The following is a 288,358-nucleotide window of genomic DNA, read 5'->3' as shown; positions in this document are numbered from 1 at the left end:
GGGAACAGACGAATTAGGGATGGATTGGGGAACAGACGAACAGGGGGATCATCCACTTAACAGAGTAGCTGCCAATACACCGCAAACTCGATGGAGAGATGACCTACGAAAATTTGGGGGGAAAGCATGGACTCAGCTAGCACTCGATATGCGTGGCTGGAGATCTTTGGGAGAGGCTTTCGTCCTGCAGTGGACACAACCAGGCTTATGATAGTGATTATTATTATTATTATTATTATTATTATTATTATTATTATTATTATTATTATTATTATTATTATTATTATTATGAGGAGCAGGAGGAGGAGGAGGAGGAGGCTTTTTTTACTATTTGAGGGGTCATCTTCTTGGGGGTGTGAATTCAAAAATTAAAGGAGGGGTCAGGACATCCGGACCCCCCTCTGGATCTGACAATGTCAGTACCTCATTCAGCTCCATTCCAGCTACGAAATACGTTTTTTAACCGAAAAAACGCAAGAAGTATTAAAAAACTTTCAAATTTCGCGCTACAGTGACGTGTTTTGGGCCAGCACTAAAACATAATTTTCAGTGCGTTAATTGCCCGTTAGCATTCAGGTGATGCGATAAAACGAAACTAGAGGCCCCACTGCAATAGTCTAGTCGTATGTCTTAGCGATAGTTTAGTTCGACAGCCGTCAATCGCACATACAAGATTATGTGACGTCATAGAAAAGTTGCCGGAAAGTGACTAGGGAGTCGCTACTGCTCCGCATGCTTTCTTTAATATCTCCAGTATTTGTTCGAAGTTTACGATTAAACTGGTGTCGTTGTTATCGGGAAAAAGCAGTCTTTCTAATGAATCAAACTTGTATTTTGTCTTCATGGCCCCTTTAAAATGAGGAATATTTTTGAGAAAGACAGTTATAAAATAATGCATAACCTTCGGAAAATTTGACACCTTTTTTTTCTTCTTCTAGGATACTGCCAGAAACGCAAAATCATTGTTCGTATGAAATTCGTATACATACGGAGTATACGCAAAACATAGAGCCTGATTTCGCCCTTTGCTCAAGATAGATACACGAAAACTAGGCCAAACGTGCCTATTGTGAGGAATCAATTGATTCCAGTGTTTTTGGAAAGAAAATCTGCTTTAGTTACTTCTCGGTGCAATATAATCCGTATGAACTCTGTATTCCCTTATATAGGGAACGTTTCAGTAGGACCCTTACTAAACCAGCGCCCGTGATCTATACTGCTCCGCCGCAATCTCCGATTCCCAGAGAGCTGTCGACTTCCGTTAATTCACTGGACGGATTACAGAAATTCGGTCGAGATAAGCGTAAAATCTAATTGCCGATGTCGAAATACATCGCTTTGTACACCCAAATAAGTCATTTAAACCTGTCGAATTGCGAGGTGAAATTTAATTAATGAAGGTCGAATTCACAGAAATCAACTGTAATTCGTAGTAGAAGCGTCTTACATTAGAACGTCTTACGTAGTAGAAGCGTCTTGGCGCTTTACATTGAGTGTAATGAATTGGGCCAGCAAAAAACGCTTTTGACCAGACAGAATCGCGGTGGTCACATCTTCAGCTGACGCATTTTCGTCCTCCTAATTGCAATTGAGAACTTCGCCTCGTCATTTGTGATGCCATCTCCTGGGCGTGACACATAAAGTTCTGACTGTCGCAGGTGATCCAGACTAACTAGAAATGATCGTAGCCACGAATGCGGCAGCACCGCGATAGAAAATACAGTGTCATTTCATCTCGTGAAAATAATTAAATGCAAACGTGTCGAATGTCTTCAACATGGTTTAGTTAAACGATTCGGCTGCACCTGTCACGGAATATCGTACGAAAGCAACGTAGGTTCCTTCTTGTAAAGCGTTGGTTAATACCCCACGACGGATGGGTCCTATAGTGCGTGCATGTGTGTGTGTGTGTGTGAGAGAGAGAGAGAGAGAGAGAGAGAGAGAGAGAGAGAGAGAGAGGGGAGGGAGGGAGGGAGGGAGGGAGGGAGGGAGGGAGGGAGGGAGAGGGGGAGAGGGGGAGAGGGGGGGGGAGACTTTTTTAGGCTTCAGAGAACGCAACCAGAACTTAAAGGGCGGGCAGCAGATTTCTCGCGGTCGGCGCCTCTAGCGTCTGCGCTTTTCCAAAAGCGTCTCCAATTACCCAGTGCGGGCATGCCCAACTCTGTGGTTACGTATCTGTTTCCTGCAATCCCAGCAGCGACTCTCGAGTATGCGCCGAAGAGCCGGACCTTAGGCTTAACGTTTTGCTCTGGGATCTTGCGACTACAATGGGTACCCGCAGCTGTAAGCCTGTTGAGTAGAATGGGTACTTTTTTTTCTAATAGTGCCGGTTTACGACGTTAGACCTCGAACCATGACGTTAGGCTTAACGTCCCACGCTTAGGTAAACATCAGGTAACCTTTAAGATATGCCAAGGTAACCTTTCAGGTTACCTTGAAATCAGGTAACCTTTCAGGTAACCTTTCAGATAACCTTCAGATATCAGGTAACCTTTCTGATATGCCAAGCAACGTCATACTCATTGCACATCGAGCGGGTACCGACTCACGACGTTACACCTCAAAGTGTTAACGTCCTATGTTTGGGTTAAGGGTCAGGTAACGTTCAAGTTGAACCTTTTCTGGAGGTCCTGTAGGCTGTGCTGCCTTGCCTCACCCATTTCGCATTGTCAGAAGCCTGCTATAGCTCGTTCATTTGGGTCCTTTGGGCCCACCTATCCCGATCATGTTCACAGCATTGATCAGCTTGGGCCAGGCGCAGGGTGACCACTTCGGTGTTGGTGGACTCTCACTCGGCGTGCCGCCGCTAGCGTTGCTGCTCCGTCATTTTCGCTCGGCGCTCGGCCTCTCGATCACCAGATGTACCCGGTGCATCCATAGCCTCCAGGGCACGCGAGCAATCGTCTTCCGCCGACCTTGGTCAGTTCGTTCTTTCAGCGTTCGAACCAGTATTCTCTGCACGTTCCGTGGCTAACCCCACAGTGTTCACCTCTCACGCTGTGTGTTTAGGACAACGTTAGGTACATATAGCTAGCCCTTGCGCTGTTATGATCAGTTGACTGTTTCGTTGATTGCTTGGTGCAAGCCGCACTAGCGTTTGTTGTAACTTTCGCTACAGCAGCGAACATTCGGGTTTGTAAAGCGTTGTCCCATACCCCACTGTTGCAACTGTGTGAGTATCGCCTTGCTAGTTTAACAGCAGCAACTGTCGGGTATGTACGAAGGAATAAGTTCGCGCAAAAGACGAGAACGAAGATAGAGAGGACAAGACGAGCGCTCGTCTTATTCATAACTAAGTTTCCTTTTACGGCCTCTTTCCAGAAATAATTTAGTATTTTGCGGTCCCCACGTATTTCAACAACCTATTTAGCCCTGGCCAATCCCCCCTTGTGGGTACGTGCCAAAATCTTTTAGGACATCATCATCGTCGTCTTCGTCGTCGTGTTCTCTATCTTCGCCCCTCTTTTTTTTTTCTTTTTTTTGCGCAAACTTATTCCTTCGTACGTCATGAACCAACTAGCCAGCTATCAAGTCCTACTAAGTCGGGTATGCGTCGGAGCACCGGAGCCTGCAGCCCCGCGGTACGCTTGGAAATTTTACTACGTCAAGCGGTACCGCAGCTGCAGGTGCGCTGTGCACGATGAGTACACTTTCAAATAAGCACCGGTTTGTTAACTGTGGTGTTTTGGCGTGTATTATTGTCGCTAAATGTTTTCAATAAAAAAAAGATGTGGGGCAAAACTTAAAATCTTAAAAGCATACTTCTGGAGATGCACAATGCACCTCTTCATTCGTGCTTCTGTCGCGGTGGACAGGAAATGACCATTACCTGCGCGTAGATCCTCGCGTTCACTCCAAGGACACCGCTACAGACCAAGGTATTGCAGCGTTCTCAATAAGCTCCCCTAGTTCACATTCTTTGCTTCCTACTCATGGCGGATACGCGGTGCACCGTGGTCGCACCGTATGTCTCTCGAACGCTATCGCTTTTGGACGTGTTTGCTTGCGAAGCCCGCTTGGGACTATGCATTCTTTGGGTGGGCAACTTTTATGGTGTCTGCTATAGAGCTCACAGCTACCTTTATCACTATTGCGTCGTTTTTTTATTTGGCACAAACAATGGGCTTTATGTTAAGCTAGCAAAAATTTGCCGTCATTTCTTTACTTATTTATCCGCAGGGGATCCCTAGGATCCCTACCAAGGAGGGTTAGGGAAAGGAGAGCCGCTAATACCTGGGCTTAGTTGAACTCCTTTTCTGGCATTATCCTCATATTAGCGGGCATGTCGATAGCCCTAAGCACGAATACATTGTTCGGAATAAATATCGTTCATGTATACGATCTGTTGCGTAGCACCAATTAAAATGAAGCTTAGCATCAGTACAATTCAAACGGCCCGTAGGGAAGGCTCGCTTCCCTGAAATTTCCGTCATGCTGTCTAGAAGCAAAAGGAATCAAGTAAGATATCTTGCAAAACTTTTATGAGCTTTGGCTGCTTGATTGTTTTTTTTTGTTCCATGCATATGTCTGTCTGTCTGTCTGGCTGTCTGTCTCTCTCTCTCTCTCTCTCTCTCTCTCTCTCTCTCTCTCTCTCTCTCTCTCTCTCTCTCTCCTCTCTCTCTCTCTCTCTCTCTCTCTCTCTCTTCTCTCTCTCTCTCTCTCTCTCTCTCTCTCTCTCTCTCTCTCTCTCTCTCTCTCTATTTGCCACGCTCATTATTTTGGTCTATCCACAGGAGGAATGAAAGCCAATAGTCTGACGATGAAGCCAAACGTTGCACTTATCCTTCAACAAGGCGACGAGCACAGGGCAGGCTACTTCCTTCACTCCAAAAGTACATAAAAGCGCGCGACGAAAATTTTTTCCCGTTAATTTATGCATGAGCGACGACCCGTGTAATATACAGCCCTGCCGCGAAGGACGAGCGTAAAACTGGTACGTGCCTCGTGTGCTAATTTTTTTTTTCAATTAAAATCATTTCTCATTGAGCCCAATATGGCGTTTCGCGGGTGATTACGAGAAAGTTCCTCCAACATAAATTTTCCGCTTAACTAATGTTCTTTCGACTAAGGTTTTCCACGGTCCGTGGTAAATGATAGAATTTAAGAATGTTGGCAAAGCCGCATGCCGACCTCTCTGAAGCCAGTAACTGTGAAGATGGAGAGAAAAGCCACACAAAATGAGATTATAGAGAAGGAAAGGCGGCATAATTTCTGCGTAGCTGTAAAGGCAACTAAATAAGACTAAAAGAACCCAGAAAAATATAAACGTTGTTGAAGTGGTGATGCGAAAAAATCAAGCGCACCATAATAAAATATTACCCCATACAAGTCAACATGACGTACGCGTTACGGCACAAACTATACATTAGGAGCAACGCGGCGTAAAAATAACACTGCTTCATTCGCATGCCGATATTCAGCTTGTTAGGATTTCTGCAAAATAAATGCCCCACTTAGTTGTTATGTGCGAGCAAGCGGCTTGCAAAAGCAGAGGCAACCCGCCAATTATTCGGCAAAAAGGGAGCCCTTCTAGTGCTCTCGTCTGTAAACGCGTATAGTGACAAATTAGACAGGGCTCGCTTTGCCATGCCAGCCTCGTTAACACTATGTGTATTTACGATAATTTTTACCGGTATTTCTTTGATCGTACGCTCTCACCCTTTTCTTGCCTGCCGCAAAGGTGTTCTTATTTTTATTCTTCTTATTTTTCATTTTATGAGGCAAAACTGCCGACTCGCAGATTTGCAGGCTCGTGTGAACACCAACGGCCGACCTTCGCACTCCTTCCGTCCGGAATAAGAGATGAAGCAGCCCTGCCTAATCTCATACGCGTGGCGTTTCCGGGATGCCTTCATTATACGGGGCACACGAACAGAATGTATCTCTTCCCCAAAAGAGCACCCACTTCAATCGTTAGAACAAAGGCTCACATCTGCCGCGACCCATGTCGCGCGCCATTTTTTTAAATCTTAGCGCCAGTAGGGCCCAAACATAATCAGTTGGTTATCTTCACTCCTCAAAAATCATCATACGCCTCGCGCGCCCTGAAAGCCACCTAAGCCTTTGCATAAAGACTGTTCATTGACGTATCAAGTCAGTTGCCTTTTTCTCCTAACTACGCCTTACGATAATTGGCAATTTTTGTCAATCAAGTTCAGCCGCGCACCATACAGCGCGCTTCATGTTGTTTTCTAATATTCTTAATCTGATATGCACCAGCTATCCGGATCCTCAACGCTGCTTCAGCTTCCATTTGGAACATGCGCGTATACGTGCATGCTCCCAAATGTGCATTTGTTTGCTCGGGTGGTTTTAAATTGCGAGCGGTCTTTCGTAAACGCAACTCGCCCTTTCTATCACAGTGTATCTTTTAAGGAGGAAATTAAACCAGGGACACGATGGTATGGTGTCTTTGTTCCTCGGGCCCGATATGAAGCACAAGTTAACTCGTAAAACTTGACCCGCCACTGCGGATCGACGTCTAAGGCGTCCAAAAACACGGGTTCGATTCCTTGTCACGGCGACTGTGCATTTACAAAGGCGGCAAAGTATAAAAACACCCGCGTGGCGCGAGATTTGCGCGCACGGTAGGGAACCCCAGGTAGCGTAAATTATGTCTCATCCCGCAACTACGGCGCCCCTCAAGGCACAACTGGGAATGAAGAGTGAAAAATAACTCTCCCTAGCACGATTTCGGCAAGTAAAACACCAATTCGATCTCTCGCGAGACACTAAGTAGTTGTATTAGACCATACTGAGAAATATTGAACTTACCATGACCTTCTTTATTTATTAGACAAATATGCATTGATGATAACGGTTGACTTAAAAAAAGTGACGCTTATAATTATAGGCTATGATCGCGGAGGAATGTGCTGGGTTGGAATATTAAAATAAAGTGACAGTTACGGTAATAAATTTTTATTTAATATTCTGTTCGAAGACTGCGATGTTAGAAGGGGATGAAATAATGACAAAGCAAGGGAAAGTTCATTTGTGAAACAGCGGTCTTGTCTGAAAATACAGATTTACTGAAAACTTTCTTGAAAGAAAAATCAACTTGCCGCCCTTTTTCTTCCCTGAACAAAAATTAACAAGCTTTTCACTCTGATAGAACGACCTTGTTGTCGTTTTCGTGACCTTAAAGAAACCCAATCCAGAACATTTTATTACTGCCATGAGGGTTGTTTCCGGGTGCAAAACTAGAGCGAGTGAGCGAGTGAGTGGGTGGGATCGAACAAGGGTACCTATAGACTTGCAAGATGTGCCGAAATTCGATCCAGTCACAAAAGTTTCGGTTCTCTAAAAACTGGAGGACTAGACGCAAAATGTCTCACCTACAGGATTGCAGTGTTCGCTTGGGAATAGGACGTCCTGCAGGAAAGAGGCATGCGGGGCGGACTTCTGTCGAAGTTTTTTTAACAAAGCTGACCGCTCCATCGAATGTTCTCGGCAGTTAACAAAAAAATGTCTGACGCCACTCGGTACGGTACACCATACTTTGAGTGCAGGGGCGATAAGGTAAGTTTCAGCTTGCCTAACCGATGTTTGTGCTTAATTAATGTAATACGAAATAATGTAATACTACGTAATAATGTACGCTTCCTTTTTGCGTTTAAATTTTGTTCTCATGAAGATCTCGCATTGTGTATGTCGCTGCACGGGCCTTATCGTTATGATTGCTTAAACCGAGGCGAAGGCCTCTTGCTACTCTTGTCGAACTATGTGTGAATGATCATGTATGTTGTTGACCTTTCACTACTGCACCCTTTCATGCCAAAGCCTTTATTGGGCTAGCAGTATGTGCAAAAATAAAATAAAATAAATAAATACATCAGCCCGGTTTGTTTAGTAACATAAGGTTGGTCGACCACCGTTAAGAGCAAAACATTTTCGGGCGAAGGACGTGACACACGATGACAAGCACTATCTTATAGTTTTCCAACTTCCATCTGCAAATTTTTCGCGCTAACGGTGGCCGACCATGGAGTACGAACTAGCTCGAACTCATGCGGGTTGATAACGCGGACGCAAATGGAACCCAAAACATCAGGTAATGGTCCGTTTTAAAATGCTTCGTTCGTCTGGTACCACTTTCAACAAGCGAGTGCATGAAAGCTCTTCTCGAGCCAACTTTTCCGCGGCTTGGTTTCGTAGTACTTGTAAGGGTGGAGGGAGCCACTGGAAGTTAACACTATACGGCCGTTTTCTTTGAGCTGCTGTGCGAGACGTATGGAGCAATGGCATGTTCTGTCTATGGGAACTTCATTCTTTAACGCCACGTCAATCGCAACCCATTCCGTCGTTGTGGATGACTTCATATATGGTCGATACGAGCAGCCCTGGAAGCATTCATGGCGGGGATCACAAAAACGCGGCGCTGGTCTTTAGTCGTCTGTCGGCAGAGCCGTTCGTAATTGTGTGAACAAGGTCTCCATACATATGATCCAAGTGCTTAAGTACTCGCGCCCTCGCTTCGGTTACCGGGGCAAATTGCTCAGAGCAAATGCCGGGGGTGACTAGTGCGCAATGCAAACTTCGAAAAGATTAATTCCGTTCCGAATGTGGCCGTTTATTCTGCCATCGTGGGTAAACAGTGCTCAGAGTATTTCGGAGCAAGGCTTGACCGGCGTCAGACTCTCCCAAACGGCCAAGTTTCAAGAGTAGCCTCTATGACTCCGTCAAGCGGGAAGGTGGAAACTGCGGCTCACCGAGTACCTTGTATTTTACGTCGCTTGGGAAACTCTGAGGGATATTTTAAATTCCTTTCTGGGAAGCATACTTCCATGCGATAATACTGGTAATAAATACGGTATAAATACGAGTATAAATACGGTATATAAGTACGGTATAAGTACGGTATAAATACGACGTTGAAAGAGAAAATAAGGGTTGTTTATATACACGACTCAGGATGAGCAGGGGTGGTGGTGGTGGTGGTGGTTGTAGTAGTAGTAGTAGTAGTAGTAGTAGTAGTAGTAATGGTAGTGGTAGTAGTAGTAGTAGCAGTAATTTTCCTAGTCCGGCAATCCAAGTGTTGACCGGGCGACCGATGCCCTAGATGCCAGAGTTGCTATACCCTGGTCGCTGGTAATCAGGTTCTCCCACAGCTCAGTGAGAAGGAGGGGTAAAGGAAAGGGTGGGACGTCGGGGTTTTGTAGGCTGGGGGTAGGGGTTATGTGCGCACTCTAATAAAATGTGGGCTAGTGTGCCAGGCTAGGAGCAGAAAGTGCAGGGAGGGAAATTGAGTGGTAAATATGTGGTGTAAGTGAATTGGATGAACGAAGGCATTCGTTTGGATGCGACGGAGAGTTGTTTCTTCTGATTTGTACAGCTTGGAGTGAGGTTGAGGGAAATATTGTCTGTCGAGTCGATATTACCGTGTGATTTCGTGAAACGTTTGCAATAATGTGTACTCCGCTTGTTCTTCTGGGGCCTGGGAGGAGAGTGCGCAGACTTGCTGGCGAGCAAAATTATTGCTCGTCCATGTGGGCGGGTGTCCAGACGAGGGCGACGTTCCTTTGGGGCTGACGTTGCGAGAGGGGGCGGGAAGTTGATTGGGCCAGCTTCTCCGCCAAGAAGCTCCGACAGGCAGCTTGGGATTCGGTTAAGACTACCGAGCTCTTGGTGTGGATGAGTACGAGCGCAATCGCCAGTTCTTCAGCAATCTGCGTGGATGTTGCGGGAATCGAAGCACAGGTTATCAGGGCTGATTTGAGTGGAGCCGATGCATAGGGGTGGCTCCCCAGCGTGTTCCGGCAATCCTTTGAAGCACATTTAAGCGGCGTAAATTGGGCGTGATTCAATGGCCTGTCGCCAGAATAGCCTGCAGTCAGTTGGTGGTGATGCCGAGAAACTTGATACGAGTAGCCTGACGGATTGGCACACCACCCTAAAATTAACTTGAGCCGTGAAACTTTCCGTTCATTTTGTATCTACATCGGTCGTCAAAACTATACCGCCAACCGACGACCAGAATCTTTTTGTGGTCATTGAAGGTCCTAATTTCGGCCGGATCACAAATGTCTCAAAGCCTGTGACCGATGATTCCAAGTTGTTTTTTTCTGACAATTGTCGCATGGCATAAAGAACAGCAAACAACACTGCCATGACGCAATTTTATTTAAAGAGGGGAGGGGCTAGGACAGCGTTTCTTACGGGGACAAGCATGCAGTGCTAAGCACCCCTTCGAAGTCCGACTTCAGTTCCCGCAAGTATTGAGGAGTAACGTTTAGGTTCGGCGCTAGTGAGTGACATGGAAGCCAGGATTTGTCAATAAAAGCAAGTGCCGGGAGGGGGAGTGGGGCGGACAATAAAATATTCGCGATGTTCTAACCTCTGAATGGTAAAGCCACCATTGTGCTTTCTGTAATTATTATGTTTTTTTGTAATTATTGCCTCTGTATTAACTCATCGAGGGTCCCGGTACAGTCGCAGACTTTGGGACCCTTGTCTGTAGGGCTTTTACTTATGTACTTTCCTTACGCACTTAGATAGACCTCTTCTTCTTCTTCTTCTTCTTCTTCTTCTTCTTCTTCTTCTTCTTCTTCTTCAAAAAACAATGCGGACAAAAAAGGTACTCCTATTATAAATGGCGGCAAGTGTACAAAAGCGCACGGTGTATATATATATATGGCCTTTGGACTATGTTCTGCGCCCATCAGTTTTGAAAGCTGATGATCATGACGGCCTTCTCACGCGAACCCCCCCCCCCCCCCCCCCCCCCCCCCCCCGTCCTTTTGGCTCATACCCAACAAAAGTTTTTTAATCAGCGCTCCATGGAAAACATTTTGAGCCGGAAACTGTAACTGCAACTAACCAATTCACGGCAAACAAACAAAGCTCAATGTTGAGCGAAGAAACACAATAAAAACGAAGAAAAAGAACGTGGTGATAATGATGTTTAAAGACGCAGAAACATCACATTCTTCTTTTTCGCTCGTTGTCGTCGAATCTCTTTCTTTCACCTACACAAGCTCTACAACATGTACATGTTCTTGTTTTCTTTGTGAGCATTTCTGCGTCAAAAATGCCTAAACGTCCATTTTCACACGTAAAACAGAGGTCCGCTGACGTATGGGACCAGCACTTCAATGTCTTTGTTTGCTCATCTTTCTAATCCTGGCAACCGTGACCCCGGCGGCCAGCTTGGTCAATTTGAAGCCAGAAGACGACGAAATCGTGACGCCTTGCAATTTACGTTCTCCTTTGTTTCAAAGCCGGCTAAGTCGCCGTTTTGGCTAAAAGTGGTCGTACATCAGAAAATGCGCGCTGCATCATTTGCCGATCCGAGTAAGGTGGCGATGCAAAGTTTGTGCCAGCTGGTGGAAGCAAGGAGGAGGACAAGAAAGTGCCCGTGAGCGTTGCGTGCTGCGTGACAGGCTGCACCCGCCGCTGGTGCATGCAATCGTGCTGGGTGACGAGCGAGGAAGAAGAGCAGTCCAGCGCAGTTCCCGGGACGATGCAGTCAGGTGATCAGAGTGCTGGTGCCCGTCCTAAGAACCGTGCCTTGCTGCCGACCCCAGCTGCGGGGGAGGCGGCTGGGGATGACCGCGAGGCGCCTCGCCATGAGCAAAAGAGCAGCCTGAAGCGAAGCTGGGACAGCGTGGAGTTTCCGGAGCCGTCACAGCCTTCTTCTTCGGGCTTGCAGGTAAGAGTCCCCCCAGACATTGCCTTTGTGAGGAAGCTCGGTGATGAGGAGCCGCGTATTGTCGCGCACAAAGTCTACGCTCCCGCACGGGATGTCCAAGAGCAAGAGCCCGCGTTCAGTTCTTAGCACCCGCGACCCAACGTTGTCGCAGCGCGTGCTAGCAACAGCGCGTCGTGGAACGTGATTCGGCCGGTGGTAGCTGTGGCACCCACGGCGCGTGCCGGTGTCGAATAAGGTCGCGCCGCGGCAGGATGCCTGAACGGCGCTGCAATCGTACCTGTCGATGCGCACTGGACGCCACAAATTTTCAAAATTTTAACGCGCGTCTTTTTTTTTTTTTTTTGTAGTGTCTATTATCACGGCAACCGTAAGAATTACCAGCAGAAATATCTCACGGCAGTCGCCTCTCATTGGCTAAGCACGCTACCCGGAGATTCTATGGGATAAATATTCCCTAAAAAGTCGTGTTTGTAGCTTCCCCTGCAGCGCTGTGGTATAGTACTTGGTTTGAAACCGGAAAAGGGTCAGGTTCGAATCTGACCATGCGATGTGTTTTTTTTTTTTTTTTAGCTTTCGGAATGTTTCGGTCACCGTAATTTTGTTAATGCTTTATTTTACTCTGTTTTTTACTATATCAAGAGATCGACGCACAGAACTTCTAGAAGGGGTTGGATCACTTTTAATATAGGTTGTGTTCTGTGTCGTTGGGCTGGGTTAGATTAGATTTGTTGCAGTTGGGCTTGATTTTGGTAGGTTATGATGCGTTCAGTTCGGTTACGTAACGTTCATTGAGGTTATGTTATGGTAGGTTACGTTGGGACGTATTATTATTCAGCGAATTTTAAGCCAGCCAGCTTTTATGGAAACTGCCGTGAGAATTTCCCGGAGGTAATTCTCGCGGCTGCCGTGAGATAGACGCAGCTTTCTTTTTCTTTCTTTCTTTTTTTTTTTTGTGAGGCTCTGATCATTCTGCCGGCTAACAGAATCAACGCAGTCGACACTGCCTGAAATCGCAAAGCCCTATTGTGCGGTCTGTGGTGCACCCATTTCACATACCCGCACATTTCGATTTTTTTAGGGAGGGGGGCATATGCTTTTCAAGTTTATGAGGCTGTCGCGCGGGCAAGCACGGGAAAATTTCCGTTATGATGAAATCGGAAGCACCTTGTTTTAAAACGCGCATGCTCAAAGTTCCTTATCATTGCCTTTTGAGGACAAGAGCGGTGTTCCATAACGAGCTTGTGGCTTAGTCACTGCATGCGCTCCGTTTCAGGGGAGGAGTGGGCTGCTTGGCCGTATCGCCAACACTTTTGATTGCCAGTTCGGCGGTGAGTCAACAAATCTGTTTGGCTGTTTTATTCGAATATAGAGTGGTGCTCACGTGAAATAAAGCTTCAGATGCGTGCGTGCGTGCGTCGGCAGCACTAAAAGGCCCGTAGAAACGCAACGCAAACGGCCGCTCACTGACTTGAATGCGAACTTTCAGCGCATACCTTCTATACTTGCAGCTGGCGACCCAACAGCTGCAAACGGCCCTGGCGGAGCAGGAGACTGCGTCCCAGAAGAGACGGGAGGTTCTGTTGACGGCTTGCGCCAGTATGATAACGACAACCTCATTGAAGAGCCTTTCTTTGACGGCATCCCAGACGAGTCGAGGGGCTATGTCGATGGTTTGGGCTATGGTGATGGCGTAACCAAACCCCCTGGAGGAGCGTCCTGGAACAACGCCCTAGACAAGCCACGACGTTGTGCTGACGTCTTCAGCCAGTTTGACAGAAACGAAAGCCACACTGAAGAACCTCCTTCGGAATCCATGGAGGTTTGCGCCAGTGCGCTTCTCCAGCTTCGTTATGGAAACAACGATGACTGGAACCCAGCCGGGGGAGACGGGCCACGGGGCGGAGGCGGGCCCCATCATGAAGACGGGCTCAATCAAGCAGCTCGGGCCCAACATGCAGGCAGGCCTCGTCGCCGAGCAATCAGGATCCTTAAGGGGGGTAGGCCTCGTCAACTGGAACCGCCCATTCATGAATACGGGCCCAGTCGTGAAAAGCAGTTTGAGGACGGACACGGGGTCGAGCCCCATTTTAAAGGCGTGCCCCGCCCTGATAATCCGCTTGAGAGTGGAAACCATGATGAGAACAGTCCTCGTATGGACGTCGAACTGTGCCTTGAGGAAGACCCTATTTTTGAAGACGAGGATTGGTATGGCGACGACTTTTGGTACGATGGCGGGTCCGAAGACGAGGCTGATGAGGAGGACAACGGGGATGGGCTACGTGACGAAGAATCAACCTCAGATGACTCGGAGGGCACAATGACTGCTTCTCCTACAAACTTCATCCAGGTTCCATTCAATTCACCAGAGCTAAGCTCCAGTCCTATCATGTGCGACGTTGAGACCATGCACATGACGAGCGAGCCAATTCCTATAGGCGGACCGGAACACCGCGGCAATAGCTACGGCGACGAAGCTTGGGGTTTTGCCGGCAGCAGCGGAGGCTACCGTCGACCGCTGGTGAGCTCATCTGACGAGGACGACGATGGGAGCGACAGCCCTGAGAAACTCGCTTCCCTGCTTTCTCCCCGTGCTGGTCCCTCTGGTGTGGGGACTCCAAGACCGGCGGCCCCCAACAGTCCGTCCTTTGAAGAAAAAAGCGAGCTCCTTGGGGAACTCCTTCGGGCCCTCTTGGATGGAAGGGAGAGCCCAGAGGAGGAATAGCAACCTGCGGTCATGGCCAGAGACTTCTCATGAGACTTGTGGACGGTTGTTTTTGTTTTGAAAGCTGTTCCTCTTGGCTAACTCAATAAAAGTGGGCCCGTCTCCTTGAGACACTGGATGTGTGTTGTCATTCATAACGGCTGTGCAGAATCACTATCTGCAGAGTACATAGTCGGCGTATACGTAAAAAAAGAAGTTGCCGTCAGTGGTGTAGCTCCATCCGTGACATGCGAGTTTGCCTGCTAGTTCTAGCTGCTCCATACAGTTGTACTCAGCCGCCGGTGACCGTGAGTACGCAAAAGACCTTTATTTCTGTAACTTACAAGAGTTCAACACACTGGAACTTACTAAAAATACGTTGTCACACAGATAAAAGCGCATATATGCTTTGTGTGTCAATGATACCGCTAAATGCTGTAATTGTTACAATATTTTCAGCTGACGATGAGGCTACATTACACATAGAGGAATGCTGACAGTCGAGTGAGACACGAGTGACCTCCGCCAGCGCTAAACATCAGATTTTTCTCTGTGAGACCGGCGATAATGAGGCGCGCCTGGGCGAGGCGTATCAATTTAATCGGCGCACAAGCAGCCAAGGAGTATGTACAGGGAGCCCCGGAGCCGAGTTCAGGTTTCAAATCATCTTTCCATCATTCTCGTTCCGGCTTCCAAGTCCTCCTTGGATGAGCTTCCCAGATAATGCATCTGAAAGAAATAAACGGGAACGATTGCTTTCCTGCCCGAGTGGCGCTGAAACGTGTCCAAGATAGTGCCGTACATTAATTCGTGAGACGACGCAGCGAGTAGCGTGTTCTAAGCTTTAGAATACTGGCATCGCGTCTCATGCGTCTTGCCGCAGTTCCCAGCGTCTGACCCGACTCCTGCATCCTGTAAACGCAGCCTTGCGCCCCATGTAACGAGTTTTTTTTTTTTCTTAATCGTACTTAGCCTTGGCGAACTCTGCGTACGCAGTGACCCATATTTTTCTTTTTCATTTCCCCGCAATTTCATTTTTTTTTTCATTTCCCTTAGATAGCCTGAATGCTTCATTTTGTGATTTACACCTTTACTCGATCGCATTGTCAGCGCAGCGACAGACTGAGGTATATTAAAAAGGAAGGTATATATGGTTCTGGGCGCAAGATTCACTACTATTAATTGCTATTGTGCGTCAGTTCATGAAACGGCATTGTACAATGACCATGCACAGTGCAGGTTCTACCAGAGGAGTCAACGATAGGGTTTTTACAGACTCGAGACAGAGAATTGCATGCAGCAGCAACAATGCTCTGTTAAAAGGGGTTTACTGCCTACGACCTAAAAGCAGGGTGAATGGGTTACTGCACGGGATGTGGAGTTACTGCGCCAAGCATCCAAGTCGCATATTCTAGGCAGGCAGCGTGTAATATAAATCACCAAGCGCCATCGTATATATTCGGAATCACGCTGGAGGTTTCTTTTCCTTCCTTGCTTTCTTCCTTTTTTGGTGCGAAAGCACTCCTCTACCGGTTTCGAGGGAAATTTCTGGAGCCGGTTTCGCGAAGCCTCCCGTATTCTCACTTCCGCTAGGTTGATGTGCAGGATAGAGCCAACGGGCGTTAGGCCTGCCACGCCATGCTCTGAAGCCGACGTCGTCAACCGGTGGTAGCCCGCAGCTCGACGTACACGTCGCAGGATCAACTTGAACACAACCTAAGGCTGAGTCGAGACATTAGGCCTAACGTCACAATTTCACGTGTAATTTCGTGGACCGGTACCCATTGGAAAAATCATCCCTTGTACGTCAAGTTACGGGTGCGGTTTGACGTCGTAAGACCTCAAAGCCGAACGTTAGGCCTATAATGCATACCTGACAGTTGCTGTGGTTATTCTAGCGACGTGATACGTACCCACAGGGAAGCCATTCAAGACCCGCTGCGGGGGATTGGCCATGGTGCTTTAAAAGCTTGGTGCATGCTCGCGCACGCACAAAGCAATCAGTGAACAAGTCAATCAATAACTTGGAGCGCAAGCGCCAGTTTGGTCGACCATAAGAACTGTGTGCCCGCACTCCGAATCATGTATGCGTTACTCTGACGCATAACAAAGTGTTACATAGCCACAGAGTAGAACGTACGTAGCCGCTTCGGGTATTGACCAACGCTTTTTATAAGCAGGAGCGTGTGCTCCTTTTGTATTTTATTCCGCTGTAGACGCGGCCAAACAGTCTGTCTTTTTATCTCTTCTTTCTACCTTTTTCCTTCATTCTTTCTCTCTCATTTTGCCTGCTTGCTTGAACTGTGTTTTTTCCAATTTGAAAAGATTTTCAAGTCGCTTGTACACTGCATAAAAATGACTGACAGAAGGCCGCCTCCCCCTCCACGGCCGGACGGTGCTTGAACATTCCTGCTGTGCTTCTCCGCTCCTGTGCGAGAAATTAAAAGACAAGAATTCTCCCATTCCCTCAAGAAAATGGGGCGTATTGCATTAGGCTGACATTTTTGCTCGTCACGACACAGCTGGCAGACTGTCTATTGTCGTTCCAGTTGTCGACGCAAATGGGGGAGGGGGGGGGGTTAAAAATTATGCGTCTGGGGCGAAGTGGGTCAACAAGTTGCCGAGACTCTTCAGCACACTCATCAGTCACCGACGCCAACAGCAGCCGGGCTTCTTGCCTTGAGTAGTCGGACTTTGGCGGTTCTAGAAACCCGCAGCTTTCTCGTTCACGCTGTAGGTCGGTAATGGGGAACCGACGTGTATGAATCTCGGCTTACGGTCGTCCTTTTCGTGCGACGAAATCAAGGCAGCGTTCGTTGGCAGCTCCTCGCCACTTGGTTTCCTTGCTACAAAAGAGGGACACTAGCTACACGCGTCACGTATCGAGGAGGATCGGCTTCCAATCTGGAATTGTGTAGTTACTACAAGTTGGGGCACGCTTTGTTGTCGTGTGATACGCTTCATCCACTGCACAACGGGAAGGATTAGCCATGATTCAGGTTTAAAGGTCAGTAAATTCGGGTAAGTTTTTGAGAGGCGTTTGGCAAGTCGTCAATACACTGCGCAAGCCGGCCGTTTGAGTGGCCCGCACTTGCGTCGATTGGCCAACGCTTGTGATGGCCAACATAACTTAAAAAGTGGTTGTGGGGAAGCCCCGATCTGCAGGGCAGCACCGTTCAAAAATTTGCTTCCCGTCAAGAAAAAGAAAGACACCGGCAAAACAAATGAAGGTGTTTTATAAGCGCACGCTTAAGTCCTTCGCTGTACCTTTTGTCACCTGGCGTGCAGAACGCACTCAGCTGCTTCATGCGAGCAACTGGCACAAAGCAGCAGAGAAAGGCAAGATGGCAGCAGAGAGGTTTACTGGGACAGGGAAGCACTCCTCCTGGCAGAACGGGCGCTGGGCGGCGCGAGAGTGAGGCAAACCAATACCTGGGCCGCTAGTACGTGCTCACTTTGACATCTTTGGGCTGCTGACCGCTGTCGTAGTCACGCGCGTGAGCCTGCGAGTAGCCGCTCTCTTCGTCTCGGTAGTTCGAGTAGTAGCCGAACGCCATGAAGACGCAGCCGCCGATGAGCAGGAAGCCGCCCAGGCAGAGCATCAGGGGGCCGAGCACCCGGCGAAGGTCGGCGCCCCGGTACCTGCACAGTTTGCACGGCCGACGCCGCCGGTTGTCGTTCTGGCGATCGAAGGAGCAGGACTGCGCCGATAAGCGCCTGATTGGCGTGGGAATGCACCGTTCCTGCCGCTGATAAACCGTAGGGAACAGATACGGGACGCCCTCGGGACAGAAGACTGACTTCTTGTGTTTCGTTGAAAGCGGGGACTATCTTTCTCGCCCTGCGCTGCAGTTGCACTCGTGAGAAGCTTCGAGTTAAGCGAGAACTCGAATAAGGCGATTTAATTATAACGATGTTTTACTGAATTTTGTAAAGAAAAACAGGACCGGCACCACACACGTCTTGATCGCGAATGAAAAGGCAACGAAACCAAAGAAAGGTCCTACCGTCGCGTGACTGGGCCGTCATGATATCCCCTTAGCGCATGAATAAAGCGAAGCCCTTATAATTAACAATTATTTAATGTCGTCATTTTTCACGAACACCGAGATCGGGCCGTTTGTGTTACGCTGTCGAGTGGGCAGGTTCGTGACGCACCGATCTCTCGTTAAACGCGTACACCTCCTGCTTATGCCTCCCAAAAAAACATGTATGAGATTTTAAGACGTTCGAACTGCCAGTTTGGGCGATATTCTTCAAGAGGTAGCTCTTCCGGTTTCTGTTCTGGAACTGGTACGTGGCTTTCTAGAGACGCTACAAATGATAACGAGCACTCATGAGTCACGCCCTTTATCCGCTTATCTGACACGCACGCAACGTGAGTCAGCACTGGAGTGGACTGGTCACTGATGTCTCACTCACAAGCGGATGTGATATTACAGTTGCGAAATAGGTTTATTGCGTTTTCTTCTGAGACATGCGCCTTATGACGAATAGCTAAATACCGCTGCTTCACTTCATGCCTAATGTTGTTACCAGGTCGGCCTTCAGGATACTTTCGGCGAGGTACGAGCTATGTTCCTGTTATTCATTTCGGCTAAAGTCGCAAGAAAATATCTAAATACTTAGATGGCCGCTCTTACCAAAGTGTGATACACATTTGTTCAACGTGTGGGATTAATCCATATAGACAAACTTGGAGTCAGGCGATGTACAAAGATATGAATTCTGCCGTTATTTGCTCAAGGGCAAATTTGTTTTCAGTTTTGCCTTGGCAGTGACTGTCTCAGATATTATACCCATGTCCTTCGCAAGCAAGGACATAACCATGTCCTTAAGCCGCCGCAGCATAAAAAAATGTAAACAACTGTAATACCTGATGTAGCATAATTGCGGCTGTAGTTATGAGTAGTGGTAAAAGAAATGTCCGGATTTGCTGGAATTTCATTGCTGTCATTGTCATTACTGCCGTCATATATTACTGTCGAGCATGATGACACTAACGTAACCTATGCGATATATTGCTCGCAATTCGTATCAACTAGTATGTTTTCTGTCAAAAGACGCGTTAATTTTAAAAGACACTTTGATTCCTGATTGATTTTCTGCCGTCCACAGAAAGCCTGATTTATAAAAAAAACTATGCTGGTAATAAAATTAAAAATCATACATCAAAGCATAGAACGCCACAAATGAGCCTATTGTGCGGCCGAACCGAAATTGGTTGGACACGGCTAGTCATTCCCACCGGCATATATTTTTTTCGCCTGATTTCAAAGACGCGGATGGCTCAAATTATTATACACCAACGATTCTTGCATATTAACTGGCCGTATTTCCTTAGAGCACTCCCTACCTTTGATATTCCGAATGGAATGCTCTTCCGCCCTCAAGTGACGTCACGTCACGGCCTTTTCCCACCTGTTGCAAGTATCTTTTTCAGTAAATATGGTAGTGACAACCTTGTCAGTGTGCTATCTGGACCTTTTAACCCCATTGCCAGCAATTACCAGCTGTCAGTAAAACCCTTTTCCAGCCGCAGCACATCAACGACAGCAAACATCTCGTCAAGAAGAAACATTACGATTTAATTAACGGAAAAGGGTGGGCCTTACAGCCGTTCAGATTTATGGTCACGTGAATGAACAACACAATTCTGAAGTCCTTAAAAGCAATTAAGGACTCTGACAGTGCCGAGAGGGCCACCCCGCGGTTATTATCGATCGAATCCAGCGAGATGAAAGAAAACTATAGCACCAAAAGTCTACGCAGAAACAAGGCTATAAAAGTTCGTATCTCAGAAGGCAAAGATTTAGCGGCACGTCCTTTATCGACGCCGACTGGGAAAGAATCCGTCCAGCGTGAGCCTTAGGGTTGCGGCCGAGTCCCGATCTCCCTTATCTGCACCCCTTTGAGCAACGCACGCACTCGATGCAAGACGCCAGAGAGACAGACGTTCTTTGTTTCGACAATTAATCCAATCGCACCATGGCTTACCGAGGGCTCGTTCATTCTCGGGCAACTGCACCCACATTTAGGCGGGGGCACAAGCGGTCGGTGCACGCAAGCGCTGTTGTGAGTGAGCCGGCCGCGGTCAAGCGTTCAGGCCGCAACTGCACAAGCATGCCCGAAGGAGAGTGTTTACCTGTCGTAGTTCTCGTCGGCGGTAGGCGGCCGCACCTCGGTGTAGACGATGCCGGTGACCACGGCGCCAGAGATGAGCAGCAGAAGACCGACGCCGACGAGGCACATGGTGCACAGCGTCACCGCCGTCATGTTGCCCACGCGGAACGCTCGGAACTCGGCGTGCGTCATCTGTGCAAAGCAATAATGAGAGCAAGGTCACTGGTATGGACGACTATGGTTTGACGCATCCGGATAACGATGGACGTGACCCTACTTCACCATGTAAGCTTTCATCAGTAGGTGATGGCACCACGCATCGAAGCACAAGGTCGCGAACGCAATCACCATTTCCTCGAGAGAGAGAGAGAGAGAGAGAGAGAGAGAGAGAGAGAGAGAGAGAGAGAGAGAGAGAGAGAGAGAGAGAGAGAGAGAGAGAGAGAGAGAGAGAGAGAGAGGAATAAACTTTGATAATATCGAAAAAAAGTTTCAGAGAGGCGTCCTCATTCCAGGATGTCTTGAGCTCGGTCCACGTCGACATCCCTTTCTATCAAGCGCAGCTGATCTTCGAGGCCGGAGCTGGCCAAGGCTCTCTCTCCCAAAGCTATATGGAAAGGTAGAGGTCGGGGGGCAGAAGGTCTTGATCAAGAATGCTCGTGAATGGAAATTGGGTGCATATTTTTTAAACACACCAAGCAGCCGGGATAGATTTTGGGTAGTAGTACCTTACAGCATCCTAATTGTGACCTGGGTGTCTAACGGTCCGCAAAATCTCGTGGAAGTTTCACTAATGGCGCCTTTAAATTAACTATAGGAGGGGCCAATAACTTTCCCCGTGACGTAGGGCGCATGCGCTCCTGATTGGGTACGGTCGAGGGGCTGCCCTCGGGAACAAGTTTTGCGCTACTGGTCACCCCCTTGAAAGTGCCATAAGAAACAATACCCTTGCCTTTGCGTGTTTTGCTGAAAATCTAAAATCGTAGTGTTAAATAAACATGGACGTACGGTGCACACAGCACGCAACGACGGCGTATGAGCGCTGTTTTGTGGGACGGCCCGTTGAGCACCGCCTTCCGCCAATCTATATCTAAGCCAGCGCGCCACTACACAGTGGCCGAAAGTCCCCTAGATGTCCTAAATCGTTTCTGCTTCCTTTCCACTGACCACAAACGTCCCATCATTTCCGGTATGCTTTCCCACAAAGCTCTTCATTCTTAAGCAACCAGCTCTATCCTCAAAAAAGCAAAAGGCGGTTCTTGGAGTTATCGTAAAGATTTTCCTTCCTGATATCAAATTTATCTGCCCTGTTCTCTTCTAACGACGTTTTATTTTCATTTTTTTCCCTCCATTTATTCATTTCTGTCTCATTCGCCTCTGTTTGGGTTATGTTTGCTGTCTTTGCTTCGGCACCGTCCTTTCACAAAGTTTATCCTTCGCCTTCTAGTCTCTCCTAGCCCCCGCGTGCCCCCGCTTTCTTCGCGTAGAGGTACCTAAATACGTTAGCTGTTCACTTGTTCCTTAGCCTCTCCTCAAAGCATATTTCACTCCGAGCTTCTCTAACTTCAAATTATGGCAAGACAACATCTTCCGGCACTGTTTCGGTAGTTGTTTTACTATGCGCGCCTAAAGCGAAACGGCCCGCAGTTCTCTGGCTGGTTTGCTTCTAGGCGTGATGGCACGTCTGATTTTAAGCACAGTACTGCATTCGCAAATTTGAGACCAAGAACCCAAGAACCGTTACGCCTTTCCGAATTCCTCGCCACACTACTCCGCATTTGTTATGTGCTTCATTATAACTGAGTCTTGCTTTCCTTTAATTTTAAGTTGTTCTTCGTCAATTCTTAAATATTTTTTTTTCTTCGTTTATCCGCACTCCCAAGTGTTTGCATTCTTTGACTCTGGGTTTTTCGCCATGCTTAAACGACACTGCGTCAATGTCACGGTCGTTAAAAGGACTGTAAAGGGTACAAGCAAGTTGGCCTGTATGGGTAAATTGGAGCACTATGAATACAAATATAGCATTCACAGCAGCAGCAGTTCCTTAACGACGCAGAAAATGCCAGAAGCGTGGAAAAGGCTACCGTAACCCCATACACGTTCCTGCACTACATTTTGTGACATCAGGAATCTTGAATGGTGGACGCGTTTGGTGGAGCATTTTTATGAAACAAACACTGAGACACAGGGAGATGTAAATGTTTAAATCCATGCTAGAACGTTTGCTTGACATGTGTTTTTTTAAAAGACACAAACTTTAGCTAGCAAACAAATAAAATAGGAAACCTCTGCCCAGATGTAGGCTTTGTTTCAGCTTCGATTTCGTATATTTTGCCCTGCGTACAGGCGCAATAAAAAATTGCATGCATCCGGGGGAATGCGACAGCATACCATGCATATATTAACCACTAGACGTATAAATGCAACAGCCAGTTGCAAAATCAGATATTATTAGCGCAATAAGCTTGAAAGAGGCAACTAAAGCGCCAAGTTGGGTGAGTTGGTTACTAACTAATACCCCTGTCACACGGGCACTTTCAATCGCGATTGAGTCGATCCGGATCGAGCTCAATCCGGATCGGACACCTGCTACACGGCAGTTTCAATCGCGATCGAGTTCGATCCCGCTCGAACTCAATCCTGGTTTCTCAAGCGCGATCGAGGCTTCCAAGCGCGATCGAACGAAAGCGGCGATACTCTCGTCCCCGCTCAGTAATGGCACCGAATGTGACAACTTCAACTAACACCACAAATTGTGTCAAATAACTTGACTCAAATAAGCGTGAGGTAATATTTACATAGTTACGTATACCTACGACCGCGCGAAGTTACCAGACGCCGGCCGCAAGTACATGGTTAGCGCCATCTGGCGAACACAAGCGCAACCCGTGCAACTTCTCAATCGCGCTTGAAACGTGCCGTGTAGCAGCGGCAGTACGCCGAGCGCGCTCGAAAACTCGATCGCGATTCACTCCAATCGCGATTGAAAGTGCCCGTGTGACAGGGGTATAAGAAATTCATCGTACTAGCGAACATTAACACAGGGACAAAACTATGTTTCGTTTCCTCTTTAGCTTTGTTCCTCGCTAGTACGATGGATTTCTTACTTGAAAGAGGTGGCCGACAACTGGATTCAGGGATCGCATGTGTATTTTCTACACCTTCTTTCAGGCAGAAGCACCTGCTTAGACGATTTAACCACGGGTGGTGTAGTGGGGCGGGGCGTGAGGGTTAACTATGCCTTTCGCAGCCCCCTGCGAAATTTCCGGGTTCGCGGGAGGGGGATGGGACAACGAGGGCACTGACTCGGCTTTTAACACAATTAAGACAATTAAAAAATTATTGTTCGTTCGCAAGTGACAACCCAACAAACTCGCGCAAATTGGATGTCGGCTCTCAATTCGGTAAGCCATTTTGCGATGCCGTTAAGAATAAAAATAATTTATTACGCATTCGCCTGTAGTGTACCCCCAGTGAATGCCGCAGTTTTTATTAATTTTAGTTGGTTTTTGCGCTGTGTTTCTTTTTACTTTTCTCCGTCCTTTTTTCGGTATTCCGGCCCCCTCAGAAACGAAATTCTCCGTACGCCATTGAATTGAACTTTTACTGACTTTCATCCCGTTTCGTTTTTCACCTTCTCCCGTAAATATGTTGGCTTGCTCTGCCGCAAGGCGTACTTAGCTGACGTGCACGAAAAAATTCCGGGACCGATCCACATACATCTTCATTTTCAAATGCCGGGGACCTAGGCGCATACAGTTTCGGTGTAAAAGAGCGCCAACTTTTTATTCGGGGACCTTTTTCCGCATTACCACGTGCATCAGAAATATTAGAGATCCCAAAGGTGCCGTAACCCCTGCAGTACTGTCACTTTATGAGTAGGCGTCAAGGGTTGTTTTCCGACATAGGTATGGACAACTTGGGTGAAATAAACATTCGATACGACCACCATGAATACACTACTCACGTTTCGGCAAGGGAACTTACCTTCATCAGAAAAAATGCAGACTCAGCAGAGTATACTACTCTGGTGAAGGCAAGTCCACTTGTTGAAATGGAAGTAGAATAGTAAACACCGTTGTGATTGTGTATCACGTGGGTTCAACTAATATATATATATATATATATATATATATATATATATATATATATATATATTTATATATATATATATATATTTTTTTTTTCAAACAGCTGTGGAAACGAATTCATCAACCGCGGTGTGCTATCGCCTCCAGACATCATTGTGAAACAATGGGTACGATTCCGCTATGTGAGCGGTAAAATGCTGACAAAAATAACGCGTTCGGAAAACATGTTGACATGGAGCTGCGTCACATTCAACCGTTAAACTATAGGATGTACTAAACTTTTCTCGGACTTAATGTGTATGTTTGAAAAATTGCGTTTCACTACAAAAACATCTTGCAAGTACTCACAATACGAAAACCCGATTTTACGAATGTCGTGAATTAGCGAACAAATTGGGGTTCGCTCGCCGTTGAACCACAGGCGTAATGGTTCCTTGATTTAACGAAGTTGCTTCATATATATATATATATATATATATATATATATATATATATATATATATATATATATATATATATATAAAATCCAGGGAGTAGTAGAACTTTGAAGATGGTAGAGAACACAAGAGAAGAAAAACTTCGAACAAGGTAAAAGCACGATTGTGGCCTACGTTTCAGCAAAGAGAAAGCAAGTTCTCTTTGCTGAAACGTAGGCCACAATCGTGCTTTTACCTTGTTCGAAGTTTTTCTTCTCTTATATATATATATATATATATATATATATATATATATATATATATATATATATATATATATATATATATATATATATATATATATATATATATATAATCAGAATCGCTTTCCTGGCGGCCTTCAACATCTGTATGTTTGAGCTGCGAGGGAGAGCTGACATTTTTTACTTATAAACTTATAAATAGTAATTTATAGAAAGCTTCGCCTATTAATACACCAAATCCTAGCCGACGTTTTTCAAAAATTTTTTAAATAAATTATTTTTCTTCCAGCAATGAAGATCTCCAGACATGTACGTGTTTCTTAAAGCCACATTGATTTCTAGTTGGCAGCTTTTTATTTTCAAGGAAATCATATATACGCTGGAAAATAACCTTCCTAAGGCCTTTCGAAAATGTTGGCAGTTTGGAAATCGCAATGTAGTTAGTTTTGTCTCCATTTTTGCAAAGCAAAAGAACGTCGTCAAGTTGATTTGTACGGAAATACACCGGTGGACAGAAATATTTTGCACGCGTGTGTTAATACAGGGACCATAATATCAATTGCAATTTTCCAGGTTGCATATGATAACTATTTATATCACATTTCTTGTATTTTATTGCAGAAGATACACCTATCAGTTTTGTTTCAGCGGTACGTGCCAAAAAAATGGTACCAGCACAAGTTTGCGAGACATATTCACATGCATCATTACTTAAAATTGTGTGTTGAGTAAAATGGTCGTTAAAAGCATCAGGCACTAAATTCACAAAAACATACTTTGTAATTTTTCTTAATTTCCAAGTGGCCCGCACCCATCGGTCACTCAAAAAAAGACTGTTTAAATAGGCTAATTTGGCTCTGACAGAAAACATTCTTCACCAGAAATTCGTTTCTCGTCCATCTAGTTGGACGACCTTTCCAACTGCCATCAATGCTTTCCCGGACCATTTTACGATTCCTTCCCATTGAAGTGAGTGCGCACGTACGCACGCGTATTTAGGGCTGAGCGTAAATTAAGCTTTTTAACCCGATTAATACGCAGGGTGTACGACGGTTAAGCGATTTTTTTTTTATCCGCTGCGTTCAGATCTACAAAGAACAAACAGCTCACTTTGCGTTTGACGCTTGTTTTCGCCGGCAGGTCACTGACACGGGGCGTTCATAGGAAACGGTTCCAGTTGGGGAGGCAAGGAATACTGCTCAAAATTGCCCGCGAAAGCAGCAGGTTTCTTTGCTTGCTCACATTCCTCAAGGGTCTGTTTACTCTAAATGGAGACAATGTAGGTGCCTGCGCGCGAATATCAGCGAATTCATAAGTGGCACTATCTCTGGAAGGAGAGTTCTGCACTCACCACCATTACGAGGGAAGCAAATATATAGAAATAAGGCTAGTTTTCGCTGATACACATGTTTTTAGGGCTGTGGACAACCTTCTACTTACGAAAGGAAGACAATGTCCGCCGCCTTCCGGGCTTCCTTTGCTCGGCCGATTCCGTCCTTCCATCCTGAATGTCTAGCCTAATATTATGTTTCGAAGACGTATGTACAAACTGAGGGACAGGAACATGCATACATGCGTGCACGCCCGCACGCACACACTCGAGCGCACACAGTAAACTTTTGTAGCAGACTGTCCCCACGAGAAGCAACGGCTTTTATGAGCCGTGCAAGGTGCCCCTTTGAATCGTGCATGCCGAGGCAACGGCACTTCAGTGCAACGCCCTGTATGCCGGCAGCCACTGTGTGCTTCGCAAGGGCTTTATACCCGTCATCGATCGGGCAGCCCTGGCGACCAACTTGACCATAGGAAGGGAAAGAAATTCGAAAAGGCAGCTCACCTTTGAAAAGGTCCTCGTGTACGGCAGGAAAGGCGACTCGTCTGCTCCTCTGAAGGGTGGCCGGCGCGTCTATCAGGTCGCGGGCAGTGCCTGAGAGGAGCAAATACGAGCAGGTGAGATAATAGAGCCCCTCCCGGAGGTCGCTGCTGGCGGCGCACTTATCTCCCAGGCATTCCAGGGAGCTCGCGTAGGACTCATGCCGCGCCGCGTGTTGGAACGCCTTGTTGACGGGCTACGTCACCCTCGGATACGCGTTGAGCTGTCCGGGGAGCTCCATAAAAACAGCGAAAGGCCCGTCGATCGAGCGTCTTCTTGCTTTTCGCAGTGAATGAAACCGGAGGTTGTAGTATAGTAGTAAGTAGTAGCAGGCGTTGCTCGCCGAGGTGGAGTTTGCCTTTCACGAAACTGCCGGAAATCGCTTCGCCTTTAGAAGCGACACCATATATCGTATCAAAGACACGGAAAGTTCCACAAAAACTTCAGGAGACGACACACGTCTCTTTGTTACAATTCAGTAACCCCAACGAAAATTAACCTGCAACGGACGATCTTTTTTTCGTGACCTCGGAAGCTAAGAGTGTCAAAAGCGGCAATAAAGAAGCCGGGGTTCTCTTTCACCTCCTATAACCAGGTAGCAGTGGTCAAGTCGAATTGTGCACAGGTGAATGTCTCCTGACGTCGCACTGCTACGGTTTAGGCTATCATATGTTCACTGTTAGGATCCAAGCCATTCCATGTTAACACTCAAAAGTTCCAACTAATCAACTACTCTGGTCTAACCCCCCCCCCCCTTTCCAGTACTGCCTGCTGTCACCGAAGCACTCGTTTGCGCGGCAAGTTCGAGCACCTAGAAGGCTACAAGTGGGTTACATAGCAAGTAACGCAAAGCAGACCGCACGCCTGATGCGAGTACACTGGGGCGGTAAAACGGCACTTTATTGGTGTGCACTCGCAGGGCTCAACGATCCCAATATTGCCGTATTGCGCTCTTTGTATGCGTAGGTCAAAGGTTCGATTCAGAACCGAGTTTCAGTACGTTTCCATACTTGAGCGCGAATGTAACGTGGAACGCTGTACACCGGCAACTGCCAAGGGGCATGCCGCGCTGCGAAAAGCGTAGCATTCACTCAGCCCAAATTCTTCTGCTTCTATCCAAGTTTATTGCAGCGGCTCGGGGCCAATAAACATTTTCGTTCTGGTCAACCACCTTGCCGCTTTTTCAGGTCTTCAAATCAATTTAAAGTTTGTGTACGGGAATTATTTATTTTTCAACCTGTAGTCCGAATTTCGTCACAGCTCTAGCGCAAGTCCCACGACGACTGAAATGTTTTATTTTCATTGAACACTGAAACCTTCAGTACTCGTATCTAAAGCGCGCGCCCTATGGACTATATCACGACCGCTCAACATGCGGCCTTCTAAAGCGAGCACAAGGAACAAGGGACACAAATTATCTTACCGTCTGCCGGCATCAACAAAGCAAGACCTGCAACACGGACGAACAAGAAATGGAGAGAATGAAAGAATTTTCAAAAGTCATGCGAAATTTTAATTTCAAGGCACGGTGACTCAGATCGTCAAACATTGAGGATTTAATAATGTAAAGAGCATCGAGATCTGAGAGAGTTCATATGCGCGCATGCTCTCGACAGCGAAGCGGAGCGGGTTCGGCTAAAAAAGAAGTCGCTCGCGCCTTTTTTGGACCTTAGCTTAGCTAGTTTGCAATTAGCGAATAGCTTCTCCAGTTAGTGCAGCGTTCGACCGTAGGTGCAGTCCTTGTCAAAATTTTCTGGTCCATGGCTACAGTGCATAGGCCACAAAAATTTTTACATACAAGCTTACCTCTTGAATGAGGCTTAAAGCGTTTTATGCCTGAAAGCTGGAGAAAACGCGTTTCTTTCTTACTGCCATAAAATAATTTGGTCGCAGTTAAACGTCACGCTTTTGCTTGGGATTATTTGTGGACAAAAAACCTTTGGTGTGTCTTAGAAAATTTTGACAAAGACTGTACTCCCAACGCTACTGCTACACCGAACTCTCAAGGTAGCGTCTTTCAGGCCAGCCATGATGTAAACTTATATTACAAAAAAAAAAAAAACAATGCCCCGGTCATTCAGTTGTGCCGGCGTTGTTCTAGCGTAGACACTCATCGTAGGTAAAGGCAGCCGTCTTGCGCAGCGCCAAAGCTATCCTATATAGCGACGGCGTGCCTGCTATCGCGATGCAGCTCCTAATAGCCGGAGCCCGCGAAGCAGGAAAACAGGAAAACGAGCGGGTATATTAATGAACGCCACAACTCCCACTTCCCTGACTCGGAGCTAAAAAACAAAAGCGAAACAGTAGCCAGATTTATTGCTTCCCGTTGTGCTCGCGCGCAGAGCTGGCCACGAGCTGCAGAGGTATAACTACGCAGGTACGTGCTACACGCACCAGCACCGCGCACTCTTTTTCCGCCACCGGCCGAGGGCTGGACAAAAACACCGCTCGGTTGACAACTCCCCGCGCAACAACCGCAAGCTTGAACGCGTCTGCGCGCAGTCGTTTCTGGTCTCGTTTGCGAGACTTGAAGACATACTTGTCAATATAACCTAGTGGTAACCGATGGACAGGCCGAGGTTTTTACAGCGAAGTTGATGATTTGATTGTGGGGTTTAACGCGCCGACGCAACGCAGGCGATGAGGCGCGCCGTAGTGGAGGGCTCCGGATTAATTTTGACCACCTGGGGATCTTTAACGTGCGCCGAAATCTCGTACACACGGGCGTTTTTGCTTTTCGCCTCCATCAGAAAAGCGGCCGCAGCGGCCGGGAATCGAACCCGCGACCTCGTGCTCAGCAGCGCAACGCCTTAGCCACTGAGCCACCGCGGCGGGTTTTACAGCGAAGTTGTATATGCCTAATCCCCCCGGTTCTCGCGGTGGAGCGCCCGCTTTACCCAGCGGCGTGTGTTCAGCATATGAAAATTCATTTAAAAATAAAGAAATGTCTTAGGGCCTATATATTTGGTGCGATGATATTGGCCCAGAAGAAATGTCTTCCCATCAATGCAGTCGTGTTCAGAGGTGAAGCCGACTTTAAAAAAAAAAAAAACCGGTTCTAGCTTGGTTTTTGTAAGCTGGCTTTCCCACATTGTCGGTTGCGCAGTGAAGCATTGCCATCGACGGGGGGAGTATGGTTACAGCCGCACTTGATACTCCACTCTACCGCTGCCTTCTTTTTGCGAGTCGTGTATACTGCTCGCCACGCGCGGTATCTATCTCCCCTCTGCCATTGCGCAATGCCGCGCGCTCCTCGGCGGCCACCTGTGCGGCTGAGTGGAGCCTGCGCCGTCATTGGCGTAGCCGCGCTATGATAAAGCGCCATTGTCTCTACCCAAGAATCGTGCCTACCCTTAGTTTGGGACGTAGCCACTGTCCTTATAATTCAACATAGCCAACCCCTAATATGGCGAAACCCCAACATGTCAAATTCAACAAGACCTCCAGTTTTGCTGGACTTCGTTCTTGCCACGGTGGAAGGGCTCTGCTTTTTTTTTTCCATTATTTGGGGGGTTAAATTTGGCTATGAGGTGCGCAGTAGTATACTAAATGGCTCCGGGTTAATTTGGGCCACCTGGGATTTTTAACCTGCGCTGAAATATACACACGCGAGCGTTTTCGCTTTTCACCTCCATCTTTGAAAAGCGGCTGCCACGGGTGCCGCGGTCGGGATCGAACGTGCGTCTTTGGGCTCCGCAGTTAAACGCTTTAGTCAGTGAGCCACCTAACAGAGAGAGGCTTACAGACAGGTCGTGTACACGATGAGCGCCCAAGGGCATTCACGCGTGTCAAAGAAAACGCTGCAGTTATAGTGCGCGCACACACACAAGCAGGTGCAATTTATTTATTTATTTATTTATTTATTTATTTATTTATTTATTTATTTATTTATTTATTTATTTATTTATTTATTTATTTATTTATTTATTTATTTATTTATTTATTTATTTATTTATTTATTTATTTATTTATTTATTTATTTATTTATTTATTTATTTATTTATTTATTTATTTATTTATTTATTTATTTATTTATTTATTTATTTATTTATTTATTTATTTATTTATTTATTTATTTATTTATTTATTTATTTATTTATTTATTTATTTATTTATTTATTTATTTATTTATTTATTTATTTATTTATTTATTTATTTATTTATTTATTTATTTATTTATTTATTTATTTATTTATTTATTTATTTATTTATTTATTTATTTATTTATTTATTTATTTATTTATTTATTTATTTATTTATTTATTTATTTATTTATTTATTTATTTATTTATTTATTTATTTATTTATTTATTTATTTATTTATTTATTTATTTATTTATTTATTTATTTATTTATTTATTTATTTATTTATTTATTTATTTATTTATTTATTTATTTATTTATTTATTTATTTATTTATTTATTTATTTATTTATTTATTTATTTATTTATTTATTTATTTATTTATTTATTTATTTATTTATTTATTTATTTATTTATTTATTTATTTATTTATTTATTTATTTATTTATTTATTTATTTATTTATTTATTTATTTATTTATTTATTTATTTATTTATTTATTTATTTATTTATTTATTTATTTATTTATTTATTTATTTATTTATTTATTTATTTATTTATTTATTTATTTATTTATTTATTTATTTATTTATTTATTTCCCTATGGGTACTAAGACTTGTGCGTTTTTATGTAATTGAGCGTAAAATTGTGATTGTGGAAACTACAGCTTCCATTACTTTGTCGCACCGAGTTGGGAGCGATCAATTCGCCGTGGCACCGAAGCGTGACTGTTGTCCCTTTTTCGACATGTGCGGCATAGAGGGAACCCGTGCAGCCATTCCGGGCACACACACGGCCTGAGGCAGTTATTTGTGCTTAGCCAAGCGCGGCCTCGATGCGTGCTACACAGGCGGGCCCCACGTTCTTCGGTAATTAGACGCCACGCAAACGTCATGCGTGACAGGCGTAGTAAATTCAACCCCGCCGCGCCAGTCTCGTGCGTCAGCTGTCAACAGGAGCCCGTTTCGTCCAACGGTCGGCGCTCTGCGAGATACGTTCAGTTACTTGACATCCGCCAGCAGGTGCGGATGGGTGCGACGACTGAGCTGGCCTTTTTTGTCCTATTGTGCTGAAAACTCACTAATAGCGAGTCGTAAGGACTTACTTGATTCGTCGCTATCTTCCCGTCTGCCACGAAGATGATTCATCGAACTTCAGCTTACGCTTGACGAAAGAAATTTTGCTATTTCGCGTGAAAACATGAGTGCATGCCCCAAGCGGCAGGAGCCGTTTGTCGCGTAGCCGTATTAGTGCGATCAACTTAACCTGTAGGAGTATTAATTTAGGTGAGGTTAAGGGTAAGTGTATTCCACTTTATTTGAGTATATCGTTCGGCGTCTGAGCGGCCGAATGCATACTCGCAAGATTAGTCATTTTAGTTTTTTTTTTAATCAACTGATACCTACTAGCTTCAATTTGAGCGCTGGTTCCCGTTATTATAGTAACCACGGACAGCCGTCTACCCAAGAGGAAACGAAGCCCGCTGTTAAAGTGTGGCCGGCGTTTAATTGTGGCCCAGTGCTGCCGGTTTTGCTTCTAAAAAGAACAATTCTGCTCGGAGCAAGAAAGTGCAAAAATTGAAGCTCTCCGTCATGTAATAAAACAAAAATTTGAACACCTTACGCGCCCCCAGCATATATTTCGACCACCCGGAGATAAACTTCAACCCGTAGTTGTTCCCGCTTTTTGCCTCCACGTGAAAAACGTAGACAGCCGAAAACCGGACCCTCGACGAAGTGCTCAGTATATCGCAACGCCTCAGTTACCGGGCCACTGCGGCGGTTCGTGCACGGCGTTTCCCATGTCTTGAGCTTTCACTGAGATGAAACCCCACTTTACTTTCGCGTACAATCCGCAACTATAGTGATACACGAACAAGAAAACATGAGCCTGAGAACGTGAATTACTTCGCAAATACCAGTTCGCGAATTTTCGCGAATACCAGTATAAGCTCGTCGCATTTCGCAAATTAAAAAACCATTCCAAACTTAAGGGATTTTCGCGTCAAAGCTACCCCTGGGCTATGAGACGCGCCGTAGTGGAGGGCTCCGGATGAATTCCGACCACTTGGGGGGATTTTAACAGGCGCCGGAATCTCGACACACGTGCGTTTTTCTTTTCACTTCCGTCTCGTCGCATTTCGCCGATGTACCAGTACGAGGTTGTTTGCTCCAATAAGATATACTTGAGGAATCGTGTCTCCAGCTTCGTGTTACTAGCTTTTAAGTGTGTGGCTTGGACCAACAATAAACTTTCCAGCCTCGAGTTTAATTTGTGACTGACTGCACTTTTGTACTTTGCACAAACGCTGCTGCTTTAAGGGACAATTCGCTGCAGGGCACTGAAGCCTGGTGTCTTCCCCCCCACCCTATCGGGGAAGAAAACTCCAACACAGCCTTCCCGGTGAATGGCGACAGTTGCAGGCACGGTATGCGTGCAGGAGATGGAATAGCGGCGGCATCCGGACAAAATGATTCTGGACAAAATAATCCCGGACAAAATGGTCCCGGACAAAATGGTCCCGGACAAAATGGTCCCGGAAAATATGGTCGAAAGTTAAAACCCGGACGCGTATTCACAAACGCTTCGCTGCACAGAGCACCCACGTGACATGTCTGCTTGCGCGATGCAAACGGTAATTAAAGGTCATTGGCTGCGCCCCAAACCTAAAGCGACCTAAAACATACCAATTCACTATTATTAGCAAAAACAATACGCAGATTTGAGTTTAGAAAAAGAAATTATATTTGGAAAAAAGTTAAACAACGGAAAAAAAAAAACTAAGAAACAGACCTGCTAGTGATCGAACCCAAGCCGTCAGCGCCAGTACGCAATACTCTACATCGAGGCCACAGAGCCCGAACGGTGAAACCCTTTTAGCAGACGCCCAAAAGAATAGTGCACGTAGTGACATCCCATGTCACGTGTGTGCTCTGTGCAGCGAAGCGTTTGGAAACACGCAACCCGGACAATATGGTGCCAAGTGTAAACCCGGACAATATGGTCCCAAGCCAGCGTGCGCAAGGCATTATGGTACAAATTATCGCGGTTAATTAGCCCGCCCACATTAGTTGGTAACTGAGGGCGCGTTTCCTTGTATTCATTGTTATTATTTTTTAATGCTAGCCGCACTAGCCGGGATGCGGCCCGTTCATCACATGCAGTTTTGGCATAGGTCTGTTGGCACAAAGAGGGGAGTGAAAAAAGATAGCGGGAAGCGAGGCAGGTGAGATTACAGAAGAGGGTGTCATATCGCAGAGCAAACGTCCTGGAAGAGGGGCGAGGATTAATCCCCCTCCCCCACCCTGTTTGGGCCGGCTGATTTCCCTCTTGCTCGCACGAAGGAATTCCGGCATTACTTTAGCATTGGAAATGTCGGTGTTCTATAAAGAAGTCATTTTTGAGTGTTATTTTACTATTAATTTTGACTTCGAGTTAATAACAACCAACCGAGCTGGTGCTATGCTTATGCACAGCGGTTATTCCTGCACTCGTATCAATGTTAACGAATAGACGCTGCATTGAGCCTGCAGGCAGAGGGGAGTTAGCAAGACGAAAGTTACAATTTTGACTAAATGAACCTTTTTTTGAAGTGCAATCATTAGCCATTCCCGTTCATGTATGAGAGATGTTCACAGTAATTAACAAGACTGCAGTAGCAGTTATTATTACAAAATGTTTTCCGCAGCAATAGTGTATGCCAGCAGAGTGTATAGCGAAAATGAGGGAAGTCAGCTTGCGGTTTATTGTAGCTCATTGAAGACAGAAGTATGACTTCTGAAAACAAAAGCAGAAGAAATAAACGGGAAATGAACAATGAGGAACTCATCTATTACTAATGATCGTATGTGACCAAATGACCTACTACAAATCGTCCCATTACGAAAGCCATGTGACGAACGGGCCTACAACAGCATGAAAACATTCAGTATGTGCTTAATGAATGCCCTTGTCGTTTTCTGCAGCTGCATTTAACACCTTGAAACTTCAAAAATAATGCTGAAACATCCGCAAGATTCTGCTATTTCCATTACTCACCCAAAAAGTGATCGCTACAGATATCGACGACATTTTACACGGTCGAAGGATCCACTTGGGACCATTTTATCCGTGTTTCCTCTGGGGACCATATTGCCCGGACCATTTTGACCCTTTTGTCCTCAACCATATTGTCCTACGCCCAACAGCGACATCCACGCCGTATCATTGTGAGCCAGTTGCTAGTTGCGATTGTTAAACATTATCGCATGAGCTAACAGGACGGAAGACAGGGCAAGCGCTAGTCGTGTGGGCTTCTTTCGTCCCGTTCTCAGCACACTAATAATATTTCACAACCCACACCGTGCCAGCCATGCATGCATAGCCTATAAAACGAGGCGTGCCGGCTGTATCACATCTTTTTTTGGCACCGACACTATAATGTATCAGACATAGCTCGACCGCGAGAGATATTCTGTTAGCACTGATGGGTATCCCCCCGATATCGAGGTGTTTTTTTTATTCTGTGCTGCATGTTAGTGCGCTAACCAAAGGCCGCACGAAACCACTCGTTTCGTACGAACTTCCTCGCGCGCAGTTCTTGGAAAGGCACTGTTCCGCGGGCGTAACGTCGGCCGTAAGTTAATTAAATAGCCCTGCTTGTCCCAGAGCCCTAAATAATTCAAAAGGGCATTAGGCTAAGTGAGCCCTGCGTGACGTAAGGCACTGTCGCGTATCCATACCAGCTCGATGTAGTATACACACGCGGAAAAAGAAAGGCGAGGCCACTAGGTAACAAACCCGACGACACAGCGCCTGTCGCGCTTGTTTCTTTACGCGCCCGTGTTTTCGCGCTGTACTTAATTAAGTTGAAAAATGCACTAGCCCTATATGCTTTAACCGCGCTGGGCTTGTCCTTGTGCGCTCTCAGGGTGCACTTATAGCACGCGCTGCGTCGACTCCACTCCGATTCTTGAAAAAGAGCGACGGTTGCTTCTGCTGGCTTGTCTGCCTTGTTCGTAATTTTCTTTTTTTTTTTTTCTCTCCTCAAAGCCTCTTAGGCGTCTCCGCTGTTTCTGGGTGGCTTTCTGCTGCCGGGTGCAGCTGGGGAGCTTTACGCTGCCTGGCTCTGCTACGTCCTTCACTATATACACGAGGAAAAACGGACGGAACGCGAGGCCGCCGTCGACGGGGAAGTGTTTGATGGGTACACGTGTACTATCGAACTACCGAGCAGAGCGAACTGTGCATTGTGCTGAGCAATAAGCACGAGCCCTCGGAAGGAGTGCTCGGGTGACTCCTGGAGGGAAGTAATTTATTCTAGCTTGTAATCGAGAGCGCTTTTTCTCCGGTAATTGCAGTTGCTCATCAGTGAACTGTTTTTGCAAATAATTATTATTATTATTATTATTATTATTGTTGTTGTTGTTGTTGTTGTTGTTGTTGACTGAAGATGTTGACAGCAGGGCTACCGTTGACCCCTGAACAACTGAAGAAAAAGAACTGGGTATAAACTTCCTGCTGTGCCCTTTTTTTCGCTAATATTTTACTATTTTGTAATGTTCGGAGAAGTTCAAAGTTCAGGGGGGAGGGAAGGGGAACGTCCTTGCCCCCTTACTCAGCGTCCCCCACTTCTTCCTCTAATTCGCTTTATCCAAACCGTCGCGCGCACGTACATGCTTTCTTCTGCCTGTTACAAAGTTTGTCTTTCTTGTGCCGTATTGGTGCGATTGGCATGTCCCGAATTTTTCCCCCCGTGCTGTTTCACGAATTCGCGTTTCAGCCTTTCGTCATTTCGGGCTCGGTTCTTGCAAAAGCGCCCGCAGTTCTCGCGCAGTGGCCTTGCAAAATTAATCCGGAACCCTCCACTATCTCATAGCCCAGCGGCTGCTCTGGAGCGTTAAACGAAACATTCCATTTCCACAGGAAACCCGCGCAAGCAAAACAGCGCGACATCAATGTACTTCTTGGGAACATATGGAACAATTGCCACAAAGCGCAGCTATCGTCTGCTATGTGGAAGTCCTCTGGTTGTCCTGATCGTCAAGATCTCGCAAATTCGTTGCGTCATGAGTAATTTTGTTTCAGGATTATACTGATTTCTATGATTTCATTTTTTTCTGCAGTCCCCTAAACAGCATTTTTAGGTGCTCGTTTTAGCCTCGTTTCGGGAGCCTCGGAAATATGTGCAGTTACGCGTTCTTTTGCGAACTTGTTTACTTGTGCTCAGACTTACCATTTTTTTGTGCCCTCAAAAAATTACCTTGCTTGCATGCATGAGGTCCTCACTTTTGAGGCAAGCCACTCGTTTTTTGTTTCGTTTTTTTTGCATTTTGTTTGTTGCCCGTTTTTCTTGTTCTAAAAAGCTCAAATCGAGGTGGAAGCACGCACTCGCACCACTACCGTGCACGCATGCATTCGCACCAGTACCACTACTGCCTCGATCGAAAGGCAGTGTAAAAAAAAAAAAAAAACATGTGAGCGTTTAGAGCTGCGCACAGCGCTATCGCCATTAAAAAAAAAAAAAAAGACATCGCGGAGACGTTACATGTACTGTGTAAATACCTCTTATGCAAATAGAGTTCTCAGGGCCCCCTCGTAGAGGTGTGTTCCGCACGTAATGCCGTTCTTCCAACCACGTTCCCATCAACGCTGTCGAGAGGCGGCGGCACGTGACAAAGGATCCGTCCGCGCAAGCGATCTTTCTGCGTCTGCAGAACCGCGCCGACGCACTTGTTTCGCTGGATTCGAAATAGGCGGCTGTACGATTAAAGCCTAGTGATCCTCTCGCGAAGAGCTGATTGAAAAAGCGAGGCTAAATATAATAGACCGTGCGTGGCGAAGCGAATCAGGTACAAAACACTTGAAGCGCCGTGTCGCCAGCGCTGAGAGTAACAAGAGGCGTCTCGTAAGCTGGGGCGTGACTTAAGAGAGCCGGCGAAGATTAAATTCTTCGGTGTAATTTCCTGTCGCAGCCGTTCGCGCCGCGTGCAAGCTCTCAAAGGGGGCGCCAAGGGGCTCACTCCCCACTCGCTCGTTTCCCGAGCCGCCGCAATACGGAGATAGGAAATGGGGACAGGCGGAATATGAGAAGAGGGCTAGCGAAGATCGTACCAGAGTCCTTCAATGCTTTGAAGGGCTCTGATCGTACTAAAAACTTGCGTCCCCGAAAAATCTGCCAGATTTTCCTTATATCCATCTTTTTTGCGTTACATCGCCGGTATGACTATTGAAATCCCTTCGACGCACTGGCACCACGCATATACAAGGCATCACACAATGGCGACGATAGGACAGTATGCGTGCATTCTACCTCGATAAGATATCGGCGAACGCGCTCGCAAACAGGAAAAAGAAAAAGGCTTTAAACCATGTATACAAGGCTGCCGAACAAAGCTCGAGTGTTTAGACAAAGGGACGAAGTACACTCTGCTCCTCTCCGCGCCGTCGTTCCGTGAAGGCAGTGCGCTTTCATCAAGTAACGAAGCAGATTTTCGTCGAAACACGCATTGCGGGGCTTTGATGCTATAGCCGAACGTGTAATTCGCTTCGAGGTCCAGTCAACGGCGAAATAGCGATGCTCTGGCCGGGCGTGGCGACGGTTATGTTGGCGCTCCATGTCAACAGGCTCGGGAGAACGCTTGCTATAAAGAAATGCCAGAGCGGCCCTGTCGCACGGCTGTTTGTCGAAGCCGACGCCCTTCGCGCTGCTTGGCCAGCGGGCGGAAGATCGGTGCGCTTACCGCGTGCAAATACATTAGCAGCGGCCACTGCACGAACTAGGCGGAGGGAGCTACGGGGTGCCGTCCTCGAGACGAAGGCGCACGGACGTTGCTTGCTCCGCTCAGCTCAGAGCCGGACAGAAAAGGAAACAAATACATGCTCGAAACCGCGGTCGACGCCGCAAACCGCACCCACCCCCCCACACACTCTCAAGTATTATAGCATGCACTCACAGCAGCGCGTCGCCCCTCGCTGGCAGATGAAGACTTGTCCAGGGAATGGCCGAATAGAAGTGTCGACTTGTGGCCTCCCGCTAGCTTGGTCTGTGGAGAACGCGGCTCGGGCGTAGGAAACGGCCAGGGTCCGAAGTTCGACTCGCTTCCTAGGCGGCGATAACGCAGAGGACGCCAACGGTTCTCGCCGTGCGTACACAAGCCCTCCTCTCCCTCTCTCTTCTCATTGTTTTAGTGTTTTCTTTTTTTCCTCGCGTCGTCGTTCCTATACGCTGACTTGGTGCGTAGGCAAAAAGATACACATAGCGTATATATCAGGTGAACTGCCGCCCGCCGTGCGTGCCTCGGCCGTATCTCGCGTCGTTGCCATGGCACTGGCAGTTAAACTGGATAGCTAAATGCGTGCGACGTCGCTTTGTAAGGCGCTGGATTCCTTCGTCGTTCTCTTGTCTTCGTGATCGCCAATAAGCAAAAATGAAATTGACACCTTTTAACAGCCCAGAAATAATGGCGCGTACCCACTGGTAACGAAGCCTCCATCACTGTTCATCGGTATGAATACTGGTAATGTCGTTTTGTATGCGCGTCTTCGATGCCGCCGCCGTCGCCGCGGGTGATGGTCCTGGCATAACCGGCAGGTCCGGCATGCTGCGGGAAAACCGATATAAGCAAATACGTGGATGTTCTAACGAACCAGGGGGCTACTATGAAAAGAGGGGCTCAGAGGGAGATGATGTAAAAGAAACCACCTGAGCCTGTTTTCAATTTTCGCCGTCACCTGAGAATGACTCACACTTGCTACGCAAAACAGATTCTCCATCATAAAAAAAAAACACGTGCTAACACTAGCAGTTCGAGATGCACATGTCTGAAGTAACGCAATTATATTCGCTGGCGCTATGGCTAATACATGGGAACACGTCAAGAGCAGTCGCCACTGACTAAATGGGCATTTTTTGTCTCGAATATATAATGACTATGATATATAATTTTAGACGTTATGTTCGCCAACTGCGCATTTTAACATGATCGATTACTCACCGCTTAGAGAATCTGCCAATGTTCTATTTAATTATCACAGCGAGCCAGAGGCCTGGACGAGGGTGTTCAGCTTTGGCTCCATTGAGTTTATACCTGAATTGAATACAGGAGTGGCCAGAAGCAAAATAAATACGTGTACGAACAAAAACTATTACCGGGCACAAGTTAAGAACGGCAACGGAAGCTCCTGTGCCTCAGCACCGTAGCCGGCTGTTCCACCGCCGGTGGCGCAAATAGTGAGTTACAGCGAGTATTTTGAACGTGGCAGGAGTTGTTTCAGTGATTTTTTTTGACTCAATCTGCTTATAAACTACTGCAGCAACCACAAAACAACTACGAGAGAACAAGCAGACGATGGCGCGCATTCATAGCCATCTCCTTTCAAAACGCGCGTGCGATTGACATCCGGGTTTGTTGCTTCGGCAGAGTGATACCGTACGTGAGCTATTGCCGTTTTTAACTTGTATTCAAGCATAGTAGCAAGCTTTATCAAAACATCGCGTCATGGCGAAAAATATGCAGCAACAGTAAACATTAAATTGGGAATGTATTGTCTGGAAAGACGCGCATTGTGATGACGTTCGTACAAACGTGCAGCTCAGCCGATGCGGTCTGTAAGGCTTTACGCAGGGTGACCGTTTAATTTCTGAACTCGCAGAATCAGAAAAAAAAAGTTGCCTATTACGACGTACGAAGGTGATTCAGCGTACGAAAGGAGTGACTTGTCTTACGGTAACACCAAAGACACGCGCTTGCGAGGTACTACAACTAAACCGCAAAAGAAAGTTAGGGGGATGGGGGTGTTGTGTCGTATGTTATGAACTGCAGACGTACGGGCACCTCTAAAATGAGAGAGAGAGAGAGAGAGAGAGAGAGAGAGAGAGAGAGAGAGAGAGAGAGAGAGAGAGAGAGAGAGAGAGAGAGAGAGAGAGAGAGAGAGTAAATATCTTTCATTTCGATACTTATACTCAATGTGACAGCAGTACTTTCGGCGTACCAGAACAAAGACGTAACCTCTAGGGAATGCACCAATCTACGTAGTACGCTTTAAAAATAAAAAATAAACGACTACTTTCAAAATGACGGAGCCATATATACGTACAATATTTTTTTTTGGAACTATTCCATTTAAGAACTCTTCACCAATAAAATCAGACTGCGCTGTTAATGCCTTTATTTAGTTTGTAGTGCAGCGTTACATGGCGTTATCAGCTGCGAATAAAGGCTGCAAGGCTCCTCTAGGTTCCGCCATTGGCGCCTCGTGTGTATATCAGCGCGGAGAAAATAGATGAAGGCGCGGAGGGAAGTGGGGGGGGGGGGGGGGGGGGGGGGAGTATAAAAGACCCAGTTGGATTTGCTGGCGCATCAAGGACTAATAGTGACATATAATGCGGAAGGACGGGATAACGTTTAAGTAGAGGGATTTTACGCCATCGTCACATTTCAAAGGAAAACGCCTTCCTAGTGCAATAAATCAACAAACATCCTGTAAACGATGCCGCCGTCGAACAACCATCCCGCAGGCTTTCTGCTCCTAACGGTCGTGTCCGAAAAATGTAATTAAAAGCGCTGAAGTACCACCGAAATAACCGACGGCCAAAAGGGGGCGCGAGGAGGCTTTTTAAAGCGAACGCTTTCTGTGGGACAGATGGCGTTCTGTCGAAAAACTAACGCATTTCCCCATAGACCGGTTGATCGACCGAAAAGCTCTCAAAAGATCTCTGGACACACGGCGCATGCGTGAAACCGGACTTACACTGTGTCAAAATGGTCACTCGAAAATCGCGAGAAAGGAACGCTTTTAGATGAGGCGATACACGCATCGATCGTGAAGAAGGACCACAATAGTAAACCTTTATCTAAGAAACCACGTATTGGTATACATTTGGATAGATTTGTTTACTTGGGGCGCGAAAAATCGTCGCACGGGTTTGTTCTTCGTTTGCGATTTGGGTATTTGAAGGCTTGAACGATCGAGTGGCCGAACTTTCTTTTGAAGTGAACGAAGCTTTCGCGTTCTCTCAACTATCTTTAGGAAGGGATGGGGAAGTTTCTTTTTCTTTTTTCTATCTCGGGAGTGTTGGCTTGGGGCTCGTGTTCTGATTGATTGATTGGGGGGTTTAACGCGCCGACGCAACGCAGGTGATGAGGCGCGCCGTAGTGGAGGGCTCCGGATTAATTTTGACCACCTGGGGATCTTTAACGTGCGCCGAAATCTCGCACACACGGGCGTTTTTGCTTTTCGCCTCCATCAGAAAAGCGGCCGTCGCGGCCGGGAATCGAACCCGCAACCTCGTGCTCAGCAGCGCAACGCCTTAGCCACTGAGCCACCGCGGCGGGTGGGCTCGTGTTCTGCTCGCTGTTTCCACGGCCCTACAAACATTCTACCTCGATCCCCTATATTCCTCTTCCATCCCCCCCTATATTCCCTTCCTTCGCACTGCATTGTATGCGGGTGTGCACCCCGTGACTGGCTACAATATCCGCAGTGCGCCCTCGATCCTTTCTCATTTTCTTTTCAATTCCAAATAAACAGCAACTGCGGGCACATGCCACTGCTGTCGCTGTCATCGGGTTCCGGTTGAGACAACCCCGCTACGTTCTTTTCCAGCAGACTTCACCGCTAATTTTTGTTTAAAAAAATAATGCAAGAAATTTGTTTTGTGTTTTCGTTCCGCGTCTCCTGTCGTGCTAACGCTAACCCCTCTTTGTTTTCCTCCTTGCGAATGTCACCATCCGCAGCTTGTCGTGACTGCGAACTAGTGAAAAGGGAATGGGTGTTTATTGCTCGAAACGCCCGCAACAAACTGGTTTCTTTGCCTCCTTCCGGAACTGCTTTCCTAGGCTTTATCTTCCCTTCGTTTCTGTAAAACGAATACAGTCGAACACGGATATATCGAACTCCAAGGGGATCGCGAAATAGTTCGATATATGAAAAATTTGATATAAAAAATATGGGCTTTGAGACCTCACCTATGGCGGACGATCACTTACCGATCGTCGCATTCAAGAATGACAACTAATTCCGCACTCACGACGCAACAGGACGCTTTATTTCCGTGAAAAAAAAAATCGCTGATCTTGGCCTGCTTCTTCGTCCTGGAAATGAAATTAAAGACGCTGGTCTCGATCTTCTCGAGGCTGCACAACTAGAAAATTCCAGCAGTACGCTGCGCCTTCGCACACCATGCACAACACGCACGCAAAAGAAGAACAGCGCGCACGTACCACAAGAAATTTGGAGGTAACAATTCCAAGGCTCTCTGACCGGACTCCAACAAAGCGCTCGCGATGGTCATCTCCGAGAGAAACAGTGATCTCCGAAAGGTGCGGGACAACTCGCCAAACAGCAGCAACAGCAGCAAAATGCAAAAGAAGGAGGAGGCCGCCAGCGCCTTCGTTCCCTCTTCCCTTTTCCGAGACGACATCGGGGGAAGACAGACCCAGAGAGAGAGAGAAAAAAAACTATTTTTCGGCAAGCCGGAGAACGTACGCAGCCGCAAAAAAAAAAAAAAAAAAAAAAAAAAAAAGGACGTCCGCAGTCGGGGCATCCCTACCTCGCACTGTCACATTTTCTGAGCGTTCGGGCTTGTGTGCCTAACGCTACGGCGGCCGGTAGCGGAGCCCGAGCTGGGCAAGCGCAAATTCGTTCCGGCCGGTAGGGGGGATTAGTTCCGCGAGCCAGCCTTCGCCATGCCCGCGCATTCCTCCACATCCTCCTCAACCTCAATCGGGGGTGCAGCGACCTCCGAAGAGCACCTTCCAGCTTGCGCGACGTTCGGGAAAAATACGGTTCGATATAAACGTACGAATTCCTATACTTTTAGACAGAATTTTCAAGGGGATAATTTATGAGTTCGATATAGACAATAATTCGATATACCCGTGTTCGATATATCCGTGTTCGACTGTATTCCGCTTCTTCCTTATTTATTCCTGTCAAGGGTGCTGAGCACGAGGTCGCGGGTTCGATTCCCGGCCGCGGCGGACCTCTTTTCTGATGTAGGCGAAAAGCAAAAACGCCAGTGTGTACGAGATTTCGGCGCACGTTAAAGATCCCCAGGTGGTCAATATTAATCCGGAGATATCCACTACGGCGCGCCTCATCGCCTGCGTTGCGTCGGCGCGTTAAACCATACCATCAATCAACCAATCTATTCCTGTCAAGGGCTCGAGCTCCTCACGCGACCGCGACCGCAGTTCCGAAAACCCGACCTTTGTCACAGCTGCTCTACACTTTTGCAATCGATGTTTTTCATCCATTGCCGGTGCATATGAAGTTTTAAGGCCTTTTTAGGACGAGCGACTGGACCGGCTTTATGTGTATACTGCATAATTTTGCTGTGCTGAAGGACTAATTAAGAAGAATGAGGCGGCTTAATTCGGACCACGTGTAGTAAAATTTCTGCAAATCTTTTGCTCATACTTTTGGAATATCAACGTGGATTCTGGCGTGATATCCATACACCAGGTGCGATATTATTCCCCATTGCGTCCGAACAGCGAACGGAATATCGCAAATGGCGGGAACGATTGGCTCAAAGTCGGGTCATTTCTTCTGACATAATTCACTCTCCGCTACAACAAAAGATGAAAGTAAATTACAGCCATACAAGACCTTTTGAGCAACTTTGCTCCACAATGCCGAGCGTCGCGCACCGAGCTAAACCAATTCTTCCCTCGCGTTGTTTCACGCCCCTTTTGTTTTTGCTCAAATGTGCGGAGTTAATTACGCGCACTTTTGAGCTCATTAGCATGAAGAGACTTGGTGAAGTTATATATAACTTTCCAGGTCTCTTACAAGTACAGCTTACAAACACTGGTAATTTCACTTTAGAAAATCCGTTTTTCGGCTGTTTTCCCGAGAAGGAACTTCGCTTGCATGAATACGAACTTTGGGGGAAACGGCGCGTCTTATCATTCGCTTTAAAACAGCGATTATTTATTATCTACGATAATGATTATATGGGACTCAGCGCGCTTATAGAGTCATTTAAGAGGGAAAATGTGCCCTGAATTGTTTGAAGGTATGTATTAGGATGCGAGTTATAGCGAGGTATACTCCCGCGTGCACACTCCTATCGTAAATCCCTCGGAATTTGGAAGGAAAGGACGAATCCCAAATGTTTTTGCAACTCCTCTAGGAAATGCCCGCTCACAAACTCAAGACCCGGTACAGTTACGTTACAGTCCCTCAGCAAGAAAAACGGGCCATAATTTGCTAGATGTATGGGTATTATACCTCGTGTCAGCCGTTTTCAAGGATCTGTGTCGTATATATGTGCACGGATAACTAACTATCAGCGGAGGACGTACACACACGACCTAACGGAATGCTCAAGGTTTCGGGTGTTTTTATTATCATCATCGTCTTCGTCGTCATTATTGTGTTCTTTCCTCCTTTCAAAGTAAGAGTTGTTACATGAGACTCCGCGGTATTTGCATCGTGCGCGCTCCAAAACCCAGAGGTGTAACAGGCCACGTTGCGTTATCGGTTACTACGGCAACGACAGCACCTGCGCCATCGTGGTAGCTTTGAGAGAGAGACAGAAAGAGAGAAAGAGAGATAGAGAAGGAGAAGGAGAGAAAGAGGGTAAACCAACGTGGTGGATCTAGGTGGTGCATGGGTACCGTCACTAAATAAAGGCTTATTTAGTGGTTGTAGCGTTGGGTAGATGCGCCACAACAATCCCACCTGCCCCGTCGTGGTAGCTGAGAAGGGGGTCGGGAATCGACGTTGGGTCAGCAACGCGCGTCCGCGATAGCCCGACAGCTGTTTAGAGGGAGAGGAGACAGCGAACAGCGAGGTGGAACCAACCGCTGCAAATTGGTGCGTTCTGTATTTGCGCCCATGAGTGTACTCATGAGTCATGACGACGGAATGCTGCCGAATTGCATTTAGCAGCACCCAGCTAACGCTGCATTATTGACGCACACGATAGTCGTCTGAAGTAGTTACATGCAGCAGTCTTGAAGAAGCAAAATCCCGGGCCATCTCCACTAACGTGAAACCTGCAGGGAGGGGCGAAGCATGCGATGTATAGTGTATTCACAGATTGTAAGTCCATCTCTTGCCACACATAGCGCTCTGATTGGGCGCCGGAGGAGCGCCGGTGGGAGGAGCAATCGCGCGCGTGCTGAGGCGGCGCCTACCTTGCGTTGAATTGGACAGCAGTGAATTGGACAGCAGTAGAGGTTAGTAAAAGAAGGTTAGAAAATTTGTGGGAAAAGAGCAGAGAACAATCTGGGAAGATATGTGAACAAAGAAGTCAGACTAGCACAAAAAATTTCGTAAAGGTATTTTCTTTTTATTTTGATGTTATTATTTTTTATTTATTTTGTTTGTAATTTTTGGCGAGGTGATTGTACAGCGGCGTTGCGACTAAGGCCGCTGTGCAACGCCACCCCGTTACAAAGGGGAAGCCACTAAGCATCATCATCATCACCGTATTTAAGCAATAAAATGAGAGAAAGACTGGCCGTAAGTTGTCTTCGTGTCACACGACGCAGCATGAAAGTGTGCTTTACGTGAGAAAACCGGGCGGTTGAAACCAATTTTGAGACGGAATTTAACAAATTTCTGTTAATAATGCAATAACTCCTGATTACTCATGTATTTTAAGCTAGTTTAAATCATGTAAGCTTATTTTAAATCGGTTTTTATCAATTGTACACTTGTTTTTTGACCATCGTTTGGCAACTTGATTTACCGCGACGACACGAGACGACGACGACAGGAGAAGCCGACAGCCCGAGCCCCTAAGGTGCTTTGCCCCAAAAATAAAAAGGCGGTAAGGAGACCGGTCACTTCTGTGCATTTTTTTTTAGCGCAGAATGTATCACGTTCAATGATGCCGAGGAAAATATTGTAACGCAAAATCCCCAACAATAAGTGCAACAAAGACGGTAAAATTGGAGGGGACGAAACGAGAAGTGTTCCGCTCCTCTCTCCTTCGAAATTTGCCGCCCACGCCTGATCTTCCAAGTACAACCTCGATATAACAAAGTTTTGCTTGCACGCAGAAAACCTTGTTAAATCCTGAATTGAGTAAAATTGAGGTTTTTCTGAGTTTTCACAGATCTAACATTAGCTTACGAAGCAAAGTTCGTCGCGCCGAGCATTTCAATACATCCTAGGCCGATTTTGAATACAACCGTCTCTAATAATCCTGCGCTTGCACTTAGCAGGTGCCAAAGAGCCTGTAAACTTTTCGCTGCAACTTTGGTCTGTCTGATCGAGTGCCTGTCTGCTGAATGTTACGCAAAAACTCTCATTGCCGCGACTCGATCTTGAACTTCGCTATCACAAAATGTACGGGTGCCGGCGTGTGTGCGCGTAGTCTACAGGCGGGGTTAGCCTAATGCGCTTGACTCTTAAGAAATTGCCGCAGATGGGCTCCAGAACGCAGAACGCAGATGGGCTCCACAATTCTCCAGAACGACCAATCAACGTGGCCAGATGTGAGAATTTGGCGAATGACAAGGCCAAGCATGCGATTAGAGATCAGATCTCACATTTGGTCACGCTGATTGGTCGTTCTGGAGCATTGGGGCATCGCCCACCTGGGGCGATTTCTTAGACTTTTTAGACGAAAGTGCATTTGCAGCTTCTTATTATATCTAGATAAAACGAAGGAGGTGCCAATACCAAAGATTTCCAATATATATCATGCATATTTGTGATTTGATTCGAGAATTCGGTATTAGCATTTTAAAATATTCGCTCACGAACCAATATTTCGTAGTTTAATTGTTCCGTTACTCCTTCAAGAAAGCGTCCACAACAAACCAGATGCATTTTTTATTGCGCTATTTTGCCACAGGGCATCAAAGGAATGGAAACATAAAAAAAATGAAGTTTTTTTTTTTCTGTTGTGGTCGGACTGAAGTTAAAAGCCGCCTTGCACCGTGAGGCCAATTTTAGATTGATGTATACTGTGTAACGGTACTATTCCTTATTCATGTATGTGCATGACGTTCAATAGCATGAATCAGTAGCGCATTTTTAAACTTTCGTGGAGTTGCACACCGGTCATGGTGGTTTATAACGCGTTGTGCTCTCAACACTACAGTTCGCAGGTTCGATTTCTATTTGCAGAGGCCGTTTTCTTGATTGAGGAGAACAGAAAAAGCACCTGTGTTGACGATGTTTTGACGCACGATAGATAACCGCAAATGGCTTTAAAGGGACATTGAAACGCTGCCGATAAGCGCTTTCGCGCTTTCCTCCGTGCCCGCGGGAAGCACTGCGAAAGCTGTGGTCACGGACTGTGGTAAGCGCCAGCACAAAGAGTGTGATTTGCTCGTCGCAGCCGATACGCTTTCCAGTTTCTACTTTGCTTTTGCCGTGGCTTCCTTTGGCTACAGAATGTGTGGATTGTTGCAACTGAAAGTAAGCCGGCCGATAGCCACAGCATCGTTCGAATGACGTCCTTCGAGAGCGCAAACAACGCCAGAACTGGGAAAGAGAGAAAAACATTTTAAGCATGTTTCTTGGCTATCTGACGGGCGTAGAGCAGTAATGTTTAGCGGACAATAGAGTTTTTCCAATCCACAATTTTTTTTTTTCAAATCCAGTTACCTCGTCACCCCCTATTCTAAGTACTGGATGCGCTTGTTGATGAAAGCAATTAGGAGTTAGAAAAAAGCTGAAAAAAGTGTTGCAGGGTGGGTGCTGCTTCGGTGCGTAAAGCCGCCGTTTTGATTTCTAAATTTCTTGCTGGAATTAGCAATAATCATTGGTATTACCACGTGAAATAAAACCTATAGTTGCGCAGTTCCTTTGCTACGCTGCATGTTAATTTGTCATGCGGTCTTGACGCGATGCGTTGCGGTGGCGTGTTTTCTCAATAAATTGTCATGGACATTGTCATGAGCCACTTACTTTAACCTGCTTTCAGTCATTTGCAAATGCGGCACTACCTCATATATAATTAAGGTTGTAAATCAAATTTGTTTTCCATTTCACTTCCTTTGTCTTTTTCACTTTCCCTCTTTTATTTTTACTTGTTTAAAGAAATATTCAATATTGCAGCCGGATATCCTGAATATATTCGTATTGTGTTCAATTAAAAAAATAGTCGCATCTCCCGACAATGAGGGGGAGATGGTTGGGCGATCAATCCATTCAGAAAAAAGAATACTCGAATAATAGAAAAATCTGCACGTTTGTCTTTCTACCGCCGAAAAAATAGCATGGGATTGCGTGGCTAAGCACGAGGTCGCGGGTTAGATTCCCGGCCGCGGCGGCCGCTTTCCTGATGGCGGCGAAAAGCAAAAACGCCCGTGTGTACGAGATTTCGGTGCACGTTAAAGGTGGTCAAAATTAATCCGGAGCCCTCCACTACGGCGCGCCTCATCGCCTGCGTTGCGTCGGCGCGTTAAACCCTGCAATCAATCAATATTTCGCACTGATTTCACTACTGTAAACCCCGTTTTAACGAAGGCCTCGAGTCAGAAAACAGACTTCGTTATAAGCGATACTTCGTTAAAAGCGTTCTCTATACACTGCAGTCGGTACCACGAAACACTTCGAGTAAGCCAACCCTAGTAGCACAAATTGCTGCCGCAACGTTTCTGCCATGTTGCCAATGTTGCGTAACGTTAGGCAACGTTACACAACATGGTGACAATGTTGCCGATTTTGGGCCAACGTTGGACACATTCAGGAACATTCACGCAACGTTTACAAACAACGTATGGGCAGCGTTGCCCGTATGGACGTATTTTCACGTTGCAGCAATGTTGCCAAATGTGGGCCAACGTTGGACACATTCAACAGCATTTACGCAACGTTTACAAGCAATGCATGGGAAACGTTGCTCGTATGCACGCTTTTTCACGTTGCACTGGCAATGTTGCCAAATGTAAGCCAATGTCGGACACATTCAACAACATTCATGCAACGTTTACAAACAATGTTAAAAAATCGGACAGCACTGGAGCCGATTTTGCCTTTTCTATAGACGTTGAGGATTTGTTTTACAGTGTGCCTCAAAGGGAATGGTTGACACAGTGAGGGCTTTAATTGAAGAAAGTGGACCAATCGCCTTCCAGAATGCTAGCGGGTTGTTCATTGATGATTTTTTGATCCTTTTAACCTTCTACCTCGATTCCACTTTTGTCTCCTTTAAGGACAGGTACTTTGTGCAGAAGGAGGGAGTGTGCATTGGTTCGTGCATTGCCCCTTTGCTTTGCGAAATATTTTTAGCCTCCTGTGACAAACGTATTGAAGCGTGCTTTGACCGTGATATTGTGAAATGTTTTAGATACGTTGACGACTTCATTGTTTTTGTAAAAGGGGACAGTAGTCGGGACAGACAGCTTGTGGTAGAACGAGTGTTGAACATTTTTATGAATAGCTCAAAGGGCTTAAGGTTCATTCATGAGGTGCCAGTGAATGGCAGTATACAGTTTTTAGATGTTAACCTACAGTTGCGTGATAAGCACATTTGCTGGGCATACCAACCTCGATCTAAAAAGCAGATTTTAAATTACGGTTCGGCGCATTCAAAGATGGTCAAGCGGGGTATAGCGATGAACTGTCTGCGTGGCTCCCTGGACAAGTCATGCCGCCACAGGGTTGCTGAAAGTATGGACGCGCAGGTGGCCCGCCTGACATGTTCTGGGTTCCCCCGTGAACTGGTTGCCTCTGTGGCTGAAAGCCTCATCAAAAAGGTTAAGGCGGGTACTAGTTCTCCAAAAGGAGACGCCGACAGCCAGCCTAGGTTGCGGAGGGTAGCAGTACCATATGTTCATCAGCTCACACACCGCTTGAAAAAAGTGGGCAAAAAATGCGGTGTAAATGTACTGGCTACTGCCCCTGGGAAGCTGTTGCGGATGTGCCCAGCTGTCAATGAAGATAAGAGGCAAGGCTGCACAATAAAGCATGCCACCAGGTTTGTTCCCTGCAGAACTGGCGTTGTTTACAGCATACCCTTGCCCTGCGGCAAATGCTATGTAGGGCAGACGGGGCGATGTATAAATGACCGTCTGAGGGAGCATCGGGCTGCAGTTTCATCGCTAGCTGGGGGGGGGGGGGCATTTGGCCGACCATTGTAAGCGGTGTCCTGGTTGTGTTCCAGCATTTGGCGCTACACGTGTCTTAGATAGCGGGCGCGACCAAGTAAAGCGCGAAATTTCTGAGGCTTTCTATATTCAAAAGGAGGCAGTTAACTGTATCAGTAAGCCTTCCATCGCTCTGACGGCAAAAGAGCTGAATTTTTTGCAAGGCCGCATGCGCGGGATGTAATTTGGTTGTGTGGGTCGTGCGCATTTAAGATTGTGGACGGTTTTATCTCTTTTGTTTGTTTTTATCACTTGCAAGGTCTATCATCCTTGTCTGTTGGCATTTTCATATATTACGTGTTTCTTGTGTAAACTTTTCAGTTGAAGTCTAGCGAGTGTCCCGTCTGCTTCTTTCTTAGTCCCTGTCTGTTTTTTCGCTGGTAATATGCATCTAAGTACATGATCTAGGTTGGTTACCGCAATATTTCGGAGTGTTGAATGTATAGCAGCTTTCCATTTATTTATTATGCGAAACACTACACCACGGTGTAAAAATATTCTTACACCGTGCACTACACTAACCTGTTTTGGAGGAATTTCGGCACCTATAAAAGTTCAAATGGTTATGCACAACTGACACCTTAGTCGCAGTTCATTGTACCATCGCCTCCTGTGCTTCACTGTATACCTTGTAATGAAATCCCCATCGTCAGCCTGTCCCCTGCAGGACTAGGGCCTCTCCCAAGACAGGAGGTTTTCACCGAATACGCCAAAGGGGCCAATCTTGTTCTCGTGAACGGATGCCGTTTTCTTAGGCATCACTAGAGTTCCTGTATATAGCTCCCCTAGCGCTAAGCGATATACAGGAACTCTATAGGCATCACCTAGGACCAGGCAGCACCCCAGACCGGGGAATATAACGGAACAAAGGGCGGTATACCTGTACTAGATCTAGAGTTATTCAGAGGCACACAGCAGGGAACCCTACAACGATGTGTGATTATTTAGAGCCACAGCCCTCGAAAAACTACAGGAATGCATGTGGAGGAGTGTCACGCCGAGCGTGTATATTTCTCCATGAAATCTAAAATGAAGCGCGAACGTTTGAACGTTTCTCAAATTTAACGAAAGAAACGCGTGGTGCGGGTTCGATGGATAGCGGAGCCAAACTCGACGGCAGATACGTTTATTTTAGTCCCTCATTTGTTGGATGACCACACAATATCAGTTTCGAGTGGGTACAGCCTGGAATAAAATAACCCCTCCTGCGATCCGCCTCGTGCGTTTCGTTAAAGCCAAGTGCTGCGCTGTTCTAAGATGGTCTCAAGATGGCCGCCGGCTGTCCCATAGATGAAATTCGTTTTTATTCAATTTATAAATAGGCAGGTAAGTTCCGTCGCCGTTCTTGATTGATTGATTGTGGGGTTTAACGCGCCAACGCAACGCAGGCGATGAGGCGCGCCGTAGTGGAGGGCTACGGATTAATTTTGACCACCTGGGGATCTTTAACGTGCGCCGAAATCTCGTACACACGGGCGTTTTTGCTTTTCGCCTCCATCAGAAAAGCGGCCGCCGCGGCCGGGAATCGAACCCGCGACCTCGTGCTCAGCAGCGCAACGCCTTAGCCACTGAGCCACCGCGGCGGGTACCGTCGCCATTCTTGGTGTTAAACAAAATATATTACAAATATGGGATCTTTTTGTAAAGATTGAGTGCAAACAAAAGATGGTTTCTTCTTCAGGAAAAACACGCAAAAACGCTCATTTATTGCTGTAACATACTGTATAACTAAAGAATACACAAAGAGGCTTCGTTTATGTTGGAGAACAGAATTTAAACAGGTCAGGCAGGCAGATTCCCGATCATAGCCAATACTCTTTAAATTCTAGCCTCATTAAGTTATCGGTGTCGTGCATGAGCTCGCGTCATCCGCAACGATCGTGTTCGCCGCGGCATATCTTTGTGTCGGGCGCATGGGCCTGCGGCGATTTCTTCCAAGTGGAAGAAATCGAACCTCTGTTAGTCACGCAGGCGTAATTATTATAATCATCGTATAAATTACGTCATATAAATATAAATGTCCGAATGCTACCTGTTTCCTCTGTCTTGGTTTTATACTATAGAAAGCTCAGTTAATTTTAACTCAATCTTTGCAGCGTTTTTTGTTTTCAGCAATAAACAATAATGAAAAGTTTGCATCCCCCCTCGCCCCCCAGTTTTTGCTTACCCCTGCCCCATTTATATGTCCCGTTTGCACTCTAGCCGCCCTTCGTAATATCGCTCAAAAGCAGTCACTTTCAGAAGCAATAATGAATTCTCTACTAGTCATGCAAGTCGCACTTTTCTTATGAAGTTGCTGAACATATGTGTACTTTTTTACAGTGAGCTGCCAACAATAATTTGCAGATATGCCTCAATTACGAGGCACCTTATTTCTATACTCTTTCTTTCTTTCTTTCTTTTTTTTTATTCGCTTTTTCTAAAGGTATATACGCGCACGAAGTATACACGGAAAAAAATTTCTTGGCGGCGTGCATCTGACACATGAATTTCTTGAGGACAGATTGGACTTACAGTAACTGTAAGCTAACTGTAATAACTGTAAGGTTTTCATGGCTATCGACGCATTTTACGTCACCGTGAAATTTATGAACGTGTGCGCCTGTGAAATTTATGAACGTTTGCGATGAAGCGCCGCTGTGCCACACCTTCGAGATGAAAGCCAATCAAGTTATATAGGCGCGACAGTCACGCTCTGAAAACTTGATACCTCCAGTGTAAATCAACTTAGATCCGCGTAAACGTCACCCAAATAATAGCGCGTTTTAAGCACAATTTCACTGATGTACGAAACCAACTTCGCCATTCTGCGAATGCGCTCTTGGAATATCCATGCGGTATACCAGTCAGGGCTCAAGCGGTTCGCACCAGCCCCTGCAGGCCGTGTCGCTCATGCAATTGGTATACCGATTGTCTCATCTTAAAGCGTGGATTAGATATCTTAGGAGCCCGCCACAGTGGCTGTTGTGCTGCGAGATTTCGAATAAAGTGATTTTGTTGTAAGGAGGGTTCACTGTACATTTAGAGCAGCAACTTTCCGCCTTCCTCAGGGAGGACTGGGCAGGGGCCATGTTAAGGTGACTAGAATCTTAGCCATCATGGAGGAAGAAAAAGTTAGGAGACGGCATGACGTCACGCAGCTAGCCTTCGCAAGCCCAGCTCCGTTGAAGCCGCTCCCTCCGCCGTTTCTCTTTCTCAAGCCGCCGAAGTCGGCCCAGCAGCACGTGACCTCCATGGTCGGGTGGGCCGGCGGCGGCGGCGGTCTCCGACTCCGGCGCATCTCGTGTTTGGTTGGCGGTAGCTCTTCCCCGTCCTTCCTGCATTTGTCTGCTCGGTGATCTCATGCCCGCGTGCGGGCAAGAGTGCCGCGTATGTGCGAAAGACAAAAGCCGTGGGGAAAAAAACCAACATATAGCAGGCTTCGCGACAACGGGCGGCAGAGTAGTTTCGAGCAGACGAAATTGAAGAGCTCGCGGCGGCGGGGCGGTGGGGTCACGTGGTGCAGTGACGTCTGGGCCGACTTCGATTTTACTTTTTATGTATAGGCTTCACGTTTCTCCGGTAGCGCCGTCTCCTAACTTTTTCTTCCTCCATGTTAGCCATGGCCCACGGCAAGTTGTCAACAACGAACTTCCTTCAGAAAACTTTGTTTCGGTTTAATATATGTGAACACACACCTCGAGTTTTGCAGCGCAAGGACTTCAAGTGGTTTTCAATACCGCAATATCCGCATACATGCCTCGAGGCTACTCTAATTCAAGCTGCAGTTTTAATTAAATCACCCATGCCCCCCCCCCCCCCCCCTCTTTCCCTCACTCCCACCTTTTAAGGAGTCTCATATGCAAAGTTAAAGCACGTTTCCATATTGCTTCATTTTCCTGTCTCCCAGCTCACTGCGCCGTTTTCCCACGCACTCGCAGACAGTTAAACAGCGACTTCCTTCCATGGACCGGTTCGCACGACGGGCGCACGCCTTGCGCTAAAATATGACGCATGCCCCTCTCCCTCAGCTTTCTTCTCTCGCGTCCTTCTTTCACGTCTGCCTTTCCATTGTGCCCGAAAGTCAACTCAAGCGTTGTTTCCGAGCAATCAAAAGGCAACAAATACGCCGGTAGGGCTGCAACAAACTTGCCCGAAGCCGCACCTCTAGCTTAAACAAAACCTAACGAACAAAGTTGTGCAGCAGTATTGATTCTCTTCACGCCGTTAGTTTCCGTCCAGGTGGGGCTCCGTACTTCCGGTTGAAACACTTCCGGTGCGGCGGTCAGCTCGTCGGCTTGCTCGGCTGCCGAGGTAAGGAGGAGTGTCTGGTTCAATGAGGTAAATACGAGTGCGTTTCGCCGTGTGACTTGTGCACGGTCGCCGTGGGTGGTGCAGATCTTGCCGTCTGCTTCATCAACGACTGCCTCAGCCTTGGCGACAGCTGCATCGCTTCAATATTCGCTGCAGAGCTTCTTGCGACGCGGTCTAGGCCTAAAACGGTGCTCGCCGGAGCCTTCATTTCTCAACTGTTTGTAATCGGTGCCAGTTGCCGTGATTGCGAACTGCTTGCGCCGGTTATTTTATCGTTCGTTGCATTATGGTAATCGTGCGATGCAGCTTGCATTGGGCGTTGTCGGAGCAGGTGACAGTTACGCCCAAGAACTTTTTGTGTTGGAAAATCAAACGCGTATTCATTCACTGCATTGGCGATTACTTTTTAAAGTAGCGCTACGTGACGACGGGAACCACCGTTGCAAAATGTCACGTTGTTGTGGCAGTCCTCGCCTATTGGTATATTTGTTAAAATAAGTACTGCAAGCGTTGCAGTGAAATCCTTCACCTTAATTGTTGCAGAGCTGCGTTTTTATTGTGTGCTGCTCAGTAATGCTGCGCACGGTGCCCGACTTTACTTTAGCGTAACCTTGGGCACACCTGTGGAAGCAGGCGGTGGCAGCGAGTTTTTTTGCAGCGAATGCACCCGTAATGTAAACGTGTGCGACTGTGCTTTCTTGCATCTCGGTGTTGAAGCAATAACGCCATCCCCGGTTGATGAAATAATGAGCGCGCTACTGAATAGCGGTGTTTCAAAAGGTTACTGACAAGTGAAAGGCAGACGAGACGCCTCTTATTATTTGTTGCAATAACCTTGCAGAGCTGTCAACTTGACTGTCCCGTATTTTGACGAATTAATGCCTCGTGCGTTGTTCATTCAGTAACATAGTCGTCGTACTGCTTCGACATGCGCGGTATCTTTTTTGCGCAGCCTTGCATGCTGTGCAGTTTCGAATTGCTCATCCCAACCAAGCACTTTTTGCATACGATGTATCACTAGCTCCCTGTTAGTTTTCTCTTGTGTAACATTCTCTTTGACCCTTTGAAGTTGGTTTGGCCATGTCAGTCAGACAGTACGACGGTGTGTAGTATGTGTCGCAGCTGAACGCGGTGTTCATCTGTAGTGACGGGACAAAGGCCGTACCTTTGTTGTTTTGTATGACGCGTGCGAAGGGCTCTAGGGCCCCAGACGAGCCGCATGTCAGTCGCCTGACAACAGTAACTCAGCACTGATGGAACGTCTGCTTCGTTCTTAAGAAGCTCTGACGTGTGGGCACTCCATGTGCCAATAGTTGTAACAAGATCTTGATTGACAGTATCTGATTCACCTTTTGGAAGTTAAGACGTGTACAGATAAAACTCGGGGCATGAACAGACTTGTGCACGTTACTGAAAAAGAGTAATTGATTACTTCAGTGTAAAAAGTAACTGCTTGCAATTTTAGCCCCCGAAGAATTAGTCGAAATATTCATACTCTAGTGTAATCGATTACTACCCACATTACTTTCCATACAAATTTTTATTAGAATAGCACATATAAATACATGAAGTGTGGCATTAACAATGAGGCCATTAATAAATTGAGTTCGGAGAATTGGTACCTGCACATATGTACGGAGAACTTTTGCAAAAGGGTATTTTGTGGTTCACGCTACCATGCCAAATTTCAAAGCACTGCTGAAGACGCAGTATGAGCCAGCACATTTAGCCAGACAAGTGTGAACACTATCTTGTGTTATTCATTTGAAGTGTTTCATTGCTAGAAACTGTGAAGAGCATTTAGATGTGTGTCTGGAGTTATACTTGAGGGCAGGGCATCAATAATGTTGTTTCTGAAATGTTGATTGCACAGCAGTTGTGTCCTATTTTTCAAAGACCAGAAATTGCAAAAATCGTTAGTGACTTGGTTCATGACTGTGGTAAAAAAAAAAATTGGATTAAGCAAGCAAGAATGAAGATACAAACAAACGACATATACAGGTACCAAAGGCTCAGTATGGTGTCTGTGTTCATCTGTTTCTGTCTCCGTCCTCATTTGCTTAGCACTGTGTTCTTTTTTACAACTATAAATAATTTACGAGAATTGGAAAAAGAAAGGTATTTGGGGAAATTAAGTGTTGAGGTCATTATTGGTTCATTGTTAAAAGTTCATAATTAGCAATTTAAGAATAGCCTTCACTTTTTTATAAACTTCATTCCTTTTTTTTTTCAAAGCCCTTTCATTGTTTGCATCTTCAAAAACTGAGAACTTTAGGCAATAATTACCTGCAGGGCAGTGCAAACATGTTTCTTTTCTGAGTGTTTTAATTTTTTTGGCAGCTACCCCAGAAACACACAAAAAAATTAAAATGTGCCGGTTGAACATTGCACTCTCTGAGGTTTCAAATGCGAATGATGTATCCTTGTTGCTGCTGTGCCCACATTACATCATTTTTTTTTTCTGTTTACGGGATCGTTTTTATTTTCTGAAACACACCGCAAGCCCCACACATGTGTGCTGACAGGAGCTGAATGTTAATAAACAGTACAGGTGGTTTTGAAATGTAGCTTTCACAATTGTGATGCCACAGGCATCTGTGACCACCCCTTGATTTGATTGATTTATTTTTAAACTTGTAATCGCGACTGAAATAGATGTTTCTGTTTTTCTTTTTTAGTGGTGTTTTTTGTTAGTGTTGAAAAGTCCAGATACGCTATCCTATGCTATCATATGTTTTTTATTTCCTGCAAGCATGTCTTTAGGATGTGCACTCTCTCTTCTTTTGCCCTTGCAAAGAAAAAGAATATGCCTTCTTGTACAATTTTTAGTTTATTATAAAAGGCATTTCGTGCAAAGATAACATAGTTGAAGTCGTAGTAAGGGCATCCACATTTTAATACATTGTGTTTTACAAATACTGCGTCTTGGTAACTATTTCATTGTCGGGGGCGAAATTAGTTGCATGCAGCACTGTGAAATTGTCCTCCAGACTTTGGAAATCTGGCAAGATTTTTTAGTTTTAGTGTTTTTTTTAAACCTTTACACCAGACAAAAATCTGGTAAAATTCGGTGAAAAGGGCCACACAAGCCTAGACACTGGAGGTGTTTGTGGATTTTAGCATCAGTGGCAAGCGTGACAACTTGGCGATTGTTCAAGGAGGAAGGACTTGCTTGACCTTGGCACGAACCAACTACGCATTGTACTGAAGAATGAGCTACCAACGCACAAGCACTGCATGGTTGTTCAACCTTCTGGGTGGGAGCTTTTAAGTACGAAAAATGCAGTGGGAGGAAAATGCTGTCATCACTGGCATGCCCAAGTGCTGTTAAAAGCAGTCACTGAATGAATTTTCAGTGTGGTCATTTGTGTGAAACACAGTAGTGAAACAATGAAGATTTTAGCAAAATCCTTGAAGTCAGCTGTATGGATTTGTGTGGGCCTTTCTTTCTGCGTGCAATATATGGTAACAGATGTCATGCTGCGTAGGTTCAAGTGGAGCATTCAAAGTGGCAGGACATTTAATTGTTACGTCGCCCGTATTAACCGTATCCTGCGATTTCACAGCATGAAGAATTAATGGGGAATAGACTATTGTCATTTAATGGTTTTGTGTACACCGAAGGTTCAGTGTTTTTGGTTAAAACCAAAGAATGCCATGGAACTTCTGCCTGTAAATTTCTTTCTGATTTGAACTTACCTGCAAAACACACATTTTTCAAATTTTCTGGTACAAAGAATAAATGAAGGGGCATGTGATAGTCGGCACACAACCCAAGCAAGTTTCTTAATATACACAGAGCGCTTCACGTGTTGGGTTCTGCAGGTTCCATTTTTCGCGGGCTCAGTCTTTTGCGGGTTCCATCTTTTTGAGTACTAGGTACACCACTGCAGTGTGGTTCCAAAAATCTGACAGGAACTTTTCCAATCTACTCAAGTTCACAAGCTAGACGTTTTGGCACAGGGTGCAAAATTGTGAATCCAGGTGTGAAGCATGACCTTCCCCACTTGTTAATTTTAGAGCGAGCGCTTGTTCACAGTGATGACTTGCAAGAACTCTCGCTGAAAAGTTCATGTGATATCATGACTATGCAGTTAGGGACATTGTTGGCCCCCTCGCCGTTCTGAATAGTTTATGCTCTACAATGGGCACTCTTATTTCACTATGTGCTAAGGTTTCAGGCCGCCAAGCTTCCGTGCTAGCGTTGAGAGGACCTTTTCTGTGGGTGATCAGTACAAAAGAGCGCGCTACGATCAGCCGCGCCAGTGTTGAACGTTGTTGAATCTACGTGTGCCTGTTCAAAGCTGTAGTGCGAGCTGTAAAAAGTAGATGACACGGTCAGCATGCTTGTGCTAAAGTTTATGCACGCTTGTTTTGTAAAATATCTTGGGTCATTAAACTAGCTCTCACTGTTCCTGATGATTTTTTGTATGGGTGAAATTTGTTCCTTATGATGTCTGGTGATTCCCAGTGCAACAAAATAAATGGAGAATTGCAGATGATACAAAGTTGGCGAAAATGAACTCTGATGCGCACAATTTTTCATTAGAATTAGGTTCCAAAAGTGCAGAGAACACTGGGCATGCTGTAGCAACTAGGTCTGCATATGTTTCAAGAGATAAGGCAGAACTTTGATGAATTCATCATCTAGTGTTTTACCCTGAACAGTGGTGTTTTATAATTTTAAACTCATTTTATTATAAATACAAGTTTTATTGTTCTGTAGTATGTATTATTGAAAAATTCTGGAGGGTCTGGTATCACAGATATGGCAATGCTGGCTGCAGCAACTAAAAAAAAGTTGGTTGCTGACAGGAACGTTGATCAGGTACTCAGTTTTCCAAATAAATGGCAACTTTTTGGTATTATATTTTTAAGCAACAGCTTTACTGCAGTGTGTTCTTGCGCCAAGTACATCCATTCTGACTGAAGTTTATCTTTGAATATAACGTTTAACCTACCTGTGAATACGTGGCAGAAAAAATATTGTGTTCAGCTGGTTCTCATGCGAAGCTTTTGTGCATGTGACAGGCTTTAAAAGAGCAGGGATGCACTACTTTTGGCTGATGTTCTTTTTATTTCTCTCTATGTCTTCAGTTTCAAGTACAAAGCAAAATTCCAAAGGCTCCGCAGCTTCAAGGCAGAACGGGCGGACATTTTCAATAAGGTATGCGGCCCATGCATTACGTCCGGAGGACAAGGGGTAAACTTTAGAGTAATTAAAGCCTATGCAGTAGTAGCATGCATGAAAGAATTCACCTTTATCATGTAGGGGCAAGGCGCTTTATTGAGGGCCAACTTGAAACAGGGTTCGTACATGCCCTTGAAAACCTTGAAATCCCTTGAAATTAAAATTGAGTTTGTTTTCAAGGGTCTTGAAAGTCTGAAATTTTTTCCTTCTTGAAAATCCTTGATTTCTGTGTGCAACAAAGAGACCCGATTACATTACCAGGTTTTCGTGGCTTATATCACTGTGGCCCTGCACACTCCCCATCCAAAGCATGCTTTTTACAATTTAAAGCCAGCTTGGGGGTACAGTAGTGCTGCTTTATACAGCTTTTACAATTTAAAGTAAGCTTGGGAGCACAGGCGTGCTCCTTTACACAATGGCTCGGACAGAACGAAATCTCTGCATTGGAAGAGGCAAAAATTAGCAGAGGTCCCCTAACAGTTTTCCATACTGCTTTCTGCATTGCGTCATCCTGTTATTCATTTTATATATCTTCCCGTTTCTGTGCCCCGCCATAGCTATGCCCCACTATGTTTTGAAAATGAATGGTGCTGACACTCCAGGATGAATTTAAAATGAGCACAGGTAAGCAAAATGCTGAATGGGAAAATACAGTGCACCTTGCTTCTAAGCGTTACTTGAATATTTTATTTTGACAGGTGTGATGGTGGCAGAGCCAGTGGAGTCGCCAATCCTCCTCTCCCCCCCCGTTTTCCCTTAATGAACACAGAAATTTCGGGAATGAGAATGGCAGGGGGTATAAAGTTATTTTCCTCGCTATTCGAGACTGTGTATTAAGAGCATCTACAGAGATCGAAAAAGTTCAAGATGGCATGGCCTCTGTAAAGCTCCCTCAGTATTACTGTGGGTGGAGGTAAACTTTTCCACTTCCAAAGGGTAGAAGAGCTGTTTCAAAGAGATTTTTCCTGAGGTCATTTTTTTTAGATGTAAAGAGGCCAACGTTGAGCATGTGCAAACAGTAGTAAAATGTTAGTAGACGTGCTCCCCTGCACCCTTGAAAATGCTTTGGCAGGGCCTTGAAAGTCCTTGAATATCTTTGAATTCTTGTCCCTGAGTCGTGTGCGAACCCTGTTGAAAAAATTTTTGGGTGGTAGCTGATGATGATAACAAGTTGTGTCTAGTATGTAAATCGTGGCTAGGATCACGGAAATACGATAAAATCTTGTTTGATGGAACATAAGACTACAAGCAAAATCTGTTCTGTGTAACAAGACCAGTTTAATGTGTGCGCCGTTTGCTGTGGGTGCTAGGCGAAGGAAAAAACAACCTTCATGGTGTTTTTTTATATAAATGATTTCCACCTAACAAGACTACTGTATAAGCAGTGGCCAACCTGTGAGTTGGCATTGGTAGTGTCGCATACATTTTTTGTTGCTGTAGTGTAGGCATAGGGTGGTAACGCCCCTTGCAGGAGAAAAAGAGTAAGGTGGATCTACATTTATAAAAAGGAATGCCCAACTGACTGATTGACTGGTTGGCTGACCAATTAATAAAATAGCCCAGATAATACTGGCTAGACCTCGAGACTTGAAATTTTGGGTGCACATTCTTGTCATGGCACACGGAATATTACTAAAGCTGGATTTTTGGAAATTACACCCCTAGAGAAGTAAAAGGGGCTAAATTGTGTGTTCGCAAATTTCTGATTATCTTGCAGGCTTGTGAGATATGGAACTGGTTTTTGCTGATAGAGTAGTGTCAGGGTTTCGCCCCATCCAACCCCTATGAGATGAGTCTGGATTTGGGTGTAAATTGTGGGTTTTTATGGATTCCTTGGTAGTATGTGTTTGGCCCATGGATGGATTAAATTGGTTTTTGCTTACAAATGTTATGCATACAAAGCCCAAAAACCAAGATTTTTGAAATGACCACTAATGAAGCGAAAATGTCTAAGTGAAAACGGGCTATTATATCAATGCCCGGCCCAAAGTGCTGGACTTAGAGACTTGAAATTTTGTGAGCACATTCCTATGGTGGAATAGGAGAGCTCAATGAAGCTGCACTTAAAATTACCTCCATAGGTGAGTGAAAAAGGCTGAAATGTTTCTTCAGGAAATACTTGATTATCTTGCAGGCATTCAGTTACCAGACAGACATTCAAGTTTTATAGCTCATGCATGCAACACCTGGCAACGCCTACAGTGTAGTTTCAGGGTTTGCATGAAGCAACACTTAATACTGTGAATCTGTATTTGTGGTCAAATTACACGTTTTCACAGATTCCTCAATGGGTGCTGACTCGATGTATGGTGGCGCGGTGGTTTTGACTGCACAAGAGAAACAAGTGCAGTAAGAGATGATCGGTTGGAGATGGAAAAGAGGAACGCGATCCTCTGTAGGCTGCGGCAGCGGTTTGCCATCAAGCTTTTGCACTGAACTAACCCTTGCAAATATTTTGTAGATACAGCTTTCTGCGTCACGGAATAATATTAACACACCCAAACACTGCTTTGTACTACTGCCGGTAACTGATATTTAGGTCGCATTAGTGGTGAGTTCATAAAAAATTGGCATATATTTTTAGTTTTTATATTTTTCAGAAATCGTGTGTTTGGGTAATTGGGTAATTTCATGTGCACGCAATTGTAATAATTATGAGAATTATAGGAACACAAAAATAATATTTGAAAAAGAAAATGGCATCAGAACAGTTTTCTGTTTGCTTTTGAAAGCAGTTCTGTGTGGGTGGCTTATCAACCCCCCGCCCTCCCCCTTCTCCCATTTTTTTAATGTAAGAGGTGTTCCACAAACTTGAGCAAAGCTTTGTTTTAGGACTGGAGTTGATGTCAGTCACATGGAGACTGGGAGCTTTGTTGTGTTATGGGTGCTCAGTAAATTATTAGCAGGCCCTTGTTGGCCTTGTAGATGCCTTTTCAGTTGTAAAGGGCGACTCTGTGTGCGTGCATCGTGCAAACTGTTGCAGGGGGGCGAGTTGTGTCGGGCCTGCGTGGGCGAGTGCTGCAATGTGCCGAGTGCTTGGCCCGCTAGCCTGTGAGCCACAGCAGCCGTCTGCACACTCCACGGCATCTGGGCCCCTCTGAGGGAGCACCAGCATGGAGGAACCCCACGCAGAAATGGCCACCGCCAACACCACCACCAATAACAATTCAGACTCGGTGCGTAGACTGCCATTGGCTGTGTGTTGCTGCTGAGTCCAAGGACGCGGGTTTGATCCCAGCCACAATGGCTGCTTCTCTGATGGAGGCAAAAAGCAAAAACGCCTTTTTGTCAAGATTTCGGTGCACCTTAACGGGCCATGCAGACAAAATACAAGCTTGTTTTATTCGAAAGATTTGGCGTTTTATAGTGCTCCCAGCGCTTGTCTGGCAGCAAACAATGCTTTATTCACAGAGAAATTAATAAATTTGCATTAAAATTTTGATTCTCCTGCCAAATCGTTTGTTTCTTGATGTCTGTGATGACATGACAAGAACAGGTCTTCAAGCGAACCTTAGTGCGCTGTTTACTCTGTAGCGTACTGCGGGACACTTTTTTTACCGTTCGTGCTCCTAGATGGCGCCACCATACTGTGAAGGACCACTGCCCGCCCTCACTTTGTTTCTGACTGTATTTGCACTTGGTTTGTTTTTCTTGTGGTTGGAAGTAATTGTTCCAAGAAACATTGGGTATGCTTGACAAACAGGTCACGTAAGACAATGTTGCTTAAGGCAATCGGCCAGTATCGTCTGAGACGACCCCAAAGCGCCAGACTGCTATGCAGCTATAACAAGCATAGTGCGCGCAGTACCAACAGCAGTATGCACCGGGGCTTTTATGTTTACGTGTACTTTGATTGTTTACCCCACCATTTGTGCTTCTATAAAATGAATATGCATTAAATTTAAGCGAAAATAGCTTGTTCTGCAAGCTTATAAGCCCTGCCTAACTTGCGTTTGCTGGCCTTAGCCGATTGCACAGCTGTGCATATTATGTCATAAGTTCTAGTAAGGGAAGTGGGCTAGTGAGTCACATGGCCATTCCTTTTTTCCCTAATTATACAGCTTATTTGGGCAAAGTTTAGGTTAAAGGTGGTGTCAGTATGATTCTAACGAGGCAATCTGTCGAATGAACCAAACTTGTGTTTTGTCTGCATGGCCCCTTTAAAGACCCCCAGGCGGTCAAAATTAATTCCTAGACGCCCTTCATTACAGTGCACCTCATAGCCCACGTGTAGCTTTGGTGCGTTAAACCTCCGCAAAATTTAATTTTAAATTGTTTGCTGTCCCAGGGGGCAGCCAGACTACTATTTAATGTTGCACCACAAGGGGGCATCAGACAGTTAGTTACTGACAAGGTGCTAAGGATGTAACAAGTGCGCCACTTGGCAATGTCTTGCTGTAACCTGCCTTCTGCTGTGTTCCTCAGTTTCTAACATTCTGCGTTTCTGGGCTCTCTGTTTGCCTCTGGGCTCCTTTGTGTAATGTTTAATTTAGTAGAACCATATTTCAGTGAACCTGTCTCTATGTAGAGAGAAATTAATTGCACCCAAAAGTGTGGATCCTGACTTCGTATTCCTCTTTTTCGTGCAGGTTGTCACTGCAGTGTAGTCGGCCACCGAAACTCTGAATGCCAGTCAGGGCACAAAAACAAGTTATGCAACACAAAAACGCCTCTTATAAACAAGTGGCACTTTCCAGGCAGAATTGGTAGTGTAGAACTCGAGCATGTCCGAGTCACATGTATTCAAATACTAAATCAATTTATTTTCCCATACCTATTGGAGTTGGACGTTTTAAAACAGTCTTACCAGAGCAGGAAATAGGAATGAGGCAGTAGCCAGTTACAAAAACTAACGGAAGCCCTGATGTGCTTCTGTAAAGCACACTTTTGAGTCAGTATTAACGCCGTCAAGCAGCCATTAAATTCATCAGGGGCTCAATCGGTAAACGCTGCTGATACACTTGTTGAACATTATTGAATTAATAAAGTCAGGACCTCTTCAATGGGCCTCTCCTAGGTGGTCCACAAGCAGGGTGAGGATTTTCCTCAGGTTGGAAGATCTGTAGCACTTAAGCGTGCAAAAAATAAATGCTTTATGGGGCCTCGGGCAGTCTGTGTTGACTGCAGTTTTGTCAAGTGACAAGGCTGTAGGACACACACAAAACAAATTTCCATAAAATAATCTGAAGTACCAATTTAAGATATGTAGTTGTGATGTTATCTTTTTTCCTAAGGACTTCATTTACAGTGTTTTATTTTACGAGTGCCGTAAGCTTCATACGGTACACAGGGGGTATACCTTTCATGCAGTAGACAATGGAGCATGCTAAGATAAAAAGCCCGTGTTCAAGAAATTTTCACGAGGGCGTGCAAGTTGGCATTGTATTGTTCCTAATGTGCAGAGCCTTCTCAAGAAACCAAAGCTGAGTTGGCCTAGAGCTATCAGAATTCAGCCTAAATGGTGTGACATTATACCGCACGTGAACGTCTTTCTGCTTTGTGAGCTGAATTTTTCCTCAAGCTGGTAGAAGCAGGTGTGTTTGTAGAGAAGCCTGAAAAGAAAGAAAAAGAAACTCAGAGTGAGAAGTGGGGGAAAGGCATGCCAGAGTGCTTCCCTTTTGGCTCAAACGGTGTGGACGGGCTCTTTTTGTCCCACTCTCACTGGTGGTGTGTGTGTGCCAGGAGGCGAGCCCCGGTCGGAGCAGCCCCGCGTCTCAGCAGAGTGAGCCCGGCAGCCGAGCAGCAGCCCAGGATGCGGTGGCCGGCCGACCCGAGCCGTCGTCATCGTCCGCGGCGCCAGCGGCCAGCTCGAGCAGCCGGCGCCGCAGGGCAGCCGACTGGGAGATCATGCAGGGGCTGCGCACGGGGCAGCGCTGTGATGATAAGCCACGCAAATTCGAGGGATACCTGCTCAAGCGGCGCAAGTGGCCCCTCAAGGGCTGGCACAAGGTCAGAACCCAAAGGGTTAGAACACCTCTGGGGGGGTTCTTTGTTTTTGCTGTCTTGTCATGATATCGTATTCATAATAAATTTTTGTGCATTTTTTATCAAGCTTTGGTATGTGAGCTCACAGTTGTGTAATGTCTGACCTCCAATTTTTTAACGCTATATTTAGAAGCTCCATAGACATTATTAAAAATTATTGGTATTTAGAAATATTTGATTTGACTTGCAGTCACTCTTTAATAATCGTATGGAATTCACAGCCAAAACTTTAATACTCTCGCACCTATAATTTCTCCATATTTCCTTTTTCTGTTGCCCCTGCGCAACACGCAGGCAAAATATACATGACGGTTGATAGTGTGCAACTTGTCTGTGTGTGTGTTTCTTCTCCCTGCGTCGATCTGTGAAGCAGTAGTGGTATAGTATTACCAGAGTCCTTCAATGCTTTACTGGTCACGAAACTTCGGCGCTCGTTTCATATAGGGACCGCGCGCGCCACTACAGGCGCCACCGCCGCACGAAGGTCATCCAGCCGCTGCGCGGGCGGCGTATTGGCCAGCTCCTGGCGTGCAAACGCTTGCTGCTTTTGGTGTCAGCGCGCTGATTAAGTGTTTTTTTTTTCGTAGTAGTTAGCGATGAATAGTCTAGTCATTGTGTATATCACCTGCCTTCAATGGGGTTTTATTTTTCAAAGTAAATTACCGTAGACTTCGGCCCGCGAACGGCAACGGCTTCTGTGTGCTCTGGCACAAGCGCTGCGCAGTCGTGTTTACGGATTTTTAAATCTGTATTGCTTCTTTTCTTAAGGGGGGACACTGGTCTTAAAACAACTTCTTTTATTTTCAAGTAAACTCTGTGAAACTTGTCAGTCTTGCTGCTTTTTTCCCACTGATTTCAAATATGCCAGTATTTTTTCAGTTGGTCAATTAGTTCCCAAGATAATTAGAGTAATTAGCCATTTTTGGCCCCGCAATTAACAAAACAGTGTTGGTCACAAAACTGTAATCTTTATATTTTCCAATACTATGAACCCTGCTGAATGCAATAATGGAAGCAGTTTTTTGATGCACCGCTTGGAACTAATTTTACGGCTCATTAAACTTCGGTGGCACCAGTGGCAAGGAACCATTTTCAGTGCCCATTTCAAACACCGAAGTTTAATGAGCTGTAAAATTAGTTCCAAGCGGTGCATCAAAAAACTGCTTCCATTATTGCATTCAGCAGGGTTCATAGTAATGGAAAATATAAAGATTACAGTTTTGTGACCAACACTGTTTTGTTAATTGTGGGGTCAAAAATGGCTAATTATCTCTAATTATCTTGGAAACTAATTGACCAACTGAAAAAATACTGGCATATTTGAAATCAGTGGGAAAAAAGCAGCAAGACTGACAAGTTTCACAGAGTTCACTTGAAAATTAAAAGAAGTTGTTTTAAGACCAGTGTCCCCCCTTAAAGCAAATTTGTAATTACCACATATACGGTAGCTGTGTAGTCACTGACTGCTGCGGGCCTATCGATAATACAATAAAAAAAACTGAAAGAAACCAAGTACGCGTCGTTCAGACTACGCTTAATGAATCCGTTGATTGCTCTGGAATGCACAGAACGCTAAAAGAGATAGCCCAATAGTACTGTCGTTTCGATGAGTGGTTACATACTTGAGAACATCTAAAAACGCTGCAGAAACGCGAAGGATCAAAACTCGGAGATATATATTGCATCATGTGTCTTTCTGCATCCACGCTTTGCAATACTTGAAAAAACAGGACGCGAAAAAAGAACAATAAAACTGATTTTATCACGCGCAACAAAAAATTTCAATGTTACGAAAGAAGACAAAAGAGCGTGGTCCAGCGTACAAAAATTTATTTTTTCGCGCTGTGATGTGCAGCACACGGAGAAAACAGAATATTTCCACGTAGCCAAGAACGAAGCAAAGCTTTTCTGAACGCAGCGAGCTAGCGATCTCCTGCACTACAAAAGAATAGAATGAAACACAAACGTCGAAGAAGCAGTCCGCAGTGCGACGTGCACAGATGAACGTGGATAAAGTGAGTTGCGCGGCGTTTGCTATGCATGCATTACTCTCGGAACGTTATTAATTTCAGATCCATGGAAATAGGATCGAGAACATTGGCGAAGAAACAAAAAATCAAGTTAGCGACAAGGTGGCACCCTTTCCATATCAAACAATATTACCTGACAAGACGTACGACAAACAGAGCAAATGGGCGCTCCGGTTGAAACGCCAGATAAGAAACCGGAATCGGCAACGCGCGGTTACAAAACAAACAAAACGAACCCTAAGGGATATTTCGCGGAAATATAAAAGACGTCCCAAAGCTTTTTTACACGCGAGCCTGAGCGCAAGGTAATACAAGTTTGCAAACAGGTAATGAAGCACCGCTACAACCTGACTGATATGAGAAAAATCCGGCTTTAAGTTAGCCTTGTACAATTCTAGGTCCACGATGCCCTCAGAATGGTACATTGCTTTTTCCATTCTCACACACAGTGCATTTCCACACACTGTCGCACACTTATAATCGAAGCTGAAATCTCCCGTTGCTTGCCTTGGGATGGCGCGCCTCCAATTCTCACGCAGCTGCCCGTCGCTCGGTCAACAGAACAAGAAAACATTTTCTGTGGTATCGTTGTACAAGGAACGACATTCCGGGACGCAACACATGTTCGGCATCGTCGTTGCACTACTTAAGTCGCATCACAAGAGCGCGATATGCACGTTACATTTTTTTCCCGCACAAAACAAACACAACTCGCCGCGGCTCTGCCGTTCGAGCCAGCGCAACGCCGCCCGAGGAGTGACCTCAGTGAGAGGGTGGCGCCACCGCGCGGCGGCCAAACGCAGCATATGAAGCTCTCCCATTGAGTTACGGAGCAGTTTCGTGACCAGTAAAGCATTGAAGGACTCTGGTATTACTTATTCAGTGATATTAAATTAAATATAAAAGTATTAAATATTAAACCGTGGGAACAGAAACATGTGCCTAAATTTATTATCCTTCCCACACTAGCTCAGGCTTCATTAGGAAAATTCCATGGACACTGGAGCCATGTTTTCTTCTTTAAGTAATATGGAATTCAGGAACTGTTATGTCCTGGAGAACACTTATCGAAGAGTTGTGATCGGGTTACTGAGCTGCTAAATGTAGTTGTGGGGGCCACTTTGTGAGTCATAGCAATTGCTTGACCATTGGAGTCTTAGTTTTCGACTTGCATGTCTGGAGCATTAATGTCTTATGCTTCTCCTTTTTCCTTGTAGTTTAGACACTGCTTTGGACATCTCGGAGAGATGTGTCATGTGGCGTTTTGTTTCTTTCTCTTTGCAGCGTTTCTTCTGCCTTGAGAAAGGAATCCTGACATATGCAAAGTCTTCAACCGATGTGAGTGCCGTCTTCATCGGGTTTTAAATGTTGTATCATGTTCCTCGCGTCTGCCAGCTGTGGGCTAACATTTTTGCTCATTGCAGATGGCAAAGGGCAAAAATCATGGTTCTGTAGACCTTGGGCTTTCTGTTATTTCTACTAAGAGCAAAGGGCGACGAATTGACATTGACGCTGAGGAGTTCATCTATCACTTGAAGGTATGCATAACTTTTCTCGCCTTGCCTGATAAGGTAATATTATGACTGCGTGAAGTGGGAAGCCACTGTATGTAGCCCATACGCAGTTCCAATATGCTGTGTTTGAATTTTCGTAGAAGTTAAGAAAAGGTTGGTGAAAGTGTGGAAGGTTTTAAAAATTTGGACCAAAAGGGGTGGTGTTCTTTTTTAAAATTGTTTGGAAGCTACAATTTGGGCAGCAACAACATTTTATTGACAGTCACATAGGAGGGAAAAGGAAGAGCCATTTCATGAGTGCATTAAAATGGCAGTGCCCTGCTTTCACCGCTGTGCAGCATTGCCTCATGATTTTGCTTTCTAGCTGATAAGACTGGCAGCACTGCGGGGGCCAGCCTGTCGTGCTTTCTTTATACGCTCTGGTCGTGTCATGTGGCAGCTACTCTCAAACCCATCAATTTTCTTATTAGCTGTCTCAATATTTGTATTCCATTTTTAGATAGCATATGTATTGCTACAAGAACCGTACACCTCTGCAGCATTCAAAAAGTGTTACTGCACGATGCACACTTGGTGAGAGCTAGCATTTGCTGGGTAAGCTGGAGTGAGCAGTGGACAGATGGCGTTACGTGTATTTACAGCTGCGACATCTCTAAAGGGGCCATGAAACCTAACTGTCCAGCTCTTGTTTGCTCACTACAAAGAATATCACATTGGTGATTTGTTGTCACTTTAAGAACACACCGCAAGCAGCACATTTGAGTGCAGTGCAACAGGGTGCTGTGTTTTCCGTTTTCATTTGCTGCTAGTTGGCTCCAACCTAAATACGCTGTCATTTCAGTTGCAAGGCTTGGCAATGCTCTTGTGTTGTCTGACCACTAAGAACCTTGCCTGTGCCTTGTCACTGTGTTTTTACACTTTGCTGACTGCTTTTCTAGCCTCGTGTACTGCAGTATATAGCCGTGTAACAGCTGCATCCTTCTTTTCTTTTAAGATTTGAGACGATAAACAGAGATGCGGCCATTATGTACAGATGAGCAAAATTTGTTTTTGATGATGACCTTTTTTACTTATTAAACTTGCCTATACTAAATTGAAGCACTCACATGTATGTGAAGAAAATATAGATGGTATTTACTGAAAGTTAAGCGGCGATTTCTTCACGTGGCAACACTGGAAACCGCCATGTCTGTGCCGCTGTACCTGCTTATGTGCTTTGCGCCCGCACATCATAGAAAAAAAAAAAAAAGCCCACCGGAGTGCATCGTCTGCCCCGTTTCAACCCGATTCTCGGGTGTATTGTTAACAGATCTATAAATAATTGCACTCGCATTACGTGGTGGCGTTCTCCTTTCCCTCGAGAACTTCGCATCAGCTGAGAAGGAAGCCACGGCTGTGAATGAAAGCGACAGAGTGCGCTAGAGGCTGCAGTTGCCTGCAACCACAGATGTCGACACAAGTGCCCTGTAATGCGTGGTTGAGTGCAAAAATCCAATAAGGCTTCTGAAGAGATGATTCATGCATTCGCCGATTTAGGTACAATGGTAGCATAGCAGCTAGTGCACGTGAGGCCGTCACCTGAGCCGTGCCGTGCTTGCACCGCTTGCATTCCCTAATCGGCACAAGCACTGGTGAACCGCACGTGCCCTTTGAACACAAAAAAATCACTTGAGTTTGGCTTCCGCATGGCAAAATTGTCGGCAACAATATTTCTGTTGTCCTTGAACAGGGGACAGAACTTAAAGGAGCAATGGGTTTTCATAGGGGTGTGCGAATATCAATTTTTTAATTTCGAAGCGAATTCGAATAATAAAAACAAAGTTCGAATCGAATCGAATATTTTTCGAATATTTTTCGAATACGAATACTTATTGTTTTTTGTAAAATTAATGTTTTCACCATCTAGAGACACAAAAACTGCAACTTTATTGCACAACAAATCACACAAAGTAAAATTAGGAATTACACAATACCATTGCACTCAACAGGTTAAGGTCTGCACTCACTTAAATGTTAACATGGAGAAAGGTTAACTGCTCGACATGTTCGGGGAGCAGTGACAACCTCCTGCCCGTCACCACTTTACCAGATACCGAAAACAGCCGCTCACTTGAGACACTAGTAGCTGGCATGCCCGCGCCCGTGCACATTGCCGCGCGCTGATACAGTAAAATCTTGATGATGCTAATCTCGCGGGACTGCGAAAAATATTCGTATCATCCGGAATTCGTACGAACCAACACAGACCAAAAAATTTTGCGCTGAAAAAAGTTTTCGTGTATTTCTTTTCCTACTTTCGCGTGAAGAAATTCGTGATTTTTTCTGCTTTTTTTAACCCCCGTGTCGCAAAGCAGTCCTTTTTGGAGCACGTAAAGCTTCGCGCTCGTCTCCTCACTCGCTGTGCCCAAGCTCGCTACACGCCGCAACAGCCAAGCGTGAACCGCATGGTGCGTTTTTGCACGCGATTCGCTCGCCTCAGCTCTGCGAGCGCTGTATTTTCACGCCCACATCGACGATTTCGCGCTCGCGGTAGCGCCTACCTCGGTCAGAAAATGACGCACGGCGCGCGCGGCAGAATGGAGGAGCCTGACTACTTGCGATGAGATCGAGCATCGCCTCAGTTAAAGGAGGCGATGGTTCGAGACAGCCGGCTTGGCTCCGCCCGAGATGGTTAGGCTTAGCACCCCGGCAAATATTTTATGGGCGCTTTCACTAGCAGCGCGGATGATGTTTTATAGTACCGTTTTCGCATGCATTATCAGCTCCTTTACCGCACAAGCAACTTCGTGTCTCCCTTGAGCAGCATTTTAAAGAGCAGTTAGAAGCGGTCGCTTGAGCGCCCGCGCCACTTCGCGGCTGGAGCCGACGCCATGTTGACGCCGCCGGCCGCGCCGCGCGCAGCGTGGGGGTGGTTTCGCGGCGGTGTCAGCGCGTTGGGCGTGCGCAGAGCGTTTTCGCGAGCAGAAAACAACAGCCCGGCCGTTTCTGGAGAAAGAGTGACAAACAGGGGAGCGAGAGCGGTCACTTGCTCGTTCGGCAGTCGGGTGCCTCGCCGGCTCGTTCGTATCTTCCGCCGGGCCGCGCAGGTCCGTTCGTAACAGCCGAAATTTTTCCCATTGCAAACGATGCAATTTCGCCGGGACTTTTCGGAAATTCGTATCATTCCGAAATTCGCACCCCCAGAATCGTATTATCGAGAGTCCACTGTAAATAAACACCGATACAGACGCGCTCTGATTTTTTTTTTTTTTTAGTTTTGGGTGGTTCGAATATTTCGAACAATAAAAGTGTCGTTCGAATCGAATCGAATACCAAAAAATTCGAATCGAATATTCGAAGTTTCGAATATTCGCACACCCCTAGTTTTCAGTAGCATACGCGTATGACTCGTTTTATCACGAGGCAGCTACAAGGCTCTTAAGTTCTTGCCGCTCTAGTCACGCGACGATTTCAACCATGTCTAGTGATAGGTCGATCGTACGGTGCTGCACGGAAGAGTATTTGGCGTCGAGATATTACTTTGTGTTTGGTGGGGCACAATTTGGAACATCAAACAGCCCTCGCTGTTGCCACGTGCTGTGCTCCATCGGGCACCAGCGCATCCAAGTTTCCTCATCTCATGGAGCCCACATAACACAGATGCTGCGCCACATACATGGCGGTGCACACGGAGGGTTGCCCGCATGGGTGCCGGGCTAGGGAATGCAACCTATAGGGCAGTTGCCATCTTCACTGGCATAGGAAGATGTTAATCCTTGTTCACGTCTTGCCCCCCTGACCTCATCTTGATGCCTGTGTCCCAGGTTACATGTCTTATTTTGGTTTATTTCTGATCTTTTATTCATGATAGTTAAAGGAGCCATGAAGAGAAAACACAAGTTTGGTTCATTCGAAAGATTGCCTCGTTAGAACCATAACGACACCACTTATAACGCAAACTTCGCTCAAATAAGCTACATAATTAGGAAAAACGGAAATGGTCATGCGACCCACCAGCTCATTTCCCGCAACAGAACCTATGCCGTCACATGGGCTAAGCTCTGCGATTGGCGGAGGCCGGCAAAAGCAAACGCATGTTAGGCAGGGCTTACAGTTTGCATAGCGAGCTAAATGCCCGTGAAACATACTGCACATTCTTTTTATGACAAAGAACGGTGGAGTAAACGGTTGAAGTTCCGAACGAACACGCAAGCGTGTGCGCCAATGCGTACGAAACAACCGCCTGGCCGAGCTCGACATCTCGCCGTCGCGCTCGGGTTCGAGGCGCTCTGACCTTGGAGGAAAAATGCCGTAAACACCGCGCATTGACGCTCGTATCTTTCTGGTCGAAGCAGAGAGCTCGCGCGAACGGCTTTCCATACACGACACCGGCCAACTGGCATAAGCGATACTGCTACTGAAGTTGAACTATTATTAACCGTAATAAAAATACGGCACATACGTACCAGTCTGTATTCGTCCGTGGCGACGGCGCTGACGAGGCAGCGGTGCCGACGGCAGGGCGTTCGTCTGTTGTGGCTATCGTGGAATGGTCGCTTTCCCGCCCACCGCGTATCCCACAACTCTTGCCGCTCGTGCACTTAGAAGCGTTGAGCGTTCAAGTGGTGTGAGGTTGTTAAATGCAAGCCCGAGCTCCTCGGCGAGAGTTTTGTTCTCCGGATCAGGCGATTCCATGACTAGGGCTGCGGGTGCACTAGGTTTTACTAGCATTTTTAAAATGGCCGCCGTCTCGGTCGACTCCCGCGTGTGGGTGCTATATGGAGTCGACATACTAAGTATCTGTTTCATGGACCGGCCCGTGTGACACAATTGCTCACGTTACCAAATGTGCAATTTTAGCGGGAGATTTAAAATTTTGGCTTAAATTGCCTTATTTCTCAGTGAATAAAGCATCATTTGCTTCCGGGAAAGCGCTTGGGGTACCATGAAACACCTAATCTTTCGAATAAAACAAACTTTTGTTTTCTCTTCATGGCTCCTTTAAGAAACCATCACCCATTTGCACATCCACAGGAAGCTCCTCTCTTTAACTGACCAGTTAGAGCTTCCTGAGGTGTAGTTGCTGTAAGCTACACAGTACTCCTGAGTTCGTGTCTGATCCACGAGGGAACGAGATAGGATGAAAAGGGAAAATACGGGAAAATGCTCAAAATTTTAGGTGTCACCAGCCTACTGTAATGAAGAAAAACAAACTTCTTGTACTATCAAGTGCACGGTGCTCCCTCCCCCCCCCCCCCTCCTTTTTTTTTTTTTGAAATCTTTGATCCTGCCTGTAACATTTAAATACATTTTCTTTTTTCTTTTTTCCACAAGTCAGGGGTGCAACCGCTACAAGATGGTGGCCATTAGCCACATCTATACGGTACCTTCTTGGACAGGGCTGCTCAGACTATGTGGCTTTCTCATGCCAAACGAGCAATCAAAAAGAAGTCGATTCAGTTGCCTCTGGTGTAGGTTTGTTAGCTTGCTTTTTGTCAGGCACACCAGGCCTGTTTTGCCTGACAGGAAGCAAGATTAATGCTGTACATAATGGGTTACAAGTAACCTTTTCAATAATACAGTAACAATTAAGTTACTTTCTGGGAAGGGGATCTAGTAATGCATTTCTTTACTTTTTAGGCCGAGTAACGAGTAATGCTTTTATGTAACTTTTGGGTAAGAGTGCGTACAGTGGAAGGTATGGAACCTAGTTTGAGCGCAGGCTTGTCCCTGTGGCTACCTCAGTCTCAGAGCTATTGAAGTGGGTTGTTAAAGTTCTAACTTGAGAACGCAGTTGCAAAAAGGGCAAGCAAAGACATGAAACCTTGGTTTATGGTATACAGTAAAACCCCGTTACAAGAGACGCTCAGGGGAGCCAAAAAACGTGTCTCTTGTAACCAAGGTCTCTTGTAGGCAATGTTGCTAACATGGTGAACATAGGAAAACCGACCAAAACGCTTTTATTCGAATGTCTCTTGTAACCAAGTGTCTCTTGTAACACTGTCTCTTGTAACCAGGTTTTACTGTATCAGCTTTAACTCTTTCGTTACCGCGGGAAATTGACCAATTTTGAAGGGTCTAACAAAACATTTTTTTGTGCTATACATATTGGTTAGGCACACATTGCAGTGACACAAAATGCAGATTATTCCACGCGCTTTCCAACGACACCAGTTTTAATAATGTTTTCCTAAATAATGATTCCGAAAAAATTATCGAATTCGAAATTTTTGCCCACGCGTCGAAGAAAATAAGGAAAAAGTAAGTTGTCTGTAATAAACCACCAGTAGTAGAAAAAATTTAGAATATACATTCTGTAGGTAGACATTTCAAAAACCCGTCCTAGAAAAAAAATTGAGTTGCGCAGTACAATTTGTCAGATATAAAAGAAAATGTTAGTCGTCGTGGTGCCCGTGCCATGTTGTGAAGCCCAACCTCTATTTCAAGTTTTGCTATTTTGGATAGTTCTCTAGAAGAAATCTGGTGGTTTGACATTATTAAAGGCCCAAATTAGCCTCCACGTGATGTAAAAACACTTTGTCAATGATTATGACCGGCACAATATTGAAGGCAAGCAAGCGATGTGAAAAAATCCGCTTGGAGTTGAGAACCAAACTCTTTGGTGGATGCTTGTTGACGTTCTGATGATCACTTACCAGTCAGAACTTTCATTTGCAGTTTATTATCATGTTCTGACTCACTATGGTAACCCTGCTTGCAGGAATAAGGTACGATGCGCTAGAATCATGCCTAGCAAGCTTTCACCAAGCCGCCGTCGGGCTGTGAAGAGAGTTCAGCACTACGAGCCTACTACATTGCAGTGCCTCCTAACAATTTTGAAAAGAAACAAATACAAGGCTGTTGGAGACTTTGTCAGAACTGACAGTACTACTAAGAAGCGACACTAGACCTCCGGAAATACCCTCATATGAAACCGAAACTGGCCGGTGAACACCTGGCGGTGTTCAAGGCCAATTGGAAGCGTTCTCCTCGTCTGAACTGATACCCGATGACTTGGTGTTATCTTTTGACTTTCCGCGGAAGCTCTTATCGCAGAAGCAAGGCGTAGATAAAGTGGAAGCGCGAGCGGCATGCTTGTTTTGAGGAGCAGTAGCGGGCAACGGAGGCGCCATGGCAAATGAGCTTGTAGTTGGGTAACTGCGTAGTAGCGCCAAATATGAATTTCGCAATGCGAAAACGAAACCGAAACTGCTGGAAACTGGTTGAAAATGTCAGGCACACTTGCTAGACATGCGGGGGACCATCAGAAATAAGCTTTGGGAGAATAAAGCTGCCCTTTGTCCGAACCAAAGATCATTAGTGAATAGCTGGGGCCGTTTTCAAGTAATTATCACCTCTCAACGCTGTCGGATTACAAAGGTGACCCCATTATTTGGTATTTAATGCAGCCTAACCACGACCTGTATCCTTTTTTCTCAAGTGCAGCAGCCACGCCCCCTTCCTCAAAAACACACGCACCTCAGCTCGCAAAAAATGCCGTCAAAAATCTCAATGTTGCCGGAGCGGGAAAATTTAAACTTATTCTAAAAGGGCAGTGCCTAGACTAACTACTGGCCGTATTAGGTGTACGAGAAACGACTACAACATGTCGAAATAGGCAATATAAATCCTCGATCACCGGTGATCGATTTGAATAGGCGTGGTAACGAAAGAGTCAAGTTAACTTATTTGAACTGGTTTGGCCTCAATTTTTCTTTTAGTTAGGACTCCACTCTACTAACATTCTGTTAGTAGAGTGGAGTGCCCCCAAGAATACCCTTGTGGGGTCATTATCTAGAAATGAGTTGTTTATCACTTCACAGCAATTCTTGAGCTGTTGAGCTGTTCTGAAACGCAACGCTGCTGTTCCTTCAAGCGCTTCCACAGAATGACAGTTCAGCTGCTCTACTTCGCAGGCAGCCAAATGTGCACTAGATGGCAACAGTGATGCTTGAGTATAAGACATTGGAACCTGAAACAGCTTTGCCTGCCCATTCAGTTGTCAAAGTGACAGGAAAGTAACTCATTACTTTTTAGTTATATCAACACGTTCCTTTCAGTCGCATGTAGCACGTATTCTATGCACTTAGTTATTTTTTGAGTGCGTAACGAGTGACAGTATTTGGTTACTTTGTTCTACTAACGGCTGCTTTAATGGGCATAACAAAGCAGTCGTAAAGTGTTATAACATGAGGGTAAGTAAAACATTGTCTGCACTCAATTTTTATGGTTTATTACAGCATTATTTGTCAGTATAATTCCCCCCGTGCTTCTTGGCGCACTTGTTGCAGCATTTTACAAGGGGGTAGTTACCATGATTTTTTTTTTTTTTGTTAATACGAAGGTGGCTACATTTGCACTGCTTCTTGAACGTGCTGGTCCACTCCAAAAGGACGCCCCTTTAAAATATTTTTAGGTTGTAGTGTAGCGGGTACAGTCTGCTGTTAAGCCCTTTTCCATGTCACAGTACAGTATTAGCACGCTGAGTCCCAGGCATCTAGTTCATGCAGATTCACATCTGCAAGAAGCTGTACATACATGAATGTATAGCAGATCAAAAGCTTTTTTTTTTTTTTTTTTCTGAAGGTAAATACATGCTTTTAAAACACTGGAACCATGCACATTTTAAAGAATGAGCTCTACTGAAAAATGATAATATTCTACAGTAAAACCTTGTTAATTTGGCTCCCGTCAATTCGTAACTTTGGATAATTCGGCAGTCCTACTCCCTCCCTTCAGAAATGCACATTGCCCTATGGTCGTGGACCTCCATTATTTTGGCGCAAATTCACGTACGCACCGCTTGATCGAACAAACGCCTTATCGAAATGTGAGCCACAACGCGCCGTCCAGTTGTTGCTGGCTAGTTAAGCGATGATGGCCCACAACAAGGGCATCAACGATGCCCTCATTGTGGTGGATGAGGCGTCCGATGAAGAGGATCCGTGCAATGTACTCCCGGTGGCTCGTACTGCAAAAGAAGCTGCGGATGCTCTTGCTGTTCTGGAAGAATTCTGCTGTCATGCTCCATGCAGTGCCCTTGCTCCGCACAGATTGTTGCACATCCGAAAACTTGTTCTTCCCGCCCAGCTATCCACCGACAAACTAGCATCACCAATTTTAAAAAATTGTAAAGATGCTGTTTTTATCGTTCATTCGATCATTTGACATTTGGATCATTCATACGTGTTTTTTTACTCCCTAGAGATCTGAATTAAGGGGGGACACTGGTCTTGAGGACGTTTTTGTTGTTTTTTAACCTATGTGCTTGAGATTTACACATTGAGTGTATTTCAACATACTGAGCACAAATATGCAGTCAGTTTTCATCTATGGGGTGTAAGTTTAGAGTTGTGCAACGTGTTATGCCACTCCATTTTGGGCAATTTTTTCATTACCTACCTATGAAATACTCCAATAGCTTTTAACCCTTTGTGCTCTAGAAGGACCAGGTAGTGCAACTATACCACTGCAGTAATTATAGCATTGTTTCTGCAAATGCTGTAAACTTCATAAATGTCAGGTCATCAACTGCCAATGTTTTTGTAAAACTAACTGCATAATATCTTGTGCCAGCAAAAATAAATTCTACACTTTTGTGGTTTTATTGCACTGTTCAGTTCATAAGCTTTTGAATGCAGCAAAAATGATACAAATCGAACCAGTACATCCCGAGATATTGTACCCGACAGCTGACCATGTGGTAAAAAAATTGGAACCAGTACATCCCGAGATATTGTACCCGACAGCTGACCATGTGGTAAAAAAATTGGTTCTGAGAAAACAGGGCACAAAGTTCGGAAACACAGGCAAAAATGGTCATTTAGGCGGCTTCAAAGGACGACAGTTTTGTGAATACCTATGATACAGCTATGATATTTTGCAGGTACATTCTTTGGAACCTGTAGACTGCAAATAAAATTAACACAGAAAATTGAGGTTTCGGCAAATTTTCGCTCCTCAAGACCAGTGTCCCCCCTTAACAAGCTTTCACTGTATATTGCTGTAATTGATGGTAAAAAATGGAATGTTAATAATTTTCAACCAACCTTCATATGCAATGTCAGGCGTTAGAATGATGCCCATGCTGCGAGGCAGCTATTATGATGCCAGCTGGATCTAAAGCCATCTCGCACTGTGCCTCACGACTTCTGCACAGTCTTTAGTGTAAGGTATAGCTAGCTTTGGCTGTACGGGCGTGGAATTGGGGGTGCATAACAATCCTGGATAGCTAGCTGTGGGGATGCGACTGCTGCCGCATGTGTGGGTGTACAACGTGAGTTCTGTTGTTGTTTTTCTTTTGTTACGCCAGTGAGGTGTCCTTCCCAACATTAACTAGCCATTAAAGTGAGGCCATTTCAGGTAGATAGAGGGAGTTTCTGGTGTGGATATTTTAGTGTAAGTAGCCTTGTTTTCTCTATTGAATCTATCAGAGTAAAATTTGTTACAGTAAAAGTCAGTAGTTGATGCGATACCTTCGAATAGCAGTTTCAGGTTTCAATAACACTCCTCTCAACTTCAGTGGCTTTTATGTGTATGTGCATGTGTGTAAAACATCTTGAACGTGGCGCACAGGACAACGTTACAATCCTGGCGGCAATAAATTGTTTTTGCACACTTTACGTGCTCTCCACACAGACACGCTCTTTTAAGGGCGTAAAAAAATTGGGACTGTAGTGGCAGGATGAGTGGCTTACACGTTTAGTTTCTCCAGCTTGCTTGCTATTAGTAGTAGAAACTCGGCAGTTTATACACCAATTGGTGCCTCTGAGGTTTACCGAACTGTTTCAGTGCACCAGTGTCCTACACTTGTTGCTCTAAGCTGAGCTGCTTGCGAGCGTCAAGAAATAGTGAAACTGCTGACTGAGTGGCCCAGGTGGCTGCAAATTTGCCTAATACCAGCTATTGCATTCGCAGGTGAAAAACCAGGCTCAGTTTCAGCAGTGGGTGTCTCAGCTTCAGCACCACAGGCTGTACCGTCAGCACGAAATCACCTTTGGCAGCCGGGAGGCACCCAAGATGACCTCCCCCGCAGCCGAGGACTCGAGCGCCCTCCCTGGAGCCAACGGGCCCTCAGGTGCGTCGGCCCTTTGCAGCTGCTCTTCGAGCGAGGGCTCACCTTGCCGCCGCCACCACTGTTACCGCGAGTTGATGCTGGGTGCGCGCACCTGCACCCAAGCGGGCCTCTCCAGCTCCGGCCTGAGCAGCCAGGCATCGTGCAAGTGCTCCAAGGTGGCCGCCAGAAGCAGCACAGGTGACGAGAGCTCGCCATCGGACGCACCAACGTTCCGCGACGTTCCTTCTACGAGCACCAAGGGCAAGGGTGCCAGCGCTGCGAGAGCAAGGCGGGCTAGAGCAAGGGCCAAATTGTCGGCTGCGCACAGCCCTTCGTTCCTAAACGTGCGTGAAAGCACTTCACGGACATCACTGCCTCCGAGGCAGGTGCATGCTGGCATGGGGAGTTTGGATGAGACTGCCGCTGGGCGGAGTGCCACGACGTGTGGCATTGACACGGACACGTTCCTAGTCACGTTTCACCCGTCCATCGGAAGCGACTACACAGATTCCTGTGCTCGTTTGTGCTCCGAGGAAGATGCACGGCAAAATCGAGGACTTTGCAGGCGTCCACCTCCTGGGACATACTGTGTTAAGATTCCCGGTCACAGAGGAGCGGAAAAAGTTCTTAATGAGGGAGAGATGCCTTGTGGCTGCCTCAGTGCTCCTGCCAATTGCCCTAATGGGACCTTTATTGGCTTGCGGACTTTAAAGGAAGGTACAAATGTTGGCGTAAATACCGACCCTGACGGGGAAGTCGTTGAACCTGAGCACACCGCCTGGGTTACAATTGTGGGCAGCTCTCATCCCCGAGTACTTTTAAAAGGGCACAAACAACAGAGTGCAAGCCCAACTGCCTCCCAAGTCGCCATGAGTGCACCGCCTGCACAGAAGTCGGTCTTGACAGGTCACAGTTATTCCGAAGCCACCAACAGTGCAGCACCTCCTGAGCACAAAAGTGGGCTACCTGAAGTGCATCCGAATGGACTCGCCGCAGATTTTTTGCATCGGGTGGGCAGCTCATCTGGTGCATCATCGGAGGGGAACACAGGAAGTTTGCTTGAGCAGAAGCTTTCCCAGCAGAAATTGACCCGGAATACAGCAGAAGCCCCTGGTCTGTTGTTGCTCAATGGCCTGAACAAAAATGGTATGCTCAATGTTGAACGCAGGAGGGAGGCTTCACCGAGCACAGGATGGTTTCATTTTACCAACGATTCCGCGAAAAGTGTGGATGGCCCGCGCTTTGCCGTACACGTTTCACCCGTTCCAAGCACCGAGACGGCGAGGCAGGATGCACCCCCGACCACTGGCCCAAAAGGGCTTCAGAAGTCGGGGCAGCCCAGAGCATTGGCAGGTGCAGATGCTGGCAGAGCAAAGCAGGGTAGAGAGCCTTGTGGCAAGGGAGCCATGACTGTGCCAGGCCGGCTGTCTACAAAAGGTGAAGCCAATGACGAGTGTGTTGAAGAGGGCGCTGACACTGTGCCAGCAACTTTGAAGAGTGCCCACCTCGAAGGTGCTACCTATCTTCCGCGACTGTCCCGCAGCGGCCTCATGGCCGAGAAGAGCCATCAGTCTGGCCAGAGTTCGAGCCAGTACTGCACAGCATGGGCGGAGCAGACTGGAACGGAGTTCAAGGACAGCGTGCACACATTTGTCTTTTTGCACTCGGACAGCAGCTGCTCTGAGGAGCTGCGGTGTTTCCCGTCTGAAGTGGCAGCAGAGTCTCAGTCTCTGCGTGGCTCTTCCGGGGGCGGACCAACCGTGGGCTGTAAGAACAGGCCACCGAGCTGAGCAGTCGCCTCGTAGCTACTAAAGCACTGTCAGTTTCAATCCTTGTTCAACATTGGTAAATTGTTTTTACAATTCTCCTTCAGCTAAATAAATGCTTTGAATGCTCTTTGCTGTCCAAGAACATCTTTGTACATTAGTGTGCAGTAATGCATGACACAAAGTGTATTGAAAGCTGCTTCTGGATCTTCTTTCTACCTCACCTTCTCCCCATCTCCGTTAAGTGGGACAGGTAGCATGACTAGAATAACACCGCATCACCCGCCTTTGTGAGACAAATTCAGCTTTAAAAAAAAGGATCTTTGGCCTTTTATTTTCTTTCGTTGATTTGTAAAAATTAGCATAAAATCTTACTAACCATATTTTTGTGGGTCTTGGATGAGTTGCTTGCATAAGACTATTCCTGACTGGTTATGTGACGCATGGTTAGCAGACCTGAGTGATCAAGACTTGGGGCCTTCAAGCTGTGTAAGTGTTCTTAGTAGAAAATTTGCAATGTTTTGTGTGTTCCCGGAAATTGAGAGCATGTTTCACTGACAGGCATCATCAAAATGACCCTGCACATTTTCAACCTGGTGTGCTTTGGTACAAGCTGATAGTTATAGTTTCATTTGTTACTTATATGTAGTGTCCTTAGTTTTCAGGTGAAATGTTTTTGAGGGAACTGAAAACCAAGGACAGTAAATATAGTATGTGTTCTGTGTAGAACCAGTGATCTGTCTATGAGCCGTGCTCACCTCCAGCAGTCACCAATGGCCCTAGAAGTGCTGTAAACGACAGGATACAGTGAAGACAGACACAACCTTGCACTCCTCATAACAATGTCGTGAGCCACGGCTATGGTGTTGGTTTCGCCAGAGTCCTTCAATGCTTTACTGGTCATGAAACTGTTCCGTAACTCAATGGGAGAGCTTCATATGCTGCGTTTGGCCACCGCGCGGTGGCGCTACCATCTCACTGAGGTCACTCCTCGGGCGGAGTTGCACTGGCTCGAACGTCGGAGACGCGGCGAGTAGTGTTTGTTTTGTGCGGGAAAAAAATGTAACGTGTATCTCGCGCTGTTGTGATGAGACATAAGTAGTGCAACGACGATGCCGAACACGTGTTGCATCCCGGGATGTCGTTCCTCGTACAACGATACAACAGAAAATGTTTCCTTGTTCTGTTGACCAAGCGACGGGGAGCTGCGTGAGAAATGGAGGCACGCCATTCCAAGGCAAGAAACGGGAGATTTCTGCTTCAACTATAAGTGTGTGACAGTATGTGGAAATGCACTGTGTGTGAGAAGGAAAAAGCAATGTACCCTTTTGAGAGCATCCTGGACCTACAGTTGTACAAGGATAACTTAAAGACGGATTTTTGTCATATCAGTCAGGTAGTAGCGGTGCTTCATTGCCTGTTAGCAAACTTGTATTACCTTGCGTTCAAGCTCGCGTGTAAAAAAAGCTTTGGGACGTCCTTGTGCTTTCACTTTTCATATTTCCGCGAATTATCCCTTAAGTTTCCTTTTGTTTGTTTTGTAACCGCGCGTAACCACTTCCGGTTTTCTTATCTGGCGTTTCAACGGGAGCGCCCGTTTGCTCTTTTTGTCGTACGTCCCGTCGGGCAATATTGTTTGACATGGAAAGAGTGTCACCTTGTCGCTAACTCGATTTTTGTTCCTTCGACAATGTTCTCGATCCTATTTCCATGGATCTGAAATTAATATTGTTCTGAGAGTAATGCATGCATAGCAAGTGCAGCGGAACTCACTTTATCGACGTTCATCTGTGCACGTCACAGTGTGGACTGCTTCTTCAACGTTAAACTTCATTCAGAAAAGCTTTGCGTCGTTTTTGGCTACGTGGCAATTATCTGTTTCCTCCGTGTGCTGCACATCGCAGCGCGAAGTAAATTTTTGTACGCTGGACCACGCTCTTTTGTCTCCCTTTGTAATATTGAAATTTTTTGTTGCGTGTGATAAAATCAGCTTTATTGTTCTTTTCTCCCTTCCTTTTTTTGCAAGGATTCCAAAGCGTGGAAGCGGAAAGACACACGGTGCAACATATATCTCTTCGTGTTTTAATCCTTCGCGTTTCTGCAGCGTATTTAGATGTTCTCAAGTATGTACCCACTCATCGAAACGACAATACTATTGGGCTATTTCTTTTAGCGTTCTGTGCATTGCAGAGCAATAAGTGGATTCCTTAAGCGTAGTAACGCGTATTTGGTTTATTTCGGATTTTTTTATTGTATTATCGAAATGACCGCAGTAGTCCGTGACTACAGAGCTACCGTATGTGGGGAATTTACAACTTTTGCTTTAAGAAAAGAAGCAACAGAGATTTGAAAATCTGTAAACGCGACAGCACAGCACTTGTGCCAGAGGACGCAGAAGCGGTTGCCGTTCGCGGCCGAAGTCTACGGTAATTTACTTCGAAAAATAAAACCCCATTGAAGGCAGGTATATACACAATGACTGGACTATTCATCGCTATCTACTACGATAAAAAGCACACTTAATCAGCACGCAGAGACCAAAGGAAGCGAGCGTTTGCACGCCAAGACCTGGCCAATATGCCGCACGCCCGGCGGCTGGATGCCCTTCGTGCGGCGGTGGCGCCTGTAGCAGCGCCCGCGGTCCCTATATGAAGTGAGCGCCGAAGTTTTGTGACCAGTAAAGCATTGAAAGACTCTGGTTTCGCCGTGGCAAGTGGAAATAATATGGGGGCCTGAGTAGGGCCAAGCACATAACATGGGTGCAGAAATTCCGGTTATGGTGCTCGGGCATTTTTCTCACTATCAAGCAACCTACTAGCAAGTCTAGATGAATGGGCTGTGGTCACTATTTTCAGGCCTAAAGTAGTGAAAGGCAACATTTTCAGGTGGCCGAAATCCACACACTAGGTTGGAATTGACTAGTTTCTTCCTACAGTTGTTCAGAAGGTACGGTACATAAAACTTGTTTGTAGAACACTGTAGTTGTGTTGTCAACTCGGAAATTCCTCGGTGCACCTTGATGTAATGCGAACACGTAGGCAGGAATAAAAACTGAGAATTTGGTTCCTCCAGGGGAAGTGCAGGTCAAGTAGAACATTTATGATTGTCCTGACAAGTTTTGTGAATCTGCAGATATGGTGGTCTAATTGAGACACGGCATGACTGTTTCTTTTGTGGGAGCGTGAGTGGATGGGTGGAGCAGCCCATTAACTCGTTTGTTGTTCGCAGTGCTGCAAACAGCCAATTTATCTGTAATTAATTTTAACTTAATTTATCTTAGAACAGAGGCAAGGTGAAATTGTCATGGGAAGGGCTTGAGGCGAATAATTTGCGGATGTAAGAAATATGAACTTGTTCTCTACACAATACTCTTTGTATAAATATTCAATTTGCCTTCTGTACTTCACTTAAGCCACCTAAGAGAGTCGCAAGGTCAAATGTAAGAAAGCGGACCTTGAATAACTTTTTCGCTAGTATATAAAAAGCAAAATAAAAACAGACAAGACAGCTCATCGCTAAACGACATCTCCTTTATTGTTGCGCTTTGAGAAATGTTGGGCCTCTTGATTTACCCAGTTTGTTAATACTAGTTGTTATACTTCAATATCTCCCTTGGCTATTTTTGTAAGTTTTCTGTGCTTAGTGCAAAGTTGCACTCTGCAGTGTTCTCCCAGACAACTGCTCTCGTTACATCAATTCATCAAGTTTTACATTTTGCTTTTCAGGAGTCTATGAAATGAAGTATGCATGCAAGAGTAAGAGGACAGAGGTTCAAAGACATAGTGATATTGAGGACATAGCAATTCCAGGTGGTTTTGGGGAAATTAGAGCACTCTATCCCCTCTCTCTTCTTTTCCCCCCTCCTGTACCTGTGTTGGCGCAGTGAGGGGTACATTGTGGGTCAGTAAAAACAGGGTTGCTGTCCTCTTCCTACATATATGTCTGAGTTAATTCTTTGTATTTTGTTGTTGTTGTTGTACTGCACTCTCTTTCCCCAAATATTGATTCTTGATTTAGGTTCTGTAAGTATTTGCTTTTTGTTTACCTTTGAATTAAAAATGGGCTGTTTAAAACTACCAGTACTTGTAATACCACCACCTTGGTGGTGTTGTGCTGGGCTGTGAGGTGCTTTTTTTGTTGTCTAGTCATTTAATGGAATAGTTTTTGTGGCATTTAAAACAAGTAAAAAAATTGAAATTGCTTTAGTCCTGTTTAAAGCTAGGCCTCTGCATGAGCTGTGTTCTCTTTTTTCATTTGGTTTATGCTTTTTAATGTTAAACATGCATGCTGTAGCAGCTATGCATCCCAGCACTAATTTTAAACTGAAATTATTTGTGTTTTTTGGAGTATCCTTATTCAAGTTTTGTTTCAATTTAGGGCAACCTGTAGCTTGTAGAGGGCAACTTGTAAAGGGCACTGGTCTTTGAAAAATTCCTGTTGCTTATTATCATAGTTTCCACAGTCCATTTCTGTGCAAGTGATCATTTTTAATCATCAACAGCTCTAATGGTTAAAAAAAAAAGAGAGGGACAGGTGCTGAAGAAGGCACTAACTAAAACGTAATAGCTTTATTGGCATAAAAACTGTTCAGTATGCATGCCATCATGTTGAGAGGCCTGTCAAAATATACAGAATACCGTGAGCACTTTTTAGTGTAGTAGTACTAGCCACCCTGATAGAGGGTTTTTGTTATTGTCTTTTTCCTGCAGGCTTTGAGCTCAGCAGTTTGTCTTCAACCTTGCTGCTTGAGAACTCGCGACTGATCCGCAGTCCATTGAATCAGCAGCAGAGCCGGGTGGCTGCTTGGATCTTGGACTCGTCAGCCATTGACCATGGAAACAAAGGTGCCTGCTCTTTTTTGATTCGGAAGCATTAGTTGACTCAGTGGGTCAAAACTCCAGCATCCTTGCTTCGTAACCGAGAGATCTCAGACAGTATGGCTGGTGGCACTAAGAGAATAAAAGTAAAGTGATCGAGTTGCAAAGAATAGTATTTGTTAATTTAGTTCTGGGTGAGAATCGAACCCACGACCTCCGGTATGCAAGATGAACACGCATCCCAGACACCACCACAGCTTGGTGGTTCAGAATCAGGATCTGATTGAGTCATTGAGTTTGATGGTTCTGACGTTATGCACAAAGCAGTAAATGATCAAATTGCACTTATCAGAACCTTTTGCATGTAATTTTTGCCTTCAGTTACGTAAATGATGTTTTGATAACTCAGTTGGTGTTAACTTTAAAGAATTGACATTTGTTTTGAAATTGTACAACGGTCTATTTGGGCATAGTGATTCGATTCTTATTTTATGCCATCTTATCAGTAGAGGGACCAGATGAAATGTCGTTGCTTACAGCACAGAAAAAATATTCCTTTGTAGAAGGTAAACACCTTCAAGGGCCACTAAAAGGCCGAGTAACTTTTTGCGTTGACTGAAAGATCAGCCCCTTGTCCACTAGTGGTAAGTAGGTATGGTAGGCTCTTGCTTTCCCCTGCATGTACCTTTTGACCTTGAACAAACCCCTGAACAAAAAAAAAAAAAAAAAAAAGACTCGCCGCGGTGGCTCAGTGGCTAAGGCGTTGCGCTGCTGAGCACGAGGTCGCGGGTTCGATTCCCGGCCACGGCGGCCGCTTTTCTGATGGAGGCGAAAAGCAAAAACGCCCGTGTGTACGAGATTTCGGCGCACGTTAAAGGGGCACTGACACAAAATTTTGAAGGCGAGATAACTTCGGAGATAGATTGGTGGGAACACATATACATCATCTGCAAAATATCAGCGGTGAATACAGCCTAGAACATATTTAAAATCAATTTTGAAGTGTGCGAAACGCAACCGAGCGGCCAGCAGAGGACCACGCGCAAGTGTAAATAAACAACATCCAAACACGTCACGAGTTTGTGTTTGCCGCTTCCGCACTGCCGGCTCGCCGCTCCAATCGGAGGGCCGGAGGGCGGAGCTTCTGCTCTCGAGAACGAACGACCCGATCGTTGGCGGCGGAGGCGCCGTGATTTCGTCAGCTCATCGGGCAGCTGGCCGCGACCAAAGTTCTACAGCGATTCCAGGCACTCTGTTTCTATTACTGTTTATTACCATTGGATGTGGAAACGCGCCGGAGGCACGAAAAGCCCACTGAGCAAGCCGCACGGTCGCTGTGCAGGCGGCGTCCACGGCCGCGAAGTGGCCCTCGCCGGCGCAGGTAGCTCGAGTGATAGCTTGTTACCGCTGCACGAAATTGTCCCCAAGTCCCGACCATGGTGGCTTACATGAGAAAGGAGTTAATGATGCCATGGCGGGTTGCATTAAAAATTGTCATCTGCACCGCTTACGAGAGCGGCACTCGAATATCCGCCGCAGTGCTAAGCCGAACACATCTGTAGGCGGACCTGTATGCAGACCGGCCGGCTGCTCTCAGCGCGCGTCTTGCCACCCACCGTCTCGAGCGTCGCGCGTCGTTCGTTAGCCGCGGTAGCATTTGCACTCGCAGCGCCTGCGTCACATCCACGGTCGCTTTTTAATTAGGCGCCTCACGAGATCAGTACGGGGGGGCATTCGCAGAAACTGCCGTCGATGCGGATTCGACAGTGCTACGGCGGCTCTGCTCTGTAACTGTGATATCCCTCCGACGGTCACGTGGTCAGCTTTGTTCACACAAAATCCACAAAATCCATCGTTTCGCGGCACTCGCTGAAACCGAAACTGCGACTGGCCGCATTGAAAATGCCTCTAATTAAACAACCGTCGCACGCTGAAGCAAATGAGGTTTCTACAGGTTATAAGTAGGTCACTAGCTACTTATCGCAACAAAAAAAACAAGATGCAAAATTTTTGTGTCAGTGCCCCTTTAAAGATCCCCAGGTGGTCAAAATTAATCCGGAGCCCTCCACTACGGCGCGCCTCATCGCCTGCGTTGCGTCGGCGCGTTAAACCCAACAATCAATCAATCAATCAATTTTTTGACCGCATTTGTTTCACAAGGTGAAACATTGCAGGGAAATTGAAACTGAAACAGCCTACTGCCTGTTGACCTGACAATGTTTATTTCAGAAGAACGCTTAGGCAAGCTCCACAAGTGTCATTCCACCCTTCACGATTTGTGATGTTGCATATTGTAGTGCGAGAAAGCGTATGGAGCTGAGATACCTATTTTCACGCTTTTTTTCATTTTCTGTGTCAATAAGCAGCTGCTGCTACAAGTGGTATACAGTTGAACCTCGTTATAAGAGACATGGATGTAAGAGACAAATGGGTATAAGAGACACTATTTGCCCACATGGTTGGCTGCCCTATCTTTCCCATTAAATTGACCTCTTTTATAACAGACATCGGATGTAGAAGACAGTTGGTTATAAGGGACAAGTCATCCTTGAACTTTATTCAACAATCTCGTTTGTAACAGACATTTTAGCTTCAGATGCAGTGCCACCAGTCACTAATTGCAGTTGCTTCCATTGTGGAAACAGAGGTGGATGACAGACGCCTGCAGTCGCTATTTATTATAACTTCAGCAAACACACAGTGGTTTAGTCAGCTATGAAATGACGATGAGAAGCCCTGCCACTGGAAATGCAACTTACAGAAGTGGTTGAAGCTTACTGCCATCCATTGGAGCGCGACCGCACATGCGGGCTCTCCCACTCGCGTAGCTCTCAATCAAGAAGCATCCAGATGTTGAGTCCTGCAAGCGTAATGAATAGCCTGAGCACACAGCGGAAGAATCTGCGCGCTCTGGCTATTCATCAGGCTTGTGAACTCAACGTCTACGATTCATCTTCCACAAACAGTGAAAGAAAAAAAAAGGTTGTAGAATCGGTTGTAAAAGACAGTGTAAATACAGTCATGAAGCAAACAAAGATTCAGAACTGTTTCATAAATTCTGGGGGCCAAACATATATTAGAATGAATCTTTTGCAACATGCTGAAGCGTTCTTTTGAGCTTATTTTAGTCATACGGTGCCCACATTGAACTAGGGTCTGATTAGTGAGTGAAAACATGGTTCCCTGCTTATAAGAGACATCTCGTATAAGAGACAGAAACTGCTCCCCGGTACGTGTCTCTTATGAAGGGGTTCAACTGTAATTGTATTCACAACCCTTTAATCTACCGATATAGGCCATCTTGCTTTTACACTGTAGTGTCCTTGTAATGGCAGGCCACTTATTGTAAGCTAGCAAATGCAGTTGGAGTATGCACATGACAGTTTTTTGGTTTCTGTCGCAGATGCTTCAATGCTACAAGAAAAGTTATTTCATTTGGCCAACCTCCTGCAGCTGATTGAAAACAGTCCAAGCACAGTGTCCTCAAACTACCTGGAGGTGGGCTTTTCCTTTGTGACCAGCAGTGTATGGTGCACTGGGCGCTTCAGTTTCTTTTCCTTCTGGAAGGAATGCCTTGTTCATAAAACATTCAAAATGCTCTGCTGTCAATGATTCCAGTGTTAAAACTGCCCAATTCAGACAACTCTCAGGGATTATATTTGTCAGTTATGCCAGTGATAGAACAGTATGGCGATAGATGTCAAACCCTGGTACAAAGAATTCCGCTTTCATGAAATTTTTTCTATCATGACACATTTTCCAGTTTGCTGCACCATTTTCGATTTATTTGAAACTTCCAAAATCATACATCTCTAATATTGTGAATTTGGGCGCAGAGTCGTCATGGTAATATTGTTGGGTTTTTTTTTTTTCACTAACAGCTTTTGATGTCAGCACATGCAGTCACTGGCACTGCTGTTGTTTGATGGTGGTGATTATGTACTAACATCAACTTGGTACAGATAACATCAACCTGTAAAAAAAGCTCACTTGCTATCAAGTCACATCCAAGCCAAATTAGGTCAGAACTACATCTTAGGGCCAAGTATGTCGTAATGATGTTATGATTTTGTCATAAGTGGTTCTGTTTGTACAAAAGTACTTTGACTTTAAAGCAGACTTGTGTCACATGAAAAGCTTGAGCTTGAGCTTATTTTTAAGAGCGGAATGCAATGGCTGAGCAAAAACAGATGTAGATACGCCATTCACACTCGTAGAATATGGCGGCTCCAAACAATGCTCCACACTAGTAGACGACACCGCATTCATCGTCCATGCGTTCTGTGGTGGCTGCCACTGGGCGGGTTTGCTCCCAGCAGCGGTGAACGATGATGGAAACTTTGGTGTAAACTTGTCACTCCTCCATGGGACGCATTCATTGTGGCTGTATTGACTTATGATGATTTTCACATGCTATGCCCGCTGGTGGCTTTTTTGCTGTATGAGCTTTTTAACATTTTCGCATTAATAGAAAATTGCCTCAGTGGTTCAAGCACCATAAGGAGTTCATGCTGCAGCATTGCATCTTTGGTAGACAACAGCACTCGGGAGCTGCCAGTTTCAGCACCCGCTCTGCGGGCACATATTGTGCAAGAAACCTTTGTATGGGAATAGAGACAAGTGTAGCATTGTAGGTGGGGGATCACCTAGTGCCTGTCACATAGTGACACTGCTACCAAAAAAGGGAGCGAAAAGCCTCTTTCATGAATATTACTTAGAGGTAGACTGGTCACATTTTTTTTTTCCCAAGTTTAATTTGTTTGCAAAATACAGAACAATGAAGTTCTAGCCCATGAATATTGTTGTAGCATCGTTTGACTGAATAAGAGATGAAGACTGACGTGGCTTAGAATTTGTGGAAGTTGCTGAAAGCATATGAATATTAGGTAGTGACAAATAGGCTTTGGCTGCCAGTCTAGGGAGGAGTGGGACTGGCCAAAGTGTCGTTTCGCAAAAATTTGTATGGATTTGGCAGGTGCAGCTTGGCACAATGTGTGGAATGGAGTTAAAGAATTCTTACAATTACTTCCAATAGGCCAAATTGAGCAGTATGTTTCACTATGCCATCATTACCGTCACCAGTGATGGAAGTGTTTTTAGCAGTGGGTGGGGTGGGCAATGGTATTAAAGACTCTGCCGTACCCTGCTTTGCCCTCCGATGCACCAATTGTGAATAGAACAGAGCCCGGGATAATATCCCTACAAAATAATGCCCCCCGTGTCTTTGCATGGGGTATGTTTGCAGATTCCCGAGATGGAGCACGTAGTTGGAGGGCAGAAAAAAGACCGCAAGCGGTTCCACCTGAAACGCATTCGGCGTGGCAAGAAGGACTCTGACCCAGCCGTTGCTGGCAAAGGGGCTGCCAGCGGCAGCGGCAGCAGCGGTGGGGGGAAGCCACCACTCAACGTGGAGATCACAGTGTCGCAGGATTCAGCTGCTGCCAATGACATCTTTGCCAGCATGGACAATCTCACCGAGGCAAATCGCTCTGACAAGTCGGTAAGAAATGTCCTCAGCAGTCCATTGAAGCACTATGGTAGTTGCAACCAGCACTCCTGTGAACTACTTCATTAACATCAATTTTATTGAGACGGTGTGCTTGACAGCTCTGGTGCCTTGGAGAAAGGAATAGTTTCACATCCTTTTATGTGCACCATGTTGTCATTCCTTGTAGTAACTGCTGACACTTTGTTCCTTTTCTGTTTATTTTTTTAATTAACCCTTCACTAGTCGATTACTATGTTAACTTGTCAAGGGCTCTACGTCTTTTCATGGTCTGTGAAAAAGTTCACCGTGCATCATGTAATATCTAGAGCCTAACTATGTAGCTGTTGCCAAACTTGGCTCATAACTTATTGTAGCCCTTCAGTGGTAGGTGTAGCCATACCGAGATAGGGATGGTTATTATCATAGTTTGACTAGGAAGTCCTCATTCTAGATTCTTTGTGTAGGTGCACCTGTACCAGCAAAGCGATGGCCGGAACACAGCAATGCAAACTTGTGCTAGCAAGAGAGTATGCGCTTATATTTGGCTTTTTATGCCATGAAGGTGACAGTCTCGGCTCATTCCAAAAGCAGTCTCGAAGAGCAAAAGAAAATTAGGATTACTAGACCAGGGACGCCAAATTGTTGCTTTTATGGGACTTGAAGCACTTCATAATTCTAAGCATACCTCCCTCTCCACTTCTTCACTGGTCTTTTTTTTACTATAATTTACGGTAAAAGGGAAATTCCTAACTAAATGTTAATGTGCTTCTAATGGGAGAAATTGCTAATTCAAAACACAGAGGTGGCAGGGGTGGATGGGGGGGGGGGTGTTACTTAAAATTGCAAGTAGAGTCTAGGCATTGGTCAAGTACATGCTATAGTATTTCTTACCAGTGATGCATTCGAGTCTATAAATCCTTTCTGTGATGTATGCAAAATTACTTGAACTGGCGGCACTCATCTGAGGAGGTTCTCTGCTAAAATTGTACCCTTAACTAATGCTACTGCATATTGTGCCATGAAGGCCATTTCGGAAACTCAGGCCGTCCTGCTACAGCCAGCAGCACACTAGTATGGATTGCACTCAAATGCGGGCAGATAAGCTTGGTTCTTCAAGCTCTAACGATCATTTTCTTGCATGTGCATGGTCTGCAGCTTGTCAGGCGTCATTAACTTGTTTAGCACCCATTTGTTGCGTTTCATGATTAGGTGAGATTAAGCTCAAGCTTGTAAATTGCGGTGATTTTCCTATTAAATATGCTAGAAACTTAGGATTTTAACTACAAAAAAAGAGGTTTTTATAAGCATAGGCTGACTCATCTGAAATTGTTTTCACTTCAAACGAAAAATTGAAGTTTTCACTTGAAATGAAAAATGGAAGTTTAGTGAATGGATCACAGTGAATCAATGTTAGATGTTACAAAGCAGGCCTTGAATATTGTCAAAATAAAAGATAAACAGTATCATAAAATTTGAAGAAAAAAAAACAATGGTGACAATTTTTCGTCTTTCGAAGTATTTTTGCTACGAAATTAGCTTAAAGGGACCCAGAAAAGCCTTTTGTAAAAGTTACAAAAGGCCTTTATTGTCGCGTAGTACCAATATAGCGATGCAATGTCGTTGGAATTATTGACCTACATTCAGTATTACCTGTGCCAGAAGCAATTAAGTGCACCTCTCCCCCCTTGCCGATCGATTCCTCCTCCCTCTCTGCTTCTTTCAAAGCAGCTGCAAACACTGGGAATAGCCATGTGACATCGCGACGCTCGACTTCCGTTCTCCGCTAGCTACATTCCTGGCCTAGGCACGCGTCAATCGCTGCAGACCCGCCTTTGCCTCGGGATCGCGCAGGAAGGAGGAAGAGCAACCGGAAGCCAATAGCTAATGGCAGTGACGTTGCCGGCGACCGACGATCGGCCGAATCAGGGGGGCGCCTCGCCGTTGCGTCAGCCGCGGTCGGCGTTGCGTCAGCCGTGGTCGGCGTTGCGTCAGCCGCGGTCAGCTGAGAAAGGCGATCTTCAAAAATTGTTTACAAATTATCCGTACAACGTATGGGGCTCACACTTGGCTCAAAAATCCCCTGTTATGTGTTCTACCACCTGAATGCATTTGATTGCCACCTTCACAAAGCTTTTCTGGGTCCCTTTAACATATTGACGCATTCTAATGTTTTAATGATTGAAAGCTGACTGAACAACCATGTAATAATCTTCAACTCACTAACGAAACAAATTTGACTAGATAAATGAAAGGCACCTAGCTTAATTCAATAATGAAGTCCCCCCACCCTTTCCCTTTTTTTATTTTGGCATGTGAGGAGGTGAAAGGACAGCCCTGTGCTGCACCATTCTTGCACTCTTATTTTGCACGAATCTTACTGCCTTTGGGGAGTTCAAATGACCTTTCTGGGAGTACGGTTGCAGGAAGGCGTACTAAAATATTTGTTAAAAATGTCCAGTAAATGAGTGGGGCAAATGAATTTCTGGTGGTGCAGTGTTTTGTGCGCATCAGGTAACAGTTGTGATTCTCTTCAATGCCAGGACGGATCTGCCATGCTGTCGATTCGGGACATGGGCTACCTGAGCTGTTCGCACCCCTCGCTAGCGTCTGACGGGACACTGGTCGGTCCTGTACCTGACACTGCCTCCCTGGCTGCCTATTGCTCATACGACACAACGGCCGTCTTCAAGCACATGGAGCAGTTCCTCTCGCTTGCTAAAGAAGGTTTGTTCCAGTGACTTCTCGCCCAGTGCATGGGCCATTCGCTGCTTTCAGGCTGCATTGGCGTTGTGTGTGTTACCTTGCTGGTCTTTTCATTGGGTGCAGTGCACTCAGGACTGCGGACCATGCTTCGAAGCCTACAAACTGAGCGGGAGCGCCTCAAGCAGCATCTAGAGTCCGAGAGCACTGCCAGCTGTGGCACCAATGCGGCCTTGATTGCAAATCTGAAAAATGCGCTCACGCAGGTAAGTGGACTCGTCTTTTGTTATCGTGGAAAATGTTGCATTGCCTTAGTGGCAGTGTTGTTCGTGTAATTAGTGCCCACTCGCCCCTGTCGTGGCAGAATTATCAGTTGGATGACTCCTTGTGAAGGACAGGGCCAGCTCACTCCTTGCACGATCTTGCTCATCGGAAAAGAGAACAGTAAAGTAAGATGAAACATCATTCACCACTTCTCGAGAAGTGTCATGTCATGGTCATAAGGGACCAGGATGTGTCGTCCAGCAAAGGGCAGAAGTCCCCCTTCTCAAGATCAGCTTCGACATCTGTGAAGAGTGGACTCAGGAGGAGCATGCATGTGTGCCTGAGTTCAATGCACCCATCACCTGTCATGGTCTGTGCTAAAGGTACACTAAAGTGCATAGCTTGTATTCACTGGCAAGGCACGCATGCAGGCAACCATGTGAGTGCGCAGTCACTGTTTACGTCGGGCTCCGTGGGATGTCGGTACTTGTCCGTCGGTACTTGTTGGTACTTGTCGGCACATTGTGTGTGTTAAGACGTTCCAAACTTTACTCAACCAAACGCAAAGTAATGCCTCGACACTAATGTGAGTGCAATTAATAACGTCTCTGTTGACCCCACTGTTGAGAATCAGGTTGAAATGTAGCTGAGAATGCACGCCGCTGTTTTCTTTCTTCGCCGTGCGGGCGCAGTGGCACAAGACGCGCCATGTCCGTGGCATTTCGGCCATGTCCGTGGCCGTTTCTAATGTTGCCAAGCGAAGAAAGTGACAGCTAAACTTTTCCGTGAATACCACCTATAAGGAAGTTGGCCTGTATCGGTAGATTGGAGTGTTGTGAATACAAATAATACCACTCACAGCAGCAGTAGTTTCTTATTAACGCAGAATATGCAAAAATTGAGAAGACAATATTGCTTTCCCATACATTTTCCCACATTGCCATTTGTGGCATCACAAATCGCAAATGGTGAAATGAGATTGGTGGAGGTTGTCGAAGTGTTCTTCTGAAGCAAACACTGATCCAGGGACATGTAAGTGTAAAATAAATCTATGCGGAACTTCTACTGGTGATCTGCTTTTTAAAAGACACAAACCTGAGCTAGCAAACAGAAGATATAACTCCTCTACCCAGGCAGTAGGCTTTGTTTCAGTTTTAATTTCGTCGAAATGTTTCACCTCGCATTTACAAGCGAACTCAAAAGATGCATGCATGAGGATGAATGCAAGAGCCTACTATACCTACTGACCACCAGCAGTTGAACCTCGTTTTAACGAACACCGGTATAGCGAATTATCGGCTATAGCGAACTAAATACAAACTTTGGTTGGGCAAGCTTTATTTCAATTACCCTAATTATTCTATAACAAAACTAAAACCGTGAGACCCGCGCACGATATCGTATATAATGAAGAAATATTTGACCACGAGGCTGAAAAGCTACTTGGAAAAACCGTTTGGCATTCGAAACTGCAGAAGTATAAAGGCCCTTTTGTACATGGACACTGTGGAAAACTCCATCCTGCTCAGTGCTGTGATTAGCCACCAGATGAAGATCACATCCTTCGTCAAATAAAGACGCAGGCCTGTTTTGTGAAGTAAACTTTGTTCTGTTAATTTCACATACTCATGTTCCGGTTCATTGTGCTTGAAATGCAACAAGGATAAAGGTAAGGGTTACCTTGTTTATAGGGGGGTCAAAGCCTAAAAAATGCATTTTTTTATGAAGTATTGTTGCGAGGGCCAGATTGTCGATTTGTTAGAGTCGATTTTTACCTCTACTGTTACAGCGAATATCAGATATAACGAACTAATTTGCTGTCCCGATACTACTACATTATAACGAGGTTCAACTGTACAAAACAGCCAGGGGCAACAGCAGACATTATTAGCGCAACCGATTTGAAACGAGACAGCCGTCAACTTTGATCAGTGGTGCAAGTAGTATTTAAATTTTAACTTATGCTCCCAACTGGTTGTACCTCCTGAGCATTTCTGTGAAAGCTTCAGTGGCATCACTACGCCCTGCCAATAAAGTGTTGGGATTGGTGGCTGGTTTTGCCTGTTGGTTGGTTTCGCTGTGCTCCGCCACACCAAGATGGCACTAAAAAGACCTTTTTTTATTGGTCGCAACGAAAGTGAAAGCCAGTGAGAACAAGCTTTCCGGAAGATAGGGATGACAAAGTAAAGTCGGGCTTGGCTCGCTCTGGGTGCTTTGTGACATGCACTGCAATGCCACGACAAGATTAAATGTAGTGGCAGAGATGGGCTATAATTATTTGTTTCTCCGCAAATAAGGCGTCGTTGGCCATGAAATGTAAAGCCAAGAGAGCTATGAAACACTTGATCTTTCAGCAGAATAGACCCCGTGTTTTTCCTCCTCCTTTCTCTCTCTCTTATTGCTGGTTTCTCATCAAATGTGACTCATCGTGTGCAACTTTGTTTCAGGCGGTTCAGCAAAACTACGACCTGCGTGCCTGCCTTAAAAAGATACACGAAGAGACTGATCCGTCAGCTTTTCCAGCTCCTGACAGCCCTGCTGCAGAAAGTTTTGATGAACCAACGGTGAGCCTCTTACTGCTGCCAAATGAGATAGCACTGTTCAGGCTGCGAGCATCAAGAGGCTCTTTACAATATCCGGTCCAGTTGGTCTTTTTTTTTTTTTTTTTTTTTTAATGACTAGGCATGCTAAAACTGGGAATTGTTGCCTACGCCATAGGCTTAAAGTGGTACTGGCACCAACCTTCGAGGTTAATATTATGATACAGTTCGCTTCTTTTACTCAGCAGAATACCTGGCTGAAGTATGAATGGCCTGCGATGCACGGAACATATTAGGGGCTAAGCCCCTTAGAGGCTGGGGCTTTTGGCATCGCCTGTCGTCGTAATCGTCATCTCGTAGTCAGAGTACTAAAACACCGGCACACTTGGTTACACCTTGCTCTAGAACGTAATGCGTACTAAAAAACACCGGGACACTCGTTTACACTTCGCGCTGGAGTGCTTTGTAACATGTAGTAAAAAAACACTAGGACACTCGTTTACACCTTCCGCTGGGGAGCTTCATGCTTCAAAGACAAGAGACTTTTACAGCAAAGCTGTATACCTCTACCCCCCAATGGTTTCATTTCCATTGGCAAAAACGCCAAGGTGCCAAGAATGCACTTATACACTGCATGCTTCGCCTCTCATCAGGTTTCATGTTAGTGGAGATGGCCTGGTATTATTATTTTTTTTTTTTCGTTTATTGAAATGTAGAAAAAAACTCCGGAGATTTTTTAGCTTGATCTTGTTTATTGCACGACGAAACAGCTCAAGGAGTGGCGCGCAGCAAATGGACGTCAGTATGATGTCATTCTGTGGTAAGGCAAAGAAGGCGACGTAGCCAAATGTCGCCCATGTCTGGCAGGAACTCTTTATTAAGTCATTTCACATGGCAAGCAGTAACAAGGCGCTGGCATGTAGCCAGTGCTGGAAATGTAATCGCTCACCAAAATGGCACTTTTAGTAAAAACAAAGTTCCACATCCAAGAAAGCTGATAATATAGCCTGTAATCGGAGCAGGAGTTGCTATCCATGCCTCTGTTGGAAGCAGGTATCAAATATCCACCGTGATGGCAGGCCTAAATGCAGACAGCTCAACCACTCAGCTTCGGTGGTCGGTGCCGGCCTTTGCAGCGTTTTAACGCCCACACAAAATAGTGTGGTCATAGCATGGTTCTGTGGTACGTGCCCTCCAGGCTCAGAGCATTGAAGCAGAAACTGACAATTTCTGGCTGTTCTATGTAGGTAATGGATTGTCACACGCTCAAGTACCTGAAGGGCTGTTTTAGGATTGGTAAGCCATTAACATCTTCCTGTCCACGCCTATTCAAATCGATAGTATACTATCGATGCTTTCTCGTTCAAATTTGGCGCTTTCTGGGTGCGCTGTGAGAGCTGGCGCCATCTACTGCGTAGTAGACACACTTACATCCTCTTTCATTTTTTTTTCTGCGCGCCGCAATTTTTTAAAGCACCGCAGGTGTTATGGAACAAGTGCCAGGATGATACGGAGATTGTGTTGACATAGCACGCTACAGCGCAGCGGAAACACCGCATTTTTAGCGATGTGACGATTCTACACACAACTTTTTGGATGACGTTAGCAGCACTGACTCTTCAGACAACTTTTCGCCATCAGATTTCAGCACCGAAAGCGACAGCGCGCCATACCCACCCAAAACCTGATACCCCTGTTCAGCAAAAGCCCCAGAAAATGCAAATGTATTGAAACTGTAGATTGCGCTACAAACAAAAAAGAGTAGAGCAGAAAACCAACGTTTGCTGTGGTAGGTGACAACCTATGTATCGAGGAACTGCTTTGCACAGCGGCTTGAAACCCACTAGTGTTAACATTTTTTTTTTGTAAGTCAAGAAATTTTACAGTTAAATGTCTGATATTTGCAGGACTTTTTCTTTGCACTGATAGCATATGTACAAAATGTACCGTATTTACTTGCGTAACGAAACCACTCACGTAATGAACCCTCCCCCCTCTTTTCTTCTTCAGAATTTACTTTTTTTGTTACATTGAATAAAAAATGCAGCGGGAATATGTTTCTATCTCAGCATGGTTGCTGATACCGTAGACGATTGCAGTAACTTGATATTACACTAAAGTACGCGCAGAAATGCTAAAAACGAATTCCAACAAAAACGATTAAATCTCAACAGTAGCCGGAGACGTGAGCGCGAATGCCGTGGCTCACAATTTAAAAATTGCGCACTTGCGGAGTGTCACCTGCTGAACGCAAAGCAAACCTTGCGCCATAGAAACGTCGCAGTGTGCGAACAAAGCACAAAACGTACTCCTAACTCTTTCCCAGCTGTTTGCTGTTCTAGTTGGTTTTGGCGGCGTGCGAGCAAATCCCTCTGTAGTTTTGTTGTTCAGCTGTGTTGCGACCTTTTTTTGTGCTCCCGGTGCGCGCCGTACGATGGGCTAGTACATGAGCTACACAGCCGGTTTTAAACTGAAGGTGGGGGAGCATGCGTTGATGCACATGGAAACCGTGCAGCCGGGCGGCACTTCAGCGTTGACCCAGTGCGTGTATGCTACGGGTGAAAACGAGAGGTTTTTGGGCGAACAGGGATTGCTGTGTGCTTCGCGGGCCCAAAGAGGAGAAGTTTCCCGGTGTCGTAAAAGATATTTTGGAGTGCCTTGACCCCGGAAGACGGTGGGCCGGCAACAAATGTGAAGCCGCAAGCGACTTCAGTGAGGAGCACAGCTCCATGACTAGCATGTTCGGAATAAAAAAGAAATTTGATTACATAATTACCTACGTGTTTTTATAAAAGTGGCAAGGCTCTGACAGTGCTTCTCTTAGCAACTTTACTGTATGAAATTTCAACTTTTAAAAATCTCACAATTTTTTCCCCGCATAATGAACCCTCCCCCCAAATTTTCTAGAAAAAAAGTGGGTTCATTACGCGAGTAAATACGGTATATCTTAAATTTTTTGTTTTTTCTGTGTGGACAAACACCGATGTTTTTGCTTTTTTGTGTGTGTGCATGCATGCCTGGGTGTATGTGTGTTTTTGTCCCAAAACTTTCCTGTGCAGCTTTTTCTCTTTTTTCAAATAAACATTCCTGTTTGAAACAGTTACCACAGCAAAATAATTTTACTTTTCTACAATTCGATACCATACACTTATATGTTGCATATTTTTTGCGACCGGGAAAATATTGTTTGCTAGAGTACCCAAAAATCAATGCTTTTTCTGTGGACAGGAAAGTGTTAAGCATCGATAAAAGCAATAAAAGAGAACATAAATATTTGGTTCAGTAATACTTAGTTTTTTACCGCCTTTTTTTTTTTTTTTTTACTGAGTCTTGCGCAAGAATTCAAGGCACTTTGTTAGACTAACTAACAACTCACCCATGCACTTTTGAGTGTGTCATATTCCAAGGTAAGAGGGAAAAAAATATAACAAGCAGCACCAGAGAGTGTTCTTTCTGAGGACGTCTCAAGAGTAGTAACGATGCAGGTGTGTGCATGCGATTTCGAGGAGCCTCCCTTGCTTGTTGGCAGCATGCTTTGTTGTGGGCGTCCCGCTAGTCCGTTAAGGAGCCCCACGGGTAGAAGTGAACTTAACCAGCCTTGCCCCGTGTCTCACCTCAGCTTGTGCATCAACCTGTGCAGCAGTCGGTGTCGCACGAGAGCTCGTCGGCGCTGTCAACATCGGAGTTCTTTGACGCCGCCGAGAAATTGTCACTGAGCAGCTCTTCCTCCGAGGAAGAGGAGGAGGAAGGCAGCTTTTGTAGTGAGGTGTCGGATGACGGCACTGAGTACGCTCCTGGCATCGAGGGCAACCTCAGGAACCGGCTGCCACTGACTCAAGGGCGGCGCTCCAAGCTGCCGGTCCCCAAGCCTGATGCGGGCGACACAAGCTTGTGGAACCTCTTGTGTAAAAACATCGGCAAGGACCTGTCCAAAGTGAGCATGCCGGTGACCATCAACGAGCCCTTGAACATGCTGCAGGTACGGCTCCTCGATATTTTTATTCAGGTTCAGTAGGTTGTGCAAATATTTGAAACTTCGGATTGTCGGAGCAGATCAGGTTACATTCAGTCTGGTTTCGAATCTAGTAGCACGCTGTATTAAAAAACTGGCTATTTTCAATGTATATGGAAGTTTCAAAATGCAGGTAACTACTTGTTTCAATAAACTTAGGTACATAAAATTACGCCTAATTTTGAAATGAGAAATGTCTGCTCAAAACATGCACAAAATATATCTTGCAACGAGTTAGATGTCAGATATATTGTGCTTTGAGTGCTTAGAACCAGCCACCAAAATGCAACAGCTTTATTTGGCAATGGTGACCGGCTTTGCTGCAGTGCACCATCGGCATGTGGCTGTAGGGAGGTGGGACAGGGCATTCGGGGCTCCTTTTGTCTCATTTTAGGCCATCCCATCCACATGCTCCTTTTTTCATGCCCTAATGACTTGGTTATGCAAAGCTGGGGCGGGCAGCACCTTTGAGATGAGAATGCCTGGTGCCGCACTGCTTCAGAGCCCCTGTTTTGTGGGGATTCGTTGGGGAATGTCACATGATGAACTCTTTCTGGTTAACACTCCTACGACACCCAGACGAAGCTTTTTTCACAACGAGGTATAGAAACAAAGACACATGAGAGGCTATTTTGCCGACAGTATTATCAAACACTTGCGGCAGTTGTGTTCTCTGTGCTTTTTATGCGTTTAATTAGTCATGTAAAGCCCTTAGCTGTACCCACCTTTTAAAATGTTTGAGATGTTAATAATGAAATCCATGCACTATCGATGCTGAGATAGGGACCAATCAGTAGAGGGTTGCAAAGCGAGGATCATCCACAACATCATGAGGGCATTGCTGGTACGACGCACGGCAACGGGGATTATACGTCATGTTCAGGTTTGATGTCTTATGTTGCCCCATACACAGAGTTTCCTTTGTACGACTTAATCATACAACTGCTACTTGTTTGTGTTCATGTGTCTGCCCACACGCAGGCGCATGAGTGGACCGGTGTGTGCTCAGTGTTGTTGTAGTTCATGGGAATTGTGATAATCAGTTTCTCAGGATAGTTATAGTCCCCTGATTGCATTTAATGCTCAAGCATTTGTAGTTGAGTTCACTTAGTGAAGTGGGGTTTGCCTGAATACAAAAATTTAATATCATGACATCAGGATCGAAGCTGTTTATTTTTTCCTCGGAATAATTGACCCCAAGCAAGATCTGCTCATTCAGCAACATGACAAGGCTTGGGGTCTGATAAAGCTAAAAGGAGCAGGCTATCTACTTTGGGTTTGTTCTATGTTTTGGAAAATTGCAAAGGTGAGTTTGCGAAGATCAGTTTGTTATGGGCGTAAAATTGGCCCAATCATTCTCACTGTTTCCTCGATTGGTTTTAAGGGATTACAAAAACAAGGAAGTCAATAATTCTTCTGGAAATGGTTAGATAGTAGAACGGTTAATCATTGAGGCCTCCTGGCAGTTAATTAGTTTCATGTTTTTTTTTTTTTTTTGACACATCGATTTCTTTCACTAGACAAAGTACTAACTTGCGCACTGTTTACTAGAATTTCAGTCAGTCTGTTCAGTCTGAGTTGATTTTTTGCTTCTAAAAAAACCTGCTTGTCCTCATTATTAGAAAGCGCTTAAATTTTATGAACAATAATGAAATGAATAGAAGAATTTGGACAAAAACGTTTGTGCAGCTTACTAGTAGCCATTAAGGCGTTCTTTACTTTGTTTGAAGGCTTTCTGTGTTGCATATGTAGACAGTGTAGGGATTTCCAACATAGTTCATTGATCTCTGGTAAGCTGCAGGGTGGTAATTGCTTTAGTCGTTTATTTTTTGCGTAAAAAAAAAAAAAAAAAAAGACCCGCCGCGGTGGCTCAGTGTCTAAGGCGTTGCGCTGCTGAGCACAAGGTTGCGGGTTCGTTTCCCGGCCGCGGTGGTCGCTTTTCTGATGGAGGCGAAAAGCAAAAATGCCTGTGTGTACGAGATTTCGGCGCACGTTAAAGATCCCCAGGTGGTCAAAATTAATCTGGAGCCCTCCACTACGGCGCGCCTCATTGCCTGCGTTGCGTCGGCGCGTTAAACCCTACAATCAATCAATCAATCAATTTTTTGCGTTAATTGTTTAAAATGTCATATTAAGCTCGCATACTTTTTCTGCCCTACAGAGGCTTTGTGAGGAGCTGGAATACAGCGACCTGTTGGACAAAGCAGCTGCAACTGAAGACCACTTTGATCGTATGGTACGTCCTTCGGAGCTGTGGCTTATGTGGCTTCTTTGTGTTACTCTGATGAGGCTTAGTGCAGTTACGTAGACTGTCCAGGGAAGGTGAAAGAAAAAAAAATTTTTTACCTGTGGCACTCTACAATGTACGTGCTGCAGACCCTTTGTTGCCAGGCAAAACTAATTGGGGGGACAGGGGGTATGATGTTGACATGTGACCTGTTGTAATAGCAATGTTCAGTAGCTTAATGCAAATCTTTCGTGTGTTTGATTTTTCTTTTAAAACCTGAACAAAACAACAGAAAACCAGTGCAAGAGTGTTCTGTTTGCAGAAATCAGCAAATTGTATGTGCTTCGTGGTAGAAAGATTTTCACAGTAAGCAAAAAGGTGAAACAAAGAACATAGAGAAAGGGGCTTCACTGCACAACGGAAAGCTTCGTAGGTCTTTAAAGTGTCTCTGTAGACCTTTTGGGACTACTGACCCTCACTTGAAAGTAACTGATTTGTGGTGCTATGAACTCTGCCGCAAACGTAATGGAAATATACCGTATTCAGCAGAACTTTCTGAATACATTCACAGATTTCTGAATGCGTGCTTGGCGTTTGTGGTCAAGGTAGAAACCTTTAAATGCTTAGGGATGTCCTAAAGAGCACAGGTCAGCGAATAGCGTAAGCTTACGAAAGGCCATGCTATTGACTACGCGGTATAGTACAGCGTGTGTTCAAAGTACAGTACTATCCGTGGCTGAAGATTTCTGAGGTCAACTTCATTACACCCTACAACGCTATGGATGGGTTCATAGTGGAAGCCAAACCCGCCGCGGTGACTCAGTGGCTAAGGCGTTGCGGTGCTGAGCACGAGGTCGCGGGTTCGATTCCCGGCCGCGACGGCCGCTTTTCTGGTGGAGGCGAAAAGCAAAAACGCCCGTGTGTGCGAGATTTCAGCGCACGTTAAAGATCCCCAGGTGGTCAAAATTAATCCGGAGCCCTCCACTACGGCGCGCCTCATCGCCTGCGTTGCGTCGGCGCGTTAATCCTCCAGTCAATAGTGGAAGCCGTCATAGTTTCATTCTTACACACAGATTAATGATTTAACTAAAGAGAGAAGGGTGCATTGGTGAACTGCAGAGAACACTGGATCACGCTGTATGGGCAGCAGTAATTTTAAGCAAAAGGCAGCCAACAGCTGCTGTCTTTCATTTTTTTTTTACCTGCGCGCGTTCATCCATGCGTTTTAACCCCTTAACTCTTTCAGTACGGCACCATAGGCCATCGGACGCCGGTGTCCGATGATTTCAAACGTCCCGTGAAAGCTAAAAACGGCGCCTGGTGGACAACTAGCGCCATCTGGTGTATTTATTGACAGCTCATTTTCCGATTTTATTATGTTTTGTTAATATTTCGCATGCAGTGACCACGCCAAGAGTGAAATTTGAACCCGCGATAGTGGCGAGTTGTGTGAAAATGGCGTCCATCGGACACGGAGTTCCGATGATTTCAAAAGTCCCGCGAAAGCTTTTTATAAAAACGGCGCTTGTCGGACAACTAACGCCATTTGGCGTATTTATTGACAACTCATTTTTCGATTTTATTATGTTTTGTTAATATTTCGCGTGCAGAAACCGCGCCAAGAGTGAAATTCGAACCCGCGGTAGTGGCGAGTTGTGTGAAAACGGCTTCCCGCTGTATTTATAAACAAAACGGGCTTCCTATCTGACGACTGCGGCTTTACATTGATGTGTAGGGTCTGGACAACGTACGGTAGGGATATTTTGCCAAATGCGCCGCGTCATATCGCGTTATTACCTTCATGATAGCCTGGCGCTCGTGTCAGATTACCGCTACGGAGCGATGCGCGACACTTCTCAAGAGCGCTGGACTTTTTTTTCTAGTTTTTTACCACTAAAGTGAAAAGGATTTTGTGTCAGAACACAAAAAAGTGTGCTTGGATGCATGACCGACTTACACTCGAGTGGCTTCGAGAAGTGGCACAGCCGTCAGTTCCGCTAGTTTGACGGGCCCACAAAAATACAAAACTTGGTGTACAGCATTGATATATATATTGAATCATAGCCAAGAAATGTAGGAACAATTTGTATATCTTAGAATTCCTAAAATAATTTTTAGGCTCATTACAAGCGCCTATATACGTTGCGTGTATACTTTCTTGTGGATTTTTTTCTGATTATTTGACTAATAAACTGTAAGTAATTGTACCTTTCACAAAACTGCTGGTATGTGCTTGTAAGAGCAATCTATAAGCTACAATTATATGCATAGCAATGCTAAATGTGTCCACCAGCTCAAGAGAAAAAAATAGTTTTGTTGAAGCACTCAAAATCGGCCGTTTTTCTGCCGTAACGAAAGAGTTAAGGGCTCATTAAACGAAAGAATTATGTTCTAAAATGGCCAATTTTTTTTAATGAGATGATATGCTTCAGTAGCTTGTTCAAATAAAAAAAATCATATTTAAAATATTATACGGCATATAATAAAGTTTTATTGGTCATTCTCCACTCCATATACGCTTATACCTGGGGCATAACAAATATATTCACAAATAAATTTCTGCACCTCCTCAAAGTAAAGGCTGGGTTTCAATTGCCGCGCAGAGAACGCACTAATCCTCGATAGTTCACCTGAAGCTATGTGAGGCTACCATCTGTGTGGTAGCATTCAGACCGCGGCACTACACAGAGAGCCTCCTCGGGGTCTATGCGGTACCATTCACGGGAGCTTTCCATCGTATCATAGCGGCTGTCTTCCCCTTCGGAGTCGCTGTTCGTAAAAACGTCATCGCTGTCCTCTTTACTAGAAGAATCAAACACACAGCCGATATCCTCATCACTCTCGCTTTCATCATCTGAAGAAGACAGATTTTTTGCACCAGAACGCCGCATGGATGAGGTCATGTTTGTATACCGTGCGGGAAAGAAACCACCCATTCCGCTATGTAGTGTGGAAACTCTCATTGAATACAAGCGCCAGTGGTGGAACCCGTGCTGCCATCTATGTTGTAAATAGAAAAGCACCGTTTGACGAGCTGGGCTCGCCATAAGCCTCTTGTAGCCTTGCAAAATACCCGTGACGAGCACAGCTCGTCATAAGCAATATAATGGCAACTGCTCATGACGAGCTCAGGTCGTTGTAAGCCCTTAAAGGGGCACTGACACAAAATTTTGAAGGCGAGATAACGTCGGAGATAGATTGGTGGGAACACATATACATCATCTGCAAAATATCAGCGGCGAATACAGCCTAGAACATATTTAAAATCAATTTTGAAGTGTGCGAAACGCAACCGAGCAGCCAGCAGAGGACCACGCGCAATTGTAAATAAACAACATCCAAACACGTCACGAGTTTGTGTTTGCCGCTTCCGCACTACCGGCGTTTTACGCGGGCTCGCCCGGCTCGCCGCTCCAATCGGAGGGCCGGAGGGCGGAGCTTCTGCTCTCGAGAACGAACGACCCGATCGTTGGCGGCGGAGGCGCCGTGATTTCGTCAGCTAATCGGGCAGCTGGCCGCGACCAAAGTTCTACAGCGATTCAAGGCACTCTGTTTCTATTACTGTTTATTACCATTGGATGCGAAAACGCGCCGGAGGCACGAAAAGCCCACTGAGCTAGCCGCACGGTCGCTGTGCAGGCGGCGGCCACGGCCGCGAAGTGGCCCAGGCCGGCGCAGGTAGCTCGCGCGATAACTTGTTACCGCTGCACGAAATTGTCCCCAAGTCCCGACCATAGTGGCTTACATGAGAAAGGAGCTAATGATGCGATGGCGGGTTGCATTAAAAATTCTCATCTGCCCCGCTTACGAGAGCGGCACTCGAATATCCGCCGCAGTGCTGAGCCGAACACATCTGTAGGCGGACCTGTAGGCAGACCGGCCGGCTGCTCCCAGCGCGCGTCTTGCCACCCACCGTCTCGAGCGTCGCGCGTCGTTCTTTAGCCGCGGTAGCATTTGCACTCGCAGCGCCTGCGTCACATCCACGGTCGCTTTTTAATTAAGCGCCTCACGAGATCAGTACGTGGGGGCATTCGCAGAAACTGCCGTCGATGCGGATTCGACAGTGCTACGGCGGCTCTGCTCTGTGATATCCCTCCGACGGTCACGTGGTCAGCTTTGTTCACACAAAATCCACAAAATCCATCGTTTCAGGGCACTCGCTGAAACCGAAACTGCGACTGGCCGCATTTAAAATCCCTCTAATTAAACAACCGTCGCACGCTGAAGCAAATGAGGTTTCTACAGGTTATAAGTAGGTAACTAGCTACTTATCGCAACGAAAAAAACAAGATGCTAAATTTTTGTGTCAGTGCCCCTTTAAGGGGTTAATTAAAACTGGAAGGTAATCCAGGGCTGTTTTCAACAGACACTGCCATTATGAAGCTCGCTTATTCCAGACAGTGTTAGCTAGAATCTTTGCTATTGAACTGCAGTCGTCCCTTGGTGGGAGGCCTCCTTAGTCCAGGAAGCCTTGGTCCTTTGCTGCCCGGCAGGTCCTGTCCACCAGTCATTGCTGGTCTTGAGGGTGTGAGCTGGTCATCAGGTCCTCCCACTGTCGTTACACATCGTTAATTGTGTGCATGTTAAAGCATAAGCTTGCATTGCGCATTTCCTTGAAATAAATAATGGTGACGGTCTCTTTCAGGTGTGTGTAGCTGCGTTTGCAGTCTCTGGCTACAGCTCATCTTACCACCGAGCTGGGCACAAACCTTTCAACCCATTGCTTGGAGAGACGTATGAGTGTATTAGAGAGGACAAGGGTTTCCGGTTCATTGCAGAGCAGGTACGTTGCATGTCGTAACCCCTCCTGTAGGCTGTGCAGGATGATGCAGTAAAAGACACCATGCTAGTGTTATATTGCAGTTCACCTTCATTTGAATGGGGCTGCCTTGGCCTGAATTGGTCCTGAATTTTGTGTTTTGGCAAGGAATTCATGATCTCATGGCAGAGACCAATTTCCGGGGTCACCTAGAGGCCCTTTTATTACCAGCAAATGGCCAAAAATCATTTCAGAGCATTTTAAACGTGTCTGGCATTTTTGACCCACATGATGTGTTATATGCCACATCAAGATTAAGGGAAAAAAAAATGATGTGGCTCTGTAAGGCTGTAATATGGCAGTAAGTTGCAGCTGTACACGTACTGTGTGTGCCATTTCTTAGGTGAACCACCACCCACCGGTCTCTGCGTGCTTCGCAGAATCCAAGAATTACAAGTTTTGGCAGGGTAAGTCCTTTAGGCAGCATTTACAGGTTGTTTTGTTTGTTTGTTTGTTTTTCGTCCTTTGTGGGGTGCGTATATATTTAACCACTCTTTTAAGAATGAAAAATTTCAGACGAAGGACGGGACAGAGGAGATGTCCTTCATCTGAAATTTTTTGCGCTTTTAGGAGCACCAAGTAGCTCAAACCCACAAGTTTTTAAAGTGCATACATATTTTATGCGTAAGCATAAAAGGCTGAAATAGTAAAAATCTGTGTACTGGTTGCCTGGAGCCTTGGTAAGGCAAGTAGTTAGTGGGGAGAATGAATGACAGTAGAACAGAGAAAAAAAGAGGACGCGCAATTTCAACTCATTCCACACGTGCGCAGTGGGGTAGCGCGACAACACTCTTGCACGTTTGCATCTGTGTGTATGCGTATGGCTTCTGCTATCAGCAACAGCGCGGCAACAAAGCTGATCGTGGTGCGTGTGCGTGTGCGATTCCTTGTGGCTTGCATGGCTTTATGAGCGTTGGTCCCCGTTTCAGTTGGAAATTACAGGCCAGTCTGTTGCAGACTTGTAATGCGTGCGTATCATAGATCTGCAACAGGTCGTCTTGCAATTTATTTTTTCTGTTTACTGACTAATTGATTGATTCATTTTGTGTGTAGATGTTAGGATCAAGACAAAGTTCTGGGGAAAGTCCATGGAGATCCTCCCAGTGGGCTCTGTTCACCTTGAGTTGTTGGGGTAAGTGCAGCCCTGTGTGTGCGTGCTCGTTGAAGTGATGCCATCCCCATTCAAATTGCAGCTCTGGAAGTCACTACCAGTGGAACAAGGTGACCACGTGTGTGCACAACATCTTTAGTGGCCAGCGGTGGGTGGATCAGTACGGGGAGATGACAATCCGAGACCTGACCCACGACGTCACCTGCAAGTTGACTTTCGTGAAGGTGATGTCAGTTGCCCCCATTTGGGTCAGTGTCAGTGTTGAGGGTGGTTTTTAGGCTGCACAGCTTATGGGGACGAAAATTTGGCAGTATTCGTGGCATTTGTTCATCTGAAACACTCTGCTCATTATCATTCTGTACATGTTTGCTGTGGGCGGGCAGTTTTTTTGCTGGAAAAAGATAGAGTGCTCGCTTTGTTGTAGCTTTTTAAGTTTTGGATGCATTTGCAGGTGTTCGAAGAAAAAATACGAGAACTTCTGCAATTGCAAGTACAGTTAATTTTTGCTAAGTGGGATGTGGATAGGGTAGTGAAATTTGCCTTATTTATCATAAGTTCCATTCACTAGGAGTTGAATTTACTTGGGAGACTTACTGTCAAAATTAAGCTCCAGTTTGACGTTTTGTTCAAATGGTGATAGAGCTTAAGTGCTTTCCGGGGAAAAAACTTTCGTTTTAGATTTTATGAACTAAAGTTGACCTAAATGTGTTCACTCAACTAAATGGGACCTCAAGAGGCTGTGGAACCTAAGTTCATTACACGAGTGAGTTGCGTAAATAGGATATTACAAGTCTGGAGATTACCCTAACTCGTGCATTTGTTTCATGTTATGTACTTGGTACACCTGAGGCTCAGTTCTCTAAAACAGCATCCCTCGTTTTAAAGAATTGAATGCATGTCAATGCATACAGTTTAAGGGGGCAGTTGGGTCTTTGGAGCCGAAAAACGGTAAAAAAAAAACGTTTTCTCAAAAATGGCATTTTTGGCCTCCATGGCCATTTTTCTATCAGTCTGTAAATTTCCTCATCAAAAGGCACCATATTTTGTTGTTATTATATTATAATAGCATTTTTAAGTGCACTCTACAGCTCAGTTAGCGCAGAATTCGATGGTGAAATGGCACTTTTCTTGTATTGCAAAGCTAGCATTTCATCCTCAGATATCTTGGCACCCAGAGCAGGTACAACTTTAATTCTTTTTGCTTCTGATACCGAAATGTGTGGAGAATACAATGTTGGAAACAAATTTTTCAAATGGAGGCTTTGGAAAATTATTATTGTGTTCAATTGGCACCACCTGCGAGCCATTTCTGGCAGAGCGCGGGAGAAGCGAAGTTCCCTGTGTTGTAAAATGACCAAAAATAGCTGAATCAAAAAAGTTCTTCCTATGTTGTATTCTTTAGTCATTTGTCTGCCTAGCCACGTGGTAATTGCCATTCTGTATGGAGTGGTTATTTTGCAACTGTGACCCAAAATAATGGCAATTAAACATTAATTAGCTAAAAATATAATCAAGTTACAAAAAATCTAATGGCAGATTTGAAATCAGCACAAAAAACCCTATAATGCAGTGCAGTTTCATTAAAATTGAGTGGTAAATAAAAAAAATAGCTCTAAGACCAGTCTGCCCCCTTAAAAGCTAAAAAAATAAAAATGTGTACTGCCAGGGTTAGCAGAATAGCTATTTTTTATTGCATTTAAAAAATGGCAAATAGCAGTTCTTCACACAACGTCCAGGTGTATTTTCTACATCAAAAGTGCGGTAATGTTTTTTTTTTTTTTTTAATTCTGGGTAAAAATGATGCAGAGAAGGTGGAAAGATGTGGTAAGGGTTTGTCTGAAGGGAAATTATGAGGTGATATTAGAAAGTTTCGAGTCAAGTTTGAAACATCTCGACAGATCTAGGGACAGTCACAGGAAGCACTGACCTTTGCAAGTCAATGTCAAAAAACATTGTCTTGTTTTCATCAGGAGCTGAGCAACTGTTGCTGTTTTGACCTCGTGTATTAACTACGCCTGGGATTTAGTCATGAACAACAAGTTAGAACAGAGAGGGAATGTGAAAATCTGCATGAAACTGAGAAAACCCGCCACAAAGATGTCTGGCGTGATTCAGCTGCAATGAGGCTTGCAAGGTGTTTTGAGTGGCGCACATGGTTCAAAAGAGGCAGAACATCACAGGGAGATGGAAAAAGAAGCTGGATGCTCCACGACAACAATGCACTGTGGGCTAGCATACAGGATAACAGGGGACCTTGGCTAGCTCCACTAGTGGAAGCACTACCAGTCCCAATCCAAAGACATGCACTTTAGACGACTCCGGCTTGGGCGAAAAAGTTGAGACTTTATTGCCTGGTGAGTACGGGGGATATACCAGACAACACGACTGCTGCTGACGGGGAGACAGAGCCTCCGTTCGCTCACTCAAGCCTCAGGGACCCAGACTCGGATATCTGTCATCACTCTTTGACAGCCGGTGCAGATGGAATTTCTGATCAGAGTAGGAGAACTTGCATCCAGCTTCTCAGCTTGGGGGAAGAGGGTGGCACGGCGAGAGGCGACACGCTGGTCCTTCTCCCCCATGCCGTCACACACATGCTCACGGCAGGCCAGGTACAGTGCGTTGCATGTGGTTCACGAGGGGACCAAGACACGTGACACACCACCTGCCAAAATGGCCGCCCCCAGCTCGCCCCGCATGCGCAGACGAGACATGGGGAAATAAGGACCCAGTCAGTGAGCTCTTGGACTCGAACGCGAGTTTACTTGAGTGAACTTGAGTGAGTTTACATTATCACCTCACTTCCAAACCCACCCTACTCACCAGAGTTAGCTCAAAGGTCGTCATGTTGGACACCGCTGCGGAGATCCGTGCAAATTACATAGGGTGCTTGGCACAATTCTAAAAAAGAACATCGGCGACACGTCGCAGCAGTGGCAGGAACATTGGCAGCACTGCTTTGTGGTGTGAGCAGGTTATTTTAAAAGGTACAGTGTGTACACGAAGATAAATAAAGCACTTCCTTTTAACCAGAACTTGCCTCGAAACTTTTTGATACCACCTGATAAGCAGGATCAAGGTCAAGCAAGACAGCAAAAATACTTTCATCCTGGGCTTGTGAACATGAGGGCAATACCACCAATTCAGGTTTTCCGAGGTCAACCAAGAGACATGCCGAAAAGTTGTAAATAAAACCCAGTTGCGTGGATCTAGTTCAGTGAAAACTTGATAGCATCTTGTTCAGCATGTAATGAAATAAGAAGAAAATAAAAATTAGCCCCAATCCACTCTGTGAATGTGCTTGGAAAGCAAAGCTGTAAACGGCGCCCACAACGATTGCCCATGCGACATCACTTAAAGGAGCCATGAAGAGAAAATGCAAGTTGGTTTTATTCGAAAGATTTCGTGTTTTATAGTGCCCCCAGCGCTTGTCCGGATACAAACGGTGCTTTATTCACTGAGAAATTAAACAATTCAGGTTAAAATTTTGATTTTCCCGCTCAATCGTGCGTTTTCGTGGTCCCAAGTGACATCACGGGAACCGACCGCTCTGCAGCCTAGAGTACCTTCATTCACGCATCCGCCGTACAGGGTAGAGACACGTAACGCTGGCGCCGCCATGTTCGGTTGCTCGCTCGCCGCCGAAGCAAGTCATTGTGTCAAAACCCCGCTAAAATTATCGCCGCAACGCGGTTTACAGAAGAAGTTTGAATCATATTGTCTGTTTCGCGTTGCTAGGTCTCGTGGGAAACGAAAAGAATAACGCGTTGAGCCCGTTGGCCCAATTGCGGCGGCACGGGACCGTTCAAAGGTTGTCTCCACCCTGTAGCGGTGTTGGTTTGTTCCCGCGTTTCTTTACGTTCCGTAACCTAGATGGCGCCACCATACCGTGGCAAGCGTTTGGTTTGTTTTTGCCCGCATTTAAACCTGGCTTGTTTTTGTTCTGGGAGAAAATATTCGTTCCCTGAAACAGTGCTCGCTCGACAAATGGGGTCACGTAAGACACCGTTGCTTGCGTCAATCAGCCAGTGTCGTCTGAGACAACCCCAAGCCCCATAGTGCTGTGCAGCTAAACCAAAGCATGCTGTGCGCAGTACGAACAGCAGAACGCATCAGTACTTCTATGTTTACATGTGCTTTCGTAACTTCCACTGTTTGTCCCATCATTCCTATTGCTTTGTAAAGAATGAGCCCTAAATTTAAGCGCGAATCGCTCGTTCGTCTAGTTTGTAAGCTCTACCTAATTTGCGTCTGCTTCTGCCAGCCTCCGCCAATCGCAGAGCTTAGCCCATGTGACATCACAGGTTCTGTTGCGGGAAATGAGCTGATGGGTCGCATGACCATTCCCGTTTTTCCTAATTATGTAGCTTATTTGAGCGAAGTTTACGTTAAAAGTGGTGTCAGTATGATTCTAACGAGACAATCTTTTGAATGAATCAAACTTGTGTTTTCTCTTCATGGCTCCTTTAAATCACGCACGCCACTCTACAAATAGTGAAACCAGAGAGAAGTGAACTGCACTTACCCACACCCTCCATTACTTCGAAGAGATATTCTTGCGCAGGGTAAATTAATCCAGAGTGCACGAACGCTGGTTGGTTGAGTTATATTGGTGTAGCACATGAGTGGAAACATTTGTTTTTAAATTAAAGCTCAAACTCGGTATTCGACGATCTCACTACTCCGTCTCGGCCATTGCGGACGGAGTCGACGAGATCGGCGGCACAGACGGAGCAGGAGCACGAGAAGGAGGAAGAAGCGCAGGAGGAGGAAATACTTCTATTCAGATTTCTGAACGGCCCTGAGTTCGGCACAGGTGACTGGTTCCTTCCTCACTGAAGCCCATATTCAGTCCGCGCAGCCTGTGCTCTGTCCACGGGCTGAAGCTGGGTAGGCCGAGAGGGGCTGAACAGCCGCATCTCCCATTGCTTTTGTTCGGTAGTTGACGGAAAGAGAGGATGGGGCTCTGGGCTAAAGTCGCACGCCACAATTATGTGGCAGAGTGTTCCTACTTTTGAGCAAAATTTACATTCAGCTTCGTAGCGATTCCAGTGCCTTAAGCGAAGACGCGTCGGTGTGGGAAGGAGACGGATTGTATGAGCCGTAGGGTAGTTTGTTGTTCTATGGAAAGGACAGGGTAAGGCGAAGGTAGGGTCCGTCTCAGAAGGCGATAGTGCTGGGTTATGTCCCTGAATGAGACAAGCGGGTTACTGTCCTCGTGCAGCTCCATAGCACGGGGGTGACAGTGCAGGTTTGGTGGGCGTATTCGTTGCCCACCATGGAAGCGTGAACGGGTGTCCAGATGAGCTGAATGGACCCGTTTGGGGAGTGATTTTTTAGCGCACGCAGTGCAGGGTGGGACCACAAACCCGACAGGTAATTCCAGTAAGCTTGTTGGGAATTGGTGACCATCTCACGAACCGTGGTTTAGTGAGAACCAAGGAGATGGCAGGCTCTTGTGCTGCCATCACGTCTTCGGTCTTGAGTGGGGCACAAGCAAGGAGGTTATGTATGTGGCCGCGATGATGGCGTACTGCTGCCGTCGATGTTGGGAGGCTTCGGAGTAGATAAATGTAGGATCCCCAGGTGTTGAGCACTTAAGCCCGTGCTTGTCGGTGACCCTCGTCGTCTGAGGGGTTCGTATTTCTAGGCAAAGGGAGCATCATTATTTCTTGTCGTCAAAAGTCCAGGAGTACATCAAGCGGAGTGACAATCTGTGCTAGCCAGCCAATCTGGTAAAAGATGCGGCGACCCGCCGCAGTTGTGCTCATTCGGAGCTTCTGGATAGAAAGATGGCCCTCTATCAGCTCTTCCACCGTGTTGTTGTAGAGCCCCGTGCTAAGCAGCTTCTCTGTGGATGCACTCAAGTGAGAGACAGGGAGTAAAAGAGTAAACTTTATTAAGTTTGCCAGCTGCGTTGCTTTGTCGTCAGAAGACCACTGGCTTGCTGAACCGCCTTTTTAATCATTAAATAAAGCATCTTTATGTCCTCCTTGCCGGGAAGAAGACAGCGGGTTGATGCAAGTGATTCTCTAGAGGATGAAAGCTTGAACTAATCGAAAGGTATCGTATTCCTTGAGGCCTCGCATCTTGGTGGCAACTCGCCTGATCATGTGTATGATTTATTGATGCTGTGTGTGAGGCGCTGCAAGGATACGTACCTCTTGGTGTTGGCCTGAAGATGTAGGCCCAGAATCTTGATGCTGGGGCTTGGAGTGATGGCCTGGCCATCAAGGAGTATTTGAATGTGTTCCTTGAGATATCGTCTGGCGTGAGAGCGGACGACAAGGAGCTGAGATTTTTTACGTGAACACTGGAAGCTTGTGAACACTGGAAGCTTGTGAACACTGGAAGATTGGCGTACTAGAAGTGAGATGCCATTGGTTGGTGTGAGATTCTTTCATTCACTATTGCGTGGCATTTAGTGAGAAGGCAGGGGTTAAATCCGTAGATGTGCTTGGTCAGTGCACCACTTGCTTCCCCATCTCCGCGTGAGCTCGTAGCTAAATCGGTAAGACAATGGGCTCTTGCTTTGTTACTCTGTTAGTTCCAGGTTCGATTCCTGGGGGTGCAGTAAAATCTTTTATTTGTCCGCGGGAGTTTTCTGGTGACACCAACGGTCGCGAAAGAACCCTAGGGGGTAGAGGTAAAAGGCTTTGCTTTAAAAGGTACAGTCACCTGAAGCATTTTTACAGAGAAGGGGTTTGTTCAAGAGAGTCTCATGTATTCCATTTTGCCAATGAGGCAGCTAGCCGAAGAAAGTCCAGTTTTTGCTCGCAGGTGCTTTTCAGCGGGGTCAATCCCCTATCAAAAGGCCTAACATTTCCTGTGTGTTTTAAATGTTTACAGGCCAGCTACTGGTCTGAAAAGCGGCATGAGGTGTTTGGAACTGTGGCCAACAAACAGGGCGATGTCATCTTCAACCTCTCAGGACAGTGGACTGAAGCAATATACTGCGGTGTAGCTCCCACAGCGAAGTGCATATGGAGACCTGGTGAGAATGGGCGCATCTTTCATTAAGAGTCTCGCAGGCTGTTCTGTTTTTGCTCATGCTATTTCAACTCCCAATGCACAACTCGAAGAGCTTAATGTTAAGATTGGTGTGCAAACTATGCCTGTAACTTGAACTTGTAGTGTAGAATTCAGACACTAGCAAGTCACAAAGCTGGGCCTCTGTCACACGGCTTACTGGTTTGTAGATACTGTGCACAATTTGGAGTATACTGCAGGCATTGACCAATCTTATTTAATTTCTTTTTTCTTCCCCATGAAGGAACAATGCCAGAGGACTACGAGCTGTACTACGGCTTCACACGGTTTGCCATTGAACTCAATGAACTTGACCCACAAATGGCCAAACTGCTCCCGCCAACTGACTCAAGGTTCCGGCCAGACCAAAGGTATACCTATAAAGGTCTTACTTATTTTTATACATCATTACATTAGCCTGACGAAGAGCACTGTCCTGATAATTTGTGTTTTAATACGTGGTAAGCAACTCTCTTGATTGTAGCTCAGAACACAACTTTGTTACGGGGATGGGTGATTAACATGTGCACTGCGCAAGCTCTTTCAATGTGAGAGCATTTTTAGATACCAGTGCCCCCCCGCCCCCCTCTGGCTCTCTCTAGCTTGGCTTTCTGGCTGTTTGACCTCGAAACTGTCCCCTGCATGTTGCTCAAATAAATGTACCGTAAAATACCAAGCAAGCGCCCGCCCCGCCCTCCCCCCTCCCCCCCACCCACCCCTCGACGTGGGGATAGTTCATGGAATTTCGGGGAGGGGGCCCTTGTTCGGAACCGCCTCGAAATTCAAAATGGCGGCACAAAATTGTTAACCCCCCAAAAAAGAAAAAAAAAATTAATGCAGTGCATTAGAGAATGCAACCAGAGTCCTTCAGTACTTCTCTGGTCATGAAACTCCCGGCCAAGTTTCATACGGGGACAAAGGCTACCGCAAGGCGCACCACCGCAGATCGTAGGGCATCGGGCGCGGCCGCCGCTGCTCTGTAGCCAGACCGGCAGGCAGGAACGCAGTAGCAGCATGTCAGTTCTCGCCAAATTTCTTCGTCACTCACAAAGTGATAAGTCTATTTCAGCGGCCCATGACACGTAAAGCGAAAGCGCACTGCTGATAAGGCGCCCAGCGTCCGTTCCCTGCCAAACGCTCTCTGACCACTTCCCAGCACCAGCGCCGCGGCGGACCTCCCTGGGCAGCGCACGAAGCTCTCCCATAGCGTGACGGCGGAGTTTCATGACCAGAAAAGCATTGAAGGACTCCGATGCAACCGTGAAACTCCCCTTGGCAGCAACCAGTGATAGCAATTTGCACAGTGTTCTCGCCAACCACATTGTTGGTCCTGTTAGCGGGAGAGTCCATTCTAACCACCAACTCGTCATTATTTGATAATTGAACAAGGTGTACTTGTGGCATGTACGGAGGGCGTTCCAGGTAGAGTGAAAGGCTTCCGAGAAATCTTCTGGTGTCTCCTGGCTTTCTTTAGTGGCATGGCACACAGTAACGCCAAACTGCTGTTTTCATCGCTTATGTACTGGCTCAACACAACGAAATTGCCAAGCTGCAAGCTGTGTGCTATCTTAACAACTTCCTTAGACATAAGCCTGTAACTCACACATTCCGCCCTGCGCTTCTTGTTAAGAAACTAAAAAAAAATCGTCATCCACTTCGCTGAACACTGGCACTTGGTTGCTCAGGTTTTGCTGAAGCATGGCCGTGCCAAAGTTCCACAGCAAACTCTTGTGCTTTTTGCCCCACTTGCGTATCCTCGTTCGATCTGCACTAAAGTGACAAGATGTCGTGTGCTCGTTTTTTCCCCAGTGTGGCGATGCCATTCCACGACTTCTATATTTTTCTTAACTGCATACGAATGCATGTGATGAACCACCGTGGGTACGAAGTCACAAACACATTCGGCACTTACGGACCAATGCCTCCTTGGTCAGACTACAATAACAAAATGGCAAGCTTGCGTTGAATTTCTTGGATTGGATTTTGGATTAGACGAGAGTGCAGCCTGAAGTCCCTGGCCAGTGTCGGTTTCGGTAGTATGGGTCGTCAGAGAGTGGTTGGGGGAGGGAGGGGGTTGTTCGGAAGTGCGCGAAAACTCGAAATACTCCGAATGCGTTTGCAAGGCTAGGGGCTTTTTATCAATATTTTACGGTATATATATTCACGCTGAATCTGTTCGCTATATTCGCAGTTTGTAATAAATGCTATATGCTTTTCCTGCCTGCAAAAAAGTTTCTCTCATCTCCCGACACTTGCGCCACGCGTCTGGTGGCGAAGGAAGTGTTTGGGAACAGGAACTTGGTATCCATGACGACAAGGTCCTTTTCTGTTTACCGTCTGTTTTGCCCTTGTTTTCATTTGCTGGCTGCTATCAGCATATCAGCACAGTTGAGGGGAAAAGACTGGGATCCTGCACAGTACTTCTTGCGCCTTGAATGCACGGAAAGCCATTCTAAGTGGTGACTTGCCCGGTTGGGTGTTCGCTGTACCCGAGCTGCACTCCTGTTCATTCTCATCTGAAATATAAGGCCATTGTATTAGTTCATACTATGACGGTCATGGCATGCTTTTTCATTACAACCAAGCGTTTGGTATAACTGTGGCCATTGTAAATGTGTTTGACTGTCTCAGCCGCTTTTCCCACATAGTCTACCGATCCCTGTGATCCTGCAAGCTGTCGTTCACATCTTCCCAGCGCTGTTTGCTGTCCCCATTGTAGGAAAAACTAAATGCCGCGGTTCCAGACACGAGCTGCGTTGTTGTCGCCAAACATTTCTCCCCTGAATCTCATGGATGTCACTGTATAAGACGTCATTACTTATGCACTTTTGGTCACTGGAGCCGCCGTTTTTGTCATGCACTTATTAAAGCTTCATTGACTTGTTCAAAAGTCATGACACCTCACGGAGGGTTGTCGTTATGCACCGCCAAGCACAGCCCATTGGGTCCACTTGTGCGTGCACTGCTCAGGTTACAATTTAGTGAGTTCTCTGTGGCATTGAATTCATTTTTCTCTTTTCATGTCCTCGAAATGGTGCAACGTCATCTTTGGATGTTTCCTTTGTGTCACAACGCTATGGTTGACTGCACTTGGGTCAGAGTAGAGTTTCTTTTTGAGTTTTAGTGCATCCCATGAAGTTCTGCCGCTTCTACCTGTCAAAAAACTTGTTGTAGCCGAAGACACCAATATTTCTCCTTGCTCCGCCTTCCTCGTGCCCTTATCCTGTTATTCCGTTTCTGATGCTGCTGGGCTTGTTACACCCTCTCGTCTATGTGCTTCACTGCTGTGTGCTCTTCTCACTGTCCGAGATTGGCCAGCTGCAATTTTTGTATCCATCCCGGGTTGTGTCCTTGTTCTCTGCTCTGTGGAGAATGTCGTGGCCACATCGAACTTGTGAATTTTGTGGTTGTCGGCATCCTCGATGAGTCACCATAACTGGAAATCGGCACTTGTCCTTCTGCAGCAGCGTCATTCCATGCCAAACGTCCCAGCCATAAAATCGACCATCACGGGTTTGCTCAGTAAAAATTGTGGGTCATCCTCGCATGGCCCACAATGCTCCCTGAAAGTGTTTTTGTCCAAAAAAATTTTGTTTTTTTTCTAGCAGCCCTTTTACCTCCAGGGTTTAAAGCAAACTTACGTCTGTGAAAAAATTCATGAAAAAGTGACTTCTCTTACAATGGCCACCATTTTTTGTGAACATCATGTTGACGCCCTGGGCTGGTCTATGCCGCATTTTTAAAATATTTTTCCTTTTTTTTTTTTTTTTTTTTGCTTTGATTACACCATTCAGAAAATACACGATGTCTTGCATTTTCAAACATTTTTAGCAAATATGAGCACATTCTCTCAGCCAATGTAGCATTTGTACCTGTATCTCAGCATTCGGGAAAAAAGGTAAAAACTATATTTACTCTGAAAAAAGGTGAAATGTGCGAGAAAACGTTTGTCAAACTTGGAAAAATCTCCTTTCTGGCCTATATTCACCTTGAAATTGTGCATTGCTGTGCTCGTAGTAAAAATATCAAATACAAGCCATTCACTAGTACAAATGATCGCAGTTTATTTCAGAAAGTTTAATCAGAACAGTTCTTGTTTTAGCAGAGAAAAAAAATTTTCAATTTGTACAGTGACACTACTTCACCACCCGCCGCGGTGGCTCAGTGGCTAAGGCGTTGCGCTGCTGAGCACGAGGTCGTGGGTTCGATTCCCGGCCGCGGCGGCCGCTTTTCTGATGGAGGCGAAAAGCAAAAACGCCCGTGTGTACGACATTTCGGCGCATGTTAAAGATCCCCAGGTGGTCAAAATTAATCCGGAGCCCTCCACTACGGCGCGCCTCATCGCCTGCGTTGCGTCGGCGCGTTAAACCCTACAATCAATCAAACACTACTTCACCCCGTTGTTCCACAGAGCGTCTTCTCTGCACGGCATGCACCTGCCTGCATGAACGAGGCGCGAGCCAGTGGGTTCGCGCTACAAGAATACCTTTCGCCGCAATGGTATTTGTAGCGTCAGTACAGGAAAGAGGAATAATTCGCGTGTTAGTGGGAAAAGTACAACGTGGAGCTAGCGGTGGTGCCCCCATTCGATGAGTACGGGTAACTCAACGGCAGGCTGGACATGGATGTGCATTTAAAGAAGCAGGGTATGTTATACATGGTATCGTTTAAGTATGCCGAAAATTACGAAATAAACAGCGGCGGAGTCATCGAGTTAAACGGATTTATTTGTATAGGTTAGCGGGAATTGCATAACTCGATGCTTTAAATGCACATCTGATGTCCAGCTGTTGAGTTACCCGTCCTCATGGAATGGGCGCACCGCCGCTAGCTCCACATTGTAGTTTTCCCACTAACACGTGAATTATTCCTCTTTCCTGTACTGACGCTACAAATACCATTGCGGCGAAAGGTAATCTTGAGCGCGAACCCGCTGGCTCGCGCCTCTTTCATGCAGGCAGGTGCATGCCAGAGAAGACGCTCTGTGGAACAACGGGGTGAAGTAGCGTCACTGTACAAATTGAAAATTTTTTTTCTCTGCTAAAACAAAAACTGTTCCGATGAAACTTTCTGGAATAAGCTGCGATCATTTGTACTAGTGAATGGCTTGTATTTAATATTTTTACTACGAGCACAACAATGCGCAATTTCAAGGTGAATATGGGCCAGAAAGGAGATTTTTCCAAGTTTGACAAACATTTTCTCGCACATTTCACCTTTTTTCAGTGTAAATATAGTTTTTACAAATGCTTCATTGGCTGAGAGAATGTGCTCGTATTTGCTAAAAATGTTTGAAAATGCAAGACATCGTGTATTTTCTGAATGGCGTAATCACAGCAAAAAAAAAGGAAAAATATTTTAAAAATGCGGCATAGACCAGCCCAGGGCGTCAACATGATGTTCACAAAAAATGGAGGCCATTGTAAGAAAAGTTACTTTTTCATGAATTTTTTCACAGACGTAAGTTTGCTTTAAACCCTGGAGGTAAATTGGCCGCTAGAAAAAGAACAAAATTTTTTTGGACAAAAACAATTTCAGGGAGCATTGTGGACCATGCGAGGATGACCCACAATTTTTACTGAGCAAATCTGTGATGGTCGATTTTACGGCTGGGACATTTGGCATGGAATGACCCAGCAGTCTTCACCGTGCACTCAGCTTATCCAAGTACAATGGACCAAACAACTAATTTTCCTACATCGCTCCTTTGATTCTTCTTTCAACTGTGTACAGACATCCCTGGGATGCACATTGACCATCAGCCACAACATGGGCTCTCAAGCTCCATTGCTTGTCAACCTTATTGCGTGTCGGCCACCGAGCGCCACATTATCGATGATCAAACAGACAGCGTCATTTTATTCCTCAAGTAGCCGCTGGCCTCATCAGTTGTATTTTTTAGAAAGAGGGACAGTTCCATCAGGTTTTGCTTTGATTATCAGGGTTTAAACAAGATTGCCTGCAATGACGTCTACCTCCTGCTGCATATCGATGACACCTTTGACTGCCTACAAGGAGCCAAATTTCGCTCTTTACTCGATCTTCATTCAGGATATTTGAAAGTTTCTGCAGTGGATGTTGACTGACCAAAGACAGCTTTTATTACACCCTTTGGCTTGGTAAAATTAATATCCGGTTCGGCCTTTGTAAAGGACCCGTTACATTTGAACAAATGATAAATTCTTGATAAATTCAAATGGCAGACACGTCTGCGTTACCTTGGTGATTTAGGGGTCTTCTCTTTCGACTTCCTAACACCTGCTCTGACTTGAACATATTCTGACATGTTTGATGAGTGTGTGGCTGCATCTTCACCTAAAGATGGGCCCCATTTTGCTGCACGACGGTTGACCATCCTCATGCACGTTGTCTCCAAAGGTGGTGTTAATCCTGACCCGGCCAAGCTTCGTACTGTGGCAGAATTTTCGAGGCCGACCACCATCGGGGCACTTCATAGCTTCATTGGCCTGAGGTTGTTCTTTCTTCGCTTCGTAACTTCGCCCCTGTCGTGGTTCCACTCACATAACAGCTTGGCACCAAGAGCATTCTCTTGTCATGGTCTCTTGCCTGTGGTGACACATTCACTGCACTGCTCCGTCTGCTGACGTCACCAACAGACCTTAACCATTTTGGCCCTTCTGCCCCTTCCAAGATCTACACTTATGCCGGTGGTGTCGGCTAGGGTGCGGTCTTTGCTCAAAGAAATTCCAGATCTGACAAGTATAGGGTCACTTGTGCAGACTACACACTCACGACTGTAATCTCAAACCATTCTGTCACTGAGAGGGAGTGTTTGGTAGTCGTGTGGGCCCTCGGGAAGTTCCATTCGTACCTGTACGGCCGCCCTTCTGATGTCACAAGCCACTACTCACTTTGTTGGTTGTCAGGCCTGAAACACCCATCTGGCAGCCTTGAGCGTTCTTTGTCTTCAGAACTATGATATTAACAAAGTGTATCGCTCTGACTGCAAGCATCATGACGCTGGCACTTTCTCTCAGTCTCTGGTGCTGTCTGTTGCGATCAGTAAATCCAACCTCGACTGCTTTGGGTTGACGCTTGACGTTGACTTGATGCCGTCTGAGCAGCAGAAGACCCCTGGATTGCGACTCTGTGTGGCTACCTTTTAATACCGTCTAACACTTGCGCATCTTGGGCACTGTGGCAGCAAGCATCCCATTTTGTTGTTCATGTTGGCCGGCTGTACAGGGTACCGTATTTTCTCGCATATAACCCGCACCCCTAACTTTGAACTCCCCGAAAAAAGAAAAAAAAATCCTCGCGTATAACCCGCATGCTTACCAAAAAAAAAAACTGGTCTAGGAAGTCACAATTGCACAGTCACAATCTCGTTTACACGTGAACTTTATTTCGAAATGATCGCCGCAACGTTCTCAGCGCCGATTCCGGTTCAGTCAGTTAAGTCAATCATCGCCAGACTCGCCACTGTCGCTGCTGCCATCCGAGGCTTCGTCGCCGCTCTCAAAGACGCAGTCGTCTTCAGTGCCATCCAAGGAATTGCTGATGGCGCACTTCTTGAAGCTTTTGCGCACCATGTCGGCCGGAATCGCCCCCCACGTATCCACGATCCACTGGCACAGCAGCACAATGTCTGGCCTCCGCACGCGTCCCGTCGGTGTGAGGGCGTAAAGGCCGTCGGCCATCCATTCGGCATACAGCCGCTTCACGTGCGCCTTGAACGGCTTATTTAGGCACACGTCCAGTGGCTGGAGCATGGAAGTCATGCCACCGGGTATGATCACGAGGTCCGTGCGGTTGTCGGCGAGGCGTGCTTTCACTGCGTCAGTGCAGTGGCCTCGGAACGAGTCCAGCACCAGCATCGACCGCCGTGCCAACATGGCTCCTGGCCTTCTCTCCCAGATCATGCGAAGCCAGTCACCGACGAGGTCACTATTCATCCAAGCGTTATCTTCGGCCCGCACAACAATCCCTGGTGGCAGTGGGGTACTGGGTAGCGTTTTGCGCTTGAAGATTACATACGGGCGCAGTTTGGTGCCGTCCGCCAAAGCGCACAACATTACGGTGCAGCGCAGCTTGGTGTTTCCGCCCGTCAGCACGCTCACAGATTTTGACCCCTTTTTCTGCAAAGTGGTGTCCATGGGCATCTCAAAGTACACGGGCGTTTGGCCGGCATTTCCCACCTGGGAGAGCAAGTAGTTGTGCTCCTCCCTGAGCCCGATGACGTAACGTTGATAGTTCAACAGCTTCTCCTCGTAGGCGTTGGGAAGCCGCTGGCACATGGTCGTTCGCCGCCGCATCGAAAATCCGTGCCTGGCCATGAATCTCTGGAGCCATCCACGGCTCGCACGAAACTCGCGTGGGATGTTCATCTCCCGCGCCAACCTCAGAGCTTCCATCTGCGCCATCTCCGTGGACACAGCGTGGCCACGACTCCTCCGCTCATCAATGAATTTGACAAGCTGCGTCTCAAGAAGGGGGTACGCGCCAGTCTTCGGGCCGCAAAATGCTCGCTTCTCCTTGTGTGCACTTTCGAGAGAGGCCTTTTTCTTCCGCCAGTCGCGAATGCAGGACTCGTCGACGTCGTGCTTTCTCGCAGCAGCTCTGTTACCGATTTCCTCCGCAGCAGCTATGATCTTCAGCTTCTCTTTCGCGGTGAAAGATTGATGCCGAGACTCACTCATGGTGCCTCACCAGACAAGGCTGACCAACGGTGCAAACTGGCCACACCTGAGTTGGGGGCCCAACAACTTCGCTACAAAGCGCACGCAAATCACCGCGACAGATGCTGTTGACCAAACCAAACAAAGCATGTGAAAAGTCCGAATAAACACGCTATGTAGGGGATCTGTCTATGGCCTGTGTTGGCTTCTTATTGGCTTTGCACCTGATGATGACTATGGAGATGCGGACTGCATGGCAGGCCGTGCATTGCCGTGAAGCCGACCTCTGCTTCCAGAATATTCGCAGATAACCCGCACCCCCACTTTTCGGACGATTTTTTTCAATTTTTGGTGCGGGTTATATGCGAGAAAATACGGTAACTACCTTCCGGATCATCGCAAATGGGTGCTCATTATTCCACAGCATCCGCACTCCAACATGTATGGTTGTTTTCGTTGTGAACGGTACAGTGCTCGCAATAGCGCGCCAAGGACTTTCCGATGCTTTTGACTGCGGTATTAGGGGCGTGGTATGCAGATTCGTTTGCCTTTGTGTTCGCTCTAGCCTAGACTGTCAATGGTGCAAGCCCCACCATGCGTCTGACGTAACGCCGCCCTTACTTGGCTTGGTTTCGCCATTTGATTGCTTTGGAATTTATCTCTACGGACCCCTTTCTTGCACCGCTACTGGCTTATTGTAGCTGTCGACTAACCAATTAGGTACGCCGAAACCGCTGGGCTGCCACCACTCAAGCAAATACGGGTTTCTTTTCATTTTCCCTTGTGTATGGGCACGTGCCGTCATTTCTGCGCAACACTACACTCCACTACAGCCCCTATGTTCGGAGTGCACATTGGTCTCCAACGCCAACTACTATGTAGAGGAGTGTTGGCAGCTGGCTTGATGTTTACATCAGTGGAACATGGGTTCCAAAAGTTCCAGCATGATTAATTAAAGGTTGCTCTGGTGTTCTCCCCTAATGACCTGATTTGGCTCTGGGTTGCGGCCACTTCTCCTGTCCTGGTTTGTCGAAAAAACCACTTTCGAGGTACCCCAGACCTTATCGTGTCAAAGAACACACGCTGCCCATCAATTATGTAGTTGAACTTATGACTCTATTTTCTGACAACTGCTACAACCAATGGTGCTACCAATGGTGCAATTAGCATATTGATGAATGGATAGGCGAATTGAATGCAGCAGTGTAGTACCAGGTCAGCTGTTTATGCATAATCATCAAACTTCCTTCATAAATGAGTCAAATAGCTACAAATTAAGCGTCATGTCACTGGAAATGTCTTGTACATTCTGAACAAAACGCAGTTTCTCATACCGCACTACTTTGTAAGGCAATCCGTATGGTTAAGGCAACAACTGTTGTTACTTGGTGATCTGTGACTACAGGACTTTGCTGCCTACATAAGTACTACTTGCTTGCGTTAGCAGGCAGCGATCACAGTTAGTGTACTATAGCCATCATTGAAGGTTAGTAGCAGTGACATACTGGGCACCACAATGCTTCCTTCTTAATTAAGAGAAAGCTTCAGTGTTCTGTTTGGGCTTTGTGCAGCGTCATCTGAAGGCAAGGCACTGCATTTTGACATTTATTTGAATAGATGCTTACATGGAATGGCCCCCTCCAAAGTGTAACTTAGGTTGGGCATAGTGACATCACTTTTGGCTTTTGGCTTTATGTACAGGTCTGCGCAGAAGTAAACGGAGCACGGGAGCGGTGGCCGAACTTCATCGCTGCGCCGCGTATGGGCGCCGACAGGAACCATGGAGCGCCGGTCAAAGAGTGTGTTTGCACTGCCCCCGCCGCCCAATCTGATATGCATAATCGCCGCTCTGCGGGCGTGTCATACTGGGCGTGACGGTGTTTAAAAGGGAGTGCTGGGAATATGCCGCTGTTGAGCTGGACGAAGCTACGCGCGCTCACAAACAAGTTGCTCGTTGTAAAGGGAGGCATAAAATTGTAGGCCACTGCGGTTGGCCATAGCATGCCATTTCGATATAATTCATTGTAAGCCGACAACAAAATTGCTCTAGAAATCACTGCAGAAATTTTTGTTATTCGGAAAAAAATCCCGCTTAATTCCTCAATTGTTGTTCTTTTTTTTAATTTTGTTTTTCTCCCATGGTATGCCACTCAGTTCAGCTCTATTTTAAAGAAAGGATAATGCAAAATGCCCATGCGGTGGAAATTTTCTGTGTTAAAGAACGCTGTAAAGAATAGATACAATCGTTGTCTTCTGTTACAGCGGGGTTCATGGGGTGCATATTTTATTCTCGCATTAAAACCGGCATTGTTATTTTTGATTGATTGGTTGCTTGATTGATTGATTGACTGATTCTGAGGTTTAACGCGCCGACGCTACACAGGCGATGAGGCACGCCGTAGTGGAGGGCTCCGGATTAATTTTGACCACCTGGGGAACGTGCGCCGAAGTCTCGAACGCACGGGCGTTTTCGCTATTCTCCTCCATGAGCGTTAGTTTTAAACAGCACCTTCTAGTATTAATGAAGAAAAGGCTACAGCTTTGAATTAAACCCTCCCGTGCTGTTATGTCGATGGTGAGGTGAAGAATATATTAATGAGCTGACACTTCAACATGCGCGGTTAAAAAAAAATTCAGTGCCCTTCGTCGCTGTGAAAACGGAGCTGTGGTGCGTACTGTTAGGGTCGTCTTAGCAGCTAATTGTCATATATTTTTTTCTCATCACAATATGGCAATGTTGAAACTCTCACTCGCACCATGTCGCCTGTCCTCTCAAGTCTCAACCTACCCCCCTTCCCCCGATATCTTCAGCATCGAGCAGCGGGAGTGTTCCTAAGCCAACTTGCTCTGAACATTAAGTGATTCCTCTGTCCCTGCCTTAGTAGATGGCCATGCTTCACGGAGCTACAGCCAATGCGGGAAAGCGAGCCTACAGAAACCAAGGTTAAACTGATCTTTTGAAATTCGGCTTCCCCCCCAAGCACAAATGCATTGTTAGCAGACATTTCTTTAGGGGAAATATAAGCCGTATTCTATAACGTATGAAAGCCGTAGGACCACTTTTTATTTTCTATGAATTTTTTTCTTTGCTGAGAGCCTTGCTGTTTTTGTACAGTTTTATGCCTCCCTTTACAACGAGCAACACGTTGGCGAGCGCGCGTAGCTTCGTCCAGCTCAACAGCGGCATATTCGGTCGCCGCTGATGCCTGCCAGCGGCAATGCAACCAGCCCCATCTATAGCCCAGCGCTCCCTTTTATTAAACACCGTCACGCCCAGTATGACACGCCCGCAGAGCGGCGATTAAGCATATCAGATAGGGCGGCGGGGGCAGTGCGAACACACTCTTAGACCGGCGCAGCGATGAAGTTCGGCCACTGCTCCCGTGTTCCGTTTACTTCTGCGCGGACCTGTACCTATAGTACAGGGGTTCAAAAGCAGGAAATGTTTTTAAAAATGTTTTGACATTGTATAAGGAGAGATTTGCATTTGTGGCAGTGTTTTTGTATGGGATGCTAATATCACTCTAGTTTTTGCTCTAAAGCTGTATGCTGCCAACGTTGTTGGCATATTTGTGAGTCTGTGCATCTGAATGCGGTGTGATTTTTTTGCAGGCTGTTGGAGGAGGGCAACATAAGTGGTGCTGAAACAGTCAAGTCGCAGCTCGAGCAGTCACAGAGAGAGCGACGAAAGCAGAGGGAGGAGATGGGCATCGAATACCAGCCGATGTGGTTCAGGTAAGCCGGCTTGCTGTTTGAAGCACGGTGTCCTTCGATGGGCATGGACCAGACAAGAGGAATGAGGGGTGGCATTGTGGAAGGTGCATACGTACATTACTTTTTCAAATATTTGGCGAGGTTTTGGCGACTTTAACTGAAAAAAAGAAAATTTTGAGAGTGGCTTGTTTAAAATACTATTAACTGGTTGTACTTTCCTATTGACCTTTATGCAAATTGTGTCACTTAATGAATGTTTTCTCACAAAGATCATGAGACATTCATTGTACAGCCAGTAGCTTAAATGCCACACCTTCCCAGATTGTGGTAATATACACACTTATTTGATCAGGAGTGTTTTTCACAGAAACAGCAGCAAACAAGCTAATACTACACAGCACCGATTTGTGTCTTGAAAACGGAGCTGTGCCATTTTAGCCTTCGCTGCTTGCTTTGCAGGTGTACTCTGAACTGGCCAGTTTTTCTTTCTTTCTTTTTTTGGTCACTTGATGCTGCCTTTTTTTAATCCGCTTGCCCCGTTGCCATTTCAGAAAGGAGACAACGAAAGATGGTAAAGAGCACTGGGCCTACAACCACAAGTACTGGGAGACTCGCACAAACCCTGGCTTCAGCTGCATCACATTTCCGGAAAAGCTTTGGGAACCTCTCTAAGATAATGGCAAAACTCTGTTCTCACACACAGTGCCAGGGACGTGACAATAGCTGTAGCTCTACCTTTAATGCATTCTTTTTTATTTGTGTGTTTACGGAGGATCCTTTCCCATTTGTGTTCACCCTGTCTGCCGAGGCCTCTTCTTTTGCTTCGGGGTTATGTAGTATCTAAGCTTGTGAGTGGTTTCATTGTGTGTAGTTGGTAGCGTGACATTGCTGCTTTGCACCACGCAGAGTGATCGCCTCCGAAGCGGCGCACATCGAAGAATGGTGTACTCGAGTGAGTCTCTGTTAATGATGGTTCACATTTTGTTTTTGTTGGCTTATGTGCCATGTGTGTTTTTTTTGCATCTTGATTAGAGTCACACTGCTCCTACCCATGGACTTTCATGCTGGCGGCAGGACTCCCGCTGGCAAGTGATAATTCCTGGGGCATTTTGTAGTTGTTGCGTCCCCAAATTTTGTGTACTTCAGGGTGTACGTCACTATGCCCCTTTACGTCTTTCTGTTTCGATGGCATTTTGCTTAATGTTGTGATTACACTAGGCATGTGCAACTATTCCAGCTTCAGACTCGAATCAGCACATGCCTGCTTTGTGGTTTAATTGGTTGTTTTGGTTACTTAACAGAACTTTTTCGTTGATGATCTTAATGTTGAGCAGCATGTGAGAAGTTGCTCACTTGTTGAAGAATTTTTCTGCGTATCCCCTGACGTGGGATTCTTGTGTTTTTCTGTCACTCTAATATGTCTAATAGTGTTTGCCTCTGACAGTGTGGACGCTATTTAATTTCTCGGTGGTTCAAGGCGGAATTTACATGTTCACACGTGCATAGCAAACCAGGTTTACCACGCTGAGTGAATGGATGTACTTACCAGAAAACATCCTGTGTGCTTTTTCTTTCGCCTGCTACTGGGTCGTTGAATGCCAAGGACTACATTGGGCAGTGCCGGTGCATGAGCACTGCTTTAGTCTGGCTTGGGTTGTTGTCGAGTCCCCCGACTTTTGCCTTAACGTGGGACAGTCCTGACTGGGTGCACTAACTGGCCTGCCGTCTTAACCAGCCCTCTACCATCCTGATACATGTGATGCTTCCATACAGAAGTAGGCAGGCAAAACGTAGTGTCTATACTGCAGTAGTCTTTGCTCTGTATAAATAAATGTAAGATGCAGCCACTCTTATACATCCACGGATAAAGCAAGGCACAGTTCGTTTTCCCTCCAATAGTCTTTCAGAGCTCCTTCCTGTTTGTCATGTGCTTTGGGCCGCATCTTTGGCAGTTTCGTTTGTCCCCGTGTCCACTTATTTAGCTGCATCGTGCTTGTAACCGTCAGCTGAATCCTGCAGGCAGGTGTGTCAGTGGTGGTTATTTGTTCTGTGCCGTTTAGGTTTGCCCAGTTGCTGTGTATGTTCCAGCTGGAAGCCGTGTCAAGTAGCTCTCGTAGTCTAAGGAATGTGGGTGTGCCACCAAGATAACACAACGCAAACACTGTGATTTGCTTAGAGTGTGGAGAGGGCTGAGAGCTGTCTCAGGCGTAAGGTGTGTGCAGAGAGGGGGAGGGGGCGTTGAACAGAGTGGGAACAAGTGGTGGTGCTTAGTGCCTCGCAGTGAGAGCCAATCAAACAAAATCTTTGTGCAGCCTGCTTGCAGAAAGTGTGTGCCACAGGGGTGCAAACATGTTCTCAAACACCAGGATCTCCGAGTGCACTGGTGCCATTGGCGCAATAATGATTCCAGTAATAACGATATGACAGTAATAATGAGTGTAAACTACGCTCTGTTGCAAGTGTTTAGGCTGGAATTTTGCGCACGACTGTTTCAGGCTTGAAAAGGATAGCTGGGGCAGGTTTCAAATTAAATGCATATTTTCGTGAATTTACACGTAATTTACTTTTCCCACCTGATTGTCTGCTGAGCAATTACTGCTGTATATCGCCATCAAGTCAGCTGAACCACATCCTCTCTTTACGGGGGTGTCGTTGGTTATTGAACTAATGACAGTAACTGTTCAACACTCATTACAAAGAATATATAATTTAAGCTGCGCCTCACTGGGCTTTATTGTTCTGTGCTTGAACTTGATAGCATTTCTTTATTGGCTTAGTGTTTTAGTATGTGTTATGTTTATGAGTATGAACATTTCTTGAAAGAAAAGTTGAATTTCATGTACATTGGGCAGGTGGCATAACAACCACTCTACCTGTTCATCGCTTACTTATTCTCAAAATTGCTCTAAATTGCGAGGAACAGCATGATTTTCTGTTCTATATCTTGATGCTTTTTTGGATGCTTACGTAGCTGACAAAAACACGTCATCTTTGAAATTGCTTTTGTTTGTGCATTCATGACAATCAGAATTAGTGATGCACCATCATGACTATCAGGATGCGCCACAGACAATTCTTGGCCTGCTGTAAGTGGTGGAAGGCGCTTTTGGCAAAGTAGTAATCGTGTCTGTTGCTCTTCGTCTTCAGGGCACTCTTTGTCAGTGCAGCAGGCTTTGCTTGGTCTTTTACTTGGCAGGCAGCAACTGTTTTGCAAGTGGAGAGGTGCAAATATTGAGCGCACACATCCACGGTCCCTGCGAAAGGTGGCACCTCCAGTTGTGAAGCGATATATATACACGCTGTTGTCATCATTGGGCATGAATCAGAGTTTTGTATGTCGCCAGTTGCAGGAGGCTTTTTGTTTGCAAGAGGTGCACACTGGCAGTAAGTGGAGCCTTGGCATGTGCACCCTAAACAAAAAACGTACTTCCACACTTTCGCTGTACCACGGTGCCACTGTGATGATGGAAGTTGTTGCACTGCATATCCCTCTGAATCAAAGTCTAGCCTGCTGTGCTCTTGGACGTTAATGCAGTTGTCTTGTATTCAGTGAAACACTTGCGCAAGCTCAAGGCATATTTTGGTAGCAGCACCTGCTGCGTTTTCTCAATGGCTTAATTCATGCAGCCCTGGCTTCGAGTAGTGAGCATTTTTCAGTGTTGTGGAGTTTCACCATTGTATTTGCATTCCCTATTCATTGCCCAGTGGGCCTTTCTGTGACCAAGGTAATGCGCGTAAGTGCGGCCATTCAGTCAGCAAGTAAAGGTTGCAAACACATCAGGGCTAATGGGCTCTTTCACAACCTAGTGCCTGGCTTGGCTATTATTGTCGCCGGAGGCTGTGTTTCGTGTACTGTTCATGCTTTCACATGTGCTAGCTCTTTGGGTGGCATTTTTTCTGCGATTTGGCATGGTGTATAAATTCAGCACACTGTTCTGCCTTCATTACACATGTGAAGTTAATGTTCTGGTGCTTTATAGGCTTCATAGTGTGTGTGTTTGTGTGTGCTTTAATTTGCTACCTGTGACGCTGCGATACAACTTTGTGCCACCTTGTCATGTTTGGCTGTTCATGGTGCATATTGCTTTTTATCATTTGTGCAGTTGATGGCCTACAAATATTTGTCTTTGATTAACAAGTGGCTAAAAAGCTGGTAGCTAAAGGAGAGGCCAGCCTATTCAATGTTCAAAAGCAAGCATGAGAAAAATAAATCAGGTGTAAAAAGGAGGGGGCTACTTACGTTTTGATATCATTGTTGGCAGTGGACAGTGAGTCACTCAAGCCTAATGGACATTACGGGCTCGCCCGCACAATCACCAAGCACAGTATTTTGTCTGGGTTGTACGCTTTTTCTTTTGAAGGTTTGCATTGCTTAGTCAAGTTTGTGATCTGCTGGCATTATTGCGGTTTCAGAAATTCTATGGATTTTATTTTCATGGCAGAGATTTTTTAAAGTTTTTTGGCAACTGTTAAGCGTTTTAAAGAATCACTCGCCAATGGATCAGTAATGTGAAGGTGGACATCAGCTTGTTTTTAATTGTGCTCATTGAAGGAGCCTTATATTCAGTTGCTGCACAAAGCCATTGATGTGAGGGCATGGGAGTGTTGAATCTGGGAAACTTGTCATGCAAGACATCAGCCTCTCGTGTGTAAGGTGTGTTATACCGTACCTGCTAAGGTTCAGTGACATATAGATATTATCATGCACAAACTGTTGAGGGCTATCACTAAATATGCCATTTCCATCTTATGGCACATCAAACATCTTGGATGGTCTGTGGTATTTTTAATGTGGATATTACAACTGACTGCTTGACTCTTGGGCCAAAGTATAGCTAGGCAGTGATGGGCACTAACTACTTGTGTGGTAGCTTAAACTATGCTGGTAGTTAATTTTTCCTTAAAGCTTATGCTTTTTTAACAGTGCGGTAGCTGTCATCTTACTTTTGGTGCTTTTGTTTTTAAGTTGCTTACAGCTTCCCTATGGTGGTTAGTCTTTAAAAGGTGGGTTTAGCGCTTTAGTTTTTCAAGCTGCTGGAAATGCAGACAGTAATAGTTACATACACATGCTCCACATGGTGAGTGGTGAGGAAGTCCACAGTTTGCTTTCACAATAAAATCTTTAGGAAATGTAAAAAATTAGTGACCGGTGTGTGTGAGTGTTAGAGAGTGGATCTGGTTGGTTGTGGCGTGTGCTAGTTTTCAGCGACACCAGGAACAAACAATTGCTCGATTCACAGGGAAAAATTGTCATGATGGTTTGAGGTGGGAAACAAAGAAAGCCTTGTTAGTTATGACTTCCCTGAATTCACCTTGGATGGGGCCACATAGTTTGCTCAAAAGGAGTTCAAGGCCAAATTCAGTGATTGATTCAGTTCAATTCTACAACTTTGCCATACTGCTATCTCAGAATTGCCCTGCCTTCATCAACAAAGCATCTTGGACTAACGCCAGAACAAGTGTGTGCGCAGGCATTCTAAAATTTTGAAGAAGTTTGCAGGACCTGTTTTCTGAATGTCTTCAAGGAATTATTGTCTTTCGATTCGACAGGGAGAGTGCCTGGACAAGGTTTTTTTTTTCATGAGAAGACAGAGGACTTTATACTCTTGCTAGCAAAATATTGAGCCACATGTGTCACGAATGTTGTTTAGAAGAATTTTCTACACCTCAGCTGCTCAGAGTCTCGGGGCTTGGCTCTCAAAATTTTTTTGTGGCATGTGCGATACCGGAAGTCCTTTTATTGTTTGACCATGGTGTTGCTAGGAAACTCTGGAACTAGTGTGTGAGATACCATTTAGTATGAATACTTCAGCTGTGTTTTTAAAAGCAAGACAAACTAGTTCCAAAGCCAGGACCTTATGATTGACTTTGCACACCAGAACTGGATTGGTAGTGCATTCCAGACCGTACTCAGTACCACCACACTGGAAAAGCTGCGAATCAGACCACACTCGTGTAACTTCCTTAGGGAAACTGGCTGAAACGACGGTTGTTCTTTACAGGGTACCATCTCACGAGATAATGTTGCAGAGTATTGACACGAGCTAACTTGCTTTTTATCTCTCGACACAGAAGCGCTTTCTTAGTCGATGCGTAGTGAGCCGTTGTGGAATATATGTGAGAACTAAAGTAAAAGCTTTTGTGTGGTCCCAGTACACGAATTTAATTGTATTGCCACAAATTCAACAATTCCAGTAATGTTGAATGCCCGCCTCTAAGGAAATTGTGTCCTTTATTTTGTCCCTTCAGAGCCACATTCAGCCATGCCAATGCTGACAAGATGCATGCATCGCACCCAGACTGTCAGCAATGGTATCCCTTGTAAATGATCTTCCCCTGCGCGAAGTTTTCAAGGAATCCTAGTCAACCTGTTTGCACAATTTTATATCTGCTTGGAACATTTTTAACAAGATGCTGGCCTCCCATCTGTGGCAGCAAACAAAAACAAAAAACAGTATAAAAAAAAAAGGGCAGCTATTTCAGTCCTCTTGTGCTTGTTTCCTCATGCAGATAGTCTGGTTGCTGCAGTCATTTACGTGTCCCTGGCTGCCTCTGCTTTCTCTCGTAAGCTAGAATTCTGTCTGGCTGACAGGGCCGAGTCCAAAAGTGCTTCCACGACACTTCTTTGGGGATTTGCTTTGTCAACTCTAGTCGCTCAAAGTAGTAGTATGCATTTTGGGGCCCATATTTTGAAGCGAAGTGAGGGGAAACTAGGCAAATAAATTTGTTCTTGTGTAGAGTGTATCTTGGTTCTTGGGAGGAGAGAATGGACTGTGGTGGTTTGTTACTTTTAGTAATCCACGGAATAAAGTAGCTGAAGTACCTAGTCAAGTTATTTTTGTTTAGTTAACTACTCTGCAACTTAGTCCAACTACCAAGTAGTTAAATACTGCCCATCACTGTAACTAGGAAATAGATGTCAAGTTGTACTGGTAAATACTGTTTAGGGGAGGTTTGTTCCATATCATATTCACCAGTAGGGTGCTCGTTGCCAGTTTCAGCAGTACTGCTTAGCCATCTAGGTTTAGCAACTGCAGCAGTAGTAATGGAACACCGACTGTAGCAGCCGGCTTAAGGCAGGAACTAAACGTTGATGGTAATAGAAGACGAGTCCGAAATCTTCAACCCGGCTTTTCCTTTTCTTTCCACTGTATTTTTGCAGCCCTCTAACAGGCTGATGTACACTGCATATGTCAGCCGCACTGCTTCCATTTGAATTAATGCACGACTTGAAGACGTTATTGAAGATGTTAGTTCCTAAAAGAATTGTTAGGCCATGCAAGCAATAATAGCTGCAGAGGGTACCTATTTGTACCTCTTCTTTTAAAATCGCTGCATGTTCGTGCAAGCTCAATGCTTTTTCGAGAGTGCATTTTTATTGTTGTGAAAAAATAAAGTGACAAAACGGCTGTTGCAGCCATGTGCTTCTGGCATAGACGACTTTGCTACCTGCTCTGTGCTTCTTTTGGCTCTGTACCTGTGCCAGTTTGTTGTCTTCGATGCAAATGCATGACAACAGTTACGTATCGTCAAATGTTTGCTCTATTCAGGATGGTGCTGAATTTCGTGCAGCCCCCCTTCTTTTTATTCTTTTAACCTGAATAGAAACTTTCACTGAGTCATAGCCTCGACATTTTGGGCAGGCTGCTTGCAAAAAAAAAAAAAGAAAAGAAGGAGTGCTTGGGTTTCCAAGGTGTTCACATCAGCCCTGCATGGGAGACCCTTGTTAAGGGGATTGTAAAGTCATGGGACTTGGTTTCGTTGAAATGATTGACCTTTCTGTCTTAGGCTTAGGCTTCCTTTGACCATGACTTGAGGAGAGCACCCAAAAACTGACAGGGATCAGTGTTCTGCGTGCCCAAAGTCAAGCAGCACTGCCCAAGAGCAGCCAGAAGTGGGGCTGCGGTCGATTGCACCTAGTAAAATTTGACACCTTAGTCCAACTGAATCCTCCGTGCCTCGGAGGAGAAGGGCAGTTAGAGTTGCTGCATACCATGGTGGTCTTGGAGGCGACGTGCCATGGCCCTTGTACAGCTAGCAATAATGGAAATCGGTTGGAACAGTGATCCAGAGGTGGCACCACATGCCTGCTTGCTCAGTGCAGTGCCACCTCAATTTTGCTTTCAGCACCTGTTTTTGGATAACGCGTTGTGGTGAGGCACCTCCTGACGCTCGACCCAGTCAGTCTCCATGACAAGGCATCACACACCAGCCAAACCATTCTCTCACTGCAGCCAAAGACACTGCCTTCACTATGTTGTGGCACTGCATTTCGGTGAACCAGATAATGCAGTGCCCATGTTCTCTCTTCCCGCTTAGTGTGATGATGTCTGTAGCCAAACTGGGGTGGGGCCCAAAGCATGGAAAAGTTATGCAAATGAGGGAGAGCAAGCCACAGTGGCAGAAAGGGGTTTGGTGTACTGTGCAGCAAGCTCGCGCTACTGGCATTAAAAACAATAGTGGGGGTGCTTGCCGCTCCGTGTATACTCTCTAGATTTTGGCTTCAAGTAAGTTATCCTAGCGTGGCATTCGTTACTTATCTTGGAAAAAAGCTTCAATTTGTTTTGCAAGTTTACAATATGCATTAATTTTCAGCTACTTTTCTCTCAATAACAGACTTCCTTGGTTTCATTGAAATTCTTTCTCTCTCACTTCACAGGTGGTGTCCAGTTGGCAAAGGCCTCTGTGACATCCCAGGCAAATGAGGAATAGTCCCTCGGGAGTCGCCACCCTTTCTTCTGTTTTCCTAATTATATTGGCTCGTTGAATGCCCTTCATTAAAAGCAACCTGTTATTTCAACATCGTAGTTTATCCGTCTGGGAGAGCTTTGTTTTTGTCTTCATGGTCCCTTTGAAAATAACTTGAAGGGACTGAAAAAAATGTGTTCATCTTGTTAGAAATTGGTCTTTTATTTAAGCCGATCGCCTCAATTTTGTTACCGAAAAGTTTTAGTACTTTTTTATTACTTTTGTGTTAGGTATTTGTTCAGTACTTTGTGTATTTTTGTTGTGCAAAGTTGGGACACGCCGACAGATACTGCTGTGCACTTTGCATGTCTTTGCATGTCTTTAAGCATGACCTGCTGGAGACAAAGCCTTCAATTCATCCATACATTTGTCTCTTTGTGGCCAGGTGCAAGCTGTGGTGTATCTAAAGCGTGAGGCAGCAATAGGCATTTGTTTCCCACTCAGGAAGCACAACAAGATTAAGCCAAATTTGGTGTTGAAAGCAACAAACCTAGCATGCTTTGTGTTATGGCCCTCATTGCAAGAGTGACCGCTCTTTGATGTTTTGGAGTTTAGTTCATGTAAGCCCAATGGAAAATGTATTGCAAACACGGGCTGCGAGGGGCAGAGTGAAGGAAATTTACTAAGAGGGTTTCATCAGTAAGGTTGATGAAGGCGGCTGCTTGTCCAACACAGAAGTATATGTGCTCCACTAGTTGGGGCCATGGTGTCACACGGAGCAAATGGCAACAAAAATTCTTTGGGCACTTAAGTATACGTACGGCTACTTAGTGTTTGCCAATGTTTCTTTTTTTTTTATTTTTTTAATGAAAATTACTTTGACAGGCAGACTGGCTGCACTTCAACACTTTCGTGACCATGGAAAAATCGGTTGTTTTTGCGTAGTCCTGGAAATATTTTTTGTCTTGCCACAGAAAATGATTGATGCTGAAGTGTAAGGTATGAAATGATAGGGGAAGGATAGGGATTTTCAACAGTAATAATTTCACACGATAGATTTATTACGAATTCTTTAAAAAAATTATCAAAAAAAGCAACAAGAAAATTGATGAAAACATCTGTTTTCAAGCACAGGGTACACATAAAAAAATTGAAATATACACTTTTAACATACGGCAGGGCTCTGGGCCGCGCGGCGGCGCTACCTGCGCGACGGCGACGACGCCATATTTGAGGTTGCACTCCGCCGCGCGGGCAGCGCGTTTCCCGACGCGCAACGTGGTTTGCAGCGTGGTGCTGGCAAGAACGTTCGTGGGTTGGTGCTTTTTCTGCGTGATTTGTGGGTTTGCGAATGCCTTGTCGTAACGAGTTCTCGCTTCGAAATTCCGGACTGTGCTTGTCTCCTACAACCGCAGACCCGAAGCAGGCCGCACGACAAAATCAAGCGCGCCGTGTTTTTTTTTTTTTTTTTTTTCCTTTCGCTGTTTTGAAGCGACGGCTAGGGCGGTGTTTGAAGACTGTCTTCATTCGACGAGTTCCCAAAGAAGTTATCGATAATATGGCTAATCAGTACCGAATCTGTTGGAGCCCGTTTCATTCAGGTGGACCCCGGGACGATGGGCTTCGGAGCTTTCACCTCGCACCTTGTCAGATGTTTAAAACATCAGGCATGCTTAAAATGTTCACGAATTAAGGTAGTCGGCGTACTTCATGGATGAGACGAACCATACTGGGCTCCCAGCCTCAACATGGGCTACTTCGAGTGTTTAGGTGAACGCACGCGTACATGATTCGCTTCACAGGTAATTGCGGGCATTCAATTTTTCTTCGTCGCCTTCGACGGTTCTCGAATGACCAAGCGTGGTACGGGATCAGACACTAAAGCTTGACGGTGGGTACACAGTTTGACTACTTCAAAAACAGCGCATGCAGAGACTAAAACGTTAACGTATGCAGGGACAAACAGAGCACCCTTTGTCACTTGTCTCTGCGCTGCTTTCGAAGTAGCCAAAGCGTGTTCCATAATCTTGTTCTGCTTATAATTTCCGCTTCGTCTTTACTGAAAGGAAAAGTCTTGAAAATCATCGGTAGGATCTTTGTCGTCGCCACCATACCTAATTTTATCACGTACTTACCTCGCGATGGTTTCCACGCAGACCCTGTGCGTAATTGTACCGCTTTATTAGGAGCTCAAGCGGACGACCTTCGTGCGTTCAACGCACAAAACCCTGTCGCCAGAGCACCTCACCGTCTCATAACTCCTCAATAAGCGCGCAACATGCCTGGGTGGCACGGTAAAACCCGCTCCCCATCCCACACGCCACCACATCAAATATCCCCCAGCCTTGGGTGAAGAAGTTTTCTCAACTCGCGCCACGGTCGCTTCAAGCAACGGAGGAAATACGGAAATCGGCGCACGGGGATGACACCGAGATAGCGCGAAATCGCCAAAACGGACCGGGTTATGCACGCCGCTGGCCGCGCCTGTCAAACCATCGGAGAGGTGCATTCGTCGCGCGAAATCATACCATCTTCAAGCACTGCCCTGGCCTTCGCTTCGAAACAGCAAAAGCAAAAAAAGAAAAAAAAAACGGACGCGCTTGCTTTCGTCATTCGCCCTGCTTCGGGTGTGCGGTTGTAGGAGACGTGAACAGCGCATCCGGAATTTCGCAGCGAAAACAATATTGGCGGTGAGATGTTTGAGTGGCGCCCCCTGGATCTGACGTCAGCTTAGGGACCCGCTCCGCTGTCGTCTGCTACACTCGCCCCGCTGCTACACCCGCGCCGCGGTCGTCCGGTTCTGACTGGCAGCAGTGCCTCTGCTAGAAATCGCCCGCTTTGATGCTTTGGTGCTTTAAAAAGCGTGTTTTCAATCAGATTCTGACGGCTCTGAATAATTTCAAGCTTTGTCCCGCACAATTTTACAACACACAAGGAGAGAGAGAACGACTTTCAGAGAGCATCGCTCAGACAATCGTGTGTAACTCGCCCTCGTCCTACCTAGCGTATTTGCGAGTTTCAGCGCTCAGAGCTCCTCGATAAGTATTCAAAATTCGTATGCTTCCCTTAACTATTTCTGAGATGCTCTTATGAAGACTCAACAGTCTAATGCTACGCATCAAGCAGCGGGTCGCACAGCAGGAAATAAAACGGGTGTTTTTCTTTCGTTGTTGTTAGATGAACGTTTTTTTTTTTTTTTCTGTGCCCAACGCATTCATTTTTTCTGCACCGTCCTAAACGTCCTAGGAGGTTTGGGGATGTTTGCGAGGCTCACAAAGTTCGTGTGAATATTCAATGCAATAAGATATGTGCTACGGCGCAGATAACATTGTCCACAGTACTCGAAGGCGGCTTTTGTGCACCTAATTTCTATCGAACCATCGATATCGTAACGAACTCGATCTCAACCCGAAAAGTTATGACATGATTACGGTGTTGAAAACTTGATATACTTGCTAACTAACGCAATAAATAGTATACATGCCAATTTTCAGTATAACACAATTCGAAACCAATGAATATGTCCAGAAAATTCTTTATTGTTTTCCAACCCATTTAGTCGCAAAGAACAAATCCTGGCCTACTCGGGATGACGTTCGGTGAATTGAAGAATGAATCTTACTCTCTCGTCTGGGACTGAGGAGCCTGCCCACTAACCAGCTCGATTTTACTATTAAAGTTTTCTCCTCCTCCTGGTCCTCCATCTCTTGAGTGCAGTTTTACGATAACGCCTATCTGAATATTGGGATGATATGGCTGTGGTAAATGTACCGAAATAACCCTCCAAATCTGAACAAACATAGCCTTATTGTATGTTTTCCTTACAGGTTACTCTTTTTGCTCAATAAGCCTGCATACTGGTTAGAAGCCTGGTATAAAACCAGCTCGCGCCTATACACACAGCAGGTTATTTGGAAATCAACCTACATTATTTGCGCCCCATAGTGCATGTCGGCACACTTTCATGCCGTGACAACGTAAAGTGACTTGATACAATAGTTTCGAGTGTTAGGCAAGATTGCCAAATCTGTTTTCCCTTACATACGATTAGCTGGAATCGTAATGCCTTCTGCCAAAGCCGACAGCCCCGAAGGCCTGGAATTTGTTTTGCTCTTCCATTTTCGCTGTTGTCGGTTGTCAGCCTGTGGCTGTTACCTTTGTTCGAAAGACTGCTGAACACAGAGGCTGACGCCTAGCTCCGACTCTTCGCGCTCCGCATAGGACCAGCTTCGCAGCAATGCATGGGCGACGCCGGCAATGTTTATTTCCGGAGCGGTATCAAAAAATATACTTAAAATCACGCCTTGAGCTAGTTTACGCTGTTTTAAATCTTTTGTTACGAAAAAAAAGTTGCGCATTCGCGAGATCTGCTGCGGACAAGCACAAAATCTCAACCGCGCGCAAAGAAACAGCATAGAGAGCGAGCCCGAGTAAAGCAGACGACAAATGCGAGAATCCCTAAGCCGACGTCACGGAGGCGCGCTCCGCAGCGCCGCCCGTGGTCGCGCTCACCGCCAATATGCTGGCTACTCGTTACGACCAGGCATTCTCAAACGCACGAATCACGCAGAAAAAAACACCGTCCACACGAACGTTCTTGCCAGCACCACGCCGCAAACAACATTTCGCGTCGGGAAACGCGCTGCCTGCGCGGCGGAGTGCACCCTCAAATATGTCGTCGCCGTCGCGCAGGTAGCGCCGCCGCGCGGTCCAAAGCCCTGTGAATACACCCTATAGAATAATAGTGCAAATATGAACTGTGTAAGCATAAAAGTTATTCACCTATAAACAAAAATATAAACACTTGTGCCTCTCATGCCACCGCGCGAAGCAGTTTTTCGACTCTTAGACTCCCTGTCATACATCCCGCTCGGCGGCACACCTATTCAAGCATATTCAAGGAACTGTGAAGCTGTACTGGATTCCTGGCCACGCCGGGGTACTGGGAAACGAAAACGCTAATCAGCTTGCCCAAGAAGCATACATCCGGGCTCCCAGCAACGGCTGCCAAAGTCCGACATCTCAGGAACTAACTCAACCGCAACTTCGCCTTAAGAACCCGCCGCGGTAGCTCAGTGGCTAAGGCGTTGCGCTGCTGAGCACAAGGTCGCGGGTTCGTTTCCCGGCCGCGGCGGCCGCTTTTCTGATGGAGGCGAAAAGCAAAAACGCCCGTGTGTACGAGATTTCGGCGCACGTTAAAGATCCCCAGGTGGTCAAAATTAATCCGAAGCCCTCCACTACGGCGCGCCTCATCGCCTGCGTTGCGTCGGCGCGTTAAACCCTACAATCAATCAAACTTCGCCTTAAGGAATACAAAACAGCGAAACGTCTACTCCCAGCTCCCCACCCTAACCTAACAAGACAGCAGCAAACCCTATTCCGACAGGCACAAGCCGGAACACTTGAAACACCTGCGAGGCTACATCGCATCAGACATGGCAAAACAACAAACACCCTTACCATCATGTTCACAGTGCAAAATTACAAATACCGTATTTACCCGATTCTAACGCGCACCCATTTTCCTGAAAAAAAAAACCCGAAAAAACTTGCACCTCCGATTGTAACGCGCACGGGACTTTGTGACCCAGACAAACGAATGCGAGAGAAACGGGCGATTTATTTCCCGAAGTAATCTCTCATCTCGCTCCTCGTCGCTCTCCGCTGACCACAACATCTCGTCCTCGGTGTCTTCAAGCGCGTTCGCGATGCCACACTTCTGAACGAACGTTCAACCATGGTCGATAGAATCGTGGCCCATGCCTCGCACGCCCATCCCGAGAGCTCATCCAGAGGTGCACGCTACAGCCGACCGCTCGTTTTGAACGCGTGGGAGCCGCTGCTGCCATTGCTGTTATCAAGCGCGCAAGTTAAACGATTTGGCGATTTGTGTGCACGCCGATAGAAAAGTCTAGGCCCCTAGGCTTACTGCTATAGAGAGCTAGAATAAGTATTCTAGTTCACTATACTTGCTGCGTCCGAAAAATCGTTTCTAAAAGTTTTGGCGCCATCTTGGGATGGCGATGGCGATGGGTGGGATGAAATATCCGCTGTTTCGGCATTTTCGGTTTTGTATCCGATTCTAACGCGCATGCGAATTTTCGGCCTATTTTTTCGGAAAAAAAGTGCGCGTTAGAATCGGGTAAATACGGTAACCAAGACCACATTCTTTGGCAGTGTCCTCAATACATCCAAATTATAAAACAATACACTAGCCCCCCCCCCTCTTTTCTTTTTTTAAATGCGGAGCATTTCTTAGGCTCGCCTGGTCCTGCGTCGTTGATGGCGGCGCCGTCCGCACGCTCACTGCGCATGCGCAACTCTCCTCCTTACACCCACAGCTCCGCGATACTACACTATAAAAAAAATAGTTAGCGGCGCCCGGTTTCGATCCCATGACTCTCTGGCCGCAACGGGAGGTACGCGGTGCTCTTCCCACTACGCTACAAATCCGGGACAGGAGTTCGAGCGACCGCTTGTAAAGCACTCTCTAAAATGCCGCACAAGGCATGCACGAAGTTGCTTGTGCGGTAAAGGAGCTTATAATGTGGGCAAAAACGGTACTATAAAACATCATCCGCACCGCTAATGAAAGCGCCCATGCAATACCTAAGCTAAGCCTAAACATCTCTGGCGGAGCCAGCCGGCTGTCTCGAGCGCTTCGAAACGGCAGCCACCAATTGGTATGTCTTGTGAATTTCTACAACTCTTCGAAAATGGACAGGGAAGCAAAACAAGATTTTTAGAGTTTGAAAATTGGATTTGTCTTTTATGAATAAGTTCAAAAAATTGATATCACTCGAAACTAGCCATGTGATCACGCCATTAACTTGTAACGTAGCAGCACACGATAGTGCGGCGGCGGTGACGGCCTGGAAGGTGATAACTCAACAAAGCTTGCATCGAAGCAGAGAGCTCAACTATGTTACTAGAAGCGATTGAAAGAAATAAATAGGTACGGTGAAAAAGATTGTGTGATGTTCTTTAGCTCAACACCCGCCTTTCGCTCGCTTTTGGATCAACGTTACTTGATCGCCTTTGACGGCAATTTTAACCTAAAGAAATGGGGGTTTCTTGCCAACGTAGGTTGCCGTCCTAATTTTTATAATACATGCCAAGTATTTTCATGTCTTTTATGCGCAATATTTTATAGCTTGGTTGTGATCTTTATAAGCTAAGCGTCAAATTACACTGCATCTCATCATAGCTATACGTGCATCACGTTGATTGATTACGTGTTGCTTACGCAAAAACATGGCGAATTCATTGTGAATTTATGCAGTCGAAAATAGGGCCCCGGCATGCATGACCAACGTTAGGTACGATGACGCAGTGCCTGCTCTTTCACCGAACACGCAGTTGCCACAGCTCATGGCTACCACAGAACAGGGAGGATTTTCACTACCTCGTAGCTCGTAGACGTGTTAATGCATAATGAAGCATGTCAAGCCCAAGTCAGAAGCTGTGGTGCGACGGACGGATAACGCTCAGCTTAAACCATAGAGTTTCTTAGTAAGTATACTAGAAAGGAAACTGCAACTGAAGCATGCCAAGCCCAAGTCAGAGTGGACTTCCCATACCACCCCCCCCTCCCCCCCCCCGAAATACATGGATTCCCAGGTGTAGTTTCCTTTCCAGTACACTTACTACGAAACTCTATGGTTTAAGCTGAGCGTTATCCGTCCGTCCCACCAAAAAACTCGCGGAGCGATGACGTCACCTCGCGTTGCCTAGCAACCCCTGGCGCATCTGGGCATAGCTTCGCGCTCGCTTCGCTGGCCTAGCCTCCCCGGAACCCGTCAAGCCATGACGTCACTGCGCAGCACATTGTATAAAAACTCCTGTACAGCGGCGTCATCCAGACTTGCGCGTGGGCTTGTGCCACGTTGAGAGCTCGCAAAAAATACAAAGAATAATACCGAGCGTACGTAAGCGTGCGCTTCGTGTGGAGCACCCGGTGTCGGCCAGCTTGACCTTCGAGAACACTGCCCAGCGTTCGTAGCGTGATCTCTCGCGTGCTGTTCTCCTCGCCAGTTCACGTGCGTTCGCTCATGAAGTGGGATGCACCATCGCCTCCTGTATTTTGTGGCGCAAGCTACAAGCTACCTCGGGCAGTCTTCGCGGGGTGACCAGTTTTGCCCTTGAGCGCTAGAGGTCAAACCACACCCCCTTCCGCAAGCGCCCGGATCGGAGCAGCGGCCCGATAACGGGGAGAGATAGGCGGCAGGGGAGAGATAGGCGAGGAGGGAAGGAAGACGTGCGCGGGACGTGGCGGAGCAAGGTGAGGAGGCCGCCGCCGCAGCGATAAGCGCGCGCCATGAAGGCAGGCCACGAGGCCACGTGCGGCACAGAACCGTGTGTGATAGCGGAAGGCGAACATCCCGCTCTGGTCCCTCGTACGGCGGTGAGGACTAAACAACGCCGTGAGGCGAAAAAGACGAATAACGCTACTATTGCGTACAGCTTCCCTACCTTCAAGTCTGACGCATTAGTGTGAGCTTCCTTCATTTTTTTCAATGTCAAACGCATCAGCCCAGAGCGGCCAACCAAGCCCCTTCCTTCTACTCCTGCCACTCTCCTCCAATGGCTAGCTTTCCCAGCGCTTTATTCACGTGTCCGGTAACTCTTGGGGCGACGTGTGGTGGAAGGCGGCAACGTAAGCAAAAACATGCTTAACCACGGCGCCGTGTTTTTATCGCTGGCCAGAGCGCAGCTACTCCGGCTATCTCGAACATCGATCCCGGTTAAGACTGGGGCCCCACCTTACTACATGTGGCGTCCCGGTCACTCCCAATGCAAAGCAGGCGATGCTTTGGCATTAAAAAAAAATGCAGGAGGCCATGGGAGCCGAGTTCGTGAAACCGGTTGCCGCCGGTTCTATAGCGCGTGCTAACGCGGACAAAACGATCTTGGCCTGCCAGCCATGGAGAACTTTCAGCGGCAAGTTCGGACCTCCATGCGAGGTGCAACAGCCGGGTCTCCGACGGGTCACCGGCGGTGCTGTTTCTCTGGCCTTGCGCCACTATAGTGCAAGCTGCGCCAATTTTTGTGGGCACAAGCTGTGGGCGTGGTTTTTGCCGACCATCGTCGGTGGTTTATCTGCTGCCCTCATCGGCTGCCACCGCCACGTGTCTTATTCCCGCCGGGTCGTGGATCTGTACAGGTGCATGACGAAACTAGTGGCGCGATAACTTCGCCGGAAGTCTTCGACGCATGCTTGAAGCGGCATAGGAAGCAAGACGACGGAGCGTCATGGCTTTCGCACCGTAACAATAGACTTACTCGATGTGATTACAGCCATGGCGTGGTGTCGCTAGTGTCCCCCCACGTCGACAGAGTGAGTAGCAGGCCACGCACGCAGTTGCAATGTCAACGTGTTGTCCCTGGTGACGCTGCGACAAGGTAGCAGGAGAATCCGGGCACGGTGTTTGTGTTGACTTCGGGGAAGGCGAGGGCCACGGTTTCGGCGTGGCGGCAAATCCAGCGCCTCCAGTTCCAGTTCTGTGCCCGTGGAATAGATGAACGCCTACGTTCGCCGGTTCTCTTGATGTTTCTGCCGTGAACCATTTCCACGAAACGCAGCCACCGACGTTTGTTTAATGTATAATATTTGACGAAAGGCCGTGCAACCAGGTGCGTCCCCCGGATACAATGGTAAGCGCTCATTAGTTTTGCGTTTTTGTGCGGGCGAAAGTTCTGGAAAAGCTGTGCGGCCACTCTTCGCGCTGCTTCTTCATCGTGCTGCTTACACGATAACATTGTCTGCGTAAGGTAGTATGTTTCTTGGCATTGCGTTACGTCGCCCCGTGGCAATGCCTGTTCAATCATCTAGATTTTTCCGAGCCCTAAAACATGAGGTATGCGTTTTCATGTGGCATAGTGTTACCTTCGGCGATATGTGAGCTTATAAATACTCGATTTTGTTTTATTTATATACCAGTAAACGGGATAAAAAGACAAGTTCCTAAGATAAACGGGGAGGCTGGGGATCTGGGGGAGTCTACATAGTGACCTATAATCTAGCGCGTGTTTCCTTGCTCATAAAATTCGACTCTCTGCCCAGAAAACGATTGTTATACGGGTAAACATTTTGTGCAGACAAGTCGTCGAAGTAGACTGTTTTACGTGTCGAAACCGGTTCAAAACCATTCCCACGGCACCAATTAAACAGCGAGAAATGTCTTCTAAATAACTGCGTCGCGTTGACAGCGTTGGTAAGCGTAGGCCGCAAAGTTAGCGTTCCGACATCGATCTTCATGCCGTACGTTTGATGCTCGAATGTCGAATACGCGCGGTGGAAATGTAGAAAGACGCATGTCTCAATACCACAAAAAAGAAACCAAACGCCGCCCGACGTCGAGCTTATCGCGGGCTATCATCCAGAGGTTTAAATATGCTCCACTCGTTCGGCTGAAGGAAGAAAATGCCAGAAATGTCAAAGCCAGCACCGTATACTTTCGGTTAACAATTTTGGCGAGTTACACAGGGAGATAAAATGTATACCGTATGTGTGCTGAAGCACCTGCACCGTCCGGTGGTTGCCACCCGGTTAGCGGCATATCCGACTCTACTTATCCCTGACAGAAAAAAAAAAAAATGCAGGGAAGCATAATTAAAATAACAAAGTATGCACACTGAGGAAAGCGATGCAAATGCCATGTCAGCTTACTTCTGTATTGCCCTTGCTCCCTACATTGCTATGCAGCATTCCTCAGAAAAGAAAGAAAACATCCCACTGTTCCAATGAACGACGCCGAAAGGGCACAGTTCATATCACTTAGAAGCATACATCAAAACAAAACACAATTTTCCGCATTACCACAGACCACAGAAAAATAGGCAATAGCCTAAGGCGGAACGAAATGGTTATTAAGTGCTTTTAAACGTGGCGATTGTCTTTGCCTCACGTCCCGGGAAATATTAAATATCAAGTGTACGCGAATAAACCATTGTATAGTAGAGCTATCGTTTGAGCCATACACGCAAGATACACATACGCCTGCTTAGCATTCTCATGCTTTTCGAAATTCCTATACGCGAGTAATCGTTTTCTGACCAGCTGAAATATTCATGAAAACAAATGCCGAAAAGTACATGTACTATCGGCGTCAAATGAAACGCGAACAATAAAATATGAACCTGAACACACAAATAGCGCGATTTCTTCTTCAGAATCCCCCTGCCCACCCCGTGATGCTGCTGTGGACTCCGGCCCACACCGGCGTAGGTTGTAATGAGACGGCACACCAACACGCCCGAGCTTTGATATCCCGGGCTCCCGTTTCTTTTACGCCTACACACGGCATCCCCGAAATGTCCCACGCGTACCTACTTACGTACAGGGACATAACTCAACATTACCGCCTCCTCCGCAGGAACCTACCTCCCCCGCACCCTTCACTTACTCCGCCGGCAGCGCACATGTGGCGGCTCTTACAAACCCACACTTTCCCACACCGCACTCTCCTTGTGCACACTCACCCACACCAATTCACCTCCCCTCACTGCCCCTCATGTGGCGCGCTGGACACTCTCTTCCACTCGCTCTGTGAGTGTCCGCGCGACCCCTTTCCCCCTTTCCCCTCCTCTTCTCACTGGGAGCACGCTCTGGGGAGCTCTGACCTCGCAACGCAAGAAGCCGTCACGGACAGAGCCCTGGACGTCGCGGGGGCCCTTTGGGCCTCTGCCACCCCCCTACCCTGAACCCAGTGTAAAATAAAGTGGCTCTACTACTACTACTAGCGCGATTTCTTTCCATGCAAGCCAAAATGACGCGTTGCTAAGTTACAAAAACAAAGTTGGGAAAAGGGGATTTCCAAACATACCAATTATATATGCTGTACGCACAGTATTTTTCAATTTTGCACGTTCTGGTTAATATTTTCGTGTTCGCATTTCATTTGACGCCGATGGTACAGTGGTGGGCTCGCTTAGGGTGAACACGGGAGCGCGTGGCCGTCGGTACTATCAGAGCAACCTACCGTGTGAAGTGCGAAGCAGCACGCGTGCGCTGTGCGTGTCGAGCGAGGCTATGCTTTCAGCGCGCGCATCGCGTCATCGGAGCGTCTGAGCGTCGTCTGCCAACTTCACCTTGCGTGTAGCTGTGGAGCAATCGGCCGCTGTATAAATAATGGAAGCTGGAATCCGCAAGAAAAATGTTTGATTCAGCGGTTATTCGTTCATTAGAATGAATGCAATGCAATCGGTTCGTCCCATCGTAAATCGACAGCTTGTTTCAAGCAGACTCGATAAAAAGATGACTATCACTTTAATAACACTTTATTTTTTAAATGGTTGCCACTGAAACCGAAGGAGCAACTGTGTACAATGTTTATCAGAAATAAATTGAGAGCTTGAAGTCTGCTTGGGCGCTACAACCTCGATTCAATCTACGGTGGAAAAGCGCCTTTGTGATTTTTATTAGGTATGTTCATACAACGATCGCGGATTCGAGGTTCAAAGCGAGACACCATTAGGAGTTGACGCGCAACATAGCGGAATACGAGCCGTCGCTCCGATGACGCGATGCGTGCGCTGAAAGGAAATTCACAGCGCATGCGTGAGGCTTCGCGCAGCCTGCGGTAGGCTGCTGTGATAGTATACCGGCAGCCACGCGCTCCCGTGTTCCCCCTAAGCGAGATCACCACTGTACCTTCCTTTGTTTTTGCCTCAAATATTGCCACATCGTTATCGCTAGAATTTTTCCCTCTGAACATGGTGCAACTTGCTTTATGCGCCTAGAGTTGGTTGATTTGCAATCTAGAAAGCTCTGTATCCGTTTCATCCACTACATTAGGGAGGGATCACTACAACAGAATATATTAGTGCCAAGTGCAGTGTCATTCATGTATAAAAGAAACAGTAGCGGACCTAAAATGGAGCCTTGTGGCACACGGTATTCTAGTTTGAAGCTAGTTCAGCATTACTGAGTTACACAAACTGAACATGATTTTTCAGGTAACTTTAATAAATCAAGCGCAATAACGTGACTGGTTCAATTTATTGAACAGCGAATTGTTTCATTGAATCACTCTAGCCTTTTAAAATCTACAAGTATACCAATCGCGTAATTTGACTTTTCAATATTTGTGTATTCGTTCTTTAACGCTTTGCAGAGAACGTTCTGCAGATTTTTCCTCATGGAACCCATATTGCTGTTTCGCTACAATGTATTTTCACAGATACTAATAGGCCTGTTGATTACATGTTCTGCAATCTTAAAGAAAAGTTAGTATCGTTATGCGACGGTGATTCCCGAGATTGTCTGACACCAGCCTTATGGATGGCGCATGCGTGTGCGCTTTGTGTTTTTTTCAGGAAAGAGGCGGTGTCGTATAGATCAGAGTGCCAATATGGGCGGTGGGTTAATATATCAAACGCTTCGTGGAGAGGAAGAACAGCAACGTCATTGTAACCACTCGCACATGCGTCTTCCTTTAAACTGTTTCAGTTTCGAAGGGTGTTGTCGGAGCTAAAAAACGAATGTGTCTAGCGTTACGCACAGATGTAGCTCTAATCAATGTTAAAGTTATGCCCAGACGTAGCCATTGCGAGAGTTACCTCCGATTATCTGTCATTATTTATAGCAATTAATCATTACCAGTAACTGACTATTTAATAAATCGAAGCAGTTTGGCCGGTTGCGTACGAATCAAGACAGACTGACTCCCCGCGAGTTGTGATGCGGACGTGATTCGGGCTGGAGCGCGTGGACGTAACTTTAGCAAACTGCTATGTCAGGGCGTAACGCTAGCCACAGCTCCCCCCCCCCCGTAGGCGAAAGAACGAATGTGACCGTTGTTGTTCTTAATTTGCTTAGCATAACTGCAGGGAATCGTCTGGAGAACACCGGACATTAAAAAAAAATGGCTGCTAAATTTGTTAGCCAATGAAACAGCGCGAAGGATAGCACCACGAAGGATGGAACCGTTAATTTATGTGGTTCCATATATGCCGTTTATGAGGGTAATTACCTATAATTACTGGTACATTATAGGTAATAAGGGGTGCTAGTGTTTCAAGAAATTCGAGAAATCATGCCACCGAACCAGCTGGTGTAAGTGGTAGTTTACTGCGACAATGAAAGGGCGACATGTGACTGTCAGAAGCTTGTACCAGCAATTGTTACTGTCAGCAGCTTGTACCAAAGTACCACACTGCCATTTTTTTTTTTTTTTTTGTGGTGAAACACACAAGGCGGCATTGCTGCAACAGCTAGAAGCGCATCGCAGCGAGGCAGCGCAGACTGCTGGCGCACTGACTTCGCTGCGCCTTCTGGGCGTATCCTGCCGTTTACACGACGTCGACGCAGTAAGAACTGCACTCTCTGCCCTTCTGTCGCAGCCATGTAACCGCGGCTACAGTTGTAGTTATCAAACAACTGAGCCCTCTTTACTAGAACACCACGTTTCTGTAAATGTAACAACTAAATAAATTCACTTTTCAGAGGCATCAAATATACGCTGATATCTTCGCATTTGTTTCGTAAGGGTCGAACATGTGGGTGAAAAAGCTATAATTAGTCCCGCAAGGGCTGTGTCAACAAGAGCAGTACCGAACGAGGTTGGGTCATGATACGATCATAGTACGGTTCGTGCGGCCATGAAGCTGTAGCGCGCAAATATTGGCCAACCAAAATTTATAGGCGATTTCTGAGAAGTCATCCTCCCTCTTAACCTGAATGGCTTTCTCGCATTGCCTTTTACCCACGAGAATCCTGCCACACCTCTGCCAGATATACTGGTCCGCCTTCTCGGTCGCTTTCGATTTCGCAATACCACTAAGGTTGCTTGCTGCGCGCCGTCAAGCTGTCGAGGAAGCGAATCACGGGTTCCTTCGTCCGGTTTCTGTATATTTTATTTTTTAGATGCGACGCATCTCTTGCTCTGAGGCATGTCCCTCCTGCGGCGTCGTTGTCGCGGCGTTGTCCGCACGCTCACTGCACATGCGCAACTCTCCTCCGTTCTTCTCTCCGACAGCTGTGCGCAACACTCACTCCGTCTCATTATCATAACAACAGCTGCGCGTGTGCGCTTCGCTGCTCTGGGTGCGCGCGACTCCCCCCCCCCCCTTCCCCCCCGGCTCCTCTCCTTTCAAAAGCGGAAATATAAGCGGGGGAGCGCACGGCGCCGGATCAGTCCAGCGCTCGCTCTCGCACTTGACTTGACTTTGCTTGACGATACCTCCGTGCAAGATCTTCCGATGAAGACGTGATGGAAGCGACAGTCCCTTCAGCGAGTGGACTGACGCAATCCAATACCAGCGTCAGTCCAAACGCTCCCCCATGATGCGTCGCATCACATCAGGGTTCCCTCGCGGGAAGATGGGCGTAATTTTATTACATGCGTCAAAAAACGAGCGAGCGCAAAAGCGACTTTATCAACAAAAGTAAGGCGGGTATGTCGAGGGACACACAAGGTAAACTGTACACTGTCCCTCGACCCTCCCGCGCTTATTTATTTATTTATTTGTAATATACTGCCAGCCACCTGTTGGCAGCCAAGGCAGGAGTGGTTACATATTGAAACATTCAGCACTGTGGTGCAGCGGAGAACTCGCGTGGTACAGCGAAACACGTAACCGAACAAGGGAGACAAAGTTTTCTGAGTAGAAACCAACAGCCCGAAGAAAAAACAAAATAGCGCGTAACATAGCCGACAAAAGCACTCTTGGTTAAGTACATCCTTCACAAAGTTTCCGGAGCAGGAACAAGCAAAAAAAAAAAAATTCGCCATGATAGACGATCTAGACCCAGAAACCACATTATCACGATTTGAAAGTAACCCATGTACTGCTTCTGCCTCCGTATTGTCACCTCTTCCGCGGTATTCAGTTTACGCGCAACGTTTGTTTTATTCCACAAATTCTCATATTCGGACGTTCTACTCCATGTATTTCCAGGTTCTATAGCGGCACCTGTACTGGTCCAATAAGTCCAGTTGAGTTCCCTCACCTCGTCCACTTTCACATGCTTGTATCGACATGTTTCAAAACTTTCCACTCCGCCTTTCAGCTCATCGATATTTCTTTACACAGACGTAATATAATAATAAATCGTGATTCTATGATCCTTTTGATCACGAACATGGGAGGGCGTGGCATTAACGTATACGACTTTTTCGTGGTGAGCAGCAGCTTCACGGCAGCGTCTGACTCCTTGTATTATCCGGGCAGCCTAACGGCGTGACGCAGATCAAAAGCGCATGCGCGTCCCGTGTGCTGCGGCAAAACGTCTTTACTGCGCCATTGAAGCGATTGCAGATAGTCATTTCGCTTGTCGATTTGCGCCGATATAGCTTTTTTTTGTTTGCGAGTTTCTTGTGCCATAGGTTCTTTTTTCATATTTTATCCCCGCTCTAGAGATCAATAGCAGGTTGGCTCCTATCCTGCCTCTCTGGGCAGGGCGGCTGCTCCGCAAAGTGAAGTGTATGAAATGTTGAACTGATACGGTGGCTGAAAACACTGAGTAATAAAATGAACAAGCAAACAAAAAAAAAAAAAAACCCCACGCGGACGCCTAAGCACTGCGGTGTCTAATTGACGAACGGATATGGCGACATTGTAACCGCGTCATAAGCCCTAGATCGCTAGTGACTGCTGCGTCGCTGGGGGAGGCAGTGGCGCGAGTTCGAAGTTCGGAGCGCCTTGGGCTGAGATTACGCTTTTTTTTTTCTATTGCGCAAGTCTGCCTTTCCCCATAAACTGATTGAAATGGGCTACTCCCGTCTCGACGGTGAAGTAAGTACAGGAAGGGCGGTTATTAGGAACCGTGCATCCAGCGGCGAAGGTCAGGCGGTCGTCCGCGGAGATAACCGAAGCCCCTGATGAGGTGAAATCATGCTGACTGAAGACCCGGACCCGTTCCCAAGAGATGGTCCAGAGTTGCCTCAGTGGCCAGTGCTTTGCGAAAAGGACAGGTGTCCGGGGAACCTTGCTTCGTCCAGGAGGTCCTAATCGCGCGGGTAAAAGCTGCGCCCTGACGGATTCTCCGCAGCGCTACCTCGTCGCGGTGGTTTAAACCGCCAGGAAGGTCCGACCCACGCGGAGAAAGAGGGGAATGCGTCGTACAGACTCCTTGTGAATGAAAAATGGTGTCACTCTGGGATAACTGTAGAAGTGGCAGTGGCCGAGTCGCTCATCGGGGATGGGTGCCGCGTCAGCGTCGGTGCGGACACGTTCCCCAAGCGTCAATTATCCTCAGTGCCCCCTTTTTCTTTGCGGGTTTTTTCTCTCCGTTGCTGTGACTGAGCCTTGCCCAGTTGTCCTTGCTAGGTCAATGCTTACTCTTAATGATAGGCAGCCGTAACGTTGAACCTCCTGAGGCGGCAAGCAACGTCAAACTCGTTGTGCGTCGAGCTAGTTGGTCGCCGGTTGACGACGTTCCAGCCCGAAGCGTAACTGCAGGGGCTGAGGGGTTGTGCTGCTGGTCCCAAGGACGCGGGTTCAAACCCGGCCGTAGTGGCTGCGTTTCTGATGGAGGCGAAAAGCGAAAGCGCCCGTGTGTCGAGAATTCGGCGAATGTTAAAGATCCACAGGGGGTCAAATTAAATCCGGAGCCCTCCACTACGGCGCCCCTGATAGCCAAGGTGCAGCTTCAAAATTTGAGGTCTGCTTTTAGTCGACCAGAGTCCGCCGAGCTCTAGTCGTCTCGCATTCCAACGGTCCTGGGTTCGATCTCCTTCCGGACCCTTTTCAACTCAGCTACTTCACTTTTATTCGCGCCCCGTTGGCCAATTGGTGTGCCATATTTGAGACCCAACGTGGATTTTCAACCTACCCAGTGACTAATAAAGGGACCAGCGCGCGCCGCTACTGCTCATACCGACGTCTTTCCTAGCAAGCAGTGGCAAATCCAATAAAGCATTCTTCCCGTAGCTGGTACTCGCAAGTGCCGGTCCGTGTCACGAGTTGCGCTGACGTCTACTGCTCTGAAATTTCTCGCGTCCTTTCCGCGAGAAGAAAGCGATCGTCGATAACCAAAGTGTCGCGCCCGGCTAATTCATAGCAAGTGGTCGTATAAGTCGCGGGCTCATTCGTCCTGCGGACAGACGCGTTTTTTTCTTTTGCTTTGTTGTCACATTTGATATTGAATTAATGAAGATGGCCTCTCCGCAAATCCATTCTTCGCGCCCCTAATACAGAAATCTTTGCATGTATTTACTACCCCAGCAACTACGCTCGATCTGATGATGCGGGTGGTTTCAGTTAAGTGAAAAAAAAAAAAAAATCGCCGATGATTATTAACCTGGCTTATTTGTTCTATACATATGCGCGTATGGAAGGAATCCTTAAGTCGCGAATAAAATAGGAGTGATATGGGTGTCCGTTGCGTGGTGATGAAGTACCAAGCTTTGTTTGCGACCTGTATTTTGCGGCCTCTGGAATCGACCCACGGGCCACGACACCGCCACACCCATGCATCAAGCGGGGGGACCCTTCTCCGCACTGTGCTATTCTCCAGTTCCTTGCAGCGAAGCTGCGGCACACGGTTAACCCGCAGTTTGCTCTCTAGCTTGGGCCTGGTAGCAAACATTTTCGTTAGGTATTTTATGGCGTGTGAACACTTCAGCTTATATATATGAAGACAAGAAAAGCGTAACGTATTACCAGAATCTTTAATACTATTACGTTTTCGACTCTGACCAGCGCATTGGACGTTGTAGAGCAACACAAAAGGGCATGTGCGTTTCATGACTAGGTACTGGGACTTTATAGCACACGAACAGCACAAAAATGCGGAAAGCTGCTATGGAACAGTTGTGAAGACCGGAAGTTCATCCTTTGCGACGCAATTTCCTTAAAAGGTTCTTTACACATCGACAATGAATCATGCCGTAGCCCTTCACCTGTGAAGTAATTTTGGCCCTCTGGGGTTTTTTGAAGTGCGGCGAAATCACAACACAGAAGAGTTTTTTATTTTTATTTTGTCGCTATCAAGAGTAAAGGCGCCGTGGCCTACGGGGAAATCTGCGACCTCGTCTTCGGCCGCACAGTGACTTAGCCGCAATACACCACCTCTGCGGGCAGTTTGCAATGCCTGATCGACGTACACCCACATTGTTCTGCGTCCCAATATCGGCGATCAGAAAGATAAAAATAGTAATAGTTAGTTCCTTAAAACCCCTACTCCGTTGCCCATTCTATCTTAGCAACTATTGCAAAAAGCCCTAACACAACACACTTCGATTCTAGGTCTTGATTTTTGAGCACAACTGACGCTGTTCCGAATATGCAGGCATTTTTTAGGAACGAATGAGGGGCAAGTGACTAAAAAGAGGAGAAATAAGAATTTTAAATTCTTGTTAAACATGGGGGGGGGGGGGGGGAGAGAATTAAAAAGCCAACAAAACAAAAAATCCCGGGCCATCTCCACTAACATGTGTATTCTTGGCGCCATGTCTTTTCTGCCCATGGAGATGAAACCGTTGCGGGGCACAGGTATACAGCTCTGCTGTAAAAGTTCCGTGTCTTTGAAGCACGAAGCGTTCTAGCGCGAGGCGTTGTAAAACGGGTGTTCCAGTGTTTTAGTACAGTGACAACATGAGACGACGACGACGACAGGAGACTCCGACAGCCCAGGGGCTTCCGACCCGTAAAATCCAAAGCAAGGAATTTATTGAAACAGTCATGGTGAGAGCATACATCGAAGGGGCCAATGGTGAGTGCGTAGCTTGCGACTCAAAAAACAATTATCCGTATCATTATTTGATGCTAGACAGAGCTATACTCGGTGACAACTTAAGAACGGCACCAGAAGTTGCCGCTGTGCCTTATCACTGTAGCCGGATGTTTCTCCGCGCGGCGCAAGTAGGGCGTTACTGGGAATATTTTGAACATGGTGTGTGCCGTTGCCGTGATTTTTTGGACTTAATATGCTTATAAACGACTCCAGTGACGACAAGCAAACTGCGTGAGACAAGGCAGACGATATCATGCATTCATAGCAAACCCCTTTCAAAACGCGCGCGCACTGACATCACGGGTCCGGCGCTTTGGCGGACTGATACACTACATGAAGTGGTGCCGTTCTTAAGTTGTAACCGAGTATAGTGGCCTCATCTGTGCTCCCCCCGCCCTCCCGGGATAAAGAATGTCGCGGGGAGGGAGGGGCGGGGGAAGCCACGGCCCAATCTTCCCTACGCTCCTCCTGCAAACGCCAGGGCTGACACTGTTGGCGATGACGTCACGATGATTAGGGCCGATAATAATGGCGAAGGAATTGCCGTCAACATGTTCGCTGAAGCACGGTATCAGTAATCGCTGCGTAGCAATGAGGGTGCTGCGTCGCAGGGCGGCAGGAGACTACCGTCCTTTGGGTGACATTTCCAGCTACGCAAGCGGATTCGCGGCCGATTTTATTTTTCACCTTCATGGCTGACTGCAGCGGGCGGTCAGCACCGTTGTCCGAGGCCGACATGAGCGCCGTAAGTACACGTGCAGACGCATCGACGCGGCTTAAGAACCTTGTGGGGGCATGAGTTATGCAGATTTGGCGAACGAGTCTCGGCTGCGCTTGTCTGCAGCCGACAGGTACAGACTCGGCGCTTGCACGCAATCGAACGGGAGCAAGATTAATGAGGAGAGGCGCGACGAGCGGCTTGGCTACTCGCCTTCTGCAGCTCACGCTTCCCTCATTCCAAACGCGTGCGACGGGCCGATTTTTTTACGGCCGCGTAGAGCTGACGCCTGATTTTTCAGCCCACAGACAGACGCCGCCGAAATTATAGCACCTCATTTTGGATGGAATGCCTCGCAGCCAGTCCGCGCCTTAAGTTGGGTGAGTCACGGCAAGTTATTTACAGTTGTTGCGCACCGTACAAAGGTTTCTCGTCTCCGAAGTTTCGCGCGCATCGCATAAAATTGGGCCTTTAGCGTAATTAGATGTCGGGCAAACCTAATTCCAGCGAGCTGCTTCTGGCGAATCGGGTCTCCATCGTGGTCATTTGCCAGGCAGGCAGACGAACTTCACGAGTTTGCGCTTCGAGAGCAGCCACAATTATCGTAACCTCTTTCAATCTGGGAATGAGGTTAGCGTGGTCAGCTGCTATGATTCGATTCTGCGACGTGTATATTAACACAAATAAAAGGCCCCCTTGATTTACGCATTAGAAGTATGTGTAATGGTCTGGCTTCCTCATATATGTGCGGATTTTCAACTTGAGGGTGTGTGGCCCGGCCTGCCTTCGCTGCCGGCGAATGTAGCCAGCTTATAGACCATACAGGGGAACTTTCATTCCGGGTTTCCGTGCTTTGGGTTGATCGGATCCTCCGCCATGTTTGGTTGGCATTCTTATGGAAGCTGTTTTATAAGAAATTCTTGCGTTGTAGTAAACTCCGGCATCGTACGTTGATTTTCCTGACTGCTTGGCGTCATGTTGTGCCCATTCCCTGATCTGACTCGTTCCATCACCCGATACTTTCTCTGGTGGTGGTGGCCCATTATTTTCGTTAATCTTTTCGCGAGGGTTGCGTGTTCCTTGCCTGCGTGAATATATATTTAAACAAAACTTCACCGCGCTTAGATTTTCTGTATACTCTGCTTGCAAGTGCAGCCTCGCAAGTATCGTTAATGGGCTGCACTGACCATCGACGCACGCCTGCCTGCAGGAAAGGTATTTCAAACAGTGGAGAGGGCGAGACCCCGTAAAATGCGGTAACCCGACATAAACGTAGGCAGCCAAGCGTGAGTGAGCCCTGTACCTGCAACAAATCTATCTTCAGCTGCCATATTCATAGGCCTCCGTACACACCTTCGAGGCCACGAATTTCCCTTGAGAGAGTGAAGGAGCGGATGCAGTATCGTTGGCAGAGAATTCCACGTCCACACAGTTCAAATAACTCTAGCCAACACAGCAGTCACGATGGAACTCGCCACAGCAATAGGGCGCCAAAGCAATGCAGCAAACGATATGACATCCGCTACGCGATATCCTTGCTCATCTTAATTTATTCGTAAGACCCAAACAACGTCTACGATTCAGTGCCCAAATGCTTACGTATTTGTTTATTTAGAAAATACTGCAGGCGAAGAATGGTCCAAGCAGGAGTAGGGGTTACAAGGCAAAGAAACATGACCAAAAAGGAAACAATACGGTGGTGGCAAAAATAATAGGCAAATATGAAGCATATTAAGGCACAAGACCAAATCACACTTCACAATAATTTTCAATACCCTTCAGCGCGTTTTCAGACTAAAAATTAACACGGAGAAAACATTTTTTTCCCGTGTTTGTTTGGGAATTTCTCCGAGCACATGTTTTCAGTGAATAGGTTTCTTATGTACCCTATGTACACCCGCTTGGGCGTGGAAAATTCTGAAACTTGAATAAATATCAATTTTTAGATCAATGGATTGCTTGAAGTTGAGGGAATTTCGAGTGAGAGGTTGGGTTCGGGGTGAGGTTGTGGGGACGTTTAGCGTGCTCGCTTACCTGAACTGCAACTTGAACGTTACGGAATTCATGTGAGGCTGAGGAAGATGATTCAGTTTGAGGTGGAATAGAAGCCCGCGAGGTCAGTTCCCCACTTCTGAAGAGAACATGCAAAGGGGCCTTGAACATGCTCTGAATTCACCTTGCTAATGCGCGCTACATTAGGCGAATGCTAAGGAACACAAAATACGCAATTCATCCAAAGTCATGGGGCGCTTTAGTCGCACAAAAGGTGTTGGTTTAGCGTGCTACACCCCAAACTGGAATCTCGATTACGGTTTCGATCGTTCCCTCAGCGGATGTCACCATTCGTGTTACTGCGAACAACGCTATAAAAAAGTTCATACCACAAGCTAGCTGCTGCACTGTGGAGGCTACATTGTTATCAATAGTGCGCCCACTGAGGGCGCCTAACTCGCCGTGAAGGGGGTCCTGAAAGGACATTCCCTTCTCCCTTCGGCAAGTGGCACCGCAAGGCCCCGGCGCCTTTTGTCGCTTCCTTCGCGGTGAGTTAGGCGCTCTGAGGGGGACAACAATGTAGCCTCCACAGTAGCCCCGTTTACGTTGACCCGACGAGGGCGCGTTGAGTCGAAATAAACAGGTTTTTTTGGACTCGACACCCCCATGTATAAGCGGACGGGGTGGGTCAGAGAGCCGTCGCGGCGAGTCCAGTCAACTCGGAGGCAGGGGGTGGGTTAGCTCGCTCGTCGGGCTGAGCCGGCGGGCCGCGGGAGCAGAATACCGTATTTGCGCGGTTCTAACGCGCCCCCAATCGTAACGCGCGGGTAACTTCGAGCAGGAAAATCCCTCCCCCCCCCCCCCCCCCCCCCCAAAAAAAAAAAAAAAAGAGATGTGACACTGACGGTACTGCGCAGATGAAAAAGGCATGACACCACGTACCTGGAAGAGGGACAAGTTATAGCGGGGAACACTGAAGCTGCTTGCGATTTCAAGTGCCTTGATCTTCATAATTCTAAGCGTTAGGGGCTAAGCAGAGAGAGAGAGAGAGAGAGAGAGAGAGAGAGAGAGAGAGAGAGAGAGAGGAGAGAGAGAGAGAGAGAGAGAGAGAGAGAGAGAGAGAGAGAGAGAGAAAACGTTTATTGAAACAACAGGGACGGGGTAGAAGCACAAAAAAATGTGCAACAGCTGACCAGGGTATGCGGCATGCCATTGAGGAATCAGTGCGCCGAAATTCACTCGCGTGGTGTTGACGGATTGTTTTTATTGGATTGAGTTGGATTTTGCGGGTACTTCGTGTCCGTTGCGCATGGCAATGCTGCTGGCCGCTTTATTTCGGTTTTGAACCTGATTGTAACGCGCACACAAATATTAAGCTACCTTTAGCAAAAGAGGGTGCGCGTTAGAATCGTGAAAATACGGTAGCCCCTTTTCCGTGAACCCCGCTGCTCCCCTCACCTCGATTCTTTGGACGGGGTTCATATAAACTCGGACGCATCGAGGTAAGCTGAACCCGCCACTCAACTCACCCCGCCCCCGTCGCGTCCATGTACACGGGGCTAGTGCTGCAGCTAGCTTATGGTATGAACTATAGTTATCCAGTTTCGCTTTGTGTTCCGTGAACGGAACGGCAGCTCCAGAAGACAAAACAAAAACGATCATCCCATCTTCCTGAATTTCTCTTGGTTGTCGTATCGGTTGACTGCAGTCAAGCCAAGTTTGTAACGGAGCCAGTGCCGTCTAGTCCTTAATACTTGATGAGCCGAACCTGTTCTAGCGTGGCTAAGCACATCCATTTTTTCGGCTTCTTCGACTCTTAACTGGGTAATGCGAGGATGTACGGAAGGTGGGCAGGAATGACGTCCCAATGCTGCAGCAAAGGAGATTCGCCGCTTCCTGCGGCCTCCCGCGGGCACCGCTCCGGGGGCCATTCGGCTCCGTCCCGCCGTGTTCGCGGCCAAATTCCCGATGAGAATTCCCCCGGCTTTGGGATGCGAGCACTGTCATCTTTCATCGTCGCTAACCGGTGGCACAATGGGGGCGGTGCGCTAGGAAAGAGTCAGACCCGCTTTTTGCGTCGAAATACGCGCGGCAAGCACAATGGGCAGGAACGGCAGCAGCTGCGGCCCTTCTATAAACCTCGGCGTCGCTCGCGCCGCGCTAGGTATTCGCGGATGAAACGCGGCGGCGGAGCTCCTCGCGGCGTGGATGTCTGGTTCTCCCGCCGCCTGCCGCCGTCAACATGCGCCGGGAGATGTGTCCGACCGAGCGCGCAAAGTATGTTCCCCTCCAGCCTTGTTATCTCTCTACCTTCCTTCGTGGGTGGGGGGGTCACTGAAAAATCACTTCTTCCCTCTACTTGCACCGCGGCCAGATTTACTGTGAAATTGCTCGCCGACCGGGATATACGTCGTGCGCTGTCGTGCCGAGATCGATGGGTTGACGGCCGCTGTTTGCTTAGCCTTTCTTTTCGGGTGCAATATGTGGCCGCATGTGCAGCCTCAACTGGTGTCGTCTTTGTTGCTTGTGCGAGTGTCGAGTTTTGGGCGCCTGAGAAGCGATCCACGAAAACGTTTCCGCCGACGTCGGCGCTGCGCGTTGCATTTTAATACGAAGTGCAGCAGCGCACACGTCGGCGGCGGTCTTGTCCGTCAATAAATTCTCTCGTCGGAGAACCCTTAAAAGCAACCCTGCTCATTCCTGCGTCACGGGTCTCGGTGATGTGCGGAGTATGTTTTGTTGTCTGTGGGAAAAATGCAGTTTTTGAAATGGCGGGTGGAAAGGGGCTTGCGAAAGATTAAATCGCCGGGCAACTTGTCGAGCGGTGGTATACAATAAAATAAACTGCGCTCCGAGCAGCTCGATCACTTTCCGTTTGTGGCGCAAGAACAGCGATTGTAGGCTGCGGGATTAAACGCCTCAAGCAAGGTATTTTTAGACGCAGTGCAGGACATTTTCGCCACGTTCCGAACGGCTACTTTCTTTTGAATCTACTGGTAACCATTCCCAGTCACGTTCATACCCCAGTGCTCTCCAAGGTCGGTGTTTGCGAGGCCCCATGGATTAACGTTCATTTACGAGGAATATGATAGCCATTACCGCCCTGCATATAGCGGCTAGCTTTCGGCAGGTAAGTGCCATAATGGGCACTGCGTCTAACGTCGTCCCATCTTGCAACGGGACGTTACGCTTGAGCGGGTGTGTTAGCTCTTGACTAATCTGTTGGTGGAAATGTTAGACATAGTACAGAAACAGGAAAATTAGTCAGGGATTGGGGTGACAAACGGCTCAAAGCGCAATGCTCGCCCCGAAGGTTTAGCTTCGAGCCTCTATTGCTTCACACACTTGTAGATTGCGTGATTCTGTTTCGTACATACGATCGTTTGCTTACAGGTCAGATTTGTATACCTGTATTTCGTTCATTTCCTGCATTTGACACTCTTATCTTCAGTGCGCACTGAACAAGAGGAAGTTAGAAATATCGGCGTGCTTCTAGCAATTCCTTGTAGTACTGAAAGTGAAAATAGGTTACATGAACATGTAGCGCCTCATGGCTTTACTAGGGGGGGGTAGATGCTGCGCAGTCGTGGTTAATGCGAGCTCTGGCCATATGAAGGGTTGACAGTGGACGATGTATCTGATAAAGTGATAAAATCGATTGAAGAAATGCCAGCTGTGCTTAACAGCTGGGGTAAACAATTGTTACGATAGGGGCGACATTCCTGAGAGGGTTACTCAGTGAAGCGCGTATAATGCAAATATCTTGGCCATGAGTAGTAGTTTGACTCGTTTAAAAAAAATCGGGGCTTTTTGGTGGTTAATCTTTTGATTCAGCTCGATAATCTGTAAGCAACAAAATTTAAACAAAACAAGAACAGCTCTAAATTATTGCAATGATTTATCAGGTCGTGTATTCGCACACACATCGTAACAGGGCGACGAGAAACTATCAAAGCCTGATGACTGCCTTCTTGCAAGTCCGTAAGAGGAGCCGTATTAGTCTGGGGCACACAAATACTGCTCCAAAATTGGCTTAGTTTTTTCGCCGTACGCCTGGGATGCCCGCGAAGAAAAGCTTCCCGTGGAAGCCGGACGGGATCCCTAAGAAGGTAGGGTGGCGAAGCGTTCGAGGTCATGTCTCGAAGGGCTTCGTGGCGCTGCCTTCGCCGCCTACTTCGCGTAGACGACGCGACGCGGTGGCGCAAAGGCGATACTAAAGGACAATACCCCCCCCCCCCCCCCCCCCTTCCCCCCATGCTAGTACTAGTTAGTACTAAGCAATTCCGGTTGGCAACGCGAAAGAAATCTTGTATAAAATGTGTTCTCGCTTTGAATGTTATCCTGCTGGCGAAGGCTACGTTATTACAATAAGCACTTAGAAAGGTGCAATTATCAATGAACAAACCAAAGTCTCCAAACATGGGAATGTTCTTTTGCTGCATGCCTGCAAGATTCTTTACTCGCAACGAGTGTATGTGAACTTAGAGAGCCCGAGTAGTAAGTAGCGTCGGCATTGTACTCTGATGAAGCGAAGTTCACTTGTCCGTGCGTCAGTACAGGGGCGAGGGTACGACTTATTTCATTTGCTTTTAAAGTTAATTCTGTAGACAACCTCCGCCTCATTTTCTTCAGCTTGAACCACCGACTGTAGTTTTATTACGTGCACATTTTGGTGAACCCCGGCAGGTTTTTCTGGCGTCACTGTTTTTCCGCTGATTTCGTCTTACGGGGACCGAAACGATGCAAACAATTCCCCGACAAGTGTGTGCATAACGACAAAATATATATAGGGCAAACATTTTTCTGAACCACTGGCCGCGTTGACGCGGTTCATACGTGTCAACATCCTTTAGCGCTAAAGAAACCTTGGGCACATTTAAACCAAACACAAATACGCAACCAATGTTAGCCGTGTAATTCAAAATAAAGTGTTGTTTTTGCGATTGTAAAGTACAACCACTGCATATAGGATAAATCACGGGGTTAAACAAGTCTTGGAACAGGGTTAATGACCTCTCGTGCGCGCACGCACTGCATCTCGCATATGGTGCCAGCGAATGCATAAACGACGACCATTTCTCTCTTCGTAAAGCCGTGAGGTGCTATGTAGGTTCATGTATCACATTTTCACCCACTCGTAGTACTACAACAAATTATTAGACGCACATAATTATTCTTAGCTCGGTTTTGTCGAGCACGTAGTATACATAAGACTTTAAATGGGCCACGAAGTATACAACTTCATTCAATTTGAAAGAACTAGCATTTCGTAACCCACTCAGCTCCATCCCAGCCACAAAAGGCGATTTTTTAACTGATAAAAGACAAAGAAGTAATAAAGAACTTTCAAATTTCCCGCTACAGTGACTTCTCATGAGCAGGAATGACGTAATATGAGCCAGCACTGAAACATAGTTGCTAACCGCACGTTCGCACTCTAGTAATGCAATCAAACAAAACTGGACGCCCCCGACAATTTCCCAGTCATGTTTTTGAAAGTGGTTGAGGCTGGCGGCCGCCAATCGCACAAACAAGAATCTGTGACGTCATAGAGAAATAGCCGGAAAGCGTTTGTGGAGTCGGCGCTGGTGGATCTGTGTTCTCTAATATTCCCATTATTTCTTTGAAGTTAGCGATAAAATTATAATTATAATTACCACGGCCCCTCGATTGGAAGTAAATCGAGGGCCATGTCAGGACGCAGCAGTCTTTTTAACAAACCAATCTTGTATTTTGTCTTCATGGTTCCTTTAAAGGCAGAAAATAAGAGAGTGCAGGTACTAATTTGACCAACTTACGAGAAGGATCGTGTTTATGAGACAGATCGAGCAAGATAGAAGTATTAAAAAATAAAGGCTCGAGGCGAACCTTTTTAGACACGTGTATTGTTTCGTGCCGTCTGTCATAACCATCCCCGGTTACTATATCTAATAATATTACAATCTGCGATATTAAGAAACAATTATTTAACTCTCGCGGTCAGGATAGAGAATACAATTTTAAATTAGGGTGCGGACATGTTGTTGGTACAGGAACAATGATCGGTTACAGCAATCATGTTTGGATTCGGCAACGCATTTTACAGAACCCACGCTCACACGTGCGTTCAATGGCTGACCTATGAACTTTCGGCGCGATTTTCATCGTACATTGCACTTGCATTTCAGTTAGCTGTGTACGAATCGGAACATTTTTACGCATTTCTTTTTCAGTTTAGTATTCTTTTATTTATTGTAAGAAAATAAAGACGTCAAAGAGCATGTTGAAACGGTTGATATATCTGGTGGAGCATTTGTATGCAAATAGCGAATCACATCGCTGCATGAGTTATCTGCAAGTTTTCTCAAAACATGTTTGGTAGGGGAGCACGGAAGGCTGGAAGGCGCGGATGGAAGGCTGGAAAGGGTGAGAACGTGCTGCTGGGGATGTGGCTCGGCTTAGACATCTGCGTCAGGATGAGACGAAAAAGGCGCAACGGGTTTAGCTGTCAAAACAACTACACGGTTGTCCTGACCGCTTGAAATTTCGGCTAAAGGTTATTCTGGCACTGATTTTGGTACGTACGCTAAAAATGTTCCGACGTACAGCATTACCCCTCGATGTGCATGTGGTTGAAATATACGTATCGAGAGGCGCACCCTGGACTCGTATTATACCATGACTTTTAAAAATTCAAATTTCGGTATTTTACGCGCCGAAGCCACATCTGGGCCGTGCGCTCCGTGATGGGGGGGGGGGGGGGAGGTGGGAAGGGGGGTGCTGCAGAGTAATTTAGACAACCCGGGGTAACGTCCGCCGAATTCTCGACACGCGTGTTTTCATTTTTCGTCGCCATCACCAGCATGAACCAGATTGCGAGCCCCTTACCCCTTTGCACGAATGAACATGGGCTACAGAATCGAGCGTCGCTATGTGCGTCTTCTTCTCGCACAGTTTTTATTCGTTTATTAGAGCTTGTGTGCAGTCAGTTACACACCCTTGCTTGCATCAAAACCGCGACCCCAGGAGGCCATAAAAGCAGTTCCTTCGCATCGATGCAGCGTGTTCCGTATGAATAGTGAACATGCAACCTTGCACTAGGACGGTGTCTGTTACCGCGGATCTATAGCTGTACTGACTGAGATATATTAATTATATGAACGGGAAAGCGGTTCCTTCGGGGAGAACAAATATTGCGCTTCTGTTAAAAGGATAATATAAACTGAAATCTTGGCGGTATTTTTTTATTCGCTGAGGCTTCTCAAGTGTAGCCTCAATCGTACTCGTCCTCATTATTCATTCAATGAGAACACTGCAGATGGAGGAGGAATGAAGGAAGTTACGAAATCGCATCAGGAAAAAATCAGTAGAGCACGAAAACAGCGCTGTAGTGTTTCCCTTTCTCGTCCGTTTCTTCCCGCTACTTTCATTTCCATCATAACACCCAACTTTGTATCACTCAAAAGGTAGCCATGGTGAAATAACAAATACATAACGTTCTACTTGAACTGTATTGAACTATAAGTAGGAAAGACGAACATATTCCACCACGGGTGGTTACACTCCAAGCATTTTCCGCATTCGCTGATCAGTGGCACTGGGTGGCGACACGGTCGCCATTCGCAGATAGGCTGGTGCGGCTGAAAACACGCGGGTTTGCAACGTCGCGGCAAAGGCGTCACGCCATCTATGTTGCTCATGTACGCTGTCAATATATGAAGAAATAACACTCGTTGTCTCTTTGGAACATTGAAATCGCCCGGAACATTGAAATCGCCCTTGAGTAATTTGGGTGACGGTATTGGCGACACCGCGGACCCCGAACCCCCCCCAACATAAGCTGTAACCTACCGTGGTGATGTGTTTAAAGGTGAAGGGTAAGAAATTCAAACGGTGGCCGTCGGAGCCCAGGTCAAGCTCCGGCGGATGGGCTTCCCTGTCTGTCTACCAGGCAGGGAGCTCCCGGACCTGTCTCGGTATCAGGATAATCCGAGCAAAGGAAGTACCCCCGTCCCCTGCTTTTATACTGTAGCATATGGTATTTTCAATCCTCCTCCTCCCCCCCCCCCCCCCCCCCCCCCTCCTCAAGCGTGATCGGTCCCTGAAAAGGGCCCGCACCGAAGTATCTTTTTCCCCTTGCCATCCTTAACCTTTCCTGAACCGGAAAACTACTCTCGATTTCTTGTTATGGAATCTCGTGATTCCGCCTATTCTCTTGCGACGACATCAGTTTTCTTGATTGCTAAATATCTTGAAGGCATAATTGGAAAATCTTACAAGGCTAAAAAACAAAGGACCGGTGAGGTCCTTGTCGAGGTAAACAACAAACAGCAGGCCATAAAGTTCTAGCTCAGACACGAATGGGTGATCTGGACGTCAGGGTCACACCCCACCGGAGCCTCAACAGCTCCCAGGGTGTGCTCTCTGAGCCAGATCTGCTGAATGAAACAGATGCAGACCTCCTTGAGAGATTGAAGGATCAGGGCGTCACGGCCGTGCGGCGCATCATTATCCGTAGAGACGATAAGCAAATCCCCACGCAGCACATCATCCTGACCTTTGACCACTCGGCGCTTCCACAACATATCAATGCAGGATTTATCCGGTGCTCCATCCGTCCCTACATCCCGAACCCGTGGCGTTGCTTTAAGTGCCAGAGGTTCAGGCATGGTACAAACTCCCGCCGCGGCAAAACCTGTGCCAAATGCGCCGCACAGGACCACCCCACTGACAATTGTAACTCTGCTACCCTCACTTGTGCTAACTGCGGAGGCCCACACGTGGCTTACTCCAGGAAATGCGAGAAATTTCAACTCGAAAAGAAAGTGATCAACATAAAAGTGACAGAGTATATCAACCGCTTCCGTTGTGACCGGTGCCGCTCCCGCCCCTGTCTCCCCGTCCTCCAGTGCGTTCGAGGGTGTCGAGGGGATGGATACCGGGGGGCCCCCGCATCGGCTCCCACCGCCACCGCACCGTCCGTGCCACCTCTGGCGCCTAACGCCCTCGGTGGTGGCGGGTCAAACGAAGGGCCCCCGAAGGGGGGCCAAATCCAGGGGGCCCGGTCCGTCGGGCACCCCTCTGACATCTGACGAGGAGATGGATGTCGGGCCATTCCTGCCTGCAACGCAGCGCAAGGAGCGGACCCCGACGTCCAAGCCAACAGAGTGGTCCCCTTCCGAGACTACAAGCCCCGAAAGACGACACATGAACACACACACACTCCAGTCATCCTAAAATGTAAATAATGGGAACAGAAAACATTATTCAGTGGAACTGCAGAGGCCTCCTTAAAAATCTTGATGTGTATGAGATGCTGCATGCCAATCAGCCAAGTATCATGTGTCTCCAAGAAACTCACCTCAAATCTACACAGATTTCTTAAATTGGTACATGGTATTCCGAAAGGACAGGGTTGGCTGCAGACACTCTTCCGGTGGTGTGGCCATGTCACCCGAAAATCATTAGCATGCCACACTCTCTCTTTAAACACTGTCCTTGAGGTTGTAGCAATCCGTACGATAATATTTAATAGGTTGATAACGGTAGGCTCCATTTACATCCCTCCTGATTTTGCACTTCTGAGCTCTGATTTCGAGGCACTGGTTGACCAGCTACCCGAACCATACATTCTGACAGGCGACCTTAATGCGCACAACTATGTGGGGCTACTCCTGAACGGACGTGCGAGGTCGCCTGGTAGAGAAGTTTTTTACATCCTCTGGAGCATGCCTTTTCAACAACAACAACAAAAAAAAAACAGCTTACATACCATAACTTAGGACACAAAACATACTCACATCTTGACTTGGCTATTGGTTCTGCAGTTTTCTTTCCATGTCTTGAGTGGGGTGTGGGCACGGACCCATATGGTAGTGACCACTTCCCCACTTCACTAACGTATATAGGTATAGGCCCAAGCAGTCCATCTTCACATTCACAGAATACAGTTCACAGTTCACAGAGTATATTCACAGAACCATCTAAACTACACCACACATCCATAAAACACCTACACGTGGAGGAAGCAGCCCAACTCATCACGGCGCACATCCTCGATTCCGCCGGAAAGTCCATTCCCCACGCCTCCGGAGCCCCGCGCAACCAGAGGAGGCCGTGGTGGAATGAGGACTGTAGGCGGGCGCGTGAGGCCCATAACAAGGCGTGGGGTGTCCTCCGTCGGTACCCTACGTCGCAAAACCTCACCTCCTTTAAACGGGCAATGGCCTTTGGAAAGCGTGTGCGCCGTGAGGCGAAAAGGGAGATTTGGCGCGCCTTCGTCACGTCCATAAACTCATATACAGACACACACAAGGTATGGACACGAATACGTAAACTTAACGGACAACAGACACATAGCCTGCCCCTTGTCAGCACAACAGGGGACACACTTGAAGACCAGGCTAACGCACTCGCACAACACTTCCAACACGTGTCGAGTTCTGCACACTACACACACTTTCAGGAAACACAAAACATCTGCAGAAAAGAAGGCCTTACATGAAAAAGACAAATCGAAATCTGCTTACCACTGCGAATTTACACTTCATGAGATAATAGCTGCACTGAACACATGTAAGTCTTCAGCTCCGGGTTCAGACAACATTACATACACAATGATACAGCACATACATGCAGACACCCTAGAAACACTTCTCCACTTATACAATAAGATGGCTTTCGGGGCACCTTCCCATGTCTTGGAGGCAAGCGATAGTAGTAGCCTTTCTTAAAGCGGGAAAGGATCCCACATTACCCGCAAGTTGTCGTCCCATCGCACTGACACGCTGCCTGTGCAAGCTACTTGAGAAGATGAATAACAGAAGGCTAGTGTACTTTTTGGAGTACAACGGTATTCTCGAGAGCTGCCAGGCAGGCTTCAGGGTGGGGCGATCCACGAATGATCAACTTGTGGCCTTAGAGTCATATATAAAAGATGCCTTTGTGCACAAACAATATTGCATGACCATATTTTTTTACATTGAAAAAGCATATGACACGGCATTGCGCTATGACATCCTCATTGACTTGAAATCTTTTGGAATATCCGGTAACATGTTGAACATACTTGGAAGCTACTTGTCTAACAGAACATTTCGGGTGAGAGTAGGTTCTGCGCTTTCACGAGTTCCAGTACAAGAAAACAGTGTGCCTCAGGGTGGAGTATTGAGCTGCACATTGTTTATTGTGAAGATGAACTCGCTGGGCAAAACACTGCCTCGAACAATCTCGTACTCCATGTTTGTAGACGATGTGCAGATATCTTTCAAATCCTGTAAGCTGTCCATTTGCGAACGCCAAATCCAGCTTGCCGTTAATCAACTGGCTTGCTGGGCAGATCAAAATGGATTTAAACTGAATCCTACAAATAGTACCTGCGTCGTATTTTCAAAGAGACGCGGGACCCACGCGGATCCTGACATTAAACTTCAAGGCAACTCGATTGCTGTAAAAAAGGAACACAAGTTTTTAGGTGCAGTTCTAGATAAAAAAAACTCACGTTCAGTGCCCACATCAAACAACTCAAACACAAATGCTTGAAAACAATCAACATTCTTAAAATCCTGTCACTACAGTCCTATGGTGCGAGCAAACTTTTTTTGCGTGTTTTTTCCAGTTTGGTGGGATCTCGCTTGGACTATGGGAGTGTGGTCTATGGGTCGGCAACAAAAACGGCACTCAAAATGCTCGACCCAGTATTGCACTTGGGGCTTCGTCTTTCGTGTGGTGCATTCCGGACTAGCCCTGTCCAGAGTCTTTATGCAGAGTGTGACAAATGGTGCTTATCGCACCAGCGAACCTATGTTGACTTGTTATATGCTTTTAAAGTTTCATCAATGTATGACCATCCTTTTAAACCTATTTTTAATGATGCCTCCACATCCCAGATCTTTTTAAATCGCCCAACCATCTCTGCACCTTTTCAGTCAAAGAGCAGGTGTCTGAACTGACTGTCTCCTTTTTAGATGCATATAAAACATCCTGTAGCACGATTTTACCTCCATGGCAAGTTCGCCCTTTGCTATGCGACTTGTCATTTGTAAAAATTGGGAAAAATCGAGTTCCAAGAAGCGCAATTCTGCAGCACTTGTTTTTACAGGATAAATATCGCTGCGCAGAATTTTACAGCGATGATGTCCAAAAAATCATCCACCGTGTCCTGTGCTGCGCACGGTCCCAATTTTAATGCAAGTAGAACCATGAATATAAACACCAGTATCATTGCAGCGAAGGCGTATGCCATTTTTCTTGTTGCGAATCATATCATTGAACATAACATCCCTAAATCTGTCACTTATACCGACTCGTTGAGTGGGGAAGTGGGGTGCAAGCATTGTCATCCACAAAGTCATCCAAAAACTATGACATCAATCTCGTCCTCAAGACAATTATCTCAGCATATGCCTCGAATCTAGAACTGACTGTGTTGGGTGCCTGGCCACTCTGGGATAGCCGGTAATGAGACCGCGGATCAGATGGCCGCTGTTGCTGTGCTTACAATACTCTGTATATAGCAACATTAACCTACACTAACCTCAAGCCACACATCAGAAAGCACCTTCGCAATACATGGCAAGCAGACTGGAATACACAGACAGACAAGTTACACGCACACGGAAGTCGCCTTGGCCAGGTTACGGATGGGCCACACGCATGCGACGCACTCACACCTGCTCACTAGCTCTCCAAGACCCGTGTATAGCAGGTGTGGGGAGGGCCTATCCGTAGTCCACATGCTAATCCCATGTAAGGCACTCGACACAACAAGACAGACACTTTAAGGAACTATACAGACGACACATTCCGCTACACCCTTGTTTTTGGGTGACAATGCCATGGTTTTTGTGCAACGCGTTTTTAAATATTTATCTGATAACTTTTTAAACCTCATTTCGTATCATGCGTTATCAAAACTGGCCCTATACACCAGCCATCACCATTGCATTTAACTCTTTCGTTACCACGCCTATTCAAATCGATCACCGGTGATTGATGATTTATATTGCCCATTTCGACATGTTGTAGTCGTTTCTCGTACACCTAATGCTGCCAGTGGTTAGTCTAGGCACTGCCCTTTTAGAATCAGTTGAAATTTTCCCGCTCCGGCAACATTGAGATTTTTGGCGGCGTTTTTTGCGAGCTGAGGTGCGTGTGTTTTTGAGGAAGGGGGCGTGGCTGCTGCACTTGAGAAAAAAGGATGCAGGTCGTGATTAGGCTGCATTACCATAATATGTTTTTGTCAAAAGGCTCCTGGCAAGTCAAATATTAAATAATGGGGTCAGCTTTGTAATCCGACAGCGTTGAGAGGTGATAATTACTTGAAAATGGCCCTAGCTATTCACTAATGATCTTTGGTTCGTACAAAGGGCAGCTTTATTCTCCCAAAGCTTATTTCTGATGGTCCCCCGCATGTCTAGCAAGTGCGCCTGACATTTTCAACCAGTTTCCAGCAGTTTCGGTTTCGTTTTCGCATTGCGAAATTCATATTTGGCGCTATTACGCAGTTACCCAACTACAACCTCTTTTGCCATGGCGCCTCTGTTGCCCGCTACTGCTCCTCAAAACAAGCATGCCGCTCGCGCTTCCACTTTATCTATGCCTTGCTTCTGCGATAAGAGCTTCCGCTGAAAGTCAAACGATAACACCAAGTCGTCGGGTATCAGTTGAGACGAGGAGAACGCTTCCAATTGGCCTTGAACACCGCCAGCTGTTCACCGGCCAGTTTCGGTTTCACACGAGGGTATTTCCGGAGGTCTAGTATCGCTTCTTAGTAGTGCTGTCTATTCTGACGAAGTCTCCAACAGCCTTGCATTTGTTTCTTTTCGAAATTGTTAGGTGGCGCTGCAATGTAGTAGGCTCGTAGTGCTGAACTCGCTTCACAGCCCGACGGCGGCTTGGTGAAAGCTTGCTGGGCATGATTCTAGCGCATCGAACCTTATTCCTGCAAGCAGGGCTACCATAGTGAGTCAGAACATTATAATAAACTGCAAATGAAAGTTCTGACTGATAAGTGACCATCAGAACGTCAGCAAGCATCCACCAAAGAGTTTGGTTCTCAACTCCAAGCGGATTTTTTCACATCGCTTGCTTGCCTTCAATATTGTGCCGGTCATAATCATTCACAAGGTGTTTTTACATCAGGTGGAGGCTAATTTGGGCCTTTAATAATGCTGAACCACCAGATTTCTTCTAGAGAACTATCCAAAATAGCAAAACTTGAAATAGAGGTTGGGCTTCACCACATGGCACGGGCACCACGTGGGCTAACGTTTTCTTTTATATCTGACAAATTGTACTGCGCAACTCAATTTTTTTTTCTAGGACGGGTTTTTGAAATGTCTACCTACAAGATGTATATTCTAATTTTTTTCTACTACTGGTGGATTATTATACACAACTTACTTTTTGCTTATTTTCTTCGACGCGTGGACAAAAATTTCGAATTCGATAATTTTTTTCGGAACTATTATTTAGGAAAAAATTATTAAAACTGGTGTCGTTGGAAAGTGCGTGGAATAATCTGCATTTAATGTCACTGCAATGTGTGCCTAACCAAAATGTATAGCACAAAAAAATGTTTTGTTAGACCCTTCAAAATTGGTCAATTTCCCGCGGTAACGAAAGAGTTAATTGATTTTACTGTTATTCTGGCTTACACATCTTAGTAGCCACTGTTTTCTGTTATATACTTTTATTTGGCGCTCTTTGCCCCAGCTGGCCTTGCGCCGAAAAAATCCAACCGTAATCAACATTGAAATCGGAAGCACGGAATGAGTATGAAACTGAGTAGTCTCCAGAACGACACCACAACTCCTGTCTGCAGGTAGCCGGAACCGCGCGAAATGTCGCGTGGGGTCGGATTTTCGAGCGTGTCGCCGGCTTCTCAGCGACTTCTTTGCGCAAAGATCGAATTACACAGCACTTGATATTGAGCTAAGTGTGCACTTTTTTTATCACAGCAAATTTTATAGAGCGAAGCTGTATATGCACTGGACACGAGATTTTTTCTTTTCCGAAGGCAGAACACACTTTTGTGGCAAAGCCAACTATCTCGCAAATGCTCCGTAGCTTTCGATCTGATGTTTTATCCCTAAAAACATACTGCCATTGAAAACCAAGTTCACTCTATTATTACACCGAGTTTCATTTACCTATCTTAATTGGTTAGTTCATCGTGACTTTGCAAAAATTTGAACTCCCCGTCTGCTGTCCACACATGGGCGCCTACGAAAAGAGTATGGTTGCACAAAACGGCTGAAGTTGTGTTTTATCATGTTTTATCGCTACAATCATAACTATCATGAAACGAATTATATGAAGTTGGACTACAGGAACGACTACACAACCGCGAGAAGCTTAATCTCAGTTGGTATGACGTATAACTAACAGTGGCAGTTTTACTACAGATAACATAAGCCACCTCTTCTGAGCCATTCAAGCATCATCAGGTTCGGCAAAGTCATTGTGATACGAACAGCCCCACGTTGGTGGGCTGGTATAAAAGAAGTCTTTCCGAGTTTCATTAAGTGAACTCGGAAGTATGCAAAACCGCAAATTAAACGATCGTGTTTTGTTTTGTGCACTCGTTGGTCACTGCGCCCCAATCAACCATGTTTTGTATCTTGTACTCGTTTGACGTTCTGTTTTGCGGTCTAGCCGCATACACAGCGTGGATTGGGGGCAATTTTTGGTGGTTCTGAATATTGCATGATTAAATCAATAAGCCCACGAGGGCGACAATTATTTACTCCACCTGTTCAGTGCACTGAGGCTGGCACGGCTGGAACACGATCTGTGTTCTTCGCAAACGCACAAAAGGAAAGAAAAAGGGATGTCGTCCGCGTTACTAAAGAGCACGTAAGTGCACTTAGGAGCGTATTATAAGTTCTGCAATCGGTGGGTTTCCGAAAGTTCCAGACGTGGAAAGCGTTTTAATGGTAAAGGCCACTCTACGGATCTCAACGCGAGTGTTGAGGCTGTTGGGTCTGTTTGTCGTTGGAGAGGAGCTTGGTAGAGGATGGCAGCGCACGGGTGGGAGAGGAGGAAAGCCCCAATCTGGATTTACCGCTACGAGCGCAACCATTACGCGTCGCCAGCTTGAAACGCGCCGTAGGTGTTGGGCGGGCATTGAAGTTTTGCGCTAAAATATACGACAAATACCTCGTATATTGGGATACAACCAACACATCGCATAAATAATCTTGGAATTGGACGAAGGCGAACGAAATGCGTGCGTTTAGCTGTCGTGTTTTGACCTGATCATAATTTTTTTCACACCATAATGTGCGCTGCTGAGCACGAGGAGGCGGGTTCGATTCCCGGCCGCGGCGGCCGCTTTTCTGATGGATGCGAAAAGCAAAAACGCTCGTGTGTACGAGATTTCGGAGCACGTTAAAGATTCCCAGGTCGTCAAAATTAATCCGCAGCCCTCCACTACGGCGCGCCTCATCGCCTGCGTTGCGTCGGCGCGTTAAACCCTACAATCAATCAAATCAATCAATCGCACACCATAATGCTCGCTCTTCAAGAAAAAAAAAGCAACAGATCGGCTGAGTGACCTTTATGGGAAGAAGGGACCAACCGGGAGCCGTATGAAAGCAGGAGGAGGAAGGGGCACTGTTATCGGGGCGAGAGAGGAAGGGGAGGGCGAAGCACAACCGTCTTTTATGTTATACATAGCTTGCACCTGACATAATCACAGCCCTTTCTTGTGACCCACTTCCAGCTTTTTCAGCGCTCCCAGAGATTAGCATCAGACAAGTGTGCAGCCTTTTGCCGTGCCTGTGGGTCACAATCGTGGCAGCAACGCTGACGTCAGTGAAAGCCATCCGTTTTTTGTTATATATTTATTTATTTTATATTTATTTATTTATTGTACCCTCGGAGTAAAATACGTTGTAGAGGGGAGGGGCAATACAAAAAACTATACAAGCACAAAAATACTTCTAAAAGAACATTAGTGAAGAACATCAAGTTCGTATGGGCTATTTTGACTCGATTACAACTCTGTGCACAGTTAACACGCAAACAACAAAAAAATAGCCTTGGCAGTCAAATAGGATCATCTATACTTCATATACCAACGCAAACACTTGCCAAGCAACGAGGAAACAAACCAGTGGCTAGGCTTTCCACCGGCAGTGGGTAAAAAGAAAAAAAAGAAAGGTACAGAGGCGATAAGAGGCCCTTATTTCGACAGCGCATGCACACACAAGAACAAGAAGCGGTACATCCAACGGCCTATAGCGTTATCGCGTACACTAGGCTAAAAGGAACAAAAGCATTTTGGCAATTCCAGTTTACAGATCATTTTGAACAGATCCCGCGCATGCTAATACAAAACAAACAAACAGCAGCGCAGGACACACGAATCACATTCCATCTCGCTGAATTTACGCACGCTGCATATCACACTGCAAGGGTTGCATAGCGGGAACCGGAGTGAAAAAAGTTAAACGAAAGTGTGGCCCTACGACGTGAGTAAATTATTCAACGCATTTTTAAAGTCAGATTGACTATGCTGGTTATGGAAGGGGTAACACAATTCCAGTCATTGCAAGTTTTGGGCAAGAATGAGATTGAATGCGTGACGGTGTTTGAATGAGGAATATAAACTTTCTGGAGGTGGCTTTGGCGCGATGAGATGTAAGATGGAGGCCTTATCCAGATAGCGCGCAAAGCAGGATTATGATAGATTTTGTGAAAGAGGCAGAGGCGTGAGTTTTTGCTTCGGGTGGCTAGTGCGGGAAGGTCCAGGTTGAACTTCATCTGCGTTACACTGGATGTCAGATGATAGTTACCAAGAATGAAGAGGGATATGCACGGCTCTGAACTTTCTCAAGCGTGACTATTAAGGTGGAGTGACCAGGGCCTCACACTGAAGACGCATATTCAAGTTGAGGGAGGATGTATGTCGTGTACAAGAGCAGCTTTAGAGCTGTCGGAGCAAGGAAGAAATTTCTGCGGAGGTACCCTAGCGTCTGGCTAGCTTTTGCTGTGATATTTTCGGAACGAGTGTTCCAGGAAAGGTCGTTGGTGATGTAAACACAAAGGTAACGGTACGATGTTACAGGATCTAATGGGGAATTGTTTAGGTAGTATGTTGGAGGCACATCACCTTTCCAGCTCATTCGCATGACTTTGCTTTTCTTAATGCTTACCTCCATTTGCCATGTTTGACACCAAGATGAGTGTTCAGATCGGTCTGAAGGTTTGTAATATCCGAGTTATTAGTAATTTTATGAAAGATGACACAGTCGTAAGCAAATAAATAGATTTCAGAATAAATGTTTCTAGGCAAGTCCTTTATATCAATTAAAGAGTAAAGGCCCAAGAACCGACCCTTGGGGGACGCCTGAAAGGACGGGGGCTGTGGGCGACTTGGAATCATTGGCGTTGACAAATTGTACACGTGAAGTTAAAAAGGCATGGATCCATCCGAGTATTAAGGGGTCGATATTTAAGTTGCTCATTTTGTAAAGGAGGAGTGAACGATTAATCTTGTCAAAGGCTTTCGCAAAATCCAAGAATATGCAGTCAGTTATGAAACCATTGTCTAGATTTTCATGTAGCTGGTTGGTAAAGGAAACTAAGTGTCGCAGGAGAAATTTTTGCGAAACCGGTGCTGAGTGACTGTGAAAAAGTTGTTACTCTCAAGGAAACTGGTAAGCTCGGAAAAAAATTACATGTTTCATTAATTTACAAGGCACAGGAGTAAGTTAGATGGGTCTGTAATTGCAATGATCATGCGTTGCTCCAGATTTGTGTACAGGGGCAATTTTGTTTGTTTTCCAGTCGTGTAGAAGTATCCCTTCGTTATACGATTGCGAGAATATACATTGGAAGCATATGAAACTGTACTCGGCGGCGTTCTTTAAAAATTTAGAGGTTATTTCGTCCACGCCGCATGAAGATTTGGATTTAAGCCTTTGAATGATTGTTTTAATTCCTTTCGCACTAAAGATAATGAGATCCATTGGGGTATCATTATATGGCGGGTGTTCTGGGTATTGAGAGCCGATACCTGACGCCGAGAATAATCTAACAAAAGTGTCGTTTAGTGAAGAAGCACAAAGATGGCTTGGCACATGGTCACCTGTAGGGGCAACTAATGATAGTTTGTTACTAGCGGTAGGTTTGTAGATGTTCCAGAACTGTTTGGCATTCGTCCTTAAGATGCTGGGAAGGGTAGTGGAAAAGAATGTTGATTTCGTAGCCCTTAAGGCGCCTAAATACTTCGAAGCAGCTTCCTTATACTGTGCCCATCGAGAAGCACTTGGTAACCGCCGAAAACTGCGAAATATTCTTTTTTTGTTGGCGAGCCGGTTTAAATGCCGATTATACCAGGGGGCGTTACGATTAGAATAAACGTGACGAAACGGAATAAATTCATGTATTAGTTCCAGAACCTTGTTTTTGAATATATTAGTTGGTTTCGACCGATCGTTCAAGGTACCCTGGCAAAAAAAGTGTGTAGAAACGAACCAAGTTCTTCATTGATCGCCGAATAGTTACGTTTGTTGTAATCTCTAATGGCGTTGGAGTGTTTCCGGGAGGATGAGCGATGGTACGTTATTAAAAATGCAAGACATCATGATCACTGAGGCCGGGTAAATGCGCAACTGGCGAGATTATATCAGGTGATGACGTCAAAACAAGATCCAATACAGTTGAGGAATGCTATGATTCGTGTAGGCGATGTTACAAACTGCGAAAGGCCGAAGTCTGTGCAAAGTGTGGTAAAACTGTCTGGATGAGGTGAGGGAAGCGTGTGAAACCAAATATTGAAATCACCCAGTAATATAATGGGGACACCTGGAAATCTAACTGTAATGTGGTTTAAGCAGTCATGCAGGCTTTCGCAAAATGATGTAGCTACTGACGGTGGACGATAAGACACCAAGTATAATTTTCCTGAAATTCACCGTTATGCAACACCATACAGACTCCAGCTCGGATATGACGGGTAAACAAAAACACTCACACCATTCATCAAAAGCAATCAGGACACCCCCTCCGATTCTTTCTTTCCTATCGTTCCGAAAGATTCGGAAGTTCCGAATCTCTTACTTCGTTCGATAGCCAGGTTTCAGTTAACGCAGTGATGTCTGGTTGACAATCATTAATTAGGGCACAAAACGCATCTCGTTTTGGAACAAGGCTCTGAATGTTGGTGAAAACAAGAATGTGGGGCCCCTTAAGGGCCGGGAGGCGTTACATAAGGGGGGAGGGGGGGGGGAGATAACAGGGTTTCCAGGAGTACCATTGAACAAAACAGGCAAAAAACAAGAACATGGAAGCAGGAAAATACAAACAAATAATACCTTAAATAAAAAGTACACAAAAATGTACAAAGGTAACAGCGAAGGCAAGCGAACAGAATTCTAAAGTTCAAAAAGCAGTTGAAGCACCAATAGTACCATCAAGTCACAACAGTAGAAATTCATCGTTAATATCGATAGCGCTAATTTCATCGTTAATTTCATCGTTAACGACTTTTCAAGCTTATTTCTAGATTAGTTATCGGTACACGTGGCGTTGTCGGCGCTTAAAGCGTTCCATAGCATAATGAAAAAAGGACGAGACAAATGCTGACGTTCCTCCGGTTATCGGGGCTAATTGGCAAGTGTGATTTAAGCGGGGTGATATTCTGTGAGGCGGTCTTAGTAACGTGTCTTTAAAAAAATGGATAAATATATGGCCGATAAAAAAAATTGCGGAGGAGGCGTAGACGAGCAATGACGCGGCTGATTCAAGTGTCGGGAAGGAGATATATAGTTTAAGGGCAGGGACGTTGACATAAATATTGCGAGGTGATGAAGCACGCAGCGTGGTTTTGAATGGATTCATTTTGTACTGTTAGGTATGCTTTAATGGATGCCAGACGGCTGATGCATATTCCAGTTTCGGCTTAACGAATGTTAGAAAGGCTAGTCTTTTATTTTCCTGAGAAGAAAGTTCAAGATTACGGCGAAGATATCCGAGAGTACGCGAGGCTTCCGAGCAAATGGTGTCGATGCGTTGCCCAAGAAAGCGATGACGTCATGGGCACCCCGAGGTATTTGTGTGATAGGACGGAGCTGATGGGTACATTGTTGACGTGATAGGTGCACTGAGATATGGCATGTTTCCGAGAAAATGAATGATTTGCATTTTGTTAGGCTTAATGGCATGTGCCATTTGATACACCATAATGAAATGCTGCCTAAGCTAGATTGCAGGTCAGAATGATCATCGGCGGCGCAAAAGGTTTGGTACAATACGCAGTCATCTGCAAAGAGTCTTAGGTTTGCTATAATGTTAATAGGCAGGCCATTTATGTATATTAAAAAGGCTAGTGGCGATAGGCTTGCACCCTGCGGGACACCGGACGATACGCTGGTTAGACAAGACTTGTGCTCATTGAAGTGTTGAAACGAATAGCTTATATCTCAAGGTAGCTGCGAGCACACAGTACAGATCTACCGGTGAATGGAAGGGGTTACGGGGCGATTTCTTTTCGAATTGGTGTTTGATGTTGCGGGCCTTTCCTGCTTCCAAAATTTACCGTATATATACGTACTCACTCTAAGCGCAGTGTTCTTTCAGTGTGAGCAGCTCTCCAGTGTTGTCAGTACAAAATGGATTTATTTTGATTCATGCATGCCCCCACAATACGGATTGCTTTAATGATGACGGTATTCCAAAAGACAGATAATTACTTGCGTCTCGGACCTCCATTGTCTTGTAATGTGCACTAAGCTGCTGCCGCGCACAAGAAACACCTACCCGTGGAGAGAGCGGGGCAGCTTGCGCGCTACTTAGTCCTCATCTGCGTGCAGACGCAGCGTGAGTCATATCAGAGCTAAGGCGATCGCGCAACGACACAGCATTGTTTTCCTCCGTCTTGTCGCTTTTTATGTGGTCGCTCGCGCTTTCTACACGCAATCATACGAGCTTATTTAAGCCCCAAGTCACTCTCGATGAAGTGGTGACCCGCCCGCCGCGGTGGCTCACTGGTAAGGCGTTGTGCTGATGAGCCCAGGGACGCGGGTGCGATTCCTGCCGCGGTGGCAGCTTTTCAGATGGAGGCGAAAACGCCCGCGTCGAGATTTCGGCGCACGTAAAAGATCACCAGGTGGTCGTAATTAATCCTGGGTCCTCCTCTACGGCGCGCCTCACAGCCCAGGTGTAGCTTCGGCGCGTTAAGCCACACAATCAAATCACCGATGAAGAAACGGAGTGCGCTTGTCTTCTTTTTGTTTTCGGGTTTTACGAGCCCTTCGAGGAAACACGTCTAAAATGCTCCTCTACATGGGGTGCTAGCTAATGATTTCGATGCACATGCTCGCACCACGGGTTTGCCAAGAAGCCCGATCTCGTATGAGCCATTTTACTCGAAAGTGGCTTTCGCTACATAGTGATCTTGCGGCACTACCGATCCGGGCATTCCGAGTGGCGTGACTGCAAATGAAGTGCAAATAAAAGCACTCCAACGTAAATCGTGCAATGTGTGCAGTTGTTTGGTACTGCTTTTTCTTACGAACACCGAAGAAACAGGATTCCTTGTTTATTTAATTGTATGCACGCCTGTCATAAAACGGAACGATGTTCGTTCAGTACCCAAAGCAGTTCCAAATGTGTTATAATTAGCGGCCATGCATGTTTAGTGACCGTAGTTCGTGCGGATAGGCAGGGCAGGGGTTGGGGAATAACCCATTCCCACTTGCGTGGACGGGTGATAGAATCGGTAAACTCCCTTGGATTAAGCTTTTAAAGCGTTCAAACGAGGAAAGCAAATAAATGCATTTAAACATGGGAGCCCCTTGGTCTTTCCGCCAACAAATTCACTGAAGCTCCGGCTGGCACTTATCGTGAGTGAGCAATTTTTAACGAGACATGTGCCACCTTCTTTGCCCATTTTTGTCGTCCTGCATGCCAAAAGGCTTGGACTTGGCGAGGAAAGTGGCAAAGAGGTCAGCCGTCGGTGTCGGTTGATTTTGGTTGATTTTGGCAGCACGGGAAATGCTGCCTTGCAAGTCAACATACGCTGTATCAATGGTTTGTGAATCCTGCGCATGTGATAGCGGACGTACGGGCTTTGAGATCCCTTTTGATCCCAAGAGCGATTCGTGGACCGAGCGATTCGTTGTCCGATTTCAGTGGAGAATGGCGCTTCTTGTCGCAGGTATAGCGACCAATCAAAAGCGAGTATCGGGGTCACCTGACTAAAAGAGGGAAGTGCGTCGTACCATGGGAGTCCAATCAAAGGCGCGCCCAAGCTGAGTAACGGGGTAGGAGGAGCACCCGTGGTGACGAGTACGAAGAGTGTTGACACTGTAGCGGAACGGCATTCTTCGCCATCATCTGAAGGAAGGGTAAGCACAGCTATCCTGAGGGGGTCGCCGAGAAGAAACGACGTGCTGAGACGACAGAAGACCGCCGTTCGATTCATGCGCCTGCAGCCCTTACGCAGGTTAGCTACGACTAACCAAACAATGAACTTGCGTTGACAGGTGCGGAATTGTAGGCGGCTGCAATGAGAGAGAGTTGAGCGGAGTGGAAGACAAGAAAGGAATAACGCAGTGTTGTCAAGAACAGAGGCGGTAGCAAGGCGAAGTGAGTGTTGCGGTGGTGGCAATACTATGGAATGAAGTACATTTTAGAACCCAAGGCGTTGTGCTGCTGTACCCAAGGACACGGGTTCGATCCCGGTCATGGTGGCTACTTTTCTGTTGGAAGCTAAAAGCGAAAACGCCCGTGTGTCGAGATTTCGGCGCATTTTTAAGACCCCAAGGTGGTCAGAATTAATCCCGGCCCCTCCCCCATTGAGCGCCTTATATATAGCCCAGGTGTAACTTCGGCGAATTAAACCCCACAGTCACCATTTTATAGCGCAGCTCTTGAAAGGAGCCGTGAAGACAAAACACGAATTTGGTTCATTCGAAAGATTGCCTCGTTAGAATTATACTGACACCACTTTTAACGTAAACTTCGCTCAAACAAGCTTCATAATGAGGAAAAACGGCAATGGCCATGCGACTCACTAGCTCATTTCCCGCAACAGAACTTATGATGTCATACCAGACAGCTCTGCGATTGGCGGAGGCCGGCAAAAGCAAATGCAAGTTATGCAGGGCTTATAATCTTCCTTCACAAGATATTTTCGCCTAAATGTAAAGCATATATTCATTTTATAGAAGTAAGAATGGCGGGGGAAGCATGGAAGCTACGAAAGTACACGCAAAAATTGAAGTACCAGAGTGTGCTGTTGTTGGTATTGCGCACACTTGGCTTGTCATAGCTGCACAGCAGTATGGCGCTTTCGGGTTGTCTGACACGACACGGGAAGATTAGCGTAAGCGACATTGTCCTACGTGACCCTGATTGTTGAGTATACTCCATGTTTCACAACACGAGTACTTTCTACCGCAATAAAAACAAGCCAGGCGCAAATACGGTCAAAAACAAAGGAAAGGCGGGCAAATGTTAGCCACGGTATGGTAGCGCCATGTGGGAGGACTGACGGTAAACAAGGCTCAGTAGTTCGCTGGATGCCTAGTGCCGCGTTCGCATTCACCTCAAGGCCTGCTTTTCTGACGTCATCGCAGACGACCTCACGAAACGCAGGATTTGGCGGGGGAATCAAAATTTTAACATAAATTGATTTTCTTCGTGAATAAACTCGTTTGCTGCCGGACAAGCGCTGGGGGCAATATAAAACACCAAATCTTTCGAATAAAACAAACTTGTGCTTTGTCTTCATGGCTCCTTTAAGCGCCCGCTCCTGTGGTTGGGCGTCGCCGCTGGCCTCGGAGTAACCGTGCGAATGAAGAGGACGCCGAATATAGACGAAACAGAGCGAGCAGTAAAACGTAGGAGGAAAGTGTGAGGGGGAGGGCGGTATGCCGAGGATGCGCGAGACATGCTAGGCTGCGGCGACGCGCTGCGAGATTCCGTCAGAACAGCGCGCCGTCGTGGGTTCGCTGATGAACCAATTGCTTCCGGAGACGCAGCAGCTACGCGCCGTCACTGAGAAGCACTGCAGTTGTCGCTGTGCTTAATTTCGCATTAGGGAGCCCGGAGCATCGTAATCGTCAGTGTAATGATGGCACCGCCGATAGTCCCCGTCGGGACGATGACCCCCTTCCCTTCTCGTGGTTTGTTTTGTCCCCCTCCGTCGGCGGGAGTGTTGTGGCCGCCGCCGGCGCCTTCTGCGAGGTGCAGCCCTTTGGGATGGCCTTGCAGGCGACCTTCGTCGCGGCTGTGGGGAACGCTTTCTTTTCCTCCCGTCTTTCGGTGGCGGACAGCGGGAAGCTCGGGTCAAAACCCCAATTGCATGCGCGCTGCGGTGAGGAGGCGGCTTCGCTTGCGACCGCTTGCGCATCCTTCAATGAGTTTGTCGAGAGCTCCGACTGCGAGCGGTCGCAGGAAGACTCGCTCCCGTGGCGGTTTCTGGGCGGCAGAACCCCACGCACCCTTCCAGCCAACCGTGCGGTGGTTTGGCACCTTTTCGGCTTGCGGGCCCCCACCAGGGATCTTGCCGCGATACCCTCCTTGTGCGCTCCGTCGCCTTTTAATTGTAACCCAGTTTTCGTTTTGTCTTGAGTTATGCGTCATCGTCTCCTGTAAATAAGTGTAAATAGACTTTTCTTCATCTTCTATCTCGTGCGTCAGCGTCATCGGGTACTTTCACTACACCACGACGACACCACCCACCTCTACAACGAACCAAACTTTACTGTCAGCCACTTTTTTTATGCATTTCAAAGTTAAAAATCGAATTCGCGGATTTGAGCTTGCGTCAGGGTCAGTAACATGCTCCCAAAATTACCAGCTATATGTCTCAACTCTCACGAAGAATGTTCTCAGTAACAAATAAAGTGAACTAAGCAGCGGCTGTGCACGGCGATATCTCGAGTATACAATCTTTAAACACATGCTCTCGCATTTCACCGGGTTAGGCATCGAGCATTCAAATACAAATTGTAATTGTACAGCTACAGCTGCGAGTAGTTTATTAAAGTCGTTGCTGTTATCTCCGCGCGACGCGGGGAGCCTGTCCAGCGCCGCATGTTCGACGCAGGTAGCTTGACGGTTGCTCGTCGACTTTATGACGACACGTTCGCAGCCGAAGGCGAGTAGTCAGATTATACATATGCTTGCGAAGGTGCAGCCTTCACGAGGGGCGGCTATTTTTTTTTTGTTGTTGTTGTCTCGCCTCAACTTTGCGTACTGGGAAAATATACAAAATATACAGCAAAATATACTAGCCTTTGGTAACTGACCAATCTCGATTACAGCCACGAAAGGCGTATTTTTAATAAAAAAAAAACGCAAAAATTATTTAACACTTTCAAATTTCGCGCCACAGTGGCATATTCTGGGCAGGAGTGACGTCTTGTGGGCCAACACTAAATACGTTCTTGCCGGCGTTTTTAACAGCACGTTCGCGTTCAAGGGGTACGACCAAACTAAAATAAAGGACCCACAATCGCCCAGCCATGCTTCTTGGCGGTGGCTTTAGTCGGCGGCCACCAATCCCACAAACAAGATTTTGTGACGTCATAGAGAAATCACCGGACAGTGGCCGGGGAGGAACCACAGCTTCCGGTATTTCTTCAGTATCTCGATGATTTGTTTGAAGTTTGTGACGGAATTGGTATCGTTGTTATCGGGAGAAAGCATTTTTTCTAAAAGAACCGAACTTTTATTTTGTCTGCATGGCCCCTCCAAGTATGCAATCCTGGAAAAAGCAGGCTTACATACATACGGTGTCGAAAACTGCAATAAATTATACTGTCATCCCGTGAATAAGGGGAGGGGGGGGGGACATTTCTGCTGTTCCAACGAAATTGCATCAAGGCTCGCGGAGGCAGACTTTGCCTTCATCACGGTTTTTGTGGAGCCCTACCAACCTTTACCGACATTTAAATGGCCTCTTTAAAGACAGCGACGGTGGTCCGCCACTCCTTTATGTGCCGTAATAAATAAACGTGTTCCCGCTACACACAGCACGACCGACCTCAAAGTGGGTCCCCGGGTTGTAACGCAACGAATCTACAAATTATTTGCACGACTCTCTAAACGGGTGTCCAGAAGCTGACGTGATGGGGCCTCGTAACTGCTGAAGCACTGGGTCCCGACAGTGTATCGAGTTGGGTCGGGTAGGTTGTCACGAGATTGAACCCCTCGTTGAGTTAATGAAATAGGTCGTTAACACTACCGCTTCATTCTCTTGCACGCGAAGCATATCTTTGCGAATGCCGCAGATTTTTGACGTACATATTGCTTTTGATTTTTGAAGCATATTTCCGCTTACTGAACCGCACCGCTGCAAATAAGACACTGCTATCATAACAATATGTGCGAACAAGATGTGCAATAGACAAATAACTTCTCGAACTAGCTATGGTTGCATGGTTCTTCCACATCGACATTGTTGAGCGCGGCAACATTTCTAAATCTCAGCCGACAAAATTTCTAAACCTCTGTTGGAGATGCGCTGCTACCACAGACACTACACAACTCCACCTTGCAGCACTACTCTCTTGCTTCCGTTCTGCTTCATCCCCATCCGCTGTCACCCTGGTAAGGCGTCCTGGCCACTCTGGAATGAGTGGAAATGCCTGATCATACGCGCTGACCCGTGTGCTCTCGCCGTCCACTCATGGCCTTCCACGACATGTACCATCCTCCTCCTCCCCGTTCATTCCACCCGCCGCGCTCATTTGCGGTCTTGAGGTCGTGGCGTGCATGTTCCCCTTCATCTAATCCGAATTTCGCCCGTGAGGCTCCTGGGACGTACGGCTGATTCCTCTTGTATAGTCGAACTCTTGGGTGACTGGAAAATCCTCCCGGCCCACGTAAGGTCTCCGCGCAACATTTACAAGGTCTCTGACCTCTTATGCTCTGACCGCTGAATCTGGCCCTGGTTATTTTATAATATCTGGTTATTTTATAGTATCTGGTTATTTATAGAATCTGGTTATTTTATAGTAGATTCTCCTCATTCTACTTGCTTTTTACGCCTGAAGAGACATCACTTTGGACCCGGTTCACAAACTCAAACGAATAGCTTGACGCTCACAAACGAATAGCTTGACAACCACCCATCTGAGTCCTCAACACCCCCTCGCAAGCAAATAAATCACATACAAGACAAACTGTACTGATCTCAATGATTGACAGCACGCACAGCTAGGAGCTATAAAAGAAATAACTCAAGCCCCAAATTCCCAATCAAACTCAACCCAAACCATACCACACACACGCACACACGAGATAAAGAATCACCCCTCATCACATAGATTCACTTCGGCTGGCGTGTCTGCTGTCACGCTATCTCGGTAACTTTCATGCCAGCCGCTCATTTCCCGACGTGCAGTGCGGCCTAGCAACGGCGGCGTACGTGGCGACGACGCAGCGCAAGGATAACCTCCCACGCTTTGCATATAAATACCGTGTCGGAATGGCACAGTCGGATGGACGCAGACTTCATAACGCAAGGGACACAGGTTCGATTCCGGCCACCAGAAGCATTTTTGTCTTGAGGCGCTGGGTTTCTTGGAACAGCATACGAGCGTCTACGGCACAAGTCAATCAATACAAGCGTGGTTTGAAAAAAAATGACAAAGGATAATTCACTGAAATTCTGGAGTTTAGCGAAAAATCTAGCCGACATTTACAAAATCTTGTAAGAATATAAGGCTATTGTAATGTGTTTGCAACAGTCGCATTTAAAACCTCAACCTGCTAACTTCCTCACACAGTATGCACTTTCAACAAGACAAACCACTGCACCCACCCCTTCGAGGCGCAGCCGTTTTTCTTCAAAGGTCGATCATATCTGATAAAATATCCTTTTGACAAATCTGGTAGCTTAGTTACTACTCTGCAAAACTCGTCGACGATGGCCTGAATCCCGTTTTGTAGCAGGAGATTTAAAGGCCCATCATCACCTTTCGGGACCTCAGCATGGTGAGGCCAAAGGGGCTGGCTAATAGAAAAATGATCGTTTTCCGCTGGTACCTGGCTATTTGAGAAATAACATTCAACGTATAACAGCATAATACAGAGCCCATGTTACCCAATAGACCTGGCCGCATACGCTCACGCACTCTGCTCCCTCTGGTAGAGAGAAGTGGGGTCGCGAATCCGTACAGTGATAGCTGCTGCCTTCCAGTGATGCTCAAGTCATTCTGCATAAATACTCTTAGGCTATCCAAATATTTTGAGCATAGACGTGGCTTAGAAAAAAATGAGCAGTGGCTCAGCTCGGCTATGCCAGGATACACGTAGCGTCAGCTAAGGTTCAGCTGGTTATTCTTAGCTTTCCTGGTTGCCTAGGATTAGCTTAGTTATCATGCTTACTGCTGCTTCAATGACACAAACGGTATACGCATTATGCGACACATGTATATTTATTAAGCGGCTCCGGTGCAGCGTCACCAATCGCCCCAGAGGTAAGCTCGTTCCACAGGCGCACGCCGGTGTTGCTGCGACACACGAGCCATGGGTTGCACACCCGGCCACCCCTCGTATGATCAAGTTATCGGGCCGCCACGTGCGGAAACGAGATCGGCGAAGACGCTGGGCGCGTGGGGTGTGTGAGAGACGCCAGACAGCGAGCAACGTTCTGTGCGCCCTGTGACGTCACTGCTCCTCGCGCATGAACAGCACAGCTCTCCATGAGCCACGCGAAAGTGCTCAACGTCGGCCAGAGCAACTCACGCTACAAAAAACAGTGCCAGATACAGGACGCCCACTGAGGTGGCACAAGCACAGCGCTGACTAAATCTCAGTTACCGCTGTTTACGCCCTGCTTCTTAGCTCTTTCCTCGCGTTCTGATAATTCAGCAAGCGTTTTGGACCTTCATGGCCCCCTGGCAGAGGCAACACACCACTTCGGCCCCCGCTTCCCGTAGACGGTGCCCCCAGTCTGACCCGACCTGGGGGGAATCAGCCAGTCGCCTTTTCCTGTCCTCTTCTTCATTCTTTTCCTTTCCTATCGTCTTTCCTAACCCTGTCCTGTCATCTTCTCTCTTCCTTATTTCTCCGTTTTTTCTGCAGGCGGCGAGGGTTAACCCTGTGCAAAGACGTCACTCTTGATTTCAAGCATAGGGTTATAGTGGCAAGGTACGGTTAGCGTGTGCTGAAAAAGCCACGTTCCCTTGTTGGGCTCGGTGGTGGGCGACCGGCCTTGCCACCGAACACATACTTGTTGCATGGCATCTTCTAATCCCTTTTCCATGAATCGCTCTCTTAAAAGGGGGCGCACCGAGGCAACCACCTTCGAATTTTTTCTCTCAAAGAAGCAAGAGTGTTTTCCACGCTTTCACGTGATGCACTCGGAAAATGAGAACACAACAATGAGAAAGATGTCTCCATTTCTTGTGTCCAAATGTCTGTCGAACCTCATTGGGGCTGGCTACAAGGCACAAAAGATGTCCAATGGCGACCTGCTGATTGAAGTTAAAGATAAGACTCAATGTGACAAGCTCCTCAAAGTTGACAAAATTGGTGACACCGCTGTTACTGTCAGTCCTCACCGCTCCATGAACACCGTGCGTGGTGTTATAAGTGAAGCAGACCTCCTAGACCTTACTGAAAATGAACTCCTTGAAGGCTTCCATGAGCAAAATGTCATCAAAGTTCAGCGGATAGTCATCCGCCGTGAAAACAAAGAAATCCCTACCAAACACATTGTTCTCACCTTTGGCACAACGGTTCTCCCGGAGACCGTAGAAGCTGGCTACGTGAAAATCCGAGTCAGACCTTACATCCCCAACCCGCGCCGGTGCTATACTTGTCAGAAATTCGGCCACGGATCACAGAGTTGCAGGGGTAAGCAGACATGTGCAAAATGCAGCAAAACCGACCATGTGTCGGAAAGCTGCACTGCCCCACCACACTGTGTCAACTGCAGCGGTGACCATGCTGCATACTCACGCTCATGCCAGCAATGGAAAAAAGAAAAAGAAATCATTGCGTTGAAAGTAAAAGAAAACATCTCTTACCCCGAAGCACGCAGGCGTCTTGCTATCACGCATAAGATAGCATACGCCGACGTGGCGCGTCAGGGGGCGGCGCCACGTGCGGCAACTGTCCAATCAGGGACCTCGTTGAGAGGGCCTGAGGAGACATCTTCAGCCCCCCAGGTGCAAACAGCGACACCTGCTGCACCTCAAGGAAATGGTGGCCCGAAAACGGCCAATGTGTCAGCTGCAGCCTCGCGGTCTGCACAGCTGACTAACACCACTGAGACGGTTGTAACCTCACAGGAGAACCGGAGGCCAGCCAAGGCCCCAGGTCTCAAACCGTCAACAAAGAAGCCTTCTTTGGAGGCTATGGACACAAGTGAGCCGGCCTCTGCGTCAATCACGCCGAAGGATCGCCACAAACCGCTGGAGCGTACGAACTCCCAGGAACTGATAAAAAAAGCAGAGCTCCCTAAGGTGTCTCCTACTGGAAAAGGCTCTGGCAGCTAACAAGCTGAGCCTGTCTTTAGTTACAAACTTCTCAATACTAGCAATGGCTTTTTGTAGTGTACTGCAGTGGAACTGCAGGGGGCTTCTGAAAAACTTGGATGATGTTAAAGAGCTGCTCTGGGAGCATGCACCTCTGGCAATGTGTCTCCAAGAAACCCACTTAAGCAGCAAACACACAAACTTTTTACCCCAGTACATCACATACAGAAAGGACAGGCAAAACACCAACCAACCATCGGGTGGTGTGGCTATTATCCTTCAAAGGTCAACCACAGCTAAGGAAGTTAAACTCAGGACTGAACTAGAGGCTGTAGCTGTGAGAGTTATATGGTTGCAGCGACTAATAACAATTTGCTCCATTTACATTCCCCCAGACAAGCGACTACAGAAATCTGAATTTGAAAATCTAATGGACCAGCTGCCAGAACCGTACATAATAGCAGGAGACTACAATGCCCATCATCCTCTCTGGGGCTGTGAAAACTACGATTCAAGAGGGCGAATGATAGAAAAATTGCTAGTCTCCACTGGAGCTTGCATACTGAACAAAAAGAAGCCCACATACTTTAGTCCCACGCACAAAACATCCTCATCAGTTGACTTAGCTCTCTGCACTGCTACTCTCTTCCCACTACTGGACTGGCACGTCCTGGATGACCCTTATGGAAGCGACCACTTTCCAATCGTGCTGAAAGAGAAGGTAGTGTCGACACATGGGCAGAACAGTGTACCACGATGGAGGATGGGGTCTGCTGACTGGAAAACGTTTCGACAGCTCACCTGTCTTCCACGTGACTATCTAGATTCACTGGACATCGACAGCGCACTTTCTTATCGAAAAGCACATTATTGAAGCTGCTAGTGAATGCATCCCACAAAGTTCTGGTAACCCAAAAAGAAAGCCGATTCCTTGGTGGAACGAGGACTGCCAAAGTGCTAGGAAAAAACAAAATGCAGCATGGCGCCTCTTCCGTAACTCTCCCACGACTGAAAACTACATAAACTTCAAACGCATCAAATCCCAATCGAGAAGAGTTAGACGGATAGCAAAAAGTGAGAGTTGGGAGAAGTACATAGAGGGCATTAACTCTTACACCGACCAAAATAAAGTATGGAATAGGATACGCAAGTTGCAAGGGCAGCAGACTTGCCCCCGCCCTCTAGTTGATAATGCTGGTGGCACTCTGGAAGATCAGGCGGATGCACTGGGAGCATACTTTGAGTCGGTTTCAAGTGCAGCGCACTACTCAGCCAAGTTTCTTAAATTGAAACGTAGGGAAGAAAAACTGCAACTTCATCGTAAATCACCTCCAAGTGAGGCATATAATGCTGAGTTTTCTATTGCTGAGTTTGAAGCTTGCCTAAACACACTTGGTAAAGCAGCACCTGGACCTGACAATATCCACTATGAAATGATCAAGAACTTGCACCCAGAAACTCAACTTGCATTACTATCACTTTTTAATAGGATCTGGAACAATGGATATATCCCTCCAAGGCTGAAAGAGGCCATTGTTGTTCCAGTATTGAAGGAAGGGAAGGACCCAGCAGTTGCATCTAGCTACAGACCTATAGCTCTGACTAGCTGTTTGTGCAAAGTATTTGAAAAAATGATCAACCGAAGATTAATGCATTTTCTAGAAGCAAACAGGCTCCTGGATCCATTCCAGTGTGGCTTTCGAGAACAAAAATCCACGCTTGACCAACTTGTGCGCTTGGAGTCCCAAATAAGATATGCGTTCGCGCATAAACAGTACTTTCTGTCTGTATTCTTTGACCTTGAAAAGGCCTATGATACTACTTGGCGGTTTGGTATATTGAGAGATCTTTGTGCCCTTGGGATACAAGGAAATATGCTAAAAACAATTGAAAGCTACCTCTCTGATAGGACATTTCGTGTAAGGATCGGCAGTACTCTGTCTAAACCATTCACACAAGAGACAGGGGTGCCGCAGGGAGGTGTGCTGAGCTGCACACTTTTCATTGTAAAAATGAATTCCCTACGCACTGTACTTCCGCCAACCATGTTTTACTCAGTGTATGTTGACGATGTGCAGATCGGCTTCAAGTCCTGCAATCTCTCCTTTTGTGAACGCCAAATTCAGCTGTCAGTGAATAAGCTGTCCAAATGGGCAGATGAGAATGGCTTCAAATTTAACCCCTCAAAAAGTGCCTGTGTACTGTTCTCGAAAAAAAGGGGCATTGCCCCTGCACCAGAAATCTACTTAAATGGACAGCCGCTTCCTCTGGAGTACCAGCGAACTTTTATTGGTATTATTTATGCCCTGAAGGTTACGTCACAGCCCGAGCACCCGTGTGACTCCCTGATTAGAGATAACTCAAGAATGCTGCTGTTTTCAAATCGACCTTCCTTAGCTCAACCGTTTCCACTGCTGATCAATTCCATCTCTACAAAACTATCGATCTCGTTTGATGACACTCTCAAAATGACCCCAGATGAATGCGTGGCACCCTGGGATACAAGCATCATATCATGCGACACCTAGGCTCACTATTGGAAGTCAAACAGCACTTCGCATACCTCCAAGACAAGTACAAGGCTGCTCAGTTTTTCACTGATGCATCGAAAACCAAATCGGCTGTGGCCTGTGCAGTTGTTGGACAGCATCTTTCAATAGCAAAAACAATGCATAAAAACACAACCATATTTACAGCAGAAGCACACGGAGTATATCTGGCTGTGGACCACATTATCACAAGCAAAACACAAAAGTCTGTTATCTTCACAGACTCACTCAGCGTTGTCACGGCCCTGTCCACAGGAAAGGGCACCAAGAATCCCACATTTACTGCCCTTCTTAAAGCTCTGTACAAAGCACACCAGCTAAATTTAGAAATTATAGTGTGCTGGGTTCCTGGCCATTGTGGCATAGCTGGTAACGAGGAAGCCGACCAGGCTGCTGCCAGAGCAGCTGAAAGAACCAGTATTGACATCACGCAAGTACCTTACCTGGATATGAAACCAGCAGTAAAACACATACTCCTTCAGCTCTGGCAGAAAGAATGGGACGGAGAAGTAAACAACAAGCTTCACTTGGTACAACCTATAATCGGCCGATCAGCTGCCAGGGAAAAAAACAGGGCCTTTGAGGTCTGGCGATGCAGACTACGAATAGGACACACACATGGGACGCATTCCTACCTCCTGACTGGTGACCAGCCGCCAAACTGTGCCAGATGTGGCGAGGGTTTTTCAGTCCTCCATGTTTTGGTTGAGTGCTCGGCCATGGAACCAGAAAGGAGACGCTATTTCCCGGAAATGTACCGTAAGAATATGCCACGGCACATTGCAATGTTTTTATCAGACTGTCCTGTGTTCGAGTTCAGCAGAGTTTTAGAATACCTTGATGATATCGGTTTTTCAAAGCAGGTTTGTTTTAGAAAGTAGCATTCTCGTCCACCTCATTACCTTGTTCATCCGTAGGGTTCTATTTACCATGGCCCTATACACCGTTAGCTCATTCCATGCCTCATCACACTCGTCACTCATCTTTTGGATCCGGCCCTTTACACCGAAGTAATTTTATGCACTATTTGCACTCATTTCATTAGCACATTTTTACCTCATCGTAGCAATGGCGCTCTTGGCCTTAGATGCCCTTGCGCCAAAAAACCCCACCAAAGAAGATAATTCAGCAAGCAGCCCGGTATCGCCCAGTTATGGGTGTTTTTATACTTTAATTATTGAAAATGACAAAATATTATGCGAGACCCTCTGTGTTAAGTCACACTCAGAGTTCAATGCGTTAAAACTTCCGTAACACCCCGTTAAATCGAGGCTTGCTGGGCCACGACGTTTGTTGCATTACATCATTTGAAAAATGATAATAAACGTTGAAAGGGAAAAGTACGCACTACCCGATATTCGGAATAAAAGGACATTAAATTCTAAATTTTATATTTAACAACCAGGGCAAACTTCCATCGAGATAATGGAGTAGTTGCCACCCTACACATTTCTGGGATGCGATTCGACGCTTCAATATTGCGAGAAACTCGATCTCTATATTAATAATAGTTTTGGAGCCAGCTAGGTTTCTTGCCTGATAAAGGAAAATTTTGGCAGGGCTATTTAGCGCGTAGCTAGTAATAACGGCCTTTGGAAGTGCCGAATACTTGTATTTGGAGGCGAAATCTGTTTCACGCACCTGTGTTGATCCGATGGTGGTCACGACCGTATAAAATATATGACCGTAGATTGTATCTGATAAAAAATATGGCACAGCAAGAAAGCGGACGACAGCGCTGTAAAGAAGCCGCATGGGAGCATGCGCGTTTGCAGTAACCTGCATGCGCCAACGCTTGAAAAAGCATAGGTTGACATATGTATGGCTGGTGCCCGGCTCGTCACAAGCGATACAAATGCATATACAAGGAGTACATACGTACAATACAGATAAAACACGCAAGATAAATGTTTAACACCTTTATTTATTTGATTCAAAAGCTACGTTGGCTACGACACCGCAGGCTCAGCCTTTTCGTCGTGCATGACTTCGGGGAGGACCTGTGCCTCCTCATGGTTTCCCAGTCACAAGAGAGTAGGTTCGTACGCACTCTTCAGCCAGGTTTTGCACTGTGAGCGCCGCGGGGCACGACAGTCCTTTCGAATGTGGCCGGTACGTCGACACCGAAAACAGTGAGGCGCCCGGCCGGGCACAACGACAGACGTCTTGTCAGAAATCTTTCACGTCCCCGAAGTCGGCGAACACTCTCGCTAAGGCAGCGTCAGCGACGTAGAAAGGCACCCAGTGAACTTCCACTTTAACGTACTGTAGTATCGGATCGATGCTGCACAGTACCGCCCCTTTACTTGAAGTCCACCTGAGTCTAGAAGCATAGCTGACGCGCCTCGGGACCCATTTGAAAAGGCCCGATACCGGCGATGTCCTTCAGCACGCTGTTGCGACCGAGTGGGTGCACCCGATCCGAGCTCCGTGGCCTCCGACATACGATTGGTAGCGTGTATGATGCGAGCGGCCAGCCGCTGCTGCACCCGTGAAGAAGTCCAGAAGCCGTAGGCTAACGTAACTGTTTACTTCATAGCGAGAGGTGAGCCGAAGCCAAAGAACAATGCCCCGACGGGCGAGGTTACAATACAGGACTCGAGCAGAGTGACAGCATGGATTCGCTGCTCAAACAGGAATGAGTTACAGCGCTTGCGGGGGTTTATTTATACCCAAAAGCAGTAACGGTCAAAAGAGCCTTCCCTCTGCATTTTGCGCACGCCACGAGAATCAGACACAAACGCTCTTTCCAGAGTTCGTAAGCAGTCGGTAGCCTCGGCGCACGTTGAGTCCGAGAGAGGGGAGAGAGGAGGACTCCGCTGCGATCGCGGGGCCCCTGTGTCCTTGGGTGGGTTGCGACGTGCCTCGCCGGGCCGGCAACCGTCGAAGTTTGAAAGTATGAGTCACCGACACGGTGGCGCCTGATTTCAAAGGCGCACGCAGTGGCTTCGCCGCACAGCCGAGGAGTGATGCGGGAAAGTACGGCGGCTGCGGTCAATTCGTAACAGCTTCTCCGCCGGGGGGTCCGAGATCCCGATGGATAAGGGTCTTCAACCGTTGTCCGGAGGGATGCTTTCGAAGTGAAGTGCTGGGCAGACGCTCGACTCCAGGCCTGGGCTGTATGACACCATGCTGGAGCTTCACCGGGCCGATCACTGGACGAGTAGTGGCTCCCCAAGAACGTCTCTGGCTTGGTCAGACAAGCAACAGAACAACACAGGAAGACGCAACAGCATCGCCGGCAAGTGCGAAGACAAATCCACACTGAAGATCTACCAGGCTTTTAGTTGCGAAAAAATACGCTAATAACTAACTACTCTAGTTATATTTTAGCCCAGCAGTACTTCAGACAAGTGTATAAACTTGAAAGGTGACATTTCGCGAGATTGGAAATGTCCCACACACAAAAAAACGTAATCGTAAAGGGCGAAACCTGCTTCAGGAAAAACAATGCAATTGAGAGAGTCAGGCGTCTACAGGCCACTGCTCGCGCAGAGAGCTGCGATTTGAGCTCTCGTCATTGCCCTGCGCTTTCCCCTTTTTGTAGCGTACTTTAGGTGCGCCCGTTCTCTGAACGCTGCTGCGACCGCGTGAAAGGACACCGGTCGTCTTGTTCGACAAAAGTCGAGCGCGCGGAGGAGCGAGCGACATTTTCCAGCGTTCGAACGAGAGGCGCGCACTCCTTCTTCCAAGGGAGAGGCGGCGTTCCCTTGGCGCGATGCGAGCTCACGGCTTTGCCCCTTGGCGTGCCCGCACTGAAACACGCGCCACAAGTACGCGCGGAAGTTTTTGCTATCTCCCCGTTGCTCGCCTTTTTACGAACGCGTTCGGCAAGCAAACGCCGGAACGCGTTTACGTTTTCTCCTCTAGGATGGTCGGTTCCCGACTTGGGCTCAGCCACAGGCGACACCGGAACCTCAACTAGCTCAGCCGATGTTGGCCTATCGTCGGGAGCATTGGCTGGGAGTGGCAAGGGCACGATGTGCTCATTAGACGCCTCGTAGCTTCCAACAGACCCTATCTCGGCGTCCCTCGCCTTTTCCGCAACACCCTAAGTAAGCGAACACCGAAGGGTGCTTTCGTTCTTTTTTGCGGTTGTCAAGGCTACACTACATCCAGGCTGCCCTGTCTCAAAAGACGGCTCAGCCGCCCCAGACACCTGAATCTCTACGAGCTCGGCTGGCCGTTGCTCGAGGTCAGCTACCTGAGCTGGTGGCAGGACGGAATCGGCTTGCTCAGTGGCGAGATCGTCATGACTCCCAACTGAACCGTGCAAACCGCTTGCTGCCTCGACTGCAGGCTTTCCCACCACGTCACTCGTTTCTGCATTACCATCCGAAGGAACAACCTCCGCTTCAGCGGCCTCGTGTTGCCTTTCGGTAGCCTCATGGTTTACGCATTCCAGCGAAACCTCGCTATCTCGCGAAGTGTTCATGTTCAGATCGGTAGCCGTTCCCAAGGCCTCCCGCGAATCTGAATCGTCCGAACAGATTGCCGAGATCTCCAAAACAAACGCCGACACATTATCGCACTCAGTGGACACGCACTGCCCTCTGCCGCGTCTGCCGACAGTCTGAGCTAATGCACCTTCGTTATCTCTCAGCAACCTTGTCGCGCTGCTGGGCCGCAACGGTCGCCTCCGACTCGCGCTCCCGAGCGTCTGCTACTGGCAGCACTGGCACGGTGCTTTCCTCGACAACGAGGTCTTTTTCGAGCAACAATTCAAAGTCAGGCTTCACTTCTTCCTGCTCGAGTTGAATTTCGTGCTCTATGTTCTTGTTCTCCCGTTGGAGTCTCTCTCCCTCGAGCTCCTTTCTTTCCAGTTCGATGCGCTCGAGCTCGAGGTCGTACCATCGCATCTTTTCCTCATGTTCCTGCTCTCGTTTTCTTTCCTCGCGTTCCTCCTCTGCAGCCAGACGTTTAGCCTCTGCCTCGGCGGCCTGACGTTTCGCGGTCTCCCTGCCATTGATCAGCTCAATGCATTCCGACAGCTCCTAATTGTCAGCCCCGACAGCGAGTAAAGCCTGTATCACCCCGCACGGGGCACCTTGAGCAATCTTGGTGACGGTACTGGCGATACCGCGGACCCCGAGCCCCCAAACATAAGCTGGATCCAACCGTGGAGATGTGTTTATAGGTGTAGGGTTAGAAACCACGAACGGTGGCCGTCGGAGCCCAGGTCAAGCTCCGGCGGATGGGCTCCCTGTCTGTTCACCAGGCAGGGAGCTCCGGGACCTCTCAGGCTATCAGGGTAAGGTTTGAGAAGAAAGTACCCCCGTCCCCTGCTTTTTTCTATGCTGTATGGAAAATTCAAAACCCCCCTCCAAACGTGATCGGTCCCTGAAAAGGGGCCGCACCGAAGTATCTTTCCCTCCACTTTCAAGTATGAGCTTCCCAAAGCCAGACAAATACTCTCGTTTCCTTGTTGTCGAATCTCTTGATTCAGCTCGCCCTCTTGCTTCACAATCAGTGTTTTTAATTACAAAATACCTTGATGGAATAATTGGGAAAACCTACAATGCCAAAAAACAACGCACAGATGAAGTCCTTGTTGAAGTAAAAAACCAGCAGCAGGCAACCACACTTCTTGGTCAGACGAAAATGGTCGATCTGGACATCAGGGTCACACCCCACCGCAGCCTGAATAGCTCGCAGGGTGTGATCTCTGAGGCAGATCTTCTTAATGAGACAGATGCCGACATTCTTGAAGGTCTAAAGGATCACGGTGTCACAGCCGTGCGCCGCATCACGATGCGTAGAGATGATAAGGTAATCCCCACGAAACACATTATCCTGACCTTCAACTGCTCCTCACTTCCTGACCATATCAACGCAGGGTTCATCCGATGCTCCATTCGTCCTTACATTCCAAACCCGCACCGCTGCTTTAAGTTCCAGCGGTTCGGGCACGGAACCAACTCCTGCCGTGGTCGTCTGACCTGCGCAAAGTGCGCTCAGCATGATCATCCTTCCGATAATTGTCCATCGTCAACCCTCACCTGCGCCAACTGCCAGGGACCCCATGCCGCCTACTCTCGAACGTGCGAGAAGTTTAAGCAGGAGAAGGCGATTATTAATGTGAAGGTAACTGAGAACATCACCTTCCCAGAGGCGCGAAAGAGGTTCGCCTCTTTCCCCCTGGGAAGGTACGCCGACGCGGCTCGCCGGGGGGCGGAGCGGCGTCTGGTGTCCACAGGGACCCAGTTCAGCGAGTCTGACCTCGTCCCTCCTCCACCCCCCCCCCCCCTGGGGTGCCTCAGGCAGCCCAATCCGTTGCCACGCCGCTTGCTGAGGCAGCAGCGGTTGTGGTGACAACCTTTTCTGTGGGGACCGGTGCGGCTCCCGCCTCTGCCTCCCCGTCCTCCAGTGCGTTGGAGGTTGCCGACCGGATGGACACCGGGGGCCCCGCATCGGCTCCCGCCGCCACCGCCCCTCCCGTGCCACCTCTGGTGCCCCGGACGCCCTCGGCGGTGGCGGCTCAAACGAAGGGCTCCCGAAAGGGGGCCAAGTCCGGGGGGCCTGGTCCGCCGGGCACCCTTCTGGCATCCGACGAGGAGATGGATGTCACGCGGTTCCTGCCTGCTACGCAGCGCAAGGAGCGGCCTCCGATGTCCAAGCAGACAGAAAAGCCTAAAAATCCTAGAATAACAGCCCCGAAAGACGACACATGAACAAACACACACACACACACACACTCCAGTTATTCTTAAACTTAAATAATGGGAACAGAAAACATCATCCAATGGAACTGCAGAGGCCTCCTTAAAAATCTTGACGATGTGTATGAGATTCTGCATGCCAGTCAGCCAAGTATCATGTGTCTCCAGGAAACCCACCTCAATTCTAAACAAATTTCTTAAATAGGTACATGGTATTCAGAAAGGACAGGGTTGGCTGCACACACTCTTCAGGAGGTGTGGCAATTGTCGCCCGGAAATCCTTAGCCTGCCACCCTGTCACTCTGAACACTGTCCTTGAGGCTGTAGCAATCCGTACGATAATATTTAATAGGTTAATAACGGGATGCTCCATTTACATCTCTCCTGGTTTTGCACTTCTGAGCTCTGACTTCGAGGCGCTGGTCGACCAGCTGCCCGAACCATACATCATAACAGGCGACCTTAATGCGCACAACTCTCTTTGGGGCTCCTCTAGAACGGATGCCCGAGGTCGCCTGATAGAGAAGTTTCTTACATCCTCCGGAGCATGCCTTTTCAACAAAAAACAGCCTACATACCATAACTTAGGACACAATACATACTCGCATCTTGACTTGGCTATTGGTTCCGCAGTTCTCTTTCCATGTCTTGAGTGGGGTGTGGGCACGGACCCATATGGTAGTGACCATTTCCCCACTTCATTAACGTATATAGGTATAGGCCCGAGCAGTCCATCTTCCCATAAAAGGTTTAATGAATCAAAAGCAAACTGGAGCACATTCACACAAACATCTCAACTACACCACACATCCATAAAACACCTACACGTGGAGGAAGCCGCCCAACTCGCCACGGCGCACATCCTCGACGCTGCCGAAAAGTCCATTCCCCAGGCCTCCAGTGGGTCCCGCACCCCAAAGAGGCCCTGGTGGAACGAGGACTGCAGGCGGGCGCGAGAGGCCCAGAACAAGGCGTGGGGTGTCCTTCGCCGGTACCCCACGTCACATAACCTCATTTCTTTTAAACGGGCAAAGGCTTTTGGGAAGCGAGTGCGTCGTGAGGCGAAAAGGGAGAGTTGGCGCACCTTCCTCACTTCCATCAACTCATACACTGACACACACAGTCTGGACACGAATACGAAAACTAAAAGGACAACAGACACACAGCCTGCCCCTGGTTAGTACAACAGGGGACACACTGGAAGACCAGGCTAACACACTTGCACAACACTTCGAACACGTGTCCAGTTCAGCACACTACACCAACACTTTCATTAAACACAAAGCATCATGTGAGAAGAAGTCCTTGCGAGACACTGATAAGTCTAACTCATCCTATAACACCCCCTTTTCACTTCATGAGCTGAAGGTCGCACTCGGTACTTGTAAACCTTCAGCTCCAGGTGCAGACAGGATTTCATACACAATGATACAACACTTACATGCAGACACACTTGAAACACTTCTTCACCTCTACAATAAAATATTTCTTTCGGGGCACTTCCCACGCTCTTGGAGGGAGGCCATAGTAGTGGCTTTCCTAAAGGAAGGGAAGGACCCTTCCTCTCCCGCCAGTTATCGCCCCATTGCCCTGACAAGCTGCCTGTGTAAGCTCTTCGAGAAGATGATAAATAGGAGACTCGTGTACTTCTTAGAGTACAACGGTCTTCTCGAGAGCTGTCAGGCAGGCTTTAGGGCGGGGCGATCTACGAACGATCAACTCGTTGCGTTAGAGTCATATATTAAAGATGCTTACCTCCATAAGCAGTACTGTATGACAGTATTCTTTGATCTTGAAAAGGCGTACGACACTGCTTGGCGGTACGGCATCCTCAGCGATTTGAAGTCCTTTGGTATGTCGGGTAACATGTGGAACACGCTTGCCAGTTACCTCTCTGAAAGAACGTTTCGCGTGCGAGTTGGAACTGCACTCTCTAGAGTTCATGTGCAGGAAAACGGTGTTCCGCAAGGTGGAGTTTTGAGTTGCACGTTGTTTATTGTAAAAATGAACTCTCTTCGGAAGGCTCTGCCACCAACCATTTCCTGCTCAATCTATGTAGACGACGTGCAATTATCCTTTAAGTCTTGTAACCTGTCTATCTGCGAGCGCCAAGTCCAGCTTTGTGTTAACAAGCTAGCTGGCTGGGCAGATAGCAACGGTTTTAAATTTAATCCAGTGAAGTGTACTTGTGTTTTGTTTTCGAAAAGGCGCGGCATTCGGCCGGATCCAGACATCAAACTCAATGGTGTCTCAATTCCAGTCAGAAATGAACACAAGTTTTTAGGTGTAGTCCTTGACGAAAAGCTCTCGTTCATTCCACACATAAAACAACTTAAACATAAATGCTTAAAGGCCATGAATATACTCAAGGTTCTCTCCCACTGTTCATATGGGGCTGACAAACAACTTCTTTTACGTGTTTTTACCAGCCTGATAGGTTCACGATTAGGCTATGGAAGCGTTGTTTATGGGTCAGCAAGTAAGACATCCCTCAAAATGCTGGACCCAGTGCTTCATCTGGGGCTCCGGTTGGCATGTGGCGCCTTCCGGACTAGCCCGGTCGAAAGCCTCTATGTGGAGTGTAATAAGTGGAACCTACAACGTCAGCGAGCATACACAGATCTTCTTTTTGCTTTTAAAATTTCATCTATGCCACACCATCCTTTTAAATCGGCTTTTTATGATACGTCTCAGACTGCACTACTCCTAAACCGACCATCGTTCTCTGCGCCCTTCTCTTACAGAGTTAGAGAGGAAGCGTCAGAGCTGGCTGTCTCCTTTTTAGACACCATACAAAGTTCTCAAACAGATTTTATAGCACCATGGCATCTCCGCCCTGTATCATGCGACACATCCTTCACACATGTAGATAAAAACCGAGCTCCCACATGTGCAATTCTGCAGCACTTCTTGTATTTGCAGCAGAAGTATCAATTTTCTGAATTTTATACGGACGCCTCTAAAACTGCCACCTCTGTGTCCTGCGCGGCGCATGGGCCCGGCCTTAATGTCACTAGAACTCTTAACAGTAATACCAGTATCTTTACGGCAGAGGCTTATGGTGTACTTCTTGTTGTTAATCATATCCTTCAAAGTCACATCCCACAATCCATTATATATACAGACTCCCTCAGTGTCGTGCGGGCGTTGTCGTCAACGAAGTCTTCAAAAAATCACGTTGTAAATCTAATAGTCAAGGGTATTATGTCAGTGTATGTACGCAAATTTGAACTGGTTCTTTGCTGGGTCCCTGGCCACAGTGGTATAGCCGGGAACGAAGCAGCGGACCGAATGGCTGCTGCTGCTACACTCTCGAATACAGTAGACATAACCACATTACCCTACACCGACGTGAAACCACACATCAGACAACAACTTCGCAAAACATGGCAAACACACTGGAGTGAACAAACAGACAACAAGTTACACGTAATAAAACCACACTTGGGACCATACACCACCGACACACGTAATAGATACACTGAAGTCGCCTTGGCTAGATTACGGATAGGGCACACTCATGCAACGCACTCGCACCTTCTCACGGGGTCTCCAAGACCTCTGTGCAGCAGGTGCGGAGAGGCCCTATCCGTGATCCACATCCTCATACAATGTAAGGCATTCGACATTACACGACGAAAACACTTCCCACAACTACACACACGACATATTCCACCACACCCGTCATACTTCTTAGGAGATGAAGCCATGTTCTCTGTTCAGCGAACCTTAAGGTTCCTATCTGAAGTTCATTTCTTACAACTCATCTCTTATCACCCATAGTTTTACCCCTGGTCCTATACACCAGCCACCGTATTTATCTTTTAACCACTCACGTTCTTCACCCTGGTCCTTTACACCAGACGTGCTCATAGTATTTAACTGACTTTATCCGATTTCCCTCCTTATCAAATAACTTTGTATTTGGCGCTCTTTGCCCATGTCGGCCTTGCGCCATTAAACTTAAACCATCATCATCATAAAGCCTGTATCAGCTCTGGCTTTCTCAGCGCGTCTGTAACATCCAAGCACAACTCCTTTGCAAGCTCCAACAACTGCGGTTTTTTCAACGCCTTCAAATTCATGGCCGGTCTAGAGTACTGCTTTCCCACTGCTCCAAAAATGTTTTGCGCGAATAACCCACGCGACAAAAACACACGTCCTACCAGCTATCCTTAGAAGCCTGGTAAAACTCGGTGAAGAAAAGTCCCGCACTCACCATTGACCACCGTGAATTCTGCGAAGTCCGAAGCCGCCTTGTCGTCCGTGGTGTTGGAGCTCGCACCACTGGCTCCAGGTGTTACGAAGTTGCCATCCGACCGCTGCCAACCAGTTGTTGCAACCGGGAAGGCCGACTGCAGCCGGGAAGAGGTCCAGAAGCCGTAGGCTAACGTAACTGTTTACTTCATAGCGAGAGGTGAGCCGAAGCCAAAGAACAATGCCCCGACGGGCGAGGTTACAATACAGGACTCGAGCAGAGTGACAGCATGGATTCGCTGCTCAAACAGGAATGGGTTACAGCGCTTGCGGGGGTCTATTTATGCCCAAAAGCAGTAACGGTCAAAAAAGCCTTCCCTCTGCATTTTGCGCACGCCACGAGAATCACTTCCACAGAGGGGACACACCACCGCCTGTAACTGGCATCTGCTCCACGTGCAACTGCCGCGCTGATCTCGACCACCTGTGTTGGGAGTGCCCCCTCTACATTCCAGCTAGGCTTCGTGCCCTGGCCACCATAAAACGGGGACCCTGGCCGTCTCCTCTCCGGACATGGGCCTGTCCGGAACCCAAGCATCCGGATCGAGCCACTGAGCTCTGGCGCGCACTCCTCCTGTTTCTTCAAGACCCGGCGGCGCCACCGGTTGGTGATCGGCTCCTCGATAGCCACAGGATGTAAGCGGCCCCCACTTAGCTGCCTCTAATGCGTCCGTTACAAAAAACGGAGGTAGCCCAACCCTTTCCCTCTTCTATAACACCGTAGTCCTTTCCACCGCAGTGCCCTCGGCACATTATAATGTGAAATAAACGTGGTTTCATTCATTCAGACACACACAACGCTCTTTCCAGAGTTCGTAAGCAGTCGGTAGCCTCGGCGCACGTAGAGTCCGAGAGAGGGGAGAGAGGAGGACTCCCCTGCGATCGCGGGGCCTCTGTGTCCTTGGGCGGGTTGCGACGTGCCTCGCCGGGCCGGCAACCGTCGAAGTTTTAAAGTACGAGTCACCGACACGGTGGCGCCTGATTTCAAAGGCGCACGCAGTGGCTTCGCTGCACAGCCGAGGAGTGATGCGGGAAAGTACGGCGGCGCGGGTCGATTCGTAACAACGCCCAACAGAAGGAACGGCGTGCGAAAGTCGTCTATCCGGTAGAGCCGTCCGCCAAGGTAGCAGTGCAAAATGAGGCACGCCCTCATCGAGTCTTCTTACGGTATAAACGGTAGAACAAACCGGTAGCCCTAAGGCGCACCAACAAACCGGGCACCGCGGCTGGACATAGCCGCTGAAACACCTGGCACGGAGGATGAAGAGGAAACACTTTATTGTGAGCCTGGCGATGTGGGAGTGGTTCCTCAGTCCAGACCATGAGACGACCGTGCAGTCTCAGCCCTGTACACCAGGAGTTGCTGTGCATCCAAGCCGGCGCTGGTCGTCAGGTTCTCCCACAGCTCAGGGAGAGGAAGGGAAGTGGGCAAAGGTGGGAGGGCTGGGTTGTGTGCGCACCCCATGATCATGTGTATGATTGTACATGGGTTAGGGCAGAATTTACGTGTGGCAGGGTGGGGTACATCCGATGTAGCCTAGTTGGGTGAGGAAAGGTGTTTGTTTGAAGCCTCCGGAGTATTACTTCTGTTTTAGTAAGCTGCGGGTGAGGAGGGAGAAAATGTTGTGTTGATGTGCGCTAATGTTGGGTGATGTCTTGAAATGTGAGCAGTGGAACGAGACTCGGTGTTTCCTCAGAGGCCTGAGAGAAGAGTTCACACGCTTGTCTATGGGCAGAATTATTGCCCGTTAGCGAGGAGTGTCCCGTGGTCCCCACAATGTCGATCTTCCTGTTGGGGGCGTGTTGAGCCAGGATGTTCCACGTAGTTGAGGCCACGTAACCTGATAAAAAGCTGTGTCAGACGGCTTGACAGTCCGTAATTACAAGCGTTGCGGGTGTTTGAGTATTGGCGAGGGCCACAGCAAACTCTTCCGCGGCCCAGATAGCTGTGGTCTTGATTGGGGCGCAGGTGATGGTCTTGTCTTTAGTGGTTACTATGGCTAAGTGATGGGACGGATTGGGGTAAGGGCTGGCATCTGTGTACAAAACATTAGGATTGTTTCCGTAGATATGTTCTTGGGCTTGGCCACGGGCGTGGCGACGACCGGAGTGCAAAGTGGGATGCATATTTTTGTGAAGAGGGTGAATACGAATGGATTGACGGCAATTATGGGGAAGAGGTTTATGTCCGTGGTCTGAGGAGTTGACATTTCTAGGTCCTGTAAAAGTGCCAGTCCTTTTGGTGTTTGAGTTAGGCGGAGACGTTGACTCGAAAGATGCCCTTCGATGAGTTCCGAGACCGAGTTGTGAATGCCTAATTGGAGCAGTTAAGTTGTCGCGGTGTACATAGGAAGATTAAGAGCTTTCTCGATTATCGATATTTGAAGGGGATAAAGCCCTATTTATTTATTTATTTATTTATTTATTTATTTATTTATTTATTTATTTATTTACAGTACCCCGAAAGGCCACAGTTAAGGAGACCTTTGTATGAAAACTTTTCATTTCATTATCATCATCTTACTAGGTCCACTGCAGGACGAAGATTTTTCCCATTGACCTCCAATCACTCCTGCCCTGCGCTGCTCGAATCTATTCTTTACCTCCGAAATTCCTTATATCGTCCCTCCATCGAGTAATCGACCTTCCCATTCTTCTAGACCTGTCCCTGAGTATACACTATTTTTCAGAGGCAAAAAAACACTATAGTTTCTAGAACCACAAAAGCATCATCATTATCGTAGCCGTCATCATCGTCGTCGTCGTCAATTGCCTGCGTGTATGTGCGTGTATATCACGAAAACGCGTGAGCTTTCTTGATGGAAGCGCGTTTTCCTTATGAAAAGAGCTCGGGACTTGCGCTTAAACGTGGAACACACCCCGAATGGACCCCGAACCCATTTATTACATTGATGCTACTTAACCTGCAGGTTGGCGTGGCCAACGGGCAGCACAGACATAGGGTAGGCTTCCGTGCATTTTTATCTTCATGTGCAAAAAACGCCTTGCGGCAAATCCAGCTTTATCGCGAATGGTCAGCAGAAAATGACTAACTGGGCGTGTCTTGCTCACTCTTCTCCTACATTCTGTGCCACCTCTATATCGTGTGGTAAAACGTTTCGCTGGTTATCCAAATTCACGGAATGGAATGGCTCATGACTTTTTATTTTTTTATGAAAGTTTTCTTGCCTATGCACTACGCGGTGAGTACCGGACTCAGAAAAGGACCTTCTGCAGCTTCCCAGTACATCTCTTTCCCTGGCGTTTCCTGGATTTGTTATCTGCTCAAGCGATAGGGAAAAGAACATAGATATTTATTTGTGGTCGAAGGGGATGTAGGAATGTTCCAAGCATACCACTAGAGGGCGCACCATGTCATACCTTTGCGCATGGTGAACGGGATCACTAATCGGCAAAAGAAAAATAGGGCCCGATGTGATTTCCGCGTGGCCTTTCACCAATGTCCGCATATTCTTTTCTGATAGCTTGTGGCGAAAAACAAGCAAACAAACAACGCCATCCCATCGTCAGCGTAACTACCACGAGCGTAATATTTCGTGACAGACGCCACCGTTAATAGACGCAGAGGAAGAAAAGGAACCTGCATGCTCGCTGCGTTGAATAGGAATCACCATGGAATTCAATGACTTGCCGCCGGAGGTGATTCTCATGATATTTTCATACCTACCCCAGGAAATCCTTGAAGGAATCATGCGGGTTTCCAGACGATGGATGCAGCTGGCATCGGACCCGTCATTGTTCACCACGCTTTGCATCGACCCGTGGTTTGCTGCCAATCCGCAGCGAGTGCGGAAAACCCTCGAGCGTTCCACCATGTTGCACAGCCTGTACATCACCACGGAAGTCGTCGACTGGGACATTATAGCTTCAGCGTCAACTGGATTTCGGCTCTTGACGTGCTTGGTGATACCCGGCAGCGGGCTTTCGCACAGCGCCATGCCGGCCATTCTTGGACACTGTGAGATCCTCACAACCATCGTGCTCTGGGGCCGGTACCGGCTGGCCGCGATCGACGTCCGTACGCTAGAATCGCTTCGTTCTCTCAAGAGGCTGGTCACCTCGGATCACCTGGAGATTCACGATGATGCTCTTTACCAAATATGTCGCAGCTGCCCTCGACTTGAACGTCTTGAGCTTAACTTGCAGCAGATTTCTCGGAGCAATAGCTGGACCAGTGTCAAGGGGCTGATCCACCTTCGCCGTTTATCGGTGAGTGTGATCTCCACGGTCGGATTGATCCAAGTGTCAAATAGCTGCCCGGGCCTCGTGAGGCTGGAAATCGGATCGGTGTGGAACGAAAGCGACATCAGCATGGCCCAGGCCCTTCAGGGATTCCTGCAACTCAAGTCGCTGCGCGTGATCCATGGTTGTGGAGAATGGTTGCTAAACCGGCAAATCCGGACGCCACCGTTACTGGAGCGTTTCGAAGTTCCCCGTCTGGAGACGCAGCTATTCTATCAGCTGATGCTGAGCTTCAGGAAGACGCTGCGGCACGTCCACATCCAAGTAAGCAAGCTTCCGGACGAATCGCTTCGCGTACTGCGAGCCTGCAAGAAGCTGGAAAGCTTGCATTTGCAGGGCCTGAGAGGAAACTCCATTGCTTTCTCTATTCTACGCCACCTCCCCAAACTAATTTCTGCTTCTTTCTACATCGTGGCCAACCCCGCCGAAGCTGTGTGCCAGCTGAGGTCAATTGTAAACACTCAGGACAGATCCCCGCGAGGAACGACCCGGCTGGTGCTGAACGTAGTATGCGGATCTCATGACACGCATGTCAAGATGAGGCGCGCGGCGAATGCATTCGTCGACTGCCTTATTCTGAATACCTTCATGACTACGCGGCACATCTTGGAGTTTGAAGGACAGTTTTCAACTGGCGGCGAGCTCTCCTATCTGCCCTGGAAGCTGGAGACCTCATTTCCGGCTGTGATCTCAACGCTGAAATACTTTACCCTATGGTTGGACCGCATGTGATCAACATCCCCTACCGTGCACTACGAGTCTTCCAGAGAATAAAAAATGGTGTGAGTCGCATTCTGTGTAGAGAGAGGCATTTGTTTACTTCATCGCACTTTGTGCGCACCTGTTCCTTTGGCCTGTCTTCGTCTCTTTCCCCTGCCCTTTCTTCGGGAACTAGACGAAGGTACAGGTTAATGAAAGCGAATAGGGGCCCAACACACACTGTCATCAGAGCTATTACTCGTAGCTGTAAAAATATTAGCAGAGGGTGTGGCTGCGTCATTGTTGTTGCTGGAAAACGTTTATTCAGAAAAAGGGAGAGAAAGGGAGAGGGGGGGGGGGAGAAAAAGAGTACGGAGTGGTGGGCGGCCATCCTATTCCGGTAGGCCGCGCAGGGTCACCGCCGCCTTCGCCCGAGAGATCAGCGCTTCCTGGTCCTCGAGCTGGCAACTGCGCAACGCGCTCTCCCATCGCTCCACAGAAGGGGGATCGGGTGGTTGGGGGTTCAGTGGGCACATCCAGACACGGTGCAAGGTCGTGTTGAGAGTGTCGCAGCGTGCGCAGTTCGGTGCATAGCAGGTGCGGGAGATGCGGTGGAGGGCGACGTGGTTGTGGTATGTGTGAGTTTGAAGTCTTCGCCAGATGCTGGCGTCGGAAACGGAGAGCGAAGGGTGAGGAGGGGGATAAGTGCGTCGGGAGGCCCTGGCTGCATCAAACACAGGATATTGTGCCAAACCCAGCATGCATTCGTGCTTCTAAAGTGTGCCCACTCACCCCACAGCGGTAATGCTTCTGTGGGCATGTAATACCCTGTTAGGCTTATGATGACGCACACAGTATTTAGGGTGCTGCGACAGATTTTGTGTGGTCGACGCCCCCAGCGCTCAAATCAATTGGTTGAGTAATTCGTTGATTGCTTGGTGCATCACGTGTGCCAAGCTTATAAAGCGCTGTTCAGTACCCCAGTGCTCTATAGTTCATACCACAAGCTGCATGCAGCGCTGTGGAGGCTATATTGTTGTTAATAGAGCGACCACTGGGGGCGCCTAATTCACAGTGAAGGGGGTTTTGAAAGGACCTTGCAGTCTCCCCTCTCGGCAGGAGGAACCACGAGACCCCGGCGCCTAATCTCGCTACCCTTCGCGGTGAGTTTTGCGCCCTCAGCGGGTGCTCTCTTGACAACAATGTAGCCTCCACAGCGCTGCATGCAGCTTGTGGTATGAACTATACATATAGCAGCAACTGCTGGGCATGCGCCAGCATAGGCATAACGCGCCCCAAGTTGTCCGAGCGGTGTCGGCTACAATCCTCAAGCGCAGCCCGCAATTACGTTGAAACAAATACCCAAAAAAGTGGAAAGGAGCCCATCCTCCTTCGTAGTCTAGTTAAGATGGCATCACAGCGGTATTCTAAAGGTGGTGGGTTCGGGTCCCGCCCGGCCCGCGGATGTCGTTGTCCGCTTTCTTTTTCTCAAGAATTTCAGAAAACCAATTCAGAAAATAATAAATGAGAACATCTCTGTACATCTTGGCATCTTTGTACATAGGGTGTGGTGACAAAGGAGAGCTTTTGAATGTGTGGTTTGTGCATCATGCCACTCGTTTATGTTGAAAGTATCGAGACGTAATGGTTGGTAGTCGTTCTAGCTAAGCCTGTTGGGGCGCCGTGCTGTGAAGTTTTTTTTAGCTTCACTTATACGGTATCTTGGCGTTCTTGTCTGCTGGCTTTCCCTTCTGAGCTCATTCAAACCAAGGAGTCCCTTATTTCAAATTCTGATTGGTGTATATGCACAGAGAGGAGGAGAGATAGAGCGCTCTAGAAGGAATTTTGAAATGCTCGGAAAACACATGCGTGGGTTGGGGTCGGAACCCACTCCCGTCTCACTACTCGTTCCATGCTTTACCAATGCAGTTACCGGTACGGCTGCAGTCTTCATTGTTTTCTGGTGCGCATATATTCCCTTAGTGGTATTCTACGCTTAGGGTGGTAGCTGCCGGGCTGGTGCCGTAACAACTCGGGACCGCTGCAACAACCATCGCTGTTAAAAAAAAAAATCAATTTTTAACAATGTGAAATCATGTTCAACTTGGGAAGAATGCTTCGCATTGAAAAGTGAAACCGCAGACGTGGCTCTGGTCAGAGAGAGAGAGAGAGAGAGAGAGAGAGAGAGAGAGAGAGAGAGAGAGAGAGAGAGAGAGAGAGAGAGAGAGAGAGAGAGAGAGAGAGAGAGAGAGAGAGAGAGAGAGAGAGAGAGAGAGAGAGAGAGAGAGAGAGAGAGAGAGAGAGAGAGAGAGAGAGAGAGAGAGAGAGAGAGAGAGAGAGAGAGAGAGAGAGAGAGAGAGAGAGAGAGAGACTTTTTTTTCGCACAAACGGCAGGCCTTGTGTTGTGGGAGCCAGGGTGGCTGTTATCCACCACCGCCTTCGAATTGTTTCTCTTCGAAGCCCCGGAATACCCAGACAGAGCGGCCATGAGCATAGGGCAGTGGATAAGCAGGGTAATTCAACTGCCTCAACTGCCTCTGGACCGGGGAGGAAGGAGCCATTGCACTTGCCATATCCTCCACACCCGCAAAAATAATTGTGACTGACTCAAAAACAGCCAGTAGAATCTTTGAGAAGGGTAGAATTTCACCCCAAGCGCAGCGCCTTCTTCAATCCTTTACTGGGTCAAAAGTCCGCGAGGTCCTCCTTATATGGACGCCAGCACATTCGTCCTTGCCAGGTAATGAGCATGCTCACGAAGCGGCCCGAGGTTTCAGCTACCGGGACCGCCTCGATCTTGATGAGCAATCGCTACATACGGGGGGCAGGGACAGGGTTGTGACATATAGGGACATCACCGCTCTCTATCGCTTAGGCCGCCTAAAATACCCTGCGGCGCATCCCTCCCTCAGTCGGTGGCAGTCCGTGGCCTGGCGACGTGGCCTGGCGACACCTTTCCTAACCCCGCAGCCTACAGCCGCCTATACCCAGACCTTTACAAAGAGCAATGTAGATGGTGCTCGTAACAAGCTAACCTGCAGCACATCGTATGGGCCTGTCCCCAGAAACCACAGCACACATCACAGGCAATAGTGATAAGGACTCCGGGGCAATGGGATGCCGCGTTGCTCAGCTCCGACCAAGAGATTCGACGAAGCCTTGTACAACTGGCCGAAGATGCCGCTAGGGCTTACGGGCTCCTGGCCGCCATCTGACGGGGAAGGACCGTCGAACGCTCCCTTTCGCCCCCTTCCCTCCCCAGTTTGGGCAAAATAATGTTTTCTCATCATCATCGCACGAACGCACTTGGGTTGTGGGAGCAAAATTAGCAAATTGGAACGCCGGACAGGGAGTTTGGTTCCGGCCGTCGTGGGGTGCGGACGTGTTTTGCGTTCGCCCGCGCGCGGCCGGGGTGGTTCACCATTTTTCCGGCCACACGTCGCGGGCCATGGGTGTTTGTTTCGGGCGGCGGGCGCTCTGCTGCGTGGGGCCGTCGAGCGCAAGCTTCCGCTCACCAGTACCAGGTCGTCTGCTTGGACTTTCACCCAGCAAGCTCTGATCACAGACAGCTGATCACAGCACAGCCTCGCCTCTACGCTCCACCGTTCTTGTCAAAATCCCCTACCGGACGCAGCATGACGCCAGGATACTGTGTTTGCGATGTGTTTTGTGCGCGGTGGTCAGTCGCAGTGGCAACTCTTCTTGTTCTTCCGCGGCGTCAGAACGTTTTCTCTGTCCTCTCTTTACCTATCGATACTTTTCTCTATCCTATTCTCCCCTCCTATATTCCATCCCCCCGGACTGGGTTGAATGCAGGTGAGCCCCCAGACGGGCTCAGTAATATCCCCAGTCCACTTCTTTTCTTTTTCTCAACCGAATCACTCACAACCACTATCACGCAGAACAGCCCGCGTGCCAGCAGCAAGAGTACGGCAGCGAGAACCATCTTTTTTCTCGCCCTATTCCTGCATGTGCCTGCTAGTGCCAGCGCGTGCAGAACACCACGATGGCGGAGCACAGTTGCTCTAGACACGGGCGCACTGGCCTTAGAACTTTCGGCGAAGATTATTGTACGCACAGCTGGTCAATTCGTTAATAGCGTGGGGGCATCGACCTGCGGGAGTGTCAGCGTCCTTATTACGGGAAAAGCTGAAAAAAAAAAAAATTAGGAATTATTTAGCTCGGCTATGCCAGGATATACGTAGCGTGAGCTAAGGTTCAGCTGGTTATTCTTAGCTTTCCTGGTTGTCTAGGAATAGCTTCATTATCATGCTTACTGATGCTTCAATGACACACACACGGTATACGCATTATGTGACACATGTTTATTTTTCAAGCGGCTCCGGCGCAGCGTCACCAATCGCCCCAGAGCTAAGCTGGTTCCACAGGCGCACGCCGGTGTTGCTGCGACGCACGAGCCACACCTGGCCACCCCTCGCATGATCATCAAGTGGACTGGGCCGCCACGCGCGGAACGGAGGTCGGCGAAGACTCTGGGCGCGTGGGGTGTGTGAGACGCTGGGCAGCGAGCAACGTTCTGTGCGCCGTCTGACGTCACAGCTCCTCGCGCATGCGCAGCACTGCTCTCCAGGAGCCACGCGAAACTGCTCAACCTCGCCCAGTGCAGGCCACGCTACAAAAGTTAATTTTTAATTCTTTCGTGCACACCCCTCGAACATTCTGCCCTTAACGTAACTACAAAAATCATTACCGTACACATAATTCAAGCTGCCCAGTCTTCCACGCAACAAATCTCCGGTAGAACCACAAAAAAACCGACGGAGGGCATGCTAAATTATGAGCATAAACAAGCACGCAAAGAGCGGAATAAGTCATGGGGTGTCCTTCGAAGGCACCCAGCCCAGGAGAACCTTTTAGCGTTCAAACGTGAAAACGCAAATGGTAGGCGGATCCTATGTGCAGCGAAGAGACAAGTGTACAAAATATTTTCGTCTATGAACTCGTACACAGACGCAAGCAAAACGTCGAAAGGGGCATGCTCACTAGATTGTCGGCACGCACACTGTTTTACTTATTAGTGCAACAGGTGGGTGGCGCACTTGTACATCAGTCAAATGCCCTCGGTCAACATTTCGAATCTGTATCTAAATCCACTCATTACACAGCGAAGTCGAAAACGGAAACATAATGGAACGTTGACCTCTTTCGTCGAAAGCAGAAAGAGCGGGATGCAATTGTCCATTCTCAAAACATGAGCCAGCTGTTGCACTTTGGACCATGCGGGAAAGCAAGATAACGTATCGAATGCTGAAACCCATTCAGGAGGACACGTATGAAAGGATGCTTTTCTTACTGAACAATAAATGGAAAGCTGAACTCTTCCCCCAAATCATGGAAAGCAGCAATAGTAATACCACTCATAAAAAAATTGGAAAGAAACGGTTTTAGCCAGCAGCTATGGGCCAACCACGCTTGCGAGCTGTCTGTCGGCAAGATTTTAGAGAAAATTGTGGACAACCCTAAAGGAGGTTTTCGGGCGGGTCCTTCAATCAATGATTGCCCCATTTCCTTCGAATCTCATTTCAGGGTTGTATTTGTGCATAAGCAACACTGCCTGCCTGCCTTTTAAGTGCAGAGCACTTTATGGGCCCGCCTTGTCGTCTAGCTCGCTAACGGTCGATGCGGCTGCCGGAATCAGGTGGCGCAGCCAGAAAACGGACCCAAGTAGAGCTTTCTGTACCGGCGTCAGGGAGTCGCGCTAACGCTTCGAAAACCACGTGGTTTAAATAGTCATAACCGTTCAAACCTCGTGAACTGCTGGCGCTTGTCATACATCTCCCCGTTGTTTAGCGTAAAGAAAACTGCAGGTACATTTCAGGCAAAATCTAAGTAACCGGCAGCCCCGCGTTCGTTTAGTTAGAGACGCTCGTTCGGTTGGTTTTTACGATAATAAGCGAAAAAAGCGGCCGCGAAAGAAAGAAATGGCGCGTTCAAAATGACGCAGAAAAGCTCCATCCGCTCAAGAAAAAAATTGTGCGTTCGAAATGACGCAAAACTGCTACGGCATACGAAATTAAAGCAAGCGCAAGAACAGAACTCCCTCTGGCGCAATTTCAGGTTGGGGGCACGCGACCACTGCGAAGGCGGGATATTTGAAATGCATTGGGTGGCAGCAGTGAGCGGACAACGGCGGTGTGGCCCATTATGACGAATCACTGCTCGGCACTTCCGACAGCTTTCACATTGAGTGGAACGGCTTTAATTTTTTGATTTGGCGAAAGCGACCCAGCTTCGTTTGTTCGACCTTAGCTCTTTAAGAATCGTCGGAAATATCCTGTGTACCATCCAAAATTATCTTACCCGCAGAACACTCATTATTCAGCTGGTGTATGATCTCTAGAGAGCATACTCAAGAAAAACGGCGTCGCTCATGAAGATTTTTTAAGTTGCAAACTTTGTCACCAGTTCATAAATAAACGTGTTACTTTGTTCCCATTTCCACACAGCCTACGCTGACGGCTTTTGTATAAGTTAAGCCTAGTAATTTGTCCATTTGCGAGTGGAAGGTCAACGTGGTTGAGACGAGCTTTCTTGTTGGGCAAATAAAAATTGTTTAAGGTTAATGGTAAAAGAACAACATGAGTTTTGTTTTCTAAACATAGACTCATCTGTCCAGATCAGTCTGGGGCAGTCGGCGGGAAAATTATCCCAGTGAAAAAAAAAAAAAAAAACAGAACAATTTTTGGGTTACAGTGCTACTCGATGAACGATTAGCTTTTACACCGCACATTAAAATTCGTAAAATTCTCCCATGGAAATCATGTGATGCGACAAGGTCTTCCCACTAAAAGTTAGTACCATATTAGGTCGTGAGTTGACTAAACTACAGAACTGTAACTTTTCAATCCGCACCAGATGAAGCTCAAAAAATGTTTGACTCTGTATCACTGGGTCCGAGATTGGCGACGGGTGCTTTTCGAACAAGTCCAATTGTCTGTGGTGCGTACGGCGTGGTGGTCGCTGCAAAGCCAGCTTGCCTGCATAGTTTCAATGTATGCAGGGAAGACATCAGTCACACCACATCCTTCAAGCACCTGCATAAATGACATCCCCAGTCTAGGCTTGCTCCTCAAGCTCCCCGCATTTTCATCTTCCGCGGTATTATGCGCCGCTCGACTTCAAAAACATGGCATCCCAAAGCGAACATATTTACAGGAGAAGCGCTTGTCATCAGCCTGGATGCTCAACATGAAACAGGAACTGAACAGCCAGAGCAGTCATTTACACAAGTCCCCTAACGTTGTAACCACGATGCAGCTGCTGCTGCTGCCCTGCGAAACTCTGTGCACATAACTTGTGTTCGTTATTGTGATCTCGGACAACTTATTAAAACTAAGCTTCCCAAGCACTGGTACCAAGAAGGGGATAGTTGAAAGCAGGAGTCGTGAGACAAAAACAAACAGAAAACGAAATAGGTTCATGGAAGTTACGTTTTTCACAGATTTGGAATAAGACGGGGCATGCTCATACCTCTTAAAGGGCACACAGAGACAAATCTACACAAGATGTGGAGGAGGTATTTCCGTCCTTCACGTCTTGGTCCAAAGCACAGAACACGACAGAGAAATGCAAATATTTTCTACAACTCCAAACATCTCACGTTCAGCGACTTCCAGGCACTTCCTTGCCGACGCACCTGTTTTCACTTCAACGCGTTTTTTTTACCACCTATCCCATGTCAAACCGTTTCGTACCCCCCAAATTACAACACTTTCCCTCCTTCCCCATCATTATCATATACCATCCCCAGCTGCACTTTTTCAGTCAAGGCCTTATACACCCATGAATCCCTTTCAGTTTCATCCCTTACGTGCCACCCCCTTATTTTCATTCGAGGCTGACCTAACATCACAAAAATGGCGCTGTTTGACTACTGTCGACCTTGCATCAGAAACCTCTAGCACTAACCAGAAGTTACATATGGCCGTCATTTATCTCATTGAAGCGTTTTCATAACTTTTGCCTCCGTGAGGCCAGCGGACAGGCATCAACAGCTTCAGGTGGGGCGTTTGTGCGTCGGCGCCTATTGGGCCTGGGGGCACAAGGTGTTCTGCAACCTGGCGCCTCAGCAAGCGCCGATGCGCGCGTGCCGGCCTCCGTTGGCGGCCACCAGCGGCGGCGGCGGCGGCAGAGAGCACCCGTCGTGATTTATGAATGGCGCTTCCGCTGTACTCGATTTGTGATGACCTGTTGTCACGCCAGGGCTACGAATGCACGAGCTGCGTCGCAGTCGAAAGTTTATGCAACCGGCGCATCGCGCACTAATGGCCACGCCGTTTTAGGCACATTTGCTTGGGAAGGCAAAAAACAAACAAAGAAACGGATGGCTTGTGAACTTTTGTCTTGCATTGAATAATGTTCGATGAAATTTGCGCAACTTGTATCTGCAGCGTTACTGCCTTATGCGTAGCTGCTTTAGTACATGCACATCAGGTTTCCGTCCCGTACAGCCGAATCTCGTTAACTTGAACTCCGAGGGGATCAATAGCTTGTTGAAACAAACCTGATCGCGTACTAACGACAGTCCATTCGATTTAGGCGTTGCTCACGGTACCATTACTGGACACGCATGCGCGTTAAAGCGAGCCTTACTATACGTCCTTGGGAGCACGACGTCGGTTGAATGCGCCCGTGCACAGAGCATGATTCGAGAATCCGGAGGACAAGCAGTTGAGCACACGAATGTCCCAACTACTAGAGGTGGTCCGTAGGTAGTGCATATAATAGGGGATACTCATTTTGTAAGTGGCTTGTATAGACGAGCCGCTTCGGATGGCGTATATACCCCATGAAGCACCACAGATATACCCCATGAAGCAGCACATTGGATGGGGCTGATGTGGAGGAACACGTGGATCGCTTCAACAAAACGTGCCCTGCCATGGGTACTAAACTGATTGTGGGGTTTAACGCGCCGATGCTGCTCAGGCGATGGGGCGCGCCGTAGTGGAGGGCTCCGGATTATTTTTGAACACCTGGGGATCTTTAACGTGCGCCGAAATCTCGAGCACGCGGGCGTTTTTGCTATTCGCCTCCATCAGAAAGCGGTCGCCGCGGCCGGGAATCGAGCCCGCGTCCTCGTGCTCAGCAGCACAACAGCCACTGAGCCACCGCGGCGGGTACTAAACTAAACGTCTACACGATATTATCACCGCCTCTTTATCAGGCGTACATTACGGACTCGCCAGAGTAAGGGCACTGGTACGGTCTTAGCACGGTAGCTTTTACTCATGGTGAACGTTTTAAGATTATTTCGCATCTCAAGTTGAAAGCGTAAAATGTTACCTGCAGGTTTGTGACTTCTGCTAAAGGTTGTAGGATTCAGGTTTTGTAGGTTACATTCGTTCTTTTTTCTTATGTGTATATTCATAACGACAAAGTTACATTGTATTGCGTTAAGGACTATGCTTCACTTTTTTTCCTTTTAGGCATGTGATCGGCAGGTGGTCCGCTTTCGCGCAAGCCCGCACGTTTTGCCATTACGTCGACCCACTCAGCGATCTACGTCCACCCGTCTTTGAGCTGTTTCTATTTTGTGTACATGCACTAAGCAGTCTCCTAGAACAACGTTCTACGAAAAAAATAGCCGAGATGTTGGAAAGAGCCCAATGGTGCACAGATATACCAGACAGTGATGATGGCGGGACGTAACACCTGATAAAGTATCAACATATTCAATATCAGCGCACATTTGCTCTCCCGCAATGGTGGCTGAGTGGCTAAGGTGTGCCATATAAGTGATTTTGCTGCTCATCACCATCAACCGCCCGCTAGGTCCACTGCAGGGCGAAGTCCTCCGCCATCGACCTCTAACCGCTCCTGTCTCGCGCCACTCGAGTCCATTCTTTGCCTGCAAAATTGCTTATTTTGTCTCTCCATCGAGTAATCGGCCTTCCCAATTCTTCTGTACCCGTCTCTCTTTGTCCACTCTGTCACCCTGGTAGTCCACCGGTTGCCATTTCGCCTAACCACGTGTTCAGCCCAAGTTCATTTCTTTCTCTTTATTTGAACTATATCTTCTACTCTTTGTTCTATGATCCAGGAATATCGTTTCCTGTCTTTAAGTGTTGCTCCTGTCATTTTTCGTTCCATGGCCCGCTGAGCCGACCTAAGTTTGCTTTCAATTGTTTAGTAAGGCGCCAAGTTTGTCGTCACTGCAAAGACGCATTGGTTGCATATTTATTTTTAGGGATAGAGGTAGCTTACTGTTCATTTTCTGGGAGTGATTGCCGAGTGCACCACAGCCCATGCCAATTCTGCGCCGGATTTCGTTCTCGTGGTTGGGATCAGCACAGACGTCCTGACCGAGGTAGTTATAGCCTTCTACCTGTTCTAGCGTTTCGTTACATATGCTGAACAGGGTGCTTTCTGCATGTTTATTCATCTTTACTTTAGATTTATTTATATTTATATTTAGCCCAACGGCCTTGATTTCTGAATTTAGTTAAGAATTTTTGGCTGCTGAGTTCAAAACTTGCCTGAACACTCTTGATAAAGCAGCGACGGAGTCAGATATTAATGATGAAATGATCAAGAACCTGCACCCAAGAACAGACGTTATCGGAGTATTTTTATTTAATAGACAATAGAACTATGGATACATTCTCCCTAGATTGAAAGAATCCATTGTTCAAATATCATAGGTAAATAAAAAAAACCAGGTGTTGTGTGTAGCTATAATATACAAACCTATAGCACTGACGAGCCGTCTCTGCAAGACGTTGGAAAATATTAACTGAAGAATAATGCATTAGACTTTTTCGCCATTGGCGAAGCAGGATTATGTTGAAACCAATCGAAGGCTATCTCTCCAATCGCGCGGTGTTGGGTAAGGATAGGTAGCACTCTGTTGAATGCTTCTGCTCAAGAGACCGTGCCGCAGGGACGTGTTCTAAGCTGCACAGTTTTCAATCGTAAAATGAACTCCTTTCGCACGAAAGCTCCCCAGACCATGCCTTATTCTACGTGTGCCGATTTTCAAATATAATTCAAATACATCTTTTTTTGTAAAGAACTAATCTAGCTCTGTGAATGAGCATTCAAAATGGCCAGATGAGAATGAATTTAGGTTAGCCCTGTCAAAAAGCATGTGTTTTCTCCAAAAGCAGAAGCATTGCTCTATAACCAGGAGTCCGCCTAAACAGTCAACTACCTGTCAATAACTAATACGAGTTTCGTGAACCCATCTGGGGGAATCCTACAAAGTTGGTTCCAAAACTAAACATTCACGTGATCGAAGGGCTTAGCACATATTGCATGACCCGTCGGATGGAATGGGGAAGAATAGTACACCGAGCTCTATGCCCTCTCGCGTTGTGTCCAGGATCTTAGCTGTGTGGCACTATTTCGTACTTTCGTGCGCTGTTCTGGAAAGCACATGTACTACACCCGTGCGCCTTATAAATGCTTTAGTGTACGTTCCGCTCTAAAAATCAGCTCAGTATAATAGTACCGTAGCTTACAGGAGTGTAGATTACCTTAAAACATTTTGAGCATACGTTTCTGCGCACTAACTCCGCCTATCCGTCAGGCGAGCACGCTTTAGTGTATTCTTATCGAATACCTCCTACTCTACGAATCCTGTACGAATATCCTATACGAATACCCTGGATAATAATACTGTTGAGTTTTTTTTGTTGGAGCTCCTGGTGTGCTGAAAGAGAAATCCAGTTTCTTTTTCTATTTTTTTTAAAGCGATTGTCCAGCGATGCTGTGTGGTGTTTGATGAAGTAATGAATGAGGTAAGAGAAACGACTTTGATTTATTGCGCCAGTAACTGCTCCTATCTCGTTATATTAAATCGTGATGTTTTAGTCGCGATCCTAGGGGTGTCTTTCCAGACAAACTTGAATTGAACCCCGGAAATTAAACGTGAAAGAGTATTTCACGTTTAAACTCCCGTGGTTCAGTTCTTAGTTTCACTGGAAGGAGAAGTTAGTTCTTCGTGGAATAATCTGGGCAAGAAATTGAGTTGTTGATCGACAAATGTTACGGCGGTGTGCGGAGCATGGTGGTTGCTCTTCAGGGTGTATGCTGTGCTCAACATTTTGAGTCACGCTGCGTACTAAAAGTGGCCTGCTCGTAGCCCAGCTCCAACAAACTCCGCCACACGGCGTGCGACGTCTTTTTTACTAGTATGTGCAGTTCTATCTTTTTCACTTTCCTGAACTGCACTGGTGTCATCTTAAGTGACGACGTCCCCAAAAGTGGAGGTAACTCATAATCTGAGCTAACGTCAGTACGAGTCCTGACGCCACTGATGTCACTTCCGGTCATGACGTTGTGACCTCGCAGCGGTCTTGCGGCGGCTGGCCTCTATCCGATATGCGGTGACTCGATGACACACCTGGCTGAAATCTATGGGCCATGTATGGTGTCTCGCATGGGGTAACGTTACAGACAGAGCCATGTCGGTTACAGCGCATGGAAAGCGGCATGGAGGTTGCGTATCATTTGTATCAGCGGGCACGGTTGTCTTTGCTTAAATTTAACCTTCGCGAGAAAATTGGCTGAGTCGTAATGCACGCTGTAAGGTTGGCTTCGCGACAAAGCAAATTTGCTGACACTATATAGACGGCATTGCGAAAGCAGATTCCAACCGGTCAATCAGCAGTCACACCGTAAATTGTTCGCTCTTCGAACTCAAACAGGTAAATTGAAGCAATAATAGCCGTAGAGCCTGATGTCTTGGTCTGCGGTTTAAACGCAGCTCATGCGGCTGACGTGAGGCGCACGGAGCGCTATTTCGCTTCCCCGTACACGCCAAGGCACCGCAACAGCAACAGGCAGCTGGTCTTAAACAGCGCTCAAACGGACGGGACGAAAGAAAGGGGCACGGCACAAGCACCATGTTGTGCTTGTGTTGTGCCCGCCTGTGTCTCGTGTTATGAACTGGGCACGAAGGAATGCAAGCTGCCCTTCGTTGAACTCGGTCTTTTTATTTTCGTAAATAAGTTTGAAATTATGATGAGCATTATTTAGAAAGTTAATAAAAAAAAAAACAGCTGTGGCAGTTTCTGGATTCTTTGCACGCAAACTCTCACTTCGGGGCCAGATTTCCGTGACGTATTTCGTCACAGAAGTAAAACACAGTGCGTGACTTCCAACTGTTTTTTGCCCGGAACCAGTCATTTATTCGGCTTCGGCCGCTGTTGGTGCATGCCCAAAAAGTATAAAGTGTATTTGCCTTTTTCGTTTCGATTCACGTTATTTGTACATTATTCATTTGTTTATTATTCTTGAACGCATCTGAAGTAGCAAGCTCTGTCCATTGGGGGATACCTCTTCAGGATTCATTGCATATGTGTGCCCATTGTGCATATATGTTTAGAGGTATACATGCAGAGCGCCCAGGCTGCGCAAACTGGTCCGACAGGCAACTGGGCCCGTTCCAAAGAGTGTTTCCCAGACCTCTCCATTTACCTCTTCTAAGCATTTCTGGTGCTCGTCCTCATGGAATCAAATGCTTGGTAAAGTGTACGTGGTACTGGATGGGTCGATTTTTTTGCACTGAGGACGATTCATGGGTAAGTTGAGTGCACAAAAAACGAGGACTGAACGAAAAAGACACGAAGACCAGCGCAATCCTTTTCGTTCAGTCCTCGTTTTTTGTGCGCTTAAGTTAGTCATGAATTGCCACCAACTCGTCCGCTTTTCATTGTTATTGTACTGAGGACGACCTAATAGCAGTTCATATTTGGCGCTGTTTCATGTGAGTGCGCTCGCGCGCACTAGGGGAGATACGAAGATGCAGGATACAGTGCAGTACAAGAAACAGTGCAAGATACAATACAGGAAAAAAATGGGCGATCCATTGTTGGGTTTTTAAGAATGCGTGATCATTCGCTCTCACTCACACACTCGAAGCTTCGCCCGATGCGTACACCTTGCTCCAGCTTAAGGCGTACTCGCACACCGTGTCAACCGCGCTTTGCGTTCAAGCCGCCTCAGTGTTCACTTTAGCTCGCTTAAGCAGCGGCATTGGCTGTCTCTCACTCATTTTGTTGTCCACCAGTATCGAAATTTCGTCACTGTTTTTTTCCTATTCGATCCTGGTTTTCTGATTCCTCAACCCTGCCCCCGCAGCAGCCTCCATTTCACAACGCTTGCGAGCGGCGGCGGGACATGTCGAGAAGCCGTGGGACGGGCGTCAAGCGCAGAGGACTAGCCGCGCTGAACTGCAGGACCGCTCCCTTGACCTAAGCAGCGATGCGAACGCAGCGTCACCGTAGTCCATGACGCCGCCGCCGGCTCGGCTGACGTCGCCCCGTTCTACACACGCTCTGTCGCTCTCTGTCCTCCATTCTCTGTCCGCGGATCGACGACGAAAATATTTGCCGACATGGCCCATCTATTGCTCAGCGGTGCCCGAAGCGTAAGAGATACGCGTTTTCCCGGACGCCCCGTGGAACTTAGCCACACTTCTGGTTAACGTGTGTCAGAAAGGATGCCAGCTGTAGACGAAGTCACATCAGCGCTGGAACTCCCCGCAGTCAGGATCAGACTAGAGCTCCAACGCCTCAGAACCAGTGGACCCTGGGGGAATATCTAACCACACAGCACGGAAGCAGTCTGACCAATTCATGAAGCAGCTGTATTGGGTACCACTAAATGTCATCTGTGACGGCAACCATTGAACACCAAAAGGCCCGAATCAGATTGGCGCTGAGGTACCCAAACGTTCGGGGGAACGAGGCAGCACGAGCTGGCGAGTGCGCCAGACATATGCTGTTATTTGCATTGCGCGGAGTTCCCCTCCGCTCTCTCGAACACCGTCCAGAGAAATAGCACAATGTGCGACTACGACAGATAAGAAGGCGGCCGATAAGCCCTTACCAGAGTCCTTCAATGGTTTTGAAGGACTCTGCCCTTACTTTCCCAGTAACGGATCCCTGCCAGAAAGCTTCCCGAGGAGCGCCAAGCTGTTAGCTATGAAGACACTCGTCTATTGCGAACATCGGAAACAAATGACAAAGGTACGAACGCCCCAAGGGGAGACGAGCTACTGTGGAAACTTGCTACACAGCTCTTGGTGTGTTTCGTGTGACGGCAGTTTCTGACCCGCCGTGATGGCACCGTATTTGGGAATGTGCCGAGCTTGTGTGTTAGAAAGACGCAGACACACACAAAAAATGTGCCCCCTATATACGGGGGGGTCGTTATCACGAGGGGAAACGACAAAGGATAACTTTCTTCTCCGGGTAAAATTATGCTTGCGACGATAGCATAGTGCGAAGAACTTACCCATCTCGCATTCCCGCTCCGCTCCATATGGAGCCAACAAGTCGTCCCTTTTCGAAATAAATTAATTTATCAACACGGCTCCATGTCGGACGCGAGCGTCGCTATTTATAGTTTTGACAGTTTGGACTGACGTGGGCGAACTCAAATTTATCTTCTTTTGGTGCGGAAGGGACAAATGCGATCGGGCTATGTTATCAGTTATCATGTTTATAAGCTGATATGAGGTGCTTTGTGATGGTAATTTGATTTAGAAAAGAAGCAGTGATGCAATATGCGCACGAATAGGTCTGAACCCATTCGAAATGCGGATGCTTTCAAGGCTGCAAGTAGTTGTGGAAAACGAACGTCTTCGCTTAGTGCAAACGAGTGCCACATGCTAGAGCATCAGAAGTATTTCGGGTAATTCAAGCAGGGTGCAATAAACAGGAGAAACTGGGGAAATACCAAAGGGTGGAACTTTCGAATACACTGCCATTAAAAACAATTTGTCTAGACGGGGTCGGCGGCAGGGCTTTCACTTGCACCCTGTGCGCATAAAGTTCCTCATTTTTTCGTCCAACACTTTGCTGCTCTAGGTGGTACAGTAAGTTTTTTTTTTTTCGTTCGTTTCGCATTGGGTTCAGTTTCTTACTCTGACGATGGATACCTCTCACCACGTGTTCACCAAAATGAATTTTAAAAACTCTGCTTACGTTAAAAACTACTCATATAAAGCATAAATGACTCCATACCATTAAAATTGACGTGCTGTCAACCCGCAGCCACTAGGGTAGGGACTTACTTTTGAGGAACTTCTATCAGTGGTGTCAGTGGTGTGCCTGCGTCCAATGCCCGCCGTCGAATGCCTGCCGTCGAAATCCTGATATACTGATACTCTGGCAGACAGATATAGCCTCAGACAATTATATATCTTCTCAGTTTTCTCAGCGCTCAGAATTACTAGCATATAGCTGTTACAGTAAATAATTTGGAAATTGTGATGGATTATTTTATAGCTGGAGAAAATCGTTTTCACTCGCGCCTGCTATTGCATCGTCCCCTATTATGGGGCGTCAAACTTCGCCCCTCCTTCCTCACCAGAATATTGTTTCAATATAAAGATTCATTGGCTGTAAAAAAAGGCGTGTGATTTTAAAGAGAAGCTCCAATAAAGTTCGAGTGCGTGGTAAAAAAATGGCCTTAAAAAGCTCCCATAGTTTTAACAACCGAGGCGAAAAACGCCTGATTTTCGTCTGACGGGTGCACCGATGCGGTGTACTCCCAACGCATACCCAAAGTTTATTGGTGAAGCCCCCTACATGTCGGCGAATTCATGTCGGCAAACCTCTTAGCGTTGTCCTGTATGATCAGGAGCTCTTCCCTCTCCCCTTTTCCCCTGTCAATTAACTGTGTTTCGGTCTTTGTGCAACCGCGCTTCACCGACTCACGAAGAGTCGTCTGTTCGCCGCCGCAAAGTTGCGCACCAAACAGGGATGCAGGCGCGTGAGAGCGGCGCAAAGCGATATGGTTTGCCGCATCCACGGGGGTCGGCAGCTGGTGCGACCGGCGCTCTGTTTCTTGCTTTGTTCGTTGTTTTTATGTCCGGCGTTTTGCACTCATCGCTTGCCGCAGCCGCTCTGATGTGCACAGACGGTCGGCGTCATTATATGGCCCGGCCTGCGCCGTTTTATTTCACGGATTTTCCGCGATAAGGTCCCGCTGACTCCGACCAGACGCAGAGCTCGTTGAGCGGCGTTCCGTGCTCCTTGGTATAGGCGATGTCTTACTTTTGTCAGCTATCTGGAACGCTCAATAGGAAAAGTATGTCGCTAATTGGGCGTCGGCTTTTTAATCTCTGAACGATGGCCTTCGACACTGTGGGGCAACTTTCCTGAAAGCTGCATGATGATGCACGTTTCCTTCCTTCGCCCACGCACGCGCTCTCCCCCTTTCTGCTCAGCGCCTTCATTCGCAACTCTTTCTTGCTCGCTCAAAGTTTGTTCTAAACTTAAACCCCAAGCGCACAAACCAGGCAGTAATTATAGCTCTTTTCGTTGTCGTAAAAGCAGTGACCGTCAAGTTTGGTTCGTTGACAGGATGCGTGCATCAGAAATACTTCGTGCGCTGATATGAATAACTTCTACTAATAGGCATGTCGGGTGGCAGGTTGTACGGGAACTATCGCGTTTTCGTAGTAAAGGTTGCTTTCTGGCCATTCGTTTTCTCTACAGGCATAGCATCATCAAGCTTTGCCTCGTCCGAGTACTGCAAGACTGGGCTGCGGCTCGCGAAGGCAAGTTTTCGTGTTTCCGCAAGCTCAGCGACATGGAGAAGAATGGTTTTCTCCCTACAAGCAACGGCGGCAAAACACGAGTGCTAAACGGTGAGTGTCTGGCATTTTCCAACAAATTTTATTGCCGATGACTAAGCGCTTCTTTCTTGAGACAACAACGCGACTTCAGCCGTACGTTTATCATCGTGTAATCGTGGCAAGCAAGTTAGACTTGATTTTTCATTTAAGATTTTCGTTGCTCAAGACAATAGGACGCAACGAGTTGCTTTAAGTGTGACAGAGGGCAAGAGAGGGGCGAGTGAGAGGGAGAGGTAGAATGAATTGCATCGTGCCAGTAACTCCAACGTCAGGACTCACAAGGAATAGAATGCAACTCAGGTGGGATTTTAACAAGAAGCTTAAAATCTTTGCGCTTCAAATTGCTGCCTGACAGTTAACACTATTTGTTGGAGCCGTTTACCTCGTTCACCTCATATCATCGTTAACCTCCAACAGGTATCCTGAATTTTGCTTGACCACGGACGTGGTCAAACAAAGTACAGGACTTTGTCTTTAAATCCTTTCAATGCTCTCTCTGCACGTGGGTAGTGGTAGGCTTCACAACTGTGGTGAAATTTAGGCTTTGCTTCCCTCAGTAAGATTCAGTAGTGGTGTGAGGTTTTTGTGTAAAGAACACGGAAGAGGGGGGGCGGGGCGTAGGGGGGCGATTGTGGGACATCTCTTTTTGTACTCTAGCCACAATTGTTAGAGGGGGTCCGCGCATTATCGGAAAATACTTGGTGGGGCTCAAAGGAAAAAAAAAACTAAAATATTCCGAAAATTCCTCTAGGGAAGAACAAAGGTTATGGAAACAACCGGGTGATGGGCGTATTCAAACATACGAACACGCACGCGCTCGTCCTCAATGAGTCCTGCCTAAGTGTTATGGAAGCGAAAGATTCACCATAGGACGTAGGAAGGACGTAGCTTTCAATCATGAGCGGTTTCGTGTCATTGCGTGGCGTTCTAGACTACTGTCTGCTCATCCGCAAATGCCTCTGATGAAGAAAGGGAAAAATATTCCACACAGGAATGCCATTCAACCGCGTTGTGTACAGCGATATTTGCGCTCCGGGAGCACCCCCTGATAGCTCCATCGAGAGGCTTTTGTGCATTCCTGTCTAGTGTGACTTAATCCCTGATTTATGAATGTACGCCGCCTTCTGTGACAAGCGTTAATTCAGACGAGGGCGAATTGGAGGTGGGGGGGGGGGGGGTATGCTTATTAGTACAGCATTGGTACCTCCACAAATGGTTTCTTTGCAAAGCGCATGCATATTTTCTAGGCTTACGGGCAGATCCAGTGGGCGCACTGGGTGATGTGTACACATTCCTCTGTTAGAAGCAGAAGCCGTTTTTCAGTCGCATGAGCAAGCCGACGCTGAAATTTGAGGAGTGATGTTTTTTCTCCATTTGGGATAGTGTGACTTACTAGGGTAAGTCACTTACTAGGGTCCTCGCGTAATCTTCTCGGCTTGCTTCATGAAAAATGTTTGAGGTGGTGAACTGGATCATGGGACCTAGTTATTTGAGTGCGCTGTCTCCTGCCATTCTTCGCGAGAAACTGGCAATATACTGAATTGCGCATACACTGATTTGAAACTTTTGCATAGTGGTACCACGGCCGTGGTGGTACATAGCGCCGCATGGTGCCTGCGGGCCATTCATTGGCTCAACATTGCGAGTGTTCCCGGACTTTGGTTGACGTCTTTGGAATGCCGCACTAAGTTCCGACAACGTAAACGTAGTCCTACGAGGTGGGAACGCCACTACACTCCGTAAATTGCGAAGATGTCTCCTGTTGAATTGGTGCGTGCGTACCTTGGCACGCTGGGTTCAAAAGTATGTTTGCGAACGTTCTTCAATGATTAACTCGTGTCCGCACCGGATATTTTTTAGGCTATGGCCCAGTGTCCTGTCACTGTAAACGAGCATTCTGTATTCTAAAATCTAGTTTCGCCTCTGCATTCTTCTAGTTACTCGTTCTGGGAGTTGGTCCCCTGGTGGTTTGTTTTTGTGCAATAAATTAAAAGCGCCACAGTGTTGCCATGCCCTGACAGTGCCGTGGCGTGACCTCCCGGCCTTCATGTATGGCAGCGGCCAAGATGGATGTTTATGCAAAACATGGAGGCTGATGGGCAGGGATTTGTCATGGTTTGCATTCGTGTTAGTAATTCTGGCGTAAAATATCCGCTTTTCTGATGGAGGCGAAAAGCAAAAAACGCCCGTGTGTTCGAGATTTCGGCGCACGATAAATATCCACAGGTGGTCAAAATTAAGCCGGAGCCCTTCACTACGGCGCGCCTTATCACCTGCGTTGCGTCGGTGTGTTAAACCCTACAATCAAATCAATGGCGTAAAATATAATAGAGGCAGCCGCAAGGCCTGCGGCTACTCCAATTTGGCTTGCTTTGCACTTTCTACCAATACATTAAAAAACAAATTAAACGCCATCGTCATAAAAAAAAAGCAATGGGTTGAAGCAGCGGTTCTCAATGTTTCATTTTTAAAAGCTGCGCGGTGTGCCTAAACTGAATTATCGCAAACAAATTACAAAGAACCCCAGGTTGGCGCACAGCGGCCATGGCACCTGGCATGCGTTTCAGGCTGCTTTAATTATGAAAGCAGCAGCCGTGTTTCCTACCTCGTGGGTTGTGCTCGTGTTGGGGCAGCTGTGGCACCGAGGCGTGGAGTGCGCGCCGGGTCGTGCTTTTGTGTGGTGGTCTCTGCGGTTATGGAGCGGCATTTTTTTTATTACGTATGTGTGCGTGGAGGAGGATGAGCAAAGTTTTTTCTACTTTGGCGCTGACTGGTTACTACCAAATGAGTCTGTTTCGCACTGCGTGAATACTTTCGAGCGTACCAAGTTGTCATCCTGCTTCCATGACCTCACGGGGAGGGATTTTACCTTTTACATCACCTCGTATTCGCGCAGCGTCCTTTTGAAGTTGCATTTGAGCCCGTGCGAAGAAGGAATTGAAAAGGGTGACAGAACGCTCTTTCGTAACAGACAACTTTGTTTCCACAATTTCGTTTTTCGCTGCCGTGAAGAATATGATGGGTGAAAGTTTTTTTTAAAGAAAAGATTGACATTTTTTTTTCTGGAATACCAGTGCAACAGCTATCACTCTAGAAATCCAAATGCTCTAGTTTTGCGACAACGTCTGCTGCTGTGCAGCTTTAAAGCGATGGTAGTACCATACAGCACGAAAAGAATTTCTTTCACGAGGTAAATGGTCCATGATAGCGATATTTTCCTTACAAGTTAGTCTGTCTGCAGGTGTCGTTGGGGCGGGGGTTCAAAATTCTATAATATTAAGTACCAGGCATATATTGTGCACAAGCACAGAAACCAACTGACGCGCGAAATTATTGAAGTCCAGATGATTTGTAGAAAAATAATGCGTGAGCACTGCTTCAGTAGCACTGTCTAGAAAAGAGCTTGATTTTCTGCGTCGAACACCACGAGATTTCATACACTTTAATTCGTTACATTTACATACAGGGAACCTTTCTGGACATCAAGTTGTAAGTTGGCACCGTGTAGATTGTGTTCGGTGCTTAAAAATTTCGTCTTGTTCCAGTCAACCACCGACCTGACCAGGTGGTATTCCGTCAAACACTGGACTCTGCTTGGTCTTGTGCGTGGCCATGATCGTGGTAGAATCTGTATTTGACATTTAGGTTACTCCATGTCCTTCTAGAGAGGTGCGAGGTCATGATTACCACCTCTGTAACAAGGCCTACCATTGGGTGTAGTGTGCGTAATCAAAAGACGCCTTGCATCTTCTTCAGCCACATCACCTCATTTACCCGCGGCGCCTTGCGGTACATGGAAGGGAGGGGCAAATATCAGCGCAAGTGTGCTGAACTATATATTTATATTCGGCGCCAGATCTCTTCAATTGGCCGCTAATCAAACCCGCATGCGCACAAACGGACCAGAGCCCATTAAAGTGTTTTCTCTCCAGGAAAAGTTCCCGGTCAGAAGCTTTTAAAAACTAAACGTTTTGGAAACATAACGTTTTAGAATTTCTGCAACGCGTCTCCGTTCACATCACAAGGGGTGGGCGTCGGTGCTTGCTAATCTTTTCCGACAAACCAGCCTATTACGTACAAGGCAGTATAGTCCTGAGCACGAGGACGCGGTTCAATTCCTGGCCGCGGCGGCCGCTTTTCTGATGGAGGCGGAAAGCAAAAACGCCCGTGTGTATACGATATTTCCGCGCACTATAAAGATCCCCAGGTGGTCAAAATTAATCCGGAGCCCTCCACTACGGCGCGCCTCATCGCCTGCGTTGCGTCGGAGCGTTAAACTGCACAATCAATCAATAGGCAGTAGTTTGAAGCTAGCTTGAGCTCGATTACGCAACGTAAACAGTTTCAACGCAGTAGTGTTAAGAAGTTCGTTTCGCAGAAAAGCTATCGTAGGTGGCCTGATGCAATAATCTTAATTGGTTGGTGGGTCATGACGAATGGTAGTCGCGGTGGGAGAGCGGAAAGTTTCCTTGTGACGTGGAGTTTACCGAGCGACGCTGCGGTCCTGAGGTCGCCTTTCATCAGGGGAGAATGCGTACGCAAACATACTTTCATTGTATGAAACTCTATGTACGAAACTACTGGGCTACCGCTAGGACGCCGGGAGAGCCTTTTACCGTTCCGGGTGGCGCATATACGTCCGCTCCTGCTCGGTTATCGCGTCTCGTCATTAACTCTTTGAGGGTCGAATTTCAGCGCCCTGAAAGTTCTTAAAGGGACAAACAACTGATTTTTCTCGAGCATATTTTCTTTATCACTTCAAACACCTTACTCCGAAATGGTTGTGCTGATAGCGCCCTGGCACTTTTGAAATCGTAATTTCTAGACCTACCAGCATGCGAGGGATTGTAGTCAACCATTACAGTGAGCCCGGCGGGAGCACTCTTTTAACCCTTTTAACTGCGCGTGAGATGAAGAGGTATTTAAAAACTTGTCCCCGGCATCCGGGCACCCTATACCGCTGGGTTTCTCACACAACTGCCAGATGGCGCTGGTCCCCGCGATTTGGGGGTGAGAGATAGCCTCAACTTCAGGGTCATAGAGGTGACGAAGAGACGGCTGGAATGGCGGTGAAGGAAAATTAGGAAAGAGATGGGTACGTAGGGAAAGTAATCAAATGGAGGAGAATTTAGAACAGCGTGGGGAAAAAAGGGCGGGGGGTGTAATGAGAGTTTGAAACAGGGGTGAGGGGGAGATATGGGAGGCAAATCTATTAGGTTAGCTAAGAGCAGGGCAAATAAGTGGAATAGAACAGGCAAGTCGGTTGCTGACAGCCGACGACCTAATTTAAAGGGATAGCTACTCATCATCATCATCATCGTCGTCGTCGTCGTTGTCGTCGGCCGGAACGGCGGAGCCTAGGCTTTGACAGTTTCATCGTTGCCGTGCGCTTAGAGCTGGCTTCCGAAGAGTGTGCTGGCCACGTATGCAAAAGGATCGCGTGAACACGCGCCAGCGAAATTGCTCGAAAACGTTCCCGCCGCGTCCAGGACACCCAGAAGCGAAAGGATTCCGCTGCAGAACAGGAACGTCTGCGAAACGTATACCGCAGACCGCAAATGTACGCAGTGTTTGCTGGCTGGAAGACTTGTCACAGCGACAACTCGTGCCGGCAATGAAAGACGACGAGCGTTATGAGAACTACGCCCAGAAGCGACTGGCGTGACGGAATGTCGACAGGCACTTTCGTCTCAACCGAATTCTGCCACGATGCCAGTGCAATCATTATAAACGGTGCTACTTGAACTCCAATTTGCAGTTCAGAATACTGAAATTAATGACGATGTGAACATCATTAAAAGCTTCGCTTCACTTCGGTTTCCACATATGCGTGGGATCCGCCAATTCTGTCATTCCAATGTTTGCTGCTCTTCGTCGGGTACGTGGCAGCGATCTTGGCTCGAACAAGGCGTGCAGTCAGTTCATGCAACGCAGCCGGCACTTCTCAACAACAATGGGAGGCTTTAAAAAGCGGCGTTTCACAGGTGCATGTATACGCTTGGTGCAAATGAGGCGGTTGACAATTTCGTGCTAAACGTGCTTTGTCAAGCAGTGTTTAAACAATGCTGCCTGAGTTTTGGATTCTCAGGAGTCAAGGTTTTTTTGCTGTGTCGATTCGGAATCTTTGAATCAGTCTAAGTTGTGTTTTGAGGACAGGTCGTAGTAAGCACGATGGTCAACATACGCCGTTCTGCCCGTCTGTGGGGTAAGCTTCTTTTATTTTCCTCGGACGTTTTCATGTTATCGTCATCGCAGGGCGTAGAACCCCTACGAGTGTTCCTATATACCAAGTCCATTCTTTGCACCCGAATTTTATTGTCTCATTCCTACGCCGGGTTCTGTCAGCGCGGCGCATGAACAATGCAGCTGCACAATGCCGGAGGCATTACACGCTGTCTGGTAGGGAAAGAATGACGTCCCTTTGACTAGCGGTCACTGCCATTTCTTCCAACTTTCTTATGCGAACGCGTTATTGGCTATTGGTAGGCCAAGGCGCGCACCCAGCGGGCGTCCGCAAAAGGCGCCCTCAAAAGAAATCACGTGATCTTTTTCAGCGGAAGTGACGACAGCGCCAATACCTGCCGCGCACTAATTCTAATTAAAAAAACCCTGACAACAGGGCGGGAGTCGCACCAAGGGACGCGCGCTAACAGGCTTGACCGCTAGTTCAAGCCAACGCCACGCGGAAACGGTGTTCGAGATAATTAAATAGAAGAACCAAATGGTACCAAGAGGAGAGAGAGAGATAAAAAAAGAGCGCGGGCTCCTCCTGACTTTCTAACGCGTGCCTGCGAAATAAAGCCCAAAGGATAGGCGCGCGCGCGCGCCTCTAGTTTCGAAGTGAGGTATACAAAGATGGCGCTGTGCACTGTGCGGTATTTCGCGGGCAATTTGCTAGATGGTACAAGCTGGCCTAAGGTGAATAGTTTGAACCCAAGGCATAGAAGCGCATCATGAATAAGTGGCACCACTGTCGGCGCCTTGAAGTCTACATAGTCCTCATTTTAATCGCTTGCACAGTTTCGCGTTTGGATCTGCAACTGTTTCGTGAAGTCGGTGCTGGATTTGTCGATCGTTATAAGATTGCCAAGAAAACAGCCTATTCGCTTTACAAGTGTCTTGGCTGTACGTGGAAAATGCCATGTGGATAGAACAGAGAAAAAGTTAATTTTATTTGGGTTTAGAGGGCCTATCATTCTGTGACGTGTAAGCTAAATTCTGCTTTTTGACAGCAAATGAAGGGTGCAGGGGAAGGTAAAACTAATCGGACTTTCTCAAGTACCCATAAAAAAGGTCGAACACATTCTCGCTCGAAGACTCCCGGCAGGAGGAAATTACCGTAGCATTTGTATGGCGTTATATATTTTCTGAGAATTAAAAGAAATTAAAAGCCCGCAACGTACATAACCCACGTTAGTTTGGAGGCAATGTTCGGGCAAAGAACTCGAAATACTATTGCTTGAAAGAAAAATACAGGCACCTATTTTGCTATTCTTCCAACAGTGTGATGCGTTTGCCGCAATATTTCAAGCTGGCGCTATAAGCCTGAACTGTTATAACTGTATTTCAGCTGCAGACCCTTTGCGTCGCCAAATTTTATCAAGGCTTCGGCACGTTATACAGGGCAAAGCAACACTGCGTGATAAGCCGCTGCTGACTGTGCAGCCATTGTTTCATTGCATTCGCAGCGGCGCTGCGTTGTAGGAGGTGTCTTTAAGCTAGGGCAATCACTAGAAGTTGGCTCTCGAAACCAACGAGCTTTGGCGCTGCGGGGTCACGAAGTGCTGTGCGGAGCCCCTCAATCATGAGTAATCATAAGTAATCGTAAGTAATCATAACTACAGTGTCCCGACGCCATTTTTCAGCAGGTCGCGTCTGCCTTGACGATGATTTACGACTGGCTACCAACCTGGGTGTTTTAAAGACTATAGTCTTTCTTGGGCTACTTCAACGGGAAAATTTTGGTCTGTCTGTCGGTATGTCTGTCTGTCTGTAACTTAATTCAGCCAGCCGGCCAAACTGAACGCATGCTGCGCAATAGTATTACATCATAATCATCATCATCATCATAATCATCATCATCATCATCATCACCAGCCTATCTACGCCCACTGCAGGGCAAAGGCCTCTCCCATTATTCTCCAATTACCTCGGTCCTGTGCCAACTGTGACCAATTTATCCCCGCAAACTTCTTGATTTCATCTGCCCATCTAACTTTCTGCCGCCCCCTGCAACGCTTGCCTTCTCTAGGGATCCACTCTGTTACCCTTAATGACCAGCGGTTATCTTGCCTTCGCATTACATGCCCTGCCCACGTCCATTTCTTCTTCTTAATTTCTACTAATATGTCTTTAACACCAGTTTGCTCCCTGACCCACTCCGCTCTCTTCTTGTCCCTTAATGTTACACCTATCATTTTCCGCTCCATTGCCCGCTGAGTCGTTCTCAATTTAAGTTGAACCCTCTCAGTGAGCCACCAAGTTTCTGCCCCGTAGGTGAGTACCGGTAAGATGCAGCTGTCATACACTTTCTTCTTCAGCGACAATGGTAGGCTGATATTCATTATCTGAGAATGCCTGCCATATGCACCTCACCCCATTCTGATCCTTCTAATTATCTCTGCCTCATGGTTGGGATCTAGGGTCACAACTTGGCCTAAATAGATATATTCGCTTACCACTTCCACTGCCTCGCCACCTATCTCAAACCGCTGTGCTGTCCCGAGGTTATTGATCATTACTTTAGTTTTCTGCATATTAATTTTCAGGCCCACGGTTCTACTCTGTTCGTCCAGTGCGGAAAGCATGCTTTGCAATTCGTCCCCCGAGTTACTTAGCAAGGCAACGTCATCAGCAAATCTGAGGTTACTGAGGTATTCTCCATTAACCCTTACTCCCATCTGTTCCCAATCCAATGTTCTGAATACTTCTTGTAAACATGCTGTGAATAACATTGGAGAGATTGTGTCTCCTTGTCTGACACCCTTCCTTATAGGTATTTTACTGCTCTCCCTATGGAGGATGATGGTAGCTGTAGACCCATTGTAGATATCCTCTAGTATTACATAATGTTCATCTACCCCCTGGTTCCGTAATGCCTGAATGACTGCTAGGGTTTCGACCGAGTCAAATGCTTTCTCATAATCTACGAAGGCTATATATAGGGGTTCAGTATACTCAGCGCACTTCTCTATCACCTGATTGATCGTGTGAATATGGTCCATTGTTGAATAACCTTTACGGAACCCTGCTTGTTCTTTAGGTTGACTGAAATCTAAGGTTGCAGAAATTCGGTTAGCGATTACCTTGGTAAATACCTTGTAGACGACTGACAGTAAGCTGATCGGCCTGTAATTTTTCAAGTCCTTCATGTCGCCTTTCTTATGGATTAGGATGATGTTCGCGTTCTTCCAAGATTCCGGTACCATTGCGGTCATTAGGCATTACGTATACAGGTTTGCCAGTTTTTCAAGTACAATTTCTCCGCCATCCTTCAAGAGGTCTGCTGTTATCTGATCCTCACCAGGTGCTTTGCCCCCTTTCATTTCTTTCAAAGCCTTCCTTACTTCTTCGGTCGTTACTGGTGGGATGTCTATCTCCTCTCAAGTACTGTCTCGTTCGGCATTATCCTGGATGTCCCGGCTACTGTACAGATCCCTATAGAACTCCTCGGCCACTGTGACTATTTTATCCCTATTTTTGATGACATTGCCTTGCTTATCCTTAAGTGCATACATCTGATTTTTCCCCACACCAAGACGTCTCTTCACTGCTTTCAGGCTACCTCCGTTCTTTACAGCGTATTCGATCCTCTCCATATTATACTTCCGTGTGTCAGCTGTCTTACGCTTATTGATTAACTTCGAGAGCTCCGCTAGTTCTATTCTGTCAGCTGCGCTGGAGATTGTCGTGGTTTGCCGTTTCCTGATTAGATCTTTCCTCTCCTGTGAAAGTTTACCAGTATCCTGTCTAGCCATAGTGCCCCCGACTTCTACTGCACACTCCGTGATAATGCGTGTAAGGTTGTCGCTGGCTTCCTGTGTCGTAAGCTCGGCTTCCTCGTTAAGAGCGGAATATCGGTTCTGCAGCGCGATCCTGAATTCTTCTACTTTACGTCTTACTGTTAGCTCATTTATCGGCTTCTTCCGTACTAGCCTGTTGCGGTCCCTCCTCAAATCTAGCCTAATTCGAGATCTTACCATGCGGTGGTCACTACACCTTACCCTTCCGAGCACTTCCACATCCTGCACGACGCCAGGGTTATCGCATAATATGAGGTCTATTTCATTTTTGTGCTCCCCATTCGGGTTCCTCCAGGTCCACTTCCGACTCTCCCGTTTACAGAAGAAGGTATTCATTATGCGTAGGTTATTCCGTTCTGCAAACTCAACTAGTAGGTCCCCCCTGCTATTTCTACAGCCCAGACCATGGTTGGTTCCCAACTGCCTTGTCTCCAGCCTGATTCTTGCCTACTTTAGCCTTGAAGTCCCCCATAACTACGGTATACTGTGTTTTTACTTTAGCCATTGCCGATTCCACATCTTAATACAAGCGTTCCACTACTTGGTCGTCGTGGCTGGATGTGGGCGCGTAGCCCTGCACCACCTTGAGCTTGTATCTCTTATTGAGCCAAATTACAAGACCTGCTGCCCTTTCGCTAATGCTATAGTATTCTTCTATGTTGCCAGCTATGCTTTTATTGACTAGAAATCCCACTCCTAGTTCTCTTCTGTCTTCTAGACCCCGGTAACATAAGACGTGTCCATTTTTCAGCACCGTAAATGCTTCGCCTGCCCTCCTAACCTCGCTAAGCCCTATTGCATCCCATTTAATGCCCTCTAATTCCTCGAACAACACCTCTAGACTCGCTTCGCTAGATAAGGTTCGAGCGTTAAACGTTGCCAGGTTCAGATTCCATTGGCGGCCTGTCCGGATCCAGAGATTCTTAGCACCCTCTGGTGCGTCACAGGTCTGACCGCCGCCGTGGTCAGTTGCTTCGCAGCCGCTGGGGACTGAGGGCCGTGGGTTAATTGGCGTATTCATGGGAGGTTGTGGCCGGTACTACACCGGGGTGGCCAATTAATCCTGCTCTGGTGAGGGAGTGCATTACCGGCAATGGTCGCCGGGGTCAGGCCGCACCCCAAGCCCCTTTGTGCAATTCCATCAATACGCGGATTTTTTTTCCTTTTAATCCGGTGAGAATTGTCCGGCACCGGGATTCGAACCACAGTCCTTCTGCACGCGAGGCGGGTGTTCTACCTCTACCTCTACGCCATCGCTGCGACAATAGTTCGGTTTTAATGTTCATACTTGTCAGCATTGTTGAACAAGAACAAGACATTACGAAAATATAAGGCAGAAAATCAATACATGAGTAATATTTACAGTGCCATTTATTAAAAAAAATTACCGGCGCTTGCTTTTTGCGATAGCAAATAAAATACTACATCAACTGCAGAAAACCGTCGCCTGCTGTTGCCCGCGCTATCTGGCGGAATTAGAAAAAATCAAACGGCAACAGCAACGAAAGGTTCCACTAGACGTTCCGCTTGGAACTCTCGTGGATTAGGGCAACGTGGTTCTCTAGACGTTGTAGTCGGGGGCCTTGATTCACGCGCATCTCCGCCGTACGGCAGCGCTGGCATCGAGGCCTCCGATTTCGAGCAGTGGAATGCGGTAAATTTAAATTGGCTTGAGCGAACTTTTAGCGTATTATTTTGAAAGGAATGAGACTAGAGAGGAACAGCATGAGAGGTGAGCGGAAAAGAGAAGGCGTGCATTTACTTGCCAGGGGCGCCAGTCGACTATCGTCTTGCGTCGACATTTGCAACGAAAGGAGCAGATACGCGGCCAATGTTTTTATGCCCCGCCTTTGCGTTCTGAGATTCGAATGGCTAAAGGACGAGGCGAAAGAGCCAATGAGAACGCCGATAAGCAGGTAGTGAACATCTCGAGTTTCAACTTGAGCGTGTGAGGAAATGGGCACACTGTTTCGGGACGACGTGGGTCAGAGAGCGAACGAATTTAGTGCTACCTAAGCTCATTCCGAAACGCCGGCTGAATTTCTGCTTCTCTGGGGATTGAAGTGTTTGAAGACTGGAAGAGGGACATATCTGAAGTTCGGATGGAATGCGCCAACACTTGAGACTACTGATTTTCCTTGCGGGTGCATGAAGACAATGAGCAATGCTTAAGAATCACTGGTGCAATTTGATCAGAAGTTCTCGTTTTGACTACGGATGTGAGTTGTGCGAAAGTAGCAACTCGAGAATAGTGTAAATTTTGAGGAGAATAGATACAGGACATGTTAGTATTTCTGTGGCTGCGCCTGCACAGCTCAAAAGGCATGTTGTCGACTACGAACTCTTCACTGATTACGTTAAGTGCAAAAAGGGTAACAGTCAGCGATATAACTTTGTAAAGTATATTGGTACCGCAGTAAAAGCTCGTTAATTCAAACCGCAAGGGGACGCCATCTCAGTTCGAAATAACGAATGTTAGAACTAACGAAAATGAAGAATAACAGTACGCGGCGATAGGGAAGCATTACAACATGCCAATAATGTGTTTTTTTTTTTAAATGCGTAATTGCCGCCTGCCTTTTCCTCTATAAGGCGACAGCGAGCACTATATTTGCTCTAAGTATATGGTGAAGGCCTCCTCTTCGCCTTTTTTGGGACTATAAAGGGACGGGCGGTATTCCATCCGCCCTGACATTCGAGCGTACGGCCGCACTGGTGCTGCGTTTTCGTCCTCTTGGTCGTCACTGGCAGCAGCAGGTTTCACTTTTCTGACCTATCGGTCAGAACTGCACTCGTGCTCAGACCGACGTAGTTCGCAAAGCAAACGTCTGCGAAAGCGTCCGCCATGCGGGTTTTAGTTGGTTTTATTTAATTTTACCTCCTCTCTCTGTTTTTCAGCATATTCTGGAGGCCGTACACCATGCACCAAGCCGCCGCGCGGAGGCGCGTAGTTTAAATTATCGGTATGCGAGCCCACTGACGTTTGAATTAACTGGCTTTTTCAATACATAGGCTTCTATGGGAGCTTGGTCAGGCCAAGTCGTACAGTTTGAATTATCCATAAATTCGAGTTACTGAAGTTGTAATTAACGAGATTTCACTGTTTAATGAAAATTACGTGGTTGGTGGACTTACACGTACGGGCACGAGTAAGCACAACTGTACTGTCCAATCCGCTTGTCCATGACCCGCAATTGTCTTTCCCGACTCCAGGGATAATTAGCCGGCTCATTAAGAGTGACAGTTACGTATTAGTGGGATAAAAAGAATTGGTAGCTGCGTAGCACCTTCGGGCAACCGGCGTCCACCCTGGCCGCCCACCAGAACTTAAGCGTTGGGGGCATGGACCGCTTCACCGAGAACTCCTGAACTTCATACACGTTAGCCTATTTGTTCGTTTATCTGTGAATACGTTGATCGATTACGTCACAGGGCAAACTTTGGAATAAAAAAAAACTTCGCCTCCTGTTGACACCACTTTTTCCCTCACGTCTTGTGGCAGAATTGACAGCTCAAGCTGAGAAGCGCACTTACTGCAGTGCTATTAATAAATGCTTAGTCTATCTGCGAGAAAGGCTGCAACGAGTATCACAGCGCCGCAATTGATTCGGCATCAAGTTCATTCACGCGAAATGAAGGCGCTGCAACTCTTCAGCATTGCTCGCGTCCAAGAGAGCGAGACAGAGAAAGAAGGCTCTTTACTGAAAAAGCAGAGAGGTTTGCCGGCGTTCACAGTCGCCTACATGCTTCTCTGCTGAGGTATGGGGATGGGGGCAAAAAGGCCCAAGAAAGAGCTGGGCAGGAAAGAAAAAGGCAAAAGAAACTGTCGTGGACGTGGAGCGATAACGGACTTTCACAAATTTGGTTTTTGGTCTGAGCTTGGTCCATATGTAAATTGCTATTTTAAAATTAGGCCAATGTCATCCAAATAAGAGAACAGACTCCGTAGAGCTTGGCGCTGCTTAGAGGGACAAATCCATGGTCCTAAAATAATCTTGAGTTATTGGTCCCTGTTTCAGGCGTCCAATGTTTTCAAAGTGTGATCGCGGTTCCATGTAGGCGGCACATTCTAGTAAAATGTGTTCAACTGTTTCTACACACGAACAATTATCACAGTGAGGATTTGGCGTCACTCCAATGCGAAATAGGTAACTATTTGTGTATGCACAGTTCAGCAGTAGACGATGATACAGCGTTTCCAGGTTACGAGGGAGCTGTCTCGGGAGTCTCGACTGTAATTCTGGGTCAATAGTGTGCAGAAAGCAGCGGATATTTTGCATGTTACTCCACAGACGGTTTCTTTCAGTCACGGCAATGTGGTGAGCCATGGCACAAGCGTCTGTTTTCGTAAAATACACCTTGCGGTATTTCAGGTGCAGAAGGCCTTTACGGGCCGCTTCGTAGGCTTTTTGGTTCCCTTTGATGCCGCTGTGTCCAGGTATTCACGTCCACTTTTCACTGGCCTACAGGCACCGTTAGAAAAAATAACTGGGTTATTTAAAGAGCTGCATGAACCCAGAACAATGATGTTAATTTTAGTGCAAAGTTCAACCAAATAAGCTAGATAATAAGACGGAAGTAATGGCAGTTCACCAGCTACTTTCTCTCCCAGTATTTATGACGTCACATGGACTTGCTTGTGCGATTGGCGGCTGCCGAACAAAACCGCCCTCAAGGTGTGCGTTCAGGGCCACTTGAATGCTCACATGAAGTTAGGACAGTGGTAAATCTGTTAGTTTTCCCCCTATTGCATCACTGCCGACATTGTGTAACGCGAATGTCCGTATCTCTCGTTTTTGGTGAAAACAATGCCCTTCTGGAATGAACTTCAGGAAGAAACCAAAGGCTAGTTCTTTCGAAGAAAACAAGATTACATTTTATCTTCATGATCCATATAACATACAACATTAGGCGGTACTGCTCCTTATAGGGGCCATGCAGAAAAAACACGCTTGGTTCATTCGAAATATTGCTTCGTTAGAATAACACTGACACCACTGTTAACGTAAACTTTGCTCAAATAAGCTATATAATTAGGACAAAAGAGGAATAGCCATGCTACTCACTAGCTCATTTCCCGCACAAGAACATATGACGTCATATGCACAGCCGTACACGCCGCGGTGGCTCAGTGGCTAAGGCGCTGCGCTGCTGAGCACGAGGTCGCGGGTGCGGTTCCCGGCCGCGGCGGCAGCTTTTCTGATGGAGGCGAAAAGCAAAAACGCCGTGTGTACGAGATTTCGGCGCACGTTAAAGATCCCCAGGTGGTCGAAATTAATCCGGAGCCCTCCACTACGGCGCGCCTCATTGCCTGCGTTGCGTCGGCGCGTTAAACCCTTCAATCAATCAATATGCACAGCCGTACGATTGGCTGAGGCCGGCAAAAGCAAACGCCAGTTCTTAGGCAGGGCTTATAAGCTTGCAGAACTAGCTATTTTCGCTTAAGTGTAATGAATATTCATTTTATAGCAGTAAGAATGGTGGGGTGAAACAATGGAAGTTACGAAAGTACACGGAAACGCAGAAGTACCAGTGCGTACTGCTGTTGGTACTGCGCGCACTATACTTGTGGTAGCTGCACAGCAGCGCGGCGCTTTGGGGTTTTCTCACATGACACTGACCGATTGGAGTAAGTGACATTGTCTGACGTGACCCTGTTTGTCGAACATACCCCATGTTTCACGAAACGATTACTACTTACCGTAACATAAACCAACTTCGTAGTTTCGTTAAAATAGTCACCACTTGAGTGGACACTCCACCTGGACAAAAATATTTTTTTTCTCAGTACTAACTCGATGTGCCTTTAGCTACTGAAACCTCAGAGCTACTCCAATATTAATGTTTGAAATCTGGTTGTCTCGATTCAGCCTGTGTCCGCTTACAGGCTTCCGCCCCTGTTCCTGTTCAATTTTGCTGTCTAGCCAGTGTGTTTATTTTTAAGGGGCCCATTTCACCAGGACTTCCGCAGACGTGCCTTTTTGAATTGCGGGACCTCCGGTTTGTTTTGCTTCGTCGCAAGCAGGGAACGAACCCTGTTGAAAGTCGCCGAGCCGTTTCGGTGGTCAGTGCAGCGAGCGTGGTCGCGTGGCTTCTTTTCCGATTAGGCGCCACCAAATTACGGTAGCGTGTGACAAATGACTCACTTCGCGTTTGAGGTCGCATCTGGGTCAAGCAGAACATGTACACGCCAAAGTCGTTGCCCCCGGGGGCAACACAACAAAGCGGCCACTGCACCCGCGCACGTCCGTGCCACCTTTGTTTTCGGCTATTTTACCGCTGGTAGGTGCGATCAGGCCAACTCTTTCCTTAGAGTTGTTTTTACCTTGTTTTACGGGCTAAAAAATCGCGTGTTGTGATTTTCGCAGCCCATGAGCTTGTTTCATCGTTATCACAATTCCTCGGTTAGCCGCAGTGTCTCCTATTTACGCCAGCTGCTTTTCCGGTGCAGATCAAGCCGTTCTTAGCTCGTGAGTTTCGATCTTCCGCATCGTCCGCCCTCTTCCATGTACTCCTCCCGATCATGGGACTGCAGCAGTTTAGTGCCTGTCTGTTGCACGTTGTCATGCCCGACTATACTTCCCTCAGGTCAAGTTAGGGTTTTTTAGCCCAAGCGCTGACTGCCTGAGTAAACGGGGCATCCTTGCCCTCAGTAAGTCAAGGCACGAACCCAAGGTTGCGCAGGCCAGCTGTATTGAGCAAGAAGCTACGACTGTACGCTACTAAACTCACAAGTTAGCGATGCCACTTTAATCTGACCTGTCCGAGGTAACTCCAAGTCGTGGGGAGTCGCACTGGAAGAAACAATTGTCACCCCCTCTTCCCCCGGGGGTTTGATGGCTGAGGCGTTGTGCGGCTAGGCCCTACGACGCCGGTTTAATCTTTGCAGCGGCGGCCGTTTTTATGCTGGCGGCAAAAAAAGAAAAACGGCACCTTCGAAAATGAAACGCGGAGACTGTGGGAACGGCGGAGCTGGTGGTCTTTACTAGCTTTAACTTAGCTTTTCTTTAGGTCTGCCTGTCTTATCGGTAGATCTGACACTGATTCCGCCGAGCACACCCGTCCCTCTCAACAGGGGTAACACCTGCATGTCGAAGCGTAATTCATCAGTGCAGCCAATCCCCCCCCCCGTGCGCCTCCCCACCCGAGCATATGTCCACTTCAACGCGTTCAACCCATGTGTTCCAGATTTTGGCGCTCGTTAAAGATCCCCAGGTGGTCAAAATTAATCCGGCAGCCCTCCATTACGGCGCACCTCACCGCCTGCATTGCGTCGGCGCGTTTAACCCCACAATCAATCAAATCAATATGTCCACTTCAACTCAGCTAAATCCAAAGCCAACGCCGCGCTACTTATACCCACTAAGGTGGATTGGCCAGGGACGATGAAAGGTGCCGTCGGTCTGACGGCTGATTCACGAATTCCCACTTCGCTGCGACGTCCAACTACCCGCTCACAATCCTGAACTGCACTCAACTGGACTGGCAGATGGCGACAACAGCTGTGGGAAGACGCCCCCTGTGGCTTCACCAGTGCCAAACGACTGCGACGTCAATGCACTCCCTCGAAGGGGCACTCAGCGGGGTTAAAATTATGGAGATTAGCGCTTTCGCATTCACAACTCACGAGAAGTGCTTAGGTGTACTCGGAGTTTTTTCCCGTCTCCATTCATCATTTCGCCCCATTGTAGGCCCGACGGTCACCAAGACCTTCGCTACACTCTTAATCTGGATCCACATAAGATCCACTTAGTAACTGGAACTTTTTTGCAAAAAAGTTCCACTTATATATTTGGAACCGTGTTCCACATACCCTGAAAATGTAAGTGGAACAGTGCACCACATATTTTTGCAGCTAAATTATCTGGATCGGCGTTCCAAATAAAAGTATACGGATCACTGTTCCAAATAAACGGGTAGTGTAAGTTACTGGAACACTGACCCACGTAAAATGATTATGGATTTATCCGGCGCGCCGTTCCAGGTACCTTCAGACCAGCTGTTTATATAAAACGGTGTTCCGATAGACGTTGAGAAGCTGTCTATGGGACTCCACTTTTCCAATATATCTGCTGTCCTGTTGGTATAAACTGAGGTCATTTGCCAGGCTGGCGGATGCATTGGTATCAGAAGGAAACCGCAAGCACCATTATAACGCAGCCTTGACATATGGCCCACAGTGATACCAACAATTGGAAAACAGAAACCGCTGCAGCAGTGTGGTCCCTGACAGTTCCCAACAGTTGCCTATCGGGGCACAGTTCTATATAAAAGCTGGTCTGAGATACCTGGAGCGGCACACAGAGACTTTGGCTTCACCCGCCGCATCCTGTTCTGGGTTTTGGCTGCATGTAAAAGAAACAAGACTCGCATTAAAATACATACCAAACCAACTATTAGCACTGATACAATGCTTTTCAAAACACTAAGCAAATTTTATTCGCTCGTATTATTGCGTACATTTGAGATACGGAGACATATCTGTTTCCACTTGGGCAGAAAATGACCAGCGTATAGGATCAAATACCAAAACGATATCAAGTGGCCAAAACGATCTAAGTGGTATTTTCCTATTTTCGCTAATATTTACCATTCTTTTTTACTAAAAAAACATGGGTAATAAAGATGGCTTTAAGCGCAACCGCGTCACAAACAGACTTGTACATCTACCCTCGCACTAACTCAAAAAGCATTACACAACAGTGAGCATAAAATATGCTGTTTCATTACATGAAATCAGGTACCGCAAATGCGGAAGTACCCACAGCGCTTGCCATACCATGTTTACGCATCCCGGTTCCAAAATATGCAGTTTGCTATTAATTGTAGGGAAAAGCCAAAAATACAAGCCATACACGGTTGGATTATCACAAGACCTGCAAGAGTGTAGGAAAAGAACACCCCAGCCAATACTAACAATATAACATTTGCACAGAAAAACTTATCGGAAGCATGTGGCACTATTGCACAACTAAAACACATCATATATCAATATCAAGCTAACTGTAATACCAAGCTAACTGTAGCCAAAACCGACTATATACGCGCCCTGAAAAAGCCTTTCACTGAAGCCGCGTTGCTTCCCCGACAATATGTAGCTATTTAAAATAACTTATCAAAAAAAGCTCATAGCACCCAGTGTGAATCTTACAAAATTTTACAAACCAGATAGCTCGGAGCATGTTACGCATTTTAAAATTTAACAAGCAGCCTAACTCTAAAGACGTTATTAATTCCCTCAAGAACAATTCAGACATCCCACATAACCAAGCCAGGTAGCGTTTAAACATACACGTAATCAATTTTACCAAGCGAACTTGGAAGCATTTTTCCAGCTGGAACATTTATCTCAGGTAAAATTCACAGTTGTGTGCTATACAAACCCTACTATCATGACGACAGTATGCTTGTGACCAAAGCACTGCCTCTAACAAGCAAGAAATGCAACTTAGTCCAAAGTAAACACCTTTTCAAGCCAAATATGTATATTTCGCATTCTTCTAGGGCTTAGGTGTCAGCTAAGATACAGTACAAAAATTGATTAATAAAGCCCCAAACCGTCTGTGTAAATAATTACTCTCACGTTTGCATCCATCAAAAGCAGCACTGCCATGGAAAAAAATTTCGAGCTGCACTTGAATAATAAAAACGTTACAGTGCAGTGCCATTAACTACACTAACAGAGTAACAGAGTAGCTGCAAAGGCAGCCTGCGCTTTGTGCCAATGAAAAATTTCAAAGGAAAGCACGACTTCACTTTTGCATTTGACATGCCGCTTGCATCTACCAATTATTTGAACCACGACATATCTTTCCGAATAGGCTTCAACGTCTAACAATAATTTAAAACCCCAAGTAGAGTGACCACATCAAGTCTTTCAACAGAGCTTTCAACTTAAATGACACCAGGCCACTGTTAAATGGCCAAGAACTCTCTGCAAAAGTCCCAAGAACTCTCCAAAGTCGCATAAGTTTCAGGAGATAAAGATGAAATATACGGCGAGGAGGATGACCACATCTTGATGTGACAACGCAGGCGGAAAATCCATGACGTGTTTCTTGCAGACAATATTTACGCTGTCATTTTCTTCTCTCAAAATAACTGGACCTCGAGAATAACTGGACCACGTCATGTACCTTTAAGGAAGGAAGAAGAAAATTTTGTTAGACGATGGCTTTATATGAGTGAGTTGCTTAGGATACCCCTTTTATAGCACAGTAATCGATTGAAATATCAGCGATTTCTTGGTTTCTTTTCTGGGAATGCTGCTAACAATGTACAAAAAATATTAGCACAGACTGTCAATGGCCGTTCTCTAATTCTGGAAAGCAACCACACTGGGCGTGGCCGTGGTGCCGTATTATTACAGCAGCAACTCTCAATGTGAAAGCAAAATGTTTGCAAAACTTGAATGCAAAATAAGTTTTTTTTTTGTCCACATGTTGCAGCATCCGAAACAGGCTGAATGTGAAGGTATTTCCCAATATTGGAGTTCACGATTTATTTTTAACAGTAAGATTTTGCTACAAAGAAAACTACCACAAATTCAGTCCCGCAAAAATAAAATGCCAGCTTCAATAAACACTACCATAAATTGAGTCCCACAAAAATAAAATGCCAACTTACCCAACTAAAATTAAGATGCAGGCGTTCCTGGCAGGGCCTCCTCGGAGTGCATTTCCAGGAAAGTTTTGCCAATGTGTTCCCAAAAGCTCTTACTGTCGTTTTCACCTACAGGTCAAGTTGTCACTGAAATGGTGTTCCGAAGCCATTACGTATATTGCAACTACCTAAAAAGGGACCATCAAAGTTCCAGAACTGGGAGTGCGTACTTACTTGTAGAATGCAATGATTTCATCCCGTACAACCCGCCGCGGTGGCTCAGTGGCTAAGGCGTTGCGCTGCTGAGCACGAGGTCGCGGGTTCGATTCCCGGCCGCGGCGGCCGCTTTTCTGATGGAGGCGAAAAGCAAAAACGCCCGTGTGTACGAGATTTCGGCGCACGTTAAAGATCCCCGGGTGGTCAAAATTAATCCGGAGCCCTCCACTACGGCGCGCCTCATCGCCTGCGTTGCGTCGGCGCGTTAAACCCTACAATCAATCAATCAATTTCATCCCGTACAACGGCTTTAATGTGTTTCCTTTTTGTGAACACACGCCTTCAAGAACGGTGAACACACGCCTTCAATAACCAGGAAAATGGCAGTATGCATTCCTTGTTCCATTGTTTTAAGTCCCGGTTCGCCCTATTTCCTGGAAAATAAAAACAGTATAAAAATATCGAAGCATAAATTTACGCTTCCCTCTGAGGGAGTACTACAAGAAGTCGTACAATGCCTGATTAGTTGTGCTAAAATTTACTTTGCAGCACGAGCCCTGGTAACGTTTTCAGGCGAAATATAAAAATATTTGAACATTTTTAGGCTCACCTGTCATTGCTCCATGCGGTGTGGTGAACGTCTGTATAATACGCAACACTCAAGAGGCACTCTTTCGTGGCTTTATGACTTCCACAATGCATTCATAATCTGCCACACTTGTCACGACGACGCCTCGGCGTGACGAAGATGTCTTCAGCCACAGTGAATGACACAGCCATGATTTCAGAGGTATATGTAAGGAATGCAAATAATTCGTTTTAATTTCTGTTCTTCAGACAAAGGAAAACAATTGTCGCAAATTACCAGTGTAGAGACAAATGTCTTCACAGTCAGCCATCTGGACAGGTTATACAGATCGAATACAGAATGTAGCAATCTGCTTACGCAGTATATTTTCTAAGTTCAAGGAAGCACAGAAATGGGTTAATGTGGGTGCACATAGTGATGCAAGAACTTATCACCTGAGCGTTGTCGGAAATTATTTCGACTCTCGGGTTACCACCGACATTGACGGCATAAAAATGCAAGAGTGGCTGATTTCTAACGCGGTTCGTGAAGTAGCAAGCACTAATTATGGATATTGAATAATTATCCTGAAGTCTCAAGTTACAACTGATATTAACAGCATAGAAACGGCGGCACACTTTCTATATACCCGCTGCGTGTTGTGTTTCCACATTTCTTCCCCTCTACAAAAGAAACGTTTGTTACTGCGGTACTGCTAAGACAACAACTGTCCCTTCCATTTCTCTACACTTCCGGCAATGTTATTTAAAATAGATCATCTCAATTGGTCAAAGGAATTGGAAGAAACATGGAACATAAACATGAAACATGGAATCATGGAACAGATAAACGTAAGATGACGCCTTGAAAACACATCAACACAACTCGAAATAGCGTCTACCTTGCGCGCAACGGGCAAGCTCGAAGACTCCCGGTCTGGTAAGCACAGTAAATGCATTCTACTCAGCAGACTAACACAACACCGCAATTACCACCCAAGTTTTAAAAATACCAATAAATCTAAGGACGGACGCTCCGACAAACTTGCTTTGAAGTTGTACACGTGTGCACGCGCGATTATCGCGAGCGACTAACCCGAGAAGATTCTCTACCGCAGATATACACAGCAACCGTGAATATACAACTAAGCAAAGCCACACAGTAAGGGTACATCTAATCATGAAACGCGCAAACCAGCAACTTCCTTATAGCAATGGCTAGCGTACGCAGTCAGAAATGTCCAGCCGACTCTGACCCACGAACACAGAAGTTTTGGTAAATTACGGCTGCAAACGTTTCTCCAACACAAAATGTTACACGCCGCGACCACAAGCATGGACGACACACGAATAACGGGCATAGAAGCGGTATGTTTATCGGACGCAGTTAACAAGGATGTCGCAGAACAACAACCGTTACCAGACATAAATAAGCAGCACTGACCTTTTTTGCGCCTCCTGGCAAAACTCCACGTCGTCGAACAGGAAATACAGCCCGCGGATATGAAAAAATTCCCAGTTGCACGCCGCAATCAACCCATTCGAACTGCTAACGGGACGGCGGTAACCGTGTAACGGTTCTCGCCAGCGTGACCGAGAATTTCTTTAGTAAATATCAGGCGCATCGCGCGAGCAATTGAGAAACCCGCTTGGGAATGCCACTGGTGGCGCTGCATGCGGAAGACCGTAAAATTAGCGGAGGGAATCCTGGAAGATGGGAGCGCTGCTGTCGGTTAAAGTGTTGACGCAGTCCCGATTTTCATCCGTCGTCGTCGTACCCGTTGCAGCCCCACTGTACCGTGAATCAACGCAAAAACAGCCCTGCCGTGCTGCTGCTGACGCATGCGCATGGAATGCGCTACTGGAGTGGCGGTCTTTTCCTCATGGCTTCGGCAAACTTTAGTTCTCGCGGAGGCTTTGGCGATGCGCCCCCATAAGAGCTCATACAAACTCGGCACACGTGATGGCTTTTATTTGATTCGGAAAACGGGCATATGCGTCTAAGCGGACGTTTACGCCCACTGAGGCCGAAACAAAGCTCAGATAATAGCCGCGTTAGCGCGTAAATACTGGCTAAAGTTGTTTCTCGCGGAGGGCCGTGAGTGCATGCGATATCCGAGCTTAACTTTGGATGACAATTTATGCGTTACTGTTTACAATGAACGCAAAAGGGCGTGGCTTCATTTACTGCTTTTCTTGACAACAAGCCTTTCGGTAGTCAATAAAATATACTGCGACGCTCTTAGATACCCACGTTATATAAAGCTACTTACAGCTAATTAGCGAGTAATAATACATCGGCCCGTTTCCCAGCCCTTTTCCCTCCTGAACACCAATACTACAGGAAAAAAGCAACTGGGGAAGCAGCTGGAGAAGGCGGATCATTCAATGAACTTCAATTACTATGACAAGACACAACAACAGCAAGTTAACTCTGCACATTTTTGCCGTTACTGCACAGCATAATTAGGAATTACAATGTCATTTCAGCATTAATACATACAAAACAATGCAGGTATCACGTGGTATATTTAGTTGTCCAAGTTTAGTTCCGTTCACCCAATCAACCGCTCCCTGCAAAGGGGCTTTTGTTTTTGCTTGTGGAAATTAAAAGGGACTCACCTGTTAGCATTCCTATCGGACTTACTACGTCATGACCAACGGACTTAAAAACCATCGTGCACCAATATGAATAGTTTTACAAATACATACCGATATTCACAACGGCCTAGTTTGCTTATTTTAGATATATGTCGCTTCTCTACTGAAACAAAGAAATAAAACTCTCGCATGGTAGACCGCTAGCGCCTTCCAGTGAAGACTGGATAAACCAAAATGCGTTTCTTGTTTTTTTTTATCTCTGCAAAGAAATGATATACAGCAGACTCCCGTTAAGACGAACTCGATGTGACCGTAAAAATGTATTCGTATTATCCGAAATTCGTCTTAAGCGGAGGTGTATTGCATTGTGAATGTTACAAGAGAAAAATGTTGGGGTTCTTAATCAGTGTTCGTTTTAACCAAGTTCGTCTTAACGAGGGTCTACTGTATTTCTAGAAGAAGCAAACCGGGTCGTTAGTGTCATTTCTGTGAATTTGTAAAACTTCTTGTATCGGTACATGGTGCTTTTGAATTAGTAAGTCTCATGAATTTGCGCCATGAATTAGTGAGTCCCATATGAATTGGATCAGGTGAGTCACCCTTAATAGCATGCACGAGACGAAAAATGCTAACGAACATCCAAGCATATATAACTGCATGCGTGACATGCTGACCTCTTCAGCTTTCAGTAAAGGCGTTCTCTCTCTCTCTCTCTCTCTCTCTCTCTCTCTCTCTCTCTCTCTCTCTCTGCTGCGTGCAGTGTGAAATGCGGCACAGTCGGTCAACACTATGTATATACCGCATCAGGGCATAAATAACGTGGACTAAGTACCTATTTTACAGCAGATTGTAGCCATTTATACGTTCCTGTAAAGCACTTAAAATTGTGCACGTACTACAACACAGCAAGCTGATGGCTGAGTATTGAGCAAAAAACGATGTTTCTACAACGCTTTGTGAACCAAATGCAGAACATGCAATAGTCTCAACAACTATATATATTTCTTTATGAGGTATCCACAAAAGCCCAATGAATTCTTCAGCACTACCGCGGCTCTGTCCCAAACGCAGAAGGAGAACCTGAGGACATCTGGTCCCTCTCAAATTCAAGTCATTGGTGATTTCAGACGTACTGCGCGTCTGCAATTAGCAAAAGACGATATTCACTAAAGCGGTTTGAGCGCCGCAGACAACCTGAGAGGGGTCGTGGAATTTCTATTTTCGCTAAGATACCCTTTTCTCGCACCTTTCATGCTTTGTACGGTGTTGTTATAGCAGTGGACATATTTTTTTCTGTCAAATAACGTCACTAAAAATACGTCTTAGCCGTCTTATATAAGTAAACTCCTCTAAGACAGTGCCATAGATATCGACGAAGTTTATTAAATTTTATGTGGTGTGTGCGTGTGTGACTGCATGCATGTGTGTGCGTATGTGTGGGTGCGCGGGTGTGCGTTCGTGTCTGTATCTATGTCTGTGTGCGTGCAAGTGCTTGTGCGTGCGCTTGTGCGCCAAAGCGCGTCAAATATATATGTGCTTCATTGTTCCAGTTAATGCACGATTCAGTGCATACTTCACTGCAGCGCACAAGTTATGTGGAACAAGACACGAGCAAAAAATATACAAAAGCACTGTCCAAAATTTTTACTGGGACATAAGTGGAACAGTAACTGGGACGCCCGATAGCGCATCCCCTCATTTATTCGGTTCCACATAATAACCACAAACCTAAAGAAAACAAATGCACAGTTCCAGATAAGATCCACTTATATCTATCGTTCCAGTTATTCTTCGTTTAAATCCAGATAAAAATATGTGGATCGCCCCGTTTAACTGGAACTTACATGGAACCAGATTAAGAGTGTACAGTGAAGTTATGCGCCAGGGGCGACACAGAAATAGGTGGTAAATATTGGTTCTGATGGCTTAATTAACTAAAATTTTAACTTAACTTCTTAGTGGCTGCAGTAAGCAGGCATGTTTGTATTGAAGAGTTGGACGCACTCAGTGGCTAAGGCGTTGCGCTGCTGAGCACGAGGACGCGGGTTCGATTCCCTGCCGCAGCGGCCGCTTTTCTGATGGAGGCGAAAAGCAAAAACGCCCGTGTGTACGAGATTTCGGCGCACGTTAAGGATCCCCAGGTGGTCAAAATTAATCCGGAGCCCTCCACTACGGCGCGCCTCATCGCGTTGCCTCGGCGCGTTAAACCCTACAATCAATGAAGCTTCTGTTATTAAATTTTTACAACTCCGCCTATTCTATTTGCAGCCTCCACTTCGTAACGGTATCGACCTTGGCCACTCGAAATGCTGCTTGAAACGTGTTGTTCGAGATCGCGCCTCGTCTAAGTAAGGCTCAAACCCAGTGCGTCAGTGAATTGCAAAAAGGTGCCACTCACTCGGACTCCGGGAACTGCACCTTGAAAACATAAAAAGAAAGAAAAAATGAAGAAATACGGCTTTCTTTCACCTTTGCTGAACGTGCCATTCGGTAACAAGTCCACGAAACCTCTTCCACTTTCCACCTTACTTGCTTCCCACCTGCTTCATTTCCGTCGTGCTGGTGTGCCCCTACAGGGGGAGCAGAATCGAGCGGAGGCAGCTGCGCTGGACGAGATCCTTCCGTCGTAACACCGCATTAGGGGGCCCAGAGGGATCAGTGTGTCGGGGGGCGGAAATAAACAACTGGAGGAAAGAAAGCGAAAGGTCCGTAATGCGGAAGGCGGCGGCGGCATTCCGGCGAGCGCGGTCCGAGCCTCCTTGTCCTGGCCAACGCGGCGTGCCAGCGGGGGGCCCGGACACCCCAGGTCCGCTCCTGGCAGTTGGCGCGTGTGCTCTCTCCCGGCGGCTGGCCCCTTGAAGGAAAGCCCCCCTCCCACCGACCTAAATTTTTCGCCACGCTGCCGAGAATCCGCCGTGGCCGCCAAGGGCGGCTCTTTCACTCGGGCCCCGCTTTCGGCAACCGGTGGCCGCTCGCAGGGCTCCGAAAGAGGAAAGCGGCCGCCTATATCGGTCAGGCCCGTCTGCCGCATCGGCGGCGGCCTTCGGGTAAACGCACTCTGTTGGCGGCCGTGAGGACGCCGCAGCCATGGCCGTCGCAGCCGGCCGTTGAACCGCCATGGGCTTTCACTCCTGGGAACCCTACCACTTCCACTACGCCGACGGTGAGTGCGCCGCCTTTCCAAGCCCGGCCGCGTTTTCTCTCGGCGCCCGCCGAGAGGAAAGGCGTCCCGGCTTCACCGCGATGTGCCGTACGCTATAGCTTACAAGTGATTCACCATTCTTCAACCTTGCCAATGAGCTGCCTGGTCACTGTTGCAGCGTGCACTTTCCGGAAAGCGCGGGAGATAAGGACTAGCTGTTCTAGTCATCTTAAAAAAAAAGTCGGCACCGAAAAGTTTTCTTTGTGGATTCCCCGCAAGTTCGCTGAAATTTATGCGGGCGACGTGAGTGAACAGGGTGGTTTACAGAAAGTGAGATCTGTGTTATTTCTTATGGAAGAGTTTTGCGGAGAAAGGTGCAGTTATTCGGGATAAAGGGTCTGGCTACACCTGCTAAGCGCGTACGTGGGTGGAGTTCGGGATATTCATGCCGAAGGGGTGGTTAAACTGCACGCACGACGTCCTAAGGTCGAGTCCGTGCGCGCAGCATATGGCGCCGCGTGGGTTGCCTCCCGTGTGTTTACGGAAGAGCTGGACAACTGTAGTTATAAGAGGATGCGTTTTCGTTTTAATCTTTTTTTTTTTTTTTATGAGATTCCTGCTGTTGAAGCCCATGGGAGAAGGTCTCGATTTCGCTACACGCGTGCCTAACGGCAAGTTTTCTCTCAGACGCGAGTCTCGCTCGCTCGCTCGCGTCCCGGATGGAGATGAAACTGAAACCATCATGCACGGTACGGAAAACGAACGCTCGAGCTCGTGGTGCGCACTGCGTAAACGGTTTTCAGGCTTGATTCGCGAGGAAAAGCTTCGATAAACTCCGGGCAGGGGTTTCATGGGAAGCGCAACAGCTGTACAATAGCGCGTGTCTTCATGTTCGTGTTAGCGGCAAATGCATCCAGCCAAGAGCTTGAGGCCCTGTTTTTCGGGAAGTTTTCTCGCCGCGATCCTCCCTCTGTATGACGTTCCGGGCAGTGATTATTGGCGGGAATCGTTTCTCAGAGGCACTCGTGCGACGTGTTACTAGTTCCAACGGTCAAGCGGTGTGCACGCACTTCTTAACAGCTTTAACAGAATTTTTGTTTCGCAGGAAACGCGATATTTTTCCGCCGAAAAGAGCTCGTCTCGCGCCCTTGTGCGGACACTATACTGAAAAGCTCTTTAACAACGCCGTTTATTAGAAAACCGGGCAGTTGTGGCGGTTCGTCATTGTTTACAGAGATTGATTGCACACATCCCATAGTGTTTGCCCATCGAGGGCTTGTAATTTTATTAAGCGATACAGCGGTTACATTGCTGCTTTTTGAAATTCTGTTTTCAAAAAAAAAAAAAAAAAAGTGAATTTTTATTTTTTACTTTCGGGCCTTTCATTTACATAGGTCTGTGTGTTCTCTGGTTTCTTTTTGTGCGTGGAAATGTTCACTCCCGCGGCCGGAAATAGGGACTCACGGGGTAACCCTGAAACGGGTTCAGCTATTTCGCACTAGACTATGATTAGTTCCTTCTTGCCGAAGTAGGGAAGGTGGCGGAAAGAAGGGCCAGTTTTACTATTTCGCAAACGTCTCTGTCGTTTCTTGGCCCGACGAAGGCAAAAATGCTGGAGTAGTAAGGCTTCTGGTCCCGTTGGTGGTGAAAAGCGCTCCGGTTATGGTTCATTATGATGTCTCTTTACAGTGGCGCCCCGAATTTCGTTTAGTAGGAGGGAAGGGAGGGGGGAAGGGGTGAACGCGCACAAAAGTAACAAAACAGAAAAAAAAAAACCAGAAAGAACAGATTCAAAACAAAAGAACCTTTTGATGCACTTCGTGTGGGTGCGCTCAACTTAACTTTGCGATGTTTGTGATGATTCATCACATTTGGCTTTCTTTAGTGAAACAGCAAACCGGCTGATCGTCGCGGTGAGAGTACTCTAAAGCCCCGAAACTGGTGTATTGCTCGAAGCAGAACAATAATCGTCGGTACTCGTTTTACAGTAGACACTGCCAGTAGCCTCGTCCATCACCCCCTCCCCTTTTACGAACCCGAAGATTATGGGTAAGGGGGCGGCCTGTTCGCGCTTCCCCTCCTCCTAGGCCTCTCTGTTCACTAGTGGACTGAAACGCTGCCTTTCAGCGGAGAAACCGCGCCCATGAGTATTGCATTTGTGTGCACTTTAGTTGAATTGATTGATTGCGCGTTAAACCCCCAAAATTTGAACCGTTTTAGAATGAAAACATAACGAGAGCTGATGCATGCATCTCGTTTAGCGCACCGACGCTACACCTAGGCTATAAGGCGCACCGTAGTGGAGGGCTCCGGATTAGATCTTTAACGTGCGCCGAAATCGTGCCACACGACGTTTGTGCTTCTCGCCTTCGTCGAAAAAGCAGCCACCACGGCCAGGATCGAACCCGCGTCCTCGGGCTCAGCAGCAGAACGCCATAGCCGCTGAGTCACCGCGGCGGGTCCCTGCCTTCGGTTATTTTCGGACCAGTATTAACTTGCTCTGAGCAATCAATCGGCTTGGGAATTCGTCGCCTTGTTCAATTATAGCGTTCTTCACAATAACTGGTGCCATCATGGCCTTTCTTTTTGTTATCGGAAGATGCTCGCTCGTGCAGCATGCCAGGAAGCGCTGGCAGGTATAAATATAAAATAGCCATGCACCGTCACTACTCCTGTAAAATAAAGGCTAGTCGAGGAGCGCCATAGTTATCGTGAATTGTTGTGTTTACCATAAAAAGGTCCGTGCAGTAGTTCGAACGAACGCCACGGGCACACAGGCCTCGTTTAGCTTTACCACCCGCTGCGGTGGCTCAGCTTCTAACGTATTGCGCTACTGAGAACAAGGTCGCGGCTTCGTTTGCCGGCTGCGGCGGTTGCTCCACTGCTATGGCCAAGGAACAAAAGCGCCTCTGTATTTGGTGCGCGTTAACAACACCCAGGTGCTCCAAATTTATCCCTCGCCCTCGAAAACGGCGCGTGCCGTAGATGTCTCCGGCGCGCAAGAATACCAATCTGTATAAACCGAAACGGCTTGCAGGGCCGCGAAAACGACTTCATGCGATAGTCGCCGTAGAGAAGGTTGCACGGAAGAGGGAAAGAGCGCCGGCCGTCTTTCTTTCCGTCTTCTTTCCTTCGCATTCTCGGCGGTCTTGCTGGCGTAGTTCCTGTCTGCCAGAAAGCTTCCTGGGACACAACGCCTGCTTTGAGCTCTAGTACTATTCAGGAACGCCTGGGAAAAGGCAGGACGACGGTGTTTTTGTCCCGTACAGCGTCGTTCTGCCAGAAACTGAATTCGGTACTAAAATCGCTCAACCTTCGCGCCCCTTCTGATGAGAACCAATCGCAGTTGTCATGCACAGGTGGCGTATGCAGATTGTAGTCTGGCGTCCCATAAAATGGTAGTGTGGGATGAAAACACTATGAATGAAGTTTTTAAACGCTAAAAAGCTGTGGGAATACTCGTCCGGAAAGTCAGAGCTTGAATGTAAACCTAGTAAGCCGTTGACCCCTATCCTTACAAGTAGCTTAATTCCGACCACTACTCGCTTATTTGTTCTGGGCTGTAACCACGCCGGAAGGCGCATGCCTCGCACAACGAAGTGGCCTGTGGGTGAAAGGATGGTGGGCAGGCGCAAAATTCAAGGGGATTTCAATTTTTATTTTGGCCCGTGTTGCAAAAACGGGCCCCGACGTAAGAGGTTCCGTTCATTTAAAAACTGGTTATACGAAAGAGGCATAATTCTCTACAGGAACGACATTTGAAGGAACCCCTGCCGTTTAAGTTATAACCTGTGCGGGAGAAGTCTGCGAATCACTCGCAATCAACGTCGCTAAGACGTCGCGAAGACGTGGTAAAGTGTAGCGTCTTTCTACAGGTTATGGCGTGTTGTATGCGCCACTGCTCGACCCGCGTCCTGCAACACATTGAACCAAGCGACGGTTATACCCACCATAGTTGAGTGCAGGAATGATCACTGTAGTAACAATAGTGCCACATCAAGTTCACGATGCCTGTGCGTTCATAGTATACTTCAAACCCCACATCTTGAGTAAGTTTAGGAATGACCCAAACTACGTGAAAAAGAAAAAGCTGCATAAAACAAAGACGTAAGCTACGCTTTAAGCAGGCTTGGTTTACCAAGTACTGTCGTTGCGTGTATTAGTTAACGGCAATTAACTGTAGGATGAGTGCAGCCGTTTTCGACATTACATTGTAAGTTTTTGGCTACGGGTTATTGGGTTACTACGGGTTATTTGGTGACATTGAAAACACTTTGCACGCGGGGACACGGTGTTACCCCCAAGGGTTGTCCAAATTATACTTTCTTACTGAATCTGAAAAAAAAAAAAAAACTTACGAAATATTTCAAAGAAATCGCTTCTTTAGGCTTTGCTGTTTTTTTTTATTGTCATTGATATTTCATCGCCCTACAATGGTTCTTAAGGATGTCCTCATTTTCAACTGCTGAAGTGCTCCTCACTTGGTTGTTTTATCAGTCAACATGTCAAAATACAGTTCAGATACTACCTCCCCCTGAACCCTTAAGGTTCAACCGTATAGGCATCCGCTGTTACTTTTTGTCATGATTGATGAAAAAAACATCGTAAGCGATGTTTGCTGCACTTTAACGAACTTTAGGCGGACGAAATTGATTCAGAAGCGTCCACTCAGACGCTACTGACAATCCAGGTGTAGCTTAGGCGCGTTAAACCGCAAATTTGGAAACATTGTATAGGCTCGCTGGACGCGAAATTGACCGCATGCACCTCATGCTTAAGCGGGAATCTTAACAACTTCGCCTCTTTAAGTAGTTTGTTCTTATATTGAATGTTGTTTCTTTTTTATCACAGAGACAACCCCGCTGAAGCTTGACTCCCAGCTCTTAGATAACGGCGCTTACGAGGGCGGCGACCTCAATAGAAAATGTGTTCTTACTCTGAGTATTGTGTCGGTTGTCTTCAACATTGTCGTCGGCGGCACGGGTTTCGGTAAGTGTTATCGCTCTCAAGGGTTTTTAAAGGAGCCTATTAAACTTTCGAGGAACGGGTTACACTCGATGTGATTTGTACTCTATGCTCCGTCTTTTGCACATATTTGTTTTGTTCGTTGGCGAGTCAACACTGCGACTTGCCGGCCTTGCTATCTCCCAAACGTGCCTCGTTTAATGCGGCTGACTTCTTTTTTGAGACTAGGAGCAGCCGTGTTAGTGTGCACGTTGGTGTGATAAGTCAACTTTACAATATTTGCAAATCCGCCAGTTTGTCAGCGGCAAATAACGCGATAATAACTTTTAGATCTTTTGTATTTCTCTGTGCTCTGTAGTGAGTCATTTTCTGCGTAATTATCTTGTTTAATTACCTTTTTACATTTTTTTTTATTTTATATCCAAGCATCCATTTTCAATGTATTTAATTTACCTGTTATGCCTCGGTGGAACTGAAAGGGTTTCAGTTCATGAGCCCGTTTAATAAAGTTTTCCCATGCTCATTAATTTATTTATTTCGGAAAAGAAATCTCTGAGCACATTTTGTAGAACTAATTGTGCACGAATCCGAAATCCGCGATCGTTCTACGAGACCTGATCTGACTTTAACCCGAAAACGTCTTGGTTTGTAATCGGAGAGCGGTACAACGTTGCTTTTTTGTCGTACCTTAGTTCATTAGCTCAGTTATGGTCATTGTAGTGAACTTTTTGCGGACTTTGCTGTTTCAGTACATACAGCGCTTACCACAGCATAGATGTGCTCCGCACAGCAGGTGCGGAGAGGCCCTATCCGTGATCCACATCCTCATACAATGTAAGGCACTTGACACAACACGACGAAAACACTTCCCACAACTACACACACGACATATTCCACCACACCCGTCATTTTTCTTAGAAGACGAAGCCCTGTTTTCAATCAAACGCGTTTTCGAGTTTCTTACTGACGTAAAATTTTTACATCTCATTTCTTATCATGCATGTTGACAACCTGGCCCTTTACACCAGTTATCATCTTCATTACGTTGTCTTTTACTTGGTTTATTTTTACTGAAATGTTCTACTTTTACTTCCATGCCACTTTCATGTAATCACTATTGTTTGGCGCTCTTTGCCCTTTGTCGGCCTTGCGCCATTAAACTCCAAACATCATCATCTTCTATCCACTAAGGACGCAGGAATAATGTCAGATTATGCCACATACCTCTGATTGAAACCTTTTTTTAAACACTAAAAGAGTTTTTGAAAACGCCAAAAATATAATAAAACATCGACATATATATATTTTTTTCCCTCCGTAGCAAGCCTTTGACGTTAATGTCGCGCCATGTCAGTCGTCAGAAAAAGAGGTAGAAAAATTAGAGAGAAAGGGGAAGGGAAGGGTGCGTACGAGGCATGATATCGGCTGAGCAACTTCTTGCATTATTTCGCTTCTAATACCGCTAGCATTCTTCCAGAGTTAACTTCTATGAAACAGTGCACGGAGCAAACTTTTACCACGCGTGAAAGAGAAGTAAACGTGATGTTTTTAGGTTTTCATCCGTATGGCGACACCTGTGTTGTGCAGCACGTTGCACAAACGTGATTGCCGACACCACCCCCTTCCCCTCCCTGATTCACCTGCTTAGGTTTAGAAGCACACCGGCCTTCCATTTCTTCCACAGACGAGCCACTTCCAGACGCTAACGCAGCTGGTTTCGGCACAGCATTTAGTTCTGCTATGTACCGTTGACCCTACGGTGGGGCAGAGCTCTATTTTCGTACGGTTGTCTTATTGTTGCTTATACAATTGCAATGAATACATACGCAAGACAAATGTTTTCGATGGCGTCAGCGTAAGAGCCGCATACGATACAGCTGTTCGAGCGAGATCCTTTAGTCACTAAACTGCTACGCTCGTCTCACCGGCCTGCGCAGACAGCACTTTTGGGTGGTGTAATTCCTCCGCCTCGATCTCGACAAAATATGCAAATCTCTGAAATAAAATTAAATCCCTGTGCAGAGCACCCAGCGGCGCCTATCTGTAACTGTATAGTCGCAGGTATTCTAAGCAAGTTACGATATGCTTCGGTCTGCTATGATAAATAAGCGTGAAGAAATGCAGTCGCTGAGCTCAGTGCGGGTAGGATCTGTTCGTGGGATTTAAAAAAAGCTAAAATTGATGCTGGCAGAGCATCAGGTGGTGCAGGAAGAGATTAGAATTGTGGTAAAGTCATGTCTTGTATAGGGCTGCATCCCTCACGGTGCGTGTCCTCACTCGTCGCTATTTTGTTGTTGTTGCACTATCAAGTTACACTATGAAGTTGTTGCACTATCAAGTCAGCCTGTAGATTTGAATTGAGGAAACGGTTACATAATTATATAATAGAACTGGAGAAGCATCAGAAATTGATGTAATTTTTAGGAGAATAGGCGAGAAACCAATTTTTGAACGGGTTTACAGGACAGGCGTCTGGTCTTCGAAGTAATATGCGCGTGAATGGGCGCAACCACCCCTCAGTAAGAAAACCTCCGGGATGTAGCCCCGAATGAAAGGACAGGCATCGTCACAGGAATTGGTGCGGCTAGATAACGTTTCCTGATGAAAGAAAAACCGCGGCAATACAAGAAAGTGATCAATTATTTCTCTTTCACCGCAAGCAGCCCAAAGACCGGATGGGCTGAGACCAGCGTGTTGCAAATAAAAGTTAAGCTGCGGTATTTTACATCTGCTGCTGGTTAAGGTAACCTCACACTGGCGGGACTCGCAAAATATGAGCATCCCAAGTGTGAGCTAGATGGGCATAGTCGTCCAAGCATGTGGTGATAGCACTTTCTTGTGTTATCCCTAGCCGATGGTATCGGCGGAATCTTGCTCGCGCCAGAAGAAATGGAGTAGGGCTGAGGTCCACCGGAGGGCCTTCCAAAGATCCCGGCCAAAGTATCAGCAGTTTCATTGAGCCATAGGCCCCTGTGTCCTGGTAATTATAGATGAGACGGATGTCGCGTAAATGTCACGAGGCAATTGAAGGTACGAAGGAGTAATGAATTTTTTTGGAGATGTTAACGCTCTTCATCTGTGCTTACGAGGAACGGTTTATATTTCCATTATGCCCCACATATTTATTATATGAACAGAGCCATATCAGCGTTCGATTGTTTTTGTTGACGTAAAATAACTTCGAACGGACATAACTTGTAAGCTGATGTCGCGAAGTATACGCTCCAGCGGCATTCCTACGAGAGGAAAGGTTGGAATCGGCGCAGAACAGGTAGAGAGAGTACTTAAGAAGAAACCTACTTAAATTATACTTGAACGAACAAAAAATATCTACGTCAATATTTCGGGCATTTTTGCGAACGCAGCTCGTTTTGCGAACGCAGTCTCCACTCGTTAATTGTAATAAAATCGCAATTACACTTGCATACCCCAGTAGAATCTCCACGTTTCACGAGAAAACAGCAAGAAAGAAAATAAAACAAGTTTTTTCCCCTAAAAACATTCTGTAGTGGCGTGTCATAACTACTACCCCTTCGTACTCCCCAAAACGCGCCTACACAACGCCGGTTTCATTTTCCGTTCGAAAAGAAGCCCCGACCTGTCCTGCGGGCTATCAGAACGCGGTACTGTAAGTGCACTGTGTGCCGTATCTTTATTGTCTGCTTCCGCAGCCCCTCCCGCTCCGAGGAAGTTTACTGTGCACCCGCGCCACACGCCCTGTCGGGTACCCCCTATTAATTATGTGGGGTAGCCCTGTCTGTGTGTGCTGTTACTGAGAGCAAAATTCCGTTGTTGTAAAATTGTTTTAAAATATCGCTCCTAATTTCGCGTAATCTTTCTTTTCCAGTGTTTGCTTTTCAGAGGAACAGCGCTTCAATTTACGCATTCGCGGTAAGCAGCGTCAGGTTGTTGACTCGTTCAGCGCTACGTTATTGACGCCTGCTTGCGTTATCTGTTTACTTACGTGCTTTTATTTGTTTGTTTGCTTTCTCAGGCCGAGTGCCTTTTGGACATGCTGTCTTCGATGATTGTGATATGGCAGTACTTAACCCCCCACTACTCGTTTGCAAGGGAACGAATGTATGTACGCATGTCAAGCAATTTTCTATATTCGGTACTTGGAAATACGTTTAAGGGGAAACCAAATAATTAACGACTTCTAGCACTCCGTATGATCCGTCAGTTCTGCAGTTACCGTGTTTACCGGGATACGACTGCGCCTGCGCGTGCAGGAACGGCGAGGAGGGCGAACCCCGCTGTAACGAATGCGCGGGCATGGCGATGGCCGGCCCGCAGAACTAATTCCCCCTACTGAAACGAACGCGCAAGTGCCCAGACGGGTCCCGGTCAACACGGTAACCAAGTAACAGACTGAGCATACGGAGCGCTAAAACTCTATTGCTTTAGCTACCGTGGCTAGCCAGGGTTTTACCTGTAGCTCCGGTCTCGTTAATGTTGCGCCATTGAAGAGCGAGTAATTTTCGCTTGGCTGGTCAGACAAAGTGTGTAATGACCTGTCTGTTAGCGGAGCTTTAAATCTTCGCAGTAACGGCAAATTAGGGCGCAATAATAGATTGTGGTCGCCTTATGGTCTGCGAGCTTGGTACTTCTCGCGATCCATTGAAGGGGGATGATTATATTTATTCCGGATGATTACAGTCGAGTTCGCTTATAACAGGCCAGTTATAATGAAGAAAAATACGCATTATATATAGAAATAAATGTTTACTTGCTGTGAGCTCCAAATTTCTGACAAATACTGCATGACCGTGAGGCCCCTAAAATGCTCGACTGTATCCATACAGAATGCAGCTTCATGGGCTGGATGAAATAACGTTTCATATTTATTCCGTAAAAGAAACATCTTGCAACAAGTTATTGTGAGTGCGTTCATTTAAAAGCCTCAAAGCCAAGTTGATAATAGCGAATCGGTCAGATCCTGGACACCAGGTCAGCCTAACCGATGTAGCCCAGTAAGGTGCGTGCGCAGGATGGTAAAGCCACCGATGATTGTGTCCATCTTGCCGAAAACCTAGACTTGCTGCCGTTGCATATTTTCCCCTCGGCTTCTGGGTTCCTGGAGATGTCGATGTCAAATTGTGGAGGTATGCGGGTGCCGTAGAGTATAAGCAGGTTGGGCATGTAATTAACTAAGAAAACTGCTTCGGCCCACCTTATCATAGAGCCCGGCAAGCATAAAAACCTGAGTTTGAGAGGCGCTTTTTCCGCATTTGTTTTTGCTGGAAAGAAAGGAGCGGGCGAACTGTGCAAAACGGTGCTTGTTACGTAATTGCAGGCCATTATACACCGCAGTAGCGGTCGAACACTTAGTGCGAGTAAATAGTTGCCCAATACCGTGGACGGAGTGCTAAAATAATTTGATGGCGGAAAAAAAAAACCGCAATCCCGTCTTTGCTCCCTTTTTTCTTAATGGCAGTTTGAATTCTGATATGCGGTGTAATTCACATGTCATGTCGCGTTAACTCGTACATGCTATGAGGTATGCAGATGATTAACCGGCGCTTTAGTGCTTGCCGTCACATTGTCCCACAAGACCACTGATAGCCAACCCGCAGATATGACGGGGCTGAGTTGTGCAACGAAAAAAAACCTTGACAGAGTGGCAGGCTGTGCAGGTGTAAAGTTTTTTTTTCTCCTTATATCGCTGCCCTGTTAGTGACTCAAAATAACAGCATGCACTAAATAACCTGCTCTTCAAGCGTGAAGCTTCCGTAGCAGGCATCAGAATTTATGACCTGAACGACAAAAACAAAGCAAAACACACTGAAAGCTTCAAGCAACTACCTTGTTCGTGTAACAGCATTTCGCGACGTTAGTTTCCCCTTTCATACGTTTCCGCCTTTATTTAGGCTAAACAACATAATCAACTGTAACCAGGAAGCGGGCTGTCTACCCAGTTCGATGTTTGCAGCTGCTTCGGCGCGAATTGAAGCGTTGGCAGGCTAATTCCGTAGCGTCGTAGATGTTCGCGCGTTATACGAGCGTAATTGCCGAGCCTGTTCCTGTCGGTCTTAATTTGTTGTTGTTGCTCCCGATTGTGTTGCCTCCTGGTTTTGACGACGCCTTGCAAGGCTGCCGTCAATCGCCTGTTCTTTCAGCGCTACCGTGCTCAGAGCAGCGTAGTTAGTCGCTCGAGTTCGCGCAGCGACACGAGCTTATTACCTCTGCTCCAGCGAATAACTCCCGCCCTGTTTCTTCCCTATAGAGCCTGCATGCTTCTGGGATTGTTCTTTATTCTCTCGGCGATCGCCATAATCACCAAAGCCATGGACGACTTAATCGTGCGAGAGAGTCCAACATGGGTAAGGCCAGCGCTTGTATATTTCTCTTACGAGATAGCCAAACGGGGGAGAAAGGATTTTCGACGTCGCTGATAACGTGTGTACCGTTGGGCATTATTGATCTCGCATTCACAACTCATTAGAAGTTCGTAGGTGTCCTTGAAATCTCCGCTTCAACGCCAGCTGGAGGTTCACAATAAGTGTTGCCTATTTGCAATAACCTTATGTTGTGTGCAGTTGACACTGATCTCAGATCCAAACGATCCCAATAATAGAGAGTTATAGCAGAGCGGAGAACCGGTCCCGGTACGGTACCCGGTAGGCGACCGGCGCTACTGCGCGTGCGCAGAGGCGAAAAACTGGTTGTGCGCATGCGCAGATCTATCGCGTACCATACAGGGACCGGTTCTCCGCTCTGTTATAACTCTCTAACTACAGTGTATACGAAATACCGGACGAAAGCGAACAAAATGCAGCTGGTAGCATTGGTCCTCGCACCTTCACGTCAGAATGGCCCTAGGTGCCGGCCTCGCTGCAATACCTCCTAATTCCGTAGCCCTGTGACTAACGGAGCAAGTCCAGTGTGTGCGAACATACTTTACTCAAGAACGTGAGCCAGCCGCCTTGTGGTGTACGTAATGCGGGCACGTGTTTCTGTATTGCGAAGCGCCATAACGCAGATGGAAGTTATTGCGTTAACTTTTATGTCGGCTTTGGTCATCCACCACGTTAGCTCCCGTAAATACAGTAGTTGGACATTATGGATCGCTATGATTATGCAGAGACATGGAATTGTCCCTGTGTTCTTTCGTTTTCCTACTGTTTTCTCTGTAATCATTGCTTCTGCTTTTGGATATTGTCGTAGCCACTCATCGGCTGGTGTTTAAATGAATGCTAAGCACTTGATCGGAGAGCTTACGAAGAAGGAAGTGAAAAGGTAATTGGAAGTTCAGTTCTGGGGAGCAGGATGAAAGACGGGGCAAGCACGTAGGCGGGTCCTTTTTCGGCATTGCAAAAGCCTTTGCTGATGAGATACACATTGAGGGAAAAAATTTTAGAAAGAAGCGTCACGGGACAATTGTAAGCCTAGTCATAAAAAGTAAAAAAGGAACGCAAGGCAAGTACACCCTCACGTGGCCGGCAAGCGGTAATTCTTACCGCCTGAACCGGCCACCCACCCGCGCTGTGTGCGTTCATCTGTCTTTCCGGTGCCGCACCGATCGGGCGTTGCGCGCAGCGCTGCCTGCAATCGCAACCCAAGATGCGCAGCTGACGGATCGGGAGGTAATCGGACGGAGTGGCCGTGGTTTTTCTCTCTGCGCCCGTACTGAAGTTTTGTGTGCGACCGCGTAGAAGTTAGATGACTGAGTACGACATCCGAGCCTTTCAATTTATTTCACAAAGCACACCGCACTCGTCTTGGTTGCGATAATTTCATCTTTCCAAATTGCCGCTCAGGCCCTCTTCTAAGTAATCCTTTGTTTTCGAGGGTGCAGTTAGTCCACAACTCACCACGATTCTTCCCAGGCGTAATGTCGCACTTGTTTTTCATATATACCTATCGCATGGATCAGTCCTCGGACAACCAGCTCACATACTACCTGCGACGTGAGGCCGAGGAGGATCGGTTCTTCCAGTGCCCGCCCCCAAAACCGGTGTTTCCGCACATTTTGTTCTCCAATGCACTGAAGGAGACAAAAACGTACCACAAACGTCATCACGACAATGTGGCACATAGAACGTGCCACCACACCGGAGCACCGATAAGGCGAACGTATGCAAATGCGCACGCCAGCGAAACCGAAGCTTTTGCACCACCTCTCAGCTGATAGGACCCTCGTTACACCGCTATGATGTAAAAGAAAGGCGGCGCGATAACTTTCAGCAGAATGACACTCAAATCGTCGCAGCAAGCCTGGCAAACGCCACGTAGCCGTAGGCCACTCCGTGCTTGTGAATAGCGCGGCCGTACGGCCGCGCTATCGAGCAAAGCCGGTCGTTATTCGAGAGACCCAACTTCAGAAGTCAAAATCGGCTCGCAGTTCTTGAGGGTGCTTCCTGCGAATGCGATCAGCCTTTCTGCTCGCTTTGAACAGTGACAGTAATTCCACGATCCGAGGCTGGGAGCGCAACGCTGGCGGAAAACCTCGTGCGGCGCCTTCGGGGCCACCGCTTCTCCTCCACTGGCAACTAGTCGGACCCACTAAATGCTACCAATGCTTATAGTCACTGTCACGCTGTGATTAGTTATGCCTGGTGACGCTACCACCAGCCTGGGGTGGGGGTACGAACTCCCAGGATGCAGTGCGCCGGAGTAGCCCGAGGGGAGGGGAATGCGGCGTCCGATGAGGTTGGCTTGCGAAAGCTGGGCCTCCTGACGTCATGCTCCCACCTGAAATTTTTCTTTCCTCCATTGAGAGATAAGCCCATGCCCCTGCGCTGTCAACATGCAACGAAGCTATGTCCGTCGCAGATGTGTGCCGCGTAAAAGTGTGGTGTGCTTGATTGCACGTTCTCCATATCCCCGGAACGCAGAGCCGGAACGTCACGCTGCCGAGGATCAGCGTGACGTTAACGGTAAAATTTTAGTGCAAGTCAAAGTAACAGGGCGGAACGATTTCATATAGCATTGTTTTCCCAACCAGTCGGCTACGCGTTTCTCTCCGCCACGGATTCCAAATGGGGATTAGGTGGGGAATAAAAATATCAGCGTTTCAGACAACAGTTATAGCTAATCAAACCGATCATACATATTTGAACTTTGCGAGCCATTCTTCTGAATTTCTTTCCCGCAGTTTCTCGTACGGCGCGCAAACGAAATGAGCTGTGCGTACATGAGCGGCGCACTTTCAGCAATCATGCGCGCCTGCAGCGTGTACTGTCGCTTCGCGCGCTGCTTTAGCGTCATCCTCACGCCATTGCGCCTTCCTCGTGGTTTCTTCTTTTCTGTTTTACGCGAAGTGAAGCTAACTCGCCTAACATGCGTTCGAAATACGTTCTACATTCATTTTCACTGTTTCCTTTGTTCCAGATACCCGTCCTAATTATCCTTGCCGGGGTTGGAGCAGCAGCTTGCTTTCTCCTGGCGCTTATCAAATTAATCCTGGCTAAACGACTAGGAAGCTTGTCGTTAGTCCTGGACGGTGCGTATGAACTTTGTGTAGCTTTCAAACGATGGCAACATAGATAGCGTCTGGCCCAGCCAAGCTCGGTTGCTGTCAACAAGTGAAGGTCGTTGCTTACATTCGAGACGCCGCTAGTAAATATGTTCTGCAGCGTAGGCGAGCTCGTTTTGTTTCTTTGACAACGGAAAATATCTCAATTTGAGAAAGCGCATTAAGCTGCAGTTCTCACGGTGCAAGCGATCTTTAAGAGATGCATTTTATTGCAGTGATCTTCGTGAACCAGCCGAAAGGAAGAGTTACCGACCCTTTAATCTTGTTAATGAATTAAATGCCCAGTGCTCAGAGCAGTGAAGCGTAAACAACTTTATAATCAAATGGCGCAAATTGCGTTCGCTTAAACGTACTACGCCGTAACACTAGATCCTTCGTCATAATACCAGATCTATGGGATGTACTACGCCTTAATAGCAGCCCTTATTTACGCTTCCAATTACCGGTTAAATAAATGTGCAAATATTTAATAATTTTCAGCCTTAAAGAGACCACAGAGATGCAACCTACACCCTTGTTCTATCCGATAGAACTACCGATTGATGATTTCCTCAGCTCCATTTCGTCCCCGAAGAAAAAGAACAAAACAAATACGGCCGAAGTTTCAAATTTCCCGCTATAAAACATCGGCAGGGGCGTATTTGATGAGGCACCGAAAGAGAGCAATCAGTGTGTTAACTAGATGCTAGTATTTAAGTGGTGTGACCAAGTAGTGGGCCTCCTAGATTATCAGTCTTGGATCGTCCGCGGACTGCCCGAGATGCGACCCGGCGCTCGATTTTCCCATGTATTCCTATGGGTCTACCGGTCCGAACGCAGACCTCGGACTGCCCGCGGACCGCCCAGGACTGATAAATCGAGGAGGCCTAGTGTCGAACGCACGACTAGAATCGCACAATCATGCTTGTCGGTTAGTCGGTGGCCGCCAATCGCGCAAACTAGTCTCTGTGACGTCAGTGTCATTGCGAGAAAGGGGTGAATGAGTAGCCATTTTTTCTTATTAGCTAGCCTAATTGGTTAGTTTGTTAAAATTCTCACGACTCGACTGTTATTTCGAGGTGATTACCTTTAGAATCAACCACACTTGTACTGTCTTTATGGTCTTTATAAACGTTAGAACATCACACGTGATAATAAGCCCTTAATTCTGTGTTCAATGTGCACATGTGTTGTACAGTCACCCAAAAATGAAAGGTGATCACGCGAGCGTGTGGCCTTCACTACAGGGTGCGCGATCAACGCCGCCCATTGGAAGCGTCGGACATGCGCAATCTGGGCGAAGGGCGCGCGCAGTTGCATGTCCTTCTAATATCAATTTGAGCATGCCTCGAAGCACACACCGTTCGCTTTTGCGCACTGAACTTAAGACCACTCACTCGCACTGAACTGAAGGCCACTCGCTCGCATGACCACCTTCAATTTTTGGGCGACTGTACACATGTTGCAGATATGTGCAATATGTAGAAGTTCTCAGTTTCTCAACTACCATTGGTGTGAGCTCATTAGAGTTACTTACAACGGCGAAAGACTTTCACAAGACGGCCCGCATTACTTAAACACACCTGCAACAAAATATTTACTTTTACTTCCATATTAAATCAAATAAATTTTGGTCATGATGTTTGCGGGCTCCTTACGAATTATTTAATTTTTGCGAAAATTGATTGTACTAAATTGCTAACAGCGAAGCTGCTTAACGAATCGTAATTTTTCGCGTCCGCAGTTAACAATACCAAGAAATTGCCGAGCCCGCGCACGTGAGCGCGGGACTCGCGGTGACCACCCGCCAGTTTACAAAACCAAGAAAATGCCTAGCGCTCGTGTGTGCGTGACTCGCGACGACCGCCCAGCGTCCCTTGCGCACATTTGTCAAGCGAAGCGTACCCATTGCGGCGACCGCCCGGCAGTTAAAAAAACCAAGAAAATGCTGAGCGCTCGCATACCCACTTAGGGAGATAGGCCAAGAGGCCAAGATTGGCCAAATAAATAAATAAATAAATAAAAAAGTTCCAGCGTTCGCCGTATTCATGGCAACACTTGCTCGGAACAAGAAATACGCGTGCTCCGCTAAGGTGATGTACAATGGTTATCACTCTTAAAAACAAGAAAGAAGCTCACACTATAAGCAACAATGGAGTAAAGTTCGTTTCGGCAGCGAAGAAGCGAAGTGGCTGCAATCGTGGATTTAAACCTTCGTGACGGTCGTGAAGGTTGCGTACAGCTCCGCTACCTTCAAGTCTTACGCGTTACTGTGAGCTTCCTTCATTTTTTTTTGCGCCCTTTTTAATCACTTTATTAAAATCATTGGTTTTGCTTTAAATGGTCTGGCGTATTTTCCTTTGATACAAATTTTTCAGTGCGCACAGAAGCGGCGCGTAAAGCAGTTTGTCGGGAGTGGGTCCACGCAGTTTTTTTTTTTTTTACGCACACCGGGAAGGAAATTAGAATAGTGAGGGCATTTCCCAAATACTCCCAAGGCAACACACTCAGAGACGTGTTTCAGGGGTGGGTCGTAAAATGCGTCATGTCCTACGAGATGAATATGTCAACAGCGTTCCGGGCAAGACGTAGCGATGCCTCGAAGCCGAAATAGGCGACAAACTCGTCGCGCAATACGCCGAGAAGGCGTTAAACGTCCGCTTCGCTGTTACACCACTTACAAGGCAGAACTTCTCATTCGACGGCTGCTTGAAGCGGACGGCAGGTCTTAATAATAAAAAAAAGGGCCATGCTGGAAGATGCGGGCATCAGTATTGGCGGAACCGAACCTTCTATTTATTTTTTTATTTAGACAATGCTGCAGGGCAGGATTAGGCCCAAGCAGGAGTGGGAAATTGATTACATCATATATCAGCCAAAAGTAATTATACAATCTCTAAGAAACATCAGCAAAAATGACAGACAGAATATTATTACACATGAAAAAGCTGCTCAATTGATGCATGCAGATTTGCCGAAGTAAAGACAGTGGCAGGGAGACTGTTCCATTCAGATTTTGTTCGCGGGAAAAATGAATATTACAGGCGTTTGTGCGGGCGAACATGGGGGTAAATTTAAAAGGGTAGTATTGCCTCGTAGGCCGGGAGGAAAGAGGGGCAAGGTATAATGATGGGCCGTTAGCGGTTCCAAAAATCGGCGGGCCAAAAATGATGGGCAGTTAGCGGTTCCAAAAATCGGCGAGAAATTTTAGTCGATTGCTTCTTCTCCGAGATTCCAGCGTTGGAATTTTGTTGTTCTGCATGAGTGTGGCAGGTGAATCATGTCGTTGATAGCGGTTATAAATGAATCGAGGAGCTTGCCTTTGAATTTGCTCGAGTTTGCCAATATCTTTTTTGTGTGCGGATCCCAGACCACTGAAGCATACTCAAGGCGCGATCGAATTAATGTGTTGTAAACCAACAATTTGATGTTTGGTGGAGAGTGCTTAAGCTTGTTTTATGAGTCCCAGTTTCCTTCTAGCCGAAGCACAAATATTATCAACATGAGTCGACCAGGAGAGGTTGACAGTAATTGTCACACCGAGGTACTTAAAGCTACTTGTTAAGCTAACAGGGGGGTTGTTAATTGTGTACTGGTATTCAAGAGGATATTTTTGTTAGTTATACGCATGACCACTGTTTTATCGGGGTTAAGTGTCATGCTCCATAGTTTGCACCATGGGAGTACGCCATCGAGACTTTCGTTTAGAGAAACCTGATCGTTAATGTTTTTAATACTTTCGAATAGCAAGCAGTCATCTGCAAATAGGTGGATATTAACGTCCTGGTTTATACAAGTTGTAATATCGTTTATATAAATCAAGAACAGTAGCGGCCCGAGTAGGCTTCCTTGGCGAACTCCGGAAATAACGGAGAGGGTATCACAGTGAAAATCATTTAGGTCAACAAATAGTTCGCGCAGATCAAGGTACGATATAATCCATTTAACAAGCGTGCAAGGAAAACCGAGTTTGTTTAGTTTAAATATCAGTCCAGAGTGAGAGATTTTGTCAAAAGCTTTGCTAAAGTCAAGGAAAATACGTCAATTTGGCCTGATTCATCTATGGTAGAAGAAAAGGAATGGATAGTGGAAATTAGTTGAGTGGTGCAGGACAAACCCTTGCGGAAGCCATGCTGGTTGGGAGAGAGAATGTTGCTCTTATCTAGGAAATCAACCATGTAGTTATACCCGCCGCGGTGGCTCAGTGGCTAAGGCGTTGCGCTGCTGAGCACGAGGTCGCGGGTTCGATTCCCGGCCGCGGCGGCCGCTTTTCTGATGGAGGCGAAAAGCAAAAACGCCCGTGTGTACGAGATTTCGGCGCACGTTAAAGATCCCCAGGTGGTCAAAATTAATCCGGAGCCCTCCACTACGGCGCGCCTCATCGCCTGCGTTGCGTCGGCGCGTTAAACCCTACAATCAATCAATCAACCATGTAGTTAGCGATTACGTGTTCCATGAGCTTACAAGAACTTGTCATATATATAGGCCGGTGATTTGGCAGCAATGCGTAATCCCCTTTTTTAAGCACCGGTACAACACGAGCGATGCGCCAGTCTGAAGGGACAATGCCAGTTGAAAAAGACAAACGAAAAATAGCAACCATAAAGCGAGCTAATGATTCAGCGTAGCGGCGCAGAAAGGCGTTACTACACTTTGATCTTCCGGCCCGCACGAGCATTTTGACTCTGTTTAGAAGCATAAAAAAACACCTTCAAATGTTATAAATTCTGTGCTAATATCAACCATGTTAAAACTTAATGTGTTATAAGGAGGAGACCTTGAAAAAACGGAATGAAAGTATACATTGAATTCATTTGCGATTTCCAGTTTGTCCCGAACGACCTTTTTGCCTATTTTAATGAATTCAACATTTTTTTTGTTTTTTAGAGCTGAGGTGGCATCAGATTTTGGATGGATTAGTTTTTAGAAGCTGGGCGAAAGTATTGGAGAAGTAAAATTTCTTTCTTGCACGGATTTTCTGAGGAAGCAACAGCTTTAGTTTAGAAACGTTTCTATTAGTTCCATGCTTTTTTATTCGCTTAATTTTTTGTACCAGATGAATAATCTCTCGAATAATCTAAGGATTCGCAATCTGAATTGTTTTTTTTTTTGTTCGGTACAAAATTTTCAAGGCAGAAATGGCAAATGGACTTAAACTTGCCCCACATATAATTATCAATTCCACAAAAGCCATCAAAAGCCAGATCAAGGTAATCGAGAAGGATTCGTCGCTTGCCCGAGAAAAATCTTTGACTACTTTCTGTTTCTGTTCAATCTGGGATCGCCGACTGTTTAGATGGCACGTAAAAAGCACAAGTTTGTGGTCAGATAAACCGTTCTCGACTGTTGTGCATGCATCATTAACGGATCTTGAGGGAAAGACTAGATCTAAGATGAATGACGCGGGTAGCTGTTCACGGGTAGAGGTATTGACGGCTTGGACGAGGTGGTTGCATGCTAGCATCATTTCAAAGACTGTATGGTCAGCACTACAGGAGGATTATAATTTTAACCAATTACTGCTAGGTAAATTAAAATCACCGGCAATTAACAAGCAATTTTTTGAGAACTTGATAGCGTGATCATAAAGTTTAGGCAAGAAATCCGGGTTAGAAGAGAGAGCTCGATATAAGCGAAAATAATGAGCTTATTTCCAAAACAGTCTATCTGGACGCAGAGGCTTTCGTTATCCTAGAGTTGGTCAAGTGGGACAACCGGTATTTCCTTCTTGAAAATAATGGCAACGCCCCCGCCATGCGACGGTCAGTCTCTTCGATACACCTTGCAGGAATTCGGCACTATATCTTCATCTGAAATGTCACTGTGAAGCCATGTTTCCGTTAAGATAGTTACATGGGGTTGTGGGTTTGTAAAATACTCTCAAGCTCGGTGGTTTTGTTAATGATGCTTCTTGCATTGATATTTAAGAGGCGCAAATATTGTTGTGAGGGGCGATGGAATTGCCACGGATTCTTCGGGGTCATGTTCGGAGATGTGATCTGTACTCGTGAATTAGTCTTAAAATCCCACACAAAAGTGTCGTCATCGATGCGCAGCTTTTCGTTAACGAGATAGACCTTCTTTCTACTGTCTTAATCAGCCTTCGCACTCTCGCACAATAGTTTGCGCCTTTGGAGTGTAGGTGTAGAGTAATCATTTAAAGTAAATATGTTGCTGCCTTTAAGATTTTTAGCATTTTTCTGAATGACCTGTTTTTCATTATAATCCTGCAGGAATAGGATGACTGGGCGATTTCCTAACCGTTTCCCAAGTCGGTGAATTTGACCAGTCGAGTGGCAGCCTACGTTAAGCTGTTTTTTGAAAACATCATCTAGTACCTTCCTTTAGGTGCGGAGTACCTTAGGACCGCAGAATGTCCGTCCGCGTCCGTGCGCATAGCATTTACAATCGCAAAAAAACACATGCACTGGCAGAATTAGAGCCTGTGTCTGGTAGACCGGACAGAGTTAGTGTCAGTCGTCTTACCCATTGGGCTACGACCGTGAGTTAGTACCCGAGAGTCAAACGGCGTATTCCCTCGCCTGTAACGGTGCGAAATACCTTAGGACCTCCCAATTTCCCTCCGCGTCCACCCGTGCGCACACCACCATCAAGCGAAAATCAAGCGAAACTCGATTTGAGCCGTGAGTTTGTTTCATTTATGGAATAATCAAGGTGCAACTCACGGCTCAAATCGAATGATGGTCGTGGGGCAACTTGTATGTCATTTCGAGTCCCCGTACTCCGCACCCTCGCTATCATCCATGGAGATGCTGCCATTTTTTAATGACTCTTCGGTTTAATCCTGCCCTTCGAAAAGACCATACACGACTAAGTTTGACCGGCGGCTTCGGTATTCAATGTCAACTGATGTGCAACAGAGGATTAAAGGGACGTTAGACTGGATTTAACATATTCAAATTGGGACGTTGAGGAAACCAGGCCCTGCAGAATCTTCTCAACTTCAACTTTTGAGCACTGGGCTTGTAACGTAGTTTCCGTAGCAGCTTGTTGTGCTTTCATCTCGTTAATGCATGTAAGAATGATGTCCAGAACGTCAGCAATAGTAGGGCCAGGATTTGACTCAACATCCCCGCAAAGCAGTAGTTTGCAAACATAACAGTCACCTATAATGCGCAAACAAGTCAGTGGGCATGGCACAATAACAACAAACCTGTTACTCGATTTTACACCGCAGGGTGCACAACTAACCTGAACAAAGAGAGGAATAGGCCTGGTAAACATGGCTGTTGGTATCAGTTCGCCATGCCCACTGCAAGAATTGGTGAAGTTCGGAATTTATGGCTTCGGTTTTCGGTGACGTCACGGTGCGCCGTCACAGTTCGCCATGTCGCCAAGGGGAGTTGTATGACACGTGCTGTGGTCCTGTTGTGGAATCCGAAGCGGGAGGCAGAGATGCTGTAGATACCAGGAACGGAGCATGCAGTGATCCGCCAGCTGGGGGAAATGCGATGCAGCCAGCAAAGATAGCCTGAACAAAGAGAGGAATAGGCGTGGTAAACATGGCTGTTAGTCTCAGTTCGCCATGCCCACTCAGTGGGCATGGTGAAGAAACAGTGCCTGGAAGGACGTGCAGAGCAACAATGAATACAAACAAAGGAAACACACCGAGGAAGCGACAGGATGCGGCACACCCATCCCTACATTAACTGTAACGGGTCGCCATAGTTCAGTAATTCCCAGCGGTTGCATTGGGTTTGGAACCACAACTTATGGCCGATGACATGGACCGCGGTAGCCATATACACGAGGATGATGCCAAATAGACCCTTTCTAATTGGCTTTCAGCCTTCGGGACGTAATTCGGCAAGAACCTTTTCGAGCTCAAACACCGCAGGAACCGGCACAATGAACCTCTGAACTGCGTACAGCGCTCTTCAGCAGTCGTTATTGATGGCCGTGCCACATAGTCTCCTTGCGCGTAGCTTGCTTTCTCAATCCTGGACTTCAAAGTCTCGCGCGGACCTATCAGGGTGTGTGACAAATTTCTATCTCGATAAATGCTTGCAGAAACTGTTGTATTAGGCTTATAAGTATTAGAAGTAACGCACTTCTTGAAAATATTGTGTGCGTGTTCTGGTGAAGATGGCAGCAACAAGTGTCGGCGAATAAAATGACTTTTTTGTGTTTGTAGTCGAGAAACTGAGTAAAGTTGGCATAAGAAAAGTGTGCGAAGGATGAAAGTGAGGTTTGCTTCTTTCAGGCTGCTTTTAGCGATTATTCATTTTTTAGAAGTGGTTGGTGCGCAGATGAGGTGATTTCTCATGTGTATTGCTTCAATTTTGTTTCAGGGATAAATTCCCTAATCAGCAGCTTTTGTGCCGTGGCCATAATTGTGAGCGACCTTGTGTACGACTCCAATCCTGAAATCTGGTATATGGACGCCGTGCTGAGTACCGTCGCAGCGGTCATCATGCTTCTCGTTGGGGCCAAGTAAGTCTTCTTTCGTAATGGTACCTTCGCGAAAAGTTCACGGATAAATATAACTCCTACCGGCAAGTTGCACGTAAGCGTTAATATCGGTAAATGTCCCGCACACCGAAAATATCACTCCAGTGATACTTGCGGCCACACTATATTCGGCGCACAAAATTGAACATTTTTTGACACTAGATTGAATTAGGGAGGTTCCCCGTGGTGCGATTTTGGTTTTGCCGTTCGAAATGGATTGTTTTCTTCTTTAGCCGCATTTACGATGGCCGGACTCGCGCACGGCACTGCGGCTGTATATCAAAGCTCGAAGAAACGTTCTCTCTCTCTCTCTCTCTCTCTCGCTCTCGCTCTCGCTCTCGCTCTCTCTCTCGCTCTCGCTCTCGCTCTCTCTCAACGTGTCAGTTGCAATGTTCCACTGCCGCTGCAACCGCGAAAGAACGTTTCAGCTTCACTCCATTAGGGCGTAAGTTAAAAATTGGAGTTTTTATTGAGCTGCCACGTCGTGATGGGAACGTGCTCTCTAAATTTCAAGTCTCTAGGGCCAGCGCGCCGTGAACCACCGGCGTGATCGAGTAATCGAACGTAATTTTTGTTTTAGTTTATATCAGTAGAAAAAAGTTTGGCTGCATTGCGTTCAGTATATACAATAAAACTATTAGTTCTCACGTGCAAAAGCCATTCGTGCCACCAGCGTCGCTGAGACAAAAAGTCAGTCGTGGTGAAATATGCTACAGTTGTATCCACTGCAATTCCGGCTGCAGTTGGCGCACGGTCGTACAACAAAAATTGCATCATGTTAAACAACTTTCACAAGAAAATTACTTTCACATAACTGCCATAATCCGTTGGCTGAAAAAATTATGAAGCTGAACTGCTGTCCTTGTTCAACATCTCTGCCCGTTCGAACAATCTGAAATGCGTACCTTACACGGGCGAATGTCTTACCGCCGCTGCCCACTCATCTCCCATACCACGTTTGTCAACTCCATCATCCTCCGTAATTCTCTAACCTTTGTTGATTCTCTAAGATCCACGGTTTCTCTAGTGCATCTCGCGTTGCTTCGTTTCTTTTGGGCTGTCGCGATCAACAGTTATGGTGCCACTGTATCAAAGGCGGACTCGGCATTTTTCTTGTTGTAATGCAGAAAAACAGCAAAGTTGTAAATACTGTGTAAAAGGCTATGTATGGGAAGCACTGACCCAGGAGTGAAGCAAGCCCCACTAAATTATTTTACGGCTACTTGGACCATTCGCCAGTTTGGGGACCCTAGGTTCTTTCCAAGACCACACCCTGGTGTTAAACGCATGGTGTGCATTAACACAGCTTGGTTCTATACTATGCTAACGGTAGGAAGATAGAAACCATTCAGGAGATCGCGAACAAGCACAGCACTTCATGTGATATGTGTACTGGTTTCTGGCAAATGTTTTCCTTCGGGATAAGGTTTTCGCACATGACACTGTAGGAGCGCAATTTTAAGCTATATCAAATGAGTTTTATTGGAGCTCTACAACCAACATGAGTCGCAGACTAGGTACTGTGTCCACGTTCTCGGTCCCGATATAGAATTTGCTCCAAAACTTGAAACGTCATTGGTATCGCCGATTGTGTACATTTTCTATGAAAGCACTGATATGCATTCATTAATATATTGCTTGCCATGCATTTAAGGATGCGTACAATGTATATGGCTTTCTACCACCTGCAATACATAAAACATGTTTTGTGTGTTTGCCTGCAGGTAACCCCGGTAAACTTCACATAACTTCCACGTTAAATTGCCTAACGATGATGGCAAAATTCACAAGTTAAATATAAACGAAGTTGCAATTTCTTTTTACAAACCAGTGCGAGTTTATAATCGCCTTTGAACGTTCCCCTTACTCTTTCCCCTCCTTTTTTATCTCAGGGTGCTGTTCGAGAACTGGTCTTTGGGACGCCATGGGCACATAACCCTTCACTGAGAGATGCGGGGACCACGAGCAGAGTTGAAATAGTGATGCGACATGGTGGCTCATTTTTTCCCCTTCACTGCGTGTATTGGAGCGGCACCTGCATACAAGTACCCCTCTGGCGCTCGCAGCAGGCCGCACGGCGCCAGAGCGACACTGCATGTCCTCTGCTGGACAGAAGGCGCAGGCAACGCTTGCACATTAACCTACGGGCCGTGTGGCCACCGCTCGCGCAGGTCATTTATTCAAGTACACATGCACGTGTGTCTACATGGCTACTGTGTCACATGCGACGCTGCTGACTTGCTGAGTGCACGTTGATGGCTTTACCGGCAACTTGCCATGCTTGAGAGCCGACGGGGGACTTCTCGCAAGAGCGCCTTTAATGCAGCTTGAAATGCAAGGGCGATCGTATACCGCTAGAGCATCGCCGATGTTCAAATTGCCAGTGTCAGAGTAAAGTAAAGGCCGTTGCCAGACTTGTCCCTCTTTGTCTAGCCTGGCGAAGCAACAACGCATCGCGCGGTCACCGGTTGGGGCCCACAGCTGCAAACTTGCCACGCTGCAGCGGAATTTCAGCCAGATCGCAAATACTTTACCCCATAATGTTTTAGTACTGAGGTCGTCGGCGCGCAGGGTTGTTCCGGTTCAAAAAGGTTCCCGCAATTGTGGCATGGCGCTCCGAATTTTTACGGGCCTGAGGTCGCTTTCAATGAGCTAGTGCCTGCGCATGCGCTGAGGCGAAACCAAACGCTTTAGAGTAATGCCGTTTCTCATTTTATGAAGCGCATGTTCGAACTGCGATACTTGTGGAAGAGACTTAATCGTGTTTCTAACAATGTTTTTACTGTTTTATTCTGCGCGAATTGTCATCGAGCGAGCAACGTTTAATGGCCACATGGCGTAACATTGACATGTAGCGCGATTTGTGTACACTCGTGACTCAAGGAGCTACAAAAATATTTATTGTTCGTTTTGTTGGTTGCTTTTCGTACTTTTGTCAGCTGTGAATGCAATAAAAACCGACGTGTACAGATGTCCACTTGTTCCGTGTACCTTTTGGAAGCTAATATACCAAACATTCGAGGGTTAACGCAGTGCTTTCCTTTTTGCTGGAAATGTACCTTCCAAATTATACTGCTTTATAGAAGTGTACTCGGCAAGCACTTGCAACTAATGAAATTAAGGTATACCTCTATCACTACAAAGAAAGGTATACAATCAATGCATTTTACCGATGATGGCATATGCAACCGGAACTTGGCGACATGCTCAACAAATAGAAAGCAAACTTAGCTTTCCTGTAGGGTGTCCCAGAAAAACGAGGCACTTCTACAGTGTAGGAAGGCATGATTTATACCACGTAACCCACAATTTCAAATGACTCAAAAACATTCCCTTCGTGCAGCGACAATTTTACAGGCAGTCATGGTGAATGGGTTGTGGCCTTCGACTTGGAAAGTACAGATATATCTACTACGGCCCCGCACGGGGCACCTTGGCGAAACCGCGGACCCCGAGTCCTGAAACATAAGTTGTGACCTACCGTGACGATGTGTTTGAAGATGGGGGGTTAGAAACCGCAAACGGTGGCCGTCGGAGCCCAGGTCAAGCTCCGGCGGATGAACTCCCTGTCTACCAGGCAGGGAGCTCTGGGACCTCTTCAGCTATCAGGGTAAGGCTGACGAAGACAGTACCCCGTCCCCTGCTTTTTTACAATGCCTCGTGGATAAATCAACCTCCACCCCCCGTAAACATGAGCGGTCCCTGAAAAGGGGCCGCATCGATGTCTCGTACCCATCCCTTCCACATTCAATCCCCTGAACCTGATAACTATCCCCTATTTTTGGTGACGAATCCCTTGAAAAAGACGAGCCTGTTGCCTCAATGTCAGTTTTTCTAATTTCAAAGTTCACAGAAGGAATAATCGGAGAGCACTACAAAGCCAAAGCAAAGAACTGGCTACCTGCTGGTGGAAGCCACCACCCAGCAGCAGGCCACAAAACTCCTGAACCAGACCCGAATTGCCGATCTGGGAATCAAGGTCACGCCCCACCAGAGCCTCAACAGCTCCCAGGGCGTGATCTCGGAGCCAGATCTGGCAAACGAGACGAAAGCCATTCTTCTAGAAGGCCTGAGAAATCAGAGAGAGAGAGAGAGAGAGAGAGAGAGAGAGAGAGAGAGAGAGAGAGAGAGAGAGAGGAATGACGGAAAGGCCGGGAGGTTAACCAGGTGTAGAGCCCGGTTTGCTACCCTGCACTGGGGGAATGGGGTTCAGGGGATAATGGCGAGGGCGGGAGAAGAGGAAGGTATAGGAGTGGGAAGGCGCACTCTCTAGTCCCGTGTTGGGCACTACAGTCTTTCCTGCAAATTAGTTTTGCTCAGAAAACGTAGAAGGGCTTTCGCCGCCTTTTGTGAACTCGATGGTGGAGACCGATGACCTAGGGTAGTCTCTACTGTAAGTGGTCGACTGTCCAATCTTTTGAGCGTGGTGAAAAGCACGCTTCTCTCCGAAGAGTATTCGGGGCAGTGACACAGCACATGCTCTATCGGCTCTTCCGCCCCACAGGCGTCACATTGGGCGCTGGTGGCCATCCCGATGAGGAAGGAGTAGGCTTCCGTGAAGGCCACTCCCAAGCACAGTTTTCAAAGTAAAGTCGACTGGGGTCGAGACAACCCCCCTTCTTCAGCGTGAGAAATCATGGTGTGACAGCAGTCAGGCGGATAACCGTAAGACGAGATAAGGAAATACCTATTGTGTCGTTCCAACTAATATGCGCCAAATGCACACAACAAGGTCATGCCACCGATAACTCTCCCTAGAATCAGTTGCTTTGCATGAACTTCCAAGGACCGCACGGCGCGCATTCGCGAGCCTACGAGGGATTCGAACTCGAAAAGAAAATCCTCTTTCCACCTGAGGAGGTACGCCGACGCAGCTCGCCGGGGGCGTAGCGGCATCTGGTTTCGGCGAGGACACCCAGTACCGCGAATCGGACCTGGTTCGCCCCCTCCCCCCCCCCCCCCCCCCCTCGGGTTGCCTCTGGCGGCCCGTCCCACCCCCACACCGCTTGCTGAGCCAGCAGCGGCTGTGGTTGCAACCACGTCTGTTCGGGATGCCGCTCCATCCACTGTTTCCTGTCCACCGGCCCAAAGCACATGCAAGGGCACGGAGGAGATGGAGAAGGAGGCACCCGAGGCAGCCCCCTCCCCCCCGCCCCCCTCCCCGCACCGCCTGTGCCACCCGGGTCGCGCCTGATGCCCTCGGGGGTCGCGACTCTGACGAAGGGTATCGGAAAGGGTGCCAAGTCCAGGGGGTCCGATCCGCGGGGTACCCCCCTAAATTTGATGACGAGATGGATGTGGCACCTTCCCTGTCTGCTTCACAGCGGAAGGAACGGGTCCCTTCATCCAAACCTCCAGAGAAGGTAAAGAAACCCTTCCAAGAGTCTAAGCCTGGAAAGACCTTACTTAAATAGTCGCACTCCAGTAGCTCTGAACACAGGAACACCTTAGGAAACAGCGCGAAAAACTTGGACAGGAAGAGGGCAAACAGACACGAGCGCTCGTGTCTGTTTGCCCTTTTTCTGTCCAAGTTTTTCGCGCTGTTTCCTAAGGTGTACCCAACTAGCCCAAAGTCAAGCTTTAGTACTTAAAGGGACCCTGCAACACTTACCATCGACTACTCGGAATTATTTTAAGGCGAAGTCAATTGTCCCAGCAATCTCCCCCCGCAAGAATTATGAAAATCTGTTCACTATCACCGTAACTACGCGCGATGAGAAATCGCGCATAAACTTCCCTCTCGACTTGACCGCAGACAGCGCGACGAAAGCTGCGTGCTCTCTCCCGGAGAGGGGGGCGGCTCGCGGCGACTTCTCGGGCGGCCTTCCATATATGACAGGCCGAGGAGTTTTCCCCTTTTCTCCGAAACGTGGAGGGCTCTATTTACGGTTTGGTGCCACAAAAAAGCAGGCACGGCTGCCTGCTCGCAAGCGCGCGCTCAGGCTGGTAGGGCGTTTTTGAAGCAATAAACGTTTGTCATGTGATCTGGCTGAAAGGGGAGTATAAAGTTCGTCACTCAAACTCCACGCGCACTCAAAACACAAAAGAAACGTCAAAACTGTGTTTACAGGCTCAGGCATAGAAGAGGTTGGCCCGACAATGGTGGATCGTCACAGGAAATGAGAGAAATGAGCCGCGAAGCTCACCAGCGACAGTCAATAGACAGCCATGGCCTCAATGAGGTCGCTTAGGCCATGCCAGGGGTGCATAATGAGGAGAGTTGAAGAGAGCGCAGTTGGTTTTTCCCCGTCTTTCAAAGCGCTTTGCGCGCTTACCGCTTCACGTGCACGTGTAATATTTGGCTCAGGTATTCCTGGCACTGTAATCTAAACGTCGCGCAGGTTTATTTGCACTGCTGAAAGAGTGTTGCAGGGTCCCTTTAATAATGGGAAGAGAAAATATTGTTCAATGTAACTGCAGAGGCCTTCTTAATAATCTTGATGTGTACGAGATCCTGCATGCTAAACAGCCCAGTGTAATGTGCGTCCAAGAAACCCATTTAAATTCCAATCGCACAAATTTCTTGAATAGTTATGATATACAGAAAAGACAGGGATGAATGCACACACTCTTCTGGTGGCAAAAATCGCCCGGAAATCCTTAGCATGCCACCTTGTCACTTTCAACGCTTTCCTTGAAGCTGTAGCAATCCGCACAATAATATTTAATATGTTGATACGGTATGCTCCGTTTACATTCATCCTAATTTTTCACTCTCTAGCTCTGACTTCAGAGGCGCTGTTTGACCAGCTGCCAGAACCATACATCCTCCCAGGCGACCTGAATGCGCACAATTCTTTTTCGGGCTCTTCTCGCACGGATTCCCGAGGTCGCCTGATAGAGAAGTTTCTAACATCCTCTGGAACATTCCTTTTCAACAAAAAACAGCCTACATACCACAACTTAGGAAACAATACATACTCACATCTTGACTTGGCTATTGGTTCTGCACTTCTTGTTCCATGTCTTGAGGGGGGTGTGGGTACGGACCCGTATGGTAGTGACCAATTCCCCACCTCACTAACATACATAGATAAAGGCCCACGCAGTCCATCTTCCTAGAACAGGTTCAATGAAGCGAGAGCAAACTGGAATACATCTAAACTACACTACACGTCCATAAGACATCTACACATTGAAGAAGCTACCCAGCTACTCACGGCGCACATCCTCGACACCACCGAAAAATTTATTCCCCACGCCTCTGGTGCCCCCAGCAACCAGAGGCCGTGGTGGAATGAGGACTGTAGGCGGGCGCTAGAGGCCCAGAACAAGGCGTGGGGTATCCTTCGTCGGTAGCCCATGTCGAGTAACCTCCTTTTGTTCAAAAGGGCAAAGGCGTTAGAAATTAAAACGTGTGCGCCGTGAGGCAAAACAAAATATATGGTGTTCATTCATAACATCAATAACTCCTACGCAGACGCACGAAAAGTATGTACATGAATACGCAAACTCAAAGGAAAACAAACACACAGCCTGCCTCTGGTCAACAAAACAGGGGACAAACTAGAAGACCAGGCTGGTACACTTGCACAACACGTCCAGCACGTGTCCTGTTCAGCACACTACACAAACACTAACGTAAAACGCAAACAATCGCACGAAAAGGAGCCTTTACTTGATAACGACAGGTCAACAATTTCTTATAACTCAGAGTTTCCACTTCATGAGCTGAGGGCTGCTCTGAGCACGTGTAAGCCCTCAGCTCCAGGTCCAGACAACATCACATATACAATGATACAACACCTACACGCAGACAGACTCACTCTTACATCTATACAATAAAATATGGCTTTCGGAGCACATTTTATGCTCTTGGAGGGAGGCCATAGTAGTGGATTTCTTGAAGGACGGAAGGGACCCGTCGTCCCCCTCAATTTACCGTCCCATAGCCCTGATGAGCTGCCTGTGCAAGCTCTGAGATTATAAACCGCAGCCTCGTGTACTTCCTTGAGTACAATGGTCTTCTCGAGAGCTGCCAGGCAGATTTCAGGGCGGGGCGATCGACGAACGATCAACTCGTGGCACTTTAACGATCAACTCGTGGTTTTTTTATTGTCTCATCACCGCCGCCACCGCTGCTGTTGCCATTGCTGTGCCATTGCTGTGCCATTGTTGTTGCCAGTATGACTACGCCTGACCCTTGCTTTGTTTGTAACGATCCTCTCCCTGAAAAGGGTTCATACCCGATATGTTCTGAATGTAACTGCGCGTATCATATCGGTCCGTGCTCGGGCCTTTCTAAGCCAAAAAAAAACTGGACATGTCATGCGTGCCTTGTCTCGGCAAATCGGAACGGGGGTAGTGTTCAAAAGCAGAAACGTGACCAAGAAAAAGCATTTGAGAGCGTGCTGCTAGACATAAACAAGAAGCTCGCCGATCTTCCAGAGATTAGAATGAAAGTCGAAACCCTGATGCAAATGCAGGAAACTGTGAAAGACATGGAAGCGTCCATGCAGCTTTTGTCAAACACGTATGATGACGTGCTGAAAGGGGTGAAAGAGCAGTCCACCGAGATCGCTATGCTTAAGGCCAAAATACAGGACATTCAAGCCGGTAGTGCTCGCCCTGATGTGCTGAAACTGCAGCAGCAAATCAACAGCTTGGAGCAATACAGTAGACGTCAAAACATCGAGATTCATGGGTTGCCGCAAACGCCAAATGAAAATTTGATGGACAAAATAAATGTTCTCGCCGCTGATCTCAAACTTGCGCAGTTGACTGATTCTGACATTGAAGGCCTTCATAGGTTGCCGCCAAAACGAGACAGAATTCCGGCTGTGCTCGTTCGTTTTGTATCGCGCACAACTCGTGATCAATGGATGGCGCAAAAGGGCAAAATGAGGGCTGCCAAATCGGATGTTTACTTTCTTGATAATCTGACGGCCCAGAACAAGAAACTGCTATGGATGATGAAGGAAAGGTGCGCCGAAATGCAGTATGAGTATGCTTGGCAGGACAATGGTAAACTACTTGCGCGAAAGGCCGATGGTCAACGTGCCATACGTATCGAGTGTGAAGCGGACCTCGAGAAGATTTGCTGAACAGTAGCACTGCGCATCGTCGTCTTCTTTCCTTTTTTATGGACAAGCCTCGTACATCTGAATATTACGATGCCGAAGCGTTTATCCGTCTCGTTAACTCTTTGAACCTTAGAAAGAATGACAACTTGTCGGTTTTTCATGTTAACATTAGAAGCATGAAAAACAAAATATTCGAGCTTGACAATGTTTTTCAATCCCTCCGGTACAACTTTGACGTTCTGGCTTTTACAGAGACATGGTTCTGCAATAAGGATGATGTTGTTGCTTTGCACGGGTATAGCTCAGAAGGGGTATATCGAAACGACCGAAGGG

The 288,358-nt window shown here is 46.9% G+C and overlaps 4 protein-coding genes and 1 long non-coding RNA gene across 18 annotated transcripts in view; 3 read left to right on the top strand and 2 right to left on the bottom strand.

The window, feature by feature from the left end:
• LOC144155800 (oxysterol-binding protein-related protein 6-like) overlaps window positions 1–137,838 on the top strand; it is a 149,013-nt gene extending 11,175 nt beyond the window's left edge. The window contains exons 1-24 of one of the 10 annotated variants that reach the window (XM_077687473.1): window positions 55,348–55,533; window positions 60,631–60,700; window positions 61,282–61,348; window positions 63,708–63,900; window positions 66,407–66,673; window positions 70,024–70,077; window positions 70,164–70,277; window positions 81,150–81,309; window positions 87,764–87,898; window positions 91,275–91,369; window positions 93,117–93,371; window positions 95,900–96,083; window positions 96,186–96,325; window positions 98,771–98,887; window positions 102,483–102,842; window positions 105,037–105,111; window positions 109,748–109,885; window positions 110,265–110,328; window positions 110,975–111,053; window positions 111,115–111,256; window positions 117,882–118,026; window positions 118,306–118,432; window positions 130,313–130,435; window positions 130,966–137,838. In XM_077687473.1, coding sequence (XP_077543599.1) covers window positions 63,838–63,900; window positions 66,407–66,673; window positions 70,024–70,077; window positions 70,164–70,277; window positions 81,150–81,309; window positions 87,764–87,898; window positions 91,275–91,369; window positions 93,117–93,371; window positions 95,900–96,083; window positions 96,186–96,325; window positions 98,771–98,887; window positions 102,483–102,842; window positions 105,037–105,111; window positions 109,748–109,885; window positions 110,265–110,328; window positions 110,975–111,053; window positions 111,115–111,256; window positions 117,882–118,026; window positions 118,306–118,432; window positions 130,313–130,435; window positions 130,966–131,086 — 2,958 coding nt within the window. In that variant the 5' untranslated portion in view covers window positions 55,348–55,533; window positions 60,631–60,700; window positions 61,282–61,348; window positions 63,708–63,837 and the 3' untranslated portion in view covers window positions 131,087–137,838. The other 9 variants (XM_077687475.1, XM_077687474.1, XM_077687476.1 and 6 more) reach the window with 9 other exon arrangements.
• LOC144155798 (uncharacterized) lies at window positions 11,295–14,522 on the top strand. Its single transcript, XM_077687465.1, has 3 exons — window positions 11,295–11,650; window positions 12,924–12,978; window positions 13,159–14,522. Exons 1-3 carry the CDS (start codon window positions 11,402–11,404, stop codon window positions 14,370–14,372), a joined length of 1,518 nt encoding a protein of 505 aa, XP_077543591.1. The 5' UTR covers window positions 11,295–11,401; the 3' UTR covers window positions 14,373–14,522.
• LOC144155799 (uncharacterized) lies at window positions 14,655–39,305 on the bottom strand. 2 transcript variants are annotated; one of them, XM_077687466.1, is made up of 5 exons: window positions 39,133–39,305; window positions 27,079–27,168; window positions 20,497–20,666; window positions 17,807–17,993; window positions 14,655–15,080 (listed from the first exon to the last, which is right to left on the bottom strand). In XM_077687466.1, the coding sequence occupies exons 3-5, from the start codon at window positions 20,664–20,666 to the stop codon at window positions 15,015–15,017; spliced, it is 423 nt and encodes a 140-aa protein (XP_077543592.1). In that variant the 5' UTR covers window positions 27,079–27,168; window positions 39,133–39,305; the 3' UTR covers window positions 14,655–15,014. The 2 variants fall into 2 exon arrangements, with proteins under 2 accessions (XP_077543592.1, XP_077543593.1); XM_077687467.1 differs by having other exon boundaries at window positions 17,784–17,993; window positions 39,133–39,300.
• A 10,609-nt stretch (window positions 137,839–148,447) lies between the features above and the next one.
• On the top strand, window positions 148,448–281,976 carry LOC144155797 (transmembrane protein 163a-like). Of its 4 annotated transcripts, none has more exons than XM_077687461.1 (9): window positions 148,448–148,756; window positions 228,819–228,970; window positions 260,960–261,097; window positions 264,921–264,964; window positions 265,068–265,153; window positions 267,300–267,396; window positions 270,407–270,518; window positions 278,843–278,984; window positions 280,895–281,976. In XM_077687461.1, exons 2-9 carry the CDS (start codon window positions 228,913–228,915, stop codon window positions 280,947–280,949), a joined length of 732 nt encoding a protein of 243 aa, XP_077543587.1. In that variant the 5' UTR covers window positions 148,448–148,756; window positions 228,819–228,912; the 3' UTR covers window positions 280,950–281,976. The 4 variants fall into 4 exon arrangements, with proteins under 4 accessions (XP_077543587.1, XP_077543586.1, XP_077543589.1 ...); XM_077687460.1 differs by lacking the exon at window positions 148,448–148,756 and adding an exon at window positions 163,658–163,767; XM_077687463.1 differs by lacking the exon at window positions 148,448–148,756 and adding an exon at window positions 184,802–184,826.
• On the bottom strand, window positions 248,369–249,849 carry LOC144173051 (uncharacterized). Its single transcript, XR_013323149.1, has 3 exons — window positions 249,817–249,849; window positions 249,607–249,729; window positions 248,369–249,116 (listed from the first exon to the last, which is right to left on the bottom strand). It is a non-coding gene; the product is annotated as an uncharacterized LOC144173051 (long non-coding RNA).
• Window positions 281,977–288,358: the final 6,382 nt, after the last annotated feature.

The sequence above is a fragment of the Haemaphysalis longicornis genome, unplaced genomic scaffold, assembly GCF_048455015.1.
Source record: "Haemaphysalis longicornis isolate Haplotype H1 unplaced genomic scaffold, Haemaphysalis longicornis Haplotype H1 scaffold_1, whole genome shotgun sequence".
Classification (NCBI taxonomy): Eukaryota; Metazoa; Arthropoda; class Arachnida; order Ixodida; family Ixodidae; genus Haemaphysalis; species Haemaphysalis longicornis.
The sequence above is the reverse complement of the archived record's forward strand: the minus strand, read 5'-3'. Positions and strand labels throughout refer to the sequence as shown.

Excerpts from the sequence above, each read along its gene's own strand:
- LOC144155798 (XM_077687465.1), top strand. The coding sequence starts at position 11,402 with ATGCAATCGTGCTGGGTGACGAGCGAGGAAGAAGAGCAGTCCAGCGCA. Across the intron at positions 11,651-12,923 it reads CTTCTTCTTCGGGCTTGCAG|GGGAGGAGTGGGCTGCTTGG; the intron begins GTAAGAGTCCCC and ends GCTCCGTTTCAG. Across the intron at positions 12,979-13,158 it reads TTTTGATTGCCAGTTCGGCG|CTGGCGACCCAACAGCTGCA; the intron begins GTGAGTCAACAA and ends CTATACTTGCAG.
- LOC144155799 (XM_077687466.1), bottom strand. The coding sequence starts at position 20,666 with ATGACGCACGCCGAGTTCCGAGCGTTCCGCGTGGGCAACATGACGGCG. Across the intron at positions 17,994-20,496 it reads GCCGACGAGAACTACGACAG|GTACCGGGGCGCCGACCTTC; the intron begins GTAAACACTCTC and ends CAAACTGTGCAG. Across the intron at positions 15,081-17,806 it reads AGCAGCCCAAAGATGTCAAA|ATGCATTATCTGGGAAGCTC; the intron begins GTGAGCACGTAC and ends TATTTCTTTCAG.
- LOC144155797 (XM_077687460.1), top strand. The coding sequence starts at position 163,733 with ATGCGCCGGGAGATGTGTCCGACCGAGCGCGCAAA. Across the intron at positions 163,768-228,818 it reads TGTCCGACCGAGCGCGCAAA|GCATAGCATCATCAAGCTTT; the intron begins GTATGTTCCCCT and ends TTTTCTCTACAG. Across the intron at positions 261,098-264,920 it reads CGTCGGCGGCACGGGTTTCG|TGTTTGCTTTTCAGAGGAAC; the intron begins GTAAGTGTTATC and ends TTTCTTTTCCAG.